This window comes from Vanacampus margaritifer, chromosome 18 (genome assembly GCF_051991255.1).
Source record: "Vanacampus margaritifer isolate UIUO_Vmar chromosome 18, RoL_Vmar_1.0, whole genome shotgun sequence".
Taxonomy (NCBI): Eukaryota; Metazoa; Chordata; class Actinopteri; order Syngnathiformes; family Syngnathidae; genus Vanacampus; species Vanacampus margaritifer.
This window is the reverse complement of record NC_135449.1, coordinates 13,881,241-14,115,882: the sequence shown is the minus strand read 5'-3', so window position 1 is coordinate 14,115,882 and position 234,642 is coordinate 13,881,241. Positions and strand designations below refer to the sequence as shown.

General features: G+C 38.0%; 1 protein-coding gene and 1 long non-coding RNA gene across 4 annotated transcripts; one reads left to right on the top strand and one right to left on the bottom strand.

Moving 5' to 3' along the window:
* Window positions 1–35,417: 35,417 nt before the first annotated feature.
* Window positions 35,418–231,124, top strand: dnah9 (dynein, axonemal, heavy chain 9). 3 transcript variants are annotated; one of them, XM_077551042.1, is made up of 78 exons: window positions 35,418–35,768; window positions 37,350–37,546; window positions 37,631–37,789; window positions 39,004–39,134; window positions 41,670–41,881; window positions 42,453–42,686; window positions 42,967–43,134; window positions 43,495–43,611; window positions 43,687–43,837; window positions 45,175–45,289; window positions 46,685–46,753; window positions 49,737–49,863; window positions 49,937–50,083; window positions 52,652–52,760; window positions 53,483–53,724; window positions 53,802–53,937; window positions 61,115–61,311; window positions 61,438–61,700; window positions 62,520–62,681; window positions 63,352–63,574; window positions 63,694–63,860; window positions 66,287–66,430; window positions 66,571–66,730; window positions 67,976–68,131; window positions 70,571–70,703; window positions 70,785–71,062; window positions 71,379–71,509; window positions 71,642–71,768; window positions 75,047–75,199; window positions 77,196–77,321; window positions 83,196–83,435; window positions 84,185–84,345; window positions 93,315–93,471; window positions 96,170–96,274; window positions 102,333–102,490; window positions 102,831–102,969; window positions 107,409–107,696; window positions 109,754–109,964; window positions 110,058–110,185; window positions 111,748–111,856; window positions 112,512–112,659; window positions 114,540–114,714; window positions 115,323–115,496; window positions 115,608–115,815; window positions 116,612–116,777; window positions 117,985–118,087; window positions 118,687–118,926; window positions 130,124–130,285; window positions 132,159–132,355; window positions 136,409–136,571; window positions 136,832–136,955; window positions 142,735–142,877; window positions 145,793–145,954; window positions 147,066–147,299; window positions 158,924–159,004; window positions 160,795–160,974; window positions 161,447–161,677; window positions 164,146–164,340; window positions 166,760–166,879; window positions 168,857–169,045; window positions 169,170–169,405; window positions 169,683–169,805; window positions 173,118–173,322; window positions 183,311–183,475; window positions 184,999–185,139; window positions 188,122–188,292; window positions 188,406–188,528; window positions 192,332–192,525; window positions 193,879–194,027; window positions 197,286–197,413; window positions 205,758–205,985; window positions 213,150–213,341; window positions 213,429–213,620; window positions 216,382–216,552; window positions 219,109–219,291; window positions 224,560–224,813; window positions 224,892–225,027; window positions 230,017–231,124. In XM_077551042.1, the coding sequence occupies exons 1-78, from the start codon at window positions 35,418–35,420 to the stop codon at window positions 230,242–230,244; spliced, it is 13,395 nt and encodes a 4,464-aa protein (XP_077407168.1). In that variant the 3' UTR covers window positions 230,245–231,124. The 3 variants fall into 3 exon arrangements, with proteins under 3 accessions (XP_077407168.1, XP_077407169.1, XP_077407170.1); XM_077551043.1 differs by lacking the exons at window positions 35,418–35,768; window positions 37,350–37,546; window positions 37,631–37,789; ... (11 more) ...; window positions 53,483–53,724; window positions 53,802–53,937 and adding an exon at window positions 56,697–56,756; XM_077551044.1 differs by lacking the exons at window positions 35,418–35,768; window positions 37,350–37,546; window positions 37,631–37,789; ... (36 more) ...; window positions 111,748–111,856; window positions 112,512–112,659 and having other exon boundaries at window positions 114,618–114,714; window positions 115,323–115,354; window positions 115,424–115,496.
* On the bottom strand, window positions 62,990–69,637 carry LOC144038496 (uncharacterized). The gene is made up of 3 exons (XR_013289233.1): window positions 69,553–69,637; window positions 66,309–66,440; window positions 62,990–63,458 (listed from the first exon to the last, which is right to left on the bottom strand). It is a non-coding gene; the product is annotated as an uncharacterized LOC144038496 (long non-coding RNA).
* Window positions 231,125–234,642: the final 3,518 nt, after the last annotated feature.

Genomic DNA, 234,642 nt, shown 5'->3' with positions numbered 1-234,642 from the left:
TATAAAGCGTTACACACAATCCCCTGCATCCCAGCTTGTGATTGACTCTCGACAAGCTATCACATGACGTGCAATTGGCTATATTAGAAGAACCCGTAAATATGAGGGCAATGTGCGCCGCCTCAACAAAGGATAATTTGAACTTAATAAAAAGAATGCTGCGGATTTCCAGTCAACAATATGAAAGAAGGTCTCATGACAGCGAGGATTGGACCAGCAACATGAATGAGTGATATGCAACACTGTGGACTCGAGCAGGGCAAGATGTATACCCATTTTTGCTCCATTAGCTAATATTTTTCAAATTGACGTATGAGGAAACATCCTGTAAAAAATACTTTTTTCTACTTCTACTTGCCAAGTACATTTCAGAGCCTGTACTTTTTTACTTTTACCTGAGTAATTATTTGAGTGAGTACTTTTACTGTTACCAAAGTTGATTTTTACAAATTTCATTTTTTACTCAAGTAGAGAATGTCAGTACTTTTCCCATCTTTGGTGACAAACTTGTGTTGCCACAATTTCATTTAAATGGCAGATATTCCTCAATTACTTGAAGCTCTATTGTATTGAATTTAATTCTTTGAACTTTACTGTATTGCTTAAAAAGAAGTAGGACCACATAGTTTGATTATGACCTTTTCTGGCCACTGAATTATTTGTTTCATTTTATTTTTTTGTGTTTTTGGGTGAAAATACATTTTATTGGTGTTCTTTACTAAATGTCTCCTATGAACAAATTGGGGAAAAAATATATAGCAAATTGCCATTAATTTCATGCCATTTTAAGGAAAGTTGCTGTATTGGGATACATGGCCATTCTTTAAAATTGTCTGTCATTGTTTTTTGTTGGAAATTAAATATATCAAAAGTACTCATATTGGTATCGTTCTAAAAGGGGGGGGGGGGGGTATTGAACATCCCTAGTCACCAGATGACTAATGAATAAATTTGTTATGAAAAGTTGTTCAGAAATTCTCATTACAATTAAAACAATTTAGTACAAAGGCAGTTGTTTAGATATTTTAACTAGATTTATTTTTATTTTAACGAGTGTTTATGAAATATTTTTATTTCATTTCATTTATTGGTCCTCTATATATGTTATTTGCACGAAGCAAATCAAGACGATATTCCATTTCTTGCCCTGTTCGCTGTAGGATAGCCTCAACATCAGCCTTCCATCTATCAACAGTATCTGAAACACAACATTTTAATGTGAAGAAAAAATAATAATAAACACTGATTAAAATAAAACAAATTTGGTTAAGATAGCTCATCAACTGCGTTGGAAACATATTTATTTTTAAAATGTCAAGAGATTTTATGGACACCCTTTATATGAGATTTTCAGCAAAATTGTTATGTCCACATTTTTAATTTTGGAAATGTGGTCACCCTACTATCCTCTTTTATAACAACGGTGACCATCCTTACTCTAATGTATTTTTATTTCTTCAAACATGTTTATGACTGTGCCAGTAATGACTTTTACCTCATAATCAAATTTTCATCCCTCTTTTTTGTGCTTGTGTAATGCATTAGACTCCATGCTATATAAACCAAAATTACAGTTAAGGAGCAATATTCATGTTTCTGGGGTTGTTCTGCTTTTGATTTGTGATGCATGGTGATTTCCAATAAAGTTTCTAGATGTAACCTACCTTTTGATTTACATCACTGGCTAACATACTAGAAGTGGTAAGAAATTGGAAGCACGCTTGTTTCATTAAAGTTTTTGGCTGGCACACCTACAACTATAATATCCTGTTACATGTTTGCATTGTGTTTCAATCTCATGCCACAAACTAATCTTATGACGTGCCACCAAAGGCAGGCAGCCATCGCACAAGTGGTTCACGATGGGCAAACATGAAAGGAATCAATATGAGGCCTGATCCTCATCTAACTGTGTGTACCTGTGTTCTAATATCCAAACATCTGTTTAAACAAAAAGCAGGCTATGGGTCGTTATTGTAACCCCTTTTGATTGAATCAGGTAAATGAGCTAGGTATCAAATTTGTGATCTGGACATGAAGGTGGACAGTATGGGGCTAACATCATCACATACTTTGCTGTGAGTCATGGAGTCATAGGAGTGTATGGAGTGACCTAATGATGTAGTAATTTACCATCGAGCGAGTCACTTCTAAAAATAACAGTCGGTTCAGACTGAAATAGCAGCTCTATTTCTGTTTGGTGTTTCTGTTGGAAGCCACTGGTGCACTCTCTCCGGGGGATGAGGGGTTGGGAGGTGTGCATGTTTGCAATGAAGAGAAGAGAATGTTTTGTTTTTCGTCCCCCCCTAAAAGAGGGAGGGAATATCTTGAACAGTTTCCATCCAATCTCTTAAAAACATCTTGTAACTATGTAACTTCTGATCAGAAATGAGTGTTGAAGATTTATTTTTTTTTGCTTGTCCCTTGATTTAAGACTGCGATGTTTGCTTCTACAGTATCGCCTCCTCCTCACTCAACAATAGGCTGTAATGACTGGAAGTAAATTGATCCCATTCGTCTAGGAGCTCACGGTTAAGCCACTGATGTGTCACATGATTACAAAGAGGGTCAAGAATTACATAACTAATCACTGTGACTCTTTTCATGAAGTCAGTATGAATACTAAGAGCTATGAATCATGGTAACATTCAGTGTTTTAAGGTGAAAAAAAAGAAGTGCTGGTACTCCCCGAATTCCACTATATATATATATATATATATATATATATATATATATATATATATATATATATACATATATATATTAGTGCTGTCAAAGTTAAAGCGTTAACTGAGTAATTACACACAATCACAAACAATTATCACATTAATCATGAATTAACGCAGATTAATCGCACTATTAATTTTGACCGCAAATTATCCTTTAGCTGACAGCAGATGGATATGTTAAAGGTAGCACAGGTTGTCTTTGAGCAATAAACATAACTACATGCATTAAAGTAAAGCATTTAATAAATATTTGCATATGAAATTCAGAATTTCTGTTCATGTCAAACTATTGGGGCGATTCATTCAAGTAAATAACTGATTAGAAAAAGAGGAGGATGAGCGTGTACAGTGGATACAATTTTTTGAAGACGTCCTCTTAACATTAAATGTAGAAACAGGTGCGCTTTCAATTTGGCAGGAAAAATGTTGCTAAAAAAGCCTTTTTAATAAAGCGATTAATCGTGATTAATCAAAATTCTAAGATGTGATTACTCTGATTAAAAAAAATTATCGTTTGACGTGCGTCTCTCGTCAAGCACAGATCTATACGTATACTGGGTTAAGCGTGCGAATGATGATGTGATGAGCACAAGATTTCCATACTATATGTAAATCCGTGGATTAGCGGCGCGCACCAGAACAACTTTTTTGGATCAGAAAACATGCATTGTCAAGCGTACCGGAACGCTGACAGTACGTTCTTTGCACGTTGTGAAGAACCTGAACGCTGAAGGGAGATTTTTAGAAGTGCAGGGGCGGTGCGTTCCGGGCCCACTTAAAACACTGGTAACGTTAGGAAGTTGCACATTCTCTTCAATCTGAACAACATAGCTATCATCATGCTCACCCCATCTGTTCCACACATATTTAAACAACTCCTGTTTAGGTTGGCTTGCCTTTTAAATGCCTTTTCCGCTACAAGAACTTCCCCTAGTCTTTTTTTCCACTGGGCATATAGTGAAATGTGTGTTTTACAAAAAAACGATTAACAAGAGTGACGTGTGTGTGGGGGTGTAAAGCAACAGAGCTACAGTCCCTAGCCACTTTTACGCTGACTTCTCTGTAAATTGGCGCATCAAGATGCATAATAACTGAGCCAGGGAGCCAGGATTTATTCACCTGTCCCTTTCAGAAGAACTCTTTGAAGCGGGAGATTGCCCATTATGAAGTGTGCGTTTACACAGCTGTTGGGGCTCAACGCATTGCATGGTGATGTCAGTGAGACAACAACAATTGATGTCAATAGAAAGCGACTGGGCAGTGAGTTTTGGGGGTTAAACTTCACACTATGCTCGGCTTACACAATGGCAGTGGTCCACCTTTGCTACGCCTCTGATACAACTTTGGAAGACGTAAAATTTGCGGCTCGACTTCAACCCACCCAGCATCATTCTAAATGTTACCCTAAGGATGGCAAATCGGGAAAATGGTGAAAACAGTCATCTTACATATATGACCAGTTTTGTAGGTCGAGACCCAGACAGGACCTAGACCAGGGATGGGCAAACTCGGTCCTCAAGGGCCGGAGTCCTGCAGGTTTTGGATGTTTGTTTCACTTCTCCAACACAGTTGATATATGATCAGCTCATCAGCAAGCTCTGCATAAGCCTGACAATGATCCTGTTGATTGGAATCAGCTTGTGTTGGAAGAGGGAAACTTCCAAAAGCTGCAGGACTCCAGCCCTCGAGGACTGGGTTTGCCCACCCCTGACCTAGCTCAAAACAAGACCAAGGTCAAGAACGAGACAAGACCAAGGACAAGACCGAGACAAGACCAAGGCCCAATCCCATTACTTCCTCTTCATCCTGCATCCTTTGTCTCGTTTATTGCTTCCTTCTCCCCCAAAAAATTCATTCTAGGAATTGGGAACGTACTACCGCTATCTAATCTGTTACGTCGTTACCTCGAGCCGCCGCAGGTGCGTGCTGGTTGTGACGTAACAGATGCGACAATAGCGAGAGTTGACCAAAACGCCAATTTCTGCCAAAGTATAGAATATTCAATAAAACGACTATCATTACTAAGACATTCAATAAATATTAGCATATTTACATTTTCGTGTCTCCTGCGTTTTGTTTTTTCCTGGTGTCGCCAATAGTTCCGCCATTGCTTCCCGCGGTGTTGCCGAGGGGGTCGTGACTGTAGTAAGGGAGAACCTAGGGAGGTCGGGATCTGTCTTCGTGAAAATGGACCTGCAGCCCTCGTCATTACCCTCCCCCTAAATTTTACGGAGAATTGGGAAACTCCTTTGTCCGTGTGAATGCACATTCATGAGGGAGAGGGACGAGAGGAGGGGTAAGGGGCAGTATTGGGATTGGGCCCAAGACTTTTTTCGGTCAAAACCCAGACAAGACTAAAACCGAAAAACAAGACCAAGACTTTTGGAGGTCGAGACCAGGACTAGATAAGACCAAGACTGTATACATCAGAGAAAATCACCCCCACCACCCAAAAAAACAAAATGACAAGATTATCTTTTTTTGTGTGATTATTTGCAACAAAAACAAATTATGCTGTGTTGTTTTGGAAATATTCCAAAGAAGTAATTGTCAAATCTGAGCAAATTAGTTGTTTCATTTCTGACTACGGTAGTACTTGACCTGTCTTAAGAAATCACAAGTATGTCTTAACTGAGACCGAGAAAAGGCCGAGTAAAAATGCCTTTGATTCTGAGATGAGACCGAAGCCCTTAAACAGAAGTCTTGAGATCAAGACAGATCTCAATAACCTTTACCCTTTACCCCTATAAATGCACTTAGCACACGCCAATGTCAGGCACAGACCCCAGTGAGTCAAATTCTGCTTCATCAATGTCAAGCCCTACGTATGCTTTAGACCACCTTGATTTTTATGAAAATGATGGATGCTGCTACAATTGGTCGGTAATCGGCTACTTTTCATCCCACAACAGTGCAAATGCCCTGTTACGCCCAATTCTACCAAGTCTTGGAAAATACCAAAAGAAAGAAAACTCAACCCATGTGCACAGTAAAAATAGAATAGGGCCCGAAAGTACCTTTATTAACCATACTTGTAGTTTTCTATTGTAATAAATAGGGGTGTCAGGCGATTACAATTTTTAATCGTAATTAATCGCATGACTTCATTAGTTAACTCACGATTAATCTAAATTTGTATATCTTTTCTAAATGTACAATAAAATGTACAATAAAATAAGTTTTCATACTCTTAACATAAAAGTGGGAACAATCGCTAACCTAAAAGAAATATGGCTGCATCTTTTAGTCATTGATACCATAATTTCATAATAATTAATACATTTGAGTTAAAACTAATAAGACGTACTGTAGAATTGTGATATTAATTTGTGTTGAGGTCATTATCTGCCACTAGATGGCGTTATTGCATTGGTAAGACGGTGACAGCTCAGTGCACTTTTCTTTTCATATTAAGAGCTGTCTAATCTTTAACATGAAGTAACTTGTGAAATTCTGCACATTTTTTAAATTTTTAAATACAACTTGACCCCAATCTCCACAAATATATGCATTATTATTAAATGTATTACTGCTAAATTTTGACGTGGATGTGTCTGCTACGTTGCGACTGGAACTTCCCAAGTAAAGGCGTTCCAAGTAAGGGGCAGCCGTTAAAGGAACTTTAAATTAACTAAAAATTAACTTTAAATTAACTAAAAATTAACACACTCATTTTGACACCCCTAGTAATAAATGTATTGTTTATTAATCGTTATTAATCTTTTTTGTAGCCAAACATTTGACGATCCATAATTATGATGTTATGGCACAGTATGTAAACTATTTGTATACACCGTTTACCAGCCTTAATTTAAGTAAATTGGCTTTACCTCGCAGAATTTTTTTTAATATATCAACAGGACTGGTTACCCTATACAGCCCCATTGGAAATCAGTGTAGCCCAAGTTAAGCACCTCCAGCATTTTATTTGATATTCTGAAATATATTTGGATGTTATATTCACAGCCCCCATATATCGTTCAAGCCCCACCTTCAGTCCTGGGCTGGACAGGCACAAAAATGGGCAGTGGCATTTTGACTTACACGTGTCAGCCTGACAGAACTCCAGATCCAGAGCACCTCACGTAGCTCTGCCACTTATGTTGACTTTTGCGGTCTATATTGTCAATAGACTAATGGTCTGCTCCCTCTAAATTGTGGGCCAGTCTCTTGGGGTAAAATGGATAAAAAATAATTGCTAAATAGCACTACATCAGCCCCAAATATTGCCGGCCAATCAGGCATCTGCCCTTTTTGCCCAGAGGCAAGTCCAGTCCTGGTCTTGGGAGAGAGAACAAATCATGCAACCCATCCCATTATTATATCATATCATATTACATTTTTGTTTTTCGAAAATGCCTTTTGAAATAACTTTTACTTTAGTAGCATGCTTTTTATGTTTGTCTGTGAAACTGAAATGACCAACACCCGGTCTTAGCCGCTCCATAAATGACCAATACATTAGACCACATGCCCAACGTAGTGTTTTAAGTGTAGTGTCTGAAAATACATTTTAATATGATTTTCTGTTTAAAGACAGCCTGCTTATTGAGCATGTTGGTCTCATTCATGTGAACAAACAATACAAAGTAAGATTGAGAAAACCTTAAATATCCCTTTTAAAGACACTTTTACAATACATAACATTGCATTGATTATAATTAAATCAAATTGCTCATGCAGTATTATTTTAGAACATCATATACATTGTTAATGATTTAGAGAGACAAAGACTGGAGCAAAGTTAGAAATATCCAGGTCGGAAAATCGTCAATCCTATTCAGTAGTCCATAGCATTAGTTTGTTTTAATCTGAGGCTTCATTTATTTTCTTTCTTGTCTCAAATAACCCTCAAATGTCTGGATTGACGATTAACATAGACCTGCTCTCTTATACACCGTCTGTTCTGTATATTTAATGCAACTTCATCTTGTAGTGCACAAAGCACATCTTTAATTTATTTCTACATACTCCATTAATGAAACTGTCAGGTGAGAATCTGAAGCTTATTTTTGACATGTAACATCATCTCTTTACCTCTAAAGGAACTATATATCCGAGTGTGATTATTTAGTCTCTACTCTGAGAAATATTGACATGAAACCCCATCACCTGGTTCATACAGTATAGGAGCCTCAAACTGTTTGTCTGGAGGTGAGTGTTCAGATGCCAACTGAATGAGGAACTACTTGACGAGATCAAACCATGTCAGGTGTAGAATGACTTGAAAGCTTGGAGTAGTGGTTCATGTCTGGGCTGAGGCGTGCCAAAAGCTGATATTGCCAGACGTGTAATCACGTTGCATTGTGGTAAAGTTCATGCATTGGAAACAGCTATCTGGATCAGACATAGACAAAAACGCACTTGTTGCTCTGAAGCGCGATCCATTGGTGATGTCACCACTAATGATAACTGACTCAACTCCAAACATGCAGGCTGAGGGATTAAAGCAGTATGAGGCACCTACAGTTAACCAGGTACATGATGTAATGGCTCTCAAAAGAATCAGGCCTGGTCTAAACACATGACATTCCAGAGCCGATTGGAAACAGATTTGACCTGACAAGTGTGATTGGAGCATGTTGTTTGAAGACCAGAAGGGAACTAGGAAGTTACCTGGTGGTGCTTGTCATAAATTATCATTTTAGTCATCCATAAAATTCTCAAACGTTGCATACTGTAGGTAGTAGTGACTTGATGGAGAAGAGCTTCAAGTTGCACCAGCCTAGCAACATAAAAAGCGAAGCAGTTGTTTCTAATTAGGTGTAGCTCACGTGTTGTATGTTAAAATAGTGTTCCTCTTATGTGTTATGCACTTGAAGCATAGGAACAAATTACATGGTTTATTATTATTATTATTATTATTGTAGAGTTGTCAAACGATTAAACATTTTATTCAGATAAATAACATCTTCGAATTTTTATGAATCAAGATTAATCACTTAATTAAAAAAGGCTTTTTAATCAGCATTTCTTGCCCACCAAATTTAAAGCGCATTTGTTATGTGTTAATTCTTTTGACATTTAATCTTAATATTTCTTACATTTTCTTGTTTTGTTCCAAAAAAAACAAATGATTGTCCTAATCGTGATTGCTATTATTACCAAATTAATAATGATTAATATATTCCTCATAATAGAGCAGCCCTAGTTTGACATGAACAAATATTCTGAATGTTATACACAAACATTTATTAAATGCTTTACTTTAATGCATGTAGTTATGTTTATTGCTCAAACACAACCTGCGCTACCTTTAACGTAACCATCTGCTGTCAGGTAAGGGATAATCTGTGGTCAAAATTCGTAATGTGATTCATATGCGTGAATACATGATTAATGCAATCATTTTTTTGTGATTAATCAACAAGTTAACGCTTTAACTTCGACAGTACTAATTTATTATTATTATTATTATTATTATTATTATTATTATTATTATTAACTTATCTTATTATTAACTTATCTAATTTAAAAAAAATGTTTCTGAAATACTGGATTTGGAAAGTAGAAGATGACATCACAGTTGCTCATGTCTCAGATAACAACCTATCACTGCGCAGCATAAAAAAACAAGTGAGCTCTGATTGGTCATTGCCTGAGCCCAGAGCAGCTGTGATGTCATCTTCAGTCGACAGCAAGTGGCAAAATGGCCGCCCCCTGAAATGAATAAAAATGGCTGAATTTTGCTTCATAACTCATATTCCACAAATGTAATGTAATGTAATGTAATGTAATGTATTAATCAGAATTTCATGTTAAGACTAGTGAGGTCACATATTGTTGTCGAGAAATGTTTAAGGTTGACTTCCACTTCAATTTATTATTGCAAAAGCATACTCTCCTTCCACGATCATCTCAATCCCCAGACCTTAACCCCATTGAAAACCTCATGAAACCCTTTTATCTTTTCATCAGACAACACAAAAGAAATAGCTTTTAGATCAAATGAAATATAGTCAATGTACACCTTATTAAGTATATAGTTCCCTATATGTATATAGTGTATGCTTCAGCTGACCACGGTACAATAAGAAAACAGAGATACTGTTTACCTTGGACTAAAGGAGCAAGTGGTATTCATTATGCTGACCAAAATCATCAACAGTGGATGAGATTTTGGGGTGTAGTCCTGGAATGAGATCAAGTAAAAATGCGGGCTATATAACCTTTTGATGGTGCAAGCAAAAACACTTTGGTAATGTGATTATGACTTCACACTTCACACCAAACAATAATTCATATTTATTGCTGTAATGTTTCGTCAAGAAGTTTTAAAAGTGTGATCAAACACTTGTTAGTAATAACAAAATCTATGTTTAAAATGTCTTAATAAGCAACATAAAATATCTTCAAGATGAGGAAATGTGTCATTCGCCCCAAAAAGTGAATACAGAAATAAACCCATATGACTTGTGAGTAGTTACTTTTAATGAACATCCAGAGGGAATTTTGCAAATATTTTTTTTGGTTTTATACAATTTAAACAACTGTAGAAAGTAATATGAGAAGTCGAAATTAGCTTTTCCCCCCCAGGATAAACAGACTCCATTGTGTGCAATTCTGCACTTGTGGTGATTATGGTGATGACCTTTATTTTTTTAATTTTATTGATGAAAATATTCCAGAACAGTAAAAAAAACATAACCATTTTTCACAAATACCCCTTTTGTCCATCATTCCAAAGTATGTGCCGCCCATCAGTAACAAAAATAACTCTCTAACACCTTTCCCTTTAAATTAGAAAAACAAGTTCACCTTTGCATTATCACCACAAATTTCTACTCAGTCTCTAATCATCTTCTTAAGTTGCCTTCCAAAGCCCACAGTTATGAATCTTAAACTCCGCGCCTTTGAAGTCACTATCACAATGCATAGTTGAGTGAAATATCTTCATCCTTTTCAACCATACTTTGATCAACTCGAAGGAGTGAAGTAGAAAACTTGAACTGAAATTGGACCAGTCAAGCAGAGGACATGCGAATTGTGCAATCTTTTATGAATGACAGAACACATTATTATTTCACCGCTATTTATGTTTTTTTCTTTGTTATTCCAGATTGTTTCGCTTTGTGAAACTCAAGTTCTGCCTGAAAAGCTGCCAAAAATGTATAATAGTGTGAAATTGTTGTCAGTTAGTCGTTCCCAGGAGACGAGATGAATGGCAGAACGCATGCTGGCTGTTGTCAGATGAGGCTCCACACAGCAGCAAGGTAATAATGAGCGATGAGCAGATGCAACATATTATGATTCAAATTGTATTTATTTTAAGATAAACAACCAAAAAAGAACAAACTAAATATGATGCAGTATATGACCATTTTATTCACCAGTGCAAGTACTCAACACTTGAGTAGTCAATAACATCCATACCAAGTACCACTAGTGATTTTGTGATAAACCGCCCCCACGAAAAACAAAAACAAAAAAAACATGACAGATCATTTTAAAGAGGAAGTCAACCCAAACATTTTCTTTACAATAATATATTGGCTGTGCCCCCACTAGTCTAAAAACATCATTCAGACTAATTTTGCGTTCGGGGAATATGAGTTAAGCAGCAAAATCCGCCCGTTTTTATCCATCTCAGGCAGCAGCCATTTTTCCACTTGCTGCTGACTGAAGATGACATCACATTTGCTCAGGGCTCAGGCAACGACCAATCACAGCTCACCTGCTTTCTGAAACTGAGCCGTGAAAAAATATTCATATTCTACAAACACAATATTAATCAGAATACTGTGTTTACTAGTGGGGTTGCATAGAACATATTATTGTAAAAAAAATGTTGGGCTTGACTTCCCCTTACAAAGACCTATATATCCCAATATAGCATTTTTCCTTATAATTGCATGTATTTAACGGCAATTTTCTATTCTTCAAATGTGTCGTTTCTAGTTCCTAGTTGTAAAATGGTCACAAGAGGGTGGATGATACTCAAATAGAGGACTAATACCTTGGAATAAGGGTGGGTATCGGACTAATACCTGGAATTGGTTCTGATGACTAAATGTAATAAAGCAACAATTTTGTAAAACAAAATCACTAAAAGGTTGAATAGGCTACATAACGGTGATCATAATGGTCAGGCTCAGGAGGCAGGTTATATCACACCTAAAATATGTATTTATTTATTTATTTATTATTATTATTATTATCATTATTATTATTGCTATCATTTTTTAAAATCTATTTTCAATGTGTGTTTTTTTAATTTAAATATATATAATTCGATGTAGATTACTTATTGCTGGCTTCGGGCTAAATCCTACAAAATCGTCACTTTTCAGGAAACCCCAAAAACATGTTTTTCCAACCACTAACATTGCATCATCAAAAGGAACAAGCCAATTTCAACACTTAAGATTGGTCAATAATTGGTAAATATGACACCCACATGTGTGGACTGAACAAAAGTATACATTTTAAAAGTATATCCATCCATCCATTTTCTTAACCGCTCCAGTGCCCCCTGCGACCCTTGTGAGGACAAGGGTCGCGGGGGGCACTGGAGCCTATCCCAGCTGGTGGGGTATACCCTGAACTGGTTGCCAGCCAATCGCAGGGCACACAGAGACAAACAACCATCCACACTCGCAATCACACCTATGGACAACTTGGAGAGTTCAATTAACCTGACATGCATGTCTTTGGAATGTGGGAGGAAACCGGAGCACCCGGAGAAAATCCACGCAAGCACGGGGAGAACATGCAAACTCCACCCAGGAAGGCCGAAGCCCGGACTCGATCTCACGTCCTCTGCACTGGGAGGCGGACGTGCTAACCAGTCAGCCACCGTGCTGCCCTTTAAAGTATATATATATATATATTCAATTTGCCAAATTGTGACTTACGAGGATTAGGCCCGACGCCAGCGTTATACTACTTGGCAAACGTCATCACTTCTTTACATTTGACTCAGGCCTTGTTCAGACTGGCAGTCCAAATTCAATTTTGAGCCCATCCAGATGGATGGCTCTTTTGTAGTCTGGACAGTCACAAAGAACATGGAATCCGATTTTTGGGGGAAGGATTGAAACCACATGCGGTAGTTAGTTTCATATCCGATTTGGACAGGATGCGTCCCAGTCTGATTAGCTCGAACGGATTTGACTGTCCCGGCATCACTCTACGCGTGCAAAACCAATGCGGTTTGCTGCCCGGCTGTTTCCTCGCATACTCGGCAGTCAAACACCTTGACGTCTCCACTTCCCCGTCGGCTCCTGTCGTACTCAACCGGAAATACAGTGACAGTTTACCTTACTTGCGCTCTCGCTACCCCATCAGATCTTCACATGCGCAACCGGAAATACCGAAATAGTGCCTGGTCATAGCCATAAATATGTGGTCGTTAAATAAATAAATAAAGAAAAAATATAATATAGAAAAAGAAAAGAAACCGCTTAACGCGCTTGCAAGGAACGGGAAGTACGGAGCGATGACGTCAAACACTACACGCGCTGGGCGCCGCCTCCGTTCAACGTTGTTGTCCCAACAGGGCCAGATCGGATATGGACACTTGCTAAAAACATTCTGGACAGTCAGACCTAAAAATCGGATTTAAGGAGGAATCAAGGAAATTTACTGGGCAAGCATGGTCAAAATGCTTTGTAGAAATAATTGCTTTCTTATAGATTTTGCATTTGTAAGTTGGCACATTTTTAAATTGTCACCCAATTTCTCAATGGTCATAAAAAGAGAACATGATCCCATCTAATAGAAGTTATTTCCTAGGTTTAATTTAACCTTTGGCAGCCATTTAGTATCAGTCATATTGCAAATAGGTGCAATCAAAAAATGAATACGTAAAACATTGCTAGGCCCTCACTAGTTCTCTACAATCATATATTTTTTTCAATATTTACCAATCCGAGTGATGCTAGTTTGATAGACAGATCAACTCCTGGGAAAAATGGTATTGAAGAAGGTTGGTGGGCATTAAGAGCTTTGAGTGACGCCCTAAGGCAGGCTCATGTTATACCCTGTAAGAGAGAGGCTAATATTTTACAGTCAGCTTGGTATTTACCAGAAGCTTGTATCCTTCACTTCAGATCAAGACGCAAAGTATCATAACATTCTGGGGATGAGCAATGAAGCAGCTTCTCATCTCTCTTCCGAGGATAAGGCTCACTTACTTATCATTGACGGGTTCAGTTATTGGTCACTAGGACTACAAAGAAGTGCCGCAAACCTCCCCCTCCGAAACAGCATTTGAGGAGTAAGAAATAAATGTGGATGCCTAGTATAATGCTGAAGTGCCATGTGAAAAGTGACACCGTAGAACTCTTTGTATATGAACCACAATGTGATGTAATCTGTTAGAAATGGCAATAAAATGCAGAAAATATTTATTTATAAAACTTGAGAAGGAGAAGCCAGACCATTTGATTGATGGAATTGTTACTGAGTGCACTTAATAATGCTCTAAATTTGGATCTGATCTTGTATCCCCGTTGCGAGCGGGGAGTTCTGGCCGGTGATTCAAGCATTACCTCAGCTGCTTTGAGCAAGTGTTGTATTGTGTGCTTGAAGACCGGGCAGGAAGGCCAATGTCATCTAGTCGTAATAGTAACTCTCAGCATGTTGAATTCGGCACAGCTGTTTTTCACTAAATGGCTAAACAAGCTCAATTGTGTACATTCAGATATATTCTTCTTATTGCTCTAAGCTGAAAACATACAAAGTACTTTTATTGGTTTGGGCCTGCATGATCACACTGGGAGGTAAACAAGGGCTGACTGAACCAAGTAGTCAGGATTTTTTCAAAGTCTTTAACTCTTGTACCCTTACTTGAATTCTGACAAGTGATGCTGTTGTTGTGACTTCTAAGGATAAGTTGAGCCAGCTTTTACAGTATAACACAGCAAAGCAGGATATTACTGCAACCGTGTACGTCAACAGGATACAGAATCTTGCATTCATACAATGTGATGTAGGCGCGATCAGTGACCGCGCCTGTGACATATTAAATTATTCTCAAACAGCAACATTTGGGTGACCTGATTTTCCCACCCTGAAAAAAATGATACTTTGGATAAACTTTTTTTTTTTTAAGATGCTGTAATTTATTAACTAAATGTATTAGTTTTTATCAAGTTACATTCATGATTTGATTGAAAGCATCATTTTAAATTTCATATAAATCAAAATAATTTATTTTTGCCAAAGGAAAAAAAAACATTACATTTAAGTATTTTTTACTTTGGAATAAACTTCAGGATATTTTTTTTTGTGTGTGTGTAATTCTATTTAAAATAAAGCATTATTTTCAATTAAACGTAAATCAAAAAACAAAAACAAAAAAGTTACATCCAGTGAAATTTCTTAATTTTCGAATAAACTAATTAAATTGCTGTAATTTTGTTACAGCTGAATTTATTAGTTTTTCTCAAATTATATTCATGATTTAGTTGAAAGCATTATTTTCAATTTAATAAAGACCAAAACATTTATTGTGCCATACATGAGAAAAAATTACATGCAAATACATTTTTGGAATAAATTAATTAAAAGGTTGTCATTTTGTTGCAACTAAATGTATTAGTTTTTTTTTGTCAAATTATATTTATGATTTGTTGGAACCGTTATTTCCAATTAAATATGATTAAAAAATCGTTTTTTTGCCCAAAAACTAAAAAAGTTACATCCAGTGACATTTTTTACTTTGGAATAAGCTAATTAAATTGCTGCAATTTTCTTAGAGCTAAATTTATTAGTTTTTCTCAAATTATATTCATGATTGATGAATTGATGATTCATGATTCATGACCAAAAACATTTATTGTACCAAGGTGGGGATTAACATATTTTCTTGGAATAATCCAATTTAATGGCTGTAATTTTATTAAAATGTTAATACTTTATCCCAAGTTGAATTTGTGATTCAGTATGAATTACATTTTTAATTATACCTTAATAAATAGATTTTATTTGGTCACAAACCTAAACATTTCACACAGGTTCCGTCCTTACGCTAATACAGTTCTCCAGAGCTGGGAAATTGCTCGGTTGCCTTCACCACTTCTATTCTGTGATGGTGCTTCGTTCCTTTCACAGCACAGAAACAAGATGGCTTTGACACACTGTCTAAAAGGGGCTATAATTTTAAAGATAGGCCACCCTTGCTGCATCGTGACAACCGCCAGGCCTCTGCACCATCTGGGGTGGACTAATCCTTCAACATTAAATATAACCAAACCGTGGAAACCGTATATACATACATACAAATTACAAAAACAATAGTACAGGTATATGTATTAAATCAATCTTGTTTAATTGTGTACTCGGACCCCTGATGCAACTCTTTGCACTGTGAATCAGGCTTGCCTCCCACAAAATCAACCAAAACCCCAAAGACTAACTCAAACCAGCTGCCAGAAACATTCAACAGTGGGTTTTAGTACCTTTAAGCAGGCACTGTAAGCGGTCCTCTGATCTCACTTGGAACAGAAGCAAGGAGATCCCCAAGAAAGCAAACATTTTACCAAAGCAAACTCGCATTGGGTATATGATTCCGAATTATTAGTTGATGTTCTTGTCTGGAAATGTTCAGATTTCACCTGAACTCCCTAATGTAATTGGATTATCTTTTAATAATGCATAATAAAGTCATTTATTGATGACAGAATTCCCATTAGACGTACGTACATGGAGCAGATATATTCATAACAAAAGCATATTTACATTTTTTTTCCATGCATGAAATCAGATTTATGAATGTGATAATCAGTGTTTGCTCACACCAATAAGGTTCAACTGTTCAACTCTTAAATTCACTTGACAGAAATTCAGTTCATTTTGACAACGATACAATGTTTATTCTAATTTCTCCCTATAAATGATATGATGTGTACAAGTTCTAGCTTTTACTTGAGATCCCCTGGGAGGAATTTGAGACACACAAATTAAATTGTTTACTTTTTTAACAAGAGCGAGATCAGTTTTCATGCATTCCACACATTACATGAATATTTCATTTGTACAAGCAGCGTTCAAAGCAGATTTCAATATGTCATGGTGTGAGACATACATGGAACAGAGGAGCCTTAGCATTGCTAGTCCTATAAGATTCTCTAAATGTGCTTCACATTTCCAATAAACTGTTTCTCAACACATTAGCTTATGCCGTTAAAGCCGAGTTTGTTTGTTGACAATATCCAAATTGGATAAACAGTATTAAAGAATTATGTTACGTATCACTGTGTACTTGTGCCTCAGTTTTTGGAACAGGCCAATATACTAAGGAAAGAGCATAACTTTTTTGTTGCAATTGTTTATTGTAGACACTGTGGTGATGTCAAAATTAGTGTGTTAACTTTGAGTTAATTTAAAGTTCCTTTAACGCCACAATTTTTATTTTTTTTTTTACGTGCGATTAATGACCGCCCCTTCCTTGGAAAGCCTGCACTGGGGGAATTCCATTTACAAAGCAGCAGACACGTCCATGTCAAAATTTAGCAGTTATTACTTTAATAATAATACATATATTTGTGGAGACTGGGGTTAAGTTTGATTTTACAATTTAAAAAATGTGCAGAATTTCACAAGTTACTTCATGTTCAAGATTAGAAGCCCTTATTAAGGTGAAAAGAAAATGCACCAACGTCTTACAAATGCAATTATGCCATCTAGTGGCAGAAAAATGACCAACACAAAACAATATCACACTCTTTTTTTGCAGTAAAACACATCTTTTTAATTTTTACTCAATTAAATGAATTATTATGAAATTACTGCATCACTGACTAAAAGATGCAGCCACATTTCTATTGGTTTAACATTTTTCCCCACTTTTATGTTAACAAGAGTATGAAAGCTTGGGAAAAGTATTTTATTGTACATTTAGAACAGATATAAAATTTGCGATTAATCGTGAGTTAACTATTAAAGTCACACAATTAATTAAAATTACAATTTGTAATCAAGTGGCACATCTAAGACACTGGCAGTGCAACAATATACTCTCTTTGGAGACAGTTGCTGTTTTCTCTGAAATGCATTTGACCGCTAGACAGGGTTCACAAAAGGTCCAAATCCAATCAAATATTTAAAATGCATTCTCTCCCACAAATGATATGTAGCGCGTTCAAAAGCCCTCAACTGAAAAACCTTCCATCAAGTTTGCCTTCAAAGTGCCGCCATCCAACGGAGGAAAATCCAAAACAAAAAAAAAATCCAAAGAGTGTCTTTAATACATCAAATCAGTTTGGTGTAAATTGTCTCTCGGCCAACGCAAATAATACACGGTTTCTTTTAAATCAAGAAGGACGTGTTGGGACAGCCAGCCAGGGTGCAGACACTACAGAAGGGAAAACTAAATTACGATGCCTTTCTCCTCTGACTTGTAGTTTCAGGACTGAAGAGAAACATTGCAAATCCCCAGATGTTTGAGTGTGCAACTGAAGTTATTGGTATTTTGCTAGTTCCCAAACCTTTTAACACAATCTATCAATTCAATATTATGATGAACTTAAACTTTTTTAAATGTGAAAGAGTCAGACACATAACAGAGTGGTGAGCTTAGTCCTCTTTGAAAATGTTAAACAGACTTTATTCAACTTGGACAGGTCACATTTTAACACATAAATACAAATAAACTTAATCATGAGTATCAATCTATCAGTTGCTTCATTGTGAGTTCAAACACAGGTCCATCTTGCTGGATGAGCTGAATGCGTTCAGATGAACACAGAAGAAATATGTTATTTACCAGAAGTGGGCATTCTGTCAATATTGACGGAAGGTCTGACATCATTCCGTTTTTCCTGATTTTTATTTTTTAAAATTTTTAACAATTATTTTTCATTTCAGTTTTATTGAATGATTTTTAATCTGTTTTTTTTAAATATTTTTTCCTTTTTCATTTTTTTTATATGTCATAAAAACTAACAGAAAATGAAAGTATTTGTTTAAAACTGTTTTTTATTTTATTTTATTTTTTAAACAGAATGATTGATATTGGGTTCCTTTCAGATTCCGAGATGGGCTGGCTATTTAGCAATTGTCTGTGATGAAATAAGACATCTGCCATGCGCTGCAAGGGCCATTAAGTTGCGCCACCTTTGGGACAAGTGTGCGCCATCATGCTGATTTTTTTCAGTGAGCGCATAGTGGTGAAGGAAATGATCTATCCCTCCGAGTAAACTGTAAACAGCCTAATGACATGTGGCAATATAAAATGGCAAATTCAAATAAACATCAGTGTGTCTGTTTGGAGGCACTGCTGGTACAATTGGCCAAACACTGGGCATTTGAGTAATCATTACTAGTCATAACTCAGCACACTGGAGATGTTAAATAAACAGTATACTTCGGTAAGGCATATACAACAAGGCCAACATTTACTTTAGTCGTATCACAGGAATCTGTGAGGTAAAGGACACTCACCAGCCACGCCAGAAAGAGCATCTTATAATGTCTTTTCGTGAACAGTAGGGCCTTTGCCTAAAAAGTCCTATTGTACGCCTTGGTGGCCTCGACCAAGATTTGTGAATGTTGCGTGACATAACAAGACACCCAAATTGTTTTGAAAACTTCAAAACTTACCAGTCTGATTTACATTTGTAACTCAGAAATGCTCAACAGAACACATTGTATGAAAGCTTTGTTCCAGGGATGTTTTACAAGCTGCATTTCAGTGTTGACCTTGAGAAGAAGAGGGGAAAAAAAGCCAGCTCCTTTAAAAGGACTGGAAATAAACAAAAGTCAGTATGGTTGTTGTTAGCTCACTTCTATCAGCATTGTTTTTATGCTTTACTGTACACAAATCTTTTTTCTTATTTTTTTTTGTGTAGCCAATGTTGTAAGTTTAAACAGCACGTACAGAACTGACCACCTGGGGGAGCTCCTCCCCTGCTGGAGTTTGGGCATGTGCCTTCCATCATCCCTCTAGGTCATCACAGTGGGTTATGGGCTGCCCTGCTGGGGGGTAATAATAATGTTCCGTGGTTCTGGCCTCTTTGGTACATGGTGTTCTATCTGCCAAATGTCTGCTTGACAACTGTGGGCCTTGAGGGTGAGCTTAGCATGTGCTCCTATTAGTGAACAATCCTCCCCTTGAAGGCTCTCCTCAAATAGCAGGTCAGCATCAAACACGAAGGCACCTTTCAAAGAGATGGTTTTGCTGTACTTTGACAAATTTTCTTAGATGAGAGGGTCAACATGTTTGAAACATTTCTCATTTAATTAATCTCAATTGTGAACAGATTTTCACATGCAATACTGGACTGGCTCAAGACATCAGAGTAAAACAAAGGAAATCACAATAAAAGCAAATACATAACAAACTGTACAATTAAGATACAGTTACATGTTTGCATAATAAATTAAACTACACGTACATGGTGAATAAAAGGTTGTTAAATTCACTCCCAGCCATTTTCACTGAAGCAACCCGCTTCGCTCCCGGCTGGTTTACTGGATTTTGACTGATTTTGCAAGGCCCACAGAATATTGTGTTCTATTGCTATAAAAAACATGGAACCTACCAAAAGAAAGATTAAAGTCTCTTCTTTCATCAGAAAAAAAAGTATATTTATATCCGTTTCTGTTTTTCAGCAATTAGCATTAGAATATAGCTAGGTTCCATCATTATTCACAAATCTGTTTAGAACTTTGGGGAAAATAGTTTTTTTGCAACATGGCCCTGGTTGATCTCTTATACTCAGCTTTTTTGTAATAACTACCATTGCTTAGCGTCCTCTTAAGGTCAGAGGCGGCATCAAACCTTTCTGCATGTTCTAGCATAATTTTTTATATATATTTTTAAACATATAAATATGTTTTTGGGACCATGGCAATGTTTAAAATAGAACGTTTTTACACGTTTTTTTTTTGGGAGCAAATGAGTTTGCCAAAAATAGTGCTGTTGACTTTGGAAAGAAGAGATTAAATAAACTGCTGGAATGGATAATGCAGGTGGTGGTGTGCATGGTGATCAGAGAGCGAAGATAGGGTGCTGTCAATGAGTATTAATCACTTTGACGACTTTGATGATTAAATGGTAGAAATTCTGATACAGCTGTTTCAACGCATCTCATTAAATTACTCTAATTTGGTTGAGGCCATCAAAGTATTTTCAACAAACACCAATAAAACCAAAGATGCAAAGCAATGATGTTAAATTATTAGAAACAAAATAAGACAAAAAAAAAGTTAAATAATTGAAAAGTGATTAATGTCAAAATAATTAGCAATCAGAATTTACTAGTTGCAATATGTATGCCAAGTAAATAAATAGTTCGTGCTAAATAAGACATGCAAAGCATCACATAGCAGTATGTATATGTCATTCAGCCAGTCCTATTCTCGCTATTTCTAACCCAATATCCTGTTTCAGAGAGCATGAGTCTGCAGCATATTTACTTTGGCCCCTTACCAAGTTGCTGAAGTATGAAAATTACCCATCAAGTAATAACATCCAGTTCTTTAAAAGCCATCAGCGTTCCTTTAACAGAACTCTGCATGGCGGCGAGGCCAGACCAGACTGGCAGAACATGACTTCCACATCCACCGCCGCCACAAACCACAAGCTCCTCAAATCAAAAACCCCTTTACACCCTTCACCCTAATGATCAACAAAGGGGGGGGGGGGGGAATAATTTCGAACCGAAAGAAAGATAAGTGACCTCAGGTTTGCTATACAGTAATCAAGACATGAATTTTAAGAAACAATTGCCAAGAACCAAGGTTATTTTAGTTACCAAAACTAATGAAATAACTAAAACTAAATTGCAAAAAACATTTTCATCAACAAAATAAAATGAAAATGAAAATGCTTTTTAAAAAACGAAAACTACCTGAAACTACATTTTACATTTACAAAACTAAAATTAACTATAATTATAGCAAAAATGTTCTTTTAGTCTTTGGAAATTTATTTAATACATGAGCCTTTGGGGTTGATTTTAATTGTGATTTTAAGTACATTTATTTTAATATTAACCGGAATAAGGACGTTTGAAAGTGTGTCACACAGAAGTGACCTCATCTAGCAGCAGCCAATAGAAAAGGACCTTGAGATGACGTCACTCCAAAATGCAACGCTAGGTAAGAATTTATTTGAAGAAGAATTTTTGCGGGAGAATTTAATATTCTCAGGAATATCCGAGAATACCTCTGACAATCCAGAGGTTGAGATAAAAAAATTTATGACGACGTCGTTAAAAATTCCTCAGTAGTCGGTAAATAACATCTCTTTTCGCCAGGTACATCGGCTTGGAGCCCCTAGGGGCAACAGACCCCGTCCTATTATCGCCAAGTTTGAGCATTTTAAACAGAAAGAATTTGTTAAAAGTAAAGGACGGGAGCTTAAAGGGACCTCATTTGGAATGAACGACCAATTCCCGAGAGAGATTAATGAGCGGCGAAAGGTACTGTTTCCTATAATGAAACAAAATAGGCAGGAGGGTAAACGGACTGCGATGGTCGTCGATAAACTATACATCGATGGCCAACTATTACGGAACCCCAACTCCACTCCCTGGCTGTTCTAAATGGCATTGGTGGAACTAAACTTTGTTTGATCATTAGATGTATACATATACTGTATATGTGGTTATAAAACCTTACATATGAATACTCATTATGTTTAGGCGATATTATAAATATATTATTAAATACATAATTATATCTAAAGTATATTTAAACAAAAATCTCGCTTAAGTTACCAGTTATTGGTGTATTTTTATGTTTAATCCCCAGTTAACTTCCTTTACTTTTACCTCCCTACCTGTTTTTTCACTGTTATATTTACTTACTCGTTACCTCATATTTTACACAAATTACATAAACCACCTAACCACTTTGATTCTATCCTATAACATACTAATACTGACAAATGGCCTATGCAGTTATATACACAGGACTGAGTCTATATTGTTTGTATACATAAATTAGTTCTGGTTTCCTGGAATGTTTGTGGCGCTCGCTCAGAAGCAAAAAGAATAAAAACTTTAGACCATCTCTTAAAATTAAAAGCAGATATTTGCCTCCTACAAGAAACCCACCTACAAAAATCTGAAGAAAAATTACTTATTGATAAGAATTTTAGCCAAGCGTACTCTGCCCCTTATAATAGTAGACAAAGAGGAGTCTGTATACTCATACATAAGAATTTACTCTTTACTTTAAATAATACAATAACAGACCCAGAGGGCCGATACATTATTATTCAGGTGACTATATTTAATAAAATATATACACTTGGTAATTTATATGCCCCTAATAATGATGATCCGGCCTTTTTCCATGAATTTTTCTCTCAGCTGTTTGATTTAGCAGCGAACTCTACTATTATTATTGGAGGAGACTTTAACACAGTCTTAAATCCATTAATTGACCGTTCTAATAATACAACATGTAGACGATTAGAATCTACTAAAGTAATAGGGGAATATATGGATGACTTTGGCCTCGTCGACAGCTGGAGACTTAAAAACCCAAATAAGAAGGAATTTACCTTCTTTTCCGCTGTGCACCGGTCTTTTTCAAGAATTGATTATTTTCTTACAAATAACTCTATTGCTGATAAAACTGTTACAAAAATACATCCTATTATTATTAGCGACCATGCACCAGTCTCCCATTCCCTACAAGTTGATTATACCTTTAAACCACCACCGACATGGCGGTTTAACATCTCACTGCTAAACGACGCAGAGTTTGACAAAATTATAAGAAAAGAATGGGCAGACTTTTTGGAAATAAATGACTCTCCAGACCTATCGCCATCTCTTCTATGGGAAACTGGGAAAGCAGTAATTAGAGGTAAAATTATATCATATTCATCTTATAAAAAGAAACAGGATCAAAAATCAGAAAAAGACTTGGAAGATAAAATTAAACAACTGACGGATGAGTACGCAATAAACCCAAATAACCAAATATGGACTGACTTACAAAATACAAAAATACAGTTAGACGATATGCTAACTAAAAAGACAGAATTTATAATACAACAATTGAGATATAACAACTTTGAATATAATAACAAATCAGGTAAATTTCTTGCAAACCAACTTCAACGCAATCGGGAAAAGTCTCTTATAACGGCGATTAAAGGGACAACTGGTGAATGCACACAATCACCAGAACAAATTAATCACATTTTTTATAACTATTATCGTAACCTATACTTAGAAACTAACAAGCCTAACCCTGAGCATATTGAGGCATTCCTCAGTAGCTTAAATATACCTCAGTTAACTACTGAATATAAAGACATGTTAGATGCGCCACTTACTATAAACGAGTTGTACAGTGTTCTAGATAGTATGCCTAATGGCAAAGCACCTGGCCCGGATGGTTATCCGGCTATATTTTTTAAGCACTTCTGGTTAATGCTTGCTCCACTATTCTTAAGAGTAGTAACAGAAATTAAAACTAAGGGTTACATGCGCCCACACATGAATACAGCAGCAATTAAACTTTTATTAAAGCCAGAAAAAGACCCCACCCTTCCATCAAGTTACCGTCCGATTTCACTAATTAATATTGATATTAAAATTATCACTAAGGCTTTCACATCTAGACTAGAAACAGTAATCTCGACAATTATTCATAGCGACCAAACAGGCTTTATTAAAGATCGGCACTCTACTAATAATATTAGGAGACTCTTTAACCTTATTAGCATGTCACAGCGGCATGATAAAAAGGCAGTTATTATATCATTGGATGCAGAAAAAGCTTTCGACAAAGTTAACTGGTCCTTCCTCTTTGCTGTTTTAAATAAATTTGGCTTTGGGAAATCATTTATCCACTGGGTATCAGTATTATATGATTCTCCAAAAGCTACAGTTACTACTAATGGGATTATATCTCAGAGCTTTACTTTACAGAGAGGCACAAGACAGGGATGCCCACTATCCCCTTTATTATTTGCAATATTTATTGAGCCACTTGCATTAGCCATACGCCAGGAAAGAAGGATTCAAGGAATTCACTCTGGGGTAACAGAACATAAAATTAATCTATATGCCGATGACATCTTACTTTATTTAGAAAAGCCGGCTACTTCGCTAGGGGAAGTATTTAATTTAATAAATTCATGGAACCCTGCAAGCCAGGACCTACACTACTCATTTCCTATAGGTAATTTAAAATACTTAGGCATAAAAATCTCACCTAAATTAACTGATTTAATTCATTTAAACTTTTCTCCACTTCTGGATAACATTTATAGTGATTTGGAGCGCTGGAATAATCTTCCTATTTCTCTAATAGGACGAATAGCCACCATTAAAATGAAAGTTTCACCTAAAATAAACTATTTTTTCTCAATGATTCCATTTAAACCTACGGCTAAATGGTTCCAGTTGTTGGACTCAGCCGTAACAAAATTTTACTGGAATAAAAAAAAAGCAAAGATTAGTCTATCTACTCTTCAGAAAAGCGAATCCAAAGGTGGTCTAGAGGCACCAAATTTTATGTACTACTATATAGCTAACCAGCTACAATATATCGTTCTATGGGCACAACCCAACAGAGACACTAACTGTTGGTTGGAACTAGAACAGAAGGATTGTAATAACCTCAGACTTCGAGATTTACTCTTTATTACAACATCGATTAAGCGTCATAATTGTTTTAAAAACCCAATAATTTCCGCCACCGTGACTGACTGGTGGAAGGCAATAGAATTGACAAAAGCCCAAGTGGAGCCCTGTGGACTTTCTCCCCTATGGCATAACCCCGACTTTCAACTTAACAACCAACCGTTTCATTTAGCTGTGTGGGAGCAGAAAGGAATTACACATCTCCACCATCTCTTCTCAGATAATATGTTTATATCATATACATCCTTGCTCCAAAAATACAATATAAAAAACGGAAATTTTTTACATTATCTACAAGTTAAAAATATGATAAAGAAAAAAATTCCAACACTTCGGGGTACGCTCCAACCGCCTGTTTTAGCTAAAGATATTAACAAGCTTTCTCCGACAACAACAAAAAAACTTTCAAAAATATATAAGTTACTTTCATATACTGATAAAATGTCTTTACCCATCTCGAAATGGGAGACAGACTTGTCTATAGCACCGGAACCTGACTTTTGGATTCAAGTTTGTGAAAACGCATTTAAAATGACAAAACACACAAATTTACAACTTATCCAATATAAAATTATTCACAGAACATACATTACTCAATATATGATGAAGAAAATGGGACTCTCAGACTCCGACATTTGTCTCCAATGCTTACAAAACACTACAGACACTTATGTTCATGCTTTATGGTTATGTACTCCGGTTATGTATTTCTGGACTAAAGTCTTAGAAAAACTTTCCGCTATTTTGGACTGTAGGATACCTTTATCTCCAAACTTGTGTTTGCTAGGTGACCTAACAACAACTGACTTACCACATAAACAATTTCAATCTACACTTGTAGCCCTTACTATCGCTAAAAAAACAATTCTTGTTAACTGGAAAAATAAACAAACTCTGAATATCGACCAATGGTCTAACCTCCTCATAAATCACATTTCAATGGAAAAAATATCTGCCTCAAATAAAAACCAAATATCAAAATTTATAGAAACATGGTCTACGTATATAGAATTTTTTAACCTAATTCCGGTTACTTTATTCTGTCTGTTAGCGAGAGCCACTACATCGTGATAAATTACATTGATGTTTCTGCATTTGGCAATTTATTATTATATTATATTATTAGTATGGGATTTTTTTTAATGGGCTTTAGGTGAACTGATGAATACACACACGCTCGCACGCACACACACACACACACACGCACATACACATTCTCACCCACATACCAAAAAAAAAGTATATATATATATATATATATATATATATATGTGTGTATATGTATATATATATGTATATGTATTTAAAAAAAAAACATTTATTAAATTTTTTTTTAATTGATTTGTTTGTTTGTTTTTTTTAAAAAAAGGAGAGCAATGATGATGTCAAATCGAATGAACAATACTGAGCTCTCCTGAGAAAAAAAAAGAAAGAAAAAAAAAGAAAGAAAAGGACCTTGAGATGACGTCACTCCAAAATGCAACGCTAGGTAAGAAATACGATACTTTTTTAGGTCTATCAACTAGAAAGTAATAAGAACTGTCTTTTTTCTTTTCTTTTTTTAATGTTTAACCTTTTTTTTTAAATCCTATTTTCTTTGGGTTTTTATTTTTCTGTATTGATAACGTGTTTATGTAATGTTAACAATTTGTGTAATCTGTTTACAATTGTTCAATAAAGTTAGGAGAAAAAGAAAGAAAGAAAATGTCTTACCATGGTGTTAATTAAATATTGCACACAAGTAGGCCATACTTTTTTTTAAACAAAAACAAATTTTGAAACTAACTAAAATTAAACTAAAACAAAGCTTCTTTTTTATTTTTTTTTACAGATAACAGAACCACCCTGAAAACTTATTAAAATAAACTGAATAAAAATTAAAAATAAACTCAAAATGAAATAAAAACTAACAAAAATTAAAATTCCAAAACTATAATAACCCTGCCAACAACCCAGGAACTAAAACCGACTTTAGCTTTGATGAATCGTGGCACATCTTCAATTCCAGACTTTGCAGGACATTTGTTGGTTAGCCAGCTCTGCCAGGAAAGACTTGGCACATGTTGCATAATAGTTTTCAACTCAAAGACAACTTGTGTATGTGAGATGAAACCGGATGCAAAATGAATCACATACTCTCTGTCCGCATGCGGTCTCCCTGTGGTTATAGTGCTTTCCAGCAATTGATGGCTGGTCACTGAAGTCACTTATTTTACCAAATCAAATATTTGGCTCTGTGTAGCTTAATGAGTATTATTGAAAGGGCTAGTTTGCCTTGGCATCGCACTGCCAAAGCATGCAACAGAGTGACTGCCGCAGTAACTGAGTTGTCAATTTGTTGTACTGGAGCCCCCTCCTGTGGTGACTGACAGTGCCTTTGCTGTGCCTTACAATGGAACCAGTGCCGAAAAAATATAGGCTAGAAATAGATTACAAGATACAGTTTCGCTGCTTAACCAGCAGTTGAGCGGGATTACCCAACACCTAACTACCTTGTCTATTTTAGGTTACAACTTAAGTAGTCAATAGCAGAGGCACGTGGTGGCCAGGGGTGGCCACAACCATCCCACCCCCCTCCCCAGCCACCCCACAACCCCTTTCCCCCTGGATCCTGGATATTCAACAATATTGTCAATGCATACTAAATAACTAAATAATCTTAGCTCCTGAAGCAGATAGCAACATAATTCCAAAAACATTTCAGATCTTACACATGTTGTGTTCACACAAACCTACGTTTATTATCATAAACCTTTAATATATATATATTTTTTTAAATCAACAAACAACTGTGTCACATCTGCGGGTGTGTTTTTGGACACAGTTGTCATGTTGCCTGAATGTCAGCCTATGTTACTGCTATGTTAGTCCACAAAAAGGGGAAAAAAATACTTGTTTTTGTTATTTATTTGAATGTTTAATGTTCAGTGTTTTGAACAAATAAATGTGTGTAAAATCAACATAATTTTAAAAAAAATACTTAGTCATAAATTTTGCTGTTCAATTTCCTTTTCTACTTATTGTGTACAAGTCAGAAACTGACAATTGCCTTATTGCCGTCAAGTGCAAGAAAGCTCTAATGTAAGTGAGCAACTCATTGACAATTGTAACAGCTCCAATGCATTTAATTCATTTTTTCTTTTTCTAAAATGCATTGAATTCATAACATATGCTCTGAAATTATTTTATGCAGCCCACTAGTCGATGCTCCCAGCTCAAGGTCGGCATGCGAAAGGTATGGCTGCTTGGTTAAGAACCACTTATTTAGACATTTCAGGTATGAACTTATGGCCACCCCTATATGAGTCATGGTTTCACCCTGGCCACCCCATTGAAAAATTTCTAGTCATGCCCCTGCAAGTAGTATTAAGTTTGTAGACATTTCTATATGCAGAGTGGTGTGATTTTTTTTTTCCCCCTTTGTGATTTTTTTCATGTTTGTCACATTTAAATGTTTCCAATTATGAAACAAATTTAAATATTAGTCAAAGACAATACAAAATGCATTTAAAAAAAATGAAAGTATTTATTATTAAGGATGGAAAAATTCAGAACCTTACATAGTAATATGAAGGGGGAAAGGACTGATTGCAATAACTACAATATATACATTTTAACAAATGGACTTAAATGATTGATCCTCAGGTTGTGGACCTTCACAAAGCGAGGTGTCTTTGTCGCTGGCCGTACCCAACGCTTCAAAGAGCGAATGCTTAACATCATATGGTTGATCTCTGCTAAAGCAATTATTATTTCCTTATTTGAAAACCTGACCAAAAAGTATTGGCACAAACATCCGAGTAGTAGCCTATGCTGCGTGTATTTCTCATAAGTTTTTAAGAAAAGAAAAAAAACGTTATAAAACCGCAAATTTGCGAGTTTTTTTTCTCTCGGATTACTGCCCCACCCTCTAAAAAAATATATATTTATACGTGGCCCTAATACGCCGTTGTATAACTGATGGTCAGCAGCAAAAAAATAATAAAAATCAAGTGTTTTCTGCAACTGGCAAAAAAACTTTCACATCTCTGTGGAGATATTTTTGCCCACCCTTCCTTGCAGAATTGCTTTATTTCAGAAACACTGCCGGGGTTTTCGAGCCTGAATAGCATTTTAAAGCCAAAACCATAATTTTGCTTTTTAAACCAAAAGCTCGAAATACATTGTTTTCTTGATGTCACTTGAAGACTAGATGAAAACTTGTAAGCCGATTGATGAACAAAATGAATGAAAACACAACAGGCCCTATTTTCGTTGAGAGCAAAGCCCAGTTTAACTATGCTGGTGGGTGGAGTTTTATTTATTTCTCTTTCGGTATTTTGTTTTGTTTATCCCTGTTTTGCGCCATTGTGGGATGGATCACAGCTTACTCCGGTGAATCGAAGCGGCTCCCTTCATTCCGGTTAAAATCAGGGCAGTGGAAGATAGTGAACTGTCACATTTGGAATCACATTCTCAGTTTTGTTTTCCTAAGCCATGAATTTCTTCAAAGTTTAATATTATTATGATCATTTGAGATCCTAGAATCGAGTGGATGGAAGTGTGAATAATTTCTATTGTACTATAATAATGAGTAGATGGAAGAAAAAAAAGCACTCCTCTTTAAAACTAACAAGTTATCGAAACAGACTGACATTTCGGGACAACTCATTAATCATAGTCCGAAAAAAGGCGTACGACTTAAGAATCAATAAAGTTTCCAAATCAAGTTTTATTACTGACCCTCACTGTAGTTAACACTAATCGTTTTTTTGCTGATTGTTGCAGTCAAAAAGCCTGTTAAGTGAAACATGGGAGAGCTTCTGTCCTGCGTTTCAGTAAGCAGCCTCCAGATGGAAGAAGGGAGCCGGCTCAGTAACCAGATGGCTTCTTTGAGTCTGACAAGAACGTCTGGAAGGCAATGTGCTCTCTGGTCTGTCATCGTAATCTTCAAAGTCATTCCGAGGAAGTCAACCTCTTCGGTTGCTGCTTCTGCACAATCGACTCACAGCACAACAAAGCACACACACACACTATTCCTTGCAGTTCCACCGTGCTATGATCCATTATTCTCCACTTTGTGAAAAAAAAGACATAAAATGACACATTTGATGAAATATCGTTCGATTGTACATCACAATGCTTGACAGGACTACAGACAGTCTGCTCCTGTCATGTCGCACCAAGGGTTTGCTGCAGGTATTGCTTATGAACTCAAATCATTTTGGATGAAGATTAAGGGAAAACATATATTTCTAAAGCTATTTTTGCCAGCAATGGCTCATACACACTTTTATTGGTAAAGCTCACACTAGAAAGGCTGTAGCAACTTTAGAAACATATATTGACACAAAAGTATGTGCTTTCACAAAGGTCAACCTATTAAAATTACTTTCCTGTATGTCTGAATTATTTTTAGTAAAAAATAATGCATTATTCTCATAGCAACTGAGGAAAATATAAAAATAATTCAGTTTGTCATCAAAAGTTGTAAGAAATCCAGTTATAAAGAAATGCTGTAGCAATATTTCACACACTTAAATGTTTAGGGCCATCAAACAAATTTAAATAGTACTGCAAATTTAAATGCAGTTTTTAAATAGTGATTTCATTCATTTATTTATTTTTTAATCCAAATATCCCTGGCCCTATATGTGAATGTAATCGCCTACCTTCTTAAATAATTAATTAGTTTTGGGTAATCACATTTTCTGGAAAGCTGAGTTCAATTTCATTGACCGCAGCCAAGCCTGATTACCTCCAGACCTGTTCAATCAAGAACTCACTGACAAAATGAAGTCTAAAAGCTTCAATAAAGAATCCCAAGAAATTAAAGAACAGATTACTGAGAAACTGAGATGTATCATCATAGAAATGGTTACAATGCCATTTCTAAAGCTTAAGGACTCTAGCGAATTACGGTAAGAACAATTATCCACAATCGGAGAAAACATGGAACGTTCACAGGAGTGGCTAGCCTACCGAAATTGCCCCAATGAGCACAGTGTCATTGCATCCAGGAAGTCAAAAGGGAACCCAGGACAACATTTTAACAACTGTCGGCTTCCATTGCCACAGTGAAGGTCAGTGTTCATTACTCCACAACAAGGAAGAGACTGGGAAAGCAAAAACTGCATCCATTGCATGGGACTGCTGACCAAAAATAATATAAAGGCGGATCTTCTGCAAACAAATATTAGAATGAATAGATTTTTAGGACAATATTCTATGGACTGAGGAGACAAAAGTTTAGCTTTTTGGAAGGTATGTGTTGGAAACATCTGGCATAAAAGTAGCACGTCAGAAAAAAACGATGCTCTGTGCCAAGTATTATGGAGGACCAAAAATGGAAAAAATGAAAAATAAATAAAAGTGAAAAGAAAAACGGATATAAAAATAGATCATTCAAAAATTAAATACAAATAGAAATTAAAAACAACAAAACTATTAGGGGTGTTAGGAAAAATCGATTCGGCAATATATCGCGATATTACAGCCCACAATTCTCGAATCGATTCGAAATGCGGCCGAATCGATTTTTTAACATATTTTTTTTATGGAAATATTCAACAAAACGTCTTACTTAGGGTTAGGATTTAATATATATTATAATATATATAATATAATATTAATATTTTATTTCAGTGCTGTTCAAACATGAAACAGGCTGCAACCTGTTTGTTAAATGCAGTGGCTCAGTTATAAGCCTGAATTTTCAAATAAATAAATACATTTGCATACAAATCTTACAATGTACATGTACAAGTTTACTGATTAGTATTTTCTAAATTTGAGTAAAAAAAAAGAGGCAAAAATCAATTTATAGATTCGTATCGGGATTAATCGGTATTGAATCGAATCGTGACCTATGAATCGTGATACAAATTGAATCGCCAGGTACTAGACAATTCACACCCCTAAAAACTATATGTATACATAAATAAATAAAAGTAAATGAAAAAATAAAAAAATGTGACAAAAAATAAAAATAGATTTGAATATCAATCAATAAATAATAAGGCATTGCTCTCATATTAATTTATTTAATGCTGCATGAATGATGGTCCGGGGCTGGCTTTTTACTTCAGGGCCTGGGCGACTTGCAGTGATTGATTAAGTGATGGCTTCCTACCAGAATATTCAGATGGAGAATGTTTGAATTTGTTTTCCTCATCAGGCCTGGTAGCTTTTAATAGTTTTTTCCCTGAATAAATACAATTAATATAAACACAGAAAAAATCCAGTTAAGAGGGGACAAATATTTTTTCACAATACTGCACCTGTATCTATATCTTTTTTTCTGTTTTTAATATATTTTTCTGCTGCAACGTGTACGCTGTTAGACAAATAACGCAAAGTCTCATCTTAATTAATAGATTAATCAATAATAATAATAACAACTCATAATATCACTTTTGTCACATGAACAAAATCACAATTTTGTGCTGTAGACTGAAGCTTATTCCGTCCCCAGCATGTCTTGCATCAATAGACTCATTAACTCAAACAAGAAATGATTTCAGTCATAATGCGACTCGACAGGGAGCAGCTTTGAATATGTCCTCCGCAGTAAAAGTGCTTCAAATAATCATTTGTGTCTGATATTAATGTTCACCACCCACCTGTCACACACCTATTTCATCTTGCTCGATGGATCAAACAGCGCGTCCTGTCAGTGGTTGAACTTCTGGATTGAAGATATTCAAACAATGTGTGATTTATCCCACAAAATAGGACTTTGCATATTTTTGCCAGTAGTGGAACAAAGTGTACCAAATTACATTTGTCAGATTAGTGCTTGGATCCGTGTATGTGGTGTATGCAGCAGACACATCATGATTTCCCTGATGGAAGGACTCCAGACTAGATAGCTATGGATTTCTACACATGCATTTAAAAAGCATTTTTTTCCTTTCGGGCCTTTAAACAACTTTGGGTAATTATGTCCACAATTAAGACTACTGTATATGCACCAGAGCTACAAATACTTCATTACTGGAGAAGTAGATTTTTCACTTTACTTGAGTACGGTATTTATTTTCCTGAAGACTTTATACTTTTGCTCCCAACATTTGGACAGAGATATCTACTCCTCACTTTGACAAATTATTTTTGTGTGTGTGTGTGCCTCTACTGTAGACATCACACTATAAACAACTACATTTAACATGTACTTGTCTTTACATTTTTGTTACCGATGTTAATTGGGATATGTTGCCTGAAATAAACACAAAAATGAAAACAAAATGAATGAGAAAAAAACATGAGCAGAGAGAGTTAAAGTCAAGTTGAGATCTTGATAGATTGAGATCGTGGTGTGTCTTTGAAGGTGGAAATAAACCGGGGCAGCAGACATGGAGGACTGTAAACCAGGGAGCATGAAAGGCAATAATTCAATAGATTCTGGGATGCAAGATATGCCCCATTCATAGCCCTGTTTAAAATATTTCATTATGTTGTTGGCTCCAAGAATAATTTGGGGCAAATGCGTTGACTTTTGTGCAAGCAATAGTTTCTCGTCTCCCAAAATTTTCTGGCCAATCTGAAATAACAGCTACAGTTAAGGTGTATTTTTTCAGTTGTTATTACAGCATTTGGGTAATTTAACATTTTTTGGAACTCCTGTTGTCAGTTCAGTCTTGGTAATCCTTTCAGAATTTAGCTTACAGCAAAGCTACACCCACTGCCCCCAAGTACACGTTATGTTAACTTACACACCAAAAACACATCTGTCCTCGTTGTTGGCTGTGAGTGCATTAATGTCAGACAGAGAAATCAAGAATCTTTATTGTCATCATGCAAGTATAACGAAATTTGGTTCCAGCCGCTTTCAGCACAATTTAACTCTTTGACTGCCAAAAACGTTAAATGACGTTTAGTAAAAACCTACGGAGGGCCGCCAAGGACGTTAAAAGGCACATAATATAAAGTACCAAACTAAAAAAAAAAAATAACACAATAAAACAAAATCAAAAAAGTGTAGAAGAATTTGTGCAAATCGGCAAATGTTGCAACATTTTGTTTAAGTGTAGTGCAATGTGGGTCTTTGTCTGCAGTTTTAAATTCACAATCTGTAGAAATGGTGAAACTGGGAGAATTTTTCTTTTTCTTTTTTTTTTAAGTCAGACTTGACAGCCAACATGTGGATCGGGGCCTCAGGCTGGCATGGGCGCTTTAGAGCATGGGAAGAGCGTGATAGAAATAATTAAATTAAAAGTTCCTTGTAACAGCCAACGTATGGATAAGGCCTTGACCCTCGTGTGGCTGCTTTTGAGCGCCTCATAGGAAAGCCACACAGTGACTGATGATATTTTCTAGCCACTGTAGTCTTTAAGCGGGTATATTTTCACAGCTCAAACATGTACTTTTGTGTTGGTAAAAGAAAGATGCGTGACGAAGGAGCAACTATTTTCCTACAGTGGTAATTTACTGACAGTTGAAGAGCAGGGAATAATTTCAACACATTCAGAGAACGACTTGATTCTTCACAATTTTCAAACCTCAATTTGTATACTTGACTTTTTTTTTTAATCATTTAAATTTGACAAGGTTGCTAACCTGTGAAGTTAACAAGACTTTATTTATTTATTTATTTTTTACTTTATAGAGACTTTAATAAAATAAGGAAATTATTCTGTGTGCAGAAGTTTTCAAGTATCAAATCAGGTACTGGATGTAATTACAAAAAAAAATCTCTAAAAATAAAAGTTATTATAATAATAATATAATATTTTATCATAGTAGCTATGTGTGCTTTGAAATACTAATTGTTTTAATTTATTTAATCAAATAAATAGTTGTTATAATTGTAGGTTTATGGCATATAACATTGGCCGTACCAGCAGATTTAGTCTCACGAGATGTATCCTTTTGTAGCCGATACTATTCCGATTAGTCAAATGACACTAATTGATTCTTTTACATTCATTAGGATTGTATGCGACAGGCCCATTTCTCATAAAGTTAAAAAAAAAGTCCCCAAGCCAACAACGGCAACCGGTCAGCAGGTACATACAGAGAGAGGGGATGCCCCGAGTCAGCTCCCCTGGCAACGTCCTCATTAATGCAAACAGTGCGTTGCTATGGAGGCTGCGACACACAATTAGTTCCTACTCACGCGGTTTGGGCCCAGCGACAGAATTCCCCAACGGACATGGATGAACCACCTGCTGAGGACCAGAGACTGGACTTTATAGAAGACTACGTGCTGAGGACTCTCAAAGTCAAACGTGACCGCTGGCAAAAATGTGTGTCTTGCCAAGAGAACTTGCAGATTCTACAGGACTTCCTGGACAAACCTCAGCAGGGGACTTTGGTGATGTGCGTGACCACGACTGGACTGCTACAGCCCGTCGCTACCTTCACGTTAAATTCCCAAAATAAAGCAGTGTACTTTGTGAAGCGAAGTAAAAAAGCCCTGACTGCGGAACGCATGGAGGACAACTTGGTGTGCGGTGATTTGTCTTACTCGCCATTAGACCAGTTTTCAGCCCTGATTGAGGAGGTAAGAGGAATGTGCATTATTTTTCAAAGCTAGCTTACTTCAGTGGTGGGAAGTAAGGAGCAAGTTACTGTACTAAACGAGACTTTTCAGCGATCTGTACTTTACTTGGGTATTTATTTTTGGCTATTTACTTTTACGCACTATATTTGATGGTGTTTATACATTTTCACCTAATCTTTTTAGGGCTCTTTTGCACCTTATGGTCATGCTTAAAACCCAATGTCATGGTTATTCTTGCTTTACACATCAGAATGTAACATACACATCAAAATGAGTCAGAAATGTCGGCGTTGACTTCATGACATTCATTATTTTAATGTGTTTAACATGTGCTGATAAAGTAATAACCCAAAATGCAAGTAATTGTCTTACCTAAGTAATCAGCAGTCTGAGTCTGGGGGTCCAGGCTCTTGATGGGGTGAATGGCACACACTCACTAATGATCCACACATAAATAGCTACTCATCCAAGTAAGCTTCTAACCAGTGGTGTTTGTTTTCATACCAAAGCAAAATGGTGGGGCAACAGCTACTTGGCTAGGCTACATACCAGGGATATGACAGTGGAAAAAACCCCAAAACTTTTTGGGTAACAAAAATGTGAAAATTAACTGAAACTACATCTCATGTTTATAAAACTATAATTGTTGCAAAAATGTTTTTGTCTTTGTCAGTTAATATCCTACATGAGCTTCCGGGGTTCATTTTAAATGTACAGTATTTATTTTGGCATTGCTGTACATCTGTACAGAAGAAGGAAGTTGTTTGACAATAGTGTTGACTTCATTACACTCTCTATTTAATTACTTTTTTTTTTATCTTGCACTTGACATACTCCAGATTTAAAAAATAAAATACAACTAATACTAAAACTAACTACTAAACTAAAACAAAGCATTACAAAATAAAAAATAAATCTAACAGGCCAATCTCTAGTGAAACAAAACTAACTGAAAAAAAAGTCAAAATGAAATAAAAACTAACTATAATGAAAAATCCAAAACTATTATAGCCCTGGTTCCCAAGTAAAGAACAGATGCATAAGTCGCATGTCCATTTTGCGCATTTTCAGTAAATTTGTTTAAAAAATTTAAAACAATTGGATGGAAACCTGACTAATGGCAAAAATGTTAGCAAGCTGTATTGTATATTGAGATAACCACGAAACATTTAAAAACTCAGTTATTTCTCTTCAGCCTAAACTGAATGCCTTGACTGGGTTAGTGACCCATAATATCAGCAGTTATTTTATATTTAACATTTTCTACTGGTGGTGCGCCTCAATGAAAAAAAGTGCCAATTGTCTCAATTTTTTTGGAAAAACATTGGTATACAGAATATGAATAAATTGCAGCGTAATGGCCACTTTAAATATATTGTGTTGTAGACCTATTGTATTTTTGAAAAGATTTGGATATATTGTTTTTACTCAGTTGAGTCTTGTTCAGCTTCTAGGGATTTCGAGGGGAAAAAAACAACTCACTTTGAGTTTCTCAAGATCAATACTGCATCTTGAAAACAGTTTTTCAAAGGACCTTGTCAGTCATTGGTCCTTACAGTGCCGTTTGCTGCCCTGTTGTAGGTTGTGGCCCCACTACTGTCCAACAGTAGAAACCATTCCGAGTGGCCTCAGGTGGTAGCCCAAGATGTCAGGCACCTCATCCACTCCCTCAAGAGCAATGTGTTTGTAATGTCAGGCCAAGTCCAAGGCAAGACACTTCTGCCCCTTACTGTTGGTTTGGAGAGTGTGGAGCAAACTGCCTTCGAGACAGATAACAGGTAACCCAGCCAAACCGGACTGTATGATAATGCATCCTTTCCCACACCACATTTACAGTCACAAACAACTGTAAAATTTCTCAGGGGGGAAACAATAGATAAGAGCATCATCCACTCCTTGGAGTCAACCGTGATTGAGTGGAGCCATCAGATCCGTGCAGTGCTGATAAAAGACTCAGCAGAGGCTTTGCTTGAAGGCAAAAAACCCACACCACACGCAGAGTTGCTCTTCTGGAAGAACAGGTCAGCAGATCTGTTTCTACGGATACTAAATATCCACTGGCAACCTCTAACAAACACCTTCAATGCAGTGTCACAAAGCCCCGGAGTTAAATTATTGTACAACTTTTTGTCATCTTTCCAGTATTTAATTTTTCACAACACCTCTGCAGTCACATGAAAATTGGTTCTTTGGCATCTACCAATAACAATTAGAAGCTTTTTTTGTTTTGTTTGTGTTCTACACAAAATATGTATTTTATAAACAAATGGAAAAAAGACAATATAAAATTGCCATTAATTTCATGCAGTTTTAAATAACAATGCTGTATTGGGATTTATAGGGTAATTAAGCAGGGTGGTCCCCATGTGATCACATGATCAGAAATTAGGGCTGGTCATGTAGTTGCAAGGTGATCAGTATCCGGTAAAAAAACAAAACAAATCAGATTTGTTTTTTAAATTATCTTAATTTTTAATGGTCATAATTAAGCGACATATGTAATACAGTCTAATTTGTTTGCATCATTATTTTGTGAATTGTATGAACAATTCAGACAGTTTAGATGCACTCTCTTTTCCCCTAATCCATTACTGAAGTATCAGACGGGAGACTTGCTCTTGGCAGATGCTCAAAATCAACTTACTGGGGTTAAAAAAAATGTGAACAGGACAACATCCTTGTAAGTGATTACTCATATAAATTACAAATAATAGTTTTCCATGCAGGTTTTGGTTTACAAAGATAAGATTAACCTGCATGTTGATGTTTGTTTGCACTTGCACATGTGTTGAATTTGAAATTGTATTACTTTTAATTAGTAAAGACCTAGACTCATGAGACCTTCAAAATCTCACTGTCTGTATTTTTGTGTGAACTAGTACCAGTAGTTGTATTAAACATGTTCTACAGTATTTATGGTTAAAAAAAACAACTTTTGTACTACACCTTATGTACAATGAAAGGTTTGATTTTGAGAAGAAATCACCACAATATGCATATTGGTGCAATCGTGGCTTTGTTCATTGTAAAGCCAAAAGGTAGAGGTTGAGGTAGTTCCAAAATTAAAATGGCCATTTTAATCAGTTAATTCAAATGCAGTCATTGTTACATCTACAGTACAAATAATTTTATTCCAGAGACCTTTAGAATTATTCATAAATTATCACAGTTCCAGAAGTAGTCAAAGCCAGACAAGCGTGACCTTTTGTGTTCTCCATCTATTTTCATCTTTAAGATATGCTGATTTGGAGTGCATTTACTCCCAATTAACATCACACAAAGGAAACAAAATGGAGATGCTGCTTGATGCTGTTGAGAGCAGCTATTCCCCTGCTTTTCAAAACATCCGACAGGAAGTCCTTGCAGGTAAATACAGGCTGAAGACTGACAAAAGAGCATGTAAAAGAAGCAAGCCAAATCTGCTTCTAATTTGGAGTGTTATGGTGTAAAATTTATATATATATATATATATATATATATCACTATATCTATGCCATCTGAAAATAACTGCAGGAAATGCTAATTAACTGCCTTTCGTTGATTTGTTGACCAGCTGGCAAACATTACTTTCAATGAAATATAAAAGCATGAAAATCCCTTTAACCATTTAAGTATAAATATTCAAAATAGCTTGCATGATTTGAACAATGGCACATTAGAACATGAGAAAAATGTTACCTTTTTTTGTGCAAATGGCTTGCACAACTGTACTTGTATATACAGTAATGTCTTTGTGGAGGTAATGTTTCTTGTAAAGAACTAATATAAATAAGGCCATGTGCAAAGGAGGTAGTGTGGCTTGAAAAAATGTCAATACAACACCTATAAACATTTGCAAATAAAAATGCTTGACAGCCTCTCAGTGTTGAGAGCTAAATCCTTAGCTATGTGGTATCACATTGGTTATTTTACCCACCTCTTTGACGTTCTCTCGTATGGTGTGACGTTCTCTCGTATGGTGTCGGGAGTAGCACTTTTCGAATCTTGCTTCGCACTTAAAGCGTTTTGCGCATCTTCAACCTCAACAGTATAGATGTGCTGTCGGTGTTAAAAAAGGTTGGTCGTCTTGCTCTGGGTGGTTACGATGGTTTTCAGACACACTTTGCAGTTTGTGTTCTTTTGCTCAACATCGTCTTTGTGGAACCCAAAATATTTCCAAACAACAGATGTCGAATTTCTTTTCGGGACAAGCACAACAGGATCAACTTTGACAAACATTACTTCCGCTGTGTCAGCCGCTTTTTCATATAAAACACCCGCCATTTCCTTGTTGTGTTTCCTTTCTTGTTCAGACTGGATGGGTGGAAGCACGTGACTACACACGCTGAACACGGTCTTAAAGAGGAATGAACATAGCCTACCAAGAACACACAGTCAAAACAGACAAAAATACTTTTATTTTCTTTTTTTATTCAAACACAGAATTTACCGACATGGGCAAAATGACGTCGGAGTTTGAACTCATTTTCGGAGTTCGAACACCCAAGCAAAGCAAGCTAAGCCGAACATACCTTGTAAACGGGTAGCAGAGTAAAGTTGAGCGAAGCCGAGCAATGCGGTAGTTGAGACGATGCACTGCTCATTTCCTGTCAGATCGTGAATACTCCCGGAGGTGCTCCATTTTGAATTTTCCACGACAATTTTCTTTGCCATGGGCCCAAAGAAAGACAACAGTGCCACTGACAGCAAAGAAAAACATACAGGAGGAGTTTATCGCGCAGTTGTCACTACCGTGACTACTTCTTTAAATACTGGCACGAGGATCCCCCTTAGCTATTCAACAACGTGCCTGATGTTAAACAACGCACACAAGGACCGCTTAGTAGTCTAATAATATGTAAAATGTAAAATACACAAACTCAGCACTGAACTAAAGCTAGCATTAACTTAGCATTTATCATCCACTGAGGCCATCACACCACAACAGGTAAGGTAAGGTAGTTTTATTGTTTAAATACTATACTGTACTGTAAATGTAAAAAAAAAAAGAAGAAAGCAATTAAAATGGGAATTTTCTGTTTTTGGAGCTTGGGAACGGATTAATTGCATTTACATTATTTCCTATGGGAAAAAATGTTTCGGAGGTTGAACAATTCGGACTTTGAACACTTCGCAGGAACGAATTATGTTCAAACTCAGAGGTACCACTGTGTATATATATATATATATATATATATATATATATATATATATATATATATATATATATATATATATATATATATATATATATATATATATATATATATACACACACACACACAGTGGTACTATATATGTATATAATGTTTCTGAGGTTGAACAATTCGGACTTTGAACACTTCGCAGGAACGAATTATATATAATATAAAATATTTATTCTTTATTATAATGTATATATTATTTACTTGATGCCATTTTACTATTATTGTCAATTTAGGACATATAGTACATCTAGCATGCAAATATTTCTACAATGGTCGCACCAGATGATGTTTGGTCGCACAACATATTTACTTAAGTCAAAGTTATGAGTTTAGCGATTAGCCAGCTAAACAAAATAAGCTTGCTAGCCACACAAGTGAAATTGTAATGAAAATATATATATTTGTTGAACAAAATTAATATATATATTTTTAGGTCATACCACATGAAGTGGTAAAAGGGTAATTTTTTTAAATAGTTGTGATCACTGATAGCTGCTCCCATGTGGTTTTTGATTGTTTTGTGGATGATACAAACTCCTGTCTTTTAATGTATTTTCAAAATAAAAGTATCAAATCTGTTATTTCTTTTTGTTCGCACCACATCATAATTCATAAAATGGGCATCATCAGACAAATGTATCCGTCAATGACCCATATGTTGATTTTGACTATCTACCTTGCACATATGATATTGAATCTACTTTTGACTTGTCAGCTGTGGAGGAGGCAAAGGACATCTGTACCTACTTGATGCCACTGCAGCGGCTGTTTGAAGACATGGAGAATAGAGAGTTTTCCGATGTCAGAGGTCAGATAGGCCCCTTGATGCACACAGTTTGTCTTGTTTGGGCCAACTCTGGACACTACAATACTCCACCACGACTCATTGTTCTACTGCAAGAGATCTGCAACCTCCTCATACAGCAGGTCAGCTATAGTTTCTTTCCCCTGGTACACAGTATTCCAAAGACAAACTTTTAAGGCTTTTTTTTCCCTGCGGCAAAAGCTGTTTCTGAAATAAGCACCTGTCAGTAGATGGGTGGCCAGTGAAAACGGACTGCTGCGTTAGTCCATTAAAGACCGGTTGAGAGTATTTTTCTCCCAAAGTTAAGATAAAAGCCTCATTAAAGCTTCCTTGCAGTATTTCTTTGTAACACTGCTTTTAAGGCAAAACCAAAGATTTGTTTGACATTACTCTTTCAAGAAACCTCTTTGTTTTGATTTCTAGTCTGGAAAAAAATTAAAACAATATGCCACCACTTAAATTTCTTATGTCAGGCAATCATAACAAAATTACCACACCCTCACACTTTGCACACTCTTCTTGTACAAAAATAATACTCAGTTATGATTGCTATTGTCAGTGAGGTATATTTTAGAAATATGTACCGTATGTGATCGTAGTTGCAGTTCATTTTGAACAATTTTGAATTTGTAATGTATCTTGTAGCTGGGTGTAGCTGCTTGTAACTGTCTTGTTTTTTCTGTCCAAAAACAGGCTCTGAGTTATTTGATGCCAGAAGAACTTCTCAAAGGAGAGGTTTTTGAGAGCCTTCTGAAGGTGAAAACATGCTTGGAAATTTTGGAACTCTTCAAGAGCATCTTTAAGGACCGCCGGACCAATCTGGGCCAGTACCAGAGGAATGGGAACTTGGTGAAGCCTTGGGATTTCCCCCCCACTTTGGTCTTCTCTGGACTTGATCGCTTTATCAACAGAGTCATGTCCATACAAGTAAGAGTCAGATTTATTGGCGAAGGATGTAAAAACACACAAGGAATTTGTCTTTCCAAGAAAACGGAATTATAACAATGACCAACAGAGGGAGACAACACAGGAAGCCTGGCGGTTCGCTTATTAGCGCCCCAAGCTTCTTAGATGGAAACAAAGGAAACAATAGTTAAAATAATAAAGTGAAGTTTAGGTCCATTTTTATACAGCTGGTGACGTAAAAAAATATTGTCCAAGTGTGATTTTATAATTGCATTTTTTGTTCCACTCTGTATCAATATAGGACATCCTTTTGGCAGCAGAGGACTTCTTAAAGCTTGAGAAATTGGAGATTGGAGGTGTTAGAGGTCGAGTGCTAAGCCAACAGATCCAGCTACTCCACCAGGAGTTTATGGATTGTTTCAAGATCTTAACAGAGAAGCCCCAAGACTGTTTGGACCTCAACAACAAGGTGAGGAGTACTGGATCTCATGTTCCTGCTTAACCTATCCCTCTACAGCACAGCTTTTTGAGGTGCACACCCCACAAGCAATTTCAACCTTGAACACTTCATAGCACACAAGAGGCAGGTTACTCCAGAGCACGGTTTTGCCGCCCAAAACGTCATCGTGTTGCTCAACCAAGTTGTTCCTGAGTAACGGCATGGAAAGCAATTTACTTTGCTTGTAATACCCAGTTGGCAAGTCGTGCTGGATGGTTTTGAGTTAGTGAGATGTGAAAAGGAATATGCTACTCTATGTAGGCTCAATGTCATATCACACTGCTCAGTGGTTTCTTGGCTGTGGGCCTAGCTGTGTTTTCTGCCCTGCAGGAGTTTGAGAAAGATGTGCGGGACTTCAAATTGTTAGCAGATGACACAGACCGGCGACTAGGAGCCATCTTCTGTCAGGCCTTTGACGACGCTCCAGGATTAGAGCACGCCTTCAAGGTATTGGAACGTAATCAAGCTTTTTCAAACACTTCATATGCATTTTACTGGATCGTCTCTTCTCCATGCCTGCAGGTTCTGGATATGTTTGGGGGCTTGTTGGAGCATCCTTTAGTCGCTCAAGATGCTTTGGACAGATATCCGCGCTTAGTAGAAATGTTTGACAAGGATCTGGACAGCTGCAAACACCTCTACCATCATCATATCAAGATTGCAAATGAGATGGGTAAGTTTTAAGATAACAATGTACACATACTTCTAAAAGCTAAGATGCAGATGCAATGAAAACAGCAGAAGTCCCAGAATTGAACCCTGTGGAACACCATGCGTTTTGTTTCAGGTACATGTTAATTCATATGGCACACGGATAGTTAGTATATAGTATGGAGCACACATAGGTAGGCCAAGCAATCTAGCGTGATCACTGGCAGTAAATGATGGCCAAGCGGGGCTTGTCATCATGAATCATATGAGTGAGGTATGTGCCTTGACCTGTGCTGAACCCCTGGGGTTCGATCGAACCCAGGTTAAGAACCACTGCTCTAGAATCTATATAGGCTTCACCTTACCCATGACCTAACTCATTCACTCCCAGTCATTTTCACTGAAGCAACCCCCTTTGCTCAAGGCTGTTTTACTGGATTTTGACAGATTTTGCAAGGCCCACAGAATATTGTGTTCTATTGTTATAAAAACATGGAACCTACCGAAAGAAAGATTAGAGTCTCTGTTTCTGTTTTGCAGTAGTAGCATTAGAATATAGCTAAGTTTCATCATTATTCATAAATCTGTTTAAACGGGGGGAAAATAGCACTTAGCAACATGGCTCTGGTTGATCTCTTATACTCTGCTTCCACCTGCCGGCAGTTTTTATAATAACTACCATTGCTTTAAGCGCTCTCTTCAGGTCTGAGGCTGTATCAAAGCCTTCTGTATGCGTTAGAATAAAAAACATATTTTTTAAAAACATATAAATACGTTTTGGGGACCATGGCAATATTTAAAATATAAGGTTTTTATAAGTTTTTGGGAGCAAATGAGTTAATGAGAAAAAAGGAATATAATTTTTTTTGTAGCACATTTCAACAGATCCAAGGACCAGAAACAGCTCTTGCATCGAATATCTTTGCCGCTTCAAAGGATACTGATTAATATGGATTATTATTTTTTGGGGCCAACCTGATTCTCGCCAATTGAGACGACTACCTTGATCAAAATTTATGCTATAAAAATAGAAGTGACCCTAATCGTGACCCTTTTCATTGAAAACGTTTTTCACAATTTATACCCACTTTCAAACTGCTGAATGGGTGAATTAATGAATTTCACAGTGGTGCTGCCAGCAATAATTTCCTCCCACTGAATACAGAATATGGTAACAGCATAGCACAAAATAGTTAAGTTGATAGTGTTTCTGTGACAATAGCTGCTAACCTCTTCTCTTGGCCTTAATTTGGAGGAATAATGCATACGGCACTCTATTTAAACAATGCACATTTATTTGTGCTCAGTCCCCGACTTTGTGGTAACCATAGGTATAAGAGTAATACTACTTTACCACAGGTTCTGCTCCAGTGAATAAGAATATGCCAGCTGTAGCTGGAGGGATGAGATGGGCCCAGGAGCTGCAGCAGCGCATGCAGACGCCCTACTCCAAATTCAGACACCTCTCCTACCCGTGAGTGCCCTCTCATCTCCACAGACAACACATAATAACAAATATCCACACTACATAGACAAACGCATCAACCACTTAATTAACTCATCAAACTTAATGAATATTAATTCTTTAGCATATACAGAGTTGGGGGTAAAATATTGATCGGCCTTTCAATCTCGTCAAATGCTGTTGGAAATGTAATTCATGATGCAGGCTGTCTTGTCCAACGCACTTTAAATACAGTTGGGTCAAAAATAACCCATATGGGTCAATAAGGGACCAACAACCTTTTGGGTTAAACAAATAACCAAAAAAGTTGGGTCAAATGAATAAATCACAAAGTAATCAAAAAACCTGTTTTGTTTTGTGGTTTATTCATTTGACTCAACTTTTTGGGTTAAACAAATAACCCAAATGTTGGGCCATTCCTTTTTTTGATCCAATTTCAGTTATTTGTGACCCAACTGGTTTTAAAATGAGTTGAGTCAAAAAATAACCCAATATGGGTAATAAAAAAAAAAGGCCCAACTTTTTGGGTTATTCATTTGAGCAAAAACCAACCAATAAACCAACCAACAAGCAAACAAACAAACAAACAAACAAACAAACAAACAAACAAAAAAGGTCAAACGAATAACCCAAAAAACAACCCAAGTTCTTGATTTGTACAAAACAATCAAATTTTGTGGGTTTTGTAAAAAAAAAAAAAAAATGTTTTGGGGTTTTGTTGGTTATTAACCCATTCACTCCCATTCTTTTTCACTAAAGCAACCCACTTTGCTCCCGCTCCCGTTAGTTGTACTGGATTTTGACTGATTTTGCAAGGCCCACAGAATATTGTGTTCTATTGCTATAAAAACATGAAACCTACCAAACGAAAGATTAGAGTCTCTTCTTTCATCAGGAAAAAAATATATATTTCCATCTGTTTCCGTTTTGCAGCAATTAGCATTAGAATATAGCTACAATAAGTTTAATCAATATTCACATTCTTCGTGAAAACACTGGCAAAAAGAGCTTGTTGCAACATGGCCATGGCTCATCTCTTATACTCTGCTGACACCTACTGGCCGTACTTTTTGTAATAACTACCATTGCTTTGAGCCACCTCTTCATGTCAGAAGTGGCGTCAAAGCCTGCTCTTGCATAAAAACAAAAAACGTGTAAACAAGTTTTTGGGAGTAAAGGACAAAGTATTAAAAATATATATTTACATGTTTTGGGGTTTGAATTAGTTAATTGTTTGTGACCTAACTTTTTGCGTTAAACAAATTGAATTAAATGAATAACTCATAAAGTTGGGTCGGCCCCAGTAGCCTTCCTTCCCCCAGTACTTGTATCCATATATTGCAAATTTAACATCTCTGTTGCCTTTAAGAGACTTTCCATAACCTAACAAACTCTCTGAGCCAGGTCCCTGGAGTCCACCGAAGGAGTTTGGGTCATCCAGAAGTATGAGGAACTGATGCAACTGGTTGACAGGTTGAAGCATCTTATCTTTCTATATTGCATGACATGTCATCATGCACCCATGTTACATATAGCTGAAAAAAAATACAGAAAGGGAGAATGAACAGAACTGACAGTGGAAGTATGGCCTTACAGTGTTGTTATTATGAGGAAGGTCTAAAGCAGGATTATACATTGGCTCACTCACTCACCTGGCAAGGACTTGCATGCAATAACACACGGCCGTCTTGCAATGGGTTGTTCATTTTTGGGCGAGCATTTGGCCTGCCATACAATATGACATCTGCCTGTTTTCTCACAAGAGCAGTAAAGAGGAGAAGTAAAGAACAGCAAAATGAATGACAAGTCAATCTACTACAGTATGTGTAGAATGTAGATTGTTAATGTATTATTCAAATGACACATATTATTCACATATTGTAATTATGCGCAAATTACACTTATTTAGGAAATTTAAGAAAACAAGTAATGCTCCACAAGAGACTTTCAGTAGCTCTCCGTGTCACGAGGGTTGGGTGGACTCCTTGTTTGGAGCGTGTATCAGATGAGAGCCCCATCTGCTAAATATATGCGATTTAGTTAGTTTATGAAGCAGCCCACGTGGAATGCAATGTAGACACGCAGCTCCAGGCATGATTGATGTTCTCATTACTGGGGCACTGCTCTGTAGATGATCTCACAGGAGTCTCATAATCTCACATGCCCTGTCGCCACTCACTGATGCCAAGTGAGAAATCGCCTTTTAGACCACATTTAACATCAAAACCTGCAAGATAAATCATCTCATTGAGGGGGGCCATTGCTGCTTTGAATTATGAAAGAGCCAATAAGAAAAAGAAAGAGATCTTCTCTTTCTTTATTGCTCACTTTCGGTTATAATTCACCTTTACACTGACCACTTAAAGCTTGTAATGTCTCCTCAAGCTTTAATCATTGCACAAACATTTCAAATTGTTTTGTTCAGAACTAGCCTTCTGTTTTCGACCTTACTGTATCCAAGTGGTTCTTAAAGGAACTCGTTGAGCTACTTTCAACAGTAAGAAGATGTCTTGTCTATAAATAAAGTGATTACTTCATTGTTTTTCATAAACAATTAAAACTTTCAAAAACTATTTTTTCTCCTTCCTGTCAACTAAAATGGCCTTTTCTGGTATGCATCAGAACAGAACTTTGCATGTTTTTGCTTTAGGGATTTGAATGCAATATTTTGCATTTAGAAATTGGGCACTCAAATCAAATGGCCAATAAATGTGTTGTGCAACTGGGCACTGCGGGTCATTCAAAGCTAGTTTGATGAGGGACCATAAGAATTTCAGTGCACATATTTTTGGTGGATAGTAGCTACTTGACATTTTTTCCCCATGGCATCAACAGAAAATAACATAAACAAGAAAGACACCAGAAATCCTAATATCTCTATTTGTGCATAATTTTCATATCAATTTTGGGCCAGCCTAACATTAATGTGCCAAGATGTATTCAGGCAACACTGTGAGAATACAATTATTTCATAATAATATGGACTAATTAAATGAATGCCTGCATTTTAATTCAAATTTGTAACCCTGTGAGGATTTATTGACTGTTTTGATATTGGATCAAGCAAAATGGAAATTCTTATAATGCTAAATGCTAGCATGTTAATATAATATCTCATCATTCTAACAAGGTAAAAAGAAAACCTGTTGGGACCAACCAGTCTTTTTTAGATTAGATTATAACGTATTACTAAATAATAGGGATTTCAAAATTAGTGTGTCAATTTTGAGTTAATTTAAAGTTCCTTTAATGCCACCAAATTTTTTAACACACGATTAATGACCACCCCTTACTTGGAATGCCTGTACTGGGGGAATTCCAGTCGTAACGCAGCAGACATGTAGTAATAAATTTAATAATAACAAATATATTTGTGGAGACTATGGTCAAGTTATATTTTATAATTTTAAAAATTGTGCAGAATTTCACCAGTTCACTCCATGTTAAAGATTAGATAGCTCTTAATATGAAAATAAAAATGCATTGAGCTGTCACCAACATCTTACAAATGCAATGATGCCATCTAGTTGCAGAAAAATTGCCAACACAAATCAATATCACACTCGTTTTTTTTTTTTTACAGTACAGTACGTTTTTAATTTTAACTAATTTTTATGAATTATTTTGAAATTACTGTATCAATGACTAAAAGATGCAGCCATATTTCTATTTAACATTTTTTCTACTTTTATGTTATGTATGAAAACCTAGAAAAAATATTTTACTGTACATTTTATCGTATTCATTTAGAACAGATATAAAATATGCGATTAATCGAGAGTTAACTATGGAAGTCATGCGATTAATCACGATTAAAAAATTTAACCGCCTGACGCCCCTACTAAACAGCAAATAAATAATTATCATTTAGTTTCTTTTTCATTCCATGGAGAACTGGAGTGATGATCTCTGTGCAACCTTTTTTAACTCCCATTAGAGTTCCTGTAATATTGTAAGAATCATCATCGCTGCCATAGGTGAATGCCATCATCATTATAAACATTCCAGTCATGATCGGGATGGGCATCCTTACACATTACTCCCCGCTGACAAAACGCTGCATGATTTATGGCCATTACCAAGACATTGGATTGCCTCTGTGTCTGCAGTGCCACTATCAGGAAATGAAGCTCACGGCAGAAATCCAATAAGGAGCACACAGTGTGCGCTGAAGTACTCATCATAATAGTTGCTATTTACAGATTGATATAGCCGTACAGAGGCCTGACATATTGTCTATCCCCACCGTCTTGCAGATGAAGCAGTGTTTATCCTCATACAACCTCCAACTGCCCCATCAAACCTTCCATTTCGTGCTACCTCTCCCAGCCACTTGCACTTCTGTGACTATTTTAATGGGAATGTGAAACAATGTTAAACCCCTCTGGTACAATATTTTGGTGATAGTAATCACATTTGTGCCTGAAGTATACATTCTCTGAGTTAACTATTTCAGATACTGTGTCACCCTGTACGAGACATGGACGAGGACTGTTGACAGCAGTTGTCATCACAACCTCAGCCTACCCTTAATCTGCAGAGACGTGTCCTCCCAGATGATATCGGTCAACTTTAACACACAGGTTGCTATGTTTATTTCATGACTCATACTATATACGACAGAACATGTCTTTAAATCATGCCTCCCTTCTTTAGCTTGCATCTGTGTTGAGGGAAGTCAAGTACCTGGAGGCCAGACAGACTAAAGTCATTCCCGAAACCGCAGTGCAGATTTATACTACCAGATGGCAGTTGTGGCAGTTCGTGGCCAGCCTGGAACTTGCTGCAGGACGATACAACAAGGTCTATATACATTTTGATTAGAAAAAATGGACATTAAGTGACGGCGGCACGGTGGCTGACTGGTTAGAGTCAGAGGACGTGAGATCGAGTCCGGGCATTCGGCCTTCCTGGGTGGAGTTTGCATGTTCTCCCCTTGCTTGTGTGGGTTTTCTCCGAGTGCTCCGGTTTCCTCCCACATTCCAAAGACATGCACGGCAGGCTAATTGAACACTCCAAATTGTCCATAGGTGTGATTGTGAGTGTGGATGGTTGTTCGTCTCTGTGTGCCCTGCGATTGGCTGGCAACCAGTTCAGGGTGTACCCCGCCTATTGCCCGAAGCCAGCTGAGATAGGCTCCAGCACCCCCGCGACCCTTGTGAGGACAAGCGGTTAAGAAAATGGATGGATGGACATTAAGTGACTCTCCCTAATCATTAAACAAAAAAAAAAAAAAATAATAATAATAATAATAATGTTTTGCAACAATGTAAATGGAAGGCTAGTGGCTAGCATATTTTTCTCCCATTTGGGAGGTCATCGGTTAAAATTTTCTTTATTACAACATACAACCAGTTATAGTTTTGTCAATGAAAAATTTTCATCATATTTTTTGTCTGCATTTTTTTTAAATTTCAGACAAAAATGAAACGAAAACTAAAATAGAAGCCATTCATTGTCACGATGACGATTACTAAAATTGACTGACAATTTTGTCAATGACTAAAACGAAAACAACACCGTGACATAAATTCACAAAATCCAATCAGAAGAAGGAATGAAACTCAGGTGGGAGAAAAGGACCAATCAAAAATTGTTCACTGTACTTTATTTAATGTTAAAACATGTTTACATTCATTGTGCAGCTGTAAGAAACATCTCAGGCAATTATGCTTTTTTTTTTTTAGGTGAATACTAAGTTATAAGACGGCATGTTATTGTCAGTTCAACATGTTTCATTGAAACAAGTTTTAATAAAGACAAGGTTGTGTTTAATGTGTCTTGCGTGTTAAACTACAGTTAGGAATAGGCGTGTTATAATTTTAAAATTAATAAAATTGCTCTTTATTTTGTTGACTAAAATTTGCTTTTTCTTTTCATCGCCTAAAATTGGATTAAAATGAAAATACAATCAGAAGACTAAATTATGAATAAAAACTTTAATTCATTTTAGTCAAAAGACTATCACAATATTTCTCGTCAAAATGAACACTTTCAGTAACCCAAAAATGTTTTTTTTTTGGGTCGCAGGGACTGGAACAGATTGATTGCATTCCTTTTAGTTTCACTGGGGAAACTTGATTTAAGATACAAGTAGCAAGGACATGGCATAATAATTGGGTTTCCATCCACCCTTTTTTATTCGAATTTTCAGTAAAAAAAATTTCTAGCTGCCTGTTTGAGAGAATGTCAAAATTGGATATATAAAACACAAATTGTAATTTCCTATTGTAAATGACCTTGTACCCTATCATTATATTGCATAATACAGTCTGATCATCTTTATGATTTTCAGAGATAAGATTACATTTGAATTTCTACTGGGAGCTGCAAGCTCAATAAAATGTGAATTTACACAATGCCCTTAAAAGGACTTCATGAAAAAATTACATCAGAGGCGTAAATATTGACAGTGCAGCCGGTGCAAAGAAAGAAAAAGAAAAAGAAAAAAACGGGAAAATAACAGCCAGTTATTTTTAAATGGAATATCTCTGGCCGGGTCAGTTACGCTGTGTGGCTGTTATAAGATGTGGAAATGATCATTTACAAACAGCGACTAAGGCATCTGTCACTCACGATGAGTCCTGATGAAAAAAAAGGTGGTTAGCTAGTGGATGTGCCATGTCTTAATCAACTCAAAGAAAAGGGGCACGCAAAAAAGAAAAGAAGAAAAACATGACAAAGTTAAAGGTGCTGTCAACGTTCAAGAAGGCCAAAGACAGCAGCCAACCAAGAACGAGCGTGAAACCAGCCCACCAATCAGGAGCGGGAGTTTACACAGCCAAATTTGCATATGCAAACAAGACGCAGTAATCAAACTCCTCTAACAAGTCCGCAGAAACAGTCCACCAATCAGGAGCGAGCGTTCGCACAGTGAAATTTGCATATGCCACTGATAGTAGCTTGGCTTGGCAGGAAAAAAAATTAAGGGGAAGTTGGCCCAAAATATTTTTTGCTCCGCGGCCTCTCAGCGTGATGTTATACCACTGAATGACACTAAATCTTAGTTTTGCCTCAATATGTGACAATAATTTGTCTGGTTGCAGTGTTTTATTTCTGGTGGGTTCAAACACAAGTGATATAATGGCTGCAAAGCATAAATATGTAAAAATATGTCATTCTTGCACACATGATCATGTTTATGCGTATTAATTTTACCAACTCTTACAGAAAAAAACGGGTTCAACCAAATCTCATGAGAAAACTAACATGTCTGCACACAAAATTACATTTGGTTTCTTTATGTCCCTTTGTGTTCAGTGGGAGTGATATTGAATTACTGATCTTTTTGTGATGCTTTTTAAAATCAGTTTTACAATACTATACTTTAGTTTGAATTGTTATAATATTCTTAACTTCTTCCCTTTTTAGGTGATTCAGTCTGTGCTTGAGGTGGAGAATCCACTACTCCAGAGGCAGCTCATGGATATTGACACCCAGCTAAGACAGGCTGAAGAGAGCCTGAGCTGGAACAGTCAAGGTGTGGACACTCGACCTTATATGCATGCACACGTACACACTAACAACTAATGGCGAAAATATACTGTAAGATATTTAGCTTTGCGGAATGAATAGATGATTATGGAAAAATACCGGTACACTTTTAGTTATTCCTGTCCCCATCTTTGTCATTTTTACAGCAGACAAAAATAATGTGTTGTTTGTGTTTGTGCACTTTTTATTCCCAGTACCAAAAACATAATGATGTGAAGTTCACATTAATAATTGCAACCACCTGGAGAAGAGTTTAAAAAGGCCAGGAAAATAAACATGACAATACTGAAAGGGGAATGGACAAACATTGTATTAATCACATCCATTACAGGTCAATTCGATGAAAGTAGTACAGTAAATCAAATACCGCTTGCTGAAAGGCGCAATCAGAGTCCCTTGCTAAGGGTGAAAACAAAAACATCATTATCGTCATCATTGATTGTTTCAATGACATTTTATGGTCTACTCATTATAAAGCTGCTGCTGTAATATAGCATCTAGGCAATTATCGTTGGGGATTCCATGGGTAACAACCTTGGAGTTTGTGATCCACACAGCCATGAACTAACTGTAAAGATGTGTTTACACTGCCATTGGCAGAAAGTTTCCTGCAGTTGCCAATGACATGCCAATGACCTAAGACATCAACAACTCTTGCTCTAGAGATTCAAACACCCAATTTAAAACTCACTTCCTTTCTATTTCTAGGCATTTGGCAGTATATTCAAGAGTTGCGGGATTCCATCTGTGACTTGGAGAGCCGACTGCAGAAGATCAAAAACAATGTGGAGGAGATCCAGAATTGTATCAAGTCCTGGGCAAGTCCATTGTTTGACAGGAAGGAGGGGAAAAAAGACACTTTGCTGAGTCTGGATGATCGGGTCGAAAGGCTGGATCGTTTTTATTCTATGATACGATCATCTGGTGCTAAGATTCATTTCCTCATGAAGGTAAATTCTGTTTACAATACTAAATTTGTTATCAACTTAGTCAACATAATTGTGATTTTCCAATATCCTTTGCTCAGAGGAATCTTGAGCTCTTTATGTCAGAACCATCCACAGATGCATGGAAATCCTATGTGGAATACATTGACGACATGGTCATTGATGGATTTTATCACTGCATAGAGTGTTCACTCAAGTTTTTCCTGGACAACACAGGTAAGATGTTTCAAAAACTCCACTGTACGTTGTCAGAGAAGAAATTAATTTTTGCACTTTAAAGCTGGGCAAGCATTTTCCGATATTTGAAAAGGCTGTTAAAAAAAAAAACTCACAGAAAATCAAAGCTATTGATTGAAGTACTTAAACAACGGAGCGAGTCAAAACCACAACTTAACTGCATATGTATGTCTGGATTGCAGCTGTACATTTCAAACTGTTGCCATCTGTCACAACAACTGACAAGCTGGCATGACTCAGGTGGTAGAGTGGTCATCACCTGTTCTATTGTCATCCCATGTGACAATGTTGTTACAGTTGCTTCTGATGCTGCATCATCAGTAGTTGAATAAGGTGACAGTGTTAAAGCACTTTGTGTACTTTGTAGGTAGAAAAGCACTATGAGCCCATTTACCATTGAAGAAGGAGATGCTTCTTCCAAATGTGGACTTGAATACAAATACTGTACTCAAAGCAAAAAAGTATGCTTCCCATTGAAATGTCTCATATACCGCAGCTACGTAACGACGCTTAAACTGATGCGTACATATTGTTCGACCACGCAGAGGTTACACAATTTAGCCATGACATTTGATCACACCATTCTGGACATCTGCCCAGAATTACAAGTGAATCAGCCAGGTCAGAATCTGGCTTGAAACTGTCTTAATTACTGCAGAATACCAGTTTTTATAGCTCAGGGAAAGGGACAATTATCAACATGGTCCCTTATTTTCCCTGTCTTGTACGTCCAAATTTTCCCACATCTACATGATCTGTGTTTTGTTTGGTTTTGGTTGTATTTTAGGGCCCACTCACACTAGCGCCATTGTACCGTGCCCAAGCATGCTTGCTGCTAAAGTCCGGTAGTGTGAGCGCAATCGATCTGCGCCTGAGTACGGTTCGGATCCCCAGTTTAGCACGATTGGGAGAGGTGGGCCAGAGAACGGTACAGTCGGCCGCACATGCGCACAGTGAAACGTAACCATGACGTCACATACGTACGTGCGATGTATATAGCGAGCAACCTGAACTGCTGACCATACAATAACCAGAGCGTCCCTAGCAAAGAGATAGCAGCAGCAAAGGGCTCACGTTGGTCTGATGATGAAGTGCAGTCCCCCATGATGACGTCTTCTTGAGTGAATCAACATGATGACGTATATTTCGGAGGCAACTGGGCCCGGACATGGTTTGGTTAGAGTAATGTGAGTGCGGGCCGGAAGGGGACAGGGGAGGGTGGGGGGACAATCAGGCTTCAGTACAGTACGGAAGAAATGGCCCTAGTGTGAGTGCACCCTTAGTTGTCAAGTTTTCCTTGTGTCTCCCTTTGTCAATGTCTCGCCATACCATGTCCACCTGTGCTTGCCATAGTGGTCCCTTATGTCATCCAATCAGCTCCCTCAACCACGTGTGTCTGGTACAGGTGTCTCTGGTGTTTGTCGTTATCTCATTAGCTGGTATTTAGTTCTCTGTTTCTTTTCATTTCTTGTCCCTTCATTGGCCAGTCTTGTCAATGCCATGTCCTTGCTACGTATTGTCCCTTGTGTTTTTGCTACTTTGAATCTTGATTTGGACACTTTTGGATTTTCAGCTTTTTTTAAATACCCAAGCCTCATGTCTGCATTTTTGTTTTTGTTTAATTCAGTTGTCTTTTTGAGTTCATGCCTGCCTTGCTTCCCTGCATTTCGGCCCACCACAATATGAATCCTGACAGATTTACTACCATGTTGATGTGCTGATAGAAAACTACTCAGAGTAGTGGTTGAGTCTTCAAAAGACTTATCCTTTCATCCTTTTTCTGCTAATTATGCTGCTCAGGGCTGGGGGGGGGGGTTTAGCGACAACGTATTCCAGGTTTCTTTGGGTACACTCAGGACTGTCACAGAGCACATAGAAACAGACAACCTTAACATGCACTCATCACATCTACCCATCTAGGTACTTTAAAGTATTTAATTAACCCATCATACCTGCGTTTTTTGGATTGTGGGAAGAATTCTGAGTACCCAGATAAAATCCACACTGTGAGAAGAAAAACTCCACACAAAATGACAAGATATGAAGCCAGGCCATTTGAGTGTAAGCCCAAAAGAGCTACACTTTAATACTTTTCTGTTGACTTTTGTAAAAGTAGTTGAACGTCTTTATATCTAGAGTGAGATAAATTAAATTTAGAGCCACACTCAAACCACTACATTCAAAAGACACAGCAAGTGTAAAAAGAGTCTTCATCATGACTTGTGGAATACCATAAATCTTTAACAGTTCACTAAAATATGCATAATTGTAATAGTTTAGCTAATGCATGCAGAAAAAAGCACAGAAACTAACAACGACAGCATACACAGAATAATCGTGGCTAAAAAATAATAATTTAAAAAAACGACATTGGCCGTGTGTAGCCACCAGATTATCCATTCCATCATTAGTCAGGTTTCCATCCAATAGTTTTGAATTTTCTTAAGCGAATTTACAGAAAATGCGCAAAACGGACAGGCGACTTATGCCCGTTTCCATCTGTTCTTCTTTTGCAAATATTGAGAGGGGACTCCACGGCTGTAGGTGGTGCTATACACCATAGAGATGTGAGCCACCAGTAATTTAAAAGAAGAAGAAGAAGACCAGGAAGTGCGATGACGTCGTATGAGTTTTCTTTTGTCATTTTTGATCAACCGTGGCGTTTCTTTGCTGTTTTCCATTTTAAAATAGCAATTATACTCGCTTCTTTATTTAATTCCAAGATTTCTGTTTCGTGTCCCCCCCATCCCCAAGCATACCTTTACTTTATCGTCTGACATTGCTTTGTGACTACAAACGTACGTGTGACGTAATATCTGGTCAAAACGCGCAACATGTATCCGGTCTTGCCAGCGGTTATTCGCAAAACCTGTTTCCGTAGCCAATATTAGCCAATACGCTTCAAAATCCACCCCCTCTAAACATAAAATCTTTATCTGAAAAATTTGGGCCCTTTTTCGAATTTCTAGCGTTTCCGTTCCATTTTTGTATTTTTTTTGAAAATTCTAATAAAAATGGGTGGATGGAAACCCAACTATTTTCATGAGGGTCTAGCTGCAGACGCTGGGCCAGTGGAGCTCTACTGGAAACACGTGACCTCTACTGGAAACACGTGACTTCGAGCGATGCACGAAACACTTTTTTTAAGCAAATACTTTTTTTAAACAAATAAATAACTTTATAAACTATTTAGTTCATTTGAGCAAAACAGTATACAAACATGTAGAAAATTTGAATATAAACAATGTATACAACATCAGCAACACAACTCCACCTGAAACGCGTTGCCTCTGAACGACGCCCGACGTACAGACGGACTTAACATAGTCCATGCATGTAAAACGTCCTCAAATCAACCGTGATTTAAATGTCGACCTTTAAAAAAAAAAAAAAAAAAGTTTTATAAGGAAATCGAAAGTTTTGGAAGGACATTGAGGAAGGTTAAAAACTAAGCACGGTTCTATGTTATGCTGTGCGCTCAGTTTGTAATTCTCATGTTCTATGGAGAAAGATTTGGAATGGGTTGATTTACGCTAAAACATTTTTGTTGTTTGTGTATTATTACAGGGTATTATCCTCAATTTTTTTTTCAATTGCATGTGACGCGTTATTTGTTTACACCTAAATAAAAAGTTATGAGTCCTTAATTGTGAGTTATTCCTAAATTTTCAAGTACTTGCATTGGAGACATAAGTTTTAAAATGCTTGCATTTGCAAGAGCGGGATTTCAAATGGAAAGGTGCTGTGCTTGTTAATGACACCGATCTACAAAGATATTCAATAAAAAATTACAGGTGTTGTGAACTGGAGCTGCCTGCAGAGTACAGAATAATGTACAGTACTTTCAGCACCCACCTCAACTGCCGTAAAATTTATAGACAAGGGCTGGATATAAGGGAAGGGGAATAGCCATTTTTGTTTGTTTGTTTTTTAATATAACTATGGGCATTTTATGCCACTTAAGACTTGGAGTACTGGAGCATGCTTAATCAAACAATCCTGCACAATAGTAGGCTTTCTAGAAGCATAAATGTATTATTTGTTAACCAACTTTAATATGTATATGACATTGTTTTCCTCTCTTCTTCATCACTCAATGTTCAGTCAACAGTTATAATTTTACAGCAATGTACATGACTGACAAATTAAGTGAACAAACAGACAAGTTCACTTAATTTGCTGACGTGTCAAGTACAGCACCACGTCAATATATATGCATATTGTAACTGACTTCAAAATTCACGGAGGCTAACTTTTGTGAATTGATATTTCCATCACGACATAAATCAGATTCCATCCACCTAGTTGTTCAGACAAACCAACGTGAAGCGTATAAGACGCAATGTATTGCAATTACGCTACATTCGCCATTCGGTGGTGCTGCGCTACAACGTTGGTGTTCAAATGGGGGTCACGTGTTTTCGGTGGTGACGAAAGCGCCAACAGTCATCAAAAATACAAATAATACTACTTAATGTTAGTTTGAGTTAAGATTATGGTTATGTTTAGTATTATAGTTACGTTTAGACTTAGTAAAAAAGTAAGGCGGAATTTGGAGGTCACGTGTTTCCAGTAGAGCTCCACTCGCCCATTTTCTGCAGCTAGACCCTTCTCACTATTTTTAGTAAACCACACGGCTAACGTAACTAGACAACCATACACACATATGAGCAGTTTATCTTATTAAATTTTAATCCAAAGAGGAAACTCACACAAGCACAGCAAAAAAATGCAATTTAGTTATTGTGAGGTAACCTCAGTGGCCAACCATGCTGTCCTTCCTCAAACCTAAATGTAATATCAAAATGTTTTTTGCACAGTGCACACTCTAATCGATTAGCTGACTAGCCTTGGAAAGCTTCTTTTAAGACATGTTTTCAGGGATTTTATATGTCACTTGGGTGTTTTATTGGCAGCAGGCATGGGATAGATTTGCACTTGCTTGCTGTCAAGATGGACCAGGATTCATTTCAAGAATTATTGCCAGACTGCTACGACTGTGTCCTTCTTAGCTGTCATTCCCCTCTCCTCCTTTTCCTTTTGGCTCACATACTGTGCTGAAACAGTAGGCAAACATGGCCCAAATCAGGAACATTGTTTAGCGTTTTTACAATTTTGAGCGATGGTTCATATCAGGTTAAGAACGTCCTGAAATGAGATTCTACACATAAGGCCACAGAACAATATAGCAGCAATGTCAGCAGAAAGTGGGGATTATATACTCTATGCTTCCAATGGCTTTGTGAATAGAATATTTTTCAATACAATAAACCGACCCCTAAATGTGTCAGTGAACTGTTATGACAGGAGTGAATCCACCCTAGAAATGCTGAGAAGCTAAAACTTTTGTCCCTCAAGTCTTCCTACAATAGCTTCAGTACATAAGAAACCATAATAGCCATAGGATTAAAAAAACAACAACAACTTTCTCATTATTTAAAGCCAATTGAGGGGCTTTAAATTGTGCTAAAAATATTTTATGCACTATGTATAAACAATGATAAAAAAAAATTGTGGCAGAAAGTCTGACATTTATTCCAACATACACATCCACTCGTTTTTATCCACCTCATTTTGCCACTTGTTATTGACTGAAAATGGCATCACAGTGACGGCGGGCTCAGATAATGACCAATCACGACTCACCTGTTTTCTGAGTTTGGTTATGTGATGTTTGCAAGGTACCACTTTACCATGACATACCTGCACCAATCTGCCTGTCAAGTGACCAAAATTCAGACATGTAAGGCGGTATATGGCAACCGGGGTATATGGGTTAAAAGACTAATCATTAGGGGTGTTAGAAAAAATCGATTCTACAATATATCGCAATATTACAGCGCGTAATTCTCAAATTGATTCGATATGCGGCCGAATCGATTCTTAAACAACATTTTTTTATGGGAATATTCAACAAAACGTCTTACTTAGGGTTAGGATTCACACATTAAGCATGGAAGAATGTTATATTAATGGAACATTAAGCCTTAATATTTTATTTCAGTGCTGTTCAAACATGAAAGAGACTGCAACCTGTTTGCTAAATGCAGTGGCTCAGTTATAAGCCTGAATTTTCAGATAAATAAATAAATTTTCATACAAATCTAACAGTGTACATGTACAAGTTTACTGATTAGTATTTTCCAAATTTGAGTAAAAAAAAAATCTCAATAATCAATTTATAGATTTGTATCGGGATAAATCGTTATCGAATCGAATCGTGACCTATGAATCGCGATACAAATCGAATCGCCAGGTACTAGGCAATTCACACCCCTACTAATCATACCAACTCCTTATTCAGGGCAGGGCATAAGATCTAATTGCCACATCACATTTATTATTTATTCAATCATTATACAATTTTAAGTATTTCTGCAAAACTTCTGCCTTCCAAAGTATTGTGACCCAGGCTTCATAACGCTACACAATGAATTTATTAACAGTAGTAGAAGTTCCATCCCTACCCCTTTTTTCTTCATAAGTATAAATGCTACTAATATTTATCTTCTCAAAAACGAACCCGTCGTCCCCGATAGGAAAATATGCATGTTTTTCAAATTACCGTAACTCCTGAACCGGTAGTGCTAGCAACGTAATTCCAATGGCTTCTGAAAGCAGAGAAGCGGAGCTTTACGTCGATACCACATACATTACGATAGCTATTTTATACATTACAGAAGATTTTCCTGTGTGGAGGAGCGGTGTGTCATAGAGAAGAGTGACGCAGGAGACAGGAAAAGACACATGTTTTTCCAAATCACCGTAACTCCGACACCCTTTGCGCTCGCAATGTATTCTGAGAGCGGCAAAGCGGAGCTTTACGCCAAGAGAATAAAAACAATAAAAACTGTGCTAATAGTATTTAAAGGGTTAATCTCACCTGCTACTGTATTATTTTATGCATCGTCAAAATGTACCATAGAAATGTGTCTCATTTATTTTGTACTCCGTAGAGTACATTCCGTAGAGTACATTTTACTCTGAAAATACTACCGTATATTTGGTCCCAGTCTAAACAGAGTAAAATTTACAGTTGGAAGGGAGTAAAATGTTCAGAGAAATGTAAATTTAATGTAAAAAGTGTGCATTTTACTACTGATTAGAATGAGTAAAATCTGTATGTAAGCATTCCATTTGTTCTATTGTGACCCAGATGAAAAAGCTGTTACAGTGCCATTCTTTGAGGCCCAACTGGATCTGAACGCTCCTCTTATGGTATTCATACCGTGTCTGGAGTTTGGAGAGGGAGAAAATTTATTTGGCTTGGTCGAGAATCTCATCAATGATGTGTTCAGAGTCGCTTCACTGATGCCACGCCTCTCACAGCACAGTGCCTTTCCCCACTACCAGGTATTGAAGTCTCATAAATGTTGTAGGTGTGTTGCCATCTTACATGATTTGCTTTTTCCCCTCCATTTTATTACACTTCACTCATCCTAGATTGTTATTAAGAAATGTATTTTGACCCTCTCACAGGCTGACATGGAAGACATGGCAGACTTGTCAGATATGCGTCATCTCCTCATGGATCGCGTGAAGAGTGTCATGACAATTTGCTGTTCGTTTCGCAATTCATTGGATCGCTACAGCTACCTTTACGTAGATGACAGGAAGGAATTTATGTGCCAGTTCCTCCGATATGGCCGTGTTCTGACCAGCCAGGAGTTGGAGGTTCAAGTTGAAGATTGTATCCCAGAGAGGCCACCAACATTGGATGACTTCAAACAGCAAGTGGATAGGTGGGTGCTTGTTCGTTTTTCCTCAACTTTTTAGAGACAGTTTGTGAATCATTTTACTATTTTCGTTAAAAGGGATTGAATATAGATTTTTGAACATGGCAAACAACGTTCAGAAGTAGAGCCTAGAAAGTGTAGCCCTATTTTTGTCAAGAGACGAACGTGCGCTTGGCATAATAACTGACACATCCTCATTTTCCTGCTGGGGTTTACCTAGTTTACCGTCTTTGGGAATTTGGCAGATCATGCTACGCCTTGCTGGGCATTCTGGTGGACTGAGGGCATTTTGTAGACTAGATGTTAGACAAGGTGAAACCAGGTCTAAGTTGTGGCGCAATGCGATTTTGGTGGATTGATGGTCCAGGTGCAGGCAGTTTTTTATTCATACAGCATATTTCATACACAAGGCAACACTGTGATTCACACAATCAAGATCACAACACCTAAAATCATTTACGAACACAACAGCTGAAGACATTCAAAGGAAAAGCGAAGAGGACATAATAAGTTAATTGAAATTACAAGAATAATATACATTATCAACATTTAAACTTATTTACTATTTTTGTCCCGATTTTCCCTGCATGCCTCTCTTGTGCTGAATTTAAACTGTCTTCCTTCTTGTGGCATCTTTGTATTCTTTCTGAAATGGGCAAACGCAACAAATAGGTTTGTTTTTCAGCAAAGAGCAGAGGATATCTGAAAAAAAAATCTGCAAATTGGTGAAATTGCAAGTAGGAGTAGCACTACAAGTGCTGCAATTAAAATAAATTGTAAAATATACATAGAAATTTAATTATTTTACATTTTTTTGTGATTTAGGTTTGAGAAGATCCATGAGGAGGTGCAAGATCTGGAATCAGTATGTGTATTCCATGGCTGGATGCGTGTAAATGGCCGCAGCATGAAGATTGCCCTGCTCAACATCATCAAGAAATGGAGTTTCATGTTCAAACAACACCTTATTGATCATATAACTAACAGGTGGAGCACAGTTTAACATTCAATTCAACAATAATGCCATAGATTCTTACCTGGCTGACTTTTTAACCACAGCTCAGAAAACCATTTTAACTCATTCACTCCCAGCAATTGTCACTGAAGCAACCCCCTTCGCTCACAGCCATTTTACGGGATTTTGACTGATTTTGCAAGGCCCACAGACTATTGTGTTCTATTGCTATAAAAACATGGAACCTACCAAAAAAAAGATTAGAGTCTCTTTCATCAGAAGTTTATTTGTATCTGTTTTCGTTTTGCAACAATTAACATTAGTATATGGCTAAGTTTCATCATCATTCACAAATCTGTTTAAAAGTGGGGACAATAGCTTTTTGCAGCACGGCTCTGGTTGATCTCTTATACTCTGCTGCCACCTGCTGGCCGTTTTTGTAATAACTACCATTGCTTCAACTGTTCAATTCAGCTTAGAGGCTGCATCAAAGCCTTCTGTATGCTCTAGCATAAATCAGGACACTGGCAATATTTAAAATAGAACATATTTATACGTTGTTGGGACCAAATGAGTTAATAATGTAGATGTTATCGCAACCAAGATCGTTGCAGATCATGTGACACTGCTGTGCTCTTGAATGTGATCGAAATATTGATCTAATAATTGATGAAATTCCCATTTCATGGTTCTATTCTGTAGTCTATCAGGTCTTGAGAATTTCATCATCAAGGCTGAGACTGGCCTGGGTCAGCAAATAGCAGAAGGAGACTACGAATCCCTGGTGCGAGTCCTGGGCCACCTGCTGGCTGTCAAGGAGAGACAACACACAACAGATGTCATATTTGAACCGCTACAACAAACCATTGCTTTGCTAAATGACTACGAGCAAGAACTCCCTGAGGTTGTACACAAGCAGTTAGAAGTGAGGATCCATTATTCCATCACCTCAAATTTATATGGCGCTGTCTTTTAGCTTTAATGGAACACTCTTTCTTAAAACAATTCATTATTCATATATCCGCTGTGCCAATCCATCTTCAGGAGTTGCCAGAAAAGTGGACCAATGTGAAAAAGAAGGCCATGCTAGTCAAACAGCAAGTGGCACCACTGCAGGCCATTGAGGTGGCGAGTTTGCGAAGAAAGTGTGCTTCATTTGAAGTGGAGCAACACACCTTCAGGGAGCATTTTCGTAACAATGGACCCTTCAGGTAACAAAGACCACTTTTGTAAAAGGACGTGCCCTCCTAGATAATGTAATGCATTGCACACTGTGGTTTAAAATTAATTACTTTTACACCAAGCCTCCAACTTAAATAGAGTTCTGTATCATTTTATTATTAGAAATTAAAATTGAATTTGAAGGTGTATGTATGTATGTATGTATGTAAGGTCTATCCTATCCTATTGGATATGTTATATGTACACGGTATGTCCTTTTTCTCCAACAGAAAAAAAATGAAAAAAGTTTTAAAATCTGGTGACCTGTGATTGTATTGGATGCTGTCTTGTTGAAAGTTCAACATCTGTAAACAAGTTAATACACTAACCAGAAACGTACGCCAACTTCCTCGCTCCTAATGATCATCATGCTCCCTTTTTTTTTTTGTTATTGTCTTCCAGGCCGCACCTGCTTATGTTGTATACTTTTGGTTTCAAAGGGCGCAATAATATTATCCCACATTGTTTTAATTTTAATTTAAAAAAACAAACAATTTATGTTTGAATAGTATATGTATATACTGTACTAGGGGTGTAAACATTAGTGTGTTAATTTAAAATTCCTTCAACGTCACTAATTTCTTAAACGTGCGATTAATGACCGCCCCTTACTTGGAAAGCCTTTCCTTGGAGAATTCCACTCGCAATGCAGCAGAGACGTCCAAGTCAAAATTTAGCAGTAATAAATTTTATAATAATGCATATATTTGTGAAGACTGAAATCAAATTTTATTGTACAATTTTAAAAATGTTCAGAATTTCACAAGTTACTTCATGTTAAAGATTGGATAATATGAAAAGAAAAATTGCACTGAGCTGTCACCGTCCTACAAATGCAAATATGCCATCCAGTGGCACAATAATGACTTCAACACAAATCAATAGCGCACTCGTTTTTTACAGTACAGTACATTTTTATTTTAACTCAATTTAATGAATTATTATGAAATTACTGTATCAATGACTAAAGGACGGAGCCATATTTCTACTATATTTTAGTTGAACATGTTTCCACTTTTGTCAACAAGAGTATGTAAACTTAGAATTTTTTTTTATAAATACATTTATTGTACATTTAGAACAGATATAAAATGTGTGATTAATCATGAGTTAACTATTGAAGTCATGCGATTAATTACGATTAAAACATTTAATCGCCTGACACCCCTAGTATATACAGTATATTGTCAGTAAGTTGGGGGCTTTAGGACCCAGATGCGGGAAGGCAGAGCAAGGAGGCAGAGCTGCAGTCCAAAAAGAGGTTTTAATATCTAATAAAAAAAAAACTAACTTCAAAACTAACTACAAAATAAACTGAACTAACAAAACATGAAGCTAAACATGACAAAACAACTAAGGCGAGACTAACAACATGACATGGATCCTGATCAGGCAAAGAGGTCAGCGTGACGTGGCAAAAGACTTACGACCGTGGCAACAGCAAAAATGAACCGACACAGACAGGGGGGAGACAACCGACTAAATACACCAACACTAATGACATGACAAGACACACCTGGCTGAGGGCACTGATTGGATGACACATGAGGGTAATGGGGAAAGGTGGACACAATCAGGGTTGATACAGACACCACACGAGGAAGGGCAAGTGACCAGAAACGAGAGGAGTCAGACTTTTCACAATAAAACAGGAAATGACAAGACAAGGGGAAAACACAAGGAAAACATGACAGGGAGTAAACAAGACTGAAAATAAACATGACATATATAATGTATATAATTTCATTTAATTTTATTTGTTTGATATTTTTCATAATTTTTTTATTTAATAAAATTTCATTTTAAAACAAAATTTAATATGTCTGGACTTACAAACAATTTGACTTACAAACAATCTCTCAGATTCCATTGTGTTTGTTTTAAAACAACATTTTATATGTCTGGAGTTAAAAACAATTTGATTTACAAACAGTCTCTCAGATTCCATTGTGTTTGTACGTAGGCCATATATACGTACGTAATTGTGATGTTTGAGTAAAACATAAAGGCGATATATTTTGTGGTAAAGCTTTTGATTTAATTTACAGAGTACGGTATCTGCGCAAATTTCACCTTTCTCGGTGTTCTCACTCATAAAAGACTGCTATCTTGAGGCGCTCACATCTGACAAGGCTAATTGAATCTCACAATAATGATAATTAATTCTTTGGCCAGGCGCTTAGTCATAATATCTAATTGTCACATTAGTTATGTGTGTAATTGGTCTTCTAATAGCACAGTGATTACATCCCATTTATGTCTTGGAAGTCATATTTAATTGTAGTTTGCAATTCGTGATGAGGAAACTCGGTCTTGTTATGCTGCACACAATTCCTGGATTGGCAGTCATACAGGACGTTATTATCAAAACAAGACCTGAACCAGGGTTAATATGAACCTGTTTGCATTCATTCAGATTTGACAGCAAGAACCCTCACCAGATGTTGGACACATTTCACTGGCAGATCCAGGAACAGGAGGCAGTGATGGCCTCCCTGGTGGAATCCGCCAGCTTGTTTGAGGTGACCGTCTCTGAATACAAACAGCTTTGCCAGTGCAGGTAAAAGACCCTAAGGAGGATAGAAAGCACAATTCTGAGTCAAATGTGGCACTAATGAGCAATTAAATCAGTGACCCTTATTTATATTCACACTCTGAATATGGTTGGATTCACTTTATCTCCTGTCGTTCATCCCTGAGGCGTGAGGTGGGCCTGTTGAAGGAGCTGTGGGACATGATCACTGTGGTGGAATCCAGCATGGCGGAATGGAAAATGACTCCCTGGAGGGAGATTCATGTGGAGGACATGGAGTTGGAGTGCAAACGCTTCTCAAAAGATATTCGAGGGTTGGATAAGGAGGTGAGGCAAGAGAGAGGGGCGATAACACCGTGAGACTAATCTTATGGGTAATGTAATTTAAAAGTGGGAAAATAGGGGACTAGCAGAAATGACTTCCATTTCTCTGTAGTGTAGCTGCTACAAACAAATGGACATGAGACTATAGTATAGTTTCAGGTAGGATATCATACTAGCATGTAAAGGCTACTATAATATCCTACTTAGCATGTAAAGGCGAGCAATTTCCAGTCCCACAGTACTTACAATGACCAGTTACCAAATAGGTTTCCATTTCTTCTGGATCAACGGGAACACGTAACATTGCAATATGTAGATTTTTTTTTTCAATCTGTGAAATACATTATCAGGATCACACCAAACATATTGGAACATTTTTCAAATACTCACACATTATAGATCAATGAATGAATGGATGTGTGAAATAATTAATGGGGAAAACTACATGAAATAGAGATCTGGACGTTGATGTTGCACATCCCAAAATGGGCGTAAGCGCAGCCATTTTGGCAGCATAGAAAACACGTCTGCCTCTTTGAGTAAAAGGCAAACGCCACACTTTAACAATGATTGACAGCTGTTGTGGACCAGCTGCCACAACGAGAAGAGGAAAAAAAAGGATCGAGCACGCTCCAGGCTATCCAAAGAGGAACCAATGTGTAGCCAATGAAGCACTTTGTACATGGTGGCAAATCAGTCAAAATCCAGTAAAACAGCCGGGGGTGAAGGGGGTTGCTTCAGTGAAAATGGCTGGGAGTGAATGAGTTAAACTGAAATTGCTGCTTAGAAAAACAGAAAAATGTTTGCATCACCCGGCTTTCTGCTGGATTTTGAAAAGTCCTTTGACTATGAGGCAGACGTGTTAATCACATGCTTCACCACCCAGCAAGATGCCACTCATCACCAAAGTCACTCATGTAAAACGTTATGAAAGAAGAAACACTAGTGTAGGCTAAATAAGGAACGACATATCAATTGAAGCTACTAAATGTTCCCTCATTGTTTTGCACTCTGTAACTTCAATGATACAACTTCACCAGAAAAAAAGGTTGTTTTCTTGCCCTTCACAACAGATAATCAATAGACAACCACATTTGTTGTCTTGTTACTCATGGAGCTACTATTAGCTGAATTAAGCGATGGGCCTTTAAAGCAGGGTATCCCTAGAGGGTTTTTCCATTTTATGTGGATAAACAAAACCAAAGCAGAATATTACAGGCTTGTATTGCTTTCTGGTGACACTTGTAGATGAGAGCGTGGGAGGCCTTCACAGGTTTGGACAGCAGGGTGAAGAACCTCCTCATTTCCCTGCGGGCAGTGGCAGAGCTGCAGAACCCAGCCATACGAGTCAGACACTGGCATCAGTTAATGGCTGCGACTGGAGTTCGTTTTACCATGGACCAGGTTTGGAATTAATTCTCTTTTACGATCAATGATGATGACACTCTTTTCATTCATTGGCGAATGTTTTTGTGTATTACAAGTTATGGTTTTGTTAAGAGTAGCATCAAAACTTATTTTTATTTTTTTAACCGAGGGTGCTTCTGAAAATAGACCGTTTGAAAATTCAGAACAGTGTATAAATTAACTTTGGAGAAAAATTAACTGGTCATTCTTGCATGTGGGGATGTCGCTTAGTGGTAAGCGCACATGCTTTGCATGTATGAGGTTCCGGGTTCAATCCCTGGCATCTCCATTTTGGAGCAGCCATTGCCTAAGATTGTCACCTACCACCAAGCTCCCAAAAAGTACAGAAACAATCCAAGCACAAGCTGCTGATTGGTTTGCAACCTAGCCTGCATTCTGAAATTAATGGGAAGAAAGCATGCTCTGCCTCACACACGCTCAGAGTGCTGTTAGGGCATCAAAGTAAATTTCCGAATGCACCTCTAATCAAAATAAGTAAAAGTATTACATGGGTTAACGATAAACTACAATGAAACTATACCAATAGAGTATTCAAAATATCAGGTACATTTTTTTTCAAGGAATGTACACTGTTTTTGTGTGCATTGTAATATAATGTAATGCTTACATCCATGCTTCACTAGCAGTGCCGAAAATGTGTATTTGCGGAAATTGTAAAGATGCTAAACATTATTATCCTGAGTGTTTTTCTCTTCTGTCCGTGCCTTCCCTGTTTGCTTAACATGTAGTTGTTTCCACATAGTTTTGTCAGTCCTGCTTCATTTGTCAGCCAACCAGCTCTCTCCAGCCACTTGTGTCTTGTCCAGGTATGCCTTGTTGTCGCCATTGTGTTTGTGTTTATTTCTTGGCTTCTGTTCTCGGTTCATTGTCCTTTGTCATGTGTTCCATCAGGAGTGTTGCGTCTGTCCACTGTGTGTTTTTTCAGTTTGTGGTTGAGGTGATGGTTGAAATTCAATGGCATAACTCATCATCTCTAAGTGAAGAGTTGTACTGTGTTAAGCAAACTGTTGTCACACCAGATACTGACTGGTACTCAGTGTTTGGAAAGTTCATTTTCTACACTAACTAGTTCAAAGTTAAGATCACAGATTTTAAAATTAACTAGTTCAGTTATTTATTTATTTTACTTAAAAGAACAATGAGAGATGAAATTAGTACAAAAGTAATGTAAGAACACTGTACACTAAAATAAATAATGCATGGCTTGACAATTTTACAATAAAAGAACAAAAAACAGACAGACAGTTCCTACGCATGTTAACCTCTTAGGGGCAGTGTGGTGCCGTGCATGCATGGAGTACAATGGGATGGAAGAAGGTCACATTTGAGCTCTGTTATTACAAATTGTTTTTCACATCTTGGGAAAAAAAATGTGCCTTTGAGTAGTGTTATCTTACCTGTGTGTATTTGTTTCCAAAGCGTTTTAGTGTGAATATACGTTATTTGAAGGAAAAGCACTCCCGAAGATGATGCCAATTTCCTGTTAGCATTTGAATGGGATCCTCCCTTCACTTTTAGCATTAGCGCTAGTTACATCAGGCAAGCTATCACTTTGTGATGACGTATGTGCCTTGCAACCATTCGTCGTTGCTGGGTTGCCAGATGATGGCATTTCCTGCCTGATTAAGGCCAGTTCATGGTGTATTTACTCTGGTTTTCTTACAAGAGAAAACGTGGCCACCAGGAGAAACTGCAAAACTGCATTCAAAGCCTCAGAATGAACTTGTTCACAGAAAAGTTTTGGAAGCAAAAATGTACTGCGTTCAGTTCACATTCACCCAAAATATGAACGAGTTCAATGAACGAAAGTTAGTCTTGGATTATTTGGTGTGCATTTGCGTTCAGTTCACATTCACCCAAAATATGAACGAGTTCAATGAACGAAAGTTAGTCTTGGATTATTTGGTGTGCATTTGCATGTGCGTGACTGTGCCCCTGTGGAAAAGTGGAGGGCAGGGTCACATTTAATCTATGTAAAGCAGTTTCACTTGCATTGTATAACTTGTTAATGAGGATAATGATGTGGAGGTTGGGTGTAGAAAAAAAGTTACATCGTAGTTGCACCACACACCTCATTCTTTTACACAAGGATAAAACAGATTCAAAGTATTATTTAGAAAAGTGAAAAAGTTGACATTCAAATCTGTTTGCATCATTTATAGATGGTATGGCACAGTCACTGCTTTGAATAGTGTATATATTGTATATTCTTTCTGTATCCAATTTTTTCTGTTGTTGAGTCAACACAAAGCAAAACAGTTTTCCAAATCTTTCTGTTGTTGAGTCAACACAAAGCAAAACGTTTGTGCAATGTCTTGGGAATATTTTTCCCGTAAATATGTTTTCAAATTGTACGGTCTTAGTGGCATTGGAATTTTGGATTAGCAATTTATGGGTACTTGGTTTCATGTGTAGGATACTACTCTGGCTGATCTGCTCCAACTGAACCTGCACTGTTTTGAGGAGGAGGTGAGAGGGATCGTCGACAAGGCTGTCAAAGAAATGGGAATGGAGAAAGTTATTTTGGAGCTCAACTTCACATGGACAGGTCCATCCTAAACTTCTACCATGGTTGTTTTAGCCTCTTTTCAGAGTATATCTATTTGACATGCCCCGTGATCTGTTCCAGGTATGCAGTTCCAATACGAGCCCCACCATCGTACCCAAATCCCCCTGCTGCGTTCAAACGGGGAGCTTATCGAGACACTGGAAGACAATCAGGTCCAGCTGCAGAACCTAATTTCTTCCAAGTACATTGCCCACTTCTTGGATGAAGTGTCATCTTGGCAGAGTAAGCTGTCTGTGGCCGACTCTGTCATCTCCATCTGGTTTGAGGTGCAACGGACATGGAGTCACCTGGAGAGCATCTTCATTGGCTCAGAAGACATTCGCTCACAGCTGCCTGAGGTTACTATGAGGTTACTCCACACTTTGCATAGGTTATTCAACAGCAAGTATCTTTATTTTGCATGAATGAATTACCTAAGCTCTATCACATTAGTCTTTTGTCATTTAAACCCAGATAAAGTGATTATTGTGTTTTTCAATCAAGAATACATTAGTTGGCAAACATTGCTTGTTTTGGTGACTTGGCTTTTTAATTGCTCCCATGATGTCAAGGCTGAACCTCTACCCAGATGTTTATTATTATACCTTTAATTCTCCCTCTCTCATGTGGAAAGCTAAATCCCCTGGCTGTACTCCCTTGTGGAATTTTCTGCAGGACTCTAAGCGCTTCGAAGGGATTGATGCCGATTTCAAAGCGTTGGCGAACTCAGTGCATCAAACGCCCAATGTTGTAGAGGCCACCAATAAACCTGGTCTGTTCGACAAACTGGAGAACATCCAGTGCAGGTGAGGAATAAGCCAATATGAATGGTTGTGTCCTTCCCTTGTTTTATCTGTTAGGATGCGCATGTGTGAATCAGGTTCACACATGAATGCACAAATATGCTCACTCTGTGTGCATTGTGTTTGCCTTTACAGGCTGGCCCTGTGTGAAAAAGCTTTGGCAGAGTATCTGGACATCAAGCGATTGGCCTTCCCTCGCTTTTACTTCATCTCTTCAGCCGATCTCTTAGACATTCTTTCTAATGGGACCAACCCACACCAGGTGGCTCAATTTTTTTTCTTCTGAAAGTAATTATTTGTTTATGCAGTTCAGTCTGTTCCAAGTAATAGTAATAGCAGCATAGCAAACTTTGTGGTTTATGCACGTTTTCAGGGAGGAAAAAATAGTTCACTGCAGCCTTTAAGATTTATGACTGAGCTTAGTGACATTATCAGACAATCATGCAGGTAATCACAGTGTAAAAAGTTAAGCCCTAATGTAAAAGTTGCTTTCATTACTACAAACCTCAATTCCATTGAAGACATTGTATAAAACACAAATAAAACAAATACAATGATTTGCAAATCCTATTCAACCTATATTCAATAGAATACACAAAAAATACAAGGTATTTATTGTTCAAACTGATTAACATTATTCACTTTTTGCAAACATTCTCTCGGTTTGCCTTTCATGCCTGAAACATGTTCCAAAAAAGCTAGGACGGGGAAAACAGAATACTGGAAAAGTTGCTCAATGATCATAAAATAACACCTGTTTCGAATAGGGGTATCAGGCGATTATTATTTTTTTAATCGTAATTAATCGCATGACTTCAACAGTTAACTCACGATTAATCACAAATTGTATTTTTGTTCTAAATGTACAATAAAATCTACAATAAAGTTTTCATACTCTTGTTAACATGAAAGTGGAAAAAAATGTTAAATAGAAATATGGTTGCATTTTTTAGTCGATACAGCAATTTCATAATAATTCATAAAATTGAGTTAAAATTAAATAGATGTATTGTACAAAACAAATGTGATATTGATTTGTATTGAAGTAATTTTTCTGCCACTAGATGGCATAATTGCATTTGTAAGATGTTGGTGACAGCTCAGTGCATTTATTTTCTCTTTCTTTAACATGAATTAAATTCTGCACATTTTAAAAATTGTAAAATACAACTTGACCCCAGTCTCCACAAATATATACATTATTATAATTTATTTTTATTTTTTTTATTAAAGAGGCGGTCATTAATCACACGTTAAAAAAAAATTGTGGCATTAAAGGAACTTTAAATTAACTCAGAATTAACACACTAATTTTGATACCCCTAGTTTCAAACATTCCACAAGGGAATAATTTGAAACGGATAAGTGTCATGATTGGGTATGTACGAAGCATCCCCAAAAGGCTCAGTTGTTCACAAGCACAGATGGAGCAAGGTTTACCACTTTGTGAACAAATACTACAACATTTCTTCATGTAAAATTGCCAGAAATTCAGGGATTTCATCATGTACGGTCCATAAGTGTGATGTGGTCTGACGAGTTAACCTTTCAAATTTTTGCTGACATTAGTGCGTTGTTACCTGATGGTACAGACAGAGAGACTTTTGACTCAAAACAGTCAAAATAAGGAAATGGCATTATGGTTGTTTTTTGTTAGCGTGAGGTTGTGGAAGGAACATCTCTGCATTCTGGACATTGAACTGTTGAACTGGGAATATGTTCATATTATCAGCCAATGGAATTCTCTTCCGTCATTGTCACTATGTACATTCCACCATCTGCTACAGAGGTGCAGCTTGTGATACAATTCATGCAGCTGTTGCCAGGTTACAGAACCTGCACCCATATGCTCTCATCATCATCGTTTTAGTCACTGCAGTCTATACACTGTGCTGCTCACTTTTCATCGGTATGTCAGTTTGGACATTAAAACATTGACTTCCTTTATGCAAACACCAGGAGGCCAAACGACAGTACAGCTTCCCCCACACTTGGATAGACCACCAAAATTTCCTGCCCCCCCATAGATTAGGAAGTGGTGTCAGGTGACCAGGCAAGGGAAGCCAGGGGAATGGTAAGGGGCAAAGTGGAGGTGCAGGAGGTCTGTTAACTATTCAGAGCAATGGGGAGTGTGGAAGAAAAGGTAAAAAAAAGAGCATACAGGCAGGATGGAATGGCCAGAGAAAGAGTCAGTGGTGATCTGAGACACAACACTAAAACCAGCCATGTGATATGGCTTGGATTCGGCAGCAATGATCAAAAGACAAGAGTTTTTGACGGAGTTGAATATGCTGAGATTCAACTGTATTTAGGAGTGATGAGGTTGGAAAAAATCCGGAACAAGCTCACTTAAGGGACAACTAGAGAGCCAGATTAATGGTTTGGACAGAGGAGGGACACTGGATATGTCAGATGAAGGATGCTGGAATTGGAGCCACCCTGTACGGGGCAAAGAGGAAAACCAAAGAGGAGAATTGCGGTATTGACTTTATTGATCCCTTTGGGATGACTCCCTCTGGGAAATTTACGTTTCCAGCAGCAATAAGAACAGATAGGCATGCAGACAGGAAGAGCAAAAAAATTAAACATTTAAATTGATTAACACACACACACACAAAATTCAATCATTAAATAAATAAGGTTATTGCACCAGAAAGTAGGTTATTGCACATTGAATAAAGTAAAGTGCCATTTTTGTGAAGTGTACTCTTGTTGTATCTGTATCCTTCAGGTACCTTGAAATAAGGCCTCATCAATGTTGCTCTTTTTTTTATATTTTTGTTGGCTGTTTCTACATGATTAATGTGTGTATACTCTATGTATTGTAAATATCGCTATGTGACATTTTAGTTTGACTCACTAGGTGAATAAAGTGTCGATCAGTCCATACTAGCACTGACATTAGCATGATGACCTGTGTTACACAATTTAAATAAATAGAAAAAGTAAGCACATGGATACAAATGTAAATGTACTGTTATATACCAGTAATGTTTTGTTTATTTTAATCAAAATAATTACTATCATTTCAAATTTAGAAATACCTCACAGTATAATGCAAACCACAGACTACAAATCCATCCATCCATTTCCTGAACTGCTTATTCCCCACAAGGGACAAATACAATAAAGTATTATTAAATAAACACTTTTTAAACATTTCATTTATGCACCTGGCATCGACATTTCTTTTCTACAAGAATTCTCAATTGGTTTAGCTTTTACCCCAGGACAATTTGTCAGCAACCTTCTCGCAGTCAGCTTGTTGTAGTACCCCGAGCTTCCATGCTGAGGTGATGTTGCTCATGGTTTTGCAGCTGCCGGTCTCCACCGTCAAGACAGTTTTGCTACCCATTCCTGTCCAGGAGAAATTAAACTCTGTTCAACAGTATTTTCCATTCAATCTGTCTAAGAGAACACAAGCAGCACAATATGCCTTTCTAGTCAAAAACTATAATAAAACATTTGCATAAAATAGCAGATAAATTAACTGCTTCTTTGTATCTTAAAGCTTGACTTACTTTGTCTGCATTTTCACAGGTCCAAAGGCATCTGTCTAAACTATTTGACAACATGGCTAAACTGCGATTCGAAGCAGATGAAATGGGGAATCCTTCTGAGACTGGTCTGGGCATGTATAGCAAAGACGAGGAGTATGTCCCTTTTAATCAGTCCTGTGACTGCTCAGGACAGGTAAAATTGACTTCTGATGTTGTTTTCATGCCTTGTAAACTGCTTTTAGGCTGAATTAAAATTTGATTAAGCAATTACTACAAAATTGCTGTAGCTCTGACTGAATAAAATAACGATCAGAGACACACACACAATAACGATCAGAGACACACGCACACACATGTATGTGTATATATATATATATATATATATATATATATATATATATATATATATATATATATATATATATATATATATATATATATATATATTAGGGGTGTCAGGTGATGACATTTTTTATTCGTAATTAATCGCATGACTTCAATAATTAACTCACGATTACTTACAAATTTTATATCTGTTGTGAATGTACAATGTACTGTACTGTAAAAAAATGAGTGTGATACTGATTTGTGTTGAGGTCATTTTTCTGCCACCAGATGGCACAACTGCGTTTGTAAGACATTGGTGACAGCTCAGTGCATTTTTATTTTCAAATTAAGAGCGGTGTAAACAGTGATGTGTTGAGGTCATTTTTGTGCCACTAGATGGCATATTTGCATTTGTAGGACGGTGACAGCTCAGTGCATTTTTCTTTTCATATTATCCAATCTTTAACATGAAGTAACTTGTGAAATTCTGCACATTTTAAAAATTTTAAAATACAACTTGACCCCAGTCTCCACAATTATATGCATTATTATTAAATGTATTACTGCTAAATTTTGACGAGGATGTATCTGCTCTTTTCTGACTGGAATTCCCCCAGTACAGGTTTTCCAAGTAAGGGGCGTCATTGATCGCTCGTTAAAAAAATTTGTGGAACTTTAAATTAACTCAAAACGACACACTCATTTTGACACCCCTAATATACAGTATAAACAGGACATGCCCTGATGTCAGCATTCACTGTGCAGGTTGGGGCAAAAATATGTGAACCTCTTGACTTAGAGCTAATCAGAGTCAAGAGTCAGCCAACTTATGGGTCCAATCAATGTCACAAGAATAGAGGTGTTGGTTACACATGCCTTTCCCTGAAAAAAAAAAAAAACACTGGTTTGAGTGCTCTTGGAGTACCTACGTAAAATTAAGAGTTGCATGAAACTGCATAAGGTCATAACATTTTCCCTTAAAGCCTTGTCTTATGGTGCACTTGTGTGTGAACGGAGGTAACCAAAGTTGAGTTATTTGAAAGGAACACACACCAGTGTGGAGCAAAAAAAAAGAGAAAAAAAAGTTACAACACACCTAGTATATAAAAACCTCATCACACCTGTAAAGCATGATGGAGGAGCTTGGTGGTTTGGGGCTGCCTCGCTACCACAGGGTCTGTTGTCATTTGATGGAAAATAAAGAATTATCAAGTTTATCAAGGTATTATGCAGGGGAGCCTAAGACCTTCTGTCTGCCAATTGAAGCTTAACAGAAAATGGTCGATGCAACAAAACAACAACCCAAAGGACATAAGAGAATCAAGTGAATGGCTCCAACAGAAAAAAATGTGCCTTCTGAAATAGTCCAGATAGAGGCAACTCATCCCGAGAGATTTACACATGACATCCCCAAATCGTCAACAAGTCTTCCTGACCGTTGTACGGGTCTGATCCTCAACTACAGCAAATGTTTGGTCAATGTTATTACTGTGAAAGGAGGCTCAGTTATTAACTCATTTACTCCCAGCCATTTTCACTGAAGCAACCCCCTTCGCTCCTGGCTGTTTTACTGGATTTTAACTGATTTTGCAAGGCCCACAGAATATTGTGTTCTATTGCTATAAAAACCGGAACCTACCAAAAGCAAGATTAGAGTCTCTTCTTTGAATAGGAAAAAATACATACTTTTTTCCGACCTTTCCTGTGTGCATGTTGTGTTTAGTAAAATGGAAACATATACTTCATTTGGTATATGTTTAAGAGTTTTCTGTTATTTTGACTTATATGATCAAATTTTATGATTGATTATTCTGAAAGCCGGGCCATTCAAAATGTTTTTTCTTGTGTTTGTGTTGTATAAGGTGGAGGTCTGGTTGAACCAGGTTCTGGACACCATGCGCTCCACTGTTCGTCATGAGATGACCGAGTCAGTCACCACCTATGAGGATAAACCTAGAGAGCAATGGTTGTTTGATTATCCAGCTCAGGTAAAATGACCAAATGAAACGACACTGACAAAATTTGTAACACCTGCAAAATCTAATGGGATACAATATTAATGTTGTGTCAAGCATTCTACTTTTACGAAAATATGTTTTGCTTGACAATGTCAGAAAGGTATTTTTTATCCCGCAAAGTGTTATGTAGATCTGATTAGATAATAAGGTTATGGTTGATGACCTCATTTTATGATGAAAATGACTTAATACCTGGCATCTAACAGGAATCAGAAGGATTGCTAGCAAAATGTATCGTCTAATATTGCTCAGTTATAAGTAGGGTAAGCAGTACAACAAGGGTTGTACCGTATTTTGGGGACTATAAAGTCACACTTTTTTTCATAGTTTGGCTGTTCCTGCATTTTATACTCAGCTTCAACTTCTATATATTAAAATAAGAGCTCGGACTCACAGCCAAAATCGCCATTCCCTAATCTTGTTGACAGTGAATGAGTTGTCGCGCGTGCTACATTTCAGAAGGTGGCTTAATGCACAAAAAGTATTTGCCAACCGCCCAAAGAAAGTGGAAGGAATGGAAGAAGATTAAGAAGAAGTAATCATAGCAATGTAAGGATGTAATGTGTGACAAATGTCGTTACTTTGCCACCGCCTCTCACTGCAACAAACTAAGGGACCGTCTCACCAGCTAGCTTGCTAGTTTAGCATGTGACATCTGCCACAACAAGGATTTACTTTTTACAGCACCTAAAGTTAAATAACCAACCAGGATTCTACCTTTGGCCACAATACGCCGCAGGATTCTATATCAGGTAAGCCATTTTAAACTAAAAAGAAAACGTTTCTGTAGTAGAAGCAAAAATTTCAAATCCAATTTGGACTCATTCGCTTTAGCACCATTAGGGAGCAGATATATTGGGTGACAATCCGAGTGCTCTTCTTGGTCTCGGTTTTTGTAAAATAAATTTATTTTGTCCAGTTGTCTTAAATATGTTTTTAAAAAGTATTATTATTCATGATGCATTTTTTGACTGGTGAAACTTAAACTCCAGTGAAACTTCTAGTCTCTTGTAGGTTAAAGACTAAGTAAGAAATGTAAGACTTTAGACTACTAAAATGCATTGGACCTTTGACAAACCCCAGCTTTGCTGAAATAGCAATGCTTATTAATGTAAAATGTAAATTAAAAGAGGGAAGGGAACGGCTTGTTTGCATGAGATTGAGAGTAACTCAGTCAAAACAGATTAATTTCAAGAAATCTGTAAAACAGGATGAAAGGTGTGCCGAATGTTTGATTCTTGATTTCTTTGGACCAAAGTATATTACAGATGTTTTATTAAGAAGACACCTGAGACCTGCTTCAACTTCTAAAATATTAGCCAAACAGCTAAGAAATTATAATGTTAATAATGAAAAAAGTATACGGTAAATAAATATAATGAAAGGAAGGTATACAATATCATCCATCCAGCCATTTCGAAGCTGGAACCAATCCCAGCTGACTTTGGGTGAGAGCCAGTACAGTATGCCCTACACTGAGTGCCAGTCACTCACAGGGCTTTTATATAAACATCTCCTACACAATGTGAATAATTAAACATGGGGGAAGAGTTTCTAAAGTAAGTAAAGTCTATTTCAATAATTGTTTGTGGTTGATTTTTATTTTACCAAGTACGTTTTTTCAGCAAGTGTGCAACAAAGGGTACTGTGTGTGTCACGTTGCGTCCCGGAGCGGCGTGGTGTCTGTCGAGGAGAGGCGTAAGGGACCCGAAATGCAGGGAGGCAGGATAACCACGGCAGGAGTGCGGGTTAGACAGTTGTACTTTATTTGTACAGCACAAAACCAAAATGACAACACAAACTCCGGGTGTGACCGTAACAAATGACAATGATCCCCCAAGGACTGATCACCACCCGGGAACTAAATACCCACACAAATTAGGTTGATTAGTCACACCTGAGACCAGGCACAAGTGGCTGAGAGCCCGGATTGGTCAGCCTGCGGAAGTGCAGGAATCCACTCAGGACCAATCGGGACCCTCTACCAAAACCCGATCCTCCCAGACATGACAGTACCCCCCCCTTAAGGGACGGATTCCAGACGTCCCTAAAAAGTTCCAAAACAGGGCAGGCGGAGGGAGCGCGGAGGCGGGAACCTGGCACGTCCCTCAGGACTAGTCCGGGGGACGTCCCGGACGCCAGACGAGGGGAGCCCGGCGGCGCCGATCTGGAGGGCGCCCCGGACGCCACACCGGAACAGGACGGCCGTGGGATGAAGATCTCCTGTCCACCCCCATGGGCCTGACGCCGCCATGGAAGAGGCGAAGAGACCCCGCACGAGAGCGGCCGAAGCCAGGAGGCCCGGGGCTGCAGTGGCGAGGACGCCCGGGGTCCTGAAGCTGCCGTGGAGGCTGCCGTGGAGGCGGCCGACGAGGCGCGAAGACTTGAGGCTGCCGTGGAGGCGGCCGACGAGGCGCGAAGACTTGAGGCTGCCGTGGAGGCGGCCGACGAGGCGCGAAGACTTGAGGCTGCCGTGGAGGCGCGAAGACTTGAGGCTGCCGTGGCGGCGCGAAGACTTGAGGCTGCCGTGGAGGCGGCCGACGAGGCGCGACGACTTGAGGCTGCCGTGGAGCCGGCACGGAGTCCTGGGGCTGCTGCGGCGCCGGCACGGAGTCCTGAGGCTCCGACGGCAGACGTGGCTCGAAGACCCGAGGCTCCGGCGGCAGACGTGGCTCGAAGACCCGAGCCTGCGGCGGCAGACGTGGCTCGAAGACCCGAGGCTGCGGCGGCAGACGTGGCTCGAAGACCCGGGGCTGCGGCGGCAGACGTGGCTCGAAGACCTGGGGCTGCGGCGGCAGACGTGGCTCGAAGACCTGGGGCTGCGGCGGCAGACGTGGCTCGAAGACCTGGGGCTGCGGCAAAGCCGGCACGGAGTCCTGGGGCTGCCGCGGAGCCGGCACGGGAACCTGACAGTACCCCCCCTTAAGGGACGGATCCCAGACGTCCCTTTTAAAAAGTTCCAAAACAGGGCGGGCAGAGGCGGGAACCTGAGGCTAACGCGGAGCCGGCACTGGGACCGGGAGCTGCTGCGGAGCCGGCACAGGAACCTGGGGCTGACGCGGAGCCGGCACTGGAACCCGGGGCTGACGCGGAGCCGGCACTGGAACCCGGGGCTGACGCGGAGCCGGCACTGGAACCCGGGGCTGACGCGGAGCCGGCACTGGAACCCGGGGCTGACGCGGAGCCGGCACGGGAACCCGGGGCTGACGCGGAGCCGGCACGGGAACCCGGGGCTGACGTGGAGCCGGAACGGGAACGTGGGGCTGACGCGGAGCTGGAACGGGAACGTGGGGCTGACGCGGAGCCGGTACTGGGACCGGAAGCTGCTGTGGAGCTGATCCGGAATCCTGGGGCTGACGTGGAGCTGGTACTTGGACCTGGAGCTGACGCGGAGCCGGTACTGCCGGAACGGGAACCGGTGACGGCCGCAGGACGCGCGCCGCCGGAACAGGAAGCGTGCGCTGCACAGGGGCCGCCAGGACTGGCAGCGGGCGCTCAACTAGCGCCGCTGGAAACACCGGCCACGTGCGCTCCGCAAGCGCCGCCAGATCATCGGCATCAGGCGATGCCATCAGCGCCGCCGGAAACACTGGCAACGTGCGCTCCGCGAGCACCGCCAGAACGTCGGCTTCGGGCGCTGCCATCAGTGCCGCCGGAAACACTGGCAACGTGCGCTCCGCGAGCGCCGCCAGAACATCGGCTTCGGGCGCTGCCATCTGCGCCGCCGGAAACACTGGCAACGTGCGCTCCGCGAGCGCCGCCAGAACATCGGCTTCGGGCGCTGCCATCAGCGCCGCCGGAAACACTGGCAACGTGCGCTCCGCCGAAAACTGCATCGGTACCTGCCTCTTGGTCCGCTGGGTCCGTCTTGGTGGGATCATTCTGTCACGTTGCGTCCCGGAGCGGCGTGGTGTCTGTCGAGGAGAGGCGTAAGGGACCCGAAATGCAGGGAGGCAGGAGTGCGGGTTAGACAGTTGTACTTTATTTGTACAGCACAAAACCAAAATGACAACACAAACTCCGGGTGTGACCGTAACAAATGGCAATGATCCCCCAAGGACTGATCACCACCCGGGAACTAAATACCCACACAAATTAGGTTGATTAGTCACACCTGAGGCCAGGCACAAGTGGCTGAGAGCCCGGATTGGTCAGCCTGCGGAAAGGCAGGAATCCACTCAGGACCAATCGGGACCCTCAACCAAAACCCGATCCTCCCAGACATGACAGTGTGTAGGTGCCTGCTCTTTTAAACCTAAATACCGTGTCACCATTTCACAGCAAAATATTGTCGCTTCAAGTATCAGAAACATTTTGTCATCATCAAAGCTAATCAGGGGGCTTCACCAAGTTGTCATCTTATCAAGGCACCTTGTTGGAGAAATGCCAAACTTGTGTCTAATTACTCCAATTGCTTTTCAGATAATTACACTTGCTGCATTATATCGTCTTTTATCTGTACCCATATTGGCTTTTAACGGCATTGTTTTTAGTTTAGCTTGATATTGATGTAGAACAATTATGTGAATGTCTGTACATGTGATGTGTAACCTCCAGACTAATCTATAAAATGGTCATGGAAAGTAAGTGCTCATCACGCTTACCATTTTAATGCTGACCTCAAAATAGAAATGGCTTCTTGAGTTAATTATGTGACCCCACTAAAAAACTGAATGAGTTAGCGACTATTTTATGATGTGATTAATTTGCATCCTTACTAACAAGAACACTTCTGCCCTTTTCTTTGGCCCATTTAATTTTAAAAAATAAAGGAAAGCATGACTTATGAATACAAATTTGCATCAGATGACTTATTTTTCCATGACAAGAATGTTACTCAAATGACATTCTCCAGCCATTAGATGCGTTAACTTTTGTATGGTAAGTGCTTGACAAAAATATTGGTTGGTGTGAGTGTGATATAAATAAATGCTTCATAATAAAAGTGACGTTGAACTTAATTATGCTCATAGATCATAAGTGAATTCAATAGGAAAGAGAATTAGGGCCAGTGAAGAGAAAAATACAAGTGTAGAAAGGGCAGGATTCTCACTTTGTTCTCAGAATACTGTCTTTAAAGTGAGAATTCTGACTTTAATCTCAGAATTCTGATTTTAAAGTGAGAATTCTGACTTTAATCTCAGAATTCTAATTTTACAGTGAGAATTCTGACTTTAATCTCAGAATGCTCACTTTAAAGTGAATTCTCATTTTAAATTGTTAATTCTCACTTTAATCTCAGAATTCTGACTTTAAAGTGAGACTTCTAACTTTGTGACATAGAGCTATGAATTGTGGGCGGAAGTCAGAAAGTCAGAATTCTGACAGTGAAGTCAGAATTCTCACTTTAAAGTCAGAATTGTGAGAATAAAGTCAGAATCGTGAGAATAAATTCTGAATCCTGACAACCTTTTTTTCTCTCTTCTCAATCCTTTTCCGTAGTGAACAGTGTGGAGACAAATCAAGTATTTTTTTTCCCCAGTTAGCAGCAATCAAATCTTTGCTTTGAATGTTGAACCAGAAGGAAATCAAATACCTTGTAGGGACAAATGCCACCATGTGGTAGCATTTATTGAGGCTACCTTCCCAAAAGGCTCATAAAAACGCACAAGATTGGATGCTATTAACTTTGCCTGGAATGAAGAAAAGTTGTAAAAGCAACATTTTTACACATGAAGCATATGGACATATACATTATGATCATATAAACTGTGTCTATTTTTGGCTCATCTCCCACTTGCATGTTTCACCTTCAGTTGCTATGTTTTAAAATCACACGGAAGTGGAAGCTTTATCAAACACAGTTTTCTCTCAAAGTCATAATGTTTTAACGTCTGCTATCAGGTGGCTCTTACCTGCAATCAGATCTGGTGGACATCTGACGTGGGAATGGCTTTCACCCGTCTGGAAGAAGGCAACGACAGCGCTCTAAAGGAGTATTATAAGAAACAGGTGTCGCAGCTTAACACTCTCATTTCCATGCTGATTGGCCAGCTTTCGCCTGGAGATCGGCAGAAGGTCATGACCATCTGCACTATCGACGTCCACGCCAGAGATGTGGTTGCCAAAATGATTGCACAGAAGGTGAAGTGGAGCAAGTTGAGAGGAAAATGAGAATATGTTTAGGGTTTGACTCCTTACTGTTGTTTTCCCCTTATTATCAAATCTTCAGAATAAGTGGAACATTTTTTTATGGACTGATTTAAGCAAAACAGTAAAAAAAAAAAAATATATATATATATATATTTTTTTTTTTTTTTCTCGAGTCTCAGGGCCACAGAGGACAGAGCCCCAAATCAGGAAATTTCAAGCCACAGTACAAAGTGAATCACGATGGAGCAAGCATCACTGGGCCTATTTATAGCATATCAGGGATCATAGATCCGTTTGAATAAATCACAATACTTGGCAAGGTCACATAGCCTTACCGTGTTCCGAAAAGGAAATGCCCTTGAATTGGCTCTTTCAACAAGACAACAACCCAAACACACTCATAAACAAGCAGGATATTGATTCCAGGCCAACAAGATTATCGCTGTGGAGTGGAGAATACAATAGAGAACTTCTCAGAAATGGTGGTTATACAAGTAAATATTAGTTCAGTTATTCAGAGAAAAGCACTTGTTTTTTTTCCCGTTTGTTAGTAAATATTTGAGTTCTTAACGCAGAACTGAGACACTACTGTTTCCCTACTGTATCATATCATATTATTACTCCTACATACACAATATATTCACTCAGTGTACAACATGTTATTAGAGACATAATTAGACTGAGGGCTAATACAATATGATTTGGGACTTTTCCACTAACTTTTTTTACTTGATTTTCAGGTGGAGAATTCTCAGGCATTTGTGTGGCTTTCACAGCTGAGACACCGTTGGGATGAGAAGGAGAGGCATTGTTTTGCAAATATCTGTGATGCACAATTCCGCTACTCCTATGAATATCTGGGCAACACGCCACGACTAGTCATCACACCTCTAACAGACAGGTACATTTTTGTCATGTATTCAATCTTACCATCTATTTTGTTTGTTTCTGACATGTTTTTTTTTTTACTCAACAAGACATTAATTGAATATGAAATTCAACTGTTCAGCCTGGGTCAAATATGGTTGTCCATTAAATGTCAATGAATTGTTTCAAATTAGCACCTGTGAACATTAAAAAATAAAAATAAAAAATTAAATATTCACCTAAATGATAAAGGATATGATACTTGGTTAATTGAGAAAAGTACAAAAATGTGCCTGCTGATGAGTTAAAATTGAATATTAACCTAAATATTCCAAGTGAATATTTTATGATTTTTATTTCCTGTTTCAGAATTGAAAGATATTATTTAATGTTGTTTTGACAGGGAAATATACAGTGTGTATATATATATATATATATATATATATATATACATATTATCAGAATCTTGAACCCATCAATGTGTTAAGGTTAATGTACATTATTATTATTAATAATAATAATATATTTATTTGTAGTACTTTACGATCAGATGACATATTTAATAGAAGCTATGAATATTTGGCAGAGGAAATCAATCTGATCAAGAGGAATAATAATATTGTGCGCAATCTGTCATGCAAATACTTTTTAATGAGAAAAGAAACCGAAAAACGTGACAAACACATTTACTGTATTTTTACCTCTTCTAAAGCAATATAAACATCATGTCAACATACTGTACTACATTCGCAATTACATCCGACATCTACAATGCATTCTAGAGACTCGTGTTGTTATTGTTATGTTTGCCGTCTTGTGGATTATACCATGTTTAAACAATATCACTGAATAAATGAGTCTGGAACATCTCCCAAGGCAATTACTTTATCACAAGGCTACAATGGCTGCACTGTTGTTGCTGTTGCATTTTCTGGTCAGTAAAAATCTTTGGTAGATACATTATAACAAGACAAACAGATTCCAGTAATCTTCTTTTGGATCACAGCAGAAATCCATGGCAAGCAAAAGCTTGAGGATTGACTCACCTGGGGAACTTGACCAACGATTTGTTTTTTCCTAGCACATGTTTCAACAGAATTCCTGATAAAGTTTTAACAACACAGAGATGAATACCTGCCTGCAGAGCCATTTGGCAAACTACACAATGTGATTATGCATCTGTAGATCTGCCAGATTGACCGGTATTCCATTTGAAGCCAGAACAAAGCAGAAACAATGGGCTTTGATAGCCAGATCAGCAGGCATTGTCACAAGACTTCACCATATGCTGCATGCCTTTGCTGGGAGTCACAATGTTCATTTTGATAATGCACAAAGGGTTAAGGGGCATTTTGTCTCAAGCTTTAATCTATGACTTGAGAAACAGCGAAAGCATTTTTGCTGCACTGCTGTCCAGTGAAAACATGTACAGTAGTATCTCTAAAACCATCATTCTTCACGCAACCCATACAATTTGGACATACACTACATCCTATGAATTTAGTTTATATTTATTTATTTATTTATTTTACAGGGACAGCACCTTCAGCAGAACGGTATGGTAGTGATAATATGATAAATCTCCATTCTACCTGACTTTCTAAAATTTATGAAAAAACAATTAGAGACCATTTTACTCAGACAACTTCTCAAAGGTGTTCCACATGGTAATACTTGGTCCAACACTTTTTAACCTTTACATCAACAATATAGCCCATGCAATGCAATAACTCTCTTGCCAATTTGTACAACAACACAATTATTTACACCTCTAACTCAATGTATTTTTTTTAAATTAACCACTTTGTTACAAAAGTCCGCACTTATCTGTCTCATCCCAATATCATTATCAATATGAGAGGTATACTATACAATAAGTAACATTGTACACTTTGCTATTTTTGTATTTGCTTGTGCATTTTCTTACTCGAATGTCTACTGCTAGGTTGACTTTGCAAATTAGAATATGTTCTCAGTTACCTTACCTGGATTAAAAAAAAATTGATTAAATGAATAATTCAACACAATAAATAAATACTGAACAAGTATACTGTAAACTCAACCACAATTGTGCACATGCATTTGTTTTGAGGTTTTTGTGTGAGACTGCATGACAAAGTATATGCATTTTACTTTATGGTGACCTTTTGATGTAATGTTAATGTTAGTATTTGTTTGTTATTCTGTCTCTCGGTATTAAAGCTCTCTGTTCAATTCTGATGGAAAATGTCAGTTGAAAATGGATATTGTTTCACATTGTCAAACAAAAGCATCCCTTTATTAAACATGAGCACAGTATCTGCTAAACCAGCCTTCTTGAAACCGACAAGTATTTCTTGGGTACCGGTGGGTACCGGTTAATGCAAACTGCAACCAGTCAATCAATAATTATCAATGATCATTTAACAAGGTAGGAAACAGATAAATATCATTATCCCTATAAAGCCAAATGTATCATGTTAAATACAAGACATTTTGATCCCTCTATTTCATCCGTATAATATTTTTTTCCCCATTAAAACCCTGACATATATGATCTGACATATGCATTGCACAGATAATCCATTAGAGGGCAGTATCACCCAGCTGATGGCTTTTCCAGCGACTTTGCAAGATCGCCGCAATTGAGAAAGGAGAGACACCTATGCTTATTAATAGTGGGAAATGTTCTTTCAGATTTTTTTAAATACAATAGGTTTGATATATCTGTTTATTCTTATACTTTTGACAGTTATAAATGTACGAATTTAAAGCATTGTGACCGGATGTATCAAATATGACACAAATCAAAAGTCATATGTGGAGGTTGATTTTTCTTTTCTTTTTTTTTCCCAAAAGGACCAGTAAATACAAAGAAGCAAAATTTCCTCTCATATATTTCATGGTTCACGCTTTAGAGGAATATGCAACAATGTAAATTTACAAATCTCTGCAAATGTTTAAGTTTTTTTATTTCAAATGATCACTTATATGCATACCACAATGTTCCATTTTCACTAGCCACAAACAATGACTAGCTGAGCTATTTTTAGAACAGGCCCACAGGCTACTAATGTGGTCCTTGGGGGCAGTGACACCTGACCTAACTTAGAGTATGTATAATGAAATAGTTTATTTCAGTTCCTGCCACACTGGCCAATCAGACTACAGTACTGTCAGCAATAACTTGGGAATGCTGCAGCAGTATCATTAGACTAAAGGAATCAGTCTCTTCAATCAATAACAGCAGGAATGATATTGGCACCATGTGTGCATCAATATTTACTGCAGGAATGTGCGAGCCGCAGCATTATGTCAGGAATATCTAACTTACACACAAAGCAGATGCAGAGAAATAGGAGTAGAAGGGTAATTCACGGCGACAGACTGATTTATTGAGCTTTCTTTTGAAATGTACTTAAAAGCAGCCAAAGTCCAGCTTCTGAGATGACAGAATGTGAGATTTCTGCACATATTTCATGGGACTGCCACAAAGCCTGTTGGCACTCACATTTGGTTGATACACTGTCTACAGATGGGATCATTTGTCTTCTCCCATTTTCTGTCTCTTTTGACGTGTTCCAATATTTCTCTTCGTCCATACATCATTTATTAACCAGCAACTCATTAAAATCACTGCTCCACTGTTATTGAAAGCAAGCCATTGTGTTTATCACCCTAATCGATAATGTGTTGATTGTCTCCATCATTTCACATCCATGCTGCTGCTAGTTTTATTGATATTAAATTGGTTGACTGTTTGTTAGTCCCGTCAGGTCACGTTGGAGAAGAAATCACTGCTATTGTTAATCAGCCTCTATGCTAATCAAAGCACAGAAGCTGATTCTATTATCATATAATGAGGTTATGCACAATGCCTGCTTAGCAAACACGGGGAAATGTTACTGCTCATAAGAATGCAAATGTCAGCAGTTTGTTATTTGTACTGACATGGCTGGATTGGAAATTGAACTTTTTTTTCCTATGACTAAATGCACGTTTCTACATCAAGATTTTAAAAGGAACCTCACCATTTTACTTCAAGCATTATATTGGGACAGTTGAATTGCGCTGTTATAGAAGTTGCTATCCCATTCTAAATTCATGGGCTTACATATGGAGTTGGTCCCCTCAGCTAAAACAGCTTTCACTCTTCTAAGATTTTGGAGTGTCTCTGTAGTGTGTTGTCCAATCATCCAAAAGAACATTTGTGAAGTCATATACTGATGTTGAACAAGAGGGCTTGGGCTTTCAATTGCTGTTCTAGTTCATCTCAAAAGTGTTTGTTGGATTTGAAAAGCTTAAAGCCAGTCATGTTACTGTATTTCTTACCAGAATCAACTCACACCAGTGCAAGTTTAGCGCAAAGCACTGATGGAGTGAGATGGATGGCGTTTTCTTTCTTTTGGTATTTGCAGAATTGAGCATAATGGAGTGTTTTTGCCATTTTGTACCATTGTGGAATGGAACGTAGCCTTTTACTGGCCAATCGTGTCGGCATTCCTCATTCCTCAATTGCAGAATCGCCTTGCACCTACAGTACTTGTGCCGCGTGGTCAGGGCGGTGCTATTAAGATGATAATTATTATTTATTTGTATTATTATTATTTGTTGAATTAATTGATTTCCACAATGATTCAGAGGTATTGTCCCACGTTGTCATATTTATGAATGAAATGCGATAACATCCACCACATGTCCACGGAGCACGTCAAATCGGTCTGCCTAAGCCTGGATGAAACATTTCTTAACATTTTAGTTACTGAACCAAACTAATTCATTTACTTTTAACTGAATCAACATATTCACTTTGACACCACTTAAATAGTTTATGTATAACCAAATAACATTTCTCGCATTTTATAAAGTTAAAAGGAACCCCGACTATAATGACATGTTTGCTCTATATTATTTATTTGGTTGTTACTAACATAACTATGAGTTTCATTTTTCAAAAATCATTTCCAGTTGAATACATTTTGTAGAAACTTTATTTGGACGTATGCTGCCATTGTTTTTTACGTCGCAACACATTTAGTGCGTAGTGATTTTGAATGGCGGTGGCTCTCTGCCGAGCAATGTAAAACGGCTATAAAGAAAGCAAGGTAAGTCTCCGTAGCGTTCATAAAGGGACGTTCAAAACTCTTGAATGCGTCTGGTGAATGACGAGAGCACGGCATGGGGGAGGGTGACTCTCCCGATCGCATGTTGTTTCTTACCTTGCTTTCTTTATAGGCGTTTCACATTGCTCAACAGACAGCCAGCCGCCCTGAGTGCGTTGTGACTTAAATAACAATGGCGGCGTACGTCCGAATAAAGTTTCTACAAAATGTAATAAACTGGAAATTATTTTTTTTAAAATGGATCTCATAGTTATGTTAGTAACAACCTAATAAACAATATGGAGCAAACTTGTCATGGCAGTCGGGGTTCCTTTTAAAGGTTCAAGTACCACTGATTGACACGCTCATCTAAGTGGGGTGAATTTCATTCTCTACATTTGACCCATCCCCTGAGGGAGCGGTGAGCAGCAGCAGGGGCTTGCGCTCAGGGATCATTTGGTGATCTAACCCCCTCAATTCAATTCCAACCCATAATGCTGACTGTCAAGCAGGGAGGCAAATGGGTACCATTTTTATAGACTTTTGTTATGACCCGGCCGGTTATTGAACCCACTACCTCCCATCCCAGGGTCGACGCAATCCCACTAGACCACTGAGCTGGTTTAGTTTATTTGACTAAAAGAAATAATTTGTATCATCTTATAAACCAAAGAAAAAGATACCTAGCCAACACATTATACTCAAAATATATTTATTAATCTTAAAAAATGAGCCATACGCAACATATGAACTATAGCTGAGGTGAGGATGGAGAGCAATAAGGAGAAAGAAGATGATGGAGAAGGCATAATATCCCATTTATAATATCCCATGGGCAGTCTTTTGAAAAATGTCAGAAACAACAACAAAAAACCAGATTGTCTAACATGCAAATGAGCCCGGACAAACACACATGGTAACAGGCCGACACAATCTGAGCTGTAATTAAACAATATCAAATGAAAGACCCTCAAGTTGACCCTCAAACTACCAAATTCAAAACACTCACTCAAAGCCCAACAATATAGCATAGCCTTAAATGGCTACAGCTACAGTACAATGTCATGGTGGTACTGATGTGCTGTCGTTTTCAATGCGCATGCGCAAGTCCATTTGACTCAAACTCAAACTGAAGTAGCGACCAGTTTGAGTGTGGCAGGCCTTCTTCTGCGTTCAGCAAATAAGGCTCCACAGCTGTGTACTCGATCTTTCTGGCATCCAGTAAATAATTCAACTGAGAATATTTAGTCTCCTGGTTGTATTATTAGTATGGTGAGCATTCAAGATAAAAGGTGAAAGTAGAACTAGACTTGACCTGGCACGAAAATTAAGTTGTGCCCATTTTTAGACTCAGTGTAGTCTACTATCTCTGTTCACACAATGTACAATGGAGTCCCAATAACGGTAGACAAGACATAAAGGTAGTCTAAACAAAACCAATCTAGACAAAACGAGATGAAAATTGAGATGAGCTTGACGTTCACCTGTCTATGAAAATAGAGCCGCAAGTGTATTGCTGTATACTGTATTTGTGAATTTACTTAAATTATTTGTGAATCTAATTACAGAAATAGGTGCTCAACACAAAATGTTAATAAAACAAAACAAACAAATCACTCCATGATTCCAAAAGAAGAAAAAGTGTTAATAGATCATTCTTTTGGGTACTAATTTCTCCACTGGGTACTATTCTAGCCAGTGGCGTGTACAGAGATTTTGGGGGGCAAGTGCTCCGAGGGGAAAAAAAGGGCACTTTTGTGCACAAGGAATGTACCTTACTGACAATTCCAAAATGACGTCAAAAGTCAAGATGGCCGTCAATTTGGTGAACGAAATCCATCTGCTCATTGAAAAGCGTTGGATTGTTGTAATTTGATTTGTGAGGATTATTTTGATTTCAAAATGTGATGAGATGTCGTTTGTTTGATAGTCACAGGAAAAAGCATTACAATCTGCCGTTTGTTTTCATCATATAAAGGAAGCATTTGCATTGTGTTGCATTGTGGACATCAGAAATGCCTGGATGTTCGGAAATGTCAATAGAAGTTTTTAAAGAAACATGACACACACATAATAATAATGATTAATAATACCCCACTGCTAGTTTTATTAACAGCCTATTAGGGCAACATGACTGTAAGACTTGTAGCATAGAAATAACTTACAGTTATGGTTTATACAAAATAATAGCTAATAATTTAGCTAATAATAGCTTCATGCCTGCTGATTTAGTACACACTAAGAAAAAAATATTTTTCAATACAATTAGCCTCAAGGAGCAAATCAATATTAAAATGGGATCTTTAAAATGTGCTAAACTCTAGTTAACATGACTCTCTCTGGCCTTGACTCTGAGTCTGACATTTCATCTTCATGCGTCTTTGATTTCATCCAAGAGAGCAGAGAGATGCTTCCCTTGACTGCGTGCTGTACTGTAGTTCCTTTTCTTTCTCCCTTTTCAGCCTTTCCTTTCGAGGCATTATGCTACAATTACTAAATAAATAGACCAGTTGTAACCAAACAGACCAATGGCATGAGAATGAACAAGACTGACTGTTGTCATTACAAGAAGGCAAAAGGGTATTTTTCACAGGCAATTGACAATTCCTTTTTTTTTTTTTTTTAGCTCAGTATTGTTCATTCGATTTGACATCATCATTGCTCTGCTTTTTAAAAAAAAATTAAAAAATTCTCATTTATTTTATTTTATTTTTTTTATTATTATTTTTTAAATATATATACATATATATATATATATATACACACACACACATATATATATATATTTTTTTGTATGTGGGTGAGTATGTGTATGTGCGTGTGTGTGTGCGTGCGTGCGAGCGTGTGTGTATTCATCAGTTCACCTAAAGCCCATTAAAAAAAATCCCATACTAATAATATAATATAATAATAAATTGCCAAAAGCAGAAACATTTGACAATTCCAAACATTCACAACAACACAACAACAATTCCCAGCATTTCTAATATTTCCACAATGCAACTCAATGCAAATGCTTCAACCACCAATGACGTATTGGATTGTTTTTGTTTGTTACTACTAGCATAATACAAACCAGACACAAACAACATTTCATCACATTTTGAAGTCCAAATAATCCCCACAAATCAAATTACAATGATCTAAAGTTCAATGCTTTTCAATGCACGGATCACAGAGAGCTTCCTTACGTTATCTGTTATTGAATTAGCATATATCATTTTAAACTAGGTGGCTAATATCGGCTAATTTATCCTCAGTTGTTTGTGCTGTATGAGACATGCTACTTCACAACAAAAATGATTATAGGTAGGGAATAGAGGGCAAACAAACAATACAATTTCACTGGATTCATAACACAGTTACCTGGCTGGGGGGGGGAGCAGCAGTGGAAGGAAATGTGTGTGTGTGTCTGCCCCACACCGAGACCGTGGGTAATTAGCGTTCACAAGACAAAGGAAGCGAGCGAGAGAGCGAGAGAGCGAGAGCGCTAGAGAGCTAGGTTGGGTGCGTGCACACGCAGGGCACGCATATTGTTTTTTTTTTCACACGCGATTAATCATGCAGCTTTTCTAAAATATTATGTCAACATTGACCTGTCCTTAGTAAAGTGTTTGTTCAAAAAAAAAAAAAACTTTCCAAAGGGTACTTTTTTTGAGAGAGGGCAGAGGGGTAGGGTGTGAGCACCACTAGGGTCTACCTGTGCACGTCTGTGAATTCTAGCAGACATAGTAGTAACTGACTTGGTTCTTTCTTTCTGTGGTAATTCAACAACCCTGGAGATAATTGCTGTAAACAGAGACTACCGCACTGTTTGTTTCCACTCACACAAGTCAGTTCAATCAGTCCAAGGCTTCTTGTCTCGCTGCGGATGGCCGACTCCAGTGTTTTGTGGTGATATGTGTATCTTCTTTACTTTTAGATGTTACATCACCCTGACTCAGTCCCTGCACCTGACAATGAGTGGAGCTCCAGCAGGGCCTGCAGGAACAGGGAAGACCGAGACAACCAAAGACTTGGGGCGAGCGCTCGGCATCATGGTCTATGTATTTAACTGCTCTGAACAAATGGACTACAAGGTGAGTCAACAAGTCCACACAGATGCTTTTACATTTGAACTAGTGCGCTCACACCAACCCATGCTATATATCTTTCCATCTTTGTCTCTGTCAGCAGTATGGTGTGCATTTGTCATTCAATGTGTCAACCATCTTCCCGCCCTTCTCTTTTCAACTTCCCTCTTTTCATCTTCTTTTTCCTCCCCCCTTTGGAAGAAGAGCTGATTTGCTCCAACCTGACAGTTATTTCTTCACTGAGCCTTGTCAAAATGCCCTCGCTGCACCCTGGCTGCAACCTGATTTATTATTCACTCATGTATACTCTTGCACACCTTCTGCATATAGAGTGGTCAAAGGAGGCATAAACATAATCTTGAAATCCCGCTACCTCCTGCTTCCCCAGACAGGTGCATCATTACAGTATCCAGGCATACAGCACCCCTGGCTATACACATTCTAGGAAGGTGTCAAAGAGAAGTGCTAATATACTCCGGGAGGAACACAGGCTCTACAAACTGCCATCAGAGCCCCACACTGTTGCTCATATTCACTTATGCACTCGCGTACACATTCTCATACGCTCACAAGTTGAATCAATCCTCCAGTCAGCTCTGTTTTGCGTCAGGAAAGGATTCCTTTGGCCTGTAATTGGAGAGAAGTCAGCTGCCGCCTTCATCTTGCTCCAGCTACTCCCTAGAGGACAATTCACAACTCAGAAGTTGATGCTAGAAAAAGTTAAATGTGTGTGGGAAGCATTCTGACCGCTCATTTTGCTGTCAGTATCTTGTTTTAGTGGAGTGACTCTGGGTTTATATCCTCCATTTAGTTATATGTTCCAGCAATGAATTGACATTGGCTCTCAAGTTGTTATATCAAAGGTATGCTCACCTGAAGGTGTCTACCGTTTAGCTGTTCTGGCTGTCGTCCGGCCGAATCCTTGTTCCTCTAAAATGATCACTTTTCAGGAGACCCCATAAATAGAATTTACTGTTTGTATATACTATTAGGGTTTCTGAATCTTGGAGGCCTGTGGAATGGACAATGGACATGCCGGTTAAATATTGTTGCCAGTACTCATGTTAATCCAAATATAGAGCTGTGATTATTTTAATATAGTTAGCATTCTTTTCTGACATTTTTTCTGTATTCCTCAATGAATAATGCATGATTTGTAATGCAGCATAGGGAAGACATGGGTGTAGGTGTACTGCAGTCTGGTATTGAGCCAATCATTTCGCTAACCATAGGCGGTGTTTGGTGTCACTGACAACTGTTGAAGGAAGTGATATTTGGACACCACTACTAAATGGTCATACAACAATATTTCCCAGCTTTTGCCATAAATTGCTTTAACAACATTGGCCTTTCTAAGAAAAATAGATAAAAAAAATTTTTTAAAAAAATAAAAATAATAATTTAACGCCAGGGGTATTATTTGCATTATAGAGATTTTAGATAGTGATATTTGAAATTTGTGGTGTTTTCCACCAGATTTAACCATTTTCCCATTGACAGATGTGGAAAAATTGGAAAATTGGAAAAAAGGAAATTCTTGTACTTTTGCTAGTTCTCTCATACATGCTTTCCCCTCCCCCGAAAAGTGCTAGCATGACAGAGTGAATGGTTTTATACTGGCGTGGTAATCATGATCTATCATTTAATATCTGAGGGTATGTATACTTTGACTACTTATGCCTGCTAAACAAAAAAATAAAATAAAAATACATCTGTGAAATTTTAATATGTTTTAGAGAACATGTACAAGATTACATTTTATGAAAAATGTTAAGGTCTTGTGATCCCCAAGGTCAAATTATATGTAAAAAAAAAAATCAAGGTACTAAAATATGAACCAAATATGCCCCATATTTTTTATCCTTGCTTAATTCCCTTTCCAACAATATATTTTTTTTAATGAAGATTGACCTAGTAGGTGAAGAAATATAAGCATTCAAAGGAAGGCAGCCACGCCCCTTTTTGCCCAAAAATTCCAAATTTGGCAGGCCATAGCTCTCACACCCCTGCTCAAATTGACCTCACATTTGGGGTTTTGGGTTATGCCATCACTATCGACAAGTACTAGAGGTGCACTGATCACAATTTTCTGGCCGATCACAGATCTTTTAAAAAGTCTGACCTGCCAATCCCGATTTTTGCCGATCTGGGCTTTTTTCATAACAAGCAGCATACACCTTCAGAGTTCCAATCTTATTTTATTGGAAAACATTGAACAATATCTGTGAAATAATACAAACGGATTGCTTTAACTGCAAATTAAGTAGTTCTCTGAAATATAAATGTAAAGCTTATTAGTCATCTCAGCAGAAGAGGACGGTGGCTGAATTTTTCAGACCTCTGAGGAGGGAGATGAGATCGGTGGAAAAGATTGGTTTATATTTAAGGGATCGGCCGATCGATCGATACACCCCTAACAAGTACACCAAGTTTCAATAAATCAAAACCTGCTTGATTAAACCCATTGTGTGATTTGTCATGGAACAACCCTGTGGCTAATTAAGGATAAGGTTGCACCTGTTTTTAAACCTGATAAAGGTGGTATGATTATCAATCCATCTATTTTATACTTTCCACATGAAGAAATAGATTTGTAACATACAGATTTTTTTTTCTAGTCTCGTCTGACTGCACTGTCATATACTAACCTGGCTGTCCGTTTCAATATTTGCCTTCTTGATTCTCTTTTTTTTCTGTCCATCAGTCCTGTGGAAACATCTACAAAGGTCTGGCTCAGACAGGCACATGGGGCTGTTTTGATGAATTTAACAGGATCTCAGTGGAGGTGCTGTCTGTGGTGGCTGTACAGGTAAGAAAATGTCCATGTGCCATCTGAGATGCCCTCAACTCCAACACTTAACTTTGTTGAAATGTCTTTGAGCATATCTTTATTGAATAACTTTTCAGATTTGTAAAATGTGTGTTTAAAAAAATATATATCTTAGACAATAGACATTGCTTTAAAATTCTATCAAAAAGTTAAACAAGCCAGGCTCACTCAAATGTGCTGCAAAATTGGCACTGACGTTACTTTGTTTCATCGGGGGGATTAATAAAAAATTCTGAAAATTCTGCAACAGTAAACAACAAGCTTATTTATTTTTTATTAGAGAATAATCAACAAGCCTTTTTGATATCCCCAAATTAATTATCAATCAATTAATTGTCAAACAAATCATTGTCGTTTTCAGACTTAGCAGCCCAGAATGAATGAATGAATGAATGACTGAATGAATCAATCAATCAATTAACGAATCAATCAATCAATCAAACTAACAATCAATCAAACGATCAATCAATCAATCAATCACTCACTCAATCAATCAATCAATCAATCAATCAATCAATCAATCAATCAATCAATCAATCAATCAATCAATCAATCAATCAAATCTTTATTTGTGTAGCACCCACCTGTAGTTTGTTGATCCTTGAATACCCGACACCAAAGTAGATGAAGTTTAAAAGATTGTTAAGTACATAGCATGACTGTCAATGCAAGGCGGAAGCAAAGCCGGCTTCGTTCCTCAAACAAATCTCGTTCGCACAGAAGCATTTCAAGACTTGCGTGTGTCCAAGAGAAGACGCTGAGGACGTTTAACGGCTGTAATGTATATGCCAAGCCTGGAGTGGCCCTTTAGCGCAGCCACAGGGAGTTAATGGAAAGCGTAGAAGAATAATTAGCAAAGAAGACAAACACTTTTTTTCCCCCAACTTTATTGCAATCTGCAAAACAAACATGCTTTGCATGTATCAAAACAACATGGAAAAAGACGAACACAGGAGAAGTGACAATGGCGGGTGATTCAAGTACAACATCGCTTGAATAAAGTAGCAAAATATTTTGCTGCAAAAGCATAGGCAAGCTAAGGAGGCTGCGCAAAACTACGACACGGCTATCCGCCATTGTTGTTGACAAATTGACGGTTCGCGCACAGTCACGCGAGAATTGGCGCATACATCATCAATCTGCGACAATGCATCGTCATCGGGGTGCAACTATTATGTCATCGTCGGAGGAGTATCTTGCACAAGGTGTTCAGACGGATGCGTACGAGGCGCGTTTTGAAATCTTTCCACTCTGGAGCCCAGTTTCAAAAGTGATCGGTTTCAAGCTTCGAAACCGCTCCGTCATGTGGACGAACGGCTTAAACGGTAAGAAACTTGTGAGAATACATTGAAACTGGCTTTCGTGTGGACAGGGCCTGAAGCTCCGGGTCCAGAGAAAAAAAAACATCTTTTAAGGCTAATTTTTGGAGGTGTATATTATACACAAGTGCGTATATACACAGAATTTTACAGTAATACTCTACATTCCCCAATTCCTTTGAAAATATAACATACTGCATTTACACCCTGGCCTCTACATTTATGGATTGATGTAATTCTTAATCAAGTCCAAAATAAAAAACTAGAACTTAAAACTCATGTGACTTCCTACTAATTTCAGGCGAAAACTGGGATGACAGTGATAGTTAATTGATTAATATGAATTGCGTTTATTATGTGAAAGTAAACAATGATTAATCATACAAGCAATTGCGGCAACATTGAGTGCACTAGCAAATCAGCTGTGCAATTGCAGTCTGTTAGTGTGGAGTTTCAGCAACAACATGATGTCAGCTATTGTCATGGTTTGGGTTGTGTTTTTGTTATCTTTTGGGTTTTGTCTTTGATCACTTCAATTGTGTTTTCCTTGTGTTTCTTTTCAGTGTCTGTCTTGTTTAATATGATCATTTACACCTGTGCTTGTCATCTCACACCCTTGTGTTCAGCCAATCAGTTCCCTCAGCCACGTGTGTCTTGTCCAGGTGTCCCTTCTTGTGTAATTAGTTGATGTGTATTTAGGCCCCGTCCACACGAAAGACAGTTGTTGTTGTTTTGATACATGTTGTTTTGATACATGTTCTGTAGATTGCAATAACGTTATAAAAAAAAGTTTTTGTGTTCTTCTCTGATTCTTCTTCTACGCATATACATTACAGCCTTTAAACGTCCTCAGCATCTTCTTTTGGACACACGCAAGTCTTCTGTGTGTACGAGATTTGTTTGAAGAACGTAGCTGGCTTTGGTTGCCTGTAGACGGGGCCTTAATCTCCTGTTTTTGTTTGAGTCTTTGTCGGTCCATTGTCATATTCACGTTTTGTCGTTTCCTCCATGTCTTGCCATTTGAGTTTGCTCGCATTTAGGACCTTGTTGTTGTTGTTTGTTTCCTAGTCTGCACGTTGTGCACCACCTTGTTTTTGTTTAATTAATAAAAAACCTTTTATTTTGGGCTTTACCTTGGCCTCCTCGCTCTGCCTCCCCACACTTGGGTCCACAACAACAGCCAACCCTGACAGCTATGGGAAATTGAAGTACAAAATACTCCAGGAGTAATATTCTGTTCCGTGCAACAAAAGGAAGATAAGCATATTAACTCATTCACTCCCAGCCATTTTCATTGAAGCAACCCACTTCTCTCCCGGCTGTTTTACTGTTTTTTTTACTGATTTTGCAAGGACCACAGATTATTCTGTTCTATGACTATAAAAACATGGAACGTACCAAAATAAAGATTAGACTCTCTTCTTTTATCAGTAAAAAAAAAAAGTATTTTTCTATCTGTTTCCGTTTTGCACAATTAGCATTAGAGTATAGCTAAGTTTCATAATTATTCACAAATCTGTTGAAAAGACTGGGGAAAAGAGCTTGTTGCAACATGGCCCTGGTTGATCTTTTAAACTCTGCTGTCATTTGCTGGGCGTTTTTGTAATAACTTCCATTGTTTTTAGCAACTTCTTCAGGTCAGTAGCTACATCAAAGCCTTCTGTCTGCTCTAGTATAAAAAAAAACATAAAAAACGTATAAATAAGTTTTTGTGACCATGGCAATATTTAAGATACGTTTTTGGGAGCAAATGAGAGTAAAAAATGTGAGCAAAAAAAATCTAAAATGATATTTAAAAAAATACTATACAACTACCAGAATAGGTTTTCAATCTTTCATCTGTCACAATGATCCAGTCAGCTCCAGTCTACACCATCCTCCACATCATACATAGAACCAGAACTATAAATGCATCTGACCTAGCTAGCCCGTTAGAAGTCAGGCAGTTTCTGTGTTTCAGCTGATGCTCGCTGTTCTGTCATTGCGCATTCTGCCATCCCACATCAAAAGATGCCTTCCTTTGTGGTTGTGGTCTCACGTGCATTCATATCCTGCCTTTGCCCATTTTCACATTCATTTTCCGCAAATGGAACACGGTCATGAAGTATCATATACAACTGATAAAGATGCTGATTATGATGTGTTGATAATAGTGATAGTGCTCCTTAGTCCCTGGCTCATTAGTCACTCCTCTATAAAACAGTCAGTGCTATGCCCTTGCCTTTCTGTTATAGCTGCAATGAAAGTCAAGCAGTCTTCTCTTCAAGACCCTGCAAGTGAGCGTGGAGAATTTTAAAGAGCCACAGAAATGACTAGGTGTTGCAAGGTTTAATGAATAATAAATCATGGCGCCTTATATGTGGAAAAGTAGACCTTGAGAGAGGAGCATCAAACCTGTACTATGACAGTCAGCACCCTGTTTAACTGCTTGGCTCTCACCATAGCAAGCGTAGCCCAGCATAACTAATCCATCCTCTTAAAGTGGGAACAGCTCCCGTCGCGGGGTGACATCCTCCTTTGCCAGTTAGGTCTGCTATGACGCAGCTGGTGGGGTGAGTCCCGTATTAGGATAGCAGATGCAAACAGACGGCGGCCAGATGTCATATCATAAAGATAAATTGGTTAAATTTGATCTTCGTTTTAGCCAACACCGACAAGACAAACCACTTTAAGTACATGCACATTCAGCCAGAATGGTGTCTTATTGGGTTGAACATGAATGTGGTAAAGTGTACCTAGAGTGAGCCAATCATATACGCCATATTGAAGCAGCACCGTTTTGCTTTTTCCCATCGTCTCTCTCTCTCTCGTGTTAATACGAATGAGTGATCTGTTACGAGTACTCATCCATGAAGGGATGTTCTTCCTCTTTCCAGCTGTCAACTGCGTTACACTCTTCTACCCCACAAGTGTTCAACTCTTATTATTCAAACTCCAAAGAAACCTCTAACTAGCTTTTTAGATCGCTAGAAAATTATACATTTATCAATTTTTACTATTTATTAGGGATGTTCAATTTCCAGACCGATACCAGCCAGTACAAATGTTCACTCTCTGATGACCTACCAATCCGGAGCACCAATACCTCTAGTAAATTTAACGCAATAAAAATTGTGAACAAAGCTTGTTTTTTCCCCTGAGAGCTCAGCATCATTCATTCGGCAGCCGTCCCGAGTCAACATGTCATCATCATGATCGCTCTCTCTTTTTTTATTTGTACAACATGCATTTGCTCTCTAATTCACCTGAAACCAGCTATAAATCCAAGACCTTTCACCTTAACCGGATACTTCAGAGTCCTGCCAGAGTTGTGAAGTTGTCAGGAGGCCAGAGGAAGGATCAAAGGAAGGAAAGATGAAGCATAGTGAAATCCAAGACCAACCAGGCACCACCCTCTACACACAGTTATAAATCCAGAATCTTTCACCAACCCCAGATACATCTGAATTCCAACAGGATTAGTGAGACATCAAGAGACCAGAGGAAAGACTAAAGGAAGTTAGGAAGGATGGATGAAACAGAGTGAGATCCACAAAACGCCAACTTCCACTGATTCAGCCACCAGTGGGAGAAGCAAATTATTTTTGAGTTTCAGTATATGCTGGTGTGGTGGATCTGGCATGCATGATAACCTCCACCAAAGAGGGGAGTCGTCGACCTTGGCCCGACAAGGCAAGCACAGCCCCCCCAGGGTCGCCTAGACCACGGCAGCACAAGAGCACAACCCCCTGGGCCCCACAGGGGCCACCGGCCGTAGAGTTATTCCCAGGAGTCCGGAGCGACCCCAAACCCTGACACAGCCGACGCCCCTTGCCTACCAATCCAGAGTACCAATACCTCTAGTGATTTTAAAAATTGTGAACAAAGCCTTTTCTGTTTGATGCAGATGATTCGCAGGTGTCATTCTACCACAGTATAGCGCCAACTACTGCAAAGGAGACTTGATGTCAGATTTTTCCTTAAAGAAATAGTGTGTAATAATTAGCGCCATCTTGTGGTGAACTAATAATTCATTAATTTTAAATGGGGTATATGCCATGAGGAGGCGGGACTTCCGACTCCTGTATGTCACACACCTACACTGTTTCCGGTTACTGTTTTCCCAATACTTGCACTTCCACCCTTGTGCTAGTGGTGGGCGGATTGATCCAAATATTGATATTATCGATAACAAGTCACTTTCGATATCGGATCAATACTGTAACTATAATATTGATCTAGTAGTTTTCAGTTTGTCTCTTTTATGCACTGCTGAGGTTTGCTCAAACAGATAACAGGCATGTCACAGCAGGCACAGGCACACTTGCTGCCGCTCTCCCTCCTCCGCTGCTGCGATTTGATCATGTGCCGTCCCGTGATTTGGCCTCTTATATTTGTAGGAGATTGCCTGAACACATACAGTATTGTTCTTGAAAAAAAATTGTTCTGTATGTTGTTTTATGTTTTATATATGCTGCAAGATAATCTTTAATATCTTGTTTACTTAGGTTGAAAAAATTCACAAAAGAAGTGCAACAGAAGCAACATTTTTAGTTGTTTTATATATATATATATATATATATATATATATATATATATATATATATATATATATATATATAATTTTGTTAGTTAATTCTTCTTATGTTTCTGTTCTAAATGCATTAACTGTTCTAAATGAAGCATGACCATCCTCTTTTTGATCTATTGTGCTTTATTTGCTTTGTACTCTTGTGCAGGTCAAAAGTATTCAGGATGCCATTCGAGATAAGAAAGAGCGGTTTAATTTCATGGGCGAAGACATAAACCTTTGCCCAACTGTGGGCATCTTCATCACGATGAATCCTGGTTACGCTGGTCGGACTGAGCTTCCTGAGAACCTAAAGGCTCTTTTCAGGTCAGTCAAATGGCTGCAAGCAGCACTGCTGAAAGCTGCAATTTGCTCTGTAAAGTGCACACAGTGTCTCTGTGGATAGTCTGTGTTTTTCTATTCTTAATCAGTGGTGCCACACCAGCATCAGCAGGCCCGCTTGAAGGATATTGAATATAGACAGCCGTAGAAACATCAAATTAAATTTTTAAGAAAGTGATATGGAGGTGCATATGATAAACCTGTCCGTCAGATTTGATCAGACAATGCAGAGCTCACTAAAGTTGCCATTCAATTTAATCCTGTTATGTGATCATACAGTCTAAATGATCTTCTATTCCAGTGTGTTCTTTCCACTTTTCCACAGACCTTGTGCCATGGTGGTGCCAGACTTTGAGCTGATCTGTGAAATCATGTTGGTAGCTGAGGGATTCATCGGTGCCCGGGGTCTCGCTAGGAAGTTTATCACGCTCTACACACTGTGCAAAGAACTTCTTTCAAAACAGGTAGTCACGAACATGGAATGATTACTGCAAGTTTTGTAATTATCCTTCAATGTTAAATTAGGAAACTGTTGAAACTTGTTTTTGTGGTGTTTTTTCAATTTAAGAGAATAACTTAGATGTCAAATTTGAATAAAATTCTGCCAGGGGATTTGATGTCAGCATTATAATTAAAGTTGTAAAAATCTGCTGATATATAGTCACAATGGAAATCGACAGAGGGAAATAATTTTATGAGCTACGGGCCTAATTTAGGGCCATACTTCACTCGTTCCATTATATGACTCCTTTGTGTACCTAAGATTAATGAGATTATTTTATTTTCACTTGGGTTCAACCTCAAAAGATGAATAGAAAGATGAGCAAACACAACTTTAGTTTGAATTCCCACATATTTTATGTGAGCAAAAGGTATGGAACAAGTAATAACATGTTGCTGGGTTTTTTTTGTATGTGTTTTGTCTACATTGGATATTGGATGAATACCTAAATTAAAATGTGGGTTTTGTCTGCGAAGACCACAATTATACTCACACCCTAGTGACTAAAATGGACAGCAGCTGTCTGTTAGTGAAAAACAAGCCATTGTTGAGCTCCAAGAAGATGAAAAATAAGTCAGTGGCATTACACAATAATTGCCCATTGCTTGTGCAACCATTTAGAATGACCTTAATATTAAAGAACACTTTGTGTACTAGCTAACATACATTGAATGGGTAGAGCAAGGAAAACAACAGTACCTATTTCAGTCAACTTTCTGCACAAGATTTAATGTACAAAAGTCAATTAACAAAAATAATAGAGAGGGTAAAGCTTTAAGAACTAAATGATCGTGCTCATGATCCGCAACATGAAAATTCATCTGTCACTCACTGAGTCTCAGGTCTTGGATTGGGCTTGCATGGCTTCTGTTGCAACAAACTCATTACCCGTAACCGTGGAACGGTAATGATGATGATGGCATCAGCAAATTAAACTCAACCAAGCAGGTTGCCGTAAGAGATCAAGCAGCAAGAAGATGACCCAGATATTTGACTGACCAAGCTAATCACCAGACTTAAGCCCCATATAGCATACATTTAACCTGCTAAAGAAGCCTGCTCCCAATTTTAATGCACCACACATACACACACTTGTATATACACTGGGTGGTGTCACATTCAAGGTGTAGGGGTAGAGTTACAGGGTTAGCTTTCACTAAGAACGCTGGAGTGACGACAGGGGCCTTTCCCCGCTGGGCCTGGGGTTCGGGGGTGCCGCCCGTTCCCCGGTGTTCCGTCCCTCCACGCGGCGGGAGGTGGGCTGGGCGCGGGTGCCCTCTCCGCTCCGCTGTCCGGCCCCTCTCCGGCACCGATGCCTGGGTACGGGGGGTCCCCGGGGTCTAGTGGGGCTGGCGGTTGGTGGGGGTGGGGTGGGGTCGGGAAGGGTTGGGGGGGGGGGGCTGGGGGCGTCTGGGGCTGGGTTGGGGTGGATGGGGGGCGGGGGAGTCGTGGGAGGAGCGGGGGCTGTGGACCGGTGGTGTGCCTGGCGGGCCTGCGGTGCCCCGTCCGGCTACGTTGGGATGGGGGCGCGGGCCGTGTTGGGATGGGAGGGCGCTCCTGCTCCTGGGCTTGCTCTCCGGCCGGTGGCCCCTGCGGGGCCCGGGGGTTGTCCCTTGGCGCTGCCGTGGCCTGGGGGTCCTGAGGTATTGCGCTTGCTCTGTCCTGGCAGGGGTCGACGGCTCCCCTCTTTGGTGGAGATTTTCATGCATGCCAGATCCACCACACCATCATCTATCAAAACTCAGACACAATCTGCTTCTTCCTCTGGTCGTTGAATCGGTGGAGGCTGGTGTCTGTGGATTTCACTCTGCTTCGTCTGTCCTTCCTTCCTTTCCTCAGTCTGTCCTTTGGTCTCTTGAGGTCTCCCTGATTTGTTGGAATTTAGATGTTTCTGGGGTTGGTGAAGGACTCTGGTTGGTGGCCCGGTGGGTGGTGGGTGGTGTCTGGTCGGTGCTGGATTTCACTTTTTTTCTTTTCTGTGGTCCTTCCTCGGGTCTCCTGACGGCCTCACGACTCTGGCTAGATTCTGAAGTGTTCGGTTTAGGTGAACGGTGTGGGATTTTTTAAATAGGTTTTAGGTGAAATAATGAATACACACTCACGCGCACATGCACATACACATACTCACCCACATACAAAACAAAAATGAATAAAAAAAAAAAAAATATATATTAAAAAAAATAAAAATAAAAAGAGAGCAATGATGATGACATGTCAAATCGGTAAAATTACCGAATGAACAATACTGAGCTCTCCAGAAAAAAAAAAAAAAACCTGCTAAAGAAGCAACTAAAGGGAGTAACCCCCCCCCCCCCAAATAAAAATCACAAAAGAAAAATGCAAATGTTTTGTGATGTCATTGGGTCACAGGGTTGATGTCCGCACTCTGCTATTTTATCGAGCATCGAGAGTCGCTACCCATCACCTAGATCGTGAGCTAGGCTTCTTGGGCTTATCATTTGGAAATTTAAATAACAACACGAAGATATTCTGTAAATTAAAGAAAGATGCATTTTCTGGGTTATGGCAAAGCTAGCTAGCTAACTACACACTGTAGTATAGTATAGACATATAGTATGCGCACACGGTCGTAACTGCCGGGAATATATCCTCGCATGGCCAACTGGCTTCCCTTGTTCGGACTCCTTAGCTGTTCAATAACCTGCCTGATGTAAAATGGTGCACCGAAGGACCTCTAAGCTGTCTAGCAATGTGCCTGATAAAATACACAAACTGAGTACTAAAATGCTTGCATAAATGTCGCAATAACGTGGAATTTACAACAGGAGGAAAGCATTATTTAATTTCATTGATTTAAAGGATATCCCCTTGAGATGCATCATCTCATTTTCAAGGGGGTCCTTCCAACATATACACATGACAGTAATATACAAAATAAGGTAAATATTGGTCCATAATATAAGACAACATTTAAAGAAACAAATACACTTATACCAAACACATTCACACCCAATCAATCTCACTCACTGCCCCACTAAACCCAGCCTCCCAGTTATCAAAAATCTTCCACCATACATTTGTATATATAATAATACATACTATATACATGCATATAGTTTCACAATATCAGGTACACAAAGCACTGTGAATACATTATGAGACAAATAAATAAATAGGGAGTATGTCTTAATCAAATTAGTCCAACAGAATATACAGTATCCAATAAAAACACGAACAGGATGTTTGACAATGAATAAACAGAGATGATTTAAAAGTATGTAAAGTGGTTAGTGATCTAAGAGAATGATGTAGATTATTCCATCCTGAGGGAGCTTTATACCTGAATGCACACCGACCAATTTCTTTCATAATTCTTGGTGTAAAGAAAAATAAATGACTCAAGTTAGATTGTAAACTGAAAGGGATTAGGAATTGCTTCAAATAAGGAGGAACATTAAAATAAATACACTTAAAAGTAAATAACAAAAAGTGAAATTTCCTTCTGGCCATCAAAGAGTCATACATTATACAATGTTGCGAAGATTTGATTCAGAGGTGCTGCTATAAATAATATCCGCATAATCAAAAATTGGCATCAACAGTTGCGACACAATTCCCTTCCTCACTTGGAAGTTGAAACATTCAATAGAGCGATAAAGTGACTTAAAAAACTATAGATTTTATTCTGAATTGAATTAATATGGGATTTGAAAGATAAGTTAGAATATAGACAAATGCCTAAATATTTAAATTATTCCATTATCATTGTAGTTTGTAGTCACCCGAGCTCTACAATACGACCATCTATCAGTATTGGGACAGAGCCAGAAGTGATAAGGCTTGGATAATGGTGTACCAGAAAGTTAGCATACATGGTAAGTGTATAGCCTATCAAGAGGAAAAAGAGTGGGTCTGTGGTGCATCAGAAAAATGGGTCTCCGTCATTGATGGACTGAGAAAAGGTCCGTTAGTACTGACCCGGTTATTGATGATTACATTGACGGACGAAAACCCTCTTCCGGCAATGCTTAGTTCATAGTTCGTAAATTTTTCAGTTTCCCTTCATTTGTTAATCGGCAGCGAAACGGGTCGTTGATAAATTGGCAGTCCTTCCGTCAATATTGACAGAAGGCCTACCTCTGGTATTTAGGAACAAATCAGATTTCATTTAACAAGGTCTTTTTTTCTATTTTAATTATATCTGTTCCAATAAATGTATGTAGAATGTGATGTTTCAATATATTTTTTTTATATCTGATACAATGGTTAGAAAAATGGATGGATGGATTTATTCCTCCATTATCTTTTGAGGTCAAACCCAAATGTTGTCTGTCTGCTGCTGCTGCAAAAAATAAAATAAAATAAAAATAACACAAAAAAAAACCTACCAGTGTTAGATACTCACATATCATACTGTATGTGTTCCCTTTTCATCTGAAGGACCATTATGATTGGGGCCTCCGTGCCATCAAGTCCGTACTGGTGGTTGCTGGTTCTCTAAAGAGAGGCGATACCAGCCAAGCTGAGGACCAAGTATTGATGAGAGCCCTGAGAGATTTCAACATCCCCAAAATTGTGACAGATGACATGCCTGTGTTCATGGGGTTGATAGGTGATCTGTTCCCTGCTCTGGATGTGCCTAGGAAAAGGGACTTGGACTTTGAAAAGCATGTGAAGCAATCTATTCTTGACTTGAAGTTACAGGCTGAGGACAATTTCGTACTCAAGGTACAGTAAACCTAATTTCTTGATTGCCTGCTGCACTGGATTTGATTTTGTTTACAACTAATTCAAAATGCACAAGAGTGTAAGCTGTTCTGAGACCAAGGACGTAGGAAAATGCAATCACAAGTTGTCTGAAAAGCAGCAACATAGTCCCTTAATGGGATTTCATCTTTAACAATTTAGAAAGATATTACAGTTGTGGCACTTTCATTCAGATTTATCTTAGTTCTCACCAAAAGCTGTTTACTCCTCATCCTAATCCTCTGATGGGAAAGGGCCATTAGTGTCCAACATGTCTGAGGTTCTGGATGAATTGCGCGAATATTGCAGACGCCAATGGTTGGCTGCGATGAGGCTTCAGGTGCCTGAACTGCCGATCCGATTCCTTTCGTTATATTACATACTGATAACACATGCCTGAAAGAAAGCACCTTATGTCAAAGACGGATGAACACAGGACCACGGGAAATAAGTGCAATTTGCCTCAGGTCAAATAGACACGGAAACCACATAACACAACATCAATGAAGGCCGGGGCTGCACCACACAGCTTAACCCTGGCATTGTTTGAGAAAGCCACAGTAAAAAGGGAAAAAAATAGAAACATAGTGAGAGAGAGAGCGAAAGGGAGAGAATGGCAGAGCGATCAATAACAACCATCCACCCCCAGAGCTTGAACTTTTACTGTCTTTGTTTGTGCAGCCAACCTTTTGATTTCAGGCAACACAGGGGAAAAGCAGCAAGGTGAGAGAGACTGCATGCCTTTAGCTTTAGCCCGTGCTAGCATTAGTCCCTCTCACATCAAAGTTGTAATCAGCCTGGGCCTTTGAGAATGTAAAGCCACCTGGGCTCTTACTGAATGGAAAGGGATGAGAAGCCCCAAGGAGCAACATCGATGGCATTGATTGAGCTCGCCATCTGTATGTTTGAGTGGAAAATGGGAAGAAAGCCCTTTTTTATGCTCTCTCTGTTGCACATGCTATAGTGGCACATCTGAACTCACAATCAGCAGAACAATTTAAGAAATGGTATTCAATATAATTTTTAACTTCCCAACTTTGGACATTTTTAACCCGATAGATTCTGACCAGATAGACAATAGTAACAAAAGAAAATCTCCAACTGCTCCCAAAGTGTCCATTTCAGGCTTCATTAATCTTTTTGTTGCAAGTTTAAGATGAGCTCAATACTGTTTCTCCAGACTTCTGTAGTATATGTGGACCAAAGGTGTTCAATATTGAACAACTACGAGTGGAAGACAGGGTTATGGAAAATAGGGGTAGCATTCAATGAAATGTAAAATAGTCCGATAAATTATTAAAATGCATACCTCAGTGTCAGACCGTGGAAGCACTGCCTCAAAAACAAGATTATATTATAGAACAGAGCAGGTCTCTGTCCTTTTCACTTATGCAGGAATGCAGAGTTACTGGCATCATTCTTTCTAGTCCATGCGCAGTGAATATCTTGCTGTGCGTCATCACAGTAGCCTGCCATTCTGCACTAAATTATTTTCTATTTTCATAGAAAGCCAAAATGTTAAGGAAGAGTAGATGAACCGGTGTCAGGAAATACATGTTACTTGAATCAGTCACTGAGTTTGTGTCTATTTGCATAACACAAAGCCTCTGCCATTACCTCATTCACTCCCAGCCATTTTCACTGAAGCAACCCACTTCCTATATTTTTATCTGTTTTCGTTTTGCAGCAATAAGCATTACAATATATCTAAGTTTCATCATTATTCAAAAATCTGTTTAAAAGAGCTTTTTTTGCAACATGGCCATGGTTGATCTCTTTTACTCTGCTGCAACCTGCTGGCCGTTTTTTGTAATAACTACCATTGCTTTGAGCGACCTGTTCAGGTCAGAGGCTGCATCAAAGCCTTCTGTATGCGCTAGCATAAAAAAAAAAAACATTTTAAAAAAACAACATATAAATATACGTTTTTGGAACCATGGCAATATTTTAAATTAATAAAAACATTTTTATACATTTTTGAGAGCAAATGAGTTACTATAAAAATATTTTTGGATATTTCATTCTGTCTGTTGTGCTAGGTGGTGCAGCTGGAAGAGCTTTTGACTGTGCGTCACTCAGTTTTTGTCATTGGAAACGCCGGGACTGGAAAAAGCCAGGTGTTGAGGTCACTTCAAAAAACCTACCAGAATATGAAACGTCGGCCCGTGTGGGTGGATCTTAACCCCAAAGCTGTGACGAATGATGAGCTTTTTGGCATCATCAACCCATCAACCAGAGAGTGGAAAGACGGTGACCAGAGATTATTTCATATACTTTTTTGTCAAATCTTGAGTTGTTTAATGACCTTATTTAACCAAAACACATGTATATTGTATCTCACAGGTCTGTTTTCTTGTATCATGCGTGAACTCTCCAATATCTGTCACAGTGGACCTAAGTGGATAGTTTTGGATGGAGATATTGACCCAATGTGGATTGAGTCACTCAACACAGTCATGGATGACAACAAGGTGTGACATGTCAGTTGCAGATGACGCGGACTTTATATAAAAAAAAATACTACTAGTTGTAGTAATATAAAAAACTAGTCTTATGACAGCAAAAACATGTACTAAACAAATAAAATAAAATAAAATAAATACATAATCTTTTGTATTTATTTATTCATAATATAGTGTATTTATTATTTATGTATAATTTAATAATAATAATTATTATAATAATACATTTTACTTACCGTATATAGCACTTTTCTTGCAAAGATGCAACCCAAAGTGATCACTTTTTTGCATTCATTAAAATCTTAACTGCACATTTGGAATCAAGCTCAACCTCCTGAGAGACTTTTTGGGCAAAAGAGAATTACAAAATTCTATTTGGCTTGTGATGAAAGCATAAATCCGCATTTCAGCGTCGTTCTGAATTAAAAATGGTCAAATGTTGACTATATTCCTAAAATAGAAAAAAATGGACTAGCAATTTTGTTAAAAATGAATAGTAAAGTTTAAATCGAAGTAAATCTCAAATCACACCTGGGTTTGTCACTTGGGGTTTATTTGCTTCAAGAGGTTTTAAAATATTTGACCTTTTAAGCTTCAAGCCTACAATAACGTGTTTTTCCTCATTTACTTTAAAAAAACAATCCTGCTCATTCAATCGGCATATGTGAGACAGTTGAAAAAATTGTTCACAGAAGTAGGGTTATCAGGTGAAACATAGGGGCTGTTAAAATTAAAGCATTAACTCCGGAGATTAATTTAATTTCAATAAAGCGTTTTAAAAAATAACTCAGTTAACTAAGTGTGCAACCAAACTTGGAGGAGTCACCGGCGGAAGAATAAATATGGACTATCAGTAGTTTTACTCTCTGATTTTCTTGCTTGGTGCGTGTTGGAGAACTCTAAAACAATTTGCACACTTTGCAGGGGCCAATTTCAAAACCACATTAATTTCACGTTTTTTGCGTATCACATCAGAGCAAGATTCCCTGCTGAAGTTACCTCCGCGGGTACACACAAAACAATGGAGTGTGTGGCTTGTGAGCAGAACTAAACCTGTAAGCGAGAAGTTCTGAGAAGTGTTTAGTAGAAGTATTTTATTCAAAGATCAGAGAAAGCTTTTAGAACAGTCTTTAATTCTAAATATTTTTCTTAAATATTACTTTCTATTTGATTTCACATTAATTCCAAGATTTTACTCAAGTAAATATGTTACAAGCTTTGGAAAAAAAGTAGAAGCAAAAGTTGAAAATTTTGATTAGTTGTGATTAATCACACAATTGTACATAATTAATTGTGATTAATCATGATTAATTATGTACAATTGTGTGATTAATTAGTAAAAAAAAAAAATTGTTTGACAGCACAAGTATAATTGTGGATTATCCGCATAACACTGATATTGAACGTTATGGTGACTGATCGTATTGCCTAAAGGAAGCACATACAACGAAAAAAGAACAGGACTAAGAATGCTTCCCTGCGGAACACCAATTTCAATATAATTACCATATTCACTATAATAGCAAACGTCAATGTATACCATGCATAAATATAGTTCCTTCTTGTGTTAGGTTCTGACCTTGGCCAGTAATGAACGGATCCCTCTGAACTCAACCATGAGACTGGTATTTGAGATCAGCCACCTTCAGACTGCTACACCAGCGACTGTATCGAGAGCAGGTACAGTGCACGTTAAATCATTGCTGTTCACTATTCAGAAAAGGCAACTGCTATATATCAATACTCCAACTGAAAATTAGAATAAAATGTCTGAGATTTGAGCACTCCATGACCTTTTGACTTCACACAATTACAGCAGTACGAGTACAAGCCATACAATCTCAAAAACAAGATGTTAGCATTCAAAAGAAAATAGGCCATTATTTTTAGCTGCTACACTGTTAAGCCATCGCTCAAGTATAAGAGGAGGTCACATTAAATAATCTTTCCAATCACCTTTAGCAAAATCTTACTTTTACAAATAGCTTTCTTTTTTTTATTATTATAATTTTTCGTTGTTTTTACAAGCCTTCATCTTTATTAGTCATGCAAATATTTTCTGAATCGAAATACAATTTTAGGAATCTAGTGTCATATGAATATACTTTTGGTAAAATTGTGTTTTTCATACTAAGAGGCCACGGATGCTTGGGGATTCACTTCAATTCCAGCTCATGCCCATTTAATCACAGATGAAACAATTAATCAGCGGAACAATTGAGTAAAAAAATCAATTTATTCCTTGAGCCAAGATGCGCAAACAGTGAATCTAACTTGGTTGCACGTACAATGACTGCTTTGTGAATTAAAGCTCCATCTGTTCCACTCACTTCAGGAATCTTGTACATAAACCCAGCAGACCTCGGATGGAACCCGTTGGTGTCAAGTTGGATTGACAGGAGGGAGGTGCAATCAGAGAAGGCTAACCTGACCATTCTGTTTGACAAGTACCTCCCCACATGCCTGGATGCCATGAGATTAAGGTGAAATATGTCTCTAATTGCTTATTATCAGTATAATGGAAAGCCTGCTTTCCAGGATGTCAGCATGTGGCATTACATGGGCTTGGAGTGTGCCAGAGTTGATGTGTTGTGACTGTGAACTGACTAACAACACTTGGATTCTCATTAAATGTAGCAGAAGACAAATATTTTACTGTTGTTTTCATGACAGTACTATGATGTCAAATATGAACACATTTTTGACACTATATTACAGAGAATCCCCATAATGGTGATTTGGAGCAAGCCATGCAGCGAATAGTGAAATTATGTGAATAATTGATGGCCTCCAAAAACGGTTATAATTACTTATAGATGCCACAAGATCAAACGAAATGAAACTCCTTAACTGATTTCAACATAGCTACTTGGCACTGAGATGCCGCAAAGTGGCAGCAAAGCATTACTGTACATGAAGTGCCTTAACTCACTTTAATGTAGCTCCCTGGCACTTTTGCTAAGTTCAGACCGCAAACAAAATAATGAATGTCTTGCGTGATTTTGTTCATGTGGGTTGCTTCAAGTGGAGGAGAGGGCTTCCTTCAATTGTCAATCTGGTGACAGGTGGTTGTGTTGTTACTTCCACTGCTAAATGCTATCTTGGTTGACATTATAACAACTGCAAACAATTGGTAGACTCACCAAACTTCCTTGCTCCCCATTCTCCAAGCCATGTTTTTTTTTGTTTTGGTTATAGCCGCTATCGGAAGCTAGCTTTGTTGTGTACCTCTCGGTCCCATAGACCACAATGATATACTCCCACATTGTTTGTTTCACCATGGTGTATGTGTCTGTTTTTTGTTTTTTTTTACTTTATTTAGTTGTTATGTCTGTTGCGTGTGACATAGTAAGTACGTTCTTAACAGCAATTGGCTAAGTGTGCGAACTGCATTGACCATATACGGAGAGCTTAGCTCGCGTTCGGTCTGACATGCCAATGCAGAATATGCTGAGGTTAATTGAACACTGTAAAAAAAATAATCAAAGTCTAATACTGTGATTGTGAAATAACATAAAAATACTTTCTCATAAAAACACTTTTTACAGTTTTTAACTCAAATTTCAATAAGATTGTATGTTATATACCAGTGTATGACAAAAATAATGTGATTAATCTTTTATGAAACATGGCCAATAACTGTTGAAAAACTAGATATTGGGTTTAAAATTGCAACAGTTTACTGTTAGAGTAATTCATCTATATAGCATTTTTCCACCTTACGAGGCTCTCAAACATTTTGACTCGTCATTCACCTTCTGAGGACACAGCATTAGGAGTTCAGTATTTTGCAAAAGGGCAGTTCAACACCAAGGAGATCAAACCCACAACCTCAGGGATACCAGACAACCACTCTACCACTGATCCATGCTGCCGATGTTATTTCTAATTTAGATTTCATGAAATGTATACTTGGTAGTGTTGATTCCTCAGCAGAGGCAGCATCCGTAAGTTTTCTTTGCGTATTATTCACCCTCTTAAGCTTTCTCGTTTCCCTATATCTCATTAGATGTCCTTTCAAAATAAATGTTAATACAATAAATTGTAATTATTACAATGAATGTCCTAGATTATATGACATTACAGAAATTGTAGCTATTTTCACTTAAAAAAAATAAACAAATTTTAACAATCAATTTATGGATTTCTAGTGGAGTGTTTTGTAAAAGAACAGAAATTTTGTGTGTTTTTACAGTTATAGTGATTTCATTTTATTTTACATTCAACATGTAAAATTAGTTTATTTTTGTAAATTAAATGATATTTTTAAAATAAAGAAAAAAAATGTGAAATAAAAAGTAAAAGTCTATTAGTACAGATTATTTTTTACAGTGTAGTACACGTTTGATTGTTCTTTTTCCAGGTTTAAAAAGATCATTCCTATCCCCGACCAGAGTATGGTCCAGATGCTTTGCTATTTGCTTGAATGCCTGCTGACACCAGAAAATGCCCCACCTGACTCTGCAAAGGAACTTTACGAGCTTTATTTTGTTTTTGCTGCTGTCTGGGCCTTTGGGGGAGCCTTGTTCCAGGATCAGGTACTGTTATATATACAGTATATAATATATATAATGTCTAGGCATATTAACAAAAAAACAAATCCTAAAAGGTTAGCTAGTGACAATATTATTCAAGCCTTTGTGGCTTTTATGCAATGCTCTCTATCAAAAAATAATTATAAGTGTATTTTGAATTGAAGAAATGGCAGTGAGAGATCCATACATACAAGTTGTAACATAAAACTGCTCCCTCCTCGGACAAATGGACTCTACTTTATTTTCCCATCACAGATACATTTAAATGCTAAGTGGTTTTATTGACTGGAGAGTTGGAAGGGAATGCAGGGACACAACAGCAAGTAGTTGAGCAGGAAAAATGGATGGCAAAGAACTGTCAGTCAGAAGGTGACGAGGCAACTGTACCTCGCTACTGAAGCAGACAAATGGATGCATAAGGCTGCCTGCCATCTTTCATTTGTCACTATTTAACTGCTAGCGCTGTGCCTCTTTTTTTATTGCTTTTATTTGTATTCTGATTTGTATTCACATTTGATTGAATGAAACACATGGATCCATGTCTAGTACAGTATATATCACCGAGAGGAAGCCATTATTGACTGAAAGCTCGTGTGTCTGTGTGAATAAAGCTGGTCGACTACAGAGTGGAGTTCAGCAAGTGGTGGGTGGCAGAGTTCAAAACCATCAAGTTTCCATCCCAAGGCACTGTGTTTGATTACTATATCGACAGAGAAAGCAAGAAGTTTGAACCTTGGTCCAAAATGGTGCCCAAGTTTGAGATGGATCCTGACATCCCACTTCAGGTACCATGACAACCTAAGATTGGTTCATGTTGGACAAAGAGTAGATAAAACGTTGGGGTCTTTAATGTGATTCAGCTGAATACATAGAGTGAATATATGTCCTTTATGCAGGCTTGTCTAGTTCACACGGCAGAGACCATCCGAGTCCGCTTCTTCATAGACTGCCTGCTGGAGCACCGTCGGCCCATCATGCTTGTTGGGAATGCTGGTACTGGGAAGTCCGTTCTGGTTGCAGACAAATTGACGTCACTGGACCCTGATAAATATGTGGTTACAAATGTTCCTTTCAACTATTATACAACATCTGCAATGCTACAAGGTATGAACGCCCATTTATCTGCTCTCTGCTGAAGCTGATTACTTTTGACTCTGATTTACATTTGAAAGCTAATCTCCGCTAATCGACACGGTACTTTTTGTAGTGATTATGTAGTGGAAAAAAATATGTTTTCCCCCCATACGACAGTATGTATATGATATAAGTCCGATTATTCAGTCTGTTTGCTCTGTTTTTTTCCAGTTTCAATCTGTAGTACACAGATGCATAAACCTGCTGTCAAATAGTTTGTCAAGCAATATAGCAAATATTGGATTTACATTTGTGGGGTCACATCAACAAAGCTCAGAATCGATGCTAATGTTGCTCCGCCAAAACAAAACAATAACGTGAAAGTAATAGGACATTGTTTCTTTATTATTCTCTGTTCTAAGTTTGGTTAATTATGTTTGCTTCAATGAAGTCTCATTTTAGTATTTGTACAGTTACATTGTTCACATTAAATCATCATATTTATTTATTCACTTATTTTGCTACCTTATATATTTAGTTAGCCACCCAATCTTAAGATCTTGTGGCCATGAATATGAGGGATGAGCATTGTATTATTCATTTAAATAAATCTAAAGGAGAGCAGCATGACATTATGTATTGCAACAATATTTGTGTAGAAAAGCAAATTCATTTGTAGTTTAGAAACTTAATACAGAATAACACTTAATCCGTTTGTTATTAATTTCCCCAGATTGAATCAAGTATGCAGCCAATATTTGTGTCAGCGTAACAAATTGAAATTTGGAAATTCATTGTGCTCTTCTAACATTGGTCTGCCTCACAGCTGTGTTGGAAAAGCCCCTTGAGAAAAAAGCAGGACGCAACTACGGACCTCCTGGCAGCAGAAGACTAATCTACTTCATAGATGACATGAATATGCCTGAGGTGGATGCATATGGCACAGTCCAACCTCATACACTAATACGTCAACATATGGACTACAACCACTGGTACATCTTTTTACTTTGGTGTTGCCATACAATATATGTAAGAGGTAGGGGTGTCAAAATTAGTGCGTTAATATTGAGTTAATTTAAAGTTCCTTTAACGCCACTAATTCTTTAAACGCGTGTAAGTACAAGCAAGTACTGGGGGAATTCCAGTCGCAATGCAGCAGACTCGTCCACATCAATTAATCAGTAATAAGTTTAATAATAATGCATTGATTTGTGGAAACTGCATATTTTACAATTTAAAAAATGTGCAGAATATCACAATTTACTTCATGTTAAAGATTAGATAGCTCTTAATATGAAAAGAAAAATGCACTGAGCTGTCACCAACGTCTTACAAATGCAATTATGCCATCTTTTTTCCACTTTTTTGTTAAAGAGTATGACGCTTAGAAACAAATATTTTATTTTACATTTAGAACATATATAAAAATGTGAGATTAATCGTGAGTTATCTGTTGAAGTCATGCAATTAATTACAATTAAAAATTGTAATTGCCTGACCCTAGAAACAAGTAAAACGTTCATTATACATCTTTTATTTTAGGGGAATTATTAGGAAGTCTCACATAATCTTCCCACAGTAGCAACATGTGATGACTTCTGCTAGAGTTAGATGTTATATGTATGTGATGAAGCAGGATTACATATGATTCTTATTAGGATATGTTTGGTTCCAAAGTATCAGCCTGAGACATGGTCAACCGAGTAGAGACATGCTCGAGCTATAAGGTTACAAAATTGAGCATGACACTGAGCTGTGGCATCCTTATTGACAAAAGTGTGTTGAAGAGGGCTTCTGTGAGTGTTAAAGCATGTTACTGGTGTAGCGATAAAGCACTAATCCACTCAGAAAACACAAATGATTCGGCAGAAATTGAATCTCTAGACAACAAATTTATTTAGTAAACACACATAACAGTCACAGCCTAACCTATTAATGAAGCAGAATTAAAATGTGAATAAAAAAAAACATGCAACCTAACAAACTAAGATAAAAAGGTAATGAAAAGGTGGATGGGGAAATTGAAGCGTTATGACCTGTTAATCCTTTTGGGTGAAGCCCAGTTCAGTTGGTTTGGATGCTGCGGGGTGTCGCTGGCGCACGGCTGGAATAGAAGTCCGTGTGTCGCTGGCGCACAGCGGCTTGGTACGTAACAGCTGTCGTGGAACCGGGTCTGATGATTGTTCTGTGTTCTTCAAGGTATGACCGTAACAAGCTACTTTTGAAGGAAATACAACACGTTCAGTACGTGTCCTGTATGAACCCCACAGCTGGGAGCTTTACCGTCAACCCAAGGCTGCAGGTATTCGTACGCGCATACACGCCATGGTTACATTGGAAATGTTGTGTTGTGTTTTGGTTTAATTTATTTTGGTCAGCATGAAAACATGTTTTACAATCACAACCTAACTTATATAAAATCAAATCATGTTTAACTCATTTGCTCACCAACACTTTGATGACTAGACTTTGATGCAGCCTCTGAAGTGAAGAGAATGATTGAAGCAATGGTAGTTATTACAAAAACAGACAGCAGGTGGCAGCAAAGCATACGAGATCAACCAGGGCCATGTTGCAAAAACTCTTTTCCCCAGTGTTTTAAACAGATTTGTGAATAATGATGAAACTTAGTTATATTCTAATGTTAACTGCTGTAAAACGGAAACAGATAGAAATATACTTTTTTTGACTAATGAAAGAAGAGACTCTAATCTTTCTTTTGGTTGGTTTCATGTTTTTTATAGAAATAGAACAGAATATTCCGTGGGCCTTGCAAAATCAGTCAAAATCCAGTAAAAGAGAGAAGTTCAGTGAAAATGGCTGGGAGTGAATGAGTTCAAAATAAAATGTTGTATGATACACGCATGTTTCCACCTGTTTCTACTGAATTTTTCTCTGCAGCGCCACTTCTCGGTCATTGCCCTATCTTTCCCCGGAGAGGACGCCCTTGCAACCATATACACGTCCATTTTATCACAGCACCTACAGAAGGATGGTTTCACAGCCACCATACGGAAGAGCTGCCCCACCCTGGTCCAGTTATCGCTGGCTCTGCATCAAAGCGTTGCTTCCACATTCCTCCCCACTGCAGTCAAGTTCCACTACATCTTCAACCTGCGAGACCTCTCCAACATCTTCCAGGTGGCGCATAGACAGCAAATGCTAGATAGGATAGGGAAATATCCATGTGGGAATTACTTTAGAAGAACATCCAAAGGTTAATCTATTCACCATAAAATGTCAGAGGTCACCTTAAAAATCACTCAGCACTGTAAAGTTATTCTGCTCTCCATTTTTATAGCTCCGCTTCCCACGTGGAAAGAGCCAAGTTACTGTCACAAATTTTCCATTTAAATGATTATTGATTTAATAGCTTTGCCCTGAAATCCAGAAATAAGTCTGAAATATATAATGGATTTTCACTCGCGCGGGTATTTCTGATGACTTAATGTATTTAAAGAATATAATATCAGGGCATAAAAGCTCAACAAGGGAGGTGCTTTCAGGGCAATATTTAAGTCAAAATATTCCACGCTTTCATGGAGGGCAGGCGCCTTGATTTAACACACTCCATTGTATAATTAATGCCTCAAGCCCCTTGGTTATAGAAACTTCAATTTTCATAAATCCACCTAGGAATTTATCAAGTTAGCCTCTGAAGTCTTATTATGAGAATATAATATATAAGTGCACTATACTATAGTCATCATTTTAATGCCCCAATTAAAAGTTGGTTAATACAATAGCTGAAACTTGATTACTGCAATTTCTGGTTAATATATAAAGAATAGTAACATCTATATAAAATGTATTATTATTATTTATTATTATCATCAATCCATCTATTCATTCATTTTCTTAAGCGCTCATTCCTCAATTATTATTATTATTGTTATTATTGATGGATTATGTATTTATTCATCATTTATTATTACATGTAAGCCAATTTATGAGACAGTCCTCCAATTAATACTACCACATAGGTCGTTTTGAAATGTGCCAAATTACGACCAAGTTTTAAGTATTTAAGTAAGTGTAAGTGTAGGTACTGGGACTCAAACCCGGGTAGTGTGGTGGGAAGACGACTGTCTAACCAACTGAGCTAAGAGGCCAGTAATTATTTACGTGTTGACTATGTCTTTTGTAACGTCAACCGTACTACAAACTCAGCCACTTACTAACCCCAACCATTAGTGTCCCATGTATACGACGCAACATGTACAACCTGATGACGAATTGGCATACATGTCAAGCACAAACACAAATAACTATAAGGCTGTTAGTTCAGTAAGATACACGTTGATTTACTTTACTATTTTTTCGCTATTTACAAAATATGTAACTCTTGGTCATATTTTGGTGCATGGTAAAAAAACGACCAATACGGTCGTATTTTTGGAGGACTTGCAATTTACAACTGATTCTCATTTGCAATGTTGACCTGGCTGGAGACAGCAGAGATTTTATCAATATCACCAATGTAACAATATTCACCACCAGAAAAGAGTTGTTTGTTGACTACTGAGAGCACCCTGCCGACCTGGCAGGCGGGGTGCGATTCTTAAACAGTTTTGTCATTCTATAGGATCTGGACCTTCTCCTTATAGCTCGCCATAATATTAATAACCTAGCGTGATAAATCATCAACCCTAATGTACATTAATTAATAAATAGCAATTCTAGTGGGCACATACATCATAAATAGTACTAGCTCAACTATAATGAATTTTCAAGTATTTATTATTTAATTATAGAAAATGAATGAAAATTAATCAAAAGTCATAACGTCTGTAATATCATTTAACAGGCAGAATCTAAGGATATGGTCAATATCAAATACAACTAAAGTGCTTCAACTTAAACAAGTGGTAATACACTAAATCATTAGGAGGTATAAGCCATTTTATATTTCACTTTAATACACATCATTGACAGTTATTTTAAATCCCTTTCAAGACACTTAGTGTTTTACATCGTCTCATTTGCATGTTACATTTTGCAGAATAGACATATTGTTTGCCAAATGGCAGACTAATGACACTCATTAGAGAAATGAAGCAGCTGTGCTAATGCTATGCTAGCCTTTCCCGCTTCGGTCACCTAACCGTTGGAATTGGTTCTCTATTCCCACACTTCAATTCATTAGCATTATCATCATAATCCTGACTGTGTAAGAATATCATGTTATTTTCTACATTTACATACACATTTTCCATTTATGTGGCAACATTTAACTCCATCATTTCTAAGATGTTAGTTCAGCTTATTTACTAGATACAATTTGTCAAAATGAAATTTGATTGAATAAAAAACAAGCATAAGAACATCAAATGTCCTAAAAATGTGTCATCAGGGAAATATTGGAGCTTACTTGCAAATTATATGGCAAAGTTAAGTTCGATAATGAGTTCATATATTTTAAAGTTGACGATGCTAAACTTTGAGATTTGACATAATTAGCTTCCCAGAGCTAGAGCCCTAATGACCCCACGAGAAGTTAGATCACATAGTTGAGTGGTGGAACAGGCTTGCACCATGCAATCTAACAACCACTCTTAGCACACTTTGAGAACATTTTAAAACCAAGTGAGGGACTATTAAAACTTATTCTGAGTTTTTCTGTCATACAGGATGTTTGGAAAGTCACTGAGGACTTACTGTATATTATTATAAACAGACAGGTTTCATTATAGAATACAGAAGGTACACAATGTATTCTTTTCAGAATGTCACTGCGGATTTATGTTTTTTTGAACAGACATGTTTCAATATACAGTAGAACACATTAGGTACATATGCATTTTATATATATTGAAACATCACAGCTCATAAAAATCTTAAGTCCACAGTGACTTTCCAAAAAGCTCATAGTTCTTCATCCTCTGGCTCTAATTCTTCTGGACAGATAAGAAGAAGTTGGCACCCTCGTAGCTCTCAACTGTACCTCAGCAGTAATTGCCCACAGTACCACTGTTGTTGCACTTTCACAGGTAAGAATAGTCTGCAATGACACTACAAAAGGGGCAGCCTTTTCTTCAAAGTGACCACTTAATTTTGAAAGTCAGTGTTTTTGTCGTTTGGCATTTTGGATGTTTACCTCGGCTGATGTAATTAGTGGACTTTTTCTTGAAGGTAGAAAACTGAGCGCCTATATCTTCATCGTTTATTTATTCTTTGTATTCTTTGTCTCCAAACTACCTGTAAATGTGCTTCCTCCATGCATTCACCCTACACATAAGAGAAGTAATCGCTAAGCCACACAAGCAAGTCTCAAGTTATTTTCTCTTGGGCAAATTAAGTCAAGTCCTAAAGTCAAGTCACCTTATTAACGCAGTCTTACATGCAATTATTTGGTATTCGTAGAGTCCAATAAGGTCAAATACTTGTCATTGGCCAATTTATTTAACATGTTTAACACCTCAAGATAATGTCGTCCAATCTAACAGCACTTCATAGCACACTTCAATAATCATCATGTACAGTAGTTTAATATGAGTGTCAATCAAAACTTGTTTTACAAGCCAAACAACTTCAGCTTGACCGCAAGACTCTATCCTAATAAGTCACTTCCTATTGACAATTTCTTGCATGTGCTTCTCCATAGAGAGGGAGGGGTTTGACTTATTGCCAATCATGACAGTTGTATTACCAGATTGACAGTTGAATCCTCCAGTCATGACAGTGCCATTAACTCATTCAAACCCAAAAATGTATAAATACGTTTTTTAATACTTTGTCCTTCGCTCCCAAAAACAAATTTATATGTTTTTTATATTGTTTTTTTTTTTTTTATGCTAATACATACAGAAGGCTTTGATGCATCTTCTGACCTGAAAAGGTCGCTTAAACCAATGGTAGTTATTCCGAGAAAAAAAACAACAAGCAGGTGGCAGCAGAGTATTAGAGATCAGCCAGGGCCATGTTGCAACAAGCTCTTTTTGCCAGTGTTTTCAACAGGTTTGTGAATAATGATGAAACTTGGCTATATTCTAATGCCAATTGCTGCAAAACGGAAACAGATACAAATATACTTTTTGTTCCTGATAAAAGAAGAGACCTAATCTTTATTTTGGTAAGTTCGATATTTTTTATAGAAATACAACTGAATATTCCGTGGGCCTTACAAAATCAGTCAAAATCCAGTAAAACGAAGCGAAGGGGGTTGCTTCAGTGAAAATGGCTGTGAGTGAGTTAATTATTAGTGCCCAGTAATTTTGTCAAACATTCAAAAGGAACAACAATCAAGTCTGTGAAATCATCAGGTATCAAGTCAAGTCCTAAGTCAAGTTTCAAGTCTTTAATTAGGCCACTTGTCAAAGATGTTCCACATGGTTCTATCCTTGGTCCAAGACTTTTCAGCATTTACATCAACATTATAACCGTCGTGTCCATTTTTACGCTGACAAACCAATTATTTATACTTCCAGCTCCTCCCTTCACAATCTTTTGTCCAATCTTCAGACTAGTTTTACTCATTCCGAGCCAACATTAGCTTCTGTCTAATCATGAAGACATTGACCCAAGTCCAAGTCACAAGGACTGGAGTCCTCCTCTATTCTTAATTCCACTAATAGGGCAAGGCAATCAGTTTGGCATTCAACTGAAGACACATGACCACTGGGCATATCCAAAGCCTCCACTTCAGCCTAAATGACCTCCTCAAAGAGATATGGTGCAAATCGGAGGACAGAGGCATGAAACAGAGAGTACAAGTCAGGAGACTCTGAGGCCAAACTAAATTGTATCCAGGTGATGTCCGATGGTGTGTGGAGAGGCAACAGCTTTCAGTTGTTGTGGAGGTGTGGGAGGGCTCTCAGAGCTGCTGTGAAGCTAGAAGAAACATGTGCTCGCAGCAGAAAAACGAAAAGACACATACATGCCTCCCCTGAATTGAAACCAGCATTTATGAATCAAGGACAGGAGAGGATGCAGGGAGGCAAAGAAAGAAAAGTTCTCTGTTTGTTAGTGCTTTGACGGTCGTTCAGTTGGTTTAACAAACAGATGTGTGCTCTACTGTATATAGTCACTTCCTACAAAATTCTATGCTGCTTGCCATGCTACAGTTTTGAATGCAGGATGTCGACGAGGATTTGCAAAAGGCCTGTCATTCTATTCCCATTCCCAATTATTGGTGTCAAAATCATTGCGTTAACTTTGAGTTCATTTAAAGTTTATTTAACGCCACAATTTTTTTTACGTGCAATTAATGACCGCCCCTTACTTGGAAAGCCTGTACTGGGGGAATTCCAGTTGCAGTGCAACACACACGTCCATATCAATATGTGGCAGTAATACATTTAATAATAATGCATATATTTGTGGAGACAGGTGTCAAGTTATATTTTACAATTAAAAAATGTGCATAATTTTACATGTTACTTCATGTTAAAGATTAGATAGCTCTGAATATGAAAAGAAAAGTATACTGAGCTGTCACCAACATCTTACAAATGCAATTATATCACGTTCATTTTTTACAGTACATTACATCTTTTTAATTATAACTCCATTTTATGAATTATTATGAAATTACTGTATTCATAACTAAAGGATGCAGCCACAATTCTATTAGTTTAACATTTTTGTCCACTTTTATGTTTACAGTATGAAAACTTAGAAAATAAATATTTTATTGTGCAATTTATTGTACATTTAGAACAGATATAAAGATTTGCGATTAATCGTGAGTTAACTATTGAAGTCATGCGATTAATTATGATTAAAAATTTTAATCGCCTGACACCCCTACTATCAATCGAAGATACAGTACAGTGTCAATGTTTTGAGCCGTGGATGTAACCCCATGCCTATGAGAAGGCAGTCTCCAATTGCTCACGACACATGCGCGGCCCACTACTGTACATCATCCGCAAGGGGAGATACTGCAGTTTACCTGCACAAACACACTTTTCGTGCGCCAATATCATACGCAGACGCAAGTGAGTCAGTTTTCTGCTTCCGCAATGTCAAGCACAGTGTGCACTTTGACCACAATTATTTTAAAGAGAATGAGAAGAGCCGCTTCGATTGGTTGGGAGTTGGCTGTATTCCTTCCCACATTGGCGCAAGCACCCTCTTCTATCTGCGCTAGTCTAGCGAAATACCAAAAGAAAGAAAACTCCCCATATGCGCACAGATTGACTGCACTTTGTGCTAAGACTTGCACTGGGCACAAAAATAAGGGTTTTAAGTGTTAAATAAAATGAATGGATGCTGTGAGTAAGACCCTGTCCAGCGGTGTCAGAGTACAATAGTACAAAGCACAATATAGTGTTTTATTTTAATTTTTTTTAAATATGAGCTCTTTTTATATATATATATTTATTTTTTTACAATATTGTGACCTTTTTTATATCGCCGACCTCCCCACAATACTGTGATAATTATCGTATTGTGACCTTCATATCATGATAATATCGCCTTGTGACTTTTGGATATCGTTACATCCCTATCGTCTACAGCACAAGTGTCAGAGTCCGGTCCTTGAGGGCCTGAGTCTTGCATGTTTTCGAGGTTTCTCTACTCCAACACACCTGATTCAATGATCATTACTAGGCTCCTGCAGAGCTGATGAGCTTATGAATCAGCTGTGTTGAATGTGGGGAACCTCTAAAACATGCAGGACTCAGGCCCTCAAGGACCGGACTCTGACACTTGTGCTGTAGACGATAGGGATGTAACGATATCCAAAAGTCACAAGGCGATATTATCACGATATGAAGGTCACAATACGATAATTATCACAGTATTGTGGGGAGGTCGGCGATATAAAAAAGGTCACAATATTGTAAAAAATAAAATATAAAAAGAGCTCATATTTAAAAAAAAAACAAAAAACACTATATTGTGCTTTTGTATATAACAGCAATGCATATTAACAACCTACAATGTCTAATACCACTTAATATTGAGGCACTTACTTGCTAATGCACGCACACATTGAGTTCGACCACATATTGATATATTACGTTCCCCTCATCTGACCATTAGCATGGATTTTAAACATAGAAGGGCCAAAACATGCCTTGTGAAAATTAAATTGCACTATAAAACTAGCCACCATGAGGTGCTAGAACTGCACAAATAGAAATCAACCTGACTTTTTTTTTTTTATGTGCTGCTTTTAATATTGTGACATGACGACGGTGATATTATGGCAGTTTTAATATCACAATATGACTATATTGCCATTATCACTACATCGCTACTAGACAACAACTGTTTTCTCTTCATCTTTGTTAAAAACAAAGTATAGCAGACAATCCTTCTGTCTGGAGGTTGCATGTTCTTGGGTTTTACCCTGGTTTTCTTCCACGTTTCCACAAAATAGAATTGGTTACTTTTAACTTTATTGTCCATCGGTGAGAGTGGAAATGGTTGTCTAGTATATTCCATTTGCTTCATGATTAAAAAAAAACAAAAAAACAAAACAATCGAATTGTAGGTTTCACCAATATTGTAATTGTGATTTGATGTGATTTATACGTTGGCCCTGAAGTGCAAAGCACAAAAACAAAAAACTAATCAAATCAAAAAACACAAACTGAATCAAAAACAAAACAAAAATGAAACACTACAGCAAATCCAAAAACACAAACAGTAAATAACTAAGTAAAACAACAATAAGTAATTACAAACACAAATCAAAAATCACAAAAACAAAAATGAAACACAACAGCAAATCTGAAATCACCAAAACAAAAAGGTAATCACAAACACAAATCAAAAACCCAAAATAAAAAAATATAGCAAACAAAATAAATAACATAACAAAAACAACACAAAACGATAATCACAAACCCCAAAAACACATTAACAAATGTGGTGTGTACGCGTGGGGAGGGCAAGGGAATCAGACGACTCTGATTGGACGAAAGTACCGCCCATCACCGCTTTAAAGAATGATGACAGCTCAGAGCCACCGTAGATTTATTATTCGATTTTATACTGTTTTTATGTTCATGTTAACTTATTTTGATCTGACCAACACACAACTCAAAACAAAAATTCAAGTTTCTCATCGGCTGCGCTCATTTGACAGAATTTAATTAAAAGTTGTCATGACTGGAAATAACATTGTAATAAACAAAAGGGGTCATATCTAATATATTAGAAATGGCCGATGTTTCATCTTTTAAAGTGCTGCACATTGCAGTGTTGCCATATGACGTTACAGTTGCGAGAGTCACGTGCAGACACACTCGTCGCAAGGGATACATCTAACACTATTACTAAGCTAGCTGTGTTAAAAAAAAAATAATAATAATAAAATAATTAAATTTAAAAAAAATAATTAAATTTAAAAAATATATATTTAAAAAAAAAACAATTAAAAAACAAAAAATAAAATCCAGTTTCCTTACAAACAAAATCCGTTTTGTCTTAGTGAGATTTTGGAAACGCTGCATTAGTTATTTACGGATTGCTTTTCTTTGAACTGAAAACAGCTCCACATTGTGATTTTGTTGAAGCTTTCACGCTTTCCGTGTGTCATGTGACCATGTCTTCATAGTTGTTGCTGACCAAAACATTGTTCTTCCATCGTACTTTTGACTCTTATATTATGAATCAGTTATCGTTTGCAACTTTTATTCAGAATGCAAAAAAGGTGCTTGGTATATATCTTTTTATGACTACAATGTTTTCAGCATAGAATGATTTGTTTTGCACATTTCGAAAGTGTGGGCTCCGGTTATTCACACCATTAGGCAGTGAAATGAAGCAGAAAAAAAGATCTATTAAAAGTCAAAGTATTAGATGATTCATACAGTACTCGAGGAAAACATCTAGATCTCAAGTAGTGGCAATAATTTGTGTGAATCTTTAGTAAGCACATGACCGCATACACGATTGCCGCACACACAAACACTTTTCATCTGCCTCGTAACAAAATGAATTTAGCGCCCACTTGTTACATTCTGTGGGTTCAAATATGAGAGATCAGATTCGACTGGCTTGGATTCGGTTGATTGGACTTTTAGTGTTACTGGAGGATATTGTCAAAGGGGTTTCTGGTTTGCATGTGTGTTCTCTTTACATGCTTCATTACACAGTATAAAAATGACTTTACTTTGTGTAAATGGGTGAGTAAGACTGTAAGATGGGTGACTGTCGCCCAGTCTCTACTAGTATAAGCTCCATTTACCCACCCAACTGGATGTATAGAAAATAAATGGCTTGATTATAGATAGATGGAGAAGTGATTTAAGTACCTGAAGGGTGGCAAGCAAAGAGAAATGAAGCCCATTTAGCCTTTGGTCTACATTAACTCTTTGACTGCCAAAAACGTTAAATAACGTTTAGTAAAATCCTACAGAGGAGTGCCAAAGACGTTAAAAGACGTTTGTTTCAAAACAGAGGTGAAACTAACCATTTTCTATTGTTGATTACTGAAAAACGGAATAAGGTAGAAACAAACTTTTTTTTCTGATGAAAGATGAGAGTCCAATCTTTCATTTGGTAGTATGTGTGTTTCCATAGTCCAAACACATAATTTTCTGTGGACCTTGAAAGATCAGTCAAAATGCTTAAATCGGCTGGCACCCACGGCATCCCTTTTCTGAAAACGTCTGGCAGTCAAAGAGTTAAAATACTCCAGTTTGGTTTCTCGTTGCCTTTTCAGCATGATTGCTGTTCTTCGTGTATTAGGCTTTAAAAGATTTTGCAACCGATCGTCGATCAGCAAGTTTGAGAAAAATGATAATCGATTTGATCAGAAGATGGAGCAATATACAGTATCAGTTTCAAAACTTTTATATTTACTCCCTACTAGGGCTGGATATCGATTCTGATTTCCTCAATCGATTTGATACACAATTTCGATTTTTCCCAATTTGATTTGATTCTCTTCAATTCAATCCGATATTGATTACTAATGGCACATTAATTCTTCTTGAATGTCAAGGACAAAACTCTACAAATATTCAATTCCAAGGTAAAGTTTGCGGAGGCACTAACTGGTCAAATGATTTAGTTTATTAATGAAAGTAACATGTGTTATAATTGCTTAAGTGTTAGACAAACATTGACATCAGTAAGGATGAAAGGAAAATATTGTATAAGTAATAAGTTAGGTCTTTCATAAATGTAAAAGCTTACTTTTAAATTCACGTGGAGAGTAAATTTCAAGAAAACAGTAAGATCCCCAAAAAATTTGACCTTTAAAATTCTATTTTCTTAAGAATTTATGGGGGTAAAGGATATATATAAAATAATCGATTCATGGTTTTATGAATTGGTATCAAGATTAAAAAGGAAAATTGATTCAAAATCGATTATTCGATTTTTTAAAACCCAGCCCTACTATCTACAGTCAACTGCAACCATTCCCGGGACTGGACCAACCCACAAATAGCGGAAACCCACTCGTAATTGACATTGATTGAAATGCATGCATCAAGTGTTGATAAACATTAAACAACATCAGTGTTGTGGCAATTTAGTTAGCACGAAAAAATGTTTATCTGCTGTCCCTGCAACTTGAGTTGATGTGACGGGATGCCGGGACGGTACCTGCGTAAAAGTGAGACAAAACAATGGCGCTGGCACCGGAACTGTCCCGGTTAACTGGACATCTGCTCACCCTATGATATCCCTGCAAACTTTACACAAAGTTAGCATTTAACTGAACAATTGTTAGCATTTAGCTCAGTGCGAGGCAGGTTTTCACTAGTGCTGTCACTATCAAATATTTTTAGAATCGATTAATCTATCGATTATTCAATTGATTAATCAACTACACGATTAAAGTGTATTACAAAAGCAGGTTTTACTTGATTACTGTTTATTAACCAGTGATTGGTGGTTATTTTGTACTTTCTATTTGTATAATGATTTAAAAAAAAAAAGGGGATTGATGACAGTTTGGTCATAGTTTTTTCCCCCCCTAAAAAAAACTGCTTTTAGCATATCAACAGTAATTGTTCACTGATTTCTGTAGTCCTTCATGTAAGAAAACTGATCATCATCAGCATTAAACCAAAATAAGACCGTTACAAACATCTGAGGATTTGGACAATTTTAAATCAAAAACTGGCTCCAAACGTTTACTCGATTATTATAATAGTTGTAGATTTATTTCGATAATCGATAACTTGTCGATTAATCAATTGATTTTGATAGCTCTATTTTCCACAAATGACTACTCTCCCATGCATGCTTTCAATACCTGCTCGTAAAACTTCACATGCAATACTGCTGAAACAGTCAGATTAAAGCAAAGAACTGCCATTATTTATGCCGCTTCTCTGACACGCCTAACCTTCAGTGCATTTGCCACCTTTGTGTGGTTTAAATTGGAATGAAAACACTAAGCTCCCTTCTCTACCTTCCTGCCCAGGGCATTCTCTTCAGTACCGGTGAGTGTCTGAAAACCCCTCTGGACCTGCTGAAAATCTACCTGCATGAGTCCAATCGCGTCTACAGAGACAAGCTTGTTGAGGAGCAGGACTTCCAGGTCTTTGATAAGCTGCAGGCAGACACGGTGAAAAAGTTCTTTGAGGTAAGTTTTTTTTTTTTTTTACAAAGTTTTGAAAAGAAAGACAAGGGAGGGGAGGTCATTAGGCTACCTGCTCTGCGGCTTGGACCTTGACATCGGTTAGCAACACCGGAGAAGAGAGATGGGAGGAGTGAAAATAATGCTCAGCGAATGGGTGAGGGGGTGTCGACTGAAGAGAGCATTGTAGAGAATATTAAAAAGGGTGGTATGGGGGTCTGGCTATCAGGGCCTGTGCTGTCAAGCCCAACAAATTGGAAAACATTTGAATGGTTTTCTGTCCTCTTCTTGACTCACTGCACTCCCTGGGTCCATCACATGCCACAAAATGACTTAGGGCCCGACCGATTAATTAGACAATTATTGGCCTTCAAACATCGGCCAAAACAATCGTCCAATTGGGCCTAATGGCCGATTATTTTCCCCTTAAAACATTAGAAGAAAACCAAAGTTTTCGACGCTGTGAACGTACCCTGAATGCACCATTTTGCTTACATAGCATTAGCAACTAGCAAGTGTGTAGCGTATGTTATTCTGGTTATTCTGTTGTCCCTAAACGTCCTTCAAGCTATTTAATGACAGCTCAGTTGGAGTTAACTGTAAAACTAAAAACAGGACAAAACATGCTTCGTTTTTAAAACATCGTTTATCTAGCGCTAAATTAGCATCGACTTTGGGAGTGTTTTCCCTTCAAATAAAGAATATTCTCACACAAATGCTGTGGGAACACATACCCACAGGTAAGATAACTACACAAAGGCACAAATTCTTCCCAATGTGTAAAAAACGAGTTATTTTAATAGAATTCAATCGCAACTTTCTTCTGTACTCACTTTGTGTACGCCATGGATACACGGCACCACACTGCCCCCAAGAGGCCAAAATGCACAGGAACAGACAGTATTTGTTCTTATTGTTTTTTCAATTGCTATTATTTGAGTGTATCCTATTCTTATTTAACTTTTTTTATTGTTTTATTTTGTCATTGTCCTTTCAAGTTACATTTAAAGTTGACATTTCAAGGATTCAAAGACTTTCTTTTCTCAAAATTCAAGGATGCAAACATCTAACATTTATCTTTTTTATTACTGACACACATGCATAATACAATTCCCTTGTATACTTCATGAAATTTGTTAAGGTCATACTATGGACTTGTCATTCAAGACAGAGAATCTTCATAGCAAAGGTTTGTGCATAAGTGACACCCATTAAAAAGGAATTAGGGAGGGTAATTTTAGGCATTGTATACATCTTTAAATAATCTGCAGATTAATCGTTAATCAGTATTTTTTCCTGCCAAAAATCGGTATCGGCATCGGCCTAAAAAAAAAAAGCATATCGGTCGGGCCCAAGTATATGTGTACATACGCCCACAAAAAGACAATGAACCTCTCGCCAATTGATTCCTGAGCGCGGCCTCTGCTGCTGCTCACCACTCCCTCGGGGGATGGGTCAAATGCGGAGAAGGGATTTCGCACCCGCTTAGGTGGGTGTGACAATCAGTAGTACTTTAACTTTAACAGTATTACAGCGCAATATGCTCCCAACTTTCAAATGATTTTAACAAGCAACTCTTTAGAGACACTTTGGACAGCAAGGATGCCAATTTAGTGTTATGTAAATGCAGTCTGCAATAGAGCGCAATATAGATGCGAATTGGAAGCATCGCACCAGAGGAAGTTGGCAGGGAAAACAAAACAGAATCTCTCTAGTGAGATATTCAGGGACCCGATAGTTAGCTGAAGTGTAAATGAACTAGGTCACCCCTGTACGCCGCTACGATATTCAGCTATGCCCCTGTCCAAACTGTTTAAGCTTAACACTAATGTTATGCTGACAAGGGCCATGTGTGTGCATGTGTGCGTCCCTCCCTAAGGACATGGAGGAGAGTCTGGAAAAGACCCGCAAGATGAACCTGTACTGCCACTTTGCCCACGGCCTCGGGGAGTCCAGGTACATGGCTGTGGAATCCTGGAGCAGCCTCAATAAAAACCTGCTGGAGGTACTGGACAGCTACAATGAGGTCAATGCCACACTCAACCTGGTGCTGTTTGAGGATGCCATGGCGCACATGTGAGTGGAAGATTACAAACCCCCGGGGACAATGTGGGGAGGCTCACAAAAAAAAGAATAGAGATGAAGTGTTTCTGTCACTTTCTCAATTGTCTGTCAAGGAGATGGACCGGTTTTGCATGTATTTTAAGATGAATAGCTCCATTTTGTTTTATAGACTGTCAAAAGCAGACATGAGACTGTCAAAAGTTATTTGCAATGGTTGACAAAAAGACAATGCAATAGAGGAGGGACTGCCACTGAGCCTAAATTGCTCATCAAAATTAGCGCTAAATTGTATACTTCAAAACCTCTGACATTGACATGAGAGAAATCTGTGAGTCGCATCGTCACTGGCATTTAGATGGTTGTTTTAACAAAGTTTAGTGCAATTTAGTGTTCATTTTATCCACCATGTTTCAATTGAGTCTCGTTTCAATCACACTTGTTAGTTTTTATCATAGTTAGTTTAACCTCATCCCATTTTTATTTAGTCCATTTTTAGTCAACTATAAATATAGCATTTTAGTCTTTATTTTAGTCCAAGAAAACATCATTTTATTTCATCAACAAAAACTGTCAATGTTTTAGTCTAGTTTTAGTCAGGACAATCATTTTACCCCTGATTTTTTTTTTGTCAGCAGATTATGTTCAACATTTTGGATCTAAAACTATTTCACATTTTCAATGTGCAATTTTCTGTCATCTTTTTGATAAAAAAACAGCTTCACACACAATTACAGTAGATCAACAAGTGGCTGCTATGGCTCCATGCTACGAGCTAGTAAATTCGCAAGCATTAGTTGGGCCGAATCCTCGTAAGTCACAATTTGGCAAATTGAATATATATATACTTTAAAGGGCGGCACGGTGGCTGACTGGTTAGCACGTCCGCCTCCCAGTGCAGAGGACGTGAGATCGAGTCCGGGCTTCGGCCTTCCTGGGTGGAGTTTGCATGTTCTCCCCGTGCTTGCGTGGGTTTTCACCGGATACTCCGGTTTCCTCACACATTCCAAAGACATGCATGGCAGGTTAATTGAACACTACAAATTGTCCATAAGTGTGATTGTGAGTATGGTTGTCCGTCTCTGTGTGCCCTGTGATTGGCTGGCAACCAGTTCAGGGTGTACCCCGCCTACTGCCCGAAGCCAGCTGGGATAGGCTCCAGCACCCCCGCGACCCTTGTGAGGAAAAGCGGTCAAGAAAATGGATGGATGGATGGATGGATGGATAATTTTTTCGTTTTTATTCATGAACTAAAATATCCCTAGATTTTACTCCAGTTTTTATGAAGTACATTTTCGTCTCGTTTTCATTAGTCGACCAAAATGCATACTGATTTAGTCCCAGTTATTGTTTATTAACGAGGGTTTTAGTCTGGTAAAAAATGTGTGTTGACGGAATTCTTTTTGTTTAGTTTTCGTTGACGAAATTAACACTAGTGCAAGTAATAATCAAGTCATGAATAGGGTGACCAGTTTTTCAAAATTAAAAAATAAATTCTCACCAGGAACTATTTATAACAAATTTAATCTAGTCAATCTGGTGACAGGTGGTTGTGTTGTTACTTTAGCTAATGCTAAATGCTATCTTGGTTGACAGTTCAACAGCGCTAAGCATTGCTGTTTGGTGCTTTAAATTTGTATTTCTATGGATGTTTGAGATGTCCTACTTTGTGAATGGTCATTGAATGCGAGTGAGTACAGTACTTTCTTTCTTCTTCTTTTTTTTTTGCTTTTCTGCGCAGCTATCAATCATCAGGCCTTTTTTTTCAGGGGTAACTACACTCAACAAAAATATAAACGCAACATTTTGATGAATTCAAATATCTAAAACTTTTTCCACGAACACAATATCACCATTTCTCTCAAATATTGTTCCCAAACCAGTCTAAGGCCCCGTCGACACGAAAGCCAGTTTCAATGTATCCTCCAAGGGGATCAGAAAACCTGTGGTGCAGTTTTGTTTTATTAGTATAAATAAATAAAAAAAACTACACATTTCAGAATGGCCTTTTATTGTGTGCAGTCAAGGCACACCTGTGCACTAATCATGGTGTCTAATCAGCATATTGATACGGCACACCTGTGAGGTAGGATGGATTATCTCGGCAAAGGAGAAGTGCTCACTGTCACAGATTTAGACTGGCTCGTGAGGAATATTTCAGAGAAATGGTGATATTGTGTATGTGGTAAAATAGTTTTAGATCTTTATGTTCATCTCATAAAAAATGGGAGCAAAAACAAAAGTGTTGCGTTTATATTTTTGTTGAGTGTACATTGGCATCACTTTGCGGTCCCACATTGCATTATCAGAAACATGCAAGCAGGAAGTGTAGTTCTAGTTCCGGTATAGCACAAACGTGAATGTGAAAGTAAATCGAAAATAATTTATCACTTCATTTTGAGTTGGTTTATCATATAAATTGCTATGACATTGACAACTGTGTGATTCACATACACATGGCCCAAACAATTTTGGACAAAAAAAAAAAACAACAAAAAAACAGGGCACTGGGACGGGACCTGCGTAAAAATGAGATAAAACAATCGGGCTCGAGACAAAAGGCCCAAACAGGACTGCGCCGTAATGGGAGGCTGTCAGTTTAAGTCAACCTAGAACATTTAATAAACAATAGACAAGGAAGGAAGACAAGAGACTTCTTTTTACTCGCGAGGAGAACGGACAGAGATGTGCTCAGTTAGAATCTCCGACCCTCTCTGCGGCACACTCTCCCGAGCCCTCTCTTTATATATTTTTTTACAGGGTGTTCCAACAACAAAATGTTTCGGTCCTTAGCTTGTGATAAGGGCACAGTTCCTGTTCTGCAGCTGCAAAAGCATGAGTCATGCTTTGCAATACTATAAGAGCAAATATGGGATAACTTATGTACATTTATTCTAACAGAGGCCCAAATCGAGCTGTCCCAGTAAAACTTGGGTCCGTCGTATAATGGGACTATCCCTGGTTTATATAATATATAAGTTTATATATTTATTTGCCCTTTTATTTTTAATTGCCTTTTTTTGCCAGCAGAAAAAACACAAAAATTTCTCAGAGAACAAATCAGTGATGACCAAAATAATACCAGGTTCATACTTGGCTAATGTAACAGTTTTGCTTGGTGGGGTTAGGGATAAGCGACATTGCATGAAAACTTTAAAAATATTTTTAGCAGAGGTGGACATTCTGTCAATGATGGACGCCTATTTCATTGGCAAGTGCCGATTGATGGGAAACTTCGAAAATGTGAGCATTGACGGAAGGGCGTTTTTGTCTGCCAATGTAATCGTCAATCCGACAATGACGGACGCCCATTTTGTTGACAATTGCCGATTGACGGAACGTTAATCAATGACCACCTTGAATGACGGAAACATTGACGGACACTCATTTTGCTGAGCAATTGCCGAATGACAGATTGACGGTTCGGCTTGAAATATTGACAGATTGACGATGACGCAAGTGTGTCCCGGGACTAGGGATAGAGCTAGAGCGATAATCGGCCTGGCTGATAAATGGCGCCGATATTGGGGATTTTGATAAATATCGATATCTGCTTTTTTTTCTAAATCTGATGGGCGTCTGGTCACCCTGGTCATGAGTCTGCCATATGCATGCATGGATGTAGTGAATATTTTTCTTGCAAATTTGAGTTGAAGCTGACCTACAACCTCAGAGGTATTTGACTTACTACTACTGCAAATGAATATGATGCAATGATAAACAGAGTTTCAGGTTGAAATAAAGCAATCATGAAAATTATAACACCAAAGATAGATATCATTTTTCAACAAATAAAGGAGGAACCCCTAGTTTGACTTAACTACTTGTGGCAGAACAATGTTTCGTAAGGTTTGGCATTGTAAATGTGAATGACACATACAGATGGTGGGAGCGGGCGGTATGAAAGCCAAGCGAAATAATGTTTCATTGTTTCATTGTTGCATGGCGTTTTTCTTGTTTCCTTGATGAGTCACATTGCTATGACAGCACACCTCCTCCTTACATTTTAGCTTCCACTTCCACCCATTCCGCCCTTACTCATCTGACTGTCTGCACCTCCACATGCAGCTGCCGTATAAATCGAATCCTGGAGTCTCCACGGGGTAACGCTCTGCTGGTCGGAGTAGGCGGAAGTGGCAAGCAGAGTCTGACCCGACTGGCTGCCTTCATCTCCAATCTGGAGGTTTTCCAGATCACCTTGAGGAAGGGTTACAGTATCACAGACCTCAAAGTAAGCACACAGCAAAACACAAACAAACTGAAGTCACGATTGGTGTCATAATGCGGTGCATGCATTCCATTCGTGTTTGCCTTGTTTGCATGTGCGAAGGAGTTGCTGCTGGAATTATAACCATAATCCATTCAATATAGAAACACCGTGCTTGGAATTTACATGGCACCCCCGCCATAAAACCCTAACAATCTCTTGCCCGTTTGCTGCAGAATCTCATTATGTGTCACTCCCCCACTCTGTATGTTTCTCTCACCCAGAGTGACCTGGCATCGCTCTACATCAAAGCTGGCGTGAAGAATGTTGGCACCGTGCTCTTAATGACTGACGCCCAAGTGGCAGACGAGAGGTTCCTCGTTCTGGTCAACGATCTGTTGGCATCGGGTAACGGCAGGCTTCACTAATTACTGTCTGTCACATTTTGCAGGAGAGCAAGGTTTTTTAATATGTCACAGCCAACATCACTGTGGTGCCATTTTTTTCAGCTCTGTTCACAAAGTGTTACTGGGTGGACAAGCAGAGCTCATGTGGATGAACCATTTATAACGTTTAACCCCTTCAGACCCACATTATTTTCTGCTGAGCAAATTTTCATTTTTATTTTTTACTGATTTTGACTCTTTTCCCACATAGGAACAACATGGAAACAATTTTTTTTTTTTTGGGGGGGGGGGGGGGTTCTCATGCTTTTATTTGTTATAGTGGACACCAGGATAATATGGATGTAACTTGTTGTAAACTTACCAAGCTTATATGTAATATTTTTAACATGAACATCATGCAAATGAACTCGCAATTATGTGATTGGTTAGCTAGGATCAATTCATTAACCAGAAGTGATTACATCATCCAAATAATGTGTTTTTATTCATTTAGACATGCAAATATGTCATGTCCACTGCAATCATCGATGAGTCCAAAGGGGTTAAGTTTATGTATTTATTTGCCTTTTTATTTGTAATTGCCTTTTTTTGCCAGCAGAAAAAACACAAAAAGTTCTCAACTATTTTCATTTCATTTCATTTTCCTTGTAAAGACTTACATTTACAAGTTTCTGATTGAATGTAGTAAGGGGGTGTAATCAAGTTTTTACTGAGTTACTGAGCAGTTAAATGTAACTTATATTAATACACCAAAAAAGAAAATTCCTAGGGTTAACATGAAGATATTAATATGCAAAAACGTGGTCAGAAGCCAAATAATATGTTACACTTATAAATCATACAGCGCATCCGTCACGTGTAGGAGTCGTCGTGTTGGAGTGGATGAAAAATGGTAGGTGGATGCAAGTACAGGAAAGCAAGCAAGGCAAGGCAGGGTTGCAGGGAAACATGTATTTATTTACAAAAAAGACTAAGAAGGTACAGTGAAACAAGAAAAAAAAGTCTACAAGTCCAGGACATGCAACATTAGACAATGAACCGAGTAACTAAGGCCCCGTCCACAAAAGCCCGTTACAATGTATCCGCATAAGTTTCTTGCCGTTCGTGCAGTTTGTCCACACGGTGGCGCCATTTCGGAGCTTGAAACCGATCACTTTTTTAACCAGGCTCCAGAGTGGAAAGATTTCAAAACGTACGTTCCAATGTGGACACCTTATGCGGGATACTCCTCCAGTTTGAAGACGTATGCTCGCGTGACTGCGCGCGAACCGCCAGTCTGTCAACAACAATGGCGGAAAGCCGTGTTGTAGTCGTTTTGCGCAACCTTTTTAGCTTTACAGCAAAATATTTTGCGTGATGATGTACTTGAATCACCCGCCATTGTCACTTCTCCTGTGTTCGTCCCACTGATCTGTATATATATACTGTATCTGGATAGCCAATAGCCCATACACACCCGTGAAAGCCGTTGAAGCGACAGAGCGGCTTTCTTACTCCACCCATCTTGCGAGCAGACTACTGTTTAAAAAACTTTGAAGACCCCCTTTTCTTTTATCGCTCAGTTCCTTATACCCCAATATTATATTTGGCAGAGGCATCTTTTGTTGAATTATAGTTATAATTGTTTATTAAAAAAAGATCTACAAGTTTCCTCTTGTAATTATCACTAAGCATACAATTTATACATGTATTTAAGGCAAGTTGTAAAATGTCTAAAGTCCTCAATATAAATCATGCTGTCTCTACGAAGCACTGTCTCAAATGTTCTCAAATTTCAATATGGCAGCCTTGCGCCTTCAAAAGTCTTGACCTTTCCGTTAACTCCCTGTGGCTGCGCTACAGCGCCACTCCAGACTTGGCATATACATTACAGCCGTTAAACGTCCTCAGCGTCTTCTTTTGGACACACGCATGTCTTGAAACATTTCTGTGTGTGCCAGATTTTTTGGAGGAACAAAGCCGGCTTGGCTTCCGTGTGAACAGGGCCTAAATCGAAACAGACTGATGAGACGACGAGGCACACCTGGAGAGACCTGATTGGCTAACATGAGGAGAAGGGCTGTTAGGATCAGATGGAGGCAATGACTTGATGACCAGACTGGGATGGCACAAACAGGACATGAGAAACATAGAACTTTGAATAACATGTAACAAAACCAAAATGATTTAAAAGCAAATCCAAAAGTTCAACAGAAACTCAGATCATGACAACATCAATACCTCTCAATTCCGTTTATTGCTAGACTCACTGACCAAAAAAAAAAAAGCTATTCATATTTTAACACACACTACCAGCACAGTAAAAACTGATCTTTGACGTCTACCACTGTCAACGGCAGTGAATGAGTTAAGTACACCTGAGGGACAGGATTGTATCATTTAACTATCTATCAATCCATCCTTCCATTTGCTATGCCAAGTCAATGCTAAACCAAAACTCCTTAACTAAAGGAGACCGCAAAATAAAAATCAGCCAAATAAATACATTTAAAGCGGTTACTATATTTTCTGAACAATGCCAACAATTTCCCTATCCATATCTACTATTGTGTCCCAGAGTTTTTTGGGAGAGAGTAGAGAATGAAATAAAATGTGTTTTCTGGTGAAAAATACATAATGGGAACCTTTTTGAATTTTGAATTCAGGCTTCTACGGAAGCCAATGTGGAATAAACTTTTTTGACAGGCAAGTGTCTGAACAAATAGTCAGAACATATTTAAATATGTTTGAATGTACTTGCAAATACAGTACGTTCGAACATATTTGCAAATACAATTAAACATATTTAAATATGTGAAAATGTACACATTTAATTGCAAATACTGTACGTTTGGGCGAACTTGCAAATACGTTTGGCATTATGGGGGGGGGGAAAGCTGAATAGAAGTCATGTACTGCAGTAATAATAATGAATCATAAAAATTATGAATAAACAAAGTTTATTTAATAGTTTTCAAACGTATTTGTAAAATGTAGCCCAAATGCTAAAAAAAAACTTAGTCGTGGCATTATTGGAACCAAATGCTACGTTTTTAGCATTTTTTTATTTATTTATTCCTGGAGAGCTCAGTATTGTTCATTCGGTAATTTTACCGATTTGACATGTCATCATCATTGCTCTCCTTTTTTTTTATATATATATATTTTTTTGTATGTGGGTGATTATGTGTATGTGCATGTGTGTGTGCGTGTGTGCATGCGTGCGTGCGAGTGTGTGTGCATTCATTAGTTCCCCTAAAACCTATTAAAAAAAATATCCCATACCGTTCCCCTAAACTGAACACTTCCAGCCAGAGCCGTGAGGCCGTCAGGAAACCCGAGAAAGGACCAAAGAAAAGAAAGGAAAGTGTGAAATCCAGCACAGACCAGACAACACCCACCAGGCCACCAACCAGAGTCCTTCACCAACCCCAGAGACATCTAAATTTCAACAAATCAGGGAGACCTCGAGAGACCAAAGGAGAGACTGAGGAAAGGAAGGAAGGACAGACGAAGCGGATTGAGATCACCAGCCTCCACCGATTCAATGACCTGAAGAAGATTGTGTCTGAGTTTCGATAAATGCTGGTGTGGTGGATCTGGCATGCATGAAAATCTCCACCAAAGAGGGGAGCCGTCGACCCCCACCAGGACAGAGCAAGCGCAACACCTCAGGGCCCCCCAGGCCGCGGCAGCGCCAAAGGACAACCCCCAGGCCCCGCAGGCAGGGGCCACCGGCCGGAGAGCAAACCCAGGAGCAGGAGCACCCCCCACCCCAACGCGGCCCGCGCCCCCAACCCAACGCAGCAGGACGGGGCACTGCAGGCCCGCCAGGAACCCCACCGATCCACAGCCCCCGCTCCCCCCATGGCCCCCCATCCATCCCCGCCATCCACCCAACCCAGCCCCAGCCGCCCCCAGGCCCCCAAACCCCCAGACACCGTCCCACCCCCAGGACCACCACCACCCCCCAACCAAGCCGCCCCTCCCCCCGACCCCACCCCCACCAACCGGCAGCCCGCTGACTCCCAACCCCCAGATCCTGGGGATCCCCCGCACCCAGGCACCGGCGCCGAAGAGGGGCCGGGCAGCGGATCGGAGAGGGCATCCGCGCCCACAACCCCCCACCGCCGCATGGAGGGACGGAACACCGGGGGCAGAAGGGGAGATGGGGGCACCGCACCCCCGAACCCCAGGCCCAGCGGGGAAAGGCCCCGGTCGTCACTCCAGCGTTCTTAGTGAGAGTTAACCCTGTTACTGAGTTTGCCAGCTCGCCGACTGGCGAACTCTACCCCTAAAGCTTGAATGTGACCCCACCCAGTGTATATACAAGTGTGTGTGTGTGGTGCATTAAAATTGGGAGCAGGTGAACCGGAGCAGAGGGAAATGATATCCCCCTCTGCTCCGATCCACCCGCCTCCCAGGCATGTCAGTGAGTGTATGTGGTGCATTAAAAAAGAAAAAAATAGGGGGGCGGCGCGGCTGGGATACGGACAGGGGACCGCAGCACTGCTATATACTGCGGTCTGCCCCAACCGATGGCGCCCCCCACACACACACACAGTTGTGTGGTGCATTAAAATTGGAGGGGAGTTGTCGGGCGAAGACGGTGTGACCCCCCCCCCCCCCCCCAGTGTGTTATGTGCCCTATATGTCTATAAAAGTGTATTGTGTACGTTTTTAGCATTTCACCAACAAGTATGTTCAAACATATTTGCAAGTACGTTTGAATGTATTTGACAGTTAAAAATGATTACTCCACATTGGCAGTTCCACACTTAGACTAAAAGAAAGACTGTAGACATGAGGAATTTTCCATTTTGTTTTCTTTTTTCTATTTGAGAAAAGGTGCATTTTGTGTTCTTACCATTTGTGTTCCTGGAAGTGATAATCCTCAGTCAACCTATCTACAGATTTCAGTGAATCTATCAACACCATCAGGTACCACGATGCAGCAGCTGGAGCAAAAAAGAGAGAGTCAGAATGTGTAACAATAATAAAATGGAATGAAGAAAATACCAAACAGCTGCTCTTGGAAGAGTGCAGACTTCATCCAAGGTTATGATGTTAACAAAAGAAAGAGAAAATGTTTGTATAGTGCTGATAAATAACTAGTCCCCAGAGAACAAATCAGTGATGACCAAAATAATACCAGGTTCATACTTGGCTAATGTAACAGTTTTGCTTGGTGGGGTTAGGGATAAGCGACATTGCAAGAAAACTTTAAAAATATTTTTAGCAGAGGTGGACATTCTGTCAATGACGGACGCCTATTTTATTGGCAATTGCCGATTGATGGGAAACTTCGAAAATGTGAGCATTGACGGAAAGGCGTTTTTGTCTGCCAATGTAATCGTCAATCCGTCAATGACGGACGCCCATTTTGTTGACAATTGCCGATTTGACGGAACGTTAATCAATGACCACCTCGAATGACGGAAACATTGACGGACACTCATTTTGCTGAGCAATTGCCGAATGACAGATTGACTGTTCGGCTTGAAATATTGACAGATTGACGATGACGCAAGTGTGTCCCGGGACTAGGGATAGAGCTAGAGCGATAATCGGCCTGGCTGATAAATGGCGCCGATATTGGGGATTTTGATAAATATCGATATCTGCTTTTTTTTCAAAATCTGATGGACGGTCTGATTTTTATATTTCCAATTTTCCTAAACAACTGAAACAATCACAAAGATTCTGAGAAGACTTCTAAATGTTTACGTTAACAGAAAGAAAACAATAACTTAAGAACTTGTGATCTTTCGTCACTAATCTGCATCCTGCAATTATTCAAGGAGAGATCCCCGACCTGTTCCCAGACGATGAAGTGGAGAACATTATTGGCAGTGTGAGGCCAGAGGTACGCTGCTCAGGATTGATGGATACAAGAGAAAACTGCTGGAAGTTCTTCATCGACCGGGTTCGCAGACAGCTCAAGGTGAACTAATCAGATACTCAGACGTGTACTGTACAAAGAACTGTGTGTTTTGTTACTGTGCATTTCACAACTAATGATCCAGAGAAAGTTGTTCTCAGTGGCTCTCCTCGGGGAAGGCGGGGGAAAGTTTGCTGTTAATTTGTCTCTCAGATTCCTGCACCTCTGTTTGATCTCCATCTCCTCCCAATATAACTTCAGTCTGCTGCCTCTCACCTCACACCTAATTTATGATCGCAGAATAACAACATTTTCATAGATAGGTAAACGTCTGGCTTTAAGATGAAGCTCTCCCCAGACAATTCCCCCCTAATGATCTTTCAGAATGCTTTCATTGGTGACGTTCTTTGTCATAAATCACTGGTATGACTGGAAAAAGCTGCAGTTAAGCTGGAGCTGATTTCACAAACGTTTAACCATTCTGTTCCCTCTTGGGGACTGGGGAATTCTCGGAGGGTTGTTTTCCTGTCGCTATTACCATGCAGCCCCATCACCATCCATATCCAGCTCGCTATCTCGCTCCCAGCCCTGTACACTCGCAAGGTAGAGGAGTGAATAAATGAGGAAGGCAATCCCACTTGTCAGGCTCATGCCTGTAAAGATTGGATCTGCAACAATGTGAAATGATCGGTCTGAATACATGGGCGGGAGAGTCTCATTTGCTGTTAGCAAGAAGACATGATTGCAGTGGGTTTTGTATGCATAGTAGTAGTAATTATGCACAACAATTATTAGCAATTATCATACAATACAACATCCCTTGACCAAAGGCAGACGAGATAAGGGATCGAGATAAGATAGGGATACGATCCGGAAGACCAACTTTTTTTGCTCCCTGGACTCATTTTGGGTTAAAGTGCATTTTTGTTTGATGAAGGTGCTTTTTTTGGATAGAAATGACACGGAAATGGCAAAAAACAAAAACAAAAAACAGTGGTGACTCTAGTAGTGTTTTGATATTATCTGAAAAAAAATCAAGGAAACTCTTTTTGCATCGTTATACTTCCAGCATCATCTAAGAGCTGCCCAATCAACTATACATTGAATACAGCTGGTTTCTCACTCCTTTTTTGCTGGCTGTAATTTGTGACTTAACAAAATAGTGAAATGCACTTTAGCTAAAAATGTGGTCAGGGTTAGAATAATTTTAATGCTTTTTGTTGTTCAGTTCAGTTTTTTTTTTCCATTTGCTGCTGTTTTTGTTTTGTTTAGCGATTTGTTATTGTGTTTTTAATTTTTTTGTGTTTGACTTTTTTGTTTAGCTGTTTGTTTTTGTATTATTTCATTTGTTGGTGTGTTTAGCTGTTTGCCTTTGTGTTTTTTCATTATCTGTTGTTTAGCTGCGTATTCTGTTTAGCTATTCGATTTTTTTTTTTCATGTACTGTTGTGTTTATTTTTGGTTGTTTAGCCATTTGTTTCTGTGTTTGTTTTTTTGTAATTTAGCATTGCGTTTTGCACTTCAGGGTGACTATAAGTATGTCTGTTGGACCTTGTACCAAGATTTGAGAATGTTTTGTTAAAATAGACAATAACCAACTGATTACTGACTCTAAATTAGAACACACCAACACGGTATGTTTTATGATCATTTATTTTCGCAAGTGTCTCAAAAAGATAGCTTTAAGCTCGCCACCTGGTTTTGAGTAGCTCACCAAACAGACAAATGATACACGCATAATGTCAGTTCATACACACTCAGCCTCTTTTTTTAAATGGCCATTTACCAGATATTACAACAAAAGATGGTATGTTCCGTTGTTGAGAGATATTCTGCTATACATTACATATGTAGAGTAAACGAGTAGTAATATACTGTACATGCAAATGTCATATGCATATGCAATACACAAGAGGGTCTTGACTGAGTTCATGCTGTCAAAGAATTTCTCACAATGTAAAGAGTTGGGGGGGGTAACTGACACGGTATTTCATTTACAATCCTGTTTCCATGTTAGAGTATAAATATGTATTTGTTTTGTCATGGTATATACTCCAGTGCTTCATGAAATCTTAATGGTGGCTTGTGCTATTTTTTTGTATTGAATAAAAATGGTAATGACTTGAGCAGTCAGAAATTAATCAAATATATATTTTACCCAAAACAGTCAACTAAAGCACATTATTCCATGCTAAATAATTTTGTGTTTTTTTTTTCGGAAGCCTGGTATTGAGTCCAGGGTATACCACGCTTCTCACCCAAAGTCAGCTGCGATATCCTCCATCTCGCTCAAGCCCCTAAATGAATACAAATGGTATAGAAAATTGATGGAGTACATTTTGGGATATTTATGGTTTGGATTAACAATAACTATATTTTAGGTTTTATATGTATTTTATTTTAGAATTAAAGAGCTACTACATATGAACTTTTTAGTTGTATTTTTTTCTGAATGAAATGCCCTTTCAAAAAGGAGAGCAAATGAGCAAAGTAGATACAATTATTGGATGAACAAAAAAAATGTATGACTACAAAATGATGTTGTTTTTATATGTTTGTGTGTAACTTGTATCTTTACCCCCTGACTGAGAGGCCTCGCTGTGCCAAACAAATGCTTCAGATAATGTAGGATTTGTTTGCAGTTATCCGAGTTGATGATGTTTAGAGGGTCCTTTGAGTTTGCCTTCTGTATGTTGGTTTCTTTAGCATGATAGAGCATCTGGTTGGGATTCACAACAAGCCAGCTGTTCGTTTCCAATCAGTCCAACATAGCCCAGAGCTCAGCGCAATCTTTTAATTCACATGCCTGCCAGAGGGTGTGTTTGCTTAATGATGTAGCTTCTAATAATTTATTCTCTGTTTCCCATTTTTCATGTTGATTGTAGGGAGTGCTAATCATTGGAGGATCCGACCTCATACCCAGTGTGTGTGTGTGTGTGTGTGTGTGTGTGTGTGTGTGTGTGTGTGTGTGTGTGATAGGTGGCTCTGTGTTTCTCTCCAGTAGGAAGTAAACTGCGAGTTCGTAGCAGGAAGTTCCCTGCTGTGGTCAACTGTACAGCTATTGACTGGTTCCATGAATGGCCGCAGGAGGCATTGGAGTGTGTCAGCTTCAGATTCCTGCAGGAAGTGGACAATATTGAAGTAAGAGCTGCTCATATTTGTGGGAATGCTGAAACCTAGATTATTGTGATTTTTATCCTCCGCACTTTTTTGCCGTGTAACAACTCCCAGATAATACTGCCGATTTACACCGTTCAAATTTCAACTTACTACAAAAATGCATGCCTCCTGGGCTATATATCGTCTGATTTAACATTACTTACAGTATTCGCACAATTTAACGTTAAATATAAACTTTTGCCCATTCGTTTTCAATGGGAGGGAGATTGAGATTTCCCACTTCCATACATACAACTTATCATCCTTGCCTGATACTGCTCAGTGGCGCAGTTGGTAAAGTGCATTGTCCAGTAACTGGGCGGTCGCGGGTTCAAATCCTACCTTCAACTGGACTTTGCAGATATACCTTTCCCTCCTGCACTCTCAGATCATCTTTCTCCATTCACCTGTCTCTCCCCGCCGCTCGTCTTACCACCATGGGGAGCAGAGCATTCAGCCGCTGTGCTCGCCCGCCTCTGGAACTCACTACCACCTCAACTCAGAAACATAGACTCTTTCACGCAATTTAAAACACACCTGTTTAAAACTGCATACCCAACTTAAATGTCCTTCTGCTCTTCTACCTCACTCCATTTTTTTTTCAACTCACTGTTAGGTGTCCTTGAGTGCTAAAAAAGGCGCCTTTAAATATAATGCACTATTATTATATCCATTGCCATTATGCTAAGTGATATACATGTATACCAATTGACTACTATATCAATAAATGCATTATAAATTCACTGAAATTAGTTCATGCAAGCTAGCTTTCAGCATTAGATGACACATTAATAAATAAAATAAAAAATAAATATGCTATTAGCCATGATTTGAAACAAGTCACGTTAGCTTAATGGTTAGAGCAATTGCCTTCCAGCACTAATACCTGGATTCAAACCCCACTTGGACCACATTTTAGTATTTTGGCAATGTATCTTTCAATTTACTTCATAAGCACATGCATTCAAATCTTAGCATTCCGCTTTTCAGCAATCCTACGCAATTTCTGCAGAAATTGCACTTTGTCTAGTCTAATAAGAATTGAATACATCTCTAAGGGATTGTTTTTCGCACTTTGTCTTAATGTCTACAGCCCCAAGTGAAGGAGTCTGTCAGTAAGTTCATGGCATACGTCCACATGAGTGTCAATCACTCCTCGAAGGAGTATCTGGCCAATGAGCGGCGATACAACTACACCACACCGAAATCTTTCCTGGAGCAGATCAAACTGTATCAAAGTCTGCTGGGCCAGAGGAGTAAAGACCTAAGCAGCAAAATGGAGCGGCTGGACAACGGCCTACAGAGGCTCAACAGCACCTCTGCTCAGGTACTTTTCTGTGAATGCACATTCCTCTTCTTTCATTAACCTTGTAACAGAGTCAAGAAGACGACATGTATGTTATCTTTAAAAAACATCTTGTCAAGCTTTAAGCTGACTTGAGGATCTTTTGAGGAGATAGGAGCACTACGTAAGGCATGGCTCAAAACAATGGCAGCTCCAGAAAAGATAAGAATAGAGGTTGCCACTGCAGCAGTTTTATCAAAACAGGACCACTTTATTAAAAGATCATTTTTCATGGCAGGTTTGTCCAATATGCAATGGGATTTGTATTTTTGTGGAGTAAATGAGTCACCTGTTTGAAGTTTATTGCCTCCAATTAAGTTTTTCTCCTTATTGAAGGAGGAGGCTGGGACGGAGGGGAGGTTAAATAAAAAATAAAAAAAAAAAACTGTCATTTTCTTTTTCATGCAGTCACTTTAAAAGGCCATGTAAACATGCACAAAAGCCCAAATATGCTCTTATTCTGGTTCCCTTTTCTAACTTGAATATTCGGTCATATAAATGTATATCTGGTTTCCTCCTTTGAACAGAACTTTGGTTTGTGTTCTGCGCATGAGCTATTTGCAAGTAATCTTAGTCTTAATTTACTATTAGGCAGAGCGGCCATTTTACGTTGCCACTAGCTAAACAAATCTAAATTGAATACACAGATTTTTCTGTGGCGTTTTCACATTATTTTCTTTCTGTACGCTGAAAATGCCACATATACAGTATATGCGTGTTTATAAGACCATGTGTCTGGCGCACAAACCACTGGAAATACACAGAGCTAGACAAAAATGGGGAAACATGGCGACAGAGGACACTTTTTGGAATGAGGAGGACACCAACCACTGTATTAGTGTAGTGAGTGACTTGAATATGTTTTTTGTATTGGCCGTAGAAAATCTAAAGTGGAAATGACATTTATTTGCATATTGACGTTGTCAGTGGGATGCAGTTTTGATTGGAATATGTAAGCTCGAGTAACTCTGTCCATCCATGCATGCAAATGTGTTATCCTGAATATTTCAGAAATCTGAATTTTGTCCTCAACCGGAATATTGGCTGCATTTAGATGTAGTCACAGGTACAAAGGTTCCTTCTGATTATGTGAGTTGTCCTTAAAAACAAAAAATGGTGCCAGCATGTATCAGGTAGACCATGAGTCTTTTCTAAAAGTAACTCACCAGTTATTGGACATTGTGATTTACTAAGAAGGATTAACACAGGAAAAGAATGTTATTTGTGTTTATGATTTATTTGCGTGAAAACACGAGCAAGATGTGGGCTGGTGCATGCCAGAGTAAAAAAAAATCATCTTGCTTTGTTTGCTTGTCGTGGTGCAGCAAGGTAATGTTTGCACAATTTTGCCAAACAAGAAAACGTGTCCTCTTTCTACAGCAGCGGGTTCTGTTAAATGGTTACAATGGGATAATTATTGCACTCTTTCCACTTTAATATTGTAGGCCAGATCATTTTTTAAATTCCTGCTCTAGCCTGACTTTTTAATTTTTCTGGTTCTCCCTTCACTTAACAAAGCTGGACAGTCAGACTGATTTGGACCAATTTTGTTTGGCACACTCATCTGTTGCTGCAAGCGCTGTGCCTCAAGGGTCCTAAAATATATGAAGGGGAAAACAGCCAACCCAAAATTCCTTATAAAACAAAAACAGATTGCAATCCTTGCTGAGGGTGCACAAATTGCTACCTGTTGATTAGCCCACATAATTTTTCACTTTTTTTTTCTTCTAAAGAACTTGGAGAGCTTGTATTTTGTTTTGAAAATTATATTTAAAAAATCCCTATAATTTAAACATTGCCTTTTATGTTTTTTATTATATTGCTCATAAAATGAGTACACCAAAGTTTCAGATGGCTTCAGATGACTGAGCTTGATACTTAAATGTCTACATGAATCTCTTCAACTCCTGATCAATTTTTTTGAATCATTAAAAAAAAATCTATATACACTTTGCTCTAAACACTGAGGTCAATTACTTTTTACTGTAGACTGAAAACATTTATGTTTCATATCAAAAGATGCATATGAGAGATCAACATTAAGGCTTTTATTTCCAGATATCAACACCTAGATCTGAATTCAGAAGATAGCACCTTTTGATTAAACACACTCATTTTTGTCAACGCCTACAGTGAATCCAGAAAGAATTCAGAGCATTTCATTTTCCCCACATTTTGTTAACTAGCAACCCATTCAAAAATTTCATAAATTGTTTTGTTTTGTTTTTTTGTGCTTTGAGATCTTGAACCATTCATACCAAACAGGTTCAATCTTTGTCTCATCAGACCATATTGAATGAACCGAATGTTGTCTCCCAAGGTCTAAAAGTCCTTCAAGTACCTTTGGGAGAATTCCAGGCGGGCTCCCATATGCCAATTATTAAAGAGCGGATCCACTCTGGCCAAATAAGCCTGGTTAGTAGATTACAGCACAGATGGTTCTCCTCTTTCCACAGAGGAATTTTGGACCTCTGACAGACTGACCATCACATTCTTGGTCACTTGCTTGACAAAGGTTGATTGATTTCAATAGGCTACCTGCTTTTGGAAGACTCCTGGTGGCTCTGATGTTTTTTTTTTCTTTTATATTTATGGATTATGGAGACCACTGTGCTCAATGGGATCTTCAAAGGGGCATAATTTTTCGCATAACACCCTTTACTGTAATAATTTCTTAAAAATGTAATTAAATTTGCACTTAACTTAATGGAAAAAAAAAGTACAATAAAGCAATCATTTCACCAATAATGTAAAATAAATTTAAAAAAATAATTTTTAGGACATACTAGAGCACATAGGCTTTGATACACCTTCTGACATGAAGAGGCCGCTTAAAGCAATGGTAGTTGTAACAAAAAACGGCCAGCATGTGACAGCAGAGTATAACAAATTAGCTAGGGCCATGTTGCAACAAGCTCTTTTTGCCAGTGTTTTCAACAGGTTTGTGAATAATGATGAAACTTAGCTATATTCTAATGCTAATTGCTGCAAAACAGAAACTGATACAAATATACTTTTTCCGATGTAACAATTCTCAAAACACAAAATGTAGAACTCTGAACTGAAGATGAATGTATATATTACATTAACTGTCAAGTTTTGCATTATCAGTTTTAAGAGAAAAAAGACCCACCTTAAAATGTAATAAGTCCCCATTAATGTAGTAAGATCGTCTATTATTGGTAAAAAGTGTATTACAATATCAGTCAGGATTTTGTTATTACATTATTGGTGAAATATTACATTATTGGGTTTGTTACATTTGTGATTGAGTTAGTGCAATTGATTACATTTCCAGGCGTTCTTATATTTTCAGGAAATTATTACATTATAGGGTGCTACAAGGCTACACATTAGACTTCATTTAGTTTATGGTCTTACATACAATGTCAACTGTGGGACCTTGTATAGAGACAGCTGTGTGCTTTCCTATATCGTGTTCAATCAACTAAATTACCACAGGTGGACTCCAATTAAGCTGTAGCAACAACAATGAGGATCAATGGAAAAAGGATGCAATTGAGCTCATTTTTTAGCTTCATGACAAATTCTATACATTTATTTGAATTTGGAAAACCTTGGTTGTTTGTTTTAATTTTGGTGTTCATTTTCGACTAAGTCTGCAACAAAATGTTGAAAAAGTGAACAGTTGTGAAGGTGCAATGTAGCTGTCACAGGGGCTTTGTTATGGTGGTGTGGAGGCCACCCACAGGTTGATTTAAGGACAGGAAAGGCTCGAGACTGAAGAGCAACTGAAATAGGCTGAAAAACCATCACAACAAACGTTGGCAATGAGTCACGTATTTGAGCTATTGCAAGCCAAAGTTTTGCAGCTATGTTAGTGTCACAAACAATTACTTTCTATATCTTAAGTATTATCCAGGTTGTGTATTGGATCCAGATGTGCAGTATGTACCTAAAAAATATATATATTTGTCTCTAGTTTCATATTCATCTTTTAATCCAAATTTTCAAATGTTTTTAATCTACTGTAAACAAATAAAAAATTTGCCTCGCTGTTCAAGTACAGTTGAAAGGGGGTGTAATTTAAAATGTTTAAATACCTGCAGAGTAAGACATGATGACAGCACCTTAATTGTGAGTAGTGTGTTTTACTGCATTGTAGTAAAGAGCAAAGAGGAAGGTTTCAGTCAAAATAAACATTTCCATGCATGCGGTAATGTTGTTGCATTAAATTTTACGGGATACATAAGAAGAGAAACTAAAAACTTGGAAATAAAAAGGACACTCTTTGTCTAAAAATAAAAAGTTACATCCCAACAAACAGTTTCTTTAGCAGAAAGCTGTTGGCCTCTATGGTTCCTCCATGCTGCACACAGACATATTAATTAAATGTGTAAAAAGTAATAAACAGAAAAATGTATCTTTACTTTTTAAAAATGTTTATCATCTCAGCACCTTTGCAGGTGAGAGATAACCCAATCTAGGCCTTAATTTAGTGACCTTGTTTGGCATACACATGTGCACGTACAAACCCAATTCCAATTACACTGGGATTGAATGATTTGCAAATCATGTCAACCTATATTTATTTGAATGCACTACAATGACAAATAATGTTCAAACTGATAAAAATGTATTGATTTTAGCAAATAGTCATTAACTTAGAATTCTATGGTTCCAACACGTTCCAAAAAAGCTGGGACAGATGGCAAAACAAGATTGAGAAAATTGGGGAATGCTCATTAAACACCTGTTTGGAGCATCCCACAGGTGAACTGGCTAAATAAGAACAGGTGGGTGCCATAATTGGGTAAAAAAGGAGCTTCCTTGAATTGCATTGCATTCACACGCAAAGATGGGGCGAGGTTCACCTCTTTGTGAACAAGTGTGTGAGAAAAGACTCGACCAACATACAATTGCAAGGAATTAAGGGATTTCATAATCTAGGATCCATTATATCAAAAGGTTCCGAGAATCTGGAGAAACCACCGCATGTAAGCAGCAAGACCAAAAACCAACATTGAATGCCCATGGCCTTTGATCCCTCAGGTGGCACTGCATCAAAAAAATCAATTTGTAAAGGATATCACCACATGGGCTCTTCATAACACTTCATAAAACCAATGTCAGTAAATACATTTCGGTGCTACATCCCCAAGTGCAACTTAAAACTCTACTATGCAAAGCAAAAGCCATTCATCAACAACACCTAAAAACACCAACGGCTTCTCTGGGCCCGAGCTCATCTAAGTTGGACTGATACAAAGTGGGAAAGTATTCTGTGGTCTGACGAGTCCACATTTAAAATTGTTTTGAGAAATTGTAGACGTTGTGTCCTCATTTTCATTTGTGTTCAACACAACCCAGCTTCATTGGAATTGGGTTTGTAATCAATGTTTTAGTGGTGTCACTTTGTGCAACACTTTCTCTATTTACAGTATATGCCCTACAATCTGCACCACACACACACACACGAGCATTTGTTAATGGAGAAGCCTTGTAATTAGAGTGTAGACTCCTTGCAGTAGCAAGCAACCATTAATGCACACTGTGCCTGTTGATGCATCTATACTACCATAAGCAGCGTTATTTAACATTCAGTGCAGGAGGTTGTGCAGCTCACCAGGGGCTGCTGTGGTCATGATAAACAAGGGCCACGCGGGTTAAAAACAACACTAAAAGACTGTAGGACATGCTGTGCGAGTGTGTGATTCATCCATTCCGCAGAGGACGTTATTTTTGTGTTCCTCTACGTTTGTTTGGAGGTTGTGTTTTGTGCTTCTTCAACACTGAATTATTTTTGGATGATTAATGCCCTCATTCCCTACAGCAGTAAGAATGGTACTTCTACAGATAGGCGGGATTGTACTAGTTTTTTGAGAAGTGTATGTCTAATATATGTATGTATGTAAGACTGATTGGGTTGAGACACATATGACTGAGGCATTTCCTAATGTTTAGCAGCAGGTAATTCCAATCAAGGACCAACAACAACAGCTAGTTGCCCTCTGAGCCTCCGCTTGGTCCTCGTTACCTCCAGTTGCATATGGTCTGCTGACCTGAGGCACTGGGCAGGCGCGTAGGGGTGCTGGAGCTCCAAGAGGTAAAATGGGGTGAAACGATTTCAAATAAATAATCTTAAAATGAACTCTAACGTGTACAGGGAGCCAGTAAAAGAACACTGGAATTGGAGTTATGTGCTCCCTCCTACAAGCTCCAGTTACGATACGAGCAGCAGCATTTTGGACCAACTGGAGACCGCTCTTGGGTGGACTGGCTGACTCCAAAATAAATTGCATTACGGTAATCCAGTCGTGAAACACGTTTCTCCACCAAAGACTTAAATAAACAGCACATACTTATCACATCTTGTTTTAGTTTGCAGTGAAAATCTGAAAGTTTGTTTCACACTCTGTGCCGTCGACAGTGTTATCTGGCTTCAAAACCACAAATAAATCAAACTTGAAGATCATCGCACAGTATGCATTCAAGTTTAAAAAGAAAGTTTTACGTGATTGTGTGGCTGCAAATGTAATTGTTATTTTCATAAACAATGTGCGTAAAGTTTTATGTAGTTTAAGTTAAATATGACTGCTTTTGATTTTAAGTGAAGTCTAGAAAGACTCTTTTTTTAATTTAAAGAAAAAAGTAGCCCCAAGAAAAGACTCATTAAAAAAAAAAAATTGTTAAGTCAAAAAAGTTTGTCTTTATTTATGTCACCTGGGGAATAAAACGAGGTGGTTTATGAACGTACCGCTGTTAGCACAGGACCCCATTATGACAAACAAAACAAAAAAAATACAATTTTGTCCCCAAACGTTTTGGAGCCTAGGGATGCTAGCGCTAAGTGGCATTTTGAAAATCTTCGCATTTCTGTTGCCATCTAAACACTAAAACAGCCGTTTTTCAAAACAAGAATTGTGAGGATGTCACATCCGAAACAACAGTGGAAGATGGGGCCGTTTGTGTTGCTGCTGTGCTTGACAATGCATTTCCAGCAAAGAGTTCATTATTGATTCAGCTGAGGCACACTACATTTTTCAACCCAAATACACACAGGTTAGACAAAAAAAAGAGAAGGCAAGCCGTTAGTGTAAATAGTACGTACTTGTCATGCATATTGCAGTGTTTTCAGTCGCAACTCTGTGAACAAGGATAGTTTTGACAACAATGTCGCCTGTAGGTGAAACGTTTCAAAGATGCAGAGAAACAAAAAGCTGTTTTTCTACTACATTGTTTTGCCATTTAATTCATGGGAGAGAGGATAGGAGGCAAACAAGGTAATCCAGTAGATAAGAAAAAGAAATAGGAGCACAAGTTACCAAAATAAACTGACCAAACAGACATCACGGGGCGAACGTCAGCTAAAATGGATTCCAGCTGTCCTGAGACCCTGAACAGCAGAAACGGTAGCAAATAAATGAATGAATGCATGTTTGGGAGGTTTTACCCCAACAAGATGATGCTTATCATTGTAATAGCACTTTGCAGCTGTGTAGATTTAAAACGGTTTACTGAAAGGCCCCAATTGTCTAAGAATTTATTTTTTTCAGTTAGATGCTTACAATTAAAATTCTAATTAATATTAAAAAACACTAGGACCTCCATCAACTTGGATGTATTCATGTTATTGGCGGATTCTGTTATTTGGAAAAAAAACCTGGAAACCAAAAAAATCCTCTTATTAATTGAAAATAATTACAATGATAACAATTTTCAGGAATTTTTCTGTCCCTTATTGCTTACAACAAGCAGAACATTTTACTGTTTTACATTACTTTGTCCTTTAGTGTTTATTGAACGTTACAATAGAAAGGAATTTTCCATTACAAAAACATGCAAAAAAGTGTTTACTGATGACTTATCTTTAGGTCAAAGACATATGTTGTGTATGAGCAACACAATGGATGAAGTTGCTGGCAGTCCTTAAACATTAAACATATTTTAACATTAAATTACATTTCCTCTACTCCATTATTTTCTTTACCGTGAGTCATGACTCATGTAAATGAAAATAAAAAACAATATTTCTCAGATGTTGAATTATGTAATCGTTAAAAGAGATGGAGTTTAAACATAAGATATACACACGGAATTAAACAGAAACAGGAGACATGAGTTATTGTTAATTTTGTGTCATTATAAACTTGAAAAAACTGTATTTGTTCCCTTGTAATGAAGATGATTATTAAGTTGTCATTTGCTATGCAGTTGATGAGTACCATGTGATTATGAAGTTGTCAGTTTCTATGCAGTTGGAAGGTCCTTTGTGATGATGGTGTCAGTTGCTATTTAGTTGCGCTGTCCCTTGTGATGAAGACATTCTTAGTTGCTATGTCCCTTGTGATGATGATGTTGGTTGCTATTCAGTTGCAAGGCCCTTTTTGATGATGCTGTCAGTTGATATTCAGTTGCTGTGTCCTTTGCGATTATGAAGTTGTCATTTGCTATGCAGTTGATAGGTTCCATGTGATGGTTAAGTTGTCAGTTGCTATTCAGTTGCCATGTCCCTTGTGAATATATTGTCAGTTGCTAGGTCAGTGTGATGATGTTGTCAGTTGCTATGGAGTTGATATGTCCCTTGCGATGATGAAGTTGACAGTTGCTATGCAGTTGCTATGTCCCTGCTGATGATGAAGTCATCAATTGGTATGTATTTGCTATGTCCTTTGTGATTATGTTGTCATTTGCTATGTAGTTGCTAGGTACCGTGTGATGTTGTCAGTTGTTATGATGTTGCAAATGTCACTTGATTAAAGCACCCAAGACTTGATTGTTATGAGTGGTAGATTTCAGAACACGTGTATATAATGTTCTTCATTTCAACCTGTTGCAGGAGGAACAGAAGATTTTTCTCTAAAGGCTATTGTCATGCTAAGAATGCTAAGGAGCTATGGCAACACGAATGTAACCTGAAACATCATTGTACGTGACTCTGATACTGAAACTCCATTACAGTAATTTCTGGACTACAAGGCGCACCTGACTATAAGCCGCGCTAGCTAAATTTGGAGAATACTACACATATAAGCCGTACCCGACTGTAAGCCGCAGGTGTTTTTAATGTTACCGCACCGGGTTCCCGCTACTTTATTTTCCATAATGATGGTGCAAATTTTCTCACTCTCCTTCTGTCTCTCATACTGTATTTGTGCTCACTAGGTTTGTTTTTCTCTGCCTGACACTCTTGCGCTTCCTTTATAGTGCGCTGTGTGATCTGATGGATAGGCCGCACCTTTTTATTAGCCGCAGCGTCCAATGCAAGTTAAAAAAAAAAGTAGCGGCTTGTAGTCCAGCAATTACTGTACTGTTTTATAAGAAATTAAGAATATATCAAAATTTAGGACAATTATGATGCATTGGGCACTAGTAATGATCCATCAATGTGATAACATCCTGAATCTTATCTGATTAGAAAGTGCAAGTGTTGCTTTACTAAGTGACCCTATAGTGTGGTTGTCAAGGAATACTTGGCCGGAATGGAGAAATCAGAGCTTGATGAAACTGCTTGTTAAAACTGGGGAAAGTGTTAAATTCTGTAGGATACAAACAACACGGATCCTGCTTGCATGTATTGAATATCACCCATTCCACGCACCAATTAATTGGGCCTGCTTCCCCACGCAATCCCCTCCCTTTGCTCTTTCCCCCTGCCTATTCATCATGTTGATGGCTCACTTGGTGCTCTTCTAATGTTTGACTGAATCCATTGCATCCACTGTCACAATCTGAAAAGGCTGTCTCGCCTGCGGCCTGATTTCCTGTTTTTTAATTAGCTGAAAGACAAGCATGAAAAACAGTCTGTTTTTATTTCCCCGGTGCAGCATTTTGATGGAGTCAGATGGCGACGCAAGCCCTATTTGTCAAGGAGTTATGAGGACTTTGTAATACCCTTAATTTCTCTTTACGGCTGTCCTTGGTCTGAGCATGTGTTTGTGATTGTGTCTTTCTGTGTGTGTACTGATAGCAACTCTTATCACAAACCGTTCCATTTTATTGCAGATATGCATGCCATTCATTCCTAACTGTCCCTTTATCTTATTGGACAGAATAAGATTTGTCCTGGTATAAGCTTAAAGGTCACATGCATGGTGTCGAGCCAAATCCTGCAGGGCACAAAATGTTATCCGCTAAGGGTGAGGCCCCTTTGTAAGCTCATTTGTCCAGCTTCCCTAAAATGCCAAATATTCTTTGTGGTGTTGAGAGATTTGGCCGGATGTTGAGGTTTCTGTCACTCAATCCCAGAGCATGTAACATTGGATCCAACAATGAGACCAAAAAAAAGACCACTTTGTCAACTAATGTGGATTCAATTTTATGATAGCAATACCTCTAGGGATTACGCATGCATTTGGATAAAAAATTTGACATGACAGTGTCATAAATTGTCAAATCCTAAAGGTTTGATTTATTTGGTGACATGTCACTAACATTCCCAACAGGGAAATTGAGGAAATCTCTTCCTGAGTATTCTAGATTCCTTTCTACGTGTCCAGTGTTGTACTACTCCAAAATTAGCATTTTGGGTTTATTATTATTATTATTGGGCGAGGTTTAAAAAATGTAATAATCGATATTGAATCGTTTTTCTTTTTCGAGCCTGATATAAATTCGTAAAACCATGAATCAATAATTGTAGTGTATCTTTTTCCCAAAAATGTATAAGAAAATAGAATTTTAAAGACCTTTTTTTTGTATCCTAATGTTTTCTTGAAATTTACTGTTCACATGCATGTAAGTCTTTTCTTACGTTTATGAAAGACCTTATTGTACTTTAAGATAATTCTGAATCTTTTAAATTTATATTTACAATATTGAATTAGAATTATGAAAAATATTTCATCCTTGCTGATATCAGAGGCTGGGTTTTCATCCACCCATTTTTATTCAAGTTTTCAAGAAATGCAAAATTCAAACTGAATGGAAATGCTGAAACAAATGAGTTGTGTTTGTGGAACACTTAAGTGATTATAACACGTTACTTTCATTAACAAACTGAATCATTTAACCAGTTGCTGCCTCCACAAAATTGTATTTGGAATTTAATGTTTGTGGCGTTTTATCATGTCCTTGATATTTAAGAAGAATTGATATTCCATAATAAATCAATATCAGATTGAATTGAAGTGAATCGAATTGAAGTGAACTCTTGTGAATCCAAATCAAATGAGAAAATTAGAATCTATACCCAGCCCTAGAAAATTATCAACATTTCATTGTTAAATTTTGCTTTCCATAAATTGCTGGCGTCAAGCCAAAACCTTATACTTCTGAACTCGTCATTTTTTAGGAGACCCCAAAAACGACATTGCATTTACATTGCATCATCAAATAGCGCAAGCCATTTTCAACACTTTAGATTGAGCAATAAATCATAAAATGACCAGAAGTGTAGACTTTGTGTAGATTTTTGAAAAAAATGTGACATTTGACAAATTGTGATTTATGAGGTTTCGGCCAGACGCTAGCAATATAAAGAATAGTATAACTGGTGTTGTATCTATTGCACACTGTTCGGTAGTGATCTTGAAATCGTGATATGGCCGGCTACTCAGTCATCCAAAGCTCGCCAGTTTTAGTTAGAGTATTAGCTGATGTCCACCTCCTGACCTCCTCATTTCCACGTTTCATCTTCTTGACAGGTTGATGACCTCAAGGCCAAGCTAGCCGCTCAAGAAGTAGAACTCAAACAGAAGAATGAGGATGCTGACAAGCTGATCCAGGCAAGAGCATTTGTTCGCACTACTTCAGCACAACCTCACAAATAAATGTTGATATTTTCCTTTTATACCATCTAGCCGGTTGTATTTGTCCTGAGATATTCTTCACTGACCCCAATAGCAAGAGGGTAAATGACATTTTGCTTGTTTGTACGCAAAGAAATGGACACCATGTTGGGCCCTCTACTTGTTTGCTGTTTTATATAGCTAGTTCTTTAGAACGACTGCTAAAAAATAAATAAATAATCTGTTTGTCCACCATCCATATTTGGCCTCTACAAGATACACAGGGGTGTCATGTGATTAAAATTTGTAATCGCAATTAATCACATGACTTCAATAGTTAACTCCCGATTAATCACAAATTTTATATCTGTTCTAAATGTACAAAAAATTTACAATAAAATATGTATTTTCTAAATGTTCATACTCTTGTCAACATAAAAGTGGAAAAAATGTTGACTAATAGAAATACAGCTGCATATTTTAGTCATTGATACAGTAATTCCATAATAATTCATTAATTTAGTTAAAATTTAAAAGATGTACTGTACTGTAAAAAAAAAAACAGCGTGATATTGATTTGTGTTGAGGTATTTTTTCTGCCACTAGATGGCATAATTGCATTTTTCACCTCAGTGCATTTTTTTCATATTAAGAGATATCTAATCTTTAACGTAAAGTAACTTGTGAAATTCTGCACATTTAAAAAAATTGTAAAATACAACTTGACCCCAGTCTCTACAAATATATGCATCATTATTACTGCAAAATTTTGACGTGGACGTGTTGGCTGCACTGCGACTGGAATTCCCCCAGTACAGGCCTTCAAAGTAAGGGCCGGTCATTTATCGTGTATTAAAAAAAAATGGTGGCAAAGGTTTTTGACCGGTGGTCTTCATTAACACTCTCGTTAATGGGACGTGTGAATTTAATTAAAATGAAATAAAATAAATTTCTCTACCTTTTTCAACATGTCCCCATTCTCCTTAACAAGTCATGTTATGACAAGCTTAAAGGAACTTTAAATTAACTCACTAATTTTGACACCCCTAAACATACAGAGAGGTACAGAAAGTCCTCAGATCACAATGTAACAGGGTGACAATGTAACAGTTTAAAAAATGTTCTCGAACGCAAATGGACCACACCCTCATTTCCGGGGAAGGAGAAACATCCCAATTTTCTAGCGTGCTGCCGACATTTCAATAGCGATACATCCAGTTGTTGTTGGGATGGCGTGGCTGAGTGGTAGAATGGTCGTCTCCCGATCCTGAGAATTTGGGTTCGATCCCAGGTCAGTGTGAACAAGTTAAAGTATACTTTAGCAAGATACTGACACCCCAGTTGCTCCTATTGCCGTGTCATCAGTAGTCAAATTGTAAAGCGATTTGAGGGCCTTGTAAGGAGGAAAAAACGCTGTATAAAGGAAGTATCATCTAGTAAAATGTAGTTTGGGTTAAAATTTTAACACTGACACTAGTGCAACACACTCATAAGTTTTTCAAAACCAGAGTTAAGTGTAGTTTGGCAGAATTAAATGTTTAACACTGAGACTAGTGTAGAGTACTTTCAACACTACTCAGTATTTAACACTATACAGTGTTGGAGTAACACTGGTTAAATGTGAAAAAAGTAACACTTTGAAAAGTGTCAAATTTACACCCATTGGTGTCGACACATATAAACACTTTTCTAGTGTAAGATTTAACACTAATTAGTGTTAATCAAACACTGGCAATTTTGCTGTGTATAGTGCTCAGCTATATTAATGACAATGTGCTGGCCCTCAGGTGGTTGGAGTGGAAACTGAGAAAGTATCCAAGGAGAAAGCGATGGCTGACGATGAAGAGAAAAAGGTGGCGGCCATGGCTGTTGTGGTCCGTGGCAAACAAAAAGACTGTGAAGAGGACTTGGCCAAAGCTGAACCAGCGCTCATCGCTGCGCAGGACGCCCTCAACACTCTCAATAAAGTGGGTCTAAGTGGGTCTAGTTCTTCCATTTTTCAGTGCTCACAATTGTGATTTTTCGTTTTTTTAGCCTTTAGTTTAGTCTACACAGGTCTTTATCTTGAGATTAAATACAATTGAATATTATCTCTGCTGAAATAATGTATTCTCTATGCTCTACTGGCATTTTAGTTCATCCCCTGAAACCCATATAGGTTTATGTGCCGCCTGTGGGATTTTTAAAAACACCCTTTACATTTAAAAGGTTCTTTCTCTTCAAACAACCAGAACCGACAGTTCAATCACTGCTCTCCGAAGCTCTGTAAAATGTCCTAATTTGAATTCTCTGTTGTCTTCTCAAAGTCATTGCAGGTTAATCCAGGTCTTTTCACAAGCCTTTCCTTTTTCCACATCTTTTTTCCCCCCCAAGGCAGACAATACAGACCATCCACGGCTCTTTAATTATGCAATGATTCGTTCTGTTTTCCCACTTTAGAACAACCTTACAGAGTTAAAGTCATTTGGCTCACCAGTGGCAGCAGTTACCAATGTCACAGCGGCTGTCATGGTCTTAATGTCGCCTGGCGGCAAAGTCCCAAAGGATCGGAGTTGGAAGGCCGCAAAGGTGATGATGGCAAAAGTGGATACTTTCCTTGATACCCTCATAAATTTCAACAAGGAAAACATCCCGGAGGCTTGTTTGCAAGCTATAAAGCCTTACTTGCAGGTGAGTTTTTTTCCCCTTAGGGCATAGCTAATATTGAATCTGAATATATAGTTATATTAATATCATGAGGCTGCTCATTATATCATCATACTTCCGCAGCATTAAATCAAATGACGCTAATCAATTGATGCATGCTAGTTTTTTGATGCTGCAACAAGATGACTTGTTACAAATAGCATTCTGTAAGCATGTTGTTTTATTATACTGTCAGACTCTATAAAGAGTATAGTGTCACCTTGTTTAATGCACTGTTAGCATTAGCATGGATTTTAGCATTTCTGTTCTGAGTTCTGTGCATTTTTTCTATAAACTCTTCCACATGCTTAGACAATACAGTACATTACTTATAACATTATATAAACACAGAGACATGTTAGTGATTTAAGCAAATTAATTGATTTCTTTAAATTTAACATTTTTTGTCACTTTAATTTCCTTGAGGTTAATTGGATTTTTCTTTTTAATAGACTTTGGAAGCATGCGAATGACTAATGATCAAACATAATATCCAATATAAATGGCCTAACCAGTTGTTTTGGAGCTGTTTAGTAGAAAATGCAATCACTGTTGTCAAACTAAAACTTTATAATTCTTTCAACTGCTGAGGGAGCCGTTTAGGCCAAAAATAATTATACGATAGGCGAGTTAGTTCTCTGACATGAGGCTGCAGCTTGAAGCCTTTAGAACCATATTTGTAACTAAGATGGATATTCAAAACTGGCTGTCTTTACAAGACAGGGATGGTCCATCACCATGTGTACTACTTACTTAATGGATGGAACCTAAAGGCCTTAAGGTGGGGACCTTGGACTTGTGTACCAATTTGAAACATTGCATCACAAATAACCATATCACTTATGAGACCATAAGTATGTATTTGTTATAGTCATTGTAATCCCTCAATAGGATGTTTTTACTGTTATCCTGAATTTGAACCACTGGCTTGAAAAAAGTGCAAGGTTGATAAAACACAACTGTGGCTCTTTGGTACGGTGGCCAAATAACTTAAATTCACATGAGAATGCTCCTGCACACTACCACCCTTTTTAACTCATTCACTGCCATTGACGGCTATAGACGTCAAAAATTCATTTGAACTATTTCTATTAGTTTCACATTTATTTCCACTTTTGTTAACGAGAGCATGAAAACCTAGAAAAAATGTATTGTACATTTAGAACAGATATAAAATTTGTGATTAATTTTTAGTTTAAATAATTAAGTAATTAAACAAAAAAGAAAATATTTAAAAATTAGAGGCGTTAGACGATTACATTTTTTAATTGTAATTAATCGCATGACTTCAATAGTTAACTCATGACTAATCACATTTTATATCTGTTCTAAATGTACAATATTTGTTTTCCTAGGTTTACATATTCTTGTTAACAAAAGTGGAAACAATTGTGAAACTAATAGAGATAGTTCAAATGAATTTTTGACGTCTATAGCCGTCCTAGAGAGCCGCAGTCCTGCATGTTTGATGTCTGCGTGTTTCGTGGCGGCTGTGGCTCAGGGTGTGGAGACGGTCGTTCAGTAACCAGAAGGTCGGCTGTTTGATCCTCGCTCTCCCCAACTCATATGTTGTTGTGTCCTTGGGCAAGGCACTTCACACGCATTGCCTCCAGTGCTACTCACACTGGTGTATTGAAGGTGTGAATGTTTGGTGGTGGTCGGAGGGGCTGTAGGCGCACACTGGCAGCTTCGCTTCCGTCAGCCTGCCCCAGGGCAGCTGTGGCTACTTAAGTAGCTTAGCGCCACCAGAGTGTGAATGTGTGAGCGCATGAATAATGCAACCACTGTGAAGCGTCTTTGAGTGTCCCAAAAAAGCGCTATATAAATATAATGCATTATTATTATTATTATTGTCTCCCTCCTCGAACACAGCTGAGAGGCTCCTGCAGAGCGTAATTATGAGGTGATGATTTAAAACACCTGGGTTGGAGGCAGGAGACACTGAAAACATCCAGGACTGCAGCTCTCTAGGACCAAACTTGCCTATCCCTGGCTTAAAGCAATTGTAGTTATTACAAAAAAACGGCCAGCAGGTGGCAGCAGAGTATAAGAGATCAGTCAGGGCCATGTTGCAACAAGCTCTTTTTCCCAGTGTTTTCAACAGGTTTGTAAATAATGATGAAACGTGGCTATATTCTAATGCTAATTGCTGCAAAACAGAAACAGATACAAATATATATTTTTTCCTGATGAAAGAAGCGACTCTAATCTTTATATTTGTAGGTTCCATGTTTTTATAGCAATAGTACACAATATTCTGTAGGCATTGCAAAATCTGTCAAAATCCAGCAAAACAGCCGGGAGCAAAGGGGGCTGCTTCAGTGAAAATGTCTGGGAGTGAAAGAGTTAAGAAGGAGACCCATACCTTTCACAGGCGCTCCATTCCAATTATGTCTTATAGCTTAAATTTGATTGAAGTGTTTCATAAGTGTGCATGTCTTTATTCCATCCAGGATCCAGAGTTCCAGCCAGAACTCGTTGCCTCAAAGTCCAACGCAGCAGCAGGTCTTTGCTCCTGGGTTTTGAACATAGTCAAGTTCTACGAAGTGTACTGCGAGGTAGAGCCCAAGCGCCAGGCTTTGAGTAAAGCCAACACAGAGCTGACTGCTGCACAAGGGAAACTTGTCACTATCAAAAACAAGATCAACGTAAGACACCTGACTTTGGATATTGATACAAATAAGGACAATGTGTGTGTCTTTTTTTTTTTTGTATGTGACGCAAACAAATCAAGATTTCAATAATGGATCTGGATGTATTACAGTAAACCTCTGGTCAGTTCAAGCAATAACGAGACCTCTGTCGTTTGTTAGCTTGAGTTTTTGCATAGTCACTCAGCAAAGCAAAACATACACATGCGGCTCTGTAACATCCGCTAACAAATTTCTGCTAACTTTAGCTCCTCCTCAATATACAAAGATCAGTTCAGATATATCACTTCAAAATACTTCCTTGACACCAATTAACATGTTGTATAGCATGGACTCAGACCAAAGATCTCCACTCGCCATTCGCATTAATTTCATTTGATTGTATTCACGTCTTGTGCTTTTCCAGAAACAAAACTAAAAACAAAGTGATGAAATAACAGATCCGACAGATGAAAAATCCAATTTGAATAAAATGGTAAAAGGATTTAATTTATATGTCAGCGTATCTACATCATTCTGTGGGTGCCCAAAGAACTCCACAAAGCCTCACTTTCACGTATTTGCAAATTTAATCTATTGAATTGGAAACTACAGGGGCCGGCTGGTGACTGACTGCCACAGTTTTAACTTCTAAAATGCCCAAATAAAAAAAACAAAAAAAACGTAGCCAAGGATAGAATCCAAGTCAGGTATCGCGCCTATTGGTGTTATACAAAATAAAATTCTCCACACTGATGGGCATCAGTAGCATCATAAACCTAAAGCTAACTAGCTGAGGAGACCTTCTACCTGAGGATTTTTTTTTTGCCAAACATGATGGTTTGATGGAAATGCTAACGACATTTTATTTATTTTTTTTTTTTTGGGAGATCTCAGTATTGATCATTTGACATGTCATCATCATTGTTCTCCCTTTTTTTTTTTTTTTGTATGTGTGTTTGTGCGTGTGTGTATGCGTGCGTGTGTGTGTGCGTGCGTGCGTGCGTGCGTGTGTGCGTGCGTGCGTGCGTGTGTGCGTGCGTGCGTGCGTGCGTGCGTGAGAAAGAAAAAAATAAATAAGAATTCCCATACCGTTCACCTAAACCGAACACTTCAAAATCCCAAAAAAAAAAAAGGAAATGCTAACGACAGAGGTTTGATACACTGCCAAGATGGGCTTCATTTAATTCGTACTGCTCAGCAGTTAATTTAATCCTTGTTTGCTGGATAATGCTCCCTACATAGCTACATCATACACATTAAATTCTCCATTAAAGAGACAGTACGCGCAACAGTGGGAAAATATTTCATTTTGATCCCAGTGCAAAAATTTGGATTTGATACTCACTCATTGGCGCACAGTCCTACTATGTTCCTAATAGAAAGTGCTTTCATGGCATCTTGTGGCATTTGGATGTCTTGGAAAGGGCTCAAAAATGTGAAAAGGGGAGTTTTTCAGCTAATAATTGAGGTTAGGTTGAACTGAAAAAAAATGTTAATAGTGGTAGGTGGGATTGTATTTAGAAAAAAAATCTAGTCTTCCTGTTCTTTAAATGTCTCAGGTGTGCGTTTTAACAGCATAGGTTGAAAAATTACTTGTGAAGCGTATGCATAAATATTCTTGATGCATGAACGTGGATGAACCCTGTAGATATACGAAGTAATAAGAATTGGATTCCACAGAAATCAAACAAAAACAGCTTGAGGCAATAAACTGAAGAAACAATTCACGAGATGAATTATTTTATCACGCTTTGAGTGACAGTTGACACATGAGCTCAGCCAGTAATTATATACTTCCCAGCATTTTATCAATACAAAGCTGGTGCGAGTGCTATTTAGGTTTTTGCTGTTCATTAATCAAAACTCAATCCATCAGCCTAAAAACCCCTATTGATAATAGCAGCTGTAAATAATTGTTTCTCAGTGGCGCTTGACATTCACCACCTCATAGCGCCAGAGAGCCCCAGCAGAGCGTGAAGCTCTGGGCGGCCTGGGATGCTGCGGCAGTGTCTGCTGCTTGCGTCAAATCCTGCAGAGTTTACAGTGACGGTTGTTAATAAGATCCAGCATGACTTCTGTTTGTCATTTCTCAGCCCCCTGTCAGATCATTTGGGCTAAAAAGTGAGTACAGAGGGAATAAGCAATCCTCAAACTAATCTCCTGAACCAGTGTGCCTACGCCGAATAATCCTGTTTGTCCTTGTACTAATTGCCTCCACGTGACAAATAAATCCATCGCGGACAGAATGATGAATTTTACCCAACTTTTCACACGCTCCCTTGCTTGTGTCACTTACAGACTCTTATGTCCATGCTGTACTTTTAACAACTGACAATGATTGTTCTTTGTGTGTGTGTGTGTGTGTGTGTGTGTGTGTGCGTGTGTGTGTGTGTGTGTGTGTGTGTGTATGTATGTGTGTTTGATGGTGTACCAGCATCTTAATGAGAACCTGGCCAAGCTTACAGCAAAGTTTGAGAAAGCCACTGCAGACAAACTGAAGTGCCAACAGGAAGCAGAATCGACCGCACACACTATTTCCCTGGCAAATCGCCTGGTGAGCATATTCGTTTTGCCCAATGCATTAGTCCAACACAGCTCTGCACAATAAGGATGCAAATGTATACAATCAGTAAATATGTGTGGATGTGGGGAAATTGGAAGCCCTATTTCAGGTTTAGGCTTTGTTTTCAGTGTTACCGCTTCTTCCTTAAACTTATCAGCAGGTTATAAAAAGATTGCACATTTTAAGTATTGCTGTCCTAGTGTTATTAAAAATCGGTGCAGTGAAAGGGGATATGACACAAAGTACAATATTTTGGGGGCGTTGCAATTTTTCAACAGCATAAATACTGTTGTTACTGTGTTTTTGGTTGGTCATGTGGTATTTGTGTTGTTAGTCTGTTATTTGTCCCTTGTGATGCCGGTGTTGTCAGTTGCTATACAGTTGCAATGATCCTGCCCTGTATTTGTTCCTTGTGATGATGATGATGTTGTCAGTTGCTCCAAGGTTGCAATGGTCCTGCCCTGTATGTGTCCATTGAGATGGTGTTGTCAGTTGCTATGCAGCTGCAATGGTCCTGCCCCGTATCTGTGTTTTGATTATGTTGTCAGCTGCTACGCAGTTGCAATAGTCCTGCCATGCATTTCTCCCTTGTGATTATGGCGTTGCCAGTTGCTATGCAGTTGCAATGGCCCTGCCCTGTATGTGTCCATTGAGATGGTGTGGTCAGTTGCTATGCAGCTTCAATGGTCCTGCCCTGTATCTGTGTGATGATTATGTTGTCAACTGCTATGCAGTTGCAATGGTCCTGCCCTGTTTTTGTTGCTTAACATGATGATGTTGTCAGTTGCTCCGACGTTGCAATGGTCCTGCCCTGTATTTCTCCCTTGTGATGAGGATGTTGTCAGTTGCTTTACAGTTGCAATGGTCATGTGCTGTATGTGTCCCTTTGTGATGATGATTTTTTTCAGTTGCTTTGGTCCTCAATTTGTCACTCATAAGCCCTGTAGTTCTGTATTTGCCAGTTTTGTTTTGTTATATATGCCCTTATTCTGTCATATAGAGTGAAGCATGGTCCAAGCTGGAGTTACTGAGTGACACTTTTGTCAGTCTGTCAAGGTTTCTTCCATGCACTCTGCAACCTGAGGTTTCTTAGCCAAGGTTTTTTCATCAAGTTCTTTGTTTGAATCCATCTGCATCCAGCCCTGCTCTTTGTTGTTACTTTGTATTTTGTATAGAAAGGGGTTCTGATTTTTAGCTTTCGCATCTTGTCTGCTTTTGGGTCCAAATTCTGCACCTCACGTTATAAACAAAAAAAGAAGAGTCACAGCAGTAACATGTAGTAGTACTCTTTTTTTTTTGCTCATTCTTCCTCTGTCCTCATCCCTCATTTTTTTACATACAATATGCCACACTATCCTACACAAACTTGTATTAATCCTTATGCATACAAACAAGATAGTACGTACGTATGCTGTCTCCTTCTCAAATGCAAATCCATATGTTTGGTATCTCTCTCACTCATACGCATATATGTAATTCTGCTGACTGGAACAAAACAAACAAGAGGACTGTTGACGCTGTTAATCTAAATTATTATTTGCTAGCAGAATGGCCGACAGCTGCAATAATAGGAGAATGTTTTTCTTGTCTTGCAGTCAGTCGCGAATATCAATGCAAATGTTACCAACATGCTGAAGTGTGCAGTGTTTCTGTGATGTATGCGAGAGAAGTTACTGTGACGCCCAAGGGCAGCGTCACTTAAGTTTGGAAAAGCCAGGATATTAAGTTGAATACTGTTGATCCCTGGAGGAGAATGGCATCACTGCTGCAGTAAAGAGTAAAGGTGTTGTTACATGAGCAGAGAGGCAGTAAAGGATATAACAGCCTATTAAAAGTGGACCTGAAGGTGGCAAACTTGTTTGTGAGGAGATTTTTCTCTCTTTCTTATGTCGTAGGGCCCACAGATGAATTTATATCTGAAATTACTGGAAACCTGGGAATATTGTCACAATGCGTCTTGCATTTCAGGTTGGGGGCCTCACGTCAGAGAACGTACGCTGGGCAGACGCTATTGAAAGTTTCAGAAAACAGGAAAGGACTCTGTGTGGTGATGTCCTCCTTATCACCGCTTTCATCTCCTACCTGGGGTTCTTCACCAAACGTTACAGGTCGCAGCTAATGGCTGAATGCTGGAGGCCTTTTCTTAGTCAGCTGACGGTGGGTAGCTTTATTTGTGTGGTTGGCTGTCACTCAAACAACAAAGCACAACCTTAATAAGTCTCAAAAATGTTCGCTGCAGTACTTTCACTATTTCTGGTATACTCTGATATTTTGTTTAAAGGTTCCCATACAAATAACACCTGGATTAGACCCACTAACCATGCTAACGGATGACGCTGACATTGCCACATGGCAGAATGAGGGACTACCTGCTGACAGGATGTCCACTGAGAATGCCACCATTCTTACTTCCTGTCAGCGCTGGCCCCTCATGGTGGACCCTCAGCTGCAGGGCATCAAGTGGATTAAGACCAAATACGGTGAACATCTGCATGTCATCCGCATGGGACAGAGAGGGTGAGTTGCTCTGCTGAAATGAGGAAGCTTTTTTTTTTAAGCTGTTTTACCTTGCTAGTCATTTTTGAGGGGGGCGGCATGGATCATTGGTAGAGTGGTGGTCTTGCAACCCAGAGGTTGTGGGTTTGATCTTGTGCCATTATGATCATGTTGAAGTATTCTTGAGCAAGATACTGAACCCCCAGTTGCTCCAGATGCTGGTTCATCCGTAGGTGAATGAATAGTTGAATGTAAAGCGCTAAATAAATCAAGTACCATTAACCATTTATTTTAAAAGGTACCTGGACGCCATAGAGAGAGCACTGACACAGGGTGAAGTGGTGCTGATAGAGAATTTGGAAGAAAATATGGATCCTGTTCTTGGCCCTCTACTGGGAAGAGAGACCATTAAGAAGGGCAGGTGAGATAACTTCATTAAAACATCAAATATTCCATAGCATGCTAGTTTTATGTGAAACGTGCTTGACGGTTTTTTCTTTTTTCTTTTTTTTTTTTCTGGAGTAGTGATAGGCCAATATGTCTTTTCAAGGCCAATACCAATTATTAGTAGTCATGGGGGCCAATAATCGATACTTGGAGCCATTATTCATTTGCAGTAAAAGAGAACAAATAAAAAAAAATACTTTGGTGAAATGCCATTAAGAATGTTTGTTAAAACAACTTTTCATTTTTTCAACATGTTGAAGATTTTTCTTTTAATTTGAAACATAGAGAATAGACAGCTTGTTCTATAATTGTAACAGAAAGTGCAGATCATCAGCATGTCTACTAAACAAGTAATTAGCTCCCTAACGTTTATACAGTAAATAAAGTTATATACATGATTTATGTTAAAATATGGCTTATTTTTGTTTTAATTCATTGATATGTGTTAGCATCATAAAGTTAAGTTAAAATTAAAATAAACAAATCAATAAAAAGTTCTGTAACGTTAACCCAGTTATAAATTGATCTCATTGTTCTGAGTGGCGAATGCTTGCAAACGTAAAGAATGTTTAATTTTCTTTGCAAAGATGTTCGTAGACGGTGAAAAACTCTCTGAACATCTCCAAAATTTCGTTGCGACAAGAAAAACTAAAAAGTAAAAACTATCTGCATCACCTTTTACAAAACATGATGAAAACCCAAAATTCTCTTTATCGGCCTTCAGATTTGTAAAAAATGCCCATGCCAGGTAATGGCGCAGATAATCAGTCGGGCCAATCGGTCTTAAATTTTCTACTTTTAAGGACAATGTTTATCACACATACCGTATCAGCAGTGACCCCCACGCCTCCCCCACCAAGTATAGCTGTCTCGTGCTCTAGCTGTACGCTACTCGTTAAAGGGAAAGTCAACCCCGCAAAGAAATTCTTGTCAATAATTTGTTCTATACGGTATTTTGATTAATGTTGCGTTTGTCGAATATAAGTTAAGCAGCAAAATCCAGCTGTTTTTATCAATATCAGAAGGCGGCCATTTTGCCACTTGCTGTGGAGTAAAAATGACATCACAGTTGCTCAGGTCTCAGGTACCAACCAATCACAGCTCACCTTCAGAAAACAGGTAAGCTATGATTGGTTGGTGCCTGAGCCCTGAGCAACTGTGATGTCTTCTTCAGTCAACGAGTGGCAAAATGGCCGCCCTCTGACATGGGTAAAAACGGCTGTATTTTGCTGCACAACTCATATTCCACAATGTAATATTAATCAGAATGACATGTTTAAACCAGTGAGGTCATAAATAACATAATATTGTCAATAAATGTTTGACATCTTTAACCAAAGCAGCTCCGCTTCTAGCTAATGGATGTCAAGGCTAGCAGAAACTAGCATGGTGTAAACACAACTGCTAGTTGCCTTTAAACAGCCTTGTATTCATAGCATATCCACAGTCATCTGGATGCTTGTGGTCCACCAGGGAAATGCTAACTTCTAAAATATCTGGCTCTGCCCCAGCAACAGGGGACTAAGTGATTCAAAATGAAAATTGCACCTTCCTTGGTGCCAAGATGCTTCTGTAATAATACTTGCTTCCAACATGGCAAATAAATTCCACGTATTATAAGCATCAATATCACAAAGGGAGATTGAGGACGAACTAAATTTGCATTGGGAATATGAAGAAGCCACGTTAACCTAAATTTAAACATAAAGTAGCGCATCAATAAGTTTTTATTTATTAATGGTTAAGTGACACTTAATCTCTACTGTAGTCTAACTGGAAAGCACTGTCGAGTAACCAGCTACGATCGGTAAATTGGGAAATTTGCAATCCCAACCTGGTAGTTAAGAATATTAGAACTTTTGGTAACACTTCAAGTTATGGAAGAAGATTAGGGCCAGTGAAGAGAGAGGAAAAAAAAAAGGTTTGGCAGGATTCTCACTTTAATCTCAGAATGCTCACTTTAAAGTGAGAATTCGCACTTCGCAGAATTCTGACTCAAATGAGAATTCTGACTCAATTTTAATCTCAGAATTCTGACTTTATTCTCGCTTTAAAGTCAGATGTCTGAGATTAAAGTGAGAATTCTGACTTTAAAGTTCTGAGATTAAAGTGAGAATTCTTACTTTAAAGTGAGAATTCTCAGAATAGTCCGAATCCTCCCAAACTTTTTTTTCTCTCTTCACTGGCCCTAATCCTCCTCCGTATCAAGTCGAAAAGAGCATAACAGTAAAAAAAAAGAAAAAAGTACATGCATTACTAACTACGGTTCCGAGAAAAAAACTAGCAAATTTGCCACTTCATAAAGTCACAAAAAAAATACACGTCGCGTACTACTTGGATGTTTGTGTCAATATTTTACAGTCGGGTTTTTAAATAGGGATATAGTAATTGCTGTAGCAGAGATTAACCATATCATGTTAAGCATTCACACTTTGAAGCGTTGGGTACTGCCAGCAACAAAGACGTCGCTCTGCGAAAATCCACAGCCTGAGGATCAAGCATTTAAGTTAATTTATTAAAATGTATATTTACTTGTATATTTATGTTTCCAGAATTCATATACGCATTCATACATTTTTGTATTTTTTGGACATGTAGCTAAATTGATGTGTTGAATCTGCTGCTTTCCGTCATTCACTTGCATTCACCTAAGGTATTCTAGCTTCTGAATGGTTAGTATTAGTCAGCTGATTGGGGATCAGGAAGTGTTGTCGCTCTCGCTGCCGTGTATGACGAGTAAAGGTTAAATTAAGAATGAATCTGTCTCGATCCTGTCTTTTCAGACAAACAGTGTCACAATAACCACCAATGAATCCTCACATTAGACTATAGCTACGTGTGTTTCTCGTAAATTTCAGAGTTTTTTTTTTTTTGCAAATTTCCCACTTTGTAAAGTGGCAAATTTGCAAGTTTTTTGGGGGAATATTACACACACACACCGGAATGAAAAAAATGGTCTAATGGCCTAATACGCCGTCGTAAGTATGCACAATGGCGTATTGGGCCACATATATATATATTTTTTCATAGTGGGGTAAATTTGCGAGAAAAAAACTCGCCCCTCTGAAAAAAAAAATCGATACTATACATGGCCCTAATACGCCGTCGTATTTAACTGCTTGCTTATTCTTTTTTCATCTACTGGGTCGTAAAATATAATGTTGCTTGCCCTATTGTTTAAATGTCAAGGATATGACCATTTTAAAAGGAATTGAAATGAGACAAGTCACATTTCATATCAGTCTTTCACAATCTTTAACTTACCAGACCTCACTTTATTAAACAGGTATATAAAGGTTGGCGACAAGGAGTGTGAGTACAACCCAGGCTTCCGCCTCATTCTGCACACCAAATTTGCCAATCCTCATTATCAGCCGGAGCTGCAGGCCCAGTGCACTTTGATAAATTTCACGGTGACAAGAGATGGGTTGGAGGACCAGTTATTGGCAGCTGTGGTTAGCATGGAGAGACCTGACCTGGAGGAGCTGAAGGTGAGGATGCCAATGAGAAAAGCACTGTCTGATCAAACCACCTGCCTGTAAAGTGGAGTTCACGACAGGCACTGATATGTGAAATGTCAGAGCCACAAAAGAGTGTTGAGACATGAAAGTGGTACCTGTCACAGCAAACCAGGCGCTATCACGCAACTAAAAACATTCCAAAATGGCATCGTTTTGCTCCTCTCCAATAATGCTGTCTGCTCTGTGGCCATGAAAAGAAACATTTGGTGAGGGGGATTTTCTTAAAGCAGACAGTAGCACTCATGCTCATTATTGCCCATCTTTACACCAATTTATCAACAAAGAAACAGTATATCAGATAAAGCATCACAAGAGGCTACAGGTCCAGTCTCTTTGAATGTTCAACTTTCAGATGGTGCCTTTGATTAATGTCTTACAAAGTAGTTGTGTGATAATTATTGAGACATGAGTCTCTTGCTTAGGGAGATTGCTGCTGTTTTATTTGATGCTGGTCGACTTGTGTGCGTGTGTTTTTGTGTGTGTGTGTGTGAGATGGATCAAATGCGAGCATAGCTAATTAATTCAGTGCTGCATAACTTTTAAAACTAAGTTTGTTTTTTAGGAGTGAATTAATACAGCCAAATATTAGGATATTAAAATTAGCCTATTTTAAATGAGCAGTTATTTTGTCACATACTAGGTTGAAAGCATTATTCACATTGTAATACTATCACTCAAGCAACCCCCTTCGCTCCCGGCTGTTTTACTGGATTTTAACTGATTTTGCAAGGCCCACAGAATATTGTGTTCTATTGCTCTAAAAACACCTACCAAAAGAAAGATTAGAGTCTCTTCTTTCATCATGAAAAAAAAAGTTATTTGTATCTGTTTGTGTCTTGCACCAATTAGCATTAGATTATAGCTAAGTTTTATTATTATTCACAAATCTGTTGAAAACACTGGGGAAAATAACTTGTTGCAACATGGTCCTGGTCATACTCTGCTGCCACCTGCTGGCCGTTTTTTTGTAATAACTACCATTGCTTTAAGTGACCTCTTCAGGTCAGAAGTCTTCTGTATGCTCTAGCATAAAAAAAAAAACATTAAAAAACGTATAAATATGTTTTTAGGGCCATGGCAATATTTAAACTAGAACGTGTTCATTCGTTTTTGGGAGCAAAAACAACAAAAATCATATTGACCTTTCGCACGTGACGTCACAGCCCTCGTGGGAACGCCCCCTACGGGACGCTGGACGGCAAAAGAGCCACTTGCCTGTATTGTAACCATTGAATCTCGTACAGTGTTAAGTCCTTTATCTAATCGATTATCTTATAAAATGGTCAATCTTGCTTTGCGGGTCGGTTGTACAGACAGACAAAGGAGTAAACCAAATGTTGCTTTTTATCGCATGCCTACTAATGAAGACAAAAGACGTCAGAAAGGACTGGTACCCCACAAAGTATTCACGGATTTGCAGCGATAATTTTTTGCGAGGTTAGTAGATAAATGTTCATACATTTTACTTGTAAACGTACACTCTAACAAAGATTGTAACAGAGGTGTCGAATTGCGTGTTTCAAATCACATTAACGAGGCAGATACTTATTATCCACTCCAACTGCATGAACACACGGCCTAGTTTTAAAATGTACCTTCTTCAAAACTATTAAGTGCATTTGACTGTTTAATAATGGGGGATTTCGTCTTTGTGCTTGGAGTTTTTTACTCTGGAGCTGGAGTCATATTCATGAAATTACTGCATAGCTTGCCACTACAATAGTCATTTATTCCATGCTAGTAAACATAATAACATGACATCATCACAGTGTTTCAATATAGAACGGACTGTGTAAAAATAAGTCAGTTAGCATGATAAACAAGTTTTACCTTTGCATTACGAGGTATATTGTCCCCCGGTGTGAGCGTAGCATCTCGTCCCAGAGACTCAGCCAGCGACAAGCTTTTGAATCCGGTGTAAGGAGAAAAGACGGCATTGGCTAAATAATGATAAAGGTCGTGCGCTGTAAATTCTGGCAAAGTTGCCGATTTGATTAACTTGGTAAAAACAGCAGGCAACAGAACGTAAAGGGCTGTTTTCAAACTAGCGATCTCCAACTAAAGTAAATATTGCGTTCTATGAGTCTCGACTAAATGTGCAATTCCGACTGACAGGCGAACTTTGGTTGTAGTAGATTCCATAGCTCTATGGGCAATAATAACCTTTCATTTGTAAAATAGCAGTCGCTAAGTCACTAAGTTGCTCCGGGTCACGTCCACTTCCATTCAACAATCATTTCCTTCCACCGTCAGTCATAGGGCAGTCATGTGATCACGTGACGTTGGTGCAAATGGTCAATGGGTGTATATTACATAGAGGGACCATCTTGTGCAGTTCTGTGCAAAGAGCTGTTTGTGAGATTCTCCAATTTATGATATGGGCTGAATCCAAACCAAAAGTCCTATTTTAACAAAAACAACAGCAAAAATAAATAAATAAATAAAAAGCAGATCAATGAAAAAAAAATGAAAACGAAAGTAAGGCAATGTTGAGGTAGCAGGAAGGTAGCAATCCTTTGCACGGGCTTGGTCAATAGGGAGGAAGTTATGAAGAAAGAGTATCGGTCCAGAGAAGGAGGGTCAATCCTCCAACACAACAGGAAGGCTCACTAATATGATCCAATTGTTTATAAAGAAATGATCCAACATTTATTCTTAAAATAAAACAAATTGCAGCATTCAGAGCTCTTGTGTCAAATCTTTTAACTTGAGATGTTTTCTAGTAATACATTTGATTATACTTCTTCAAAATGAGTAAAGATAATTGAAGGTGCATCTTCTTGTAGATGTGAAAGCCCTTATTATGCACCCTTTTACAACAAGGAGGATAACACTGCGGTTCCACTCAGCTGATAACGAGCTGTACCTTTTAAGCTGTCATTGCTGGTGTACTTTTGAGGTTTAATGAGCAACACATAGCCACAACGTCTACAGCATATTCCATGGATTGAATATAAACGCAAGTGATTAAGTGAGAATTCACTTGATCAAAGCTCCGGCACCTAATGATGCCTCACGCCTGCCTCATCAACAAATCTGCTCTTTTCATGTCAGTTTGTTTGAAAGGGATTGGCTGGTGGAGCTACGGTATCACGGCAATTAGACAAATCGCTGAAACACTTCCACGGTTCCACTGACAAGTGCGACAACTCTTGTCTTTGCTTATGACGTTTGTGGCTGAAATGTTGCAGGGATCTAAAGTCAATGTTGAACTCAAGTAAAGGGTTGGAAAGATTTGTGGTTGTTTACACGATAGTTTGTTTTCAACTAATACACAAAAACAAATAAAATCATCCATGCACACAACCTGAAGTAGGGCTGAACAATCAAATTCAAATCACAAAATAGTAAAATGCAATTTTCAAATCGTAAGGCTACAATTTTTAACAACTCTAATTGAAGTAGATAAACTGTCTTTCATATAAATTTGTATTAATTTACATTTATTAAAGCTTAAGCCTGACCTAAAAGTAGTGCTGTCAAGAGAATAAAAAAAATGAGATTAATTAATGATGACGTTTTTTTTAATCTTACCGAAAAATTGCTGAGAAAAGCCCTAGACCAGATTCCTATTTAAATTCATTGTTATTGTAACTTGTTTGGTCTTTTTTTCCAATTGTTGCTATATATATATATATATATATATATATATATATATATATATATATATATATATATATATATATATATATATATATATATACACACACAACGCAAAGTGCCAGGTAATATACAGTAATTAGTGATGGATGATTTGTAGCAAAATATCTGAAGAAGACTTTCTCAACATATAAATGTAATTTTATGTATATATATATATATATATATATATATATACACAACGCAAAGTGGCAGGTAATATACAGTAATTATTGATTACTAGACCTACAATTATATGTAAACAAAATATGTTTATGCAATACAACATATTTCTGTGCATACTATTGACATAAACGCAGTCGTTTTAATTTTTTTAAATGAATTATTAGTTCACCAGATGCCACTAAGGATCACTGAATGTCCCTTTAAGAAACAAACAAGAGGGTTAATTCTCTCGTTATTTGCCACGTTGAGGAAATGTTTGAGCACATTTATCAGCAAAGTGCTTGGTTTGTGCTTTCACGACAATCAGTGCAAAACGAGTTGAAGTTCCACTCACCATCAATAAAGTGACCGGTCAGTTGAGGTCCAGTCATCTTCGGTTATAGCAACAAAGTGGGGCGAATCCTCCACGAAAATATCAAGTTTGTTTTTCCTTTCACAGTCGTCATGTATCTTACTGATTTTAGTCGTCACTGTATTCCTGGCAAGGTGTTTTGCATGCTGGGTGATTGGACGCAGTTTGCGTCACCTCAACGAATCCCTTGTCTTCAACTATTTTTATCAGCCTGTAGCTCATCACTATCCACTTGGCAAGAACATGTGTTCTTGAGTTTAGTTGGGCAAACCACTCCGCTGCGGCTCGCTACATTAGCGTCTTCGTTGCTATCGCTAGTTGTGGCTGCAGTCGCAACTTGGTGCTTTACAATTATGTGTTTGCTAAACTTGAGCTGCTTCTGTGGTCAGAAAACCCCCTACAAAGACAGCTTATCATTCTACCTTTATTAGTGGTGCCGTTGGGGAGTTTTTCAATATTTCAATGTACCATTTATTAGACCAACAACTCTCACATTATCCTCCATTTCCCTCCAAAAAAGAGCGCATGCTCATTTACTACTTATTTAGTAGGGATGGGTAAATACAGATACCATGTTCTTCACTTATTGACCTTTTAGTGATTGTCAACTATTGACGTGACATCCACATTACAGCATATTTTTTGGGCGGGCAATAAATGAATGAGGATCATTCATACAAAGGAAAACCCGGTTTCTTAAGCCATGCATATGTTTATTGAGCCTTGGTATATTCAGACCCCAATGCTTTTTATCCATGAATGAATCAGCATTTTTAACTAGACAAAGTGCAATTTCTGCAGAAATTGCGTGGTAATGCTAAAAAGCTGGATGCTGTTAGCTGAATGCTAATATTTGAATGCATGTGCTTATGAAGTAAATTGAAAGATTAATTACTTAAGTACTAAAATGTGGTCCAAGCGGGGTTTGAACCCAGGGTTTTCGTGGCGGCAGACAAATGCTCTAAGCACTGAGCTGACTTGTTCAAATTCATGGCTAATGGCATATATATTTTGAAAAGTGTAATTCTGAAAGCTAACATGCATTTAATCGTTTTTGATAGTCAGTTGTTATACATTTATATCACATAGCATAATGGCCATGGATATATTTGCAATGTACAAACGAAGATGGGATTTGAACCCGCGACCGCCCAGTTACTGGACAATGCACTTTACCAACTGCGCCACTGAGCAGTATCAGACAGGTGGTAATGATGATAAGTTGTATATATGGAAGTGGGCCGGAAAAGTGGGACTTAGAAAAGCTTCAATGTCTCTCCCATTGAAAATGAATGGGCAAAAGTTGATATTTAACGTTAACTTGTGCGAATACTGTAAGTAATATAGAATCAGACGATAAATACCCCAGGAGGCATTAATTTTTGTAGCAAGGTGAAATTTGAACGGTGTAAATCGGAAGTATTATGTAGGAGTTTTTACACGGCAAAAAAGTGTGGAGAATAAAAATCACAATAACATATGTGGGAATGCTTCAGCCTATGTGCTGTGTGTGTAGGTGTTGGGGTGCGCAACACTTTACACCCTAATCAAAAATCAAGTGGAGAAGGGAGATGATGTTTAATTACATTTAACTGGGAAGTAAAAGCAAAAAAAAAAAAGTAGAACTCACTCATTTTAATTAACACTGAAAGTTGAGAAGGGTGGCAGCAGGGGTAACCTTTATAAAAACATTGTCATTGTGTGCGTACAATGTGGACAGATAAAAATAATCAGATAGTGAAGTACAAAGTGGCTGTGCCTATTTGTAACCATTTGAACGACTTTGCACCATTATACCTTTAATGAGGTTTGCGTTACTACTGAGCCAAAAGAGCTCATTTAACCCCGCCAAAGATAGGCTAAGGAACTTAAAATGTCAAATTGGCTTTTTGGAAGGTTCTCTACTTCCGCTGGTCTTCCTTCTTTGCATGAGCGTGCATGCCTGTGTGTTGTTGATTTTTTTTACCCAGGACCATGTTTGTTAATGAGAGTTCAAATGCTCCACTTCCCAAATTAACTTAGCAGGGTTGCTCTGTGGCATTCGTTTGCTGAAAAGATGATAGATTGCCTACAAATTATTTAAATCCTAATTAGGGTGTTCTGCTGACTGGTTAATTGTTTATTTTTTGCCTAGCAGGGGGTAATTACAAGTGCCAGAGGACAGCTAATCGCTATATGCAGTCTTGTAATTGGATCTTTTGGGGAATATTTGGGAGTGGGTTGCATTTCCCCCCGAGGCGCACATGAGTGTGGGCATTAGAAGGTCACTGTTGACTCACTCAGGCCAATGTCCTCCAGTTAAATGTCCTCCATTCAAACCGATTTTGTCAAGCATATTCAGGTCCATCCTTAAAAGGCCACGCATCACATGCGCTACTGTCAAAGCTTAACTTTTCGCCTATGGAGTGAGTATTAACAAATTCAGATGCTCATTAGAAGCCCAAGCTAAATTAGTTCTAACAATGGAGCAAAATAACTTTAATCACCACAGTAGGAAATGCTGTCATAAAGAGAGCAATTAAGCAGCATGATCCGCAAAACTCACAGCTCACCTGCTGCGATTTAAGATAGGTAATGAATGTCTTTGTCATTACTATATGCCACAGTAGAGCAGTAGAAGCAGCTCTGTAATGACCCAGGAGTGAGGTGAAAGTGAGTCACAATGCAGACATAATATTCTTAACTGTCACAAAAACAACAAAAATTATAACAATGGTGACGGTAATCCTATTGTTTTGAATTCACGCACCTCAAAGTGCATCTTCTTTTCACCTTCCCCCTAATTTATAGGGCTAATTTCCTCAATCAATTTGATTTCCATTCACAGGAGTTCAGTTCGATTCGATTCTTGGGGGGGATTCGATTCAATTCACTTAAATCTGATATCGAGCGTATTAATGAAAGTAACACGTGTTATATTACACAAATACAAAAAAATATGCAAGGATGAGATGAAAATATTTTCATAATTCTAATTAAATAGTTGTTATATAAATTAAAAAAAAATACGGAATATTTCGTAAATATAAGAAAATACTTTTAAATTCATGTCAGTAAATTTCAAGAAAAAGGTAAGATAAAAAATGTCTTTACAATTCTATTTTCTTTTGAATTTATGGGAAAGAGATGTTGAAATAATGAATTCATGGTTTTATGAATCGAAATCAGGCTTGAAAAGGAAAATCTATTTGATATTGATAATTCAAATCCAGCCCTACTAGTGAATGGCGGTCCTTCTTTTGGACGTAGTTTTAGGCAACTAATAAAGCCACACACCAAAAAAACTCAAGTAGAAGTGTAGCTTTTGCGATTTACAGTAAAAAGATCATCTAAAGCTTTTTTGTCAAATACAAGTATAAAAGTACTGCTTACAAAAATATTTCAAGGATAAAAGTAATGCAAGGGGGAAAGTAAACATGCATTGAAGTGCAAGTAATTTACACTAAAGAGCTATGTGTACTACTGATCATTATTATGTGTTTCATTGAGCGGAAGATATGATGACTACTGGTAGTTACCTTAAACATTGCATAAAGTCAAACTTCAATGGCATGTCATCACTAACCTTTACTGGAAGGTAATGTAAGTGTGCATCCACAGTTGCTGCAGGAATGTGTGAGGTCTAAACTGGCCGAAAGTGTTAAAAATATTGCATATGCAATTATATTACAGTTCAAATAACAATATGAGAAAAGTTCAGATGTGTCAATGCTTTTTCAAGTTTGATGGTGTTTTTGAAAACCATTAAATGGTGGTGCTATGTTTGGCAGAGTTTGCAGCTCATTCGTGATGAGTTTGGAATAACTTCTGCAAGTACGACCAGAGATGTGCGATGATTGGCTGTTTTTTTTACTGGCTGCCAAACTCCTTGCTGCTGGTACTTTGTTGGGACGCGGACATCTTACCGTTAAAGTTATACATCTGCACTAACTGTGACGGGTTGTCTTCCATCTGAAATGAGTTCTTAGGAGCTGGTCAGGCTCGTGGTGGCAACAGGTTTATTGCACAATTGTGTACACAGTCAAGCAGCATTGTCTGAAAATTGTGTTGGTGATTTGTAGCTAAACAGTGGAGCTTATTACTAAAGATGAAACACATGAAAAACATACATTCAAAATACAGTAAATTTAAAAAATGGCGGAATTATTCTCTGACACTCAAAATTCAACCAAGTGAAGCAAGCTGAGCTTTAATTTATGTTTCAATCATATTAACATAGTTTGCCCACGAATGTATCAAATATGTTGCCTTATTCAATTTTATCAACCATTCTTAAATGCTTGTTAGTTTTTATCACATTTAGTCAATCTCATTCCGTTTTTATTTAGTCAAGTTTTATTTGACTGTAAGTCGAGTATTTTAATATTTTAGTCCAAGAAAACAATTGTATTTGTTTATTTTAACAACGCTTAACATTTAAGTCAGTCTATAGTTTCAGTCAGGGCAATCATTTTACAGGTTTTGAATTATATGTGGTTTGAAGATCCCAGATTAGCTCATACTTCTGTCTTCTTAACTAAACTTGCAATCCAATGCTGGTTTAATGTTAAGTTATAAACAACCACCATCAAACTTTATGTTAACTTACCACTGTGATTTTGTGGTAAACTGCAACGTCTCTATCCAGTTTTGTTTTGTATTTTCCCACTACCTCTTGCCCACATTTTCATCTCGTGTTCATTAGCCCACAAAAATGCATACTGACGTAGTCCCAGTTATTATTTATTAATAATGGTTTAGTCTTGTCTAGTCTAGTTTTTGTCCAGTGAAAAATGTGCGTTGCTGAAAATATTTTTGTTTAGTTTTCAGTAACAAAATGAACACTACAACATAGGCGAACCACAAGCTATTACAAAAGTAACAACATAAAATCCATCAGAGGTAAATCTATGCCTTTGCTGCAGTGTTAACGCAACAGTAACTTGCAAGTCATGTTGTAACATGCCCCCAAAAAACTTAATAAATATCTATTTTGAATTGAATTGTCTCAGCCGCAGTGACGTTTACCACGCTTAGATGTTTCACACAGTCAACAAAATGTTTTGAAACATATTTTAGAAGTTCTATGTCAATCAGAGCTGACAGACAAAAAACTATGTATTTTTTTATTTTTTATCTCTCAATACAGCAGTAGCGCCACCCCCCATTCTGTCATGACCATTATGTTAGGTACGGAAAGACCTATATTAGAAAAAACTTCAAGAAGACAGTCATTATCAAGCGGAAGCTGCAACGGACCATAATGAAGGGCGAAGAAGGATGAAGCAATAAAGAAAGTAGCCCTTCACTATTGACTTGGAAAAGTTGAAGTTCTCACTTGAATTGTTTTCGATTGAAGAAATACAGAAAAAAAGTTTGTGATAGAGCTTAATTCCAAGGTGAACATGGTGTTGAGTAAAACCATTACTGATGTTTTTAACAATTGAATCCATAAGGACTCTCGTTGGCAAATTTAAAGGAGCATATGTAGTTCACAACCTAAGCGCCTTACTTACGTTCATGTTGGAATTGACACACCAAGGTTTAGGTTGCAGAGATTGGCAGACGTTTTGATATCAGCATCCGACAGGCCCAGAGCCATTCCCTTCTTGCATCTGGCTAACATTGAATAGGAAATTGATTAGTTCTACCTTTGACATGCCCTTCAGTATTCTTGTCATATATTGACTTGAACCTTCAACATCTGCAACCACATCCAATAATGAACCTGATAACATGCACAATGATTACATAATAAGAAGGCACGTCATTGAATGTCTTTTACATTTCTTTTTCTTTTAGTCCAACCTAACAAAACAGCAAAATGGTTTCAAGATCACTTTGAAGACACTGGAGGATAACCTGCTGTCTCGCCTGTCTTCAGCTTCAGGGAACTTCCTGGGTGACACCGAGCTTGTGGAAAACCTGGAGACAACCAAACGCACTGCTGCTGACATTGAGGAAAAAGTAAAGTTATTTTTAATATTTCAATATTGTTTTTTTTTATTTATAATCATTAAATTTTAATACTATTCAGCAAGGGGATACTTAAAAAACATCCTGGGAATATTTATTGTGTTATATATATATATATATATATATATATATATATATATATATTTATTTATTTTTAGAGGTAAAAATATTTTTTATTTGGAAAGTTGGTGTTTTAAAATATGTGAGTGTCACATATGTAGTGTAATCAAACTGGATTGAATCGTTCCACTTTACAATTTCAAGTAACGTATCGAATCGTCTTTTGAAGAGATATAGCTTTGAAAGAAATGCCACATTTACTTACTGACAAGTTCATTCAAATTTAAAATGACAACTAGAAACTCATTGCATCATACCCACTCAAACTGAATCTAATATATCAAATCATAATCCCGCTGAATCAAACTGAATCAAATCGATTCACTTTAAAATCGAACCGTGCTATAATTGTATTCTCCCCCCACCCCATGTATCGAGATACATGTGTACGTATATTGTAACAAAAAAACAGTTTGAAATGGAAAATCTTTTTTTTTAAGATGTGATTGCATCTAAATGTACTGAATCGAATCATTCCACTTTGAAATATATTGAGATACGTTTCACATTGTCTGTTATTGGAGATATATCTTAGAAGGAATTAGCACTTTTGCAGTACTGTACTGACAAGTTCATTCAAATGTATGTAACATAACAATTTGTTAAAGTTCCACTTTCAAATTGAATCGCCCCATGTATGAAAAACCATATCAAATTGTCTTTTGTGGAGAGATGCACAGTCCTAACATATAAATGTAAAATACCCCTAATATATATGTATATATATTCATAACCAGCACACCTGCGATGCTCGTGAGGATAAGCAGTTCAGATAATGGATGGATGGATACTGTAGCTAGATACAGCGAGAGAGAAAATATTGACACCGTTGTATATGCATACAGTGTAAGTTATTTAATGCACTTAGAGCACAAGGTGTACCTGTTAAATGTGTTTTATGTTAGCCTAAAAGGAATTAATAAAACAAGAAGTTGAACTTGTGCAGGCATTACTGCACAGTCGTCACAACAGTGTAATATGAAAGCTGCATGAATGTTCCCTATAGGGCTCATTATTGAAAAGTACAGGCATATTCCTAAACTGTGAACGTCAAGTGTTAAGTATGATGTATATATTTTTTTTCCCTGAGCATGGGAATTGTATGAACACAAGTCTGTACTTTCTCTCAAAGACAAGATTGGAGCGTCCTTTGAATATTTTTATTTTCAAGCATCATATCACAGACATTTTTTTCTGGCGAAAACAAATATTGCACTAATTGTCACTTTCTGTGAGATCATTTTGGCTGAAAGCGTGAAATTGGAAAAGCTTCTCTGGCGTGTGTTTTATTAGAAGCTGCATAAATTCATCTTGCTGAACTCTTAAACCGTGGTGTGCGCATGTATGTGTTGATGAATGCTTTTGTTTATGGGTGTGATTTTGTTTTACTGTAGGTAAAAGAATCTAAGGTGACAGAAGCCAAAATCAATGAGGCTCGGGAGCACTACAGACCAGCAGCAGCACGGGCTTCGTTATTATACTTCATAATGAACGACCTCAATAAAATCCACCCCATGTACCAGTTCTCTCTCAAGGTAGCCCATCTATTGACCGGCCATGTTCCCACACCCCTCAAGGGCCCTTCTGTGAGATCCTTCTTAACACTCACTCCTCTGCTTCTCCCCTCCTCCTTCCATTTGCTCACCGTGTTTTATGCTCTTTGCCCTGTTTTATTGTGTTTGTGGCTCCCTAATGTGGTTATGTAGAGCTTAACGTCTTTCATATTGTCAGCCAGCAAGCTCTATGAGGAGGCAGTCTGAGATATGGTTTGCAATCACCCTCAACTTTCACCAGTACAGTTGCTGCCCCTGCTCAGTTTATGTTCAGACATAATCAAATGAAAACACACTTTGAGTCTGTATGACAACTTGTATGGGAGGAAAGACTTTATGATGTGGGTTTATCACACCAAGTTAGGGCAAAGTCCAATTTTGCTAAATTGGTAGAAATTACGCTAAAGTGCAGAGCGCACAAAAGAATAACAGAATTTTCTCAATAAATACTAGCCATCAGTGCCAAGCAATTAGATACAAGTGATGGCTTCACTTCTACATAATCACAATTACAAATTCTAATGAAATTCAAAACAGGTAAGCAAAGTTTTCTGTAGCATGAAAAATAGAATAATAATAATCGGAACTCATTCACTCCCAGCCATTTTAACCAAAAACTAAAACTAAAGCGGCCGTTTTACTGGATTTTGACTGATTTTGCAAGGACCACAGAATATTGTGTTCTATTGCTTTAAAAACATGGAATCTACTAAAAGAAAGATTAGAATATAGCTATGTTTAATCAATATTCACAAATCTGTTTCAAACAGTGTCGGAAACAGCTTGTTGCAACATGGCCCTTAATTAATAATGATAATAATAATAATAATAATAGTATATTGTTTCCATTGTTGATCATACATCTGATCAGGTCACTATGACATGCGGAGTCCCCCAAGGTTAGATTCTTAGACCACTTTTATTTAACCTGTGCATGCTTCCACTGTCAGGTATTCACAACATATAGACTGATGTTTGTTTGTTTTTCAGTACCGATACCGATTATTAGTAGTGAAGGAGACCAATAAGCGATATTTGGAGCTGATATTCATTTTCACTAAAAGGGAAAATATTGTCGTCAAACTAATAATAAATAATAATAATAAAAAACTCTTAACTTTGTTGTATTTTTTAAAGCGTATCTTGAACCACTTTTAAGATTTGCAAACTGTTGGTGTTTTTATTTTTAATCTTGGATATCAAAAGACATATTTGTTTTAAAATTCTAACTTCCCAGGGTCATTAGTACGTCTTAAAAAGTTAAATAAAAACTTCATCTAGTACAACAGGGATTGAAAGTTTGGGCACCCCAGGTAAAAATGTATATTATTGTTCATAAACAAGCCAAGGTATGACGGAAAAATCCAAAAGGCATCATATTACAAATGAGACATTCTTATAATGTCAAAAATAGTTTGATTTTATTTCAAGCATTTTCTGTACACTTTCAAAATAACAGAAAACAAAATAATGGCGTCTGCAAATTATTTTCGGCAACAAAACGAAAGGAAGGGGCTTTAATGACCTGCTCGATTCTAGGGGTATAAAGACAAAAACTTATGTTAAAAATCTCAGTGTTATAACTCTGACCTGAATTTTACTAGTCACATCAAGATCGAACCTAAATCAGCTTTCTACCATCTCAAACAAATAGAAGATTCCGAAATCTCATGTCCAGACAAGAGCTACATAAGAGGATCTCTTTCACGCCTTCATCTGCAGTAGACTTAGAACGGTCTTTTGTCTGGCCTTCCAAAAATGCCTCTGAGGCAACTTCAGCTTGTTAAAATGCTGCTGCTAGATTTTTAAACAGAACTAAAAAAAACTGAGAATATCACTGCTGTTCTTAAAACCTTCCACTGGCTACTTGTTACTACCTACATAATTGATTTTCAAGTGTTTCTGTCTATTTTTAAAACATTACATGGTATGGGGCCAAAATACATGTCTGATTTCCTTGAATTATATAAGCCCCAGTAGGACACTGAGATCCTTTGGAACTTGTCAGTCGGTAACATCTCCATTCAGAACTAAACACAGTGAAGCAGATTCAAAACATACCAATAAAGTATAAATGCTTTTAAATCCAAGTTAAAAAGTATGCTTTTTTTTGGTAAGGATGTTCAATACCACTCTCTTTCAGATCAATACCAGTAAGAGTATTCACACTTTGGGTACTCACCGATACCAAGTACCGACACCTCTAGTACTTTCGATATATAAAATTTCATTTAACACAATGACAAAAAATTGTGAACAAAGACATTTATTTCTGAAGCATATGATGATTTGTTAATGTGTCAAACTGCAGTACGTATTATAGCGCCAACAACTACAGAGAAGGATATATTCAATGTCAGATTTTGATTGTTTGAGTATCGGTGGCTGGTATCAGCACCAATTCCTGGGCTTCCTTGCTCTTTTCAACCTATGATTAATGTATTTCAAAGTATTTTTAAAATCATGCTTTCGAAAATCTTTTTCTTGCACTGCATGTTCTTTTAGAAATGTTACTAAGCTTTTTTTTTTTTTTGCTCTGCTTTGCTTTTAGATCTCTGTAACTCTATTACTGCTTTTAAATGTTGCACATTTAATTACAGTATGTGAAGCATATTGAGTTATGTTGTGTATGAAATGCGCTATAAATCAGTGGTTCAAATTTTTTTTTCAACACCTAGGTATTGGTTTTATAGGTAACATTTTTATTTCTTATCAAGACCCATGTATAATACTCTCCTTCTTTTTTTTGCAAATTAAAAAAAAAATGCAAAAAAAATACTTTTTTTGCTTGGATCATGCTTGTCAAATATTTTAGCTTTATTTTTATTATCTCAATGGCTTATTTATATGGATTGGTATTAAATGAATTAGTTGCATAAACGTTTGAAAAAAGTAACTTGATCAATCAGCATGGTCTCAGGAACAGTGCCAATGTTGACTGTGCCTGCTCCTGTGCCTTTGCAGGCTTTTAGTGTGGTCTTTCAGAAGGCAGTTGTGAAGGCTGAACCCGACGATGATCTGAAGCAGCGGGTGTCCAACTTAATTGACAACATCACGTCTTCAGTCTTCCAGTACACCACCAGAGGCCTGTTTGAGTGTGACAAACTCACGTACATTGCTCAGCTCTCCTTCCAGGTAAGAGAAGGCTGCTTTCGTCTGTATTGCTTGAATACGAAGACCCTAATCAACTGGCAGCCTGTGCTTGAAAGTACTGTGCAAAATTTCTTTATTCTTTGTCGTATCTGCAGATTCTATTAATGAACAAAGACATCAAACCTGCTGAGCTGGATTTCCTTCTGAGATACCCCGTCCAACCTGCTGAAATATCACCAGTGGAGTTTCTTTCCAATCACTCCTGGGGAGGGATTAAGGTACCATAAGATGCAATACTTAGATGCATCTTCTGCTTTGTGTCGTTCACATAGAATTAATTGACACAAATTTAATTGCATTAAAAATATGTTGGCCTTTTCCACTATGTCATATTAATTTGTCCCCAAAGTTCAACTCTGTTATTTAATTTCCAAAAAGATTACCGTACCATCCAAGTTGCTTAAATCTATTTGCTACAATTTATATCTCCCGGGCTCTGAATCTCATTTCCTTTTAATAGAAGTCATTATCACTCCTTATTTTCAGTTTTTGCCACACTCTACTTGGCTTCAGAGTGTATATCATATAGACAGCCACACTCTTTTTTTCAGAAAGTCCAGACCCGCCTCCCATTGAAAATGCGAGGCACCTTATGAATCCCAAATTACTACATTGGAAACCCCAGAATGTTGATCAACTGAAGTTGTACATCAAGCAAGAATGAGAAGGGAATTCCACCTACAAATCTTGAAAAAAATTATGTCCTTAGTTACCAAACGCTTATTGAGTGTTGTTAAAAGGAAAAGTGATGTAACGGAGTGGTAAATATGCCCGTCTGCTTTTTTTCGAACATTTTGCAGGCATAAAATTCAAATTGAGTTAAAGAATGCTTGAACAAAAAAAGTTTATTAGTTTGAATATTAAATACCTTTGTAGTGTATCATATTCAATTTGATATGGATTTATCTGTAATTGTACTCTTTTTTACTTTATTGTGTGAATGCTACTTTTTCATTTTTTTTGTCCTCTTTCAATTCCCACACAATATGCACAACGTTCCAATCTCACAATGCTCCAAAAATGCACATCAACCAAGCTTGTATTTTTCTCATTCCACTTATTTACAGTTTTTGCGCAGTTTAACGTTTATATAAAAATATTCCCATTCATTTTCAATAGGACAGCATTCCACTCCCCTGCATACCACTCATGATCATTTGTTAATGTAGGTTGTCTCGTGACCAAGGGGTCAAAGTTTGAATCCCAACTCCGACTGTCCATTGTAAATATGTCCATTTAAACAATGCACTAAATGATATGCACATATATTAGTATCATATCATAACATGCGCTGCTTAAGCACATAAATGTGGATTAAACTCATAAAATCCCCATTCATCTAAAGTATCTACAGCTTTCAGTATTCCACATTATTCAAAACAATTGCGCAAAACAATTATGTTTCAAGGTTTTTAAAAAGTCCGCTTCTAGCTCAGTAGTGGTTAGAGCAGAAGACTAGTGCGCAGAAGACCAGGGTGTATCCTGGTTAGAGCAGATTTTAGTAAAATTTCATATAATAATCATTGTCCAATTATGTAATATCCATTATATTTAATGCCATTTAACATGATTATTTTCAATATCATTCCGCATTTTCAGTGACAAAATTCACTTCAATTATAGCTTTCAATATTACTCCACATTTTACATTACAATTAAATTGCGCATCAAAGTTTGCAAAAAGGCAGCGAAAGCGTAGTGGTTCGAATAGATGACTAGGTTTGAATAGATATTAGTCCAAGTTCAATTTCATATAACAATCATTGTCCAATTATTTGACATCTATTTTATTATACATTTATATTTTACATCTGAAATTTTCCATTCATTTTCAACATTTATTATCACTCATCATTCAACATGCTTTCAAATATTAGCATTCAGCTTTCAGCATGCACTCGCAATTTCTTCAGTAATTGTATTTCTAGTTGGAATTGGTCTGTGTTTTGGTATCTAGCGAAGTCACACTATGTTTTGCAGCTGACGTTCCTATCAATTTGTAAGAGTATGGTGACATAATTGCAGTCTGTTTTCTCCATATCATCTTGGCTGCTCTTCTGACAGCTGGTGATTCACCTGGGCTCATCTTTTTTGCCCTGTGTCACTCTGTATTATCGTTTTGCATTGGATGACACATGAACAAAACCCATATCCCCGAAGTCTCTATAAAGTTTGATAATTTAGCCCTAAAGAGCAGAGGTTGCTCATCTTGTCACATTTGTTTAGTAGCAAACTAAATGTAATGGCAGCATGAGCCTTTAGCCTTTTACACTAATGAATTTTTCAATCTCGACTCCATGGATTGTACCTTCAGCCCAACTCCACTTACGGGGTTTGGAGACCGCTTTCCTCAACTGCACTCAGCTTTATGTGGATACCCAAGGACTAACTGATGGAATTCTCTCTTGAACTTGATACTTTAATTGTTGAGTGCTCTTGATGATATTAGCAGGTAAGGAATCTCTTGAGAACCTTCAAGGCTGCGTTTTCAATTGCCTTTCCTGATGCACATCAATATTATCTCATTTTATTAAAAGATGGTTTCCTCTCCATCTACACCCTTACCTCTTACTTTACTCATTTGAGAGTCCCGAGTGGTATGACATCAGTATGCAATAATCAACATAAAGCCTGCTCGTTAATCGGTTTTGTGGGTAAAGCTGCTTGAATGGCGTACCGTGGTGCCTGAATAAGACAAACCAATTGTCTGCAGTTTTGAAAGATAATATAAAACATGGTTCTGTTAGTGATATATACAATACGGATACAAACATTGTAATGCATGATGATTACAAGTGGTAGTCAAAGTATACCAATAATTGGACCAAATTTGAACATTTTGTCTCCTTTGCAATCTAAAGCAGCTAAGGCCCGAAGATAATCCTCAGCAATTATCCTGGGTTATTAACAGTGATTTATTTATTTATTTATGTATTTATTTATGTGTTTATTTCTTACTTCTCCCTGATTTACTTGGAAAACGGTTGAGTCCAACCAGTGTAAACCTATTCAATATTTAGCCTCGCAAATCCTTATGTATGTGGACAAGACCGTGGACAGCCAGACTCTTTGATTATGACTTGAAAAAAAATTGCCAATAAGAAAGATTCTTGAAAGTTACGCTATTGCTGAACCCAAAAAGAGGAACACTTGGGTTGTTGAGTGTTTGTAAAACATTTCTCCCAAATGATCACCCACAGAAAAAATGACAACTGTTTGCCACTGTAATGTAATTACCACCACCTACATACACATAAAGCACATTGTAGAACATGAACGGACACTAGTGCACCTGACGATTTTGTCTATTTCACGGTGATGTATGACGTGATTAACTCATTAGCAAATACTTGATTTTAGTTTTAGTTTTTAGGAATTACTGTAGTTTTAATGCTGCATTTTGTGTATCTTGGATGTGTTTTTTGAAAGTTGGTCCTTTTATTTTTTTGTGTGGATCCATGTTCTGGGGAGGTTAAAATTTGTTTACAGAATGCGAACAAATTTAAATGTCAACATATTGATGAACCACAGATATGTGTACAAGCAATATTAGTAAACGAAGCCCATCGTCTTGTGTGCTATGTTACTCATCTTGAATACATCACACACTTTCAGGGTAGTGAGCACACAGTTATTTATTCTTTGTCATATTTGTGGTTAAACATCAGTTGGTGTTTATCCTACTTTTGGTAGACCTGAAACTATGAACAGCAAACAAGCATGCCATTCTTAGACACATATAGACTCAAGTATGGATTGTTTGCTTTTTCCTATTGACTGGCAGCCAGTCCAAGGTCTGCCGTTCCCGAAAATCATCTGGGCTCCAGTTACCCCCACCCTAATAATGACATGCGGTATAGAACATGGATGGATAGTTGCAATCCCATGCATCCATGAAATTTAAAGGAAATTCAGTCAAAGAGAACTGCTAAACTTTTACAAGCTTATGCCAAACACACACATAATCTTATGAAGTGTCTAAACATTTGTTCTCCTGTCCATTCCCCCCATCAACTATCAGTCGCTGTGCTTAATGGACGAGTTCAGGAACCTTGACCGAGACATCGAAGGCTCGGCCAAACGCTGGAAGAAGTTTGTGGAGTCTGAGTGTCCGGAGAAGGAGAAATTCCCACAAGAGTGGAAAAATAAAACTGCTCTCCAGAGGTTGTGCATAATGAGGTCTCTGAGGCCTGACCGAATGACGTACGCCGTAAGGTGAGCAATTCAATGATCACTTGGCCTTTGCTCTCTGATCTGTGATGCTTTTCACTGACCCGGAGTATTTGTTAAAATGCTAAAAGCTTAACAGCTTGAACCTTGCCTCAAAGTTTGAATTTATAGGATATCATTTCTCACCTCTGACTGCTAACTCATTTGTCAGTTGCACAAAAATAGCTTCAGCAGCACATCTGGAGGTCTCAACCAAAGAGCCTTATAAAGTGACCCAATACATTAACTGTACATTGTATGGCATTTCTTACATGTTGAGCAATTGCAAGAATTTGTATGAACATTAGTATGTCAATAATACTTTGTGTCATTGTTTTCGTAGGCTAACACTTTCTCAAGATCACCTTGCCTTACGATTTGCAAGGCATAGAGTAATGCATGAGTGTTGGCTAGCATTTCTCCATGAGTACTTCCAGTAGAATGTTACCATATTAAGCAGCAACCACCTTCCTTGTTGTTTAGTATCCTATATTGCCTCACTGACACTGACATATGGGTCACCAGACCCACCTAACAGATTAAATCACAATAAAAATAAAGAAATGAGAAAAGGTTATTAACATTTGGTCTCAATGCACCTATTATTATTGCATTATAACACTGTGAATGTAAAATGAAAGTCATTCGTGTTTGAAGAATTTAGATCACAAAAACTCATTAAATGAAGAGAGACCCACAAAGAAACAGACTAATCTAATTTGGCCTTGTTCACCTTAATTGTGCTTTGCCGTGCCAATAAAAAAACCTAGACTGACTGAACCAAGCAAATAGGTAGGAGCATTTCAGAATATAATTTGTATATTAATATACTTTAAGAACTGAAAACTGGAACCATAGTGGTGGACCAATTAAAATCTTCTAATCTATTGAGTGAGAAAAAAATATTAAGTTAATTCGCACCAAATAACCTGCAGCACAGATAGGCCAAGCAATGTAGCATGATCACCTGCAGCCAATGATGGCTAAGCGGGGTGTATCATCCCAAATCATTTGAGTTGGGTGTGTGTTTTGACCTATGCCGAACCCCTGAGACTGACTCACCAAACAACACCTGGGGTTCAATCCAACCCAGGTTAAGAACCACTGCTATAGATAATATTTTCGCTGGTTACTGGTCTTATAAATTTCCTTTGATTTCTAACATTGGAATGTTGAAATTGTTTCCTCCAAGTCACATGGGTAAAAAAAGCTAACAGCCTTTTGCAATTGTGATGAGAGTTTAATGTTGCAGTTTACCTTTAAATAGCCGTCAATCCAAACGATAGAATTTTTTTTTGAGCTTATCTGTCAAAGATACCAGGAAGTGCTGCCGATAACATACTTCCATTCTCCCCACAGAGACTTTGTAGAGGAGAAACTAGGGGCCAAGTATGTGATTGGCAGATCTCTGGACTTCGCAGTGTCCTTTGAAGAGACGGGTCCGACGACGCCCATGTTCTTCATCCTCTCTCCTGGAGTTGATCCTTTGAAGGATGTGGAGAAACACGGTAATGCTCTTGCTGTTTTATCTTTAATAAGCCATAAAATTCCTCCTCACAGCATGTGGGACTTTATCAGAGCATACATACTGTGAACAAAGCTGTCATTTCTTCATATTGTGAAAAACGTGAGATTTTTGTCAAACAGACTATTGAAGTGAAGTGCAGGCGAACCTGCTTGCTACTCTGATTGCAACTCGAAGATTATCAGTCAGAACAGCAGTACTTCCATCATATCTGCCTTGTGTATTTTCTTTTATGTACAACCATCACGGCCATCAGACTGGGTAGATTGAAGGGATTATACGAAAGGTCACATATTTATGAGATGACACCACTTCTGAAATACGGCCAGCAGAAAGTAAATGTCATTTGCTTCAGAGTTACTTTACTGTTCTGAATAATGTGGATGCACTTTATAGCAATTTGGCCGACATATTGTGGAAAGTCTTGTACTGACATAGAATATGGTGCCTTAAAAGAAACTGTCTTCTGAATTGGCTTCCAAACCAGCTCCGTGGAGAATTCACAATGCACAATGATGAACATATGTCCCTTAGAGAGCTATCCCCATGTCTGCTTATGTTTGTATTAGGGTCATTGACGGATACATTTGTCTGATGATAACTACTGAATAAATTATCATGTGGAACGACCAAAAAGAAACAACCAATTTGGGACTTTTATGTTTTGAATACATTCACTCACAGCCATTTTCACTGAAGCAACCCCATTCGCTGTTCTACTGGATTTTCACTGAATTTGCAAGTCACACATAATATTGTGATCTATTGCTATAAAACATGGAACCTACCTAAAGAAAGATTACACTCTCTTCTTTCATCAGGAAAAAAAAGTATAGTATCACTTTCTGTATTGCAGCAATTAGCATTAGAATATAGCAATGTTTCATCATTATTCACAAACCTGTTGAAAACACTGGCAAAAAGAGATTTTTGCAACATGGCCCAGGCTGATCTCTTCATGTCAGAAGCTGCATCAAAGCCTTCTGTATGCTCTTGCATTAAAAAAATAATAATTAAAAAAAATGTAATAAATAAATATATAAATAAGTTTTTGGGAGTAAAGGACAAATAATTAAACAACGTATTTACACGTGTTGGGGTTTTAATGAGTTAAAAACAGTAATTTGTATTATCTACAAGACAGTCAAAAATCCATGTGAGCAGCTATAAAGTTTGTACTGGTGTATGGGCCGGTGTGGCTCAGTGGTAGAGTGGTCGTCCTGCAATCCAGAGTTTGTGGGTTTGATTCCATGCCAATGTGACCATGTTGAAGTATCCTTTAGCAAGATACTGAACCCCCAGTTGCACCCAATGCTGTGCATCAGTAGGTGAATGAGTAGACAAATGTAAAGCGCTTTGAGGACTTTGTAAGGTGGAAAAGCTCTATATAATTGAAGTACTGTCCCACAACTATGTAAAAAAATAAAGTTTTGGTATATAGTAGTCATGTTTGGATATCATGTGGTGTGACCTAAAAAAATAATTAATATTAATATTTTCCAACAAATGTCAATATTCTAATCTTTGACTGCCATGGACGTTAAAAGACGTCAAGTAAAAACCTACAGAGGGCCGCCAATGACGTTAAGAGTGTTAAAATTAGTGCGGTCATTTTGAGTTAATTTAAAGTTCCTTTAATGGCACAAAAAAATGTTCAGTCACAACGCAACAGACACATCCACGTCAAAATTTAGCAGTAATACATTTAATAATAATGCATATATTTGTAGAGACTGGGGTCAAGTTGTATTTTACATTTTTTTAAATGTGCAGAATTTCACAATTCATGTAAAATATTAGATAGCTCTTAATATGAAAAGAAAAATGCGCTGAGCTGTCACCAATGTGAAAAATGACCTCAACACAAATCAATATCACACTCGTTTCTTACAGTACAGTACATCTTTTTAATTTTAACTCAATTTTAAAAATTATTATAAAATTACTGTATCAATGACTAAAAGATGCAGCCATATTTCTGTTATTTAAATTTTTTACACTTTTATGTTAACGAGTATGAAAACTTTTTTTTTAAATTAATTGTACAGATATAAGATTTGCGATTTATCGGGAGTTAATTATTGAGATTCATAATTTTAATCGCCTGACACCCCTAGTCATTATATTTTTTCTTGTGTGACTAGCTAGCTTGTTTTTTTTAGATGGCTAATTGTTAGCCTCATAACGTTGATTCAAGTTGAGAATATAATGTGGTGCGACCAATCATTTAGTGCGACCATTGTAGAAAGCTTTCCATTATGTCTTACAATTATAGAAATCGTGGATTCTAGTAAAATTGTAGGTAATAGTAAGTAATAATAAAGAATACTGTAAATGTTTTATATGTTTTTAGAATAAATTAATTGTGCTGGGCCTGGTGAAATCCTTATCCGTCAATAATCCATTATACTAATTCAACATGTTGATCAAAGGCCCATTCCTATTAGATTTGACTTTCTTGGTTTGCTACATCCTCAAAGCCAGTGTTAAACAAACAAATCCATATCAGATTGAATCAGCTCGAGATGAAGCAAACAGACCTTGAACCTTTTATGAAATCCTTTCCTAATATGATAACAGGAAGGATTTATTTTGGAACTTGTCTGTAAGAGGTGTGCTAATTGAATATCAGCAGCTTCGTGCTGAGTGGATCAAAGCTGAAAGTTATCATCTCATTGTTAGAGAAAGATCACAGTGGTTGTAACAGTCGCTGATCTACATGCCACAATGACATGTTTTTATTACATATACTGGCGGGTTTAATCATCACCGTTTTCATTTTGAATATACTGGCACTGATGAAATGATTTTGGCCTCGGTAGGGGGTTACTATTCTTGAGCTAGCGAGGAACCTCTCTATCCGTCTCCTGGTAGGTCGACGTTGTAATGCCACAAAACTAATTGTATTGTTCAATCTCACACAGGTAAGAAGCCATTTACTTTCTGCTTAAATTGAAGTTTTTAATGTCTTACTGGGAGTTAGATTAGAAGCTCAATTTCACTGCCATGTTGGTGTGGTTATTGTCAACACATTGCTTGTACCTTGCGCAAGAAGTGAACATGGCGATGTTTTTGTTTTGTTTTGTTTTTTTACTTGCGTACTACTTTTTTATTACGTTCTTTGTAAGGTGTGACTGTTTGTTGGGGCAATAGCAGGAAGTTGTTTAATAGCACGTTGGTAAGTGGGATTTATCTCAGGTCTATTAATTTATATGTTGCTATGTACCTGTATTTATTTCAGGAAATAAGCTTGGTTTCACATTTGACAACAAGAACTTCCACAATGTGTCTCTGGGTCAAGGTCAGGAGGCCATGGCTGAACAAGTCCTTGGTTTGGCAGCTCAGAATGGCCATTGGGTCATATTGCAGGTAAATTATAACCATCCTATATTCTTATATTTGCTCCCAAAAAATGTATAAAAATGTCCTATTCTAAATATTACCATGCTCCCAAAGACGTAGTCTTCATATTTTATGTTTATTTTATGCTCCAGCATACAGAAGGCTTTTATGCAGCCTTTGACCTGAAGAGGTTGCTTAAAGCAATGATAGTTATTACAAAAAATGTCCAGCAGGTGGCAAAAGAGTATAAGAGATCAACCAGGCCCATGTTGCAACAAGCTCTTTTCCCCACTGTTTTCAACAGGTTTGTGAATAATGATGAAATGTAGCTTTATTCTAATGCTAATTTCTGCAAAACGGAAACAGATACAAATATATTTTTATTCCTGATGAAAAAAGATACTCATATTTTTGGGGTAGGTTCCATGTTCTTGTAGCAATAGAACACAATATTCTGCTGGCCTTGCAAAATCGGTCAAAATCCAGTAAAACAGCTGGGGGTGAAGGGGGTTACTTCAGTAAAAATGGTTTGGAGTGAATGAGTTAATATATAGTATAAACAAGTGTCTAATTTTAAGTGACTCCATCTATCACCATATTTGAAGGCTCTAATTTCATAGATGGCACAACCAAAACAACTGCTGGTGCAAGCCTTATTGCACCGTTTTGGATTTTGGCTCATCTCTCTGCACCATGCTGGGCACATCTGTCATTTTGGTAGCAGAAATTCATCTCAACTTTATACTCGCTGGAACCACGTCAAAGTTTTGGCGCAGGTAGTCACAATTTAGTTGAATTTGATCGGGCGGGGCACAGGCAGACCGAACTTTACATCACCCATGGAGGTCGGCTTGCAGTTCCTTAAGATGATCGACTTGGCACATTGCCAAGCAAATGAGTTTCTTCTTCTGCCATGTTGAGGGCTGTTTGGAGAGAATGAGAGGCACTGCTTTCATTGGCAGTGAATAAAGTTGGTGCCCAAAATGGCACAAAATGCACTTTTTGAAGTCCGCCACACTGTACCTGCTTGTGTGATTCTGCCAAAATACCAACACTATGTCTAACACAGATTTATGCCGTGCCTCGCACTAGACTTGCACCAGGCATGAGAATAGAGCCCTGAATGTTTACATCTGCGGTGATGTAGTCATGAATGTGGGTTCATTAATTTATGTGTTACATACACAAAATGTTGTGTAAAATATTTATTTATTTATTTTGTTGTTGTTATTGGTCTCTTTTTTTAATATTACAAAAACTTGCCAATTATACAGGGGTGTTTAGACTTACGTATGCACATGCATCATGTTCATGTACGTCCATACTTACTGTACATATGTGAATCCAAGTTGGGTCATTGTGTAAAATGTAAAGAAAAAGAAAAAACTGTGATTTGCAGATTATCTGAATCTTTTAATAATTCTATGGACTGTAGATAATGAAGTCCATTAATTTCTTGTTTTATTCTTAAACTGTTGGACTAATTGCTCACACAATTGCTCACAAAATGGTGAACATCACTCCATCATTGTCTTTCAGGGATGCTCCTTTTACACCCAATCAGTGTTTCAGACGTGTTTTTGAGCATCCTTCAGCTTTCGTAGACTTTTGTCGCGCCTGTCCTAGATTTACATGTTACAAGCATCATAATCAAAATAAGAGAATATTTGCACACAAAAAAATGCACATCAGTTAGAACGTATATTGTATAATAGTTTAAAAAACAATTGTGAATCATTGTATTTTGTTTTTATTTATATTTTACACAACACCCCAATTTCAGTGTCATTTAGGTTTGTACAAATGGTACATACATACGGTATATATACAAAAGCCGTTCCTGTCATTTTAGTTCCCTGGTTAATTAATAGTATTATCTTATAGCTTTGCAAAGCACATGTAAGTACATGATGCCATTACCTTTGTCCCAAGCTCATCTGCATGTAAAAGTCAAATTCTCTGTGGGCATTCTCTTCCTGGAAGAGCCCCGGCATTCAATAGTACAATATCTATAGCAGCGGTATCTGTTCCCCTCTTATCTGGAGGGTCACGTTTGCATTTTAAGTGGAAACCTTGGTGGAATTATAATGAGAAATATTGACGGATAAAAACCGCAGGCCGATCCCCATACCCCAACCCCCTTTTCTTTTAATACTGTATATATTTATATGCATGGATGGTAGATAAGGAGAAAACATGGGATGCCCCGACTCTCCACTCTACAAGGATAGCACAGACAGCCGTTGTTTTAATTACCTTTGCATAAGAATTCAGATCAATAGGCTTAAAAAGGGATTGTCCGCTTGGCAACAAACCACCCACTCACTTTATCATCAACTATCTGTCTGCCTGCTGAGAGCTAGATCCATGTCACTGGCCAACAGAGAGAGAAAAACATCGGGGGTGTCTTTATCTCACTTATTTTACCAGTCGTGTCACCCTTTTTTTTTCTCCGCATATTTCTCTTCCCAAAACCACATCATCCTTTATTCCGTCATGTAACTATGATGACGTTGGTTCTTTACCTCCAGTTTGCGATCCATCCATTCCCGACTAGTTGTTCATCTTACCAAGTGTATACCTGCCCGCTTATCATCTCGCACTCCACCTTTTCTCACTTTTTTTTTTCTTTTTTCCTGGAGAGCTCAGTATTGTTCATTCGGTAATTTTACCGATTTGACATGTCATCATCATTGTTCTCCTTTTCTTTTTTATATATATATATATATATATATATATATATATATATATATATATATATATATATATATATATATATATATATATATATTTATTTTATTTTATTATTTTTTTGTACATATATATTTTTTTGTATGTGGGTGAATATGTGTATGTGCGTGTGTGCGTGCGTGTGACTGTGTGTGTATTCATTAGTTCACCTATAACCTATTAAAAAAAAATCCCATACCGTTCCCCTAAACCGAACACTTCCAGCCAGAGTCGTGAGACCGTCAGGAAACCCGAGAAAGGACCAAAGAAAAGAAAGGAAAGTGAAATCCAGCACCGACCAAACACCACCCACCAGGCCACCAACCAGAGTCCTTCACCAACCCCAGAGACATCTAAATTTCAACAAATCAGGGAGACCTCAAGAGCCCAAAGGAGAAACTGAGGAAAGGAAGGAAGGACAGACGAAGCAGAGTGAGATCCACAGACACCAGCCTCCACCGATTCAATGACCTGAGGAAGATTGTGTCTGAGTTTCGATAGATGCTGGTGTGGTGGATCTGGCGTGCATGAAAATCACCTTTTCTCACCTGCTGCCAGGCATAGGTCCATCAGGGCAGTGCTGGGTCATTGGCTGGTTACCCTTCAACATTTGGGTAATTATTCTGCAGAATGCGAGCTCCTACTGAGAGAGACGCAGCAGCCTTGAAAGCAAGCTCACGGGGGTTGGGGGGAGTCGGGGTAGTTGTACGGGGGTGGACGATGGAGAGGCAATCAGTCCAGCAGATTGGAGTTGAATATCCTACACAGGCCAGTCGGTGGGAATCAAGTGGCCTAAAATGGCCATCTTTTTCACAATTTATTGCTAAATCCACCCCATTAGCAGGCAGTAGCAGACAGAAGGGAGATAAGAAAAAAATAAATCATAATTTGACAAAAGCACTCTTCTACAATTTCTTCTCTGCTTAGTGCAAATCCTCATGGTCTTGACATTAGGTAAGATTTGTTTAATTTTACAAATGCTGGAAGACCATTTACTTACAACCAAATTTGATTCGTATTTTTATATGACACTGGTATGTTTCTTTTGCACATCTTAACTACACAAACCAACTTTACCGTTCATGAGTTAAGTCTGTTCAGCTGCTGATGAACCGGATGTTTACCAATTATTCTCTGTGGTACATTTTTTCAATCCTCTGTGTGATGAAGACCATGACCATGGCCTGTAGTTGTGATATAAATTAGGAGCTTACAGTAAAACAGTGGTGTCCAAACTATGGCCCAGGGGCCATTTGTGCCCCGCCAGACATTTCTAGGCAGGCAGCATATACTAAAAATATTTTTCTTCCATCACTCTTGATTTTATTGGTTTGTTAAAAACTTCCTGTTTTTTTGTGTCAACCTGTATATATTTTATTTAAACTAGCACTAAGGAACTTTTCAACCTTAATAAAAAAGTGCCATAACTCTTCTGATGAAACATTGACTTAAAACTAGTAGAATGGTACCTTTTGCCATGGCCTGTGGGGGTCTGTATTATTTTTTACTGGCACTAAGCAACTTTGAGGAGGATGGTAGGAACACTGCCACACAAAAAACTACAAATGTGCTGAATGCTTTATGCCATATTCCCCATTTCTCCATTCATTACAAAGATGAAGTCAGTTTAAATGTCAATGCGTGATTAACTGCTTTCCTGGCAGAAGCGACAAAACAACTGGAAAATTTTGTCTGAGGTGAGAAAAAAGAAAGAAAAAGGGAAGCTACCCAGATAAAAGAACAATCAAGGATCAACATTGGCCCAGCTTCCATTCGCTGGCGTGTGCTAAAAAAAACAACGCAATGTGCTTGTCCTCATGGGAAATGTCGTCCTCCTTCAGGCATAACATTACCACATTTATCCATATGGTGTCGCCATAATCAACGTAAACTGAACGTTCTTAGTGTTGCTTAAAATGTGAGCAGTAAAATTGTGAGCTCACATTGGATTAACCGTTGATTATGATTTGATGGTGTGTTTGATGATGTGTTTGCTAAATATAATGTATTTTGTTGAACGTAAAGTTAAATTAAAAGCGGAAAGGACGTTATTTACATATTGCGTTGTCTGCGCATCGCGGTTTGAAGGGGATATTGCAATCGAAGACAAATGACCATGTAAACGAGAGTAACTGTTCACCACGCATGTAAACGTGTTACCTCGATTGTTTCACAAACCGTAATTCTTTTTTTTTTTTTTTTTTTTTTTTGGGAGATCTCAGTATTGATCATTTGAAATGTCATCATCATTGTTCTCCCTTTTTTTTTTTTTTTTTTTGTATGTGTGTTTGTGCGTGTGTGCGTGCGTGTGTGCGCGTGCGTGCGTGCGTGAGAAAAAAATAAAATAAATAAATAAGAATTCCCATACCGTTCACCTAAACTGAACACTTCAAAATCCAGCCAGAGTCGTGGGGCCGCCAGGAGACCCGAAGGGGGACCAAAGAAAAGAAAGAAAAGCGAAGCCCAGCACCGACCAGACACCACCCACCGGGCCACTAACCTTCACCAACCCCATAGACATCCAAACTCCAACAAATCAGGGAAACCTCAAGGGCCCAAAGGAGAAACTGAGGAAAGGTAGAAAGGACAGACGAAGCAGAGTGAGATCCACAGACACCAGCCTCCACCGAATCAATGACCTGAGGGAGAAACAAATTGTGTCTGAGTCTCGATAGATGCTGGTGTGGTGGATCTAGCATGCATGAAAATCTCCACCAAAGAGGGGAGCCGTCGACCCCCGCCAGGACAGAGCAAGCGCAACACCTCAGGGCCCCCCAGGCCGCGGCCGCGCCAAAGGACGACCCCCGGGCCCCGCAGGGGCCACCGGCCGGAGAGCAAACCCCGGAGCAGGAGCGCCCCCCACCCCAACGCGGCCCGCGCCCCCAACCCAACGCAGCAGGACGGGGCACTGCAGGCCCACCAGGCACCCCACCGGCCCACAACCCCCGCTCCCCCCGCGACCCCCCGCCCCCCCCCACCCCCGCCACCCAGCCCCAACCGCCCCCAGGTCCCCAAATCCCCAGACGCCCCCCCCCCACCCCAGCACCCCACACCCCGGAACCCCCACCACCACCCCCCCACCAACCAAGCCGCCCCCGCCCCCACCCCCACCAAACGACAGCCCCCCATCCCCCGACCCCAGACCCCGGGAACACACCGCACCCAGGCATCCGCGCCGAAGAGGGGGCCGGGCAGCGGAGCGGAGAGGGCACCCGCGCCCACCCCACCACGCGGAGGGACGGAACACCAGGGGCAGAAGGGGAGATGGGGGCACCGGAGGACGGGCGGCATCCCCGAACACCAGGCCCAGCGGGGAGAGGCCCCGGTCGTCACCCCAACGATCTAAGTGAAAAACTAACCCTGTTACTAAGTTCGCCAGCTCGCCGACTGGCGAACTCTACCCCTAAACCGTGAGTGTGACCCCACCCAGTGTATATACATAAGTGTGTGTGTGTGGTGCATTAAAATTGGGGGCAGGTGAACCGGAGCAGAGGGAAATGATATCCCCCCCTGCTCCGATCCACCCGCCCCTCAGGCATGTCAAACCGTAATTCTAACCTTAACCCGAATATTGACTGCATGTAAATGTAGTCAGTGAAAAACAATGCACTGTTCAAGTGAGGTATCCCAATTGCATTTGTATGAGCAAGAATTCGGGTTATGAAAGGAGTAACCCAGGGGTTTTATTCGGGTTTTTAAAAACCTGAATAAGGGCATATTTGGGTTTATCACGTGTGTTTACATGGCCTTACAAAACCCAAATATTGCCAATATTTGGGTTATAAAAGGGCTATTGCCTGCGTGTAGTCATTGCTATAATAGCCTTTATGGGTGCACTTAACTCTAAAGTCAGACTCTTTAGGCTAAAAAATCTCTGGGGGTTAAATTATAATGGACACCCACTCGCTCTACCCCTGGTCGTCATGGTAATGTAATAGAAGGGTAATCGACTCTGCTTTAAACAGGGTGGTTAATTAAGAGAGTTGATCCATCCATCCATTTCTTTTTACATCTATAAAATGTGTGAGCAACATAGGCACGAAGAGAACATGTAAACTTCATGTACATTGAGATTCCAACCAAGAAGGCAGACATGGACACCACATGCTTCACTAAGCTCTTTTTATAGTCATATAACTTTAAATTCAACGTGAACCGCTGTGTTTGCTAGATTTGTTCACATAATAGAATTTAAGTTAAGCTGCCAGTCATTCTGACATCTCTTGCACTTGGTCCCCAATCCAGTTTATCCTGTCCAGCACACATGCGTATCTTACGGCTATGACCCTGCACGGCTGCCTCCTCAGTGCTGGAGCTCAGCTGTGCAGTTATCCATAGCATTGCTGCTAAGCAAATGGCTTCCCTGCATACATTCAGATTTGCCTTTGTGTGCTCCTCGCTTGTGTGATGAGCAGTCAGACCGGCCATTTTGCCTTCCCTCGGGTTGCATTGAATATCAATGTATCAAATGGCTTGCCAGCTGTGGCTGTTGATGGGATTTAAAGATTCATTTTATGTAAATAGATGACTGTTTGATGCAGTATTAAGAGGAGGCAAGTGTTTCACCTGAACTTAACTTAATTTGAAAGCTCTGAAACAGAAGCTGCTCTTTTTGTGTTGTTTGTTAGTCAGACCCGCTAGTGCATCTGTCTTTCTTCACTTCTTCACTGTGTAGCCAGAGGATGAATGGTTTCATTACTGTTACAAATTGTAAGGCCCTCTCTCACGTCTTCTGTCGACGTCTTTATTGCCTGACTATTTACATGCCGAGAGAAAGGGATTGTACTCAAGCCTGATGAAAAAGTGCTTGAATTTAGACTTCTAATTTGTATACCCATTCATTATTCTCTTGAGCACCAATAGAGAAACGTACTTATCACTTTGTCTCCTTCAGCTATTGTCCAAAACCTGACTTTTCTCTTATACTATATTCGAACTTAACGCTAGCCGCCTTTAGTTCAATGTCTCCCAAAAATCTGACAAACCGACATTCCTTTCTGTCGTTTCCCCTCGCTTGGAAAAAGGGCTAACTTCAGCCATCATGAGGAAGATTAAATATGAAGAGCAAATGGAAATGAGAAAGTAAAGAGGCTTATGAATTAATGACTGGAGTTATTAGTGCTGTAATTAGATTTAGGGAATGGGCAGTGCTGCATGGTTAAATGTGTTGGGAGGTGGGTGTGGGGGCATGGCTGACTGCTTATCATTCACAGGATGTCCTGTAAGTGTCAAGACAGTTGAGATGGAAAATTGAGCTCATCCAAGCTTGCGTGATCGTACAAGTCAGCTCCGCTGGCCGGGCTGTACTCGCAAGATGAATTTGCAGAAAAGTCAGGCTGAAGTATCAACCGAGAACGGTTGCTTAATGTCAGCATCTTGAAAATTGGTTTCAAGTGCTGTGTACCATTTAATTTTGTGCCACTTCAAAGTCAGAGTGATAGGGGGAGTATACTGGATTTAATTTCTCCTTTTTGCTAGTTGTCATTACAAATATAAATTACATGGGCAGTTTCACAACCAAGATTGTTATATATTATATTATTCTGTATCTTTTTAAGGCTATCTGGTATCTGTCATGTCGCAGTTTTGCCCTTTTAAACTGGCGTCTTGTTCCTTGTTTTTCCATTGCCTTTCACTGTAGAATATCCACCTGGTGGCTCGCTGGCTGGGTACTCTGGAAAAACTCCTAGAGCAGCAAGCGGAAGGAAGTCACGAGAACTTCAGGGTTTTTGTCAGTGCTGAGCCTTCCTCCACCCTTGAGGGGCACATCATTCCACAGGGCATCCTGGAGAGCTCCATCAAGATAACCAATGAGCCACCAACAGGCATGCATGCCAACTTGCACAAGGCTCTGGACAATTTCAATCAGGTAACACCATAGTGTGGTTAGTCACATTTTTCTATATACATTTTTCTATTTTTCCCTGAGATTCAAATCATCCAGTAGCTGCAGTTGTTAATTAAACTAATAAATAGTGAACTATTGACTTACACTTTAGACCAGTGGTTCTTAACCTGGGTTTGATCGAACCCCAGGAGTTCGGTGAGACGCACACCTGACACCTACAGTATCATTCATGATTGTCGCCCCACTTAGTCTTCATTGGGTGCAGGTGATCACGCTACATGGTAGTGGAGTTGGTGCGCTCAGTCGTCGACTTGTGACTGTTGTGATGCTACGTCGTGCGATTTCTTTATTATTGTAATCCCTTCATCACTGCAAAAAAATATAGTAAAATAAGAAAATTATTACTTCAAATAAGCAAAATTATCTGCCAACAGAACAAGAACATTTTACTTAAATTTACCTGTAAGATTTTGAAAAATAAGAAAATATTACTAGGCCCATATCAACTGCAGCGGTCTTAAAAATAGTATTTTTAGACCAAACAAGTAATGTTGACTTTTTTCAAGCTGTAATAAATAAAACTACAGTCCTGCTCACTGTTAATGGCACCCCTTCATTTTTTGCATGATCTCAACAATATATTCAGAAATCAATGGATATGTACCAATTTTATATCATCAGTACCTTTTAATTGGATGTCCAAAGTAATTCAACAAAGGAAATTGTTTTTCCTTTGTTGAATTACTTACATAATGTAATTCTAAAGAAAAAATACAAAACACAAGCATGTGTAGCAATAATGGCACTCTTTGATATTTGGTTGCACACCCTTTGGCAGATTCCAAACATGTGTTGTAGCCATCTCTAAGCTTCTTGCATTTCTCTGCTGGTATTTCTCTTCCTTTGCAAATTGTTCAAGCTCTTAAATGTTTACAGGTTTCTTTTCCCAATGGCACATTTCATTTCAGTTCCCCACAGAGTTATGGATCACTTTTTTTAGATTGTTTTCATACTTGTATTTGTTCAATTTATCTTATTACTAGATTAAGCTGTCTTAAAATAAAATTCCATTTATTTATGTGGAAAATGCTTGTTTTAAGCCTCACAGTACACAAAAATGGCTGTTCATACTCAATGCCAAGGCTGCTTGATCAAATAATATTTTAAAATAAGCAGAAGGATCTTGTCTGACAATCGTATTTTAAGTAATAACTTTTCAAAACAAAATAAGCAAATTTAGGTTAAATTTAAGAAATTATATCTTACTTAAAATGTCAGTTTTTGCAGTGTACTAACCATGTCAAACAAAATGGACGCATATTTGCAATATGAATTCACATCTATAACAGAACATATGGTGTTCCACAGGGTTCAATTCTGGGACTTCTGTTGTTTTCATTGTATCTGCTGCCCCTGGGTTTCATCTTAAGAAAACAGCGGTTGTTGTTTTAAAGTGCTCTATAAATACAGATGAGTTGAATGATGGGGGGTAAGTAAACCCTAAAACAAATCATAAATTATTATATAACAAAAATGAGATGAAAATTATATAATTTTGTCAAATCCTGTCTGCAAATCTGTCACTGACACACAGTGACACACCCCCTTTCAAAGGTATAAAAAAAAGAAGTAAATTATAGTTATAACGTGACATTAAAAGAGTATTCAAGGATTTTCTCAAAAAGTAGAATTCAAACATCCTACCAGCTCTCCTGCTTCTCCGGGGAAAACGCCTATTAATTGTCGGGAACATGCGAGCTCATCTTCAAATTCATCAGTGTCTGTAGCCGGCCTCACTTCATAGACTGATGTCCTCTTGCGGCTCTCAGCCATTTTCAATGTATGCGGTGGGATCGGTGGAGGTACAACAATGAATGGCTGAGTCCGAAGCTCATTGGCTACATGCTACAAACACGTGAAGTGTGCATGCGCGGCTAGGAACGAGCATGCACAATGTCGTTTCCTCAGATTGATTGACAGGTTCAAGAATCAGTCGTTAAGATAAGATAAGACGCAGTGACAAAAGATCCTTAAATACACCTTTAATCCAACAGCTAAACTTTGCCAAACAGCTAACTAATGCTAGCTAACTTACTAGCTCGTAGCATGGAGCCATAGTAGCCACTGTAATTGTGTGTGAAATTGTTTTTCATCAAAAAGATGAGAGAAAATTTTATGTGAAATAGTTTTAGATCTGAAATGTTCAACATCATCTGCTGACAAAAAATATATACAGGGGAAAAATTATTGTTCTGACTAAAGATAGACTAAAACATTGACAGTTTTTGTTGATGATTAAACTAGATGGATAAAATTATGTTTTCTTTGACTAAAATAAAGACTAAAATGCTAAATTCATAAGTCGACTAAATAAAAACCGGATAAGGTTGACTAACTATGACAAATAACAAGTGTGATTGAAACTGGACTAAAACTGAGACTACATTTTAAAATGTCTGATAAAATTAAGACTATATGTAAGAAAACCAACTGAACCGCATGTGAGCAAGTAAAGTGACAAGGAAAAAATTTCCTCTAGGAAAAAAAACGTCTGCCTCGGCCGACTGGGTTCAGTGGTAGATAGACCAGAGAACAATAGGTACAATAACAGCTGTATTGCCAGGGTGTAGAGTTGGCCACCTTGCCCCTCTTTCCCTTACCTTACTCGCCTCTTTTATAATTGCTTTCCTGACCCTGTCCACTACCCATTGAAGAGTCCTTGATGGTAAAGACAACAGTTTTCAGGCCAACGTCATTTTTACCTTGCTTGTATTAAAAAATATACACATGGAGCCAATATTTAGTTTTTTCAGTATAAATGAGAAGATAATTGCGTCAAAATAAAAATAAAAAATATTAATACAAAATCCAACTCAACATAAATAAAGTGTCTTTTTTTCTGTTACGGCAGTTCATTTTCTTTAAAAAAAAAAAAAGTACTAAAAATATAAATTGATCTTTTTTTTACGGCACTTAAAGTGCATCTACACTATGTGTGTGAGAACATACAATATTAAACCATGATCTTGGTGAATACTTGATTCTGATTTGCTCAAAAAATTACTGTGTACTGTACATTGTCATCTGATAATGTACACCCATTGAACATCTCAAGTAGTTCCTGTCAAAGAAAAAGAATAACCATTACTGTACATTGTTCCAAATTATTGTGCAGCTCATTTAGCTGTTCAATGAGCAAACATAGAAACTTGACACAGTCAGATTTTCTGATAAGTAAATGTAAAGTACCCTGAGGATAGAATTTGCAATTTCAAAACGATAATGAGCTATTTAATTACTTACTTTTTTTGGTGGTTACACCTTTGATGACTGGGATGCTGCTGAATAATTGAGGTGAACAATAAAGACACAGGATTCAGTGGATGTAACAAATGACAGTTCTCAGGTTCATTTATGGGTAGCTTTAGGTCATGATATACACTGCCCTTCTTCAACATATTTACTTGTTTGCTGAGAGGGGCAGGTGACACAGCATATGCTAGTTTTCGTTCCAATTTTGCCCTCAAGATGCCAATTTGCCAAAATGAAGCCTTGAGCAGATGGCCCGTTCAGTCAACCTGGAACAGTTCATACCCATGAAGGACAGATGTGAATGTGGCACATGCGAGCATTAAACGCAGCTAAAGTCACTTTTTGTTAGTAATTCCTGGCACATGTATCCCTCATATAGTGCTCAGTGCACTTTATTGACCTCTATCTTTACCTTATCAGTTTTGTATTGCTCTCCATCACCTCAGTTCTTTGCTGTCATTGCTCAGTGCTCAGCTCTCTCTTTGTCCAATTTCATCATCTTTAGCTTGTTCTTGATGACTATCTGCCTAACAAGGGAAACATGCTTGTGAACTCTGCTTTTAGTGCTACTGAAATTATGTACACTGACGTGAGGTTGAAGGATTATTAGACTAGCCCACTCGCACGGCTAAAACCGCTAAGACATTTGCCATTTTCACTGGATAGTGTACTTGTCATGTGGGACGTGAGTGATTATGAGGGATGGCGGACCAAATACAGGAAAATAAGGCAGTGAAACAGGAATCAAGTGCAATGTGTGGTACTTTAATGAAATGGAAAAAGGTGAGAAGACGACAATGACTGGATGGGACGTGACTGGACTAGTCGCCATGGCTGGACGGTACGTGACTAGACTGGTCGCCATGGCTGGACAGTACGTGACTAGACTGGTTAGCCTGGCAAGCCACACCCACTTTCTTTTTCAAGAAAGCGGGTCTGGACAGGCATCCATAGACAGTGATTCGGCACCGGCCGAAAACATGCCAGTCAGTTAAATTTGTCTGTTTGTGTGACGTCGTCTTCGCTAACGCTGTTAGAATATCAAAACAAAGTGACTCATGACACCATGAATCTTCAAGTTTTCCCCACAACAACAACATAAGTTATTCACTACGGCTAGTAGCCATGTTGGATTTTTACTGTTTCCGCAAAAAAAAAAAAAAAAGCGAGTCGCTTTTCTGACGTCACGTCCGCTCTTTGCTCATTGGTTCATTCCACTGTCTGTTAGCCCCACCTCAGAAATGCGACTGATAGGACGGTTGACCAGACTCACTTTCCGGCAAAGCCGGAATTTAGTCTGGATTTCCAGGCTAGGTAGCCACAACCGGACAGGACGTGACTAAGCTGGGTGCCTTGACCGGACAGAACGTGACTAAACTGGTCGCCATGACTGGACAGGACGTGACTAGACTGGTCGCCATGACTGGAACGAATGTCATGTGACAGGACCTGATTTGCCTTGTTGTTGAGTGGCTATGACTTGGCTGGGGCTATAGCTTGGCTGTGACGAAGACGGCGTGGCTATGACGAAGACGGCGTTTCTGTGACGGAGACGGCTTGGCTGTGACCGAGACGGCTTGGCTGTGACCGAGACGGCTTGGCTGTGACGAAGACTTGACACACAATCTTCCACACCTAACGTAGACACTGCCCCCACATTGACTGGACAAACCCCACAAACTAAATACACCTCTGCTAATTACTTGACAAGACACACCTGGCGAATACACAAGCGGCTGAGTGCACTGATAGGTTGACACACAGGGGAAGAGAAGACACACGGGCGAACGTGGTTACATATGACGAGATGAGGTGAAAAACAAGGAAAACAAAAAAAAACACAGCCAAAAAGGAACATGAACACCCAAAATCAAACAAAAACCCAGAACCGAAACGTGACAGTACTTGTTTACTTGGTTTCTTATTCAAAGAGTCAGACTAAAATGATCATCATTGTGTGATAAAATGGTAAAATGGCCTGTGTTTTTGCTGAAACTAATCACTTTCATTCATCTGCCAAATTACATATAGTTCATGCATGTTGATGTTACTGACATATCTGTCGACTCAAAGGTATAAAGGTGTATTTCTTGTTTTTCTGACTGCATGTTGTTTTTCTCGCGTACACAGGTCATGAAAAGGGAGGCTTTGCATCTCATTCAGCTGTGTTGCGCAAAGGGAGTATTGTGCAGAATGTTAATTAAAGCTCCAGAAGGAGTGTGTATGCGGTAGCGATAGAAGTCAGTATGCACTGTAGTTGTGGGCAAGCATGTGCATCGTAGGAGTCGGCTCCCCAGGGCACTGCCGCAGTGGCCCTCATCGTCACACACTCCGTGGCATACTGCTGGAATCAATAGAATCCAGCATATTTGGTTCCATAGGCTTTTTTGGCATGTCTCTTCCCACCAGAGATTACATTGCCATTCATGTGTTTTTTTTATTAGCCTGTCTGGAATAATGATCCCAGGACACAGATGGAGGCTCAAAGCGCTTGACAAGTTGTGACAATTAAAAGGTGATCCCATTGTCATGCTTTTTGCCATCTACACACCCCACAAACTGTCAATGGTTTGCACCTGCTGGTGACATGACAAATGAATCTGACCAACGGTCTTTCTTTCACTAAGGAGATTATTGTATTTAACTCATCAAGTTGCATATCGTCGCTGCTATGTGAAAAAAAACGTGTCAATTTTTGTCATGTTTTACATTTTTGGGATGTCAGCATTCACTTTCAATATCAAAAACTGAAAAATGTAAAAAAAATACGTCAGTATTCAATTTCATCCGAAAAACTGTGAAAATGAAAAAAATTGACATAAGTGTTTTTCAGATAACATAATGTTTTCATTAGCTGCTGTGTTGTTTGCTGACGAGCAGGCAAATCTTTTTCACCTAATTCCGAAAGGGCGTGAGAGGATCAATTCCATTTAGATTTAAATTCTTTATTTTAATACAGTAATACATTTTTTGTATTTGCTGATTGATTATTTGATTTTTCTCAATACTTAATTAGCAAATAACGCATGGATTTTGAATAATACAATATCAGATATGCGTATCTATGACAGTGTGTCATTTGGTATTGTCTTCATTTTAAACTATGTGAACAAGAACATATATATTTATGTATTTAAATACATTTCTCTATGTCTATATTTTATTTATATCCCTGGCGTTGGGTCGAAACCTCATTATCACAATTTGGTAAATCTCATACAGGTTTCAAAAATGTGTACTATTGGTCAATCCGTAGGATGGGTATTGTTGGCCAATATAAATTATAAATATATATATATATATATATATATACATTGTATATATATATATATATATATATATATACAGTATATATATATATATATATATATATATATATATATATATATACATTGTATATATCATATGTACAGTGTAGGGCTGCACAATATATCACAAAAAAATGCATTATTACCACAAAATAACAAAAATACATACTGTATAAATGTGAAATTGTAAGTTATCACAATGAATTACGTGAGAATACATTTAGCCTGCTTATTTTGGCGCATGAAAACAAGTATTTCTTTGATTAGATTTTTTTAAAAATAAGTAATTTCTTTAGGAACATGTTAAATATTGCAATAATGCCGATGTTGCAATATTCAATGCCCTTACCTTATATTAGATGTTTTTCCAATATTGTGCAACCCTCATACACTGTATAATATGTAAATTTTACATGGACAACATTCAGGCTCATGCAGGATGTGGGTATCTACAATTTGATGCTGATTTAAATTGCGATCGTTAGCCCGACTGGAGGTCTGAAGTTTTCATAGTCGGTTTTAATTCAAGTAATTTACAACTTTTTGTCTTTTTTTTATTTTATAGGACACGCTGGAAATGTGCGCACGTGAAAATGAGTTCAAAAGTATTCTCTTTGCACTCTGCTACTTCCATGCTGTGGTAGCAGAGAGGAGAAAGTTTGGTCCTCAAGGATGGAACAGATCATACCCGTTTAACACCGGCGATCTCACAATTTCAGTCAATGTCCTCTTCAACTACCTGGAGGCCAATCCCAAGGTGTGCTCGGTTTTGCATAGAAATATAAGCCACTTGTGATTGTTTGAGAAAGCATGACCAATTAATCGGTCGTTTGCCTGAATCTAGGTGCCCTATGATGATCTCCGCTACCTCTTTGGTGAGATCATGTATGGGGGTCACATCACGGATGACTGGGACCGTCATCTTTGCGCAACCTACCTAGAGGACTTCATTAAGCCTGAGATGATGGATGGAGATCTGTACCTTGCACCAGGGTTCCCTTTGCCTGGAAACATGGACTACAAAAGCTATCACCAGGTTAAGCAAACACTGTGACTTTTATTGAGCTGTTTTATTCCCACTCAAATTGTTAACAGAATTCAACAAGACATAACTGATTAGATTTTTTTTGTTGTTGTTGATTGTACTACTAGGTTTTTGGGGTTCTCTCAGGTCTTCACGAGTAGATGTATGGCCAAGAGTATCCTCCAACACACTCTCAATTGTTGAGAATTGTTCCAATTGAATTGTTAATCAGCTCCTTTTGCAAATGAGAGTGCTAAATCAATAGCAATAAAACTCCCAGATGGGTCCCAGGATTCAGCAGATTGTAGTTTTCTAAATATTTCTCAGAAGTTGAGCTACTTTTGTCAATGGAAAGGAACCAGGATACACAAATTTTAAAGTCACCTACTACTAAGCAAATGAATCATAATAAAAAATATATCTACACATGACATAATGATTAAGTGTGCTGCGTGATAATATTTGCATTCATTCTCATTTAGTGCTGAAGAAACTGATTTGATTATGCCTTTTGATAAACAGAGCATATTAAAGTAACTGCAATGCACTGCAGTGGAGACATTTACCCAGAGAAGCTGTTCGAATCAATAGTTTGACATTAATGATGTGTCAGAAGGCTTTTTCTTTTCTTTTTTTTATTGAATGCGTCACGCCTTAAAAGTTGGTTGCCCTATTACATATGTAGGTGAATAAGAAAAGCCCTCTGATGTAGTGCAGTTCCGGAAAATAAGTAATAACTTTCTCAAAGTGTCACTCTTTTTTTTTTTTATCTACTTTATTCAGAAGGGATTTTTTTTTTAAAGCTCTTGCTTTGGAATAAGTGCCATTTACCTAATGACTTTTTTTTTTAAACATTTTGAAGTTCTCTAAAATATTACATTAACTTTCAGCTGCATTCTGTCAATTAATTCCTCCACAGCACAAAATGTAAAACGTCCCCAAAAATGTGTGTGTGCGTATATATATATACACATAATTAAGAACATTGATGAAGTCCAATTTGTAGGGTCTTCCTAATATGTACTTAATCTGCAGTCACACTAGGAGACATCTAATTCATATCTATTTTTTATCCACATATAATTTGAAGATATCCAATTCATATTCTTTCCTAGTTACATGTCATATTAGTTCCGCCCATTCTTGATGTTTTTCTATTATAATCCACTAGTCATTTTAAATGTCAGGTTCACATCACATATAGTATATATATGGTTTTCAATCAATCAGTTTATTTAAAGTGCAAAATTACCATGGCATGTGGTCCCAATACATTTTATAATAGAAATCATGCACAATTAAAACACTTCACCATAAAAATTAAAAAGAAAAGAAACACTTAAAAATAATGCTAAACACAAAAGGACAATGACAAAACAGTCATTGTAGTCAAGCACCAATTTAAATTGGTGAGAAAAATACATAAAATATATGTATAATTTGTTGAAGTATGTTTTTAATGAATAAAAAAAATAAAATAATATAGCCTTATTCATTAGATTCATTTATGTATTTATTATTGTTTGCTTTTTTGTGGGGGATTTTTACTTTTTTTTTTGAAAACTTGAAAACCATAAATACAATATTATTTTCAAAAAATTATATAGATAGATAAATAAATAAATACAATTTTACATTTAACAAATATACAACTATTTACTTTTTTTTTAACTCGGTAGCACTTTGAGATTGTTTAAATAAATACAATGTATTATTATTATTATTATTATATAAATACCAAATAGATAGATGGATGGATAGATAGATAGATAGATAGATAGATAGATAGATAGATAGATAGATAGATAGATAGATAGATAGATAGATAGATAGATAGATAGATAGATAGATAGATAGATAGATAGATAGATAGATAGAGTTTTTAATTTCCCATGCTATGTTCTTAATCTACAGTCTAACCAACACACAGTTATTAGGTGAAACCTTTTTTAAGATGACTTCAGAAACAAATTGTGACAGCTGCAAGCTTCATAAAGTTAAAGCCTCACCTCAGCCCACCTCACCTTGGATGCTGTATGATGTTATATATCTCTGAGCATAAACCCTAAATGACAGGGTCAAGTCAGAATAGAGCCAGGTCATTGTGTCAACTGTTGCCGCACACAATAAAGCCTCTATAAAAATAGAATTTATTTATGATACACCTGACAGGCCATCCGCCGCCAAGCAGCCATCTGGAGCTAACGTATAAGCTCTATATTTGAAAGAGACACAGGACAGGAAAGGAGTGACTCAGCAATTTTACTTTGATTTCAGAAATGTACAGGTCTGTGCAATCAGCAAAAAATACTAAGTTGATCAAGCAATCTGACAACAAAGTGTTTGTGTGTTAGAGACCTCTATTTCAATAGAATATGATTAAAAAGTGATTTCTCAGTGTTTAGAGTTTTTTGTTTCATGTCGTGTCCAACAAAAAGCATATTGATCTTCATCGTGGACAGCAGATGGAAAAAGCTTTTTTTATCCTTGCCTCATTAGCAACTTGTCAAGTGTTTGAATTTTCAAGCATGTTTTATTTACTAGTATGTTTCTATTTCTTCTTTTGTCAGCAATAGTTAAGAGAAAACACCTGTGTCAAATGGAAAAAAAAGTGTGTAGTAAATCAGTGTGATTATATTATGTTTAAGGAAAAAACTTGAGTAGTTTCCTGTTAAATCTGAATAGGAAATAAAAAATAATAATAAAGAGATGGGAATTATCTGCGATGTAGTACAATGTGAAGCTCTAATGTGGATTTTTTTTTGTCCTCCAGTATATTGATGACACACTACCTGCTGAGTCGCCCTATCTGTATGGCCTTCATCCCAATGCTGAGATTGGGTTCCTCACTCAAACCTCCGAAAAGCTTTTCCGCACTGTACTGGAGATGCAGCCCAGGGATGGCGGAGTCGGTGAAGGCGGCGGGATGACACGAGAGGAAAAGGTAAATATGATTCGTTATTAGAACTGCTACATTGGAGATGGGTTGATTTGTAAGTTTGTCTCATTAGATTTAAAGGGACAGTAATGTGAAAAATCAACTTTTTGGAGCTTTTAGCCATGTTAAAATGCTAATTCTTCACCGAAAACATCACTGAAGTGGTGTTTTCCTCCATTCACCCCTGTATGAGAAATTCTAGGTCATTCTGCTCTCTAATCACCAGCCCCTCCCAATCTGAGAAAACGAGCGGGTGCTCACTCTATGACGTCATCAGGTGTGGAACCACCCCTGCATTTCCTATGCGGACTAAACACACGCCCACTTTCTCTGAGACCTCCATGCTCGCAGCATAGTGATAAAAGTAGCCTTCATCAGTAAACGTTCTGTCCAAATGAATTCAAAGCAATCAATTATTCACATTTGCAATGACAATTGGCTGTCTTAAATTGCCAGAAAGGTTGTGGCTGAATACAAGTAAATTTCTGCACTGCGCTCACCCTGTAAGCAGAGGGCCTCAGTTTTTTTTCTCCCCCTCCTTTCCTCCTCCACTATGGAGCCATTTTGTTCCAAATGTTAATTGAAGAATTCAACATCCATCCAATTTCTACATTTAAAGAAGACACGGTTGTACTGCAAGGGATGGCCGGTCTTGTGTGGGCACTCAGAGGAATGCTTGACCGCAGCGCTCCAGAATTTTGTGGGTGCGCGAGATGGGCCCGGCAACCACACGGGGTGAGGCGGCGTTATACTAAACAGTTTTACTTCCGCGTTAGAAAATTAGCCAGCAAAATACGTACTATTTCCTAAAAAATTACATTGCCATAGTGTCAAAGGTAAGATTTGATATTATATGCCTATAGTTAACTGTGGAAGGGCTTAAAATAACGAGATACATCCGCTTTAATGAAACTGTCGGTTTTCACCGAGTAAACAATGGAAGTAGAAAAAAAATCTAATCCAGTTCTTTACTTTTATATATTGTGTAAAAATAAGATAATCACTTGTAACATTACGATATAAAAAGAAAATGCAACAAATAATAGTATAATGCATTAAAATTCTAATCTCATCCAAAATGCAACCACAATTGAAAATTAAGTTTTCAATGAATACCTATTTGATAGTGTCAATCAAAATTTGAATGCACCAGTTGTTAATTTGCTCTATTTTACGTTGTGCATCTAGTTCTATTTATTTTCAGATTTTTTTTTCATTTTGCCCTCCAAGCTTTATTGTAGAAAATGTGCATTGAATGTTCATGGTGTTTTTTTGTTGTTGTTTTTCTTCCCCCAATGTAATACATTTGCTATTTGTAATCTCAGCAAATAGTGGGGGTCATCTGTAGTACTTTTAGAACCTTGACAATGACCACTTGTCCTTTCTAAATGAAGTATATGGGCCACCCCCACCCCCCCCCCCCCCCCAAAAAAATTTTTTTTTTCTATTGACGCATAAAATATCTCCTTGGCATGACTTGGTTAATCCACCCCTCTGGTGTGGAAGGCTTAAGGCAGTAAAAGTGAAGCATGTAAACACAAGTAATGATTCAGATTTGAAGAGTCAAGCTGTCACCCTGAGCTCATATATAAAGCATGGTTCTTCACAAATGTGAATTTCATGCTAGATTCTGGGATGTTGCACCTCGTCTTAAATGCAGCATGACAACAGGTGACACTTTCCTTAGCTACTGCATTCTGAAGGGAAATAAAATGCAGTGAAACTGCTGTTGGGGCTGAGTTAACCTATATTTTCTTTTTAATATATATTTTCTGGTCTCTTTTTTGGTTCGGTGCTGCTTTGATGCAAATTTTATTTGCCCTGAATAGCTATAGAGTGTGCATTATTGTGCACTTTCTCTTCTAATACCGTTAAAGGTCTCATATTTATTGAGTTTGAACATTTGTTTTGAATTCCTAATCTTAGCCAGTATTTATTATTCAAACCATGAATATGTTGTTCAGTAATGGATTTTTCTAATTGTGAATGTTTACTAAAATAAGTCTAAATTAGACTTAATTAGGTTTAGACGTGTAGCGGTTAGTTCCTGTAATGTTAAAGAAGCACTGCCCTCATGCTAAACATTTTATTGTAATTCCTGATCCTTTTACCTAAAAAAAACTTTATACTTGACCCAGCATATGAACACCGACGAGGATCTCTGTGTATTCAGCAAGCTGCCAAACTTGGGATCAAATATTTGGGAAAATCCATAGATATGACGACTTCATATCCTTTGTTCGACACCTACCCTAATCCACAAACGGATTACTAATGCCAGTTGTCTTGGGAAAATGTTGACACAGACATTAGCTTGCATTACTTATTCACAATAATATCATATGAGCATTGATTTTTCTTAATGCTGTCATTGATAGAAAAAAAGCTGTCATTGCAAAAAAATGATTTCTCAGGCAATGTTAATGCTGAATTCACACAATGTTCATTTTTTTGTGAATGTTACCTGTCTCCCACATTTAAAGCTTGAAGATGATCTAATTTAATTAAAAAAATAATTGTGCTTATCAGATAAAGGTCCGCTTGTTGTTTATATATTTTAAGGTGCGTACAGTGCTGGAGGAGATCATTGAGAAACTCCCTGAGGAGTTTAACATGGCCGATCTGCTCAGGAAGTCTGAGGAGAGGACTCCCTACCAGGTGGTAGCGGTGCAAGAGTGCGAGCGTATGAATCTTCTCACCAGAGAAATCAGACGTTCTCTCACTGAGCTCAGCTTGGGTCTCAAGGTGAGATAATTAAAATGCAGCCAGACATTAATTATTGATAGTTAGAATAAATAAGATCATTGCTGGTGAAATACCATCCATTCCAACCCCTGCATTAGCAAACAGTGAGGACTGTTGTTTTGCATTTCATAGATTGAAAATGAGTTATTGCCTCCACCAAGGAGATTAGTTTTTCATTCATTTAGACATGCTATGTTATGTTGATTGCAATAAGGAAATAGCTTTGACCTATTATATATGCCCCTTCACCGTGTTTCATTAAAATCAGTAATCTCACGGACAGAAGAATTGAAAACGGTGTGTATAATTAAGGCAAATGCAATTTTGTTTTGTTTTTAAAGAAAGAAGTGACCAGAAGTCCACCCATGTCAACCACAAAACTTTTAATGATCGTTAACATCTATGATTCCAGCAAAGCCAAGCTTTATATATACAGTATATATATATATATTTAACCAAATGACATTATTATTACTATAGTATTACACTATTAATACTGGGGAACAAGTCTGACAGGTGTTTTTGAAGTAATTCTTAAGTTGAATTCAAAACAGACACCGTTTTCATCAAGTTTTTTTTTTTTTTAACTATAGATATGTATATCTATGAGTCATTGATGGATAAGTTTGTCCATGTGCCCATTTTATGAATTATCATGTGGTGCGACCAAAAAGAAATAATCAATTTGGCACTTTTATACTGAAATACATTTAAAGACAGGAGTTTGTATCATTCACATGGACAGTCAAGAACCCATAGCAGCAACTCCGGTATGTAACGGTCATATTTAGATATCATGTGGTATGCTCCTAAAAAAAAAAAAATAATTGCAATCATTGTAGAAAGCTTTCCATGATACATTTATGTCCTAAATTGTAGATAATAGTAAAAAAATAAAAATAAACTAGACAAAGTGCAATTTCTGGGAATGCTGACAGCTGAATGCTAGTAGCTGAATGCTAAGATTTGAATGCATGCGGAATGCTTACAAAGTAAATAAAAAAAATAAATTATTTGAAAATGACAAATTATTAATTGTAGTTGAGTGAAATAAAAATAAAACTTGAACCGTCTAACGTAGGATTTGAAACATCACCTACTGTTTCTTGGTCAAACATTAAAAAGTCTGTCCCATTGAAAATGAATGGGGCAGAAGTTAATATTTAACATTAAATTGTCCAAAAACTGAAAGTAATAAGGAATCAGACAATATATTCCCAGGAAGGCGTGATTTTTTTAAGCAAGTTGAAATTTGAACGGTGTAAATCGGATGTATTATGTGGAAACTTTTGCACTGCAAAAATGTGCGGAGAATAAAAAGGACCTGAAATAATAATAAAGGTTAGAAACAACATAAATACTGTCAGCATTCTCACAATAATAAAGAATAGTGACTGCACAAACAAGTTTCCACATAGCTGTAGATGAATCCTAAAGCACTTCTTACTACAGTCTTACTACAGCTAATCTGAAGGGTACGATGTGGAGAAAAAACTTGACATGATAGAAACAAACTGAGTGCAATTTTGGATCCAGCATGCCAATTGAAGTTTTCAAATTGTTCCCAAGAATCTTATTGATAAGACCTGGCTTAAAAAGTTGTAAAAAGGCACAAGATAATTGGACCCATATGTCAAGTCTGATTGAGACGTGTATGAACAACTATATGAAAAGAGAAAAGGAGGGAGAACACTGTAAAACCGTTTGTCAGGAGTTATGAGGATCTCTGAACATTATTAGTGCCAATAAATCGGCTCAGTGATTTAAAAGCCATGGAGTCTATTGTACCAGCAAATGGAGTCATATTTTGCCTTTATAGTAAAATAAACAGGGACTAGTGGAATGTTAGCTATTGTGTGCTGGCCTGTAGTGTTCATTGGCGTATCGAGATTATTTTAAAGAAGGTCCATAATTCTGCTCTGACGTAGATAAATATCCTGATGCTTGTCATCCTGGTAAACCATTTTGTTACTGGCACTTGTGGGTGGCAGCAATACATCAGCTCCAGCATCAATGGGTGAAGGACACTATTGTTGCCACACACATGCTATCTCATTATTTTCTAGCGCCATTGTCTCTTTATTTGCCTTTTCTGTTGTGACGTGTATGTATGAGTACAAATTGCCTGGCAACATGCTCTAATGTGAAGTATTTTTCATCCCTTCACCAAATACAAACTCCAATATCTTAGAGCCAAAATTGCTATGCAGCACGGTAACCTCCCAAAAATTGATGATGACAAGTTATCAGGTGATCAGTATTAATTAAGGTGGCTGGTGTATTTTTTGGCTGTTCATGTCTTTCTCTCCAATAAGACTTTCACAGAATGGGAAATAAAACTAGTACATCTAAATATGTCAACATACCTTAAAATAGTACAGAAGTTTTTTCTGAATTGTCTTGATTAAGTCTATCCTCAAATATAATACGGTAAATGCCCATCTGAAAAGGTAGCTAGTGCTAGCTTATGAACTGCTGCAATATTTAGCATATATATATATATTTTTTTACCAATAATACAGTTAGGCTTCTGAATAATACAATCGCCAGGTGGCAATTCCAGGTCCAGAAAATAAAAACCCTGCTACAGTTGGGCTTTAGCCCCTGATGTTAGCTAGCTAGCTCTCTAGCAGGTAAACAAGCACCATGGGAGCTAGCTAGGGAGCTAGCTAGCATCCGGGGTAAAGCAAAACTGTGGCAGGGTTTTTACTTTCTGGATCTGAATTTGCCACCTCTGCTTACTACTGTGTCTAAGGGCTAATTTAGAGGAACAAAAATACATGCAATGTGTGACGCATAGAGCAAATCATGTTTATTTAGCACGAGAATAAGTGCAAAGTCAGCCATGGCAATTTTTATTCGAAAATTTTGTTTTTCAACTGAAACGAAAGTAGTTTCCACTGTATTTTGCTCAATACAACAATATAAAAGCTGTTTGTACTATGGACATGAAAACTGAAGAAGTAAAGTCAGTTAAACACAAAATGTGAGTAAAAGTAATAAGCCACCATGTTAGATTTAGGTTCTAAAAGTTAAAAACATAATTACCTTTAATTTTATTTTGGCTTTGTCTTATTGTGAAATTGGTAGCATATAATGTAGATTTGTCAAGTTAAATCATAACCTCACAAGCCAGATTGATAATCTGATTATAATGGATTCACTCAAGGGAATTCTTTACATTCTCAATTTAGAACTTCACTCGGCAGATCCGTTCAGGAAAGTTGCTGTACAAAACTTCGAGCTGATTGGACGATGCGACATCTTGTGCGCATTTGTTTTGACCAATCACGGCAACGAATGAAAATATCGTCTTCGGCCTTGTCTTAGAGAAAGAAAGAAAAAAAAGCACGAACATTTTTACCAGATAAAAATGCACGAAGCGCCTCTTGCTGTTCAACATTCAACGTACTTTAAAATAACTTTAAAGTGAAAATACTGACTTTAATCTCAGAATTCTCACTTTAAAGTCAACATTCTCACTTTAAAGTGAGAATTCTGAGATTAAAGTCAGAATTCTCATTTTAGTTAGGATTCTGAGATTAACTCTTTGACTGCCAGACGTTTTCAGAAACGGGATGTCGCCAGTGCCAGCCGATTTAAGCATTTTGACTGATCTTTCAAGGTCCACAGAAAATGTTGTGTTTGGACTATGGAAACACACATACTACCAAATGAAAGATCGAACTCTCATCTTTCATCAGAAAAAAAATTTGTTTCCACCTTATTCCGTTCTTCAGTAATCAACAATAGAAAATGCTTAGTTTCACCGAAATGCTCTGTTTTGAAACAAAAAGCGGAGAAAAAAAGCTTTTTGTGAAACGATGTTATTTTATGCACTCTAGTGAATTGTACACTTCTTTTTGTCCATGAATGATGCCACAAACACCTAAATAGTGTTTTACTTCTGTAAAACGCTTTCACCAACAATGAAAAAGTGTTTTTAGGTTGCAAAATACGTTTATTTCCATTCAACAGTGTAACAATTTGACAAAACAATTTCGCAAACTATTTACAAATGTGTGCAACTGTGGTACTATTTACAATTATGTGGATGTTTCAAATACAGTTTTTCTTTTTATAACGCTCCCCTGCGTGCAAGGAGACGCAGCAGGATTTGCACATCAGATTAGTTTCACTTGCGATGGCTCCTTTCGCGTGCAGACGTTACACTTTCTTGTATGCATTGGACTCGGGGCACTCTTCGTCGTCCGATTGAACGTCCGCCTGTGCAGAAGTGCTCGGTTGTGCTCCGCGTTTTCCGGTGTTAGCATCGCTAGCCGGTGAACCTTTATGACGTCGTCATAGCCTCCGCATCAACGCTTGCAAATTCGCCGTCAACCTCGGAGTCGCCATCATCATCATCGATGATGATCATCGTCGTCATCAATGTGCTCTTTAGCGTTGGTCGATGCCTTTCGTCTTTGAAAAAAATTCCCAAGTGTGAGCTGCTTGTAACCGGTCGCCATTGTTCGCTTCTTCGGCCATCTAGCTCCGCCTCACGTCTTCTACTGCCGCGTCAATGCTTCCAACCTCGGAGTCACCATCATCATCATCGATGATGATCATCGTCGTCATCAATGTGCTCTTTAGCGTTGGCCGATGCTTTTCGTCTTTGAAAAAAACTGCTCGAGCGTGAGCTGCTTGCAACCGGTCGCCATGTTCTCTTCCCTTCCCCAGCCATTGTCCCCTGTAGCTCCGCCTCACGTCTTCTACTGACGCCTACCCAATCTTGTCAAAAGAGAGTCATTGCTGCCATCTAGGGGCCAAAAATAGTCATTAGGCTAACCAGATATGCTTGAAACTTTCACCAAAGCTGGCCAAGGCCTTCCTCCACCCGTTTCAAAAAAAAATTTAAAAAAAATTGGATGACGTCTTTTAACGTCATTGGCGGCCCTCCGTAGGTTTTTACTTGACGTCTTTTAACGTCCATGGCAGTCAAAGAGTTAAAGTCAGAATTCTGATTTTCAATTCTAAGATTAAAGTCAGAATTCTGAGATTAAAGTCAGAATTCAGATTTTTAATTCTGAGAATAAAATCAGAATTCAGATTTTTAATTCTTAGAATAAAGTCAGAATTCTGACTTTCTATTCAGAGATTGAAGTCAGAATTCTGACCATTTACAGTGATAGCGTGGTTGTCGTCCAACCCAATATTTTGTGGGATCAATCCTCAGTGTCCTTGAGCAAGACACTGAAGCCTCATTTGATCCTAGTTGGACCTCATCCCAAAAGTTTTTCATTAGTGCTTTTTTTTTCAATTCATTAGGGGGAATTAACCATGACCAGTGGCATGGAAAACCTCCACAATGCTATTTTCCTGGACATGGTACCAGAGACTTGGACCAAGCGCGCTTACCCCTCCATATGTGGCCTGACTCTGTGGTTCACGGACCTGCTGGCACGGATCAAGGAACTGGACTTCTGGACAACCGACTTTGTCTTACCTTGCGCAGTGTGGCTGACCGGCTTCTTCAACCCGCAGTCCTTCCTCACCGCCATCATGCAAGCCATGGCTCGCAGGTACGAACTATACTGTGGGGCTTGTTTGTATAGCAGCTTGAATTCTTGACTAACATTTGTCCTCTGTTTGGATGACAGGAATGAGTGGCCTTTGGATAGCATGAGTCTGCAATGTGATGTTACCAAGAAGAACCGTGAGGATCTAAAATCGCCACCTCGAGAAGGGGCGTATGTTCATGGGCTATACATGGAGGGTGCCCGCTGGGACACACAGGTATGGCTAAAGTTGTTCTTTGGTTTTCCTTATCTTTTTGGAGAGAAGCATTATGAGACCTCCCTTTGAACCTACTGCAACATAGCAACTCAAAGTGGAAGTAAATATGGATTTAGTGTGTCCTTTTCAGAGTTCTTCCCAAAACGGTATCCAGAAAACTGGGAGATAGAACTGTCAGTTATGTCTTTTGTAAGATTACTAATTAAGATCTTGTGGGCTAAGGGATAGGCTCCAGCACCAACGTGACCCTTGTGAGGAATAAACAGTTAAGAAAATTGATGGATGGATGGATCGTGTGGGCTAAAGTGTGAATTGATAATTTTATTGATCATGTAGCCTGTATCACCCTAAAATGCAATAAAATTAAAAAAATATAACACTTGAAAATATAATAAAATGTGCATTTAACCTGATCAAAAATAGAATAATGAAATAATTTTATCAATAATGTAATTCAAGAAATCTTGACTGATAATGTAATAACATGTTTACGATAATGTAATATCTTATTACATTACATATATATATTAGAGCTGTCAAACGATTTTTTTTTTATCAGATTAATCACATCTTAAAATTTTGATTTATCACGATTAATCGCTTAATTAAAATTGCTTTTTTATCAACATTTTTTTGCCCGCCAAATTCGAAGAGCACCTGTTATGTGTTAATTTTTTCGCCATTTATTGTTATGAGGACGTCCATTTTTTGATCCATTGCAAACGTACACAAACATTTATCAAATGCTTTCCTTTAATGCATGTCGTTATGTAAACACAACCTGTGATACATTTTACGGAACGATACACTGTCGGCTAAAGGATCATATATATATATATATATATATATATATATATATATATATATATATATACAGTATATATATATACTGCAATTGGCTGGCAACCACTTCAGGGTGTACGCCGCGTACTGCCTGAAGCCAGCTGGGATAGTTTCCCGCGACCCTTGTGAGGACAAGCACTTAGTAAATAAAAAAAAATTAAAAAAAAAATATATATATATATATACATATAACACAATAAATTCCTGAAAATAACGCCTGAAAATATAATAATTTGCATTTAACCCGATCAAAAAGGAATAATATAATAGTTATACCAATAATGTAATTTAAGAAATCTTGACTAATATTGTAATAACATGTTTACAATAACCTAATAAGTACCTTATTACATTATTATCTCATATATATTATATCATCTCCCAGAATTATTTGCGGCATAGCAGTTCTAATCAAGTAATAGAAACACAACTCCATCTAATAAGTCCAACACTGACACTTTTAACACTCCAATTTTTGTTGTGAATGTCTGTAACTTAGATTTTCAAAACACAAAATACAGAACTTTTAACTGAAATTGAACATACATATTACATTAACTTTAAAATTTTACATTATCAGTTTTAAGAAGGAGAAGAAAGATCCACCTGAAAATTTAATAAATCCCTTATACTGTAATGTATTAAGGTATTAACGGTAAAATTATTAAAATATCAGTCAGGATTTTTTTTTTTTAATTACATTATTGGTGAAATTATTACATTCGTTTTTATTACATTTTTGATCAAGTGCAAATTTGATGACATTTTCTAGCATTATTACATTTTCAGGAAATTATTACATTATGATATTGTAATAACATACTTACGATAATGTAAAAACCTATTACATTACTATATTATATCATATATTTGCGGCAGAGCATTTCTATTTAAGTAATACTAACAACTCCGACTAATAACTCTAACAATGACACTTTGGGGGTTTAACATCAAAATTGTAATACACCAATTTTTATTGTGAATGTCTGTAACTTGGATTTTCAAAACACAAAATATAGAACTTTGAAATGAAATTGAACATACATATTACATTATCTGTCAAGTTTTACATTATCAGATTTAAGAGGGAAATAAAAGATCCACCTGAAAATGTGAAAAAAAACAAAAAATATCACCAATAGATTAACGGGAAAAATATGATTACAATATCAGTCAGGATTTTTTATTACAGTACATTATTAGGTTTTATTAATTTTTTTGATTAAGTGCAAATTTGATGACATTTTCAAGAATTATTACATTTTCAGGAAATTATTACATATTAGGGTGTTACAAGGCACTCTTTGCTTCCAAACTCGACTAAGAATGCAAGGCTGACTAGTTCCTGAACCTTCAACTTACTCCGGAAATCAACTTGGGGATTTTGCATTCCATTTGTGGCTTGATTTTCTACTTTGCATCTCACTTGCATTCAGCTGCAGCACATTACTCTGCTTCTCTTGGCTCTGTCTATCTAAGCATGCTACCTCGATACAGAATATGTTGCCCAGCTTTCAAGCTGCATCCCTGTAGGCTTGTTAATTGGGGAATGTGCAGAGTGTGCACTTGAACACTCAGATCTCCCTTTAGTTGAGTGCTTCCTTTTTTCTTCATTAAAGTTAGAGACGCAGGCAAATAGACTCTCAGTTAGATGACTCGGATAGCTTCTCTGTGCTGCTCTCGTCATTCCGCATCCACTGCCTTGCCCTCCTCACATCTCCAAAGGCCAGTCTTGCGCCAGTGTCGGGGAATCGTGTGAATAGGAGAGTAAGCAGCACTCCTACGAGACACAAATATGTAGCAATAAAAGTCAAAGATTTATGATAAGCCTACTCATCTATATTCATAAAGTTCACCTCTTATTCAAAGGGGTATCATACGTAAAAGATGAAATTGATGTGCTACAAGGGAATGTGATTTGAATTCTGCCATTACACACTTAAGAGTTACTGTATGTGTTTTTTTTGCAAAATACACATAACTGGTGGCAAACTCTCATACTATTATTATTACTTGTTGAACTCAATATGGGTCAGAAAAAGTGGCTGAGACAATCTGGATTCAATGCCACTGAAAGTCGTATTTAATCTTACTATGAGAATCTGATATGACATTACAAACTGTACATTTGCACCACTGAGGTCAACCGCAAGACTGTGCCAACAATATTTAAGAATCCAATGCAATTCCAATAATGATGCAGTTCAATTTGAAAACGCATGCAACATCATTCTTAATACTTTTCCTTCTGCCTTTCATGCAAGTGGCTGGAGCTTGTAGCTGTATTAAAATTTAAAGGGGCAGGAGTGGTAGGCCGTGTTATGCCACAACCTGACCCTGTTTCAGCTGACAAAGTATGTTAATACTATCAAGGCTAGCAATATATATATATATATATATATACATAAGGTGTGTATTGATAATTTTATTGATCATGTAGCCTGTAGCACCCTAAAATGCAATAAAATCCTAAAAATATAACGCCTGAAAATATAATAAGATTTGCATTTAACCTGATCAAAAATAGAATAATGAAATAATTATATCAATAATGTAATTTAAGAAATCTTGACTGACATGAAGAGGTGGCTTAAAACAATGGCAGTTGAATGAGTTAAAGGGAAAGGGCCATGTTGCAGCAAGCTCTTTTTCACAGTGTTTTTAACAGGTTTGTAAATAAGGATGAAACTTGGCTATATTCTAATGCTAATTGCTTTAAAACGGAAATAGAAACCTATATACTTTTTTTCTGATGAAAGAAGGGGCTCTACTCTTTCTTTTGGTAGGTTCCATTTTTTTATAGCAAGAGAACACAATATTCTGTGGGCAAAATCAGTAAAAAAAAATCCAAACAGCTGGGAGTGAAGGGCTTTGATTGAATGACTTGATCACTTTTTTTAACTACTTTTTTCTACTAAGCTTTTGACACATATTTCCTTAAAATCTTGGAATTAATGTAAAAATCATCAAATAGAAATTACATTTAGTTTCAAAGTATGTTCTAATAGCTTTCTTTGGTCCTTGAATACAATTGTCGTTTTGTAAAATACAACTGTCTTCATTTTGACTTATTTATTTTTTACTTATTTACTTATGACGCATTGATATTGGCTGGCATTGTTTTTATTTCACCAAATTGTGTTTGTGCTGCTTCATGTAGCGTAGTAAGAGGAGCAACTCTGCACAATGTTGTCGTATAGTTGGCAAAACCAGGTCCAGAAAGTAAAAACCCTGCTGCAGTTTGGCTTTAGCCCCTCATGCTTGCTAGCTAGCTAGCTAGTTAGCTCCATAGCAGGTAAACGAGCACCATGGGAGCTAGCTATCTAGCACCTGGGCTAAAGTCAAACTGTGGCAGTGTTTTAACTTTCTGGACCTGGATTTGCCACCTCTGTGCCAGATGAAGCTCGCTACTAGCTAGCTGTTGTGTGTACGTAGCCACTGTACCTGTGTCTCCACTGGTAGGTGTCGTGGCAAACGCACGTGCGTTCAGCCAAGCAAAACTTTTTGGGACTGAGGTTAATTTTCAGATTTTTTGATTTGATGAGGCGCAAAAATGTACAATTTGAGTGAGAAACATTATCGTGTAAGTCGTGTAATTCTACTTAAATGCAGTACTTCATTGAGGACACAATCCTGCTTGCAGATTCCTATTGTTTGTATTTACCCCACTTGGACTTACTGGTGTTTAACGCTTCCTCAAAGTTGGACATAATTTCCAGATTCAATTAAGGCTTTTGTCCTCCGACTTTACCAAAGTCATCAGGATATACACACAGCCCTGAAATCCTCTATGCACGCATGGTGAGACTTCAGTTTCTCAGGCACTAAATGTAGGAGGATTAATTAGCGAGACAGACCTCCCTGTTTCAATGTGTTTAGTGAGTGTTTTTGACTTTGTCTCAAACACTGCTGACTTTCAAACACACTTCAAGATTATGACGATGTTGTATGCGCTGAGTGTCCCACATGGCTCGTGTCAACTAGGATTAGTCCAACATTTAAACGCAGCCTCAGTGGTAAGAAAAATTGACCGAATTAACAAGCTTTCACTGCACTTTACACTAATTAATTACTTCCCTTAGGTCTTTGACATGTGTCAATATGTGGTTGACTGGATTGTCATCTCCTCTCATCTTTCTCTGCCAGACTGGCTTGATTGTGGACGCCCGCCTAAAGGAGCTTACTCCTCTCATGCCCGTCATCTTCATCAGAGCCGTCCCTACGGATAAACAGGAGAACAGGAACATGTACCCGTGTCCGGTTTACAAGACCCGTCAAAGGGGGCCTACATATGTGTGGACCTTTAACCTCAAGACCAAAGAAAAGCCATCCAAGTGGACCATGGCTGGAGTTGCTTTGCTTTTGCAGATCTAGCAGGATTTTTCAAGAGCATTAATAAACACAACAGGGTCAAGGATCGGCTCACCTTTTAACTAACGATACTGTATGCCAATTGTGTTTGCTTTTATTTTGAAAAGAAAAATTAATTGTTTTCTGAAGTCTCAGAAAGCTTTTTGTAAATCGACTGCACTGATAGTGATTATATGACATATGCAGTAAATTCTGTAGAGTAAATGTGACTCTATTTAGAGTGGGACTAAATAGACTCAGTTTTGAGTAATATTTACAATTGGAAGAGAGCAAAATAAAGAATTGAAAAACATAAAAGTCACTCAAGGGTTGAGGAACGAATTCACGACCTTCATCTTGGGAGACAGCCAATCTACTCCCTGAGTCACGCAGCTCCTGCTGTGTATATCGCTCGTGTCAGCTGGAATCTTCGTAACTCCAAGAGACCAAAAATGGTCTCCACAAAGTAGGATGGGCATAGCTCAGGTGGTAGTCGGGCAGTCTCCCAAGCTGAAGGTCATGAGTTCGTTCCTCAACCCTTGAGTGACTTTTATTTGTTTATTTTTACATTATAGTGTAAATATTACTCTAAAGCTGATTCTCTTTGGTCCCACTCTAAATGGAATCAAATTTACTCTACAGAATTTACTGTGTAAATTTGCACATTAATTAAAAGTTAGTTCATTTTAAGTTCTTCCTCTATTCACATAATTCCATATTCTTTCTGTTTTACTTTTATCTTTTGCTTCCTTCACTGTTCATGAATTTGAAGTTTGTGAAAAAGTTCTGTATTCTGTCAAAAGATGTCATATGCTAATCAACATGGATTTTTGTCCTCACTATTTTTGGAGATCAAAAATGTTTCATGTTTCATTTTTTCTACACCAATAAACAAGAAAATGCCTGTTTGTTGCCTGTTCATCCACTCTTAACCACATTGCCTGTTGATGAAGATTGGAAACTGTGGATAATGTGCCACTATGCTTAAAACAGCTTTTATACGAACAAAGCCTGCTCGATTCATTTGACAAACTTGGACATTTTAGCTTAGTGACCACATTTTTCAAGTGTCCTCTTTTTTTCTGTTCTTGTGATTCAGGACGCACGGTGTCATAAAATATTTTATTTTCAGTACTTAAATGGATAAAGGCTCCTCCTTGAGCCGTCACCTTACTGTGTTGGAGTGGTTTGTGTGTCCTACCCAATTAGGACAGGGGTGCTGAATACGTCGATCCCGATCGATCAGTCGATCGCAAAGGTAGTATTGGTAGATCACATGACGTTGTCATGTGTGTGTCAGCCTATCATCCAAATAAGGATTCAAATAAGGTGCTGAGATTACCGGCAGCATTTTTAACTCGCATTTTTTTACAATTTTAGCTCGCTGGTAGCGCTTGTACACATTCGTATTAACCTGGAAAGTTTTTTACAGACTACATATTTGATTTGATTTTGCATACATGAATATGATTTTTTGCAGACAAATTCCCAGTCATTCCCCAACCTACTGCCGAGACCAAACACTGACTACGCTACTTCGCCTTCACTCATTCCCTCCTTGAGAACAATTAAAGAAACGACAATCTCTAAAGCAACTCAAGCAGAGACATCCCTGTACAATAGATACTGACACATTTTTGGAACGGATGATACATGGATGAGAATATAAGTAGAACAACCATAATACAGATTCAAGTGGCATTATACTATTGGCCTTCCAATTGCAGTACAATGGACCTATTCATAATGTTTGTAAACAATACTTGGATTGCCTACCGCTGAACTGAAAACAATGACAAAAACATGTTGTTTGTGGAGTTCTTTCAGTCCTTGTATGTTGCTCTCTCTCTCTCTCCTCTCCCTCTTTCAACTACTCTACATTTGTCTCTCTTTTCCTCTCTCTTTCTTTCTCTCGCTCCCCGTTTCTGTCTGTATAGTTCTTTCTCTCTCCTCCCTCTCTTAACTTCTCTCTGTTTGTCTCTCTCTCTCAACCTCTCACTCTCTATGTCGCCCTCCATCCCTCTCTTTCTCTCTTTGTCCTCCCTCTCTCAACTTCTCTTGTATGTGTCCCTTTTTCTCTCTCAACCTCTCTCTCTTTCTCTCTTTATAGTTCCTTCTCCCTCCTCCCCCTCTCCCGGGTTCTCTCTCTCTCTCTCGCTCTCTCGTAGTCTCTCTCGTCGTCTCTCTCCTCCCTCTCAGTTTCTATCCTTTTTCTGTTTTTCTCTCCCTTTTTCTCTTTCTCTCTCCTCTCAACTTCTCTCTCTCTCCTTCTCTTAACTTCTCTCCATTTGTCTCCCTCTCTCTCTCTTTCTCTCTCACTCTTTCTTCTCCTATCTCTCTATATAGTTCATTCTCTTCCTGTTTCTCTCCTTCTCTCACTCTCTCTCTCGCTCTCTCCTTCTCTTAACTTTTCTCCATTTGTATCCCTTTTTCTCTCTCTCTCTTTCTCTTCTCCCATCTCTCTCTATATAGTTCCTTCTCTCGCCTCCCTCTCTTAACTTCTCTCCCTGTCTCTGTCTCTCTTTATATCTCTCTCTCTCTTCTCCCTCTCTCAACTTCTCTCCCTGTTTTCCTCCCTTTCTCTCTCTCTCTCTCTCTCTCTAATTCTTGCTCTCTCTTGTTTTTGTGTGTGTCTTGTTTATGGAAGTAAATGTTTTGTTTTTGAGAGCATTTCCTCCCCGCTTCCCTCAATTTGGGTCTTCCTAACTCCACCATGCCAACCTTTGACATGACAATACCTGTGTTGTGTGACAAATATTAATGTGGGTAAAGAAGAAAAATCTATTTATGAGTTCCATGTACAGAACATCGGGTTCTAATGCATGGAATGGATTGAAGGAAAACAGGAAGTTACAAGTTACAAATGTTCAAATTTCAACTTCATATGGCAAATTTTAGCAGACATTTTATTAGTCTTTGATTGAACTGATTCTGAACTGTTTTAAGCAATATTGAAAAAAAGAAAATAGTGACTGTTGGATCTCGTGAGGCACCAGCCCCTGCCCCTGATTCATGGTCGTCACTGATGAGTGTGGGGTTGGGGCCGGGGGCTTCTTCAGCATCCATATACGTGTAATACATTTGGTGGTTGCTTGGTTACTGGTCAGTCATGTGAAGCTGCTAATGTGAAATCCTTTAGTGAGCGTGAGACATTGCTGTTTAGAATTCACCCTTGCCAAATTCAAATGTAATCTTCATATTGATGATAATACATATTCAAGATTTACGCTTATTCAATTTTCTTATAATTTTTATATGTAAAGTCAAATACCCTATATGAGAGCTGGCTATGCTGTCATCTGAAAATAAGCCCCCAATGGAAATGGTACCATTACCGAAAAAGCCTTGCATGGCTGTACTGGTGTCACAAAATATGTAAGATTTTTCAAACCCAAAATACAAGTTTTCCCTTTAACACATTCAAACCCCAAAACTTTACTTTGTAAACACATTTTTAGATTTAAACCCAAAACGTGTTTACACGTTTTTGTTTTTATGTTTTTTATGCAACAGCAAACAGAAGGCTTTCATGCAGCTTCTGACAAAAAGAGGTGGCTTAAGGCAATGGTAGTTATTTTAAAAAAATTAATTAAAAAAATAAACGGCGAGCAGGTTGCAGCAGTGTATAAGAGATCAGCCAGGGCTATGTTGCAACAAGCTCTTTTTTCCCAGTGCTTTCAACAGGAATGTGAATATTGCCAAAAATTAGCTCTATTCTAATGCTAATTGCTGCAAAATGGAAACTGATACAAATGTACTTTTTTTTTCCTGATGAAAGAAGAAATCATCCCGCAGGCCGAATGACAGAGCCTTCATTGGAATAGTCCAACGTCGCCATGGCTGAAGAACAAGATAATTGACGTCCAAAGTCAAATTCACATTGCAATTTTCTATGTGAGACACATGCCACTCACTGCAAGTACTTCCCCAGAAATCCTGTGATATTTGCTTCATTCAGTGCGTGAGAAGAGGCAAGAGTTGTGGCATGAAAAATCGTGGCTGCTTCAACTCTGAAAAATAAATTTTCATTTATGCAATGTAATTTAAAAAAAGTCAAATGTATTGAGCAATTTGTAGCAGGTATGTCTTCACTGAGCTATTGCTTAATTAACTTGGATTGCAAAACATGGTGAAGATTAAGAGGTTAATTCGTCTCTGTAAGAAACAACTTGTGAGGTGTCCAACACACACCCTAAACTTCACACCTCATTCAGAGAGGATGAACATGTAGCAAGCAGTCATTTTCATAATAAGCGTGTAACGTGTCGATAAATGGTACAATGTTGCCTCAGTCTGTAATGCTAACGCATTCTCCTCACTGCTCCCACCCAGAAATGTTGACTGTGACAAAATGGCTGGATTAGATCACAATATTGGGACAATACACGCAGCCCGGAGTTATGCCAGTAGAGTCGCCGCCGC

Excerpts from the sequence above, each read along its gene's own strand:
- dnah9 (XM_077551042.1), top strand. The coding sequence starts at position 35,418 with ATGGATGAACCACCTGCTGAGGACCAGAGACTGGACTTTATAGAAGAC. Across the intron at positions 46,754-49,736 it reads CTGATGCAACTGGTTGACAG|ATACTGTGTCACCCTGTACG; the intron begins GTTGAAGCATCT and ends TAACTATTTCAG. Across the intron at positions 68,132-70,570 it reads TTCGTTTTACCATGGACCAG|GATACTACTCTGGCTGATCT; the intron begins GTTTGGAATTAA and ends TTTCATGTGTAG.